The sequence below is a fragment of the Agelaius phoeniceus genome, chromosome 4, assembly GCF_051311805.1.
Source record: "Agelaius phoeniceus isolate bAgePho1 chromosome 4, bAgePho1.hap1, whole genome shotgun sequence".
NCBI classification, from domain to species: Eukaryota; Metazoa; Chordata; class Aves; order Passeriformes; family Icteridae; genus Agelaius; species Agelaius phoeniceus.
The window spans coordinates 36,002,247-36,290,604 of NC_135268.1; the positions used below are offsets into that span (position 1 = coordinate 36,002,247).

The 288,358-nt window shown below is 36.4% G+C and overlaps 1 protein-coding gene across 3 annotated transcripts; it reads right to left on the bottom strand.

Moving 5' to 3' along the window:
• Positions 1 to 73,288: 73,288 nt before the first annotated feature.
• SPOCK3 (SPARC (osteonectin), cwcv and kazal like domains proteoglycan 3) lies at positions 73,289 to 238,949 on the bottom strand. 3 transcript variants are annotated; one of them, XM_054632779.2, is made up of 11 exons: positions 238,818 to 238,949; positions 238,472 to 238,648; positions 177,106 to 177,151; positions 165,570 to 165,684; positions 138,672 to 138,798; positions 121,279 to 121,393; positions 94,753 to 94,872; positions 84,228 to 84,449; positions 77,654 to 77,716; positions 76,357 to 76,494; positions 73,289 to 75,344 (listed from the first exon to the last, which is right to left on the bottom strand). In XM_054632779.2, exons 2-11 carry the CDS (start codon positions 238,646 to 238,648, stop codon positions 75,172 to 75,174), a joined length of 1,296 nt encoding a protein of 431 aa, XP_054488754.1. In that variant the 5' UTR covers positions 238,818 to 238,949; the 3' UTR covers positions 73,289 to 75,171. The 3 variants fall into 3 exon arrangements, with proteins under 3 accessions (XP_054488754.1, XP_077033393.1, XP_077033394.1); XM_077177278.1 differs by having other exon boundaries at positions 238,766 to 238,922; XM_077177279.1 differs by lacking the exons at positions 138,672 to 138,798; positions 165,570 to 165,684; positions 177,106 to 177,151.
• Between the last annotated feature and the right edge of the window lie 49,409 nt (positions 238,950 to 288,358).

Below are 288,358 nucleotides of genomic sequence, written 5' to 3' on the forward strand. Positions count from 1 at the left end.
ATCTTATGAGATCCTGTGTGCTCTGTAGCAGAGGTAGAGGGGGCAGAAATCACATTGTGCTCCCATGGGCAGCACACTTTAGGGTTACAAACATAAAATCTGCTGAGAGTAAAAATTATGTTGGAATTTTAGCAAGTACTTTGGCTTGGGATTCTAAGAGTGGATAGTGGAAATCACAACCAATTTGTTCTTCAGGAAATAGCTAGTCTGATTAATGGGATGAAGCCACCAGCAGACTGTGCATGAACTCATGCAAGAATACTTAAAGAGGCTGAGAATCTGTGAAATAAGGAAGTTTTAGCACTTGTGGGGAAATTTCTCCAGAGCTAAAGAAGCCTTAGAAATTTGTCTCAGAAAAAAAGAAATTGCTGAGAGATACACTAAATAAGAATCTAAACTTAGTGAATAAAGGCACCTGGAGGCACCTATCTGGCAACATCTGGTCCAAGTCTGAAGGAAGGGAAGGCCCCTTAGCTCAGATGGCTAGGCTATTTCACTTTGTATTAAATACAGCTGGCACATGGCAGGGTGGATTGTGATTCAGAGTAAGAGCCTTTAGTTCTAGAATAAGGATTCTGACCACTGAAAAAATAACTTAAATCCATAATCCCACTGTCTTCACAAACCTGATGCCTTTGAAACTTGAAAAATCTTTGTCCCTGTAGTTTAAAAATACAGGCAACAAACAGAAATCACATGGAACTAATGCAGTCAATAGAATAAATAAATTTTAAGAAGGAAAGAAATATATCCAGCTGGTACAAAACCCACAAATGAACACAATTAAATAGTCAAAATTGAGGAAGTAAAGCACCTTTGACTAGCTCTGTAATTCCATGTGCCACATCACCTTTCATTTTATTATAAAAATAACATATAAATACTCAGAGGTCTTTTACGTCATTGGTGTAAGTCACTGTTATACTGCTTATATATAATTTTCTCCAGAAGGCAGGAAATATTAGTGTATTATCTCAATAGTTATTCCACATTAAATCCCATAATGAGGAACTTCAAATTTGAAGCCTATATTACTTTGGAGAGTCTTTTGTACATGCCTCACTGGGGAAAAATGCATATATTTATCACTTCAAAATAAAAGTATTTGCATTATATATCACCAGAATCAGAAGAGTATATAAAAATTGAAACGTTGGATGCTTGCTGCAGAGGTTGCAGCTCTGCTGCTCGATTCCAGTGCTGGCACAGCATGGGCTGCAACCTGGCCAAGCTGCACCACAAAAAGCAACCATTTCTTTCCAGATGTTTAGAAGCCAGGCTCTTTTTCAAGCTCCTCTTCCTTTCTGAACATCAATTCACTGCCTTGTTTCTAAGCAGGCATCCACCAGCCTATACATTCAGACACACAGTGGCAGATGGTTTGGAGACCAATCTGTAATTTACCATAAGAAAGTTGAGCTGATTTAATAGCGAGCACGATGAAATGTAAGTACAACCCACACTGAGTGGATTAAGGAATGGCCAACTGACAGCCCTCAAAAGCATCTGCCAGTGAAGGAACTGTCATGAACAAGGAATTTTTTTTTTCTCATAGCAATACCCAGGCTCTTCAATCCAACCCTTACAAAAAAAAAAAAAATCACTCCTTGTACTTTTTGTGAATATTTCAAAACTGAAACCTGCACCTGAAGAAGGTCTAAGGCATAATTTAAATGTGAAACCTAAATTATGATACAAACCCCTTATCTTGCTAAACTTTAAGAAAATCTCACCCTAGAGCTTTCCAAGCCACATTTTAACTTCAAAGTTTCCAAGATATGAGAGATCTACCCTTTTTCAGAATGGACCCTTTTTACCCACTCTGATATCTATTTTCTACTTCAACTGCTCAAGCTCTAGAAGTCAGCACAGCTAAGACACATCACAGCAGCTACAAAAGGACACTCACAAAATGTAGTTGCTGCCACCCACCCATGCAAAAATGATTAAAAATTGTTTAATGCTCATGCTAGATTTGCTCAATATCACATGTAAAATAAAAATTTGAGCTTTAATGATTTTGTATAACAAATACCTGAGGTATTTTTCTGATATAAGCCTATATCAATGACTAATTGTAGCTTGACTATTTTAGAGATTTACTTTAAGTAAGGCAACAGGTTAGCAGTAGATAAAAGGTTTTATTTTTGATATCTGTGCAATTCTGTTTCCCTTGCTGTCCTAACTGGAATTGAGTAAATATGACTTCTCATGCCATTTCGGGTTTTTGGTTTCATTTTGGCTTTTTTTGTTTTGATTTTCAAAAGCTATTCACACCTACATTGGAAAAAGGCTGCAAAGTAATACTCCATAATTCCATGGTAGCAAAGTCTCAGATATCTAATTTGTTTTCAGAGAAAGTTTGCTCTACTCTTCTCCCTCATAAAGGACAAATGGCGTCACACACAATCTAATTCTGGGCACATTTTGCTGTTTATTAAATTACCCGTGACCTTCAGATATGGATGTTTGATTTCAATAATTAATATAATTACTACATAGGAGTTTTTTTCCTTATGATTATACTGAGATTTTATCTGAAGTATCTGAACACAAGCCATTGCCAGAATCCATCCTTCACAATGGTATATTCTTTTTTGATAAACCTTTATCTCTATCTTCCCATTTTTTATTTTTGTGTCTGTTATCTCCTTAAATAAGGAAAAGATAACCAGTTATTGATATGTCTTTGTGTGTTTCATAGAAAGAACAGATGGATAATATATAATTTTTATCACTAAAACTGTATGTTCTTCATCCAGGATGCAATAGGAGTTTCAAAAGTATAATTTACTGTCTGTCATTAATCTAAGGATCATAGGCACTTGTGATTTTCCTCATATATTCTGAAAGTGCACTTAATAAACATTTTAAGTATAGTTTTGTCACAACACATAAAATGAAATAAAGCTATCCCAAATAAGACTTAGAAGCAGAAATTAAGGCAGTAATATTACTTACACCATCCAGGGAGAAAAAAAAACCCAAACATACAGTGAAGAAATCAAAGAAAAAAATCTGTAGAATCTTAGAATCAAAGAATGGGTGGACTGGAAGGGACTTACAAGATCATCTAATTCCAGCCCCCTGCCATGGGCAGGGATACCTTTCACTAGACCAGGCTGCTCAAGGCCTCATTCAACCTGTTCTTGAGCACCTCAAGGCATTGGTCATCCACAACTTCTCTGGGCAACCTGTTCCAGTGCCTCTCAACACACTGAGTAAAGAATTTCTTGTTAACATCTAATCTAATCTAATCTAAACCTGCCCTCTTTCAGTTTAAAACTATTGCCCCTTGTGCTGTCATTATCTGCTTGTGTAAAAACTCCCTCATCATGTGTTTGATGAACCCCCTTTAGGTACTGGAAGGTTGCTTCTCTTCTCCAGGCTGAACAGCCCCAACCCTCTGTCGCAGGAGAGAGTGAGAGTTTCAGATAAAATTTATTCAAGAAGCCCTCCCCTTGAATCACAAGGTGCAGAAAGCACTCCCTTGTAAACTTCTCAGAGAGGAGCCTAGGGGCAAATGAAGTCAATCTTAGCCTCAGACTGTCAGTGGTTTAAGTCTAAGAAACTATAGAGGTTTGATTGAACCTTTGCACATCATCATCCTGCAGGATTAATGCTAATGATAGCAAACCAGCCATATTTATATAAAAATGAATCATTTGTTATGTCAAATGACTAGGCAAAAATATCTTAATCAGAGTTATTTACTAAACTCTAAAACCAAAAAATACTAGTACAGTATAGTATAAGATACTGCACTATATCAGCGCAATTGATATTAATTGATATAAAGCAATGACATTAAAGCTGGGAAAAAGAAACAATAATTGAAATAGAGATTGATGTAACTCACCCATATCACTGACAGGGCAAAATCTCTTTCATTCAGCCTTCTTCATAGGAGAGATACTCCCACATCTGATCACCTTCATAGCCCTCCTCTGAACCTCTTTTAACAGGTCAATGTCTTGTGTTGAGGACCCCAAATCTGGATGCAGTGCTCCAGTGGGGTCACAAGAGGACAGAGTAGAGGAAAGCATCACCTTCTTCGACCTGGTGGCCACCCCTCTTTTGATGCAGCCCAGGATGCAGATGGCCTTCTGGGCTGTGAGTGCTCACTGTTGGGTCATGTCCAGCTTTTCATCCAGGAGAACCCCAACTCTTTCTCTGAAGGGTTGCTGTTGATGACTTCTGCTGCCAGTCACATCTCAACCTAGCTGCAGCCCCTTGCACTTGGACTCGTTGAACTTCATGAGTCCCTTGTGGGCCCACTTTTCAAATTTGTCCAGGTCCCTCTGGATGGCATTCCGTCCTTCTGTTGTGTCAACTGCACCGCTCAGTTTCGTGTCATCTGCAGACTTGTCAAGGGTGCCCTCTACCCCACTGTCTGTGTCATTGGTAGAGATGTTGAAGAGCACTAGGCCAAAGAGAGAGCCCTGAGGGACGCCTCTCATCACCAGCCTCTGCCTAGACATAGGTGAAGCTCACTGCTTCCCATCTCCTCTTTTTAAAAATGGGAGTGATGTTTCTGATGTTTCCCTGAAAAGCACAATGTTTGTTGAGCATTTTATAAATGTTTCCCTTAAAGCTGTTCCATTCCTCCAATGAAAACATCTGCATGCAGCTTTTACTGAATGGGTAAATGATTGCAATGTCTGTCTTCAGATTCTATATAACTATAGAACAAAAAAAAACAAAAAAAAATTGTTTCTTATATAGAAACAAAATTCTATATAACTATAGAACAAAAAAAAACAAAAGTAAGGGCAAGTCAGAAATACTTCGTAATTCACAGTATTAAAAGAAGCACAGACAGAAGTTCTTACTGTGTCCAGGATCTTGCAAGTAGGTCACAGTTTGATACAACAAAAGTAATCTCTGTTCTGTGCCTGAGGCTGGTATCCGATTGTTGATTTAATGTCTCATTCAAACTTGATGCTTACTATTTGGGAGCTGGAAACACAAGATGGGACCAGAGCTGAAAGACTTTTGGTATTTTCTACTAGTTTCTTCAGAATTTAGTGGCGAAATCTACTTTCTGATCAGATTGCTTCTAATTTGAAATGGCAAACTTGCTACTTCAGGGAAGTACAGCCAAGTCCCAGTCTGTGAATGGTGCATATTAATCATACTGAAATATTTCTGCCAAGTATTTTTGTTTGCTTCACAGTAGCATCTAAGAAAAAGGGGTTAGGGTTCATTTCACAGAGGATGATGAGTAAACACAGATGACCCATGTGTGCAATGTCTAAACTCCAGTTACAATGCAGACCTGCTCAGCACATCACTAGTGAATAAACCCCCAGTATCTACTTCAGGGTGAGCTGAGCTGTTCTCTTGGCTGTTTTGCCCAGCTCTCCATCTCACACCAAGGGAGGGCAGACATTTGGAAGCAGATAGCTAAATTCAGATGTTTTAATCCTCTCCCTCTCAGAGAGGGAAACAGCTATAAAGAAACATCCGTAGTACAAAACTACCACAAGCCAGTTTGATGTGTCTGAGACAAGCTGTATCAACAGCAATAAAACTGCAGCCCCCAATGCTGCCCAGCCTCACCCATAGCCTAACCTCAAAGGGACTGCCTCTGAGGAAGCAGTTTGGTTTGCCTTCCTCTGCTCCACTGAGACTGCCAAACCCAGCCCAACTGTGAGGATGCCTTTATGACTCAGAATTTTCATCAAAAAAGAACCACATATATTATACTCATTTGGTTATTGCTGTCATAAAAAAACTGAAGAAACAATGAATCACATCCAGGCCTGGCATAAGTACAGACTGCCCCAAAATAACTATTTGGCTTCCCTCTGCAATTCAGTATGCATCCATTCATCAGTAGGCTTTGTCTGGGAGCCAGTTTGGAGCTCATGGGCTAAGTGTTACAGGCCAAATCAATTTTGATTATTTACTTTTTTTCAAATCAGTTGCTGTGAGACAATATGAAGTAATTTTCTAAAGCCACAGTGTTCTACAAATACTCCAGAAACACCCCAGTCACTAATCCTATAACCTTAGTAAAAGTCATAATAGAAAAGAAAAACAAACAAAATCAGATTGCCCAGAAAACAGCTCTTTAAAATCAAATTCTACTGCTAACTCAGTGGTCAGGTTTTATTTTTAATACTTTTCTAGTCTTTGAAACTGAGAAGAATGAAGACCTATAAAATATGATATGCAGGAGGATTCTTTCTTGTCTAAATAAGGATAAATAACTTTCTTGCTTTTGTGTGTGTGTGTGCATGAATTTACAGTGTTCCGTGAATTTCCAAAAATAATCTCCATTTGTTCAGTAATATCTCTCTTCTTTCTATAAAACTTGGATATAAACATTCTCTGGGAATATTGGATGAATTAGAATGAGATAAAAATAATGCAAAAAATGAAATGTTTATTCTCTGACTACACAGTGTTCATACATACCTATCCTTTATTTTTTTCAGAAACTACAACTTTTTAGCCAATCCATCTTTCCTGTTTGAATCTAAAATTATTACTTCTCACGCAAAAACATTTGACAGTAACCGCTGCTGCCAGTCTTGGTGTCCCTGATTTCCCTAAGACCTAGAACCCTTAGATGTGTCTAAATATATATGTGTTTGGTCAGATATATCACTGTTTTAACTTACAAACAGTTGTTAGAAACAAGACTGGAATTATCTTGTGTTTCCCTTCATTATTGTATCCTCTGCTTTCTGAATTGCCTTCTTCTATATTTACAAAACCCTTGTGCATGCATTGCTTTGCTCCAAAACACAAGAGATCATTGTTGGTGTAAGCATGTCATTTGACACATTAAGTCTACCTTGGAGACAGCAAATCCATCTCAGATCCAGGCCTTGATCCTCCTTTGGTCAAGGATACAGACTGCACTCATCCATCAAACTGTTGACTTGCAGGTCAATTCCATGGGTAGGGAAGGCATTATTAGCCATTCCAGTTGTTCTGTTAAGACAGACAGGCTGTTTGCAGGTACGTCATGAAGGTGAAGGGGTAGTGAGGAAAGTCTTATCTGTGGCAGGAAAAGCTTTCCAGGAAGACAGGGTTTCCCACCATTCTACAGATTAAAGGAAAGCATTACTGGCAGTAATAATACTGCCAGTAAATAGTGGCAAAAGACAGTTTCCTCTCTCCTTTTAACACAAGAATGTTCAATTTATGTTTTAGACAAGTAACATTTTAGTAATTAATAAGTAAATAACAAAGAAAAAGGCAAACAGTTAAATTCTCCCCAGTTTTAATTTGCATCTCTCTGTCCAGAAATGCTTTAAGAATTAATTCAGTAATGAAATCAGAGTCTTAAAAAAGTTGTAATGGTTTATGTGTAGAACTTCACCATCCTTTGCCTTCACAGAACCCATACAGGTGTCTGATAGATCCAGATTCAGAGAGTGGATTAAAAGCAAATGATCTGGAGTTGGCTAGTAGCAAACTCTGAGGGTACGGGGGGAAAAATAAAAACTTCTGCCCCCTTGTTTTTTTCAGTACCTACATGGCTAAAGATCCATTAATTCTGCCTAGAAGCAATTTTTCAATGTCTGGAGGGAAAAACACTTAGTCTTACATATCTAGTTTGATGATATGAATTTTATGCCCTGTACATATACTCAAATAGTAGCATGGTACCATTTATTGCACATATATCAATGCATAAATATCAAACCACAGCTATATGTTAAATACAGGTTCTTAAATAGCACTGATGTCTCCTGGAAAATGATAAAATAATTAGCACAGTGCACCATAATATTAGCCTTGGCAACAATTGGGCTTTCAACCATGTCTTTCTTTCAGATTATATGCTGAGGATTCTAATATTTCTATTTATCTTGAGATGGGGGGGGGGGGGGGGGGATGCTTTTTATGTTTCTGAAAATGTAAGCTGGAAAAGTCAGGATTTTAACAGCCTGGAAGCAGCCATTAACAGTGGTTGCCACAGATCTCAATCACTCCTTTGTGGAGCATGGATTGGCTGCTGGTATCTTATTTATTCCACACATATAACTGCCACACCAAGGATCAATGTATTTCATGACTCGGTAATAATTAAATGCAGTCCCTGAAATCTGAAGATTAAAAATGCACATTTCATTATTTTTTTAATAAATTGATATTTTGGTAATGGTTGTGCTATGCAACACTGCAGACATAGTGGATGAATGTCAAATATTAGATGATATAAGAAGCACCTATGTAATTTAAACTCTATTGATAACTGAGTTATGTTAAGAAACAAATTCATGCACAATAATCCTCTTGCATTCACCTATTAGTCTGTCCGTGGATCTGTGTGGCACTCAGACTGCCTTTGATTTTGCTGCATAGAACATTTTTCACTCATGAAGTAGTACATTCTTATTAAAAATTAATTTAGAAGCATGTTTAAAAATTAAAAATATTATGAATTACAGCTGCAGTGGTACAGATCTTAGAGATTAAGTTTTGCTAGGTTGGAAAAAAGCTAATGTGAAGACCTCTGCTTCTACCTGTTCAGCTGTAAATATTTCTGGTGACACTATCAGCAGACTTGCAGATCTCTTGAACTGAACAAATTATTGCTTTGCTCTTCTTCCTGCTGTGTTTGCCACCTACCACCCGTGCAGCAAAAGAATTACTTTTTGTCACTTTATCCTCAAGACTTTGGGATTAGCTGGTACTCTAAAAGTTGTTTTTTGGTAGTTGCATAAATAGATAAGTGAAAAAAGGAAAAAAAACAAATCAAAAAACCCCAAGCCTTGTTTCCTCTCCCAGTGGGCTCTTACCTTGTCTCCACCAGAAACCAGAAGGCTGAACAGAAGCCAGAATAATGTCAAACTAACCTGAGAAACTTCCAGCTCTTTGTCATCCTGTGAACAGATGACTTTCAAGTTTAGTTTGATTTGGTAAGAATGGCCCACAACAGCAGAAGGAGTTGCTTGTGCCAAGTTATTTCATTTACAATTAGCTTGAAATGAGCTGCCTAGACAAATCCAGGCTTTGTTTTTGAATTTGTATTACCCAAAGTGTAAGACTTAAGGTGACTTGCACAGAGTACCAAGGAGAGTAAAAAAGGTCAGATTTTATTAGCTGCAACCAATGCAAAAATTTTAAATTACCACTGAGATATATAAATTTAAATGAGATGTATATATAACATAACTTTAGGAATATGGTTCATATGTGAACTTAAGGATTGTTAACACTAGCAGCATAACACAAAGGAGTGAGGAGCAAGATCTGATATCCTCAGGATGATCATACAAAGTAAATGGTTCTTTGTTAGGAAAGAACATAAAAACCTTTCCAAACTGGAGATTTGGGGCTGGATTTGGTAATTCTGTGTGTATTAATTACAATAATTTTATACAATATTTATACTGTACATTACATTAGTTGTGTTAACTCAAACATTATTCCTGTGGGTCTACATGTTCTTAACAATAAATGTTCAAAAGTATTCAAGCAAAATTATTATATGAAATATGCATGATAATCATGTAAATGCAGATATGTGAGATTTTGATTGCTTTCTATGTCAGGCTACAATACAGGAGAATAACCTCATGGGGATTTTTTGAAGTAATTTTGTTTCCAATCCCATCCAACAGTTGTGAGGTTAAAGATGATTTGGGAAGGGTGGGAAAATGAGAAACAAAATCATCATAACAGTCTTATACAGGAAGATTCAATTTTGAACTATCTGAAAGAACAAATAATGTCTCATGAGATATAAGAATAAAATTCCAATTTTAATTCCTTACAAGAATGTTGAGAAAGAGACACATGGTGCCTTCCATCTTGGCAACATATTCCAGCGATTAGAACAAAATCTTTTTGGTTTAATCAAGGTTTTTCTCTAAAACGTGTTACAGTTCTTTATGAAGGGTGGACCTTACACCACTGTGGTACTTACTGGCTTAATTTAACCATACCATGATTTGAAATGGTTTTGTGTTTTCAAAGGAGAAATACCAAAACCTCAAAACCTGAGGTTTTTCTCCCCAATGTCTTCCTACAACTGTCTTTTTTTTCCCCCTAAGCCAGAGTAAGTCCTGACCATAATGATCTCAGGTGACACCATGCCAAATCCTTTCCCATTGTATCTGAGGTGACTTGACAGTACATTACACAGTGAAGTAGATGTTACCACCATTGTGACCTCATGAAACCTAAAAAGAATGCTTTAGCTTTTATATTATAGATTATTCTGATTTTAGCTAGATAAAAGTAAAATACTTTGATCCAGCATCTTCATTTGCTGTTATCCAGAGAATAATAGGATGACAAAATTACTCCCTAGAATTGCATAACCCCAACAGATAAAGATATAAAAATATACTCTGTGGGGATTTTGATATGCAGACATTTATAAAAGGATTCAAATGCATTGTAAAGTAGAAGCATTTAAATTTCAATTTTTGCATAAATTGACTGTACATAGGAAAAAAAGCAAATTTTTTTAAATCAAAAAAGCTATATTTTAATCTAATGTGGACCTTTTTCAAAACCAACTCATATTAGTTAAAGGTTGAGCCCTTCAGACATTATCCACTCAGTGAATCTCACAGGCTTTAATAGGATCATTTGAAAATGATGTCTATTTCAAGGTGAGCAGGGGTGAAAGGAAAAGGTCTCAGATATATGCAATAAAGTGAACACAAACAGAAGAAATACTGTAGAATAATTTTGTTTTCCTAAAAGAAAACCTTTTTATATTACCTGAAAATTTTGATTTCATCAATACAGTTGAACAGGAAGCATATTTAGAATCTTCTATTTCTGACCACATCCACACTGATTTCACACCAACATGATCTCATATACTTTAATTGTATTATTTTTGTTTTTCCTCATTGCAGTCAGACCTAAACCCTTATTATCCCTCCAAATAAATTGCTCATTATTTTAACAGCTTCCTGCAGTCAGAGTTTCTCAGCATGTATCACATTCCTATTTCTTAAGATAGAAATGTAAAGCAGCTGGGGGTCTGCCTGATTTAAAGTCCAGATTTGCTTAGAGGAAGCAAAGATGATTTTATGTTTCTGTGTTCACTGATGATATGTGGTCTTTTAGCTTCTTCATCTATATTTAGAAGGACTTATCAGGCAGCATTACTGAGAAAAGAAACACAAAGTAAGGCCAAGTCTCAAACAAGGTAATCAAAGTTACTCATGTCCTGCTGGGGAACTTCAACCACCCCGACATCTGCTGGGAAAGTGGCAGAGGGAGCTGTAGGCAATTCAGAGCACTCCTGGAATGCATGGAGGATAACTCATGGAGCCAGCCAACAGACAGCTCTGCCAGAGGGAATTCAGTACTGGATCTGACCAACACAAGGCAGGTAACTGGGGACATCAAGCCCGGAGGCAGCCTGGGCTGTGGTGGTGGTGCATTGGTGGAGTTTGCAGTCCTGAGGGATACGGCTCAGAAAGGTGTGAAGTTAGGCCCCTGTACTTTAGGATAGCAAACTTCCAGCTTTTCAAGGGTATAGTCAATAGGATGCTCTGGGAGACTTCCCTCAGGGACAAGGGAGTGGAAACAGCAGGCCTTCCTTCAAGGAAGTCTTCCACAGAGTGTGAGAACTGGCAATTCCCACGAGCAAAAAATCAGGTGAGAGGCCAGCATGGCTGAGTAGGGAACTGCTGGTCAAAGCAAAAGGAAAGAAGCAAAAGCACAGGCAGTAGATGCAAGGTAATATACCCTGGAAGAGTATAGAGTGAAGTTTGGTTGTGTAGGGGTGAGGAAGACCAAGGAGAATCTGGAAGTGGACCTAGCAATGGATTCAAAGAATAACAAGAAGAGCTTCTATAGGTATGTAACCACAAAAGGGAGGTGAAAGTAGGTGCACCTCCCCAAAAAAACAACAGTAACAAACCAGTAACAGTGGATTAGGAGAAGGCTGAGGTAATCAACAGTCTTTGCCTCAGTCTTCAGTGGCAACCTCTCTTCCCAGATCTCTTGAGAGGATGAAGAGCAGGATGGAGACTGGGGGAGAAAAGTGCCTCCCACTGTAGGTAAAGATCAGGTTCATGACAACCTGAGGAGCCTGAATGCACATAAGTGTCTGTACATAGAGCTATGAGATGTAGCCCAGAATCCTGAGGGGGAAATGGTTGATATTGCCAAGCCTCTCCATGATATTTGAAAAGTCATGGCAGTCAGTTGAAGACCCAAGTGACTGGAAAAAGGGAAACACTGTACCCATCTTTAAAAAGGCTTGGATTTTAAAGGTGTGAGTTGTCAGTCTAATCCCTGAAAAGAGCTATGTGCGTATCTTATTTCAGCAGAAGTAATCCTGCTGAATTAATAAGTGTTTAAAAAGATGATGAAATATTTTCACATCTTAGAAAGTTGATGAAACACTCAAAAAATTAGTATTTTATCTCCTATTTATAAGATTGAAGCAGTATCTTATTTCAAGTGTGAAAACCGAATTATAAATTTAAAAAATAAACAGATGAAAAGGCAGGCCAGGACATTTGGGGAAAGATGCAAAAACTGAAAATCTCTGTTCCTAACTACTTTACTTGGAAAACTAAAAATAAAAAGCAAATATAGATCTATATAACTTGTAAAAAGAAATTAAACTTTTGCATATTTCTGGCATAACCCAACAATTTAACTTATTAAATATAGCACTTGACTTTCACCAAAATCCTGAGAAAGACAAGGCTGCATTTTTTGACCTGTAAGTTGGCTACTTCTTAATGCTACAGCCTGTCTAGAAAAGGAAGGAATATCATTGAATTTCTTAAAAAATTTCCATGTGAACAATTTGTCTATAATAAGACCTTCACCTAAGCAAATAATTTCTGGATTAAACGAAAGTGAAACACATCCTTTCTACATTTAGAGTAGGACCTTCTTTATTTTTGTTCCCCATGCAGAATCTCTCCTAGAAGAATCAGTACATGTTATGGAACAGAATCTAATCAGTCCAACAAAGAAACAAGATTATTATGTCTTAACTGGTTTAAAGGGATTTCAAGGGCTCCTGCTGAGCACTTAATACTTTGGACTTAGTCTCCTACTGAGGTATTTTTGTCAGCCAAAGATAGAATGGGAGATGCATCAATGTTTAATTCTATTTTGGCCTCCTTGTTCCATCTCAGAGCGGGTTACATGCGGCATTTCTTGTACAGTATCCTTTGGTGATACAGTGTATTGATACACTGATATTATAGTAGATATGGCTGTGTGTGTCTGTGAGAGATACACCCATAGCAAAGGAAGATTAAGGAATGATCTTCCCTGTAAGAACCAAAATCTACCCTATTGCCCAGCTGTTGGTTCGCTCTCTGGCCTCTGCTTGGACTCTGCACCTGGCCCTCTCCAGAGCAGTTTATTTAAAGACACCTTGGAAAAGGTTAAAGGAATGTCACAGCATGAATTTTAGATCCCTCTGTAGTACACAAGAATTATCACAGTTTCTACCTCATACAGCAGAGTCTAAAAATCACCTTCACAAAACACCATGGGCAAAGGTTTGATTCAAAGTTACTTGAACCAGCATCAAATCTAAAGATTGAAATAAGCTTTGAAAGTAGAAGCCAGTCTAGTGTCACATCCAAACCTTCTCTGGCTTCTGAAATGGATCTGTGAGTGGTACATGCTAAAGGATAAATCATACACTTGTGCAGACTAGGGGAGGGTACCATAATGAAGTGGAAATTGGTGTCTTTCCCAGAAGTCCGGTGTATCTGCTCCAATATCATTTCAGTGAGAAGTACGTGATTCCAGCACTGGCTAGAAAGCCATTCTGAAGACAAAATGAACCAGGCAGATAGTCCCAGAGGCATGATTTTAAACAAAGATAGGTTTTGCCAGCCAAACCAAGTGAAGCAAACAAATGAACTCAAACTGACAACCCTCATGACAGTAACTTCTAAGTTTTGAGAGTTAATCATGCTGCATTTTGACAGATCACTGATGAAATCTTTCAGATTTGCCTTGTCAGTCATTTATTAGCAGACATCTAATGAATAGCATATAAAGTAGGCTTGTTAAGTATAGTGCCTGCTGACAGTTCAATTTAAAAGTGAAGGGTATAGAAAATTCACTCCAGAGCAATTGTCAGTTTTTCCACAGGAGAAGCCTACTTCCTTTGTGTTAGCAGTCTCTATAGGTCTGGTAGGGATGTTCTCCTTCTCCATGACCCTGGCTGCCGCAGGGATACAACAATTTCTTTAATAAAGAAATGGTCAAGCACCCAGGCAAATATTACTGGAGTTATGACATTACCATATTCATTTCCTTGCTGAGGAAAGATAATTAAAAGATACACCCTGAGGTGTATCAGTTATACTTGAAATGGATTTTATTGCAATTTTTTATTTTACTGTCTTTACAATATGATTTACGAGAGGAATTATTAATGTCATTAATTTTAGCTAACTCTTTTCCCAACATAATACAGCATGTAAATAATAATACCTAGCCTTAAGCTTACAACATAAAATGCATTTTATGAGATGTTTCCTATTAACTTTGGAAACAAAGTATAACAAAACAAAAAAATCCTTGCTGAATGTTCAAACCTTTAAGGAAAGAGATTAAAACAGATTCAAAGACTCCATTGACATTTTTTATATTGAAATATTTATCTTCTCAGATAGAAATACATAGGCCCATAAAAATACAGTATTGTAGAAACCACAGTAAGAAAAAATGAGTGAAATGTAGTTAGAAAAGGTTATTATGAGAAATGGATAAAACACCAATTTTTTTTTTTTAATATATGCTCTGAAGGACTACAGTTTTTTTAAAGGAACCTTACAGGTGGTTTTTGTTTGTAGTCTTCCAATTTATTAACCTATGTTGGTTTAAAGAAATTGAAACTCAACAAATTTTACAATTCTATCTCTCAAATAGGATAGGGACAAGTGAGGCAAGAGCAGATCAAGTGTTTGCTGATGGGCAGGCCAGGCTAACACTAAAGAACTTTTGCCTCCTCTTCACAAGATCATTTTCAATCCTTTTTGTTTTTTACCTGTTATTTTATAAACTTAACTATGGTTATGAAGTCAGGTATATTGCTGTCCTTCATCATGACCCACAAACATGGCATGGGACCAGACTGGAGATAGAACACTGGAAGTAGAATAAAGGCACGAAGACTAAAGGGGGAAAAGGCAAAATACCGAAAACATTTCAGCACAGCTTAAAATAGGCAGAAATATATCAGACCATGAGGAGAAGTCATTGTAAAAGCACAATGATAGCCCTAACATGTTGTGCTTTTTAAATAATCAGCTAAATTAAATAGTCTACAGTGGCTTTCTAAGATGAAGAGCTGCATGGTTTTTAGACAGTGATAGGAAGATGTGAAGAATATTAATTTCCTGGAAAGCATGAATCTTTAAAATGTATCTCTTTCATATGAGGAAAGAATAAAAAAGGGAGAAACTTTTAAAAGCCTGTAAGAATTTGAAACTACTGTTTCTAGTGTCATATTGAAAGGTTCAACACAAGCAAAGAGTCCTTAATTCCAACAGTGATTCTAGTGGTGTTCAGAAATTAAAAGATTTTAATCATCTTGATGTTTATAATGGTTAGTAAAATAAAAATATACAATAGATATAAAAAGTTTCATAGGCTGATGCTGTTTATACATAGATGTACTTGGGAAACTCTAAATCCAAGACTTTATGTAACTTTAGCCAGAAAGTTATATCTGAAGTTTTAATATAGATTTTTCCCTGCAGACACAGGGATATGTTGCATGAAAAACAGATGCTGAACAGTAAGGTAATAAATACTGCCATACGGAGAACCCAAAGAAGTTTCAGCTGCTTCAATGCCCACAGCAGACTAAAGAGTGGTCCCCTAAAAAATTACAGATATGAGTCCTGCATGACTCCTCAACCTCTACAACGAATAGCAGCATGTACATTGCTGCCAAATTGCACTTCCATGTATAAATAAAGGGTGGCATTTTATATTCATTGAGAAGGATATGACTGAAATGTGGCAATTCAACATCATGGGAGCTGAAATTTTTAGATCTAAACGTCTCATATATTAAGCAGAATAAGACCCTTGGAGAAGGGAGACTGCAGCTGTTTATTTGTAAAGGACTCCTTAATTCTGAGAATTAGCATCTAGTAACTCAGATCCTGAAGCTAGTCCTTCTTCCCCCACTCAGTCTTCACTCATATAGAGAGAAAAATGGTCTTTCTTCATACCTTTACAAGAACTAAATATGAATAAAGTCACAGTTGTTTCAAGACTTCCATATGTGTACTAATGAAAGATTAATTACTTTTAAGAGGTCCCTTAGCACAGAAGCTCCTCAATTTGATAAAGAAATCCTACAAAAAATCCTCTTTCAAAAGGAAGGAAGATGTTGGCTCTGACTGCACCTTCAATTCAAAGGAATCCATCAACACACAGCTGCTCCACCAAGAGTCAATGAATGCTGACCAGAGCAAGGTTTCCTGTGAAAAAGTCAAAAGACTGTTCAGGGACATCTATCTGACAGCTGAACTAATCTGTTCTCTTCTGCAGGATTACCACCTCTGCCTTTTGTCAATAAAGGAAACGGGTAAAGCCTTGTAACAATCAGTTATTTCCTTAGACTTACAGCTGTTTGTGAAAAATATTGCTCCTTAATCTAAGAAAAATAAAGTAAATTCTCCACCATTTCAACAGCAGCATCTCTATCTGTCTGCTATATATTACAAGTTCATAGAGGTAATTGCCTGTATCATTTGCAAACCTATAAGATGAAAACAATGATTTAAGAGAGAGATGTGTACTCAAGAGGGGAAAAAAGGCTTTTAAAAAATACACATTATAAATAAAATAAAGAAGGAGTCATACAAACTTAATTGTACATGGAATTATTTGAATCACTTTGGAAGTTTCAGTAAGTATTCACTGATTTCAAACATTTCCAGAAAGAAAGTCATCTGCAGAGTTGCTGATCTTTGAGAGGACCAGAAAAGTAGCTGTCTAAATTCCTCAAAAAATATTAAATCAACCCAGTAAAAATTACTGTATTCACAGAAAGATAAAAAGCAAATTGAATGGACATCAGCAGCCAATCTTGTAAGTATCCAAACAGTAATTTAAAAATCTAACAACTTCACTGCCTGAGGAGGCTGCCAAAGCACAAAGTCATTTGTTAAAACAAATACTTTGGACAGTTGGATAGCCAGATTTGTGACAGCTGTGACAGTCCGATGACTTAAAATAAAGAAACCAAGAGAGATATGGCACTTAATCAAACTTTCCAAGAGTAAAGCACATTTCCCTACTTTGCTACTTTAAAAGGACTAAAGAACCCCCAAGTTTTTACAGCAAATGTATTTTTCATCCTGAATTCTGTCATTCTGAGGGACAGACTTTCAGTCAAGTCTTTCCTTCTACAAATATTTGCTGCACCAAAAAGATCAAACTAAAATTATTGATTGCTGATGCATTTCAGAATAGCAAATAAACTGATGCCGTTGGGGTAGGGCTGGCTGTATCCCATCCCTTCTGAATCAACAGCAGGTCTGAAAATTCTCAACAGCCCAGACTGGTGGGACAGGTAAACTCTTTACTGGTCCTTGAGGGACTTGCATGTTCTTAGACACTTGGCTACTGCAGCTTGATCACAATATTTGGAATAAAAAAAAAATGGCAAATTCAGGATCAGGAAGTTTATTTTGATTTTTACCCACTTCAGACAAGTAGAAACCATGGGACTCACATAAGGGTGAAAGAGATCTCCCTCCTGACCTGTCTTTCCAGGGCTCTGGCACTGACAGCACTACAGTCTTCTGTGCTGAGCCTGCAGCACCCCACGGCTCAGCCTTCTGCAGATTGAAATGGTTTAGATCAGCTTAAAACCTTCAGTTCTGTACAGCAGTGCTGGGCATGTCCCACAGGTGGAGACTGAAGAGTGTGATACATGTGAACACAGCCTGGGATGCCTACAGCCCTGGTCCTTGGGATACGTCATAATCCTGGCATTGCCGGTAAAGAAAAGGAGCATGGGACACACACAAGCTACTACAAACCTAAGAAATATTACTCAGAACATTTCAATTATTACTTCTGGCTTTTTTATGCACATTTAAATTTCCAGTTATTGATGGCAAATAATTACTGACACTTATGAGAAATTTGTGCAGAGCAAAACTCTTGAAAAATACCTATTCACGTCCTTAGGTTCATTGTGGAAGACTTTAATCATTGCTATCACTACTGTGTGGGCTATAAACAGTAAATCCAGTTAACAGGAGCATAGAAAAGGTCAGAACACTGAAAAAAAAAGTTTTCCTTTCATACTTACCTTCAAACTCAGACCTAGCAGTAATTTCAGGTTCATCAACGTACAATGGCTACCATTAAAAAAGCCCCATCAAACTTCAAATCATTCAAACACACATCAAAATAGAGATGTAGTTGACTAGCAGAGTAAATTACTTTTTTCTTAGTCTCAGTCTGTGATCCCCTAGTTGGCAATAATGATAGTTAGGGGATATTTTTCAAGACTTTGTCCCAAGAGTCTAAAATTCATATATGCATGGCACTATGCCTTCCAGCGTTCATATTCTGCAAATCTTCTTCATGTCTCCATTCTTGTGTGTATCTAATCATGTTATGGTCACAACAGCTCCACCAAATAGCTCAATTTAAGGAAAGCCATACCAGTGTGTTTACTTTTGTTCAGATTTGTAATCCAGATTTATTTTTTTAGATAAAATATACAAGCACCTAATTTCCCATTCAGCAGCTGCAGACGTTTGCAGACAACTGATTTACTTGTGCATTATACCAAACCACTCAAACAAACAGGGCTTTATACATTAAATGACTTCTAGTGGATAAACATGACACATTGTTTGCTTCTGGGTTTAGACCTGTTCCTGTCACCTTTCTGGTTTGTGTGTTTTCCTTTCAACTATGAAGTTCAGCTACTTTCCCCATGTTGGTTGTTATTCACATTTGGTTGCCCACAATGCTCAACTATGCCTCCATAAAGTTGTCCATGTGGGTTTTGTAACAAAAGCAAAAAAGAAAAAAGGTTCAGAGATAAATGATTTAGTCTCTACGGCTCTTGGTAGTTGGTCAGCCTTTGACTGCTGAAAGATTAAAGGAAATGCATCTTGCTCTGAGTAATGAGTGAGGAAGGAAGAATCTATTTCTTAAAAGTAAAATGTTACCTAAACTATGGATCAGCTCGAATAGGGGTTTCAAGATGCAGCTTTGTAGGATTTTGATAGATTTCACATCATTGGCTGACCGATTTATTTTCTGCCAGCCAAAACAATGTTTGTAAACTGCACTGCCTGGTGACTGATGATGCCAAGGGCAAACAATGAACAGAGAATAAGAGAAGAGATGAAAAGAAGCTCTGCTGGCATAATGAGAAGAAATGGTCCTTCATCATCCTATCAGGCCTATGGCTCTGCAAGTTATAAATCACTGTCCTCTGCCTCACAGCCTGGGATAAGCACAGCAAAATAAATTCATTAAACTAAAGTGTTCAGAGTGCTGCATGTATTTTTATGTGGTAACAGGTTTGTTTTCCTGACAGCTTTACAGAAATGCCTCTTTTGTTGGACTTAATCCATGCAGATATAAACTGAGCTGAGTTCATGATACATTAATATCTATGCAACAAGAAATGTGACACACACATTATTTGATAGTGTAAATCAGTTTCAATACCAGCTTGAACTCAACTGTGCTTTTTCATTGCCTCTATGTCAGATTCAGAAGACAGGAGCACTCTACTAGGTCTCATTTCCTTTTGAATAATTCAGACCAAATGAAGATTGGTTTATGATTTGCTGCGGTTTGAAACTCTCAAATTAAGTTCAATAAGAAAGTTACTGACTTCAATTGTCTCTACTGTAAAGAGGGCTCTGGACCTTTGATTTTTAGTATTGGGGAAGAATTGCTTTTTGATGTGATTCATATAAACAACTGTTTATATATATATATATATATATATATATATATATATATATATATATATATATACACACACACACACATTTACACCCACTAATGAAAGACATTCTTTAATTACTGATGATAATGAATAGCCCTTCATGGAATGGTGTGTATCAAAACACTTACCCCCCCCATGAACAGACCCTTTTTTGTATTTTCTCATAATTTCTGCGCTTTCAGAATTGCAGTCTGTAAGTGAAAAGCAGTTTCAAGGTAAATTGGCTTGACATTAACTGTGATTTATATCACAATATGATTTGTATATACATCCATGAGTAAACATAAAATAAACTGCTTTTGCAAAATTCTCAAGAAACTACCCTCATCATGATATAATGTATCTATCATACTTATCATTTTTCATTTCATATGTCAGGAAAGAATTAAACATTGCTGTAAGGACATTTAGTTTTCTTGTGAAATAGCTTTCTTGTGTAAAGATTCTATTTAATCTGAAACCAAAGACACAAGAAATTCAGTGTGCAGCATCATAAAGTATTAGCACTGATTAATGAAGCTCTGCTGTCATTAAGTACTCATAGTAATATTTAAATTCAAATACAAAGGTTTGAAAATTCAGCTAGTGTTATCATAAGAAAATAGATAATTAAATTGCTTATAATACAGGAATTGAGAGAAAGTTGTAAAAAAAAATCCTAAAACCACAAAACAATTGGAATACACACTCTTACATGTTGGCTTGTAATATATTTTACTAATGTTAACATTTTTTACTATGGGTATCCCTACAACCTCTGCTGACCCACACTGAAACTTGCAGTCATGTAGGCGTCAGGAGCACACATAAAAAAATTCTAATCTTCTAGAAAAACTGTGCCAAATCACCCAAATGGAAAATATTCCGTCTCTCATAAGCAATCAATTTTTTACTGCATGCATATCCTTTGGGTAGCTACTTCTTTATTTAGTTACTTCAATTTTATTTTGCTCTAATTGTTTTAATTGAAATGAAAATAACATTGCTAATAAACTACTAGCTGTGAGCTTCAGATTACCTGTGTTCCCAGAGGACTTCTAAAGTTCAAATATGGGCACTTGTTCTGAAAATCTCTAAATATGGTGCACCAGAGGCCACAAGGTCTGACACAGAGCTGTTACACAAAGACTACATTACATTACATGATGCTAGTTCCTGAGTTACATGTTGTTTCTGAAGAGAGGGTGCAAGCCCAAAATGTACTTATCTACTAAACACTCCTCCCCACTCTGATGAGCTCTCCTCTGAATAAATGGGAGTGACAAACAGAAGATTTAGTCCATAAATACAATTAAGTTAACTGACTAAAATCATAATGCCTCTAGTAGACATTTGTTGTAGATAGAGCATGGAAGAGTCCCCTGCAGTCTAGCACAACAGAGAAGCATTAACTCCAACCCCTTCAAAGAATGAAGTAATTTCAGAAAGCAAGCTGGTTATATGACTTTGTGATGAGTCACTACCTTGAGCAGTGCCAAAAATTCCCCTTGGTACAATGATGCCCCACAAAGTCCACAGGCCAGTGGTGTGATAGCTAAAATCACTGGATGGAGAGTGGGCAAAAGGGGGGACACCTACATGGTTCAGGGGAAAGGGAAGGGAGAGAAGGACATCAGTTATCTGCAGGTTCTAAGAAATCCAAAGTGCTTCATGGCAATCTCTAACAAACCTGGTCAGAGTCCTAACCAGTAACCAGCAGGAGGAAAACTGGCATGGCCGGGTCTCTTTGACTTAACATCATCACACTGTAGAGAAACCCCTACCTCAAAGGCACACAAAACCTGTGGAAAGTTTCAAATGTGGGGAGACTTAGGAGAACTTAGTAGGCATGTCACGGAAGCCAAAGTAAGACATTGTTAGAGCTCCTATGAGGAAATGTCCAACAGCATAGGATATTTCTATACCACTCCCCTTCTAATCCAATGGTGAATATTTGCCAGGACACCAGCAATCCAGAGTTGATTGTAGTCCAGAGAAACAGACAACACTTTCATATAGTTATGTAAAAATGTTTGCTTCCTCAAGACTAGGAAAGGTTGGGAGCAACATCAATGGGAAAATGTATATAGAAAAATGTATGTGAATCTCAATACAAGCTACTTATTTTGTGATATAGGAGGCCTCATCTAATCAATCATAATTCCCCACCACAAAGGGATAAGTGTAGCCCAAGCTCTTCTCCTGCAGTACAAAGCTGTTAGAAATACAAAAAGCTTTCCCCATGAATGGGAAGAAAAAAATATTAAAATTAGCAATTAAATATTCTAAAGCAAATTGAGAAAGGTGGAAAAAAATTAAAGGAAACCTTATGAAAGCACAGAGAACCAAAGAAACATCAGCAGTGACTTAAGATCTTTAGCAGGTGGCAGGCAGCAAGATGCTAAAAATGATAGAGTTCATGATAAACAGTACCAAGTGTTTAAAGTTCAAGTATGATGGCTGAAAATCACATTAAATTTGCCAACCATACAAGTCTTGTAGTGTAAAATACTCACCTATTGCCCAGAGCCAGGAGTGCTGCACTCTTCCCTGCAGCACAGGAAGTGCAATCTGGTGCCCAGACAGAAGGCTCCCATCATCACACAAAATCAATAGAGCGTGGATGGCTGTAAGCACAGCTAGGTGTGGTTTTCTCCCTCCATGATCCTCTTTCTATGACTGGAAACTAAGGAAGTGGTTGTGTGATGGATAGGGAAGGAGGGGTTGCTCTGCAGTAAATAATTTTGGGGGTTTTTTTGTGTTTTTGGTGCAACTTTATAACAGGGAAAAACCCTTAGGAACTATGAACTATTCCCATTTTATTAGGATGTTTACATAAAAATTGAAATATCTCACTAAAACAATGGGTCTTGCAGGAGTATAACTGCTGTGAACAGAAAACCATATTAATGGCATGGCGGCATCTGCTTATAGAGGTGTCATTAGAAAATTATATTTTCCTATAACAATACATGAGATTAGAGACCCTATTTGAAATAACTTAAAATTAGATAGACTGTTTTCTGCCTATGTGAGTGGAATCTAAATTACTGAACAATCTAGTTGGCCTTTTACTTATTGTAAACATCAAGACAGAGCAATTCTCTTGGTCTTCAATAAAAAATAATAGCCTGGAAGGTTAGGACTCCATCACCTTTCCTGAACTGATTATGAAATTACCTCTGTAAGGTATTGTTACTCTTCTCAGCTGGAAAAAATGTAAAGGGTCTAAAACATGATATCTCATTATTCTGCCAAGTTTGATACTCTGGATCACCCAAGCGTGTTTTCATGAAGAATTATCCACATGCTTCTTTATTATCTGAACAAAAATCTGTACAAAGGGTTGTTTTCTTATTCTTCTCACCATGGATGAGTTCATCCAGAAAAAAATTAGATGTAATTTCCTGTCTGATAGCTTGCTTCCCAATTATATTTCTGACCCTTCACAGAAAAGTATTTTCAGAAAAAAAAAAGAAGGCAGGAGGAAGGAGGGAAAGAAGGAGGGAAGGAAGGCAAATGCCTTGGAACTGAGGTGACCTGTTTCCCATACAAGGAACACAGAATTACAGTACCAATTCCATACCTTTGTGCCATCCACGTGAGTCACCTCTCCCCGCACTGTTAGCTATCGCAGACCCAAATTCCACCTACTTACAAGCTTTATGTCTATTCAATGATCCACAGCTCTCACTTCATTATGAAATCAGAGGGAAAAAATGAAATTTATAGTCCTAGTAGGAATCAGAAAGAGCATATTCATGAATGCAAGGAAGGCTCATTTAACACATTTGGAAGAAATACTTCAAGAAATCTGGCTTTGGAGGACTCACAGAACATTCTTTCCTACACTTTATTCCAACTTCCAGCATGTTTTAAATGTTTTATGAACATTTCTAACCTCATAAGAAGGGTAATCATCAAATAATACCATAAAAACGTTTACATTTTCACTACCTTTCCTTGAGTAACAAAAGAAATACTAAAACAATAGAACTATGTCTTCCCCCAGTGTTTTACTTATTTAAAAAAACACTTCTTCTTGAGTTCTGTCTCTGTAAAAAGTGATATAAACGCAGTATTTGGAGGATGGGTTTCTAATTCCATCAGACAGAAAACACTAAGGCTTAGGTAAAATCTGATATTTTCAGGTTTTTCTCATAATTCATGTATGTTTAGATATAGGACTGGAGTTAATGGCACAGCATTATGAAACAATATTAGCTATAGTGAAAATGAAACAACTGTCAATTAACATTTGGCCAATACAAATTGGAAGGTAAGTTTTTATGCAACAGAAAAATAAAGAAAATTACTTTTTAAAGGACTTCAAATACATTTTTGAAATAAATTAATACAATTTTAAATCCCATCAAACTGTAGGGATTATTTTAAATTAATCTTTTAAAATCCACTTTTAAAAATCCTTCTAGATGTAATCTATGGTTGAGATAAAAACCCAATTCCATTTTATTTTTTTAGTTGTTTATTTTCCTGGCAAAACAGACTATTCTATTTTAGATCACATGAGCTGCTATTAGAGTCAATGAATAATAATATTTCTTATGCAGCAGGGGCTTAGTCATTCCACATCATCTGTGGTTTATCCAAGAGGATTAACCATTTATAATCAAATCCAGGTGGATTAATCATGCCCTGGATAGAAAGACTCAGAGCTGGCTCTGTGCAGAGCCAGTCTGGGTCATCTGGGCTTCTCAGGGTAGGTGTGGTGTAACAAAGGTACCACTCTGCTCCCAGGCCACATCACACACAGAAAAAGGTTCTTCTCTTCTCCATTGGGCAGAATTTATCAGGCCACCCTCAAAAGCCCAAGCTAGTCATATTCACTGAAAGTTAGTTATCTTGAGCCCATGAAAGTATTGAAAAATGTGATGCAGAGACATGGGTGGTCACATGAGGTCAGTTTGAGTGCTGTAGGATTTACCAGTCCCCTTTCAGATACTTCTGCAGCTGAGAGCAGCTGTGCATAAAGGACAGAAACAAACCCTTGTTGCTAGTGAACGACACACTGGCTACGTTTGTCTTGGATCACACAACTCAGAAATTCAGTGTTTGTTTTGATACTGTCCTCTCTAATTAAGTGGCATTAACGAAGTACTACACTCAGGTACAACCTTGATGCTACAGGAGCAGAGCACTGAGGGGTTTACAGGCTGGGTGCCTCTGAGCCAGCACTGTACTACAGATGTAAACAGAGCACGGCTGAGCTCCCTGTGCTGCAGGGAAAGACAGAACTCTTCCTGAGCTGTATTCCTTTCCTTTCCTGTGCAAGGGCTATCTACAAAATCAGTCACAGTCTTTAACTCTACTCTCATTTTCTGCACTGGCTTTTATATGGTGATTTGGAGGGGAAGAAAAAAAGCAAAAAAACCAGGTAAGAAATAAGAGTTTAGAGGAAAACTCATTTACTTAGTTGTTTCATGTAGAACAAGTCAATTTTCTTCTTGGCTTACAGCAAATATTTTTTCATCACCTTCCTTATGTGCAAAACATTTCTTTTGGCTACAAAATCTAAGAAACAGCTGAAGGTGAAGCATGAGTTCAAAGACTAATAGGAATATAAAGCCATTTGAATTCCACACAACAAAGACATGCAGTTTGCTAGCAGATCACAGGCACAGGAAATATTTTTGTTTTGCTTATCAAAAGCAACTATATGCTTGCGTGGAGTACGAGTAAATTGTTCTTATAATTTCAATGGTACCTCTAGTATATCTCTAGCATATCAGCATATCACTGGGACCACACACTGAAAAAAAAAAAGGCCTACACATATATATGCCAGAGAAAATTTTGCTTTTTTATTGCTCCTCAGAAATTACTAGTGAATTTTAAAAGCCTAAAATGGAAACAAAATCATCACCTGTATTGTCCAGATCTTTGTAATAAGCAAACTTTTATAGAGTATACTTAAAAGCATTTTTGATTATGAAAAAAACAAACACATAAATGCAGATTTTGAAAACCAGCTAACTCCCTTTCAAAGTTTCATCAACAATCCTGAAATCATTTATGTGTTCAGACATGAAAGGGATCTTAGTAACTGTAATTGCATATTTTACAACAGTCTAATCAAAGCCCCCATCTATTATATATACTGTCTTGTTTACGGTGAACAGACATAAATCAACCTAGGGAAAAGCAGGCAGTCTATTTCCTCTCCCCACCTGCTAACTCTACCACAAACAGCTTGAGGAGAGGGCAGTTTCCCAAGACAGAAGAATGATAAATTATCTGAATTTCTATTGCTGCACCTTTGGACTAGCCTGGCTTTTCTCACACATCCTTGCAGTTCTCCAAATAATGGCAGTACGTGCATGAATAAGGGTGGCACTGATGCAGTCCATGGGTAGATGTGCCTCATCACTGTGACCCCTTAGACTGCACCCAACAGACTCTTTTGGTAATGAATGGTTCACTTCTTTCTACAGGAAAGATCAGCTCTTGGTTACTGAGATCTTCATCTCTCTCACCTCTGGGAAGAGAGACCCTGCCTTGGGAAAGCCGTCTCCTGCCTCCTGCCTGTGCTTTGGCACTCCATGCACACGCCTTGCTGGGGAACAGTGGTGCTGTGGCTCTGACAGACAGACAGACAGACAGACAGACAGACAGCTGTGCTGTGCACACCAGTGGACCTGGATAGTTGCAAGTCAGCTCTGGCCCTGAAACTGAGAGAGAATTTGGGTGACCTGTGCTTGTGTTAATGAGAGCTGAGAAAACATGGGGTAAATGAGGTGGGGCACTTACTTGCAGACTAGAGCAGGGCTGGCTCCAGACATCCAGGAGTACAAAGACAGTTATTCTGCCTCTTTACACCATCTGGAAAGATGCATTCACCTCTACCTAATTTGCACTCAACTACTTCAGAGTGAAAGTAAATGGAGTAGTCCTGCATATTAACAAAAAGCAACCTGGAATTCCACCTCTGATTCTTCAAGCAATCTCAGTGTTAGAAAATTAAAAGCCTGATGCTGCCCTAAAAACCACCAGGTACATCACACAGAATGAAATAATTGTTTCTAATGGTACAAATGCACACTGATTGTCATTCTTTCCAAGTAATGGTGCAACAAACTCACTAGGACCACAGATGCAAAATTAAGAGTGTCTCAGGTTTTTTCTCCCTGACACAGAGCTTCAAGTGAAAATAAGCACATAAAATGAGAGAATTTCTGAGACATGAGAACCTGGTGTGCCAAACATGGACCACTAGATGATCCCAAGGAATTTCGTGGGGCTACCAATTGCCAACAGGTGTTGGACTCAGGGTGGCATTTCTTGTATCAACTTAGGTGCTCTGACTTGATAGATAGTGCAAGAAAATGAAGTATCTCAAGAAGAAATCTGGAGAAAACAAATGACTGAAAAGGAATTAGGTGCAGAAAGGACCCAATCAACAGATGTTCTAAACAAAATTTCTGCTCCATTTATTCAAATAATAATAAGTTGGGCAATATAGGGTCAAGAATTGAAGAAATTGACTTTAAGCACATTGTGGACTTGGCATGCAATTGGATATGGGATCTCTCCTTTAACATGGAAAGAACATTAATTTGAATTTGGTTTTCTCATAGTCTGTTTATGGGCTCTGAATGTTAGTGCAACATTAAAATAATAGTTTAGGCTGGTGGGGAACCCTCAAGATCATCTTGTGCAAGGTTCTGCTTAGTAGAACTAACTTCAAAGGTTGTTCAGGATTTGAGGCAGTGAAAAAGCTGTAGTGTGCAGAATCCACAGCCTCTTTGAGCAAGTTATCCCAGTGTTTAACCACTCTCATTGTGAAATATTTTTTTCTCTTGTCTAATCTCAATTTTCATTGTTAAAACATGCAAAAAATGAAAATATTGCATCTTTATTCTTTCAGTGTTCACCTCCAAGATATCCATTCTGTTCAGCTAACCACGAATCTGGGCTTCTCATATTCATGATCAGTCTAACTGTCAAACTAAAGACAATTTCAAAATGTTTATTCCTCTCTGACTATTTTTTCTTTAAATTTCAGTTTTGTAATACATTGCTTATAATTTTGTATGACTGAAAGATTTACACACCAGGTCAGTGTCAGATCATTCTCCTATTCATCAGAAATTGTGCTTGTTACTGAATGAAAAGCATGCCTAAAAAAATAAAATTTCCTGCTGTACCTTCCTCCCGACACAGTATAACTGTCATTGTATATGGAAAAAAGAAAATAAAAAGGATACCGTACACCTCTGCTGAAAATAAGCCAAGGGCTTGTATGCCAACACTTTTTATAAAAAGTAAAAGTAAGGAAGTGAATTTTTAAGTTATGGACAACAAAATGTCATTCTCTTTTCTTCCATTCAAAAGCAAGATTATTCTTGACCTCTGGAGAAACCCAAAGCTTATTGTAAAAGAAAACATCAGCTGCAGGTTGTACAAAGCTAAACAAGAACAAAGCCATTCTAGTACAGTAAGTCCAATTTAACATATATTCCTCAAGGACTTTTGGTGTCACTTGCCACATGTTTAGAGGTGTCTTACACTAAAAAAGTTATAAACAAGTTATTATCTTTTTAATTAAAAAAAGAGTTTTTTTACAGTGCAAGGAACAAAGCAAGTTATCTCACTGCAATTCAAATTCAAAATTCAAGAATAAGTTAGAAAATTGACTTCATCTCCTTGAAAAATTATAAGATCAAGTTCTGATATGGAAAATTCAAATAATAATGATGTTTTTCAGTGGTGACTGAAAATTAATTGAATAAGATAAACAAAGGTGAGCATTTTACAGTAATTTTTTTAAAGCATATTTTTACTTAACTGAATAAATGACAAGTTGGTGTATACCCCTATTTACCCTTGGTTCTATCTACATGAATTTTGAAAGGTGAATTATCACCAAAGAGTTCTGCAGTCACTAACATTCAGTGATAAAATGATCAGCAAATCTGCAGATAGAAAATAACTTTCTAAACTCAGGCAGAAATGGAAAGGTATTTTAGCAGGTTTTTGGGGGAAGAATGTCTGGTATTTCCTTCTCTTTTTGAAGTTAAAGTATGGACCAGTACCCCAAAAGCCCTGTAATGTTTATGTAATAATGTCTACTTTTGAAGGGCTTCTGGAAAAGAAAGAACCCCCACTTTCCTGCTCTTTCCTTGTAGCCTTCAGTCTTTTCTGTAGATTGTTGTATGGAAATACATAATGATGACATCAATATTCTTTATCAAGCACCTCCTGTTTGTGATTATAGAAGAACGCATTTTCCTGACCGTTTTCACTATGTTCCTGAATCTGAAAATAAATTGGTAGCAGTATCATTGACTTGGATCCACACATAGAAAGGATTGGATAAAAAAATCAATCCACTGATTGTCATATGTTAAACTAACATCTTCAGCACTAGTTGCTGAAATATCAATTCTTCTTGGAGAACTGCTCCCCCCCCAAAAAAAATCATAGAATTTCACAAAATAGCTGAAGAAATCAGAAATGCATTCCTGATACATAATGCATGACTGATAGAAAATTAAGATGTGCTTAATTTGAGTGACATTGGCAAGATAAAAAAAGAGATGAAGACAAAATTTTTTTGGTGAGCTCACATGAAGGAATGCATGGACATCTATTTATTTGGCTTTTAAAAATCAACTTATATTAATTAATTCAGCTATATGTATTCTGATCCTGAGGTTTAACTTTTATGTTACCCATTGGTTTCAGTTGTCAGACAAAAAATAAACTACTACTTCTTGTGTTGTGCAAGGAGGAGGAAGTCAGGCTGCTGCTGTATGTCTTCTAACCCAGAGCACAGACTAAAGGGCAGAAGACGTAAGACTGCTGCAGTGGAATGGAAATGTCTTGTAAAGAGGTGAAAAGCTGTCAGGGACAAAGAGACCTGGAGAGGAAAGGGAACTCAATGAACTGGCTTATTCAGTGTCCTTACAAACATCCCTGATCTGACCTTTATGATCACTGCATCTTAAAAAATTCTTTGGAACAGTTGTCTGGCCCCATTTATTACCATTATTGTAGGTTTTGTAATAGCAGCAAACATGAATCAAGTGTATTTAGTTTATATTTTAGCTGCATATTTATGCTGCATAAATGAGGAGAAGAAAGTTTCTACTGTTGTGAAATAATCTGTGCAAACAGAGATCACCAGGGAGAAGCAAATGCATGGCCTTAAAGTAACCAACCTGAAGTCATTACAGATTAACAAAGGAGATCAGTTAGAAATAGTGTCAAACTATTTCATACTGGCTTTAAGAGTTTTTAATGCAATAAACATTATGTAATTATTATTGACTCACCCATTTTATTTTTAATTCCTTCTGTTAAAATGGTCTCCAAAGTCCAAATAAAAATAGTAGCTCTTTTCATAGCACCCATGTAATCAGTGTTTTAGGTACCAGGGAAGCTGACAAGCTAGGAAGGAAAGAACAGGAAAGCAAGGAGAAATAAAGGTAATAGAAAATGTCTTTTGCGAACAAAAACCTTTGCATCCACTATAGGCATATTGATCTTTGATATAAAGAAACAGCAAGGTAATTTTCTTTTTGTCTCCCACCCCATCTATGGTAATTTGAATGTCTATATTTATGGAGACAAATCTTCTAACTGTATATTAATCTCCTTTTACCACTATCTGTATCCTGTAACTTCTTCCTATTTCTCCTTATATTCTGAACGTCTTCTTCCAGTCCTGTTCTTTTATCAAACTTTTGGCAGGTGTCTAGGACGTCATAGATAATGACAGAGGTTGTAGATGTTTATCCAGTTAGTGGGTTGCTTAAATACTGGAGTTAATAAAACAGCAGCATTATGCTGGATCAGAATAGTTGGCATTTAAGAGACATGAACTTCTAGTACCATAAGACCCTTCTAAAGCTCAGGTGAACATATGTTCAGTGGATATGATCCAGATCTACAAGCTTGAGCTGCAAGTGCAATACACAGTGCACTGTATATAGTACATAATAATAATGCAATATAATCCTTTGGTGTAACACATGAAAATACCCTTAAAAGATGAAGAAAACAGGCTAGTGTCCTATTTGTTACATAAGACAAGTGTAATTGTGAACTATTGCCATCTATAGTTTCGTGACATCTACTGAAGAAGTGTCAGAGATTGGAATATGAAAGAAGGAAAGAGTACTCTGTATAATGAAACGTTATTTATAAGCATGGTCTCATTTTGTGAGGAAGATGTGTGGAAAAGACAAGTAGTTTAGCTGTGACTCATAGTAAAAGAGATCATGACTGGAATTGCAGGTAATTATAATTTCTCAGAAATTCACCACTGAATTTGGACAAAGTGTCAAGGACTCTTGATTAGCAATCTACCACCTTTATAATACTGTAGAAGGCACAGGAAGCAGAGGGCAGTCAAATCAACCTTCATTAATCTTGTATGCTTATGCTTACAGCTCTTGTATAAATAGAAAATTAGGAAAAATTACCAAGAGCCAGTGTTCTGCCAGAAAAAAAAATGTCTCAAGCATTTTTTTTTGGCATAAAACTTCAACAGTGTTTCAATCCATATTAACTGTCTGTGCTATATTGCAAGTTAATGTCCCTCAAGCAGATGGCACTCCAATTACTCATAGTTGTAAAAGGCTTTTTCCCCACTTCAGAGAAAACTAATGTAAGCTAAATTTTAAGCATCAAAGCAAAATTTTAAAATTGCTTTCAGTTGGTGAGCTAACTGTGGAGGACTTCTTAATCCTCCTACCAGTACTCTTGTGGAGATCCTTTAGGTCTCTTTTTATGCCATATTGTTTCCTCATTATATCATCATGTGTTTTCATTAAGCTTGAGGCAGATATATCAAGCTGCACAAATCACAGTGTCCCTCAGATACAACTAGGTTTAGAATAAAAGAAGCAGGAAGATACTGTAACTCAAAATGCCTTTCTTAACTAGGATATGTGTCTTAGAATATATCCAGTCATCAGACTTGAAAGCTGTTTTAAACTTCTTTCTTTAGCATCCTAAATGCTCACAGGTCTTAAGGAACAGTAGCAGGAAACATTTTTGAGCCATCGAATTAAAATCTGAATTTGCACCTGCAAATCTTAAGGGAGGCAATATTCCCTTCTGATGGCAATGTTTAGTGCATCCTGTTAATACTATGTGTGTTGGTTCCTTATGGACACCAAAACCCAGGTTTTGAGAATTCTCATGGTTATATTTTTGCATTGCAAAATTAGTTTCTGAGATGTGATGATACGTGTAGATCTCTCACTACTAAAGTAATAAGACAGAAAACTGAAATGCGGGATTGGGGTTGAAACAGGTCAACTGGACCAAAATAAATAGGATCTGGTTCCAGTGACATTTTCTGTTGAAGCTTAAAAGTGATGATGAATAAAGAAATATTAAAACAATATGGTTTTCACTGATGAAGTTTGCTATAAGATATAAATGACTGAGCAGTCTGAGCCATACTGGAACAACATATAGGTACAGGTTCATGCAAAATCTCCTTTTTCTAGGTGGAGCTGATCTATAAGGAGTAGGAGATTCCTTAAGGACAAGGAAAATTATAAAAAGTGTTCTTTTGGAATTTTTAAATCAATGCATAAAAAGGAAAGCTTAAAAATGCATTTGAAAATGTCTGTGATTGAGAAGAAAATTATCCCACCTAAAGCATCAGCTTATGCAACTCAACACAGAGACAGCCTACAGAGGAAAGGAGGTCTTTGAGCTGGCCTAAACTGCTGTGATAACCTGTTCACAGAGCAAAACTGTGCCAATACAAACAATCTTCTCAGCTTGCAAGTCTTGGTAAAAAATCCATGAAGCTGATTATGTAAAGCTTAGAGTTAACCCACAGCTACTGATCATAGTAAATGCCATTAATTCACATCCTCTAATAACAGAGGGGAAGGATGTGTATGGCACATTGATCTTCCCCCTGTTAACTTCTGCCACTTCTGTGCTAAACCACAAAGTTCCATAACCCTTTCTGATTTATGGCATGGAAAGCTCTAATTCAGACTTATTCACTAGAAAATGGGCTAATTAAATTCCTTGTAGCCTTGAAGCACAGAGCTATTTTTTATGAAAAAAAAAAGAAAAGAAGTTATGCTTCTGCATTTAAAATTTTGTGACCATTTACATGATGTTGCACTCTCCTATCAAACCATTGAAGCATCTACAATTAATAATCCAGTTTCAGATGAGTCTGAATTGCTTTGCAAAAGTAACTGATCCCAAATTTAAAAAGTTTTTGATCAAATTTGCAATCAAAGCATTACATTTAAAGGCCAGATTCTCAGCAAGCATAAATGAATGCATGAAAACTTATACAAGATGACCACTGGGCTCTTCTTCTTAAGCACAGGCACCTGACACTAAAAATGCTTGACACTTTTTTACGCCTTTACCACGCTGCAACTATTTTAAGCAGGGTCAACTTATCATTGAAGTTGTTGCTGCAGTATTATACTCATTAAAAATACCATGAACAATCACTCATCTTGTTAATCTCCTTTCTAGCTAACATAAGTAACTATAGTACAATATGTTTAAGCACAGAAAAAGTAAATTAATCAACTCTGTGCATTTAATTCACTGAATGGTGGTGGATCTGCCAGTCTTATCATGTGTGTTTTTAATTGTCCTTTCCCTGTTTATTTTAATGTACATGCTCTTCTAGTCTATGTACTAGAGAGATACCAAGTTTGCCTGGTACCCTTAACACCAGTAGTCATGCCATGTGCCATCTGAAAGGTCATTTTCTCCCCAAGTCTTGCAGAAATACCCAGATTTTTTTTCTTCAGTGTGACCGAGTTCTGGAAGTCAATATTATGGCAAGTATAATCACTGTGCAATAGCTGGGAATTCTTGCATGCTGCTTTTGCACTAAGTCATTTACAGGACTTTCCAGTCTTCCATACTCCCAGCAGGTTAACATTTTACCTTTTTTATTTTGAAGGCCAGTTCGAGGAAATTTGCCATTTCCTTTCAAATTCACTTTGGTTGATCAAACATACCCTGAAAAAGATGGAATAAAAAAACATTTTTTTTAACTGTCTTTTTTTTTTACCGCAACTGTCAAAGTTTATACTTTTGAGATTTCAAACACTGTGAAATGATCACTCATGATAGACACTCTGAATATTGCTAAAAGTAGAGGCAGTGTATTTTCTTCAGCTGGGTAGATTTTTCTAAGCAGCAGGCATGTTCTTTTGTTTCAGGTACAAAATCTGTTCTCCTCTGCTACTCACGCCAGTAAAATTACAGGTGTTTACTCCTATATGATTCCAGAAGGCTCAAATTCACTATTTTGTGAATAAAGAATTTTCAAAATAGAATTCTCCAGCTTGATGGATAAGTTTTTTTGCATTTTGAGGTTCTGGGGTTTCTTTCCAAAGAAAGAAACACACATGGTGGTCAGATTTATCATAGCTGCAGAGATTCAAAACATTTTGAAAGTGTTTTCTCCTACCAGGGCATAGTAAAATATATAATTAAAATAAGTTATGGAATTATGTAATGGTGCATTTTGTCTAATGGTAGAAAATAATTAAGCTATAAATACATGTTTAAATTATATTAAGTGGCATATTTTCCAGTTGATGCACAGGAAATTAGCCTTAAAAGTCCTATTAGTGTTAAGTGGAAGCTGTATTACTAAATCTGTTTGCATCACTTTAAAGGTATATCACTTAAGTTAGAAGTAGTCATGAAATTCAGTAAGAGTAAAATTGTACTTTTCTCACCATATATATGTCAGAATTGAAAAAAACCCATCATCTGATGATATTCATCAGATTAAAGGGTAATTTTTAACTTCTGCTACAAAAATTCATATGTATTTCTCTGTCAGATGCAATGTAATTCATCCTCTGAATTTGAGATAGACAGTAGATTGAAGCAACATAGTACCAACCACAGAACAAAACATTACAGGCAGCAGCTTCAGGATCCAAATCTGTCTCATATTCCCATTTATTTTGTTAGATAGATTTATGCAATCAGAATAGATGATACCCGGGTGGAAAAGTCACTTTCTGTTAGCCTGTTGGCCTGTCAGAAATTATCACAATTTTTGCAAAAATACCACCTGTGTAGAGGAGAGAGTGTCTGCCAGAGCAGAGCCAAAGTCCCAGGTCTCTGCCAAGGAGCTTGCACAGGTCTGGGAGAGCCATTACCCCTTTTGTCTAAACCATGGTAAAAACCTTCACAGAGAATAATCTCAGGTGATCCAGTTATAAGGAGTTTTTGTATGTACAGGCATGAGATACATGAGATTTCAAAATCAAAATTAATGGAAAATGGGAAAAGAAGAAAATATGTATTATACTAAAGCAGATAAAAGTGATGCAAGAAAATGCACATATTTTATTATTCATGCCCTGAACAGTTCCTTTCTCTTGAAGAGGGTCATCAAGAGATACAAGTTCTAAATATAACAAGCCAAATGTAATTATATGTTTCGTACTACAAGAGTCACGCAAATGAAGCACCTATGCCTATGAAGAAAAGAATTGAAATTAAAATACTAATTTTAAAAACGCACTTTTAAAAACCAATATTTAAAATACATAACTCAAAACCTTAAAATATATAACATTGATACCATTGTATATACCATTAATAAACAGCCACAGCCCCCAATATCTATTGGAAAACAAATAAATGCACATAAACCAAACACCAAATAAAATATATGTAGCAGTATGTTCAAAGCTCAGATTTTTTTTTAATGGCTGAAAAGACAAGTCTATGACAAGTTCCTAGCCTGCTTTTAGATCACATTGGGTTTTTCAGTTGTAAGGATGATAGTCAACAGAAACACAAGTTTTTACAATTATTGTCTTTAAAAAATAATGTACTTTTAAAGAAAAAGATGCAAAAAAATTATTTCAAGAAGCATTTATATTTAATTTTGGTTGTTACAGTTTCTAACTAGAAAAATGCAACTTGAAGGTGTCAGCATTTCACAATGCTACAGACTCTGCACAAATCATTAATCTGAATGTCCCCTTGCTAACTTCCTGTTGTGCTGAGGAAAAATGATATGGTGTTTCCTATCACTGTATCCTTTGCTATTAAAATACCTTGATATGTTTTTCTGCAATATAGAAATTGCTGTAATGACAACAACACCTGGAACTGACTCCCATTCACCAGCACAGACAGTCAAAAAAAAAAAAAAAGGGAAAGAAAATAAAATTCAATGCTCTGAAAGACATTTATTGCAGATCTCATGCTCTTCATCCCTGGATGTATCCATCGAGCTCTAAAGGCAACCTCAAGCATCTCCCACACCACCCATGACACAGCTACTCCAAACTTCATACCAAAACTATAACCAAAGCCTTTCTGATATACATTGTTTGTGCTGCTTGTCAGCACCTTGATGGATATACCCTTGGAGAGAAAAGCAAACATATGGCAGATGCAGAGACAGCGACAGAAATCGTCTGCAACTCAGCCCAGCACTGCTTGGTCACCTACTGCTGCACTAGACCACTGAAAAACTTACCCCGACACACAGACACAGAACAGTGCACCCAGAGATGCCACTTTGCATTCCTTTCAAAATAAACAATCCTCATGTATATTAAAGTATCCATTTAAAAAAAAATTAAGTTATTACATACTGCAGACTATGTTCCGGGAAAACAGGCAGTGCTAATTTTAGCCCTATATAGACAAGAATATATTTTATTGCAGGTAAATACAGTAGACCTAAACCAGCTGATGAATATTGATGTTAACTTATGAAAATTCATTGTTTACATAGTGCATAGATAAAATAGGCACATGCTTCTCTGCTTGTTATCTCACTATAAAATTCATCCTTTCCAAGTTGTGCAACACAGGGGAATTTCAAGCTTCAGGATTTGGTGTACATGTACCGCATAGATATTCCATCTTCTGAATGGAATCTCCTTCTGGAAAAGTAGGTCCTGTGATAAACTACACAGTAAGATTTCCCATTTCTTAGGACAGCCTCTATAAATGTAGATAGAGTTTGTCTCCCATTCAAGTAGAATGCCAATACATAAAAAAATATTTTTTCTTTTCCACTGTAACATTCCCTGGATTTTCTACAACCCAAGCTTTTAAAAGCAAGATTTAGTTCCACATTTCCTTTAAAAAGTTGCTTAAGAGACTGAAAAAATACTTATTCTACTTACAAACTTGCCATACAATCTTTTTTGTGAAGAATTATTCAGACAAGCCAGGTATGCAAACAGCCAGAATAAAATATCATGTATTTCTTCTAAAAACAAGTTGAAATATACATACATTTCCTTCTTTTTAAAGCTGAGGGGAACTTTACATTTAAGAAGTAAATATGAAGCTTATGAAGATTCAGATTTGAAAAAGAATGGAGGACATGTTTCTGGACCCTACTCTGGGAATTTAAAATGATGTACATTGTCAAAAATGGTGCTGCATGCACTAATATGGCTAATATTTTTCTTTCCATAGCACACATAGTGTGTGACCAATCCCATAAATAAAGCCACATTGCTGGTGATTTCTCATCCAAGAAAGCCTGCCCCATGTGAGATTTACTGAGAAAGATAGGCTTTAAAATTGATGGCATGCTGTGAAAATGTTAGTTTGTATATCGCACAAATGCAGCATACATAGTGCTGTGCAAGTGAATTTTGATTTTTTGTGTGATTTTGGCAGTTGAGAAATGTTCTGGCTCAACAACACTAAAGACACAAAAGCCTACATATATCTACATCATGGGGGAGGCAGAGCACAAAAACTTCACATTCTGCTCTGCCTCATGAGTGCTTCCTCCACCTTCAATGAAATGAGTCTCAGCTGCAGGAGAACAAACCTCTGTGATGTGGCAGAAGATGACCTCATCTCCAGGATCTCATGCTAAAAACAACAGAAAAGAAATGAAAGGTAGGCAAAAATATATTTATGTTGAAAGCAACCTTTCACAAAGGTTTGTGGATTGAAGGAAATCCTGCTCACAGCAAAGAACCATTTTGCTGGAGGAGATATTGTCAGAATTCAGGCAGAAGCAACTTTGTTACATGAGCAATAGTGCACCCAGCTTGAAGTATTTAAGCATTCAGATTTTCAGAAACTTTGAAATACCTGCTATTTCTGAGTTCTTAATATGTCTTATAACCTCCAAACACTTCAGAAAAATTGCTTTGAGAATTGCTTCTAGCAAAAGAAAATTTTAGAAATATAATAATCTTTAAATCCAAATATATTTTTTTAGCAAATTCAATATAAATAAATATTGGGTTTTTTTATTTAAGTAACTAACACATTAAATTTGTATCTCTCTTACCTTTAATGAAGGTTTACATCTGACACTTTTTCTCCATGAGATTGTTGGGATCTAGGACAGCATCATTTTCTTATGAATCTCACCTATCACATTTTCTGAACATCCAACATAAAAGTTCTTTTAAATTTAATTTTAATTAAGTTTCTCTGTTTGCATGCTCTCAAAATATTCCACAGAGCTCTTTCTTCCATATATAATAATTTTATGCCAAATTAAAAGATAAGCATATCAAACTATCCTATATCTGATCTAATTTCCATCTCCACTGTGTATATCCCAGCTGTTTCTTCATTTAATATTGGAGTGAGAATTAACCATACAATTTGCCTCCCTAAGTATTTCTTCCCATGATGAACAAGTATCCCTGAACAAGTATCATGTATCCCTGAAAACAGATATGATGTGTTCAACACAGTGTTTCATATGCAGTCTTCATCTGCAGGGTTCCTATGTTAGTTAAGTTGTAGCAAGAAACAGAGCATCCAAACACAAGCTAACTGAGGGAACTTCTCAATTCAGTCTGCTCTTGTCATAGGCAACTGCATCCTGTAGTCCTGCCATAAGAGTTTCCTCTTAATTCTAAATGCTACAAAATAATACAGTATCTAAAGACATGCCCAAAAGGCCTTGCTGTTGGGAAAGTGTGGGCAGTCAAAAAAAAAAAACAAACCCAAACCAAATCCCAACAACAAAACAAACACAGGAACACAGGAAGACATTTGGTTTTTTTTAACAAGGTATAACATACTTATTTCTTGGACTAGAACCTTAAGGTTCATTAGAATGTTTTGATGTAATTTGAGAATGACTATTTAAATGGTTTGTCACACTGAGCAATTTTGTAAAATGCTTGTAAGATAATGAAGATCAGATCATAGAACTACTGCAAGTATAACTGTAATAGATATTTAATTAGGGGCGAAAAACATAATGCATTGGGAAGCATTCATTAGTTAGATGCTTTGAGTCAAAAAGAGGTTTAAAAAGGCTGTTTAAGCAGCTTTATTCACAAGATGTCACCTTTTACATGTGTTGGCTAACTTGTTTTTCCATATCAAGAAGGTTGTGATTATTTAAGAAGAAACCTTCAGTTCTTTGATCTCTGTCACATTATTGTGCCTTACCAAAATAAAACAAAAATTAAAACCCCATTACCTGAAATGTGGTGACTAAGAAGTCACCTCTGATGCAGTTCCAGATGCTTTCACTAAACTGCAATGACATTCTCTTACAGAGAAAGACATTGTACACGGACTTCCCATAGTATTGTCCATCAGCACTAGGTCTTTGCCAATGATTAATTCTTGTCAGAAAACATCAAATAGTAAAAATCAAACCAAGCTATTTTCTAGATTACCTAACCAATTTATTTTACAGAATTTTCAGCCAAAATCACTTCTAATTGAAAACATGTAGGCATTTTAAGCAGACTTATAAGTGAAAAGGAAGTGTCAAAACTTTTTCTGGCTTTCTCTTTTCCTCATTTTTCACACCTTCGGTAACAAGAGACTATTTAAGCTGATACCAAAACCGAATTAATTCAGAGCAGCAGTTCAAAACCACATCAATACAATGGCCAGGGTGTAGGTAAGTGATTGCCAAATTATGACTCACAGGTATTACCTTGCCTACAAGATCCTCTCAGGTTGTTAATTTCTCCCACTTGCCACAATTATGTCTTCTCCTAGGCTGATTGGAAAAGCAACACACAATGTTGCTTGCAGCATCCTATTAGAGTGGAAAAACTGAAGATCACTGTTTAAAGCATGAGATTTCATTCAAGTTATTGAAGCAGGAAAACCCAGATAATTCAGTAGCTTCTCATCACCCAGTAAATCCTGCAGCAGCAAATTAAGGCTGTTAGTTAAATATTTGTTTTAATGTGTCTTGGAGTTTTGGAGTAACAAAGTTGTGGCTGTGTTACTCTTGCAGTTAAAAACTTTTTTGCTACCAAAAATAGAAACCAAATAATCAAATCTCAGTTGGTTCCTGTACATGTCTATTTCCAGCAATTAGTATTGCATTAGTAATACATTAAAATTCTCCACAAGCACAATCAATTCTGAAGTTAGTTAAATACTAAGCTTTTCCTCATTATAATGCCATTAAGGAGGGAAGTGTCTCTTGATGTGATTAATGGACTCATGCAGAAATTTGTGTTAAGCACTAGTCCGTTGCTGGTACTTGCTTTTTTGGTGGCATTTATCTTGTAGCTTTCAGGGATCTTCTCTTTAAGATTCAGTAGACCTTTACCTGGCTCCAGTAACTTTTAACTTCTGCAGCTGGGTGAACTGGGTACTGAGCTGCCTGGCACTTTGTTGAAAGCATTTAATTATTATTGACCAAAGTTATCCTACCAGTAGGACTGCAAATCTGCTGACTTCTGTGGTGCCTGTGGGAGAGAACTGTTCAGTTAGGGGGAAGAAAATATTTCTTTGCCTTGATTAACAGATGAAAGTGACAGTGCTGCTGAGAAAACCTAGGCAATGGCCATGGTGATGCATCTCAAAGAGCTTTACACTCTTTTAATACTCTACTTTTATTTTAAAGCACCTCTGAATGGCTTCTTTTCTCATTATGCAGTGGGTCTTCTGTGTTGATTTTTAGCTTGTCATTATTTCAAGACTGACTTTTGTAGACTTTATTTTCTTGTGGTTACTGTTTTCTTCTGCTCTCTCAAGAGGTCTGTTGTGGCAGGAAAACAGACTCCAAAACGTGCATTTCACATTGACAGCAGGGTATGGATGGGGTTTCCAAAAATACTTCTCTGGTGAAGTCTCACTGGCTCTAGTAGGAGCAGGATTGACACTTTGCCCTTTAGAAAATTCTGCATCATTTGTGGCTGCCATTGCAAACTGGACTCCTTACTGTCACAACCACAGAGATATGTCTGCAAATTTGGAATTCCACCGAGTCTATGGGCGCTGAAAGGGGCCACCATCAGAAGCAATCCTCTAATTATCAAGACACCTTTTCTTCAGCCAACAGAGTTTATGTACTCACAGCCTGATGCTTCCCACTCAGACACAGCTGCTTTCATTTGTTTTGCTTATGTTTATGAAGAATTCTGTGTTTAAAATTTTAGTATGATTTTGAAATGGATTTGTGAAAGGAAAAGCAAAGAAAGTATTGTGGCAATGCATTTACAAGTAAATACACACAGGCTAAGTCTGGTTTTCAGGAAGGGATTTTTTTCACTATGCTGAAGATACATGATCCTCCTTCAAAGTAGCCTTAAAGGTATTCTCAGTATTAGCATTAAGAAATGCTCAGTATCAGTTAGAAACTAAGAACTGATTGATAACAGCGGTAATCATAGCAATTTAATCAATAATGAGGTTATTAGTATTTTGGCTCTGTCAAACCTGCAGAAAAAGGGGAAATAATACAGAGGGTAGGAGTATTTTTTCTTCAATTTGTGGTATATGAAGCTTGCTAGAAATGTGGCCTCATTTTAGAAGGCATACCTGACATTTCCTAAAGGCAAAATAAAATGGGTCAGAGAAAAATCATCTTGAAAAATTTTCATGCCATGAGAATTTAAAATTATTGCTAGAGTCTGTGTCCTATCTATGACAAGAACAAGAATCTAGGAGTTGGTCATTTTGGCAATATTCAGGGCCTTGGCTTGTCAGGTTACTGCCAGAACATCAAAAGAATAGAAAATCTGAAAATAACAAACCTTTCATCTTTCCCCTCATGTACTGCAGTGACTTTCTTCCCTCTCACATTCCAGGAAATCAAGTTTTGGAAACTGCTGGTTTCCCTGTGTCTGAAGCACATTTCAGGCACAGTTTTACTGTGCAATCTCCTCTAGGATCTCTTACAATACTGTGCAATCACCCAAGTTTTTTGTTACACTTTAAATTTGCCAGGCTAGTGATTTTCTAAAAAAAAAAAAGGAAAAAACTCCATTCTATTGAATGATTATTTAAGACAACATGACTTTTTTTCCCCAAGTTTTTCAAAGTTACCTTTTCTTTTAAACCATTCTGAAAATTATTCTTCAAAAACCTTTCACATGCCTTCCCTTTGAAGTGTCCTGCTTACTGCAGTGTATATTTCAGGAGCTCTGTACCTCCATGCCTCTTCTTCACTGGGTATATATGCCAATAGTGAAGAAAAGGTCACCTATGCTAGCACTTCAATAGTGTTCAAACAAAGTCTTTACTCACTTGGCTGGTAAGAAGAGTGCATGTTTAACAGTTTGAATCATTCAGTATGTAAATGTTTGAATGAAGATTAATGAATCCATATCAAGTTGAAATAATAAGTGCAAATGTTAGCATTTCCTTTGTTGCTAGTTAAACTGAGGGTTTAATAGAACTATGTAAAGGCTCAAATTAATTTATTTTCTGAATTAATGTTCAAAATATTTACATCTTCCTCTCTTCTTGCTCCCCTCCTTAGAACGAGCAGGCTGGATGATAATATCAGGTGGTGCATGATCATTGCTGATCCAGTGGCATTTCCTTGAGCAGGAAATGTACCCAGGTTCAGAAATTTTAACTTTTGGAAATGAAAAATTTCCATATTGAGCTACTCACCAGTCAGCTACCCTAATGCAATCTGAAAAAGAGGAAGGGAGGAAGCCCCATTGCTTCTTACCAACCACTGAGAGTGAAAGAAAGAGGGAAAAAGTGATGGAAAGGTGTGGGAAACTACAGAAAATGAGTGGAGATTTTGTTAAGGAACTGAGCATAGGATAACAGCTGGATTACAGTTGATTGTCCACCCTCTCCTCCAAGTAAAGAGAAAGCTCTAAATGTATGGAATATCTCAGACTGAAGGAACTTTTCTATCCACTGATTAGTACCTGTAGCACTCACACCAGTAATGCCAGTAGCATTGGTACCAACAACACCAATAATTTTTTCTTTGAAATAAGAAAAATCTTCAGACACACGGCTTGTACACATGTTGAGGTCCATCAAAAGCCTGGTGGAGCCCCTTAAAGTGAAGCATCCCATGCTTCAGTACAGCAGAGGGAAAAATACTAGGAAAACTTCCCCTCTATCTTTAAAAATGTGATTTAGGAAGCAGTGAGAAGTTTTCTGAATCTGAATTTTTTTGGATTACTTACCTGACTTGGTAAAAAAATCCTTTGAGGAAAAATAAATTAGGACTTTTATTTCCCATTTCAAACTGTGTTTGAATTTGCTATTTATTTTGATTTCAAATTGTTTGAATAAAAAAAAATATTTATCTCTTTTTTTTTTCTTTACATACTAAGCATTTAATTATTTTTTGAGGCAGGACTAAATACAAACTAAAAAGCAGACCAGAATTTTGTACCTGTCAGTCAACTCTTAATGCTACCAGTAGGAAAGGACAGTGTCTCAGAAGAAAAGTGGACAATCAAAATATTTTTAATTGATTAATTATTTAAAAAACTGGCTCAGCCAACTTCTTTGTGACTAAGTATATTATAAACAAAGTGGCTGTGAACATACACAGATATTATTGTCATGAAAAAGAATTCCTGATGTTTTCCTGCTTATATTATGATTGCTGAAAATTTATCTCTGCTTTCTAACAATGAAGTCCTGTTACGAGGTAATCTTTTCCTCATGGAGCAGAAGAAATAAAAGTAAATGTAAAATAATCTAGTAATAAAACAGGAAAAAGCAGATTATATTAATACTTTTATACATAAATTTTTAGTGGGTTTCATAGCTACAATAATGGGACTCAGAGAAAGATCAGCAAATTAATTTTAATTAATGAGAATTAACCTCAAGGCATTCACATAAATAAGAGATTGATTGCTTTCTTGCATCACCTATAGTATCTCACAGTCAAAGCACATATCATGTAGAAATCTAGCTCAGGGCCAGAGAAAAGAAACACAGTATGGGCTTGTCACAACATCTAGAGAAATGCAAGGAGAACAGAGAAACAGAGGTAATTACCAGTGTAATAGGTATTAAGTTTTATTAATAGTGGGGAGAGAGTTTGAGGCTATCAGCTTTTAATTGGCTCAATCCTAAATTCACTGAAGTCAATGAAAAGTTTTCCAGCCATTTCAGTGGGATTTGGAGTAATTTTCAGTATCTTACAACAAAGATGCAGTTGCCAAAACAATTATTTCTTCATTCTTCCTAGTAAGAGTCTTCTGAATAACCTTTAGTGGCAGTTAGTGCTTCTTAAATTTGAGAGTTATTACTGAGGAAACAAATACTTTCTGAATATACTTCCTCAGAATATGGTCCCTGAACAAATAACAACAGAAGGATTTGTAAAAAAAAAACCAAGAAAGCATCACGGACACCTTTCTGGTCTAATTACTACAAGAATTGTCATTGCAAGATTTAGAATGCATTTTATTTATAAAATGTGTGCAGGGATGCATTATTTTAAAAGACATTCTACACAAGAATATCACTAGAGGTAACTGCTTTTTTTATCCTTGCTCATGAAAAAAAGACCTTTTTATTATACACTTTGTGTAGGTATTGCACAGAGAAGCTGTAAAGAGACCTAGCAAGCACTTTCCTAGCCTCCAAACAGTCTCCACATTTCAAACTATTTGTACCTGAGCATCAGCTCTCCTTTGAGAGAGATTTTCTCCATCACTGTTCTGAAGGCATGTGTTACTTAAATGTTGCAAAAGGGAAACATATGGAGAAGCAAGATGAGGAAGTACTTAGAAAAGCCTCAGCAGTAAAGTAAATAATAGCACAGTCTTAGCAGTAGAACTGTTCTTGCTTTCATGAGGTATTTGTTCAAACATATCTATGCATGCATTATATCATGATGTCTCTACCATCTGTCATTTTGGACACATAAAATCATGCTCAGTTTTTGGAAAAAAAAGTTGCATGTAAATCTGCTTCTGCGGGGAAAAAAACCCCACACCAGTATCGATTTCTAAATAACACCTGAGTGGAGAAAGGTGAATCCTCAACAATAAACAATTTATTTCTTTCAGCATCTCAAAGGAATGTCCCAAATTCAAGGTCTTTTTGCTACTATTTGCTGATTTTTGTCCTCATATTAGAACAAAAGGAATCTTTTGCCCTCCATTTGCTACAGACTTCTTTTAAATCTCTCCTCTGAGCAACAAGGTTTTCCTGACATATATTTATAAAGTTCTGCATCATGCAGGAGAAAGCACAGAAACCTGAGTAGAAGCCAATGTAATTTTGGCTGATGAATCTGTTATTTCAGAGCTCTGGAGCACTCACTCACATGGTGACAAAGCCTTGCTGGAGAGAATAACATGAAATTGAAAAATTTTCACATACAAAAATGAATGAGGTCTGCACCTGAAACATAATAAAAAATTACAATATTTATATTATAAAATATAATTTCCATGGGCTGGACTGCTCTATGATAGAAGTATAAATTTTTAAAGGCATAGAAGTGCTCTGGACATAAAGCAGAGAAAAAAAATGAACACAGATACACATGATGACATGTCTTGCATAAAATCTAACTAAAGGTCACTTTTTAAAGTCACTTTTTTAATGTAGATTCAACTTTTCTTATATCTGTTAAAAGACTCAAAGGAAAGCCTGAAAAGTAGTTCTGAATGGAGCCTCTATATAGGTCAAGTGAAGCAAGAAAAAGGATAGTCCAAACAACATGACATTTTATAGATTGCTTTCAAAGAATACCTCTGGTAATTCCTAGCTCTTACATCAGAATGGCAAAAATCTTTTCCTTAACTTTGAAAAGAAGACACTCACTGATGTGGAATCCTAATTTTTTTCTTAATTTTTACATTTATATACAATTCAGTGGAAATTTTTGCATTGTCCCTTGGTTATGCCTCCAGTTCTGGCAATATCTGTCTCACATTATATTAATTAAAGATTTAATTTCATAAGCTTGTTCTTTCTCTCTCTCTATTCTGTGTCCTATATATGGGTAAGGATTAGTAACAACAAGGGCACCATCAATTGCTGTGCCATGCTCCAAGCATGGGAGAATAGGCTGAGTGTGATGCTGTGTTTGTGACCTGAGAACATTACCTTACTCAACAGGTGGATAGCTAGTGAGTTTTATGGGGTGAATTGAATCCCAGAAATTGTGTATATATATATATGTGTGTGTGTGTGTGTGTACACACACAGTGCCTCTTTATGTCTAAGACAAGCCTTCTACTTTAAGATGGGAATGTAGCACCCCAGCAGGAGAGGGGAGCCAATGCAGACAGGCTGCTTCCTTCCTTTGTCAATTTGGAAAGGCAAGAGATGAAAAGCAGAGTAAACAAGTACTGACAGAGCTAGGAGCAAGAAAGATGTATATAAAAGAATAGCTACACAGAAGTGTATGTCAGTGCCTGACTGTAGACATGCAGATTTAGAAATTGTTTAATTCAGTTGTCTGGCAAACAGTTACTGTGCAGAAAAAAAAAATATGTTCAGAATATGAACAGAGAAGAGATAATTCTGACAATGTCATGTACAAAGAAAAAGTTATGCTCAAGGCCTAATTTTGCTGTTTGTCTAAAGTAGTTACTACTTTTCCTACATAAGAAAACTTCTTTTAGGAAATTCATAAGGAATTATCTGACAGTTTTGAAGCAACATATTATTCATTACTGTCACTGACTTGTCACTATGTGGCCAAATCACCGAATGCTCTGCCTACTGTTAATGGATATCTTTGATTTGCTTCTAAAGTGCCTGAAATGGGTATTAGCCTGCTGAGAGCCCTAGAACAGCCTTACAGAAAAGTAATCTTTCTTCAGTAAAGACATTATCCAATATTAGTCACATCAACAGGTATTTCAGATCCATTCTGGATGTTCAGTTCCTGAGATTTGAACCTACTTGATCTGAAATTTTTGGCAATGTTGGGGCAGAAAATAGCTTCCTTTGAGAAAGATTTTATTTTGCTACTTGAAAAGCTTTTAACTTAGCAAACATTTCTGGGGGCAGGACCAATTATTTTTTTTCCTGTGTTTTGAACCCTGTATGTGATACTTAAACATATCAAATAAGATGCTGTCCCCAAGAACACGAATGTTGGCTTTGTCACACTGAGTAATCAGGTCTTGTTGATTTTTGGAAGCTGTCTGTTGTCTCAGTAAAAAAATCCGCAGGTTTATCTGACAGTGACAGATGGTTTGGTCAATAAATGTGGCAGCGACTCTGGTGGTGTCACAGTCCTGGCAGCTGGTACTCCAGGGCACACCGTGCAGCAGTGCTGAGTCCATGCACCCACATATCTATAATCAACTCACCTTCATTCTTTCTGAGCTGTTCAGAAAACAATTTGCCACAGACCATTTCAAACGTTCCTAAGGACTCCCTTGGCAGAGCAAAGTTTCCTCCTCTTCAGTAACACAGAAGGAGCAGTGACTTTACTGAAAAGGCTTCTTTTAAAAACTTGCTGGAGGAGCAGAAGGCACAAGCACCTAGCTCTTTCCCTCTCTACCCTAGTACAATTATAAAGACTCTTCAGAGTCTCTTCTCCTACTCCTTGCAAACGCCTTTGTCATTTCCTCAGACATACTGCTTCCTTCTTGGACATGTCCACACAATTCAGAAAGCACACGAAGAAGATAAAGAGAAGAAAATGGCATGAAGTGATTCCTAAGCAGGCTTAGCAGAAAATGTCACAGTAAAAGGCTAAAGTAGACTGAATGTGTCAAAAGATGAGTTTAGAGATAAATAGATGGGTAATTATAATTATTTAATTAATTAATTACCAAACATGGGGTTGAAAGACACCACATAAAATATTAGAGCTATCCTTCATAATTTTCAACAGACTCCTTTTAAATATACTTTTCTTAATAGAAGGGAAAAGGTATCTGCAGTGGAGAAAAACAAGCCTTCCAGTCTAGTTTCTTAAAAGTCAAAATTTAATTTTTTTTTAGAAAAGTTTTGTTTCTTACGTCTTCTTAAAATAGTAATAAAGGGCTCTGTATCTTGAGTGCAGTATCTAGCAGAAATTTCACCTTTTGAAACTCATGAGTTTATAACCTTGTATTTTTTACATATAAAAATAGGACACATTGTGCACACAGTTACATAGCATGAACCAGTTTCCAGGAGACCACATCCAGAAACAAATATAGGCAGTAATTCTAAAGGGAGCCTTATAAATGCTTTTCCAAATATTCTAGGGACATGGTCTCTGTTCCTGCCACATTGAAAGAAGAGAGGTAAGCAAAAAAGGTACTTCACAGAAGAGAAGCTCAGCTGTGTAGCAGTACAGTACCAGAGACTAGAAGGCTTTAAATACTTAAATAGTAGTCTCTCTAAACCAACAGACCAGTTTTAAAATTGAACGGTTACATTCTCCTTTTCCCTTCCTCTTTTGCTTTTTTTTTAATGACATCTTTAATTTTTCTTTTTAAGCCATAACATCAGTGACCAGTAGGCAAAAAGTCTGCAAAAGCCCTTTTAAGAACAGAAATTTACTCCCCACTGCATTTCTGTTCATCTTTCCAAAGACTGCACCATGAGTCTGGATCCCTCACTTAATAACAGGACGGAACAAGATAACAAGACACTTGTATAATGCAAAAAAACCCCAAACCAAATAAAAGCAGCTCTTTCTCTTTTACCCACTATAACCTCCAACTTTCAATTCCATTTTGTAATCCTATGCATTGATAAAGTGATTGAGGAAAGGAATTCTTTTATTCTTTTACCTTTGCTTATGGAATATGAGTAAAATTACTCCGAGCAACACAACATTTTTCTCCAGGTGTCTTCTGCCTCCACTCCTAATGAAAGCTTTCTGCAAAGTGCCCCCTTTGAGGAGATGGACAGGGTTATTTACAACGTGGTTACTATCACTTCTAAAACAGGTGTTTCCCTACATCTAAAAAAATTGGCCTGTTTTATGTAATAATACATTTCTTAAGCCTTGGACAAACTTCAGCTAAGTTACCTATCAGCACTAATGAGGTAATGAAAAGAATAATTGCCCTCATTAAAATTTCACATTCTTTTTCTATCCATTAACTCCATATTGAGAAACTATTGCCATAGAGGATAAAAAGATAATCACATATGGAACAGGCTGCTGGTTTATGAACAGTCATTGTCCTCACCCTGTGTGTCTGAAGGAGAAATGGTCACCCAACAACCACTCCTGCAGCTGAAAGAGGCTAAAATTCAAAATTTGCATATTGCAACACTACAGGGATAAATAGTTATGTCTGTTTATTGCCTTTCAACTTTGCACCAAAATGTAAAAATTCACAAATACTATGAGGAAAAGTTTGATACACAAAGATCCACTTAAATCCTTTGCTATGGTCTATTTGGAATTCAAAGGTACCATTGTTTGTGGGAAAATACAGGGAAATATCTCAGAAACTGAGTCCATGCTTCAGATAGTCAAGAGATTTACCAATTCTTATCTTTTTTTCTCAAGATTAGCCCAGGTTTGTCACATTTTGGCCAAGAAGAGATCAGCCTCTAAGTTCACTCTAACTCAGTGCTACATCTAATTAAATGCCCAACACTTCATACTTCTCTAGCAAATTCACAGGGACTAAACACATAACACAGAGGCGCCTGGTATACCTCAAACAGGTGCTTCCACCTCTATTTCCCTTTTCCAAGGCCTGCTGCAAGGTCATCTGCTTGCTTTCCCCCCTGCAAACAAGCTTGCCTTCTCCTTTGCTCTTCCGGATACAAAAACCTCTGAGCTGAAATCTTAAATACCATTTTATTTACAGGAAAGCATTTACAGCAGATGAAACAGAGAGAGGTAAGAGTTCCATCTGGAAGGATATTGGTTAACCTCATCTATTGCTCACCTCAGAGACACTGCACACCTCAGTTTAAGAAATGCCAGTAATGCTGCAATTGCTTTCACACTAACATAAAAAAGAAACATGAAATATTTAAACATATTTACAATTAATTTCTTCAGGTAGGAGATCACAAGGTAAAATATGCAGGGAGCTGGCCTATATTACTTGTTGGTAAACTGCAACTCAAAATGTATTTGCTAGTTTAATTCCTGTATCTAGCTGGGCAAACATTAAATGTATTATGGGATGCTGATTGTCATCTTTGTTTACAATTGTTAAATGACATCACAGATCATAGAATGACCTGGTTGGAAGGGACCTTAAAGACCATCTGGTTCCAACCCCGCCCACTGTGGGCAGGGACATCTTCCACCAGACCAGGCTGCAGTCCCAACATGGCCTTGACTTCTTCCAGGGACTGGTAACCTGTGTCAGTGCCTCACCACCCTCACAGTAAAGCATTTATTCCTAATATCCAGTCTAAACCTCCTGTCTTTCAATTTTAAGCAATTCCCCCTTGTCCTGTCACTACATGCTCTAGTATATAAAAATATGCTGAGTGATGCTTTGAAGTCTGTCATTATATTTTGCTTCCAATTACAGCCACTGCTGTAGGAATTCACTCGGTGAACAGCCAAGGGACTGGCCCAAGACATTGCTTTTGTGATCTATCTGGATGAAAATGTCTGCTGTTCCTCACCCCTCCTACTCCCCATAGCACTGAGTTGTAAGTACCAAGTCAAAGTATGGAGTTGTAAACCCTGAATTTACAATGGCACCATCCAAAGCATTCAGATTCTAATTCTTGGAGAGAATTCTTAAAAAAAAAATTACCATAAATACCCCTACCCCAGGTTCATTAAATGTTATTATTTAATCTAGGAATATTCCCCCCCCCCCCCCCCACCCAAGACTGACTAGTTTTAACAAACCATTCATATTGGAGAGGTTTTCATTTTGTTATCATAAAAAAAATAAGGAAGGAACAGATTTTTAATATTCATTTGTCATTTAATGAATTAAGTGTCACAAAGGGCCTCTGAAATTCTGGACTATTACTTACCTCAAAAATAAATTTCATCCTTACAGTCTCATGGTTATTTTTTTTTTTTCACTCAGAAAAGTGAAGAAAATTCTGCTTCAGAGAAAAGCTGCAGTTTAAATGCAAGCACTGGCAGGTGAAGTGTGTGGGTTTCTACTTACCTGTTTGTTAGTCTTGGCAAAGAAATGAAATTACTATCTGAAAAGGATCACAGCGGTGTATTGCACCTTTCACACTCAGCAGAGCCATGAAAATAGTGAGAGAAGAGAGTTTGTTTTCTCTTCATAAAACATCTGACTTATTCTGACAAAGATCATGACACATTAGTGGCTGGAACAAGACTGAAAAGAACAAACAACTGCTATGCATGTTATTTTTTTGGTTTTTAACATTCAGCTCTAAATAATGCCTTCCTTTTGCTGTGTACAGGTGACAAAGAGTTGCTCAGAGAGGTTTTTCTTGACTAAATATCTGAAATAAATAGTAAATAATGTCATACCATTATGCAAAGTCATGCAAGGCAACAACATCACATTTTAAAAGCCTCTTAGAGAGTTCTCTTTCATCTATACAACATGAAAACAAAATCAATTCTCCTTAAAAATAACATAAGTGCTCTCATAATTGAAGCAATCTTTTCAATACAGCTTGTGCAGTGACAGGAGAAAATGCAAAATATTTTTTATTCTCTAGAAAATGGCTCAAAGGCAAAGTGAGCATAGCCCTTTGAGACCTGCAATAACCTACAATGAGGGCAATAGCCATCAAACAGAAAATATAACAGATGGCAGCATGGTTGCTTTACTCTCAGATACAGGTTACTGAACAGATGCCTTTGGGGCTTAATATTAGATACTTTTCCCCTTTCTTCTAGGCCATGGCATTGGTTTGTGCACATGCCATTTATAAAACCAATGCAAAACACCATAGGGAAATGAATAAAGTTTCAAATGGCAAAATGTCAGCAGAAATACAAATTTACAGAGGATAATGTGATTATCAGTGTTGCTGGTATACACTGAAACATAAGCTTACCCTTTAAAGTACACTGTATCTATCACACATTATTTTGAGCTATCTTACACAGTTCAAAAGCATACACATAAAATCTGTTATAAACCCTCCATTTCTTTGCCAGAAAGGTCAACCACCCAACAGGGTAAAAGTCAGCTCTCTTGCTTACGAGGTTTAAACACTCAAAAGCAGCAAGACTAGAATAGAGAAAAAAAATTGTCATGCACAGTGAGAAGGGAGATTTCTACAACTACCTAAAAAGATAAAGCACACAGAGATATAGATCACACACTGGTAAAACAGATGACCGCAAGAAAGATTGTTTCTAACTCCTCAGGCACTACAGAGTTCCCAACTTGACCAAGTCAAAAATGTATCTTCAAAATATGTTACTGTGCTTATGCTGATCATCCTCCTAATATGGATTCAGTCATGATAAATTGCTGGGATACATTATGAGACTCCTAAGGACATACTAGGTTTTCAAGATCCTGAATCTTTTCCCTATGTAGCAAGAAAAAATACCTTTCATCTTCATAAAGACAATAAATTCATCTTAAAAATGTAACAAAAATACACTTGAGTTGTGGGTTTAGTTTGGTTTTTTGGGGGGTTTTTTGTTTTGGTTCGGTTTTTTGTTTTGTTTTGTTTTTTAAGTCTTTTAGGACAAATTACTACAGTACCAAGAAAATAAAGGAAATAAAAGAATCTTCTAGAGATTAAGCCAGTCTCTCTTTAACAATGGGATATTTCAAAAATAAATATGGTGCATTCTTCAGGATATTTCAGTAAATATTTCTTAGAACAGTATTTGTTTTACTAAAAGTGTATTCCTTAACCAAGGAAGAACAGTGTTTAACAAATAAACTGAGCCTCCTTGTTTAAAAGAAAAGGCACATTGTTTGCAGTAAAGAAACATTCAGATGGAAAATACTGTGGCAAATGGACATCACTGTCACTTCTACCATTTTGGGGAAGGAAAGGAAATTCTATTTTTAATAGCCTGGAGGAAAGTTGGAGGAAATACACATGGATAGTGAGATACCAGAAAACAGATATTGTGTGACAGAGTATTTGCTGCAGCTTATACTTCTTTGCCAGAAATGTGGTGTCAGAAACACCACAGGGAACCTTTCCCAAGTTTCACAGAAATTTTGACATGATATATTTTCCCAGAGAAAGTAGGATAACCTTAAGCTGAGGATGAATAGACATGGTTTGCTTTCATTTTATTATGAACTTGTTATGACCTTATATATCCTATTTTCTCTGCCTCGATTCTCATTCAGCATTCAGGCTACTTTCCAATACTTTATAAAACGGTTGGAGACTGTAGCATTGAAGGTCAGTGGAAATTCAACAGAAAGGCAAATTTCAAAGGCTACCCCAAAAAACTTCAAGCACCCTCAAAGAAACAAAGTAATCTAGGGTTAGGGACATATATAACCCTCTAGGCTGGTTTTCATCATGCTTGAGTCACCAACACATTACATACTAATCACAAAAAAAATTATTTTCCTGAATGTTAATTATGGACACACCACTATCTTTGCCATCTTATTTGAATTATTAAAACAAAATATTAAAAAAAATCATAAAACTCATCCAAGCTACCATACAGAAAGTAGCTACAGAATATGCTTTTTTCTTCCTTTTCTCTTTCAACATCTTGAAGTATTCTCTTTCCATAGTAAACACACTGACTTTACCAAGACAACTCAGTAGTAAAAGGATTTCACATAAAGAAAACCTGATAGAGTCATTCACAGGAAAACTTATTCCATGATAGAGACATAGATACTAAATGCAAATTCTGAAAAATAACTGATAGTTGTTTTAATTTTAGTCTGAAGATGCAAAAGACCTACTCAGATTAGCCAAAATAAAAAAAGTTGTGCCAGCTCTAAGAGTAACAGGAGCACTGTGCTGCATTGCTGCATTTCTAAGCCTGTAGATACGAGACAAATATTGAGTAAGTGGAAGAGAATTGTAAGTTACATGATCATTAAGTAAGGGTGAACAGGACAAAACAGGAAAGAAACTGGCACCCAGGTTAGCAGGTTTGCATTTGGCAATGCTCTCAAGGTTATATGTTTTAAATACCTGAAAGATTTAAACCCCATGGGGTTGCATAGTGATATGAACAAACCCTTGTAAAAGGAGTTGAATTTATCATACAGCTGGATCTACTTTGAATGAGGAAATTTCTAACTAGATTGTTCAGATTTCAGGCACTGAAAGTACAGCTTTTTCTTGCTTCCTTGTCAGTACGGTTTATTTCAAGACATGTGAACCCTCCCCAAACCCCTTTATCTTCATACCTATATACAAAAGGTTAAAAATATGAAATTAACATAAGTAACTCCTTGATCTGATATTCAGACACCATCCTGCATTAAGCCAGCAATATAAATAAAATTCAGGGTCTATTTGCAAACAAGAAGTTCCATGGCTGGTGATATAACCAATCACCAATTACATGCCTCATCTAGTTGAAGAAAGGTAGGCTGACTTTGCTAGGGAGGTGCAGCAACTTGAGCCTGCAGGGACCACTGATTCTGAATGTAAAATATGACAGCAGGCATATTATAAACTGCAGCACAAATTTAAGATGTTAACAAATTATTCTTTTCCTTCTCTCCCCATCGCTTGTCACTCAAAGCATGTACTACATTGCAGATTGCAAATAATTTTAGAGGTGGGGGGTGAGAACATCTGGTTAAAATGATTGCCCTTTTTCTATTTATGTTCACATGCACTCATTTGTGTGTTATCAGACTGTTTCAGTGCTCTGCTTCTAAGGAAAATAGTCTGGTTGTCTTCTGAATCCCTTTCAGCTTTCCAGAGCTAACTGCCTTTCCCACATGTTCATTATTCTGTGCTCTGCAGGTTTTAGTTTGCCTTATTTCTCTGGATTTAGGTAGTATTGACTTTCTTCACTCATATTAGCACAGTTAAAGGTAACATTGTAAGTACTCAGCCCTTTCCAGAACCAATGTATTTGGTATATTATTTTAAAAGCCATAAGGTGAATAAAAATCTTTTAGAGAAGCCACGTACTGAAGAGAGCTTTCAAAAAGAAGGATTCCAAGCCTACAAATTTTGCTTTCCTCCCTCCTTTCTTGTCCTCTCTCTTTTATATAAGTGCTTTTTTACCTAAGAGCAGGTAAGGAAAGACACCTCATTTTTCTGTCGCAGCCCTGCCTTCTATTATCTAAAAATTGCCTACTGATATGAAGCAATAATCCATATCAACAGAGCATAAACTGGATTAATTTATGCATCCAGTATTCATGTAAGACTACCTTTTTGTTGCATAGAGGTAAAACCTTACAAAAGGAAGGCCTTGTGAAATCATGGCACAGACCTGTTGCTGCATAGAAAAGGATTATGTGAATGTGACTCAGCTGAATTAGAGGTGGAAAGATGAGTCACGTCACCATTACCTGTTCACATCGTGGTGTGTGGTGGTAGTTTGAATTATGTTTGTTATGATTTAAAACTGTGTAACTGACAAAGTAAACTGTGTAACTGCTTTAAAATGCCTGGTTTCTGCAGAAAAATGGCTCTCCTTTGTACCTGCCTGAGGACTCTACATTGCTCTGCTTCACACACTTTTCTTTAGTAAATCAAATAGCAAGAGTTAAAGTGTTCTCTACTGAATTGGTTTAAGTAGAAGTGACAATACAATCTCCAAGAAAGCATAGGAATGATTTCTACCCAAAAAAGGCACAATCCCATCATAGTCCCTCAGAGCTGTCAGGACAGAGCACCTGAACATCTCTGAGGTAGAGGCAAATGTATCCGACAGTTTCTGTGGTATCTGCATGTGATGCTCTGATGAGCACTGTGCAGAGGTCATAGAACTCTGCTTATGGGGATTTCCATACACAATGTTGCTTGGAGGCCTCTTCTCCTTCCTTTTTCTTCTACTTCTCTCCATTTCCAACTAGGAGCAACAACATCATCTCCAACAAAGCCAACCCAAGAACCACATGTCAACCTATAACTTCAAGAGCAGCAGTACTGGGATTTGTGGCTTACACTTTGTAGGAAAAACATGAAATATTATAACATATGTATGGTTGGCCGAAATATTATTCTGCAACTATGATACACTAATTAGTGTCTTCACAAGTCCTTTTCAGAAAAACTTCTGCCTAACACAGAAGAGCTAACACTCTACATGACAGCCTTATTTGCTACCCAGATACATGGCTGAATCTTTGCCTATATAAAAATTACTTCAGGGAGTTTGTGTCTAACTAACAAGGGAACTGTGGCCTGTCTTCTTCACTGTTTACGACTCTGACAGTCTTTGTGTCATTTGCAGAATTTCAGTTCTCTTGGAAAAAACCCCAACGAATAAGAGGAAAAAAACCCCAACCCTAAATAGTTTATATGGGTCCCCAGTAGCAAAGAATTAATGAAAGGTAAAATAAGAGATGCTCAGCTGTTTCTCTACCAAATATACTTCAATTTTCCCTACCAACTGATTTCTAATTTCATCAGAATTTACAAGTTCTTTATGAAAAGATTCATACCATTATCAATCAACATGATTCCTGAGATTTTCCTCCACAGAAATGAATATTTGACTAATCCATCTAAAATACATTTCAAAAAATGTTGGTTCAAAACTTTTTTCTTTTAATAAGATGTTATTAGTTGTATAAATTAACAAGTCCTTTTTCTTAAACTTCTGCGAACAATTTAATATTAATTCATGTAGATATTACTGCAATTCTTTTTGAGCTGTGAATCTTTAAAAAATGTATACTTATTCTCCCAGGGTTCAAGGAAAACCTAAAAAATATTTTGTATCTTTTATACAAATGTCTTTCTCTGTGTCTCTGTCTGTTTCCATGTCAATATGTTACTGCTTTGGACTCCTTTTATGCCTGCTACATTATTTAAAAAAAGGAATGATGAAAAGCTGAGTTGTCTGAAAGTTAGTTCAAAAGTGTTATGGCAACTTCAGTGAAAAAAACTATTGGCTGAATTTACACCCTGAATAACCTCAGGGGTCACTTTCAGTGATTTTTCTAAAGATGTATCTGTGCTGCTGAGAGAAAAAAAAAAAAACCTAGCAAAACAGTAATACATTCTGTGGTTTTGTAAGTTCCATCACTGAAACACAGTTCAGGGCAGCAGGTGTGCTAACGTGACAGAGGAGAGTTTTGCTCATTAACTTCAGTGGTTTAAGTTAGAATAAGCTTTGACCCTACAGCATTATCTTCTAATCTTTAGATGAAAGTAGGAAAAGCTACTTATGATATACCAGGAAAGAGAAACAGATGTCAGCTGCTGACCACAAATCAAGCCTTTGATATGCCAAAAAAAGGGAGGCTTTCCAGAATTTCCTATTACCGCTCTTTTGAGCACATATCTACTTGCATGAGCCCAAATATATAATAAGTTTTTTTCATTCAGGGTTAAATGTAAACTCTAACCTGTTTCAATTCAGCCTTCACACAGATAAATCATTTTCTGCAGTGAAGGATTTTTCAAACTGATCCTATTTAAGAAGTGTTATTGAACTTCACAAGAAGAAGAATGTATCTTCAGCATCAATAACTTCAACAAACACCCTATTCTGCTGTCACAGCTGTCAATTCTTTACAGCTTATGTGTTTTTGCTACCAAATATTAAAAAAAAAAGGAACTAAATGAAAAACATGTTCCTTGTTCAGACACTCTCACATATAAGCCCTTCTTTTGTGTTTTTCCTTCAGCTGATATCTCATGTCAGGAAGCCAGATGAGGAATGAATACCACAGTCCAGCAACTATTATAAATATTTCACCTATGTTTACAGAAAAAAATAAAAACTTCCTGTGCACACAGACATTTCAGAAGCTTCTTGAAGGCACTCTGTCAGAGAATAGAATAATGTAAACAATAGATGAAGTAGATCTATGTTCAGACCTGAAGCACTGCACGAGGATATCCTGTTTGTCCTCAGTTCCTGACCTGTGCCCAATAAGGCAACAACTGTCCAGAGGCACACAAGCAGAACTTCTTTTTTGTGAATGCACGTAAAAATATCTATTTTAACAATAGGAAATGCCCAGCTGCCATAGTTACCAAATTCAGAGAAACAGTCATTCAGCCCAATATTTCTTGGCTACACTCAAAACTACATATGAAAAATCACTGATGTTCTATACTTGTCTCAAAAACAAACAAACAAAAAATTGAAAGAGATACCTGGGATTCCATATGAACCTGGTTTTTGAGTTCCCATTTAAAGCCAGAAGCCTTTACCATATTAAAGGCTACCAAGCTAGAAACAGCAGATGGAACTCTGCTGTGTACAGGCTCAGCACAGGTAGGACTGTTCTGACCTGGCAGAAGAGTGCCAAGTGTCACTATTATCTGATTTTTGCCATTAGTGCTGGAGAAGGAGCATGTTTGTCCCCATCCTTGATGGCATGGCATGATTCAAGGCTGCTTAGCTTGTTGAGAAGAGCACCTTGTTACATAATCACCAGCCATGGATGAAGATACAGACTGGGCTTGAAGGGTTCCCACATCTTTTATGTTATGGATAGATTTTAATAATGCCTATGTTTATTCTCCTTCCCTTTAATATGTCTAGATGAGAAAATAAATAAAAAGGTAATATGATAGTGACAGAACAGGCAGATACTGTCAAAGTTTTTCTGCACTTAAGTCAATAAGCTGGTGAAAAAATGTTTCTAGAGGTTCTGTTTTCATTATTCAACCCTCTGCTGGCATTAATGATAGGTCACAGTGTTAATGCCAGCCTGGCAGTAACTTTGGTGTTTCATTTCTCTACAATACAGTTTTACAGAATTTTATAGAATAGAGGGAAGGCAGAGCCCTTGAGGATCAGGGCTATGAGTCCTGATACTTATCAGTAAGTGATACTTGGAAGTAACAAATCAATGATCTAAAATATGGATTCAGGGGAAACAGCTTTTGAATACTAGGACAGAACTCATATCACAAAATTCATTTCTATTCCCATCAGCTCCATTCAGATAGATGCTTTCTATCCTGCTGCTAAAGGGATCTATACATTCTTATGACCACTAGCTCTGACAGTTCCTCTGAGAACTATTTCTCCCAGTACATCATCATAAGTTTGCTTTTAAAATGAATATAATATCTAAGCCTGAAATATGCCAGACTGGCGGTTAAGGAAGTTCAGAGGAAGAGAGAAAGGTGCTAAGCCTGTCAGGCTGAGACAGCGGAATGTTAAGAATGCAGTTACCTTGCAAATCTGTCACAGGAGAAAGTTAAGCAAAAAGCAGCAATCTTCTTGAATTCCACAGTAAATCTGAGTGTGGAGTATTTCCACTAGAAAAAAACCTTATAAAGCTTTTTATTGAGACCAATTGAGAAATTGAGAAATTATTACATGGTAAGCCCAAAAATGTCAAGGTCAGGTAATGATTTTGAAAAAAAATTCCAATAAAATTTTCCCTCCATGTTTATAAAGGTGGCAAAATAGCACAAAATTTAAAGCTGAAGAGTGACTCTACTTTGAAAACTACCTAAGAAGCCAAGGACTGAGGTTCATGTAAATATTCAGTATCAAAGTCTGAGTCTGAATAACTGAACAAGAATGCATAAAACACCCAGGATTTTTTGCTTCAGTACATGTTCATCTGCATAAACAATATCTTTTAACAATACACTTTGTCTGACTGGAAACAGAGTAGGTCAGGGTAATAAATGATCTCTTTTTTTATTGTAGGTTTAGTACCTATTTGCCTCACTCCCAGCCAGGACAGGGTTAATCTTTTGCAGTAGCTAAAAGGGAACAGGGCTAGGACAGGGATATTACCTCATGTCAATGCCAGGGACAGGGAAATCGACTCTCTTCCAAGGAGAACAGGTTCCTTCTGGCAAAGAAAACATGGCACAGAAAGATGTCTGGTACTGTTTATTGTCGTGGGCTCTGCAGTGAACATTCTTGCATCTGAATCACTTATGTCTTTTGTACACTTTTGTTACTAATACTTTTGCTGTTACTGTTTATTTTCTTATCTCATTGCTATTTCCAGTAAATTGTACTTATCTCAACCCATTCTCTTTGCCTTTTGTTCTTCCAGTTGGAGGGGCAAGGGCAAGTGGGGCGCGAATTTTTCTGTGGAAGTACTAAATTGGAGAATCCCATTCCTAACCCACAACACTGTTACATGTTTCATGTTAACAAATGTTAAACCAGATAATCACAGAAATCTCATTTCAACGAATCTCTTTGCTGACGGCCTTAGTAAACCTTTCAAAATCTTCACAACTATAGAGAATACAAAATCCTCTCCGCAGTGGTGTTTTTTCCAGATAAACACATTTTTACATGACAAACATTTGAGGAAAACAAGCCTCAGACAATAGATTTAATCCCTTAGTCTCTCTGGGCTTCAAACTTCATTCACTACAAAACAATTGGAAGAAAGGCCAGTCAACCTGCTAAGGGGAAATGTCCAGCTCCCCAGCAACTGAAGGACTGTTAGATGAGAAACAAATGTGCACATTTGGGAAAGAGAGCAGCTAAGAAGAGTTTGATCTCCTAATGGTGTTCATCTAGAGCTAGAAGTACACAAGTAGGAAAGGACGTCTGGCTTATTACATAACAGCAAGATGCTGGCACTTCTTTGTGATCAAGTTCTCATTTCGCACACCCAGACTATAAAGTCATACATGCCAATGCATTGCTCTCCCACCTTTCTATAGAATTAAATGTGCTAAAATTAAGCATTAGACCCTTTCAAAATTTTCATGTCAAAGTGCTTTAAATGAGAGATGAATTATACCATCTGGCTTAGGGAATTCAAATGACTTCCCACTCACATTTGGTATTTAACTATAATTAGACCAATCTATCTGAAACTTTTCATGAGACAAACAAAAATGCCATTACACCCTTGTCCTGCATTTCTGTCCTTGCACATCATGATGCAGTCCTTAAAGTACAGAGCTTTTGTTACCTTGGCATCCATGGAATATTTTCACTAGCAGAAGTTGGATATTTGGAACAAAAATATTTTCTAAACCTGCTATTGGCTCCAAAGAAGAGTAGGATGAAACTTCCCATTCAATGCAAGTTCATGTCCCTGCAGCAGAACAGCCTGGGGGATGAAAAAGCCCCTGAACTCTGTTGGGTGTTGACAGCTGAGCAGGACTGCAGTGCTGATCTACAGCTGAAGGGACACACTGCCCATGGACTCCAGAAGTGGCATTTGGGAACAAATGTGGATCCCACATGTTAATGTCCATTTTTAATTTGATTTTACAGCACAGCCACCTTGTCACAGCAAGAATGAATATGAATCTTCCTATAATAGATATTAATTGTTTCTCTGTAAATATATTCCAGACATCACATAGTCATTTGCCAGTAACTTCATTACGGGGCATTTCCAAATCAACAGAGGAAGAGTGATTTTATTTTAAGCTCTTTTTAGGCCATTTAATTTTTTTTTTACAGCTATTCAGGTCTAAAAATGTGACAACTTGCTAATTATTATGTGTTTAGGGGATTAGCTAGACTTCTTTTTCTTACATTTGACAGGCAATTCAGCTTTGCAAGGCTGTGAAGACTTCAGTGATAAAATGTTTTTCTGCATGTTGTCATTAATTTTTTCTTTTGACTGCAAAGCAAGTCAAAGTTTCCAAGACCCATTAAGGACTTTTTGTTTCAGGATGGTAAGAGGATTTAGAAATTTGCTTTCTTGCCTGTCCAATGTTAACTCATCCAGATACCGTAGGGGAGACTGAGGTTCAAGATTAGCACTAACAAATATCTAAGGTGAAGGAACATGGCCTTAGAGGAAACACAACCCACATCACTTAGATTACAAGGAATTTATTAAACGCATCCTACAGCATTTAGACAATAAGGCAAGACTCACTTTTACTCAGGACATTTTTCTATTCTGTCTCAGACAAAAATACTATTTACCAGACAATGAGGAATTATTTTCAAATTGGGTAAAGACTTCTGTTTTGCTTCTGAATCACAAAAACTTGCAGAGAATAGGCCAAAAAAAATCTGGTATCCCATCAATCATTCCTTTCCATGGAAATAATACAAAAAGAGTTTCTCTGATGCTTAAGCTGCCACATCACATTGTAACTACTCACTTAATCAGAGATCTCGCAGCATGCTGCCAGCCCCAGTCCCTGCTGTCACTGGAAAATATGTCCTTTTCTGTCATAACTGTGGAGTTACTCAAATCCTGATTCTCTTTACTACTTAGTCACAATAACCTTTCTTTCCAGACAGCCAACATACAATAAATATTTAAGCAACCTAATAAAAACAGACAGCAGAAAGAAAATCATCCAAAGATTTCTCTAGTGATTTCACTTGTACTGGCAAAAAACCTGCTATTGAGAGTCCTTGTGTGTAAGAAATGGGGAGAGGATTCCTTTCTCCTGTGACTGGGCTTCCTAGTGACATTTTCTTCAATATTTCTGGGTGAAATCCAAACTACTTTTGCAAGTAGTCCAATGAAACTATGGCTATCTGTTCCTGAATGGTGAAACTAAATGAAGCTTTTAATCCCAGATTTATTTTAAGGTCAGATTGGTAGTGAAATAAATCAAGCAGGAGGAGAAAGAAACTGATTACTAAAACTGTTAGCAGAGAGGATGCATAGACACAAAACAATGACATGGAAAACTTTGCAGTAACTTTCACAAATATGGAAATGGTAAAACATCACAACTTTTTTTTACTAAAAGAAGAAAAAGCTAGATCAACCAAAAGTATCAATTGAGTAAAAAACATGAATTAGAATATTTTGTGGAACAGCAGAGATCCACAGCCTGTAGTACTCCTTGACAAGGACAAGAGTTTGGTTGTATTATTGAGTTAAAAATAATAAATGGCACATGTTATACAGAACAATTCTATTTTTGGGAGAGGGAAGTCTTGTAAGTATATTCATATCAAGTTCTGGCCTTTCAATTCAAACTTCTTTCTATAAATCTCTTCTTCTCCCTGTATCCTGTCCCCAAAAAACTCCCTTCTCCCCAGAAAAGTAATAAAAAAATTATTCTCTGAAATTCACCAAGGACCAGCAGAAACTCTCATCAAACAGGAACACGTGTCTGCTTTATGTATGAAACCGTTGGTTACTCTGATCTGCATCACATCAACACATGGAGGGCCCAGAAAGATCTTGGCTCCATTTCAGTTAGTGCTACTTAAATAATGAGGACCCTAAATAATGCCAGCTGTTTTCCAGCACTCTTTAACAGGAAACAGGTGAGGAAGAAGGGTTGACATGTCCTACCACTCTCTACAGACTCCCTGGAAGGTGGTTGCAGTCAGGTGGGGGTCGGTCTCTTTCTGCAGGCAGCAACTTTCTGCAGACAGAACGAGAGGTCACAGTCTCAAGCTGCAGCAATGGAAATACAGGTTGGATATTAGGAAAAAAGTTTGCCATGGAAAGAGTGATCAAGTACTGGAATGACTTACCCAGGGTGGTGGTGGAGTCACCATCCCTGGATGTGTTTAAAAAAAATGGTATGTGTCACTCGTTGCCATGGTTTGGCTGAGGTGTTAGGGCATGAGTCGGAGTCAATGACCTTGAAGGTCTCTTCCAACCCAGGGATTGTGTGATTCTGTGAATCCTATCTAAGATCAATGACAAACAGTGAGTAGATGATGTTTTTCTTACTTCAGTCTCACAGAATTACAGAATGGCTGAGGTTGGAAGGGACCTCTGGACATCACCTTGTACAACCTTCTGTTCAAGCAGGATCACCTTGAACAGGTTGCCCAGGACCGTGTCCAGATGGCTTTTGAATGTTTCCAAGGATGGAGAGTCTAAAACTCTTCTCCCTTCATTACAGAAAAATTATGTTCACCAGAAAAATTATGAAGATGTCTTTAAAATAATACAAAAAGGAATATAAATAGTGTTTTGTTTTCTTTTTTTAATTTCTAATGAAGAAAAAAATCTAAAAATTTTGCCAAAAAGTTTTGTTGTGTTTTTAAATTGTTTTTAGGGTCAGGATTGCTGATGGTCAAGATTTTAACAAGATTAGTGTTTTATATGATCAGGAGAAGAACTTAAATACAAATAGAATATTTTTAGGTTTATCCAAGTTATTGCATAGCACACATATAATATTTAATATACGTACACTTGTGCAGTACTTTGCACATTTTAAAAGCAAAATGGGAAATTGTGTAACTACATTTTACCAAAATCTGGAACATATGCTATATAATAAAAACTTTACTTATTGCAATTATTTATTTTTATTTAATTTCCTGTTTAGAAACAAGGCCTTCCTGTTTGTATATTGCAATGGAGGATTTACGATCACCCTTTTGTAAGCAGAAGTTTAAACTTATCTTCTGTGTGGCAAACACATGCGTGTAATAATCCATTAGTTCTGTCATCCAGTGTTCATCCAAGAGTAGTCACTACCACAGCTTTTCTGGAATCCACTCTTCAGAGACTGAATTCCATTCTGAAGCAATAACCATAACAATGCACTTTGTCCACAGAAAATTTTAGTTAAACACTATTTTCACAGATAGCATTAATCATATCCCTGGTCCTAACCTTGCAATATCAAATAAAATTGAAATCTTTTCATTACGTTGAAAAGTTTCAGACGTTACCCTCAAAAATGAAGATGATGAATTTTGGTGTCCCAGAGGTTGCACATTAAAAATACCTAAATCTGTAAAGTGCAAGAAGACACTGAGTGACACTTTTGTGGAATGACTCTATCTTTCTAAATATCTACATACCAAATCACTAATTTCTGGTGGACTACTAAAAATAGAACAAATCCTAAGAACAAACTAGTGTAAAACACCACCACTATCATGTGAAACACCTTTGGCCACTACTCTTCAAGCCTACAAGTAAATACAAAAAGGAAAGACACAAAAGGGGGAAAAAAGCCCAAACAAACATGTCTAAAGGAAATTTAAAAATTATTTCATGGGTAGAATCCTGTACCAAAGGAAACAGCTTCCAAAAAATGCATATAAAAAAGCACATCTGAAGGCAGTACTAATCCTTCTTCTCTTCCATGAATCCTTCTTTTTCACAAATTTACACATTTGGTCTTATAAATAATTCCTCATAGAAAATAAGGAGCCTGAAAGGGCTAAATAAAAACAGTTAATTCTGGGGAAACTTTGGGGAAAGATCTGTCTCCTGTCCCATTTATGTCCCTCTGGGGACATAAATGGGGTTTGACCCTAGCTGAACTTGGCCTTGTCCCTAAATATACACTATGCATACTGAGGAGATGTACTTAACCTGAAATGGGCAAGTGCCAAATGAGAAAATTCTGAGGATTGACTCTGAGATGAAAGCATTTTGGCAGCTCTTAAAAAATTTTAGGTCTGGAAAACATATGAGGTTTCCAGGTGAGATTTGCATTGTTTTCTAGTGTTAGCAACATTAAGAATAAATTCATGTTAGTTACAACACTGCTAGCATAGTCACTATGGCATTATACTACTTCCATTATGGGATTTGGCAGGTGGTGGCAAGTGCAGTTTTAAATTAAATTAAAGTAGCTATAAGATACAGGTTTTGCATGTATCCATTTCACCTACTAGGAAAAAAAAAAGAAAGAAAGAAAAAAAAGAGGGAGAAAGAAAAGATAAAAAAATGTCTTTAAACTGTCTTAGTTAAAAAAGCATAAATTACTTCTTACCCAGTAATAAAAAAATAATTAAATAAATAAACTTCAAATACTTTCAAATTATCATTTAACCAGGATTGACATAAAAATCTAGGTTCTAACATGAGTGCAGTATTAAATAATTTCTCATGAAAAAATAAAATTACATTTGAATTGCTATAAAGGTCTTTTTCTTCAAAACCATGTTAGAGTAAATTATCAGTGACTCCTTTATGTCAGTCAAATGCTATTAATGTCAAAAATGCTGGTGAAAGAAAGCTCACTATTTTTTTCATCCATTTTTTTAAAATACTGCTGGATGAGATCCTTAAGTAGGATAAATCAAGCAATGGGACAAGAGGCAGTGGGCAGAAACTGATGCACAGGAAGTTCCATCTGAATATGGGCAAGAAATTTTTTACTGTGCAGGTGAGTGAGCACTGGAACAGATTGTCCAGAGAGGGGGTGGAGTCTCCCTCACTGGAGAACCATCTGGACACAGCCTGCGCCTTGTGCTCTGGGATGACCTTGTTTGAGCAGGGAGGCTGGACCAGATGACCTCCTGTGGTGCCTTCCAACCTGGCCCATTCTGGGATTCTATGTGATTCTTTTAGACAGAATACCAACTCCAGCCAATAGGTCACGTACTGGCTTTTTCCCTGAGGATCCAGATGTGGGTTTCCCAGTCCTGTTTGACAAGTAAAGGGTAATAAGCCCCTCAGGAGCTCTTGCCTACCAGGATGTTTCCATTTGATGAATTTACAATGAAAGTCAACAATGGCAAGACATGCAACTTGATTATTTGGACTTTTATAACAAATTTGACAAATTTCCACTAGGTAAGCCTCCTTTCAAGGAGCATTCCAAAGAAACAAGTGTGACAGCAAAGATATAGTATAAGAGGAAAAAGAATAGTGTAAACTTTTCTGAGTCAATTGCTAATTCTCAAGGAATATGAAGTAGGCCATCTGCTGCTACACAAATCATGTGGAGTCATCTGCTTAAAGAGATTGATTGAGCATATGAAACTCTGAGACCAAGAACAACCTTGGAGCCTCCTGACTACTGCTATAATTCCTAGAAGAGTGGAATTTAATGACAAAAAGGATAAAATGAAGGTGTAGAACAGATGTAGATGCATGGAGAATCGATTTGTGCAACAGACAGCTATTAGCTGTGATAATTTTCAGTAGAGAGTAGCTTAAGAGAGTAGAAGAACAATGATCAGGCTCTTCAGAAAGAAAAAGAAGTCTCACCACTTCACATTTCATTTAAAGTTTCACATTTAAAAATGGGAAAAAGATATTAGTTTAACTAAGTAAGAAGATATACAATTGAAAGTCATACCCACTGTTTTTGTAGGCAAGGCCAATTCTTCAGAGCATGCTTTGTGATCCTGCTAAGAAGATGCCACTTGAAGGCCAACTTGTAGATCAGGGGGAATGTACTAAAAAAAGTTCTGGTTTGCTTCTTTTCAACAGCTTCAATAAGGAAAGTCAGCATTTACCATGTTTTTTCATAGTTTGAATTAGAAGAATTAGAAGTCACTTCCAGTGAACCAATAAACCTGAGCAATGCCTAGAAGCATATTTATAGAAATTAATTTTCTGAAAGAAAGGGCCGCCTTATAGGTGTCATTAATGGCTGTTGCTCTTTTTGTTTACATGTTTGTGTAGTCCATGTGTTGACCTTCTGAATCTATTTTAGGTGAGAAATGACAGTACCTTGTCTAAAACCTGTATCTGGTCCAGTAAGATTGAGAGGAAGGGCCAGATTAGCACTACAAATGGACCATACCCTGAAGATGATGTTGTTGTAGGGGACAAAAAGAAACTATTGTCATAACCAGTAATCCTTTATATTTGTTTCCATTTACATTTGTATATTTCTCTTAAGTTTTTGCCCGGTAGTGTCTGCTAGACAGCACTACAACGCACCTTTACTAAGTCACAGCTGTGTGATGGTCTTCCATGGGGTAAAGGCAAAGCTCAGTGGACATCAGTTCCTTTGGTTCAATGTATCACATCTTAGATGCTCTGGTATTCTTATACTGAGTTGATGATTATATTTTGTGGCATGTGAGATTGGTCCTACAGAACTCAAGGGAATGGAAGAAATTATACTGCACCATATTAATGAATGAATTAGACACTCAAAAAACAAAAAAAATCACATGTTGAGCTTTATCCATTGCAATTATTGTCTTAAGGGAGAGTGACTGGAATTCTTCCCATGAGGAAAATATAGCTTTGGCAATTTGCAGATGTTTGCTCCATGAGCTGGTGAAATCCCGGAAGTGTTTAAATTAAATGCTGTCTACAGATTGGTGCAGACAAAGGTCACAAAGCTAAAGTAAGTAAGTTAGTTTAAGTTAGGAGGAGTAAGAGTGGTGTGAGGCTTTCTCACCCTCAATATGTTACTCTTTTCCACAATTCTGTGTTAGCAGTTTACTATTTTTTTACACTTCTGCCTTGTTTTCTTCTCCTGTTTAGACTATTTTTTTTAACAAGAGTTGGACAAAGAACGCTTCAGAAAAATGAGAAACAAATCTCACAAGCACAGTATTTATTTCTTTTTGAGATAGATAAAATGAAAGGGAAAAGCAGCTGGCTATTTTGGGCTGGTACAACCAGGAGAAATTGAGAAGTTGACACACCTCACAGAGTGAATATCTTTTGTGAAGATGAAGTACAGGCACCAGAGGGGCCACTGTTGTGGGACTATCCAGTCTATATAACCTCACTATTCTAAAAGAGAAAAATCTCTCCCTTTCTTCCACCACATTCAGGCAAGCAGGAGCAGCAGCAGCAGTACCACTAAGCCCTTCAGGAGGCACAGGCAGTTCCCCTTCAGCAAACACAGCCTGTGTGCAGCCTCTGTGGATCCTCTGTGGCCAGGTCAGCACAGCTGAGCCATCGGGGAGGGCAGCACAGAGATCAGCTGTGCCAGGCAGCAGAGGTTCCCAAACCCCTGCCCTGCTCATGACAGCACCATGCCCTCAAAGGACACAGGGGCTGCACAGCAAGATTCCTGTCTGCACATAGAAAGAAAAAGACCTACTTCTGTACAGCAACAAATAATAGAAATCTTGTGCAATTTCATTCCTGCTGTTGAAGATTATTAGCCCCTTTTTTTCCCATTTCTGCGTAATGGCATTCAAGAAGCAGTAGAGTGGGAGACAATTTAATACAAACTGACCTCTAATTAACAGTAAAAGATGCATTATAGATTTGAAAGGGGGAAAAAAGAGAGCTTCTCTCACTCACTTTCTCATTAGAATTGAAATCTATGTATGGGCAGACAACAGCTAACCAGGCAGCTAGTGCTTATGGTGAAAGGCAGATCTATGAATCATAGGAGTGAATTGTATTAGGGGATCTACTCATTACCTCTTTGGCCCCTTAAGACATCCCTTGAGTCAATACTGATGGGTTTTTATCTTTACAAAACTGATATAGGAAATTTACTTAGAAGACAATTCTTTTTCTGCTATTATTGCTGATTCAAATTAAAGTAGCTATGCAGAGAGATAAAATAGTAAAACCATTTCCACTACATGAAAATCAAGCTATCTTAATGTACAAGAGATATTACTGTCAATGGTATGCCACTTTTATGTCAGAATCTGAGCAAATTACCATTTATAAAAGCAAAAACTCTGGTCACTTCCTTGTACTGAGTCAAACAAGCATTTGTAATGGATATATTAAAGTACATCTGGACAAACACCTGCTATAAAACTCCTGAGGAATGACAATGTGTCAGTAATGTCCTCGGCTTCTGGGCTGCTTAATGGTGCAATTCCTACAGATGCCACTGTGGGAACTGAGCTCATCTCAGCATTTATGTGTTATTTCTGATGTGAAGATATGCTAGAAGGCTACATAGCCTAATAAAAACACATGTGGTGAAATTATGAGGGGAAAGAGCACCATGAGCAATGAACTTCAAATCCTCACACTTTTTAATTCAGTGACAGGATCAGTCAGTTACTCAGAGACATAAATGCCATCCCAATGCTGTCACATTCTAATGTTTCTCCTGCCTTCCTTCCCTTTGAACTTGCCTTACTTTCAGCATTACTGTCTTGGGTTGTTTCCTGGTTTGTTTTGTTTTGTTTTTTTTAACTAGGAATTGTCTTCTGACGAGCAAAGATTATATTCAGGTACATTATATTCAGGTACATTTTCAAGGCATAAATTTAAACTATGGGTAGGTTTTCTTTTCAAAACTATTAAGAGTAATTTGTCTTACCTAAATCATGCATCTGCTTGCCTTCAAAAGAGCCTTCTTCCTGTATTCTGGCAGGATTTCTAGGGACAGATCCTAGAGTTCTTACTGCTGAAGGGAGTAGCCCAACATTTGATTTCTGTCTTTCACTGAAAACGACTCTATCTTTCCAAACATGTGGGGAAATTGAGGGAAACAAGTTCACTTGAACATGAAGAAATACAGACTGGTACCATCATCTTGTGCTGATGCAGTGTCATTTCACATTGTGCATACTCTGAGTTACACTGACCTATAAACTGGTGATATCCATTAATCACAATGATGACACAGCACAGACACACAAATCTCTGCTTTGCACAAATCTTCATCATACTAAGCAAATGTGAAAATTTATCAACACAAAATAAATACATAAACTTCCTACAGATACATTTGTTTTGTTCAGGTAGCTGCCACAGATGTTACAGCAGGAAGAATTCTTAATCCACTTTTAACCACTTCATACTCAACACTAAAATCTATGCCTCCTACGAAAAAAACCCATGCCTGAGCATGTTTTTTACAGTAATTTTTTACTTTGGGTGAATTGGCTTGGATTTTACTGGTGCCATTTGTAAAATCATTTCTTAAGTTTTGTTTACTTCAATAATGAATGTTTCCACTAAAAAACAAATAGAAACTTCGCCCAACAGATTTTGGATTAAAGCATGTTTCAGTTCCTTAACATTAATGCAGCCCAACGGAATTAATGCACATTAATAAAATTTACTGCAGAGGTATAATAAAACTGAACAAGTTCTGAAGAAGTTTTGCATAATGCCCACAACCAATCAAATGTGACTCACAGTGTACTTTCAAAGAACTGCATTATTGTTAAGAAATAAGGAAAAAGAATTATGGCACTCTAACTGCAAAACTGGATTCTTCCTATAAATTGCTATTGCCAGGTGTTTCCTAAAACAAGTGAAAAGCTCAGTTATCTTTGCTAGTTTTCAAACAAAATCAACATGTTTTAATAGCCAATACTCTCCTCTTAAACCCCAGACTTGAGAAATCTTCTTGTGGCCCTCCACCCCCTAAGGCATACGGAAATAATGATCTGAGTTGGAAGGATATGTATTAATGTTTTTTATTTTTTTTTTTAATTCAGCAGACTGCTGGATGCTCCAGGAGTTTACAAAAGAGCTGCAAATATTATGGGTAGAGAAGGTGAACAGGTGACCTCTCTGTTCATCTTAACTGATAAATTTCAACCACCTTGGTAAAAATGGCTACAGGTGTAAACACCAGCTTTGTGCATGTCCCTGCCTGAAGTTTGGATGAAATTTTTTTATGGAGTTTTGTGGAAAGCTGGTGAAGAAATATAAAATGTCTTGCACTATTGCTAACACTATGGCATGGAAATTCTTTTTAAAAATATGCACATGGATTTCACTTGTAAAACTCACCTTCAAGGAGACACATAGTGTGCAGAAGTCTCTTTTTCAGGATTTGATTCAATAGCATCTGAAACACAACAAAAAATTCAAGTGGAGGCCTCATCTTTTAGGCTAGGCAACTCTGTTTCCCATTCTTGCTCTGGTTCCTTAACTTCAGAGTAATTTCCACTGCTTTTTGACTGGAAGAATTAACAAATTAGAAAACTGTACCCCTCCTGCACAGTAAGTACAGAGACAGTGTGTTAACAAAAATCCAATTGTGACATGACGTTTAATTCAGCATATTGTATTTGCCTTCAGGAGGTGGCTGAGTTTCTTAAAACTTGGTTTTAATTACTCACCCAAGTGGTACCTGGTTAAGCTAGAGATTCTTCCAATCTATTGGATTCTTCTTTATGTAATACCAATCTCTCTTCACACAGGAACTTGCTGACAAACTACTTTATTGTCCACTGCACTCGCTGAAATGAAATTGTGAATGATTTGCGACTCATATATACTTGAATTAGCTGAAAAAAAAGTAAAAAGAATTACAGTATTTCAAATAAATTTGTGCTGCCACCGCTTTATTTAAATTCAATTTTCAAAAGCTTTTAGTAATTAGAAATACGTTCACTGCTTTCACAAAGAATCTGTAAATAAAAATACTTTTAAATTTCCTATGAAGCATAAAGCTAATCCACATCCTGATAAACTTTTATTATTCTACCCAGCTAGTGGAATTTTTAAGTAAGAATAAGAGAAATCCAGTTCTTGTTCATGTGCCCAAAATAGGCAAAAATTTTCCTACTATCATTATGATCCATCTTCCTCAGTCTTGTCAATAATCCAATTTTCATATAAGCAAACTAATGACACTAATTCATTTCCTTCTAAACTAAGCACATCTGTGCCTTGACCCAAAATACTTCTTTCAAGGGCTATATATTTTGTTGCACTGAGCTTGGCATTCCTTACTTTTCAATGAAACTGAGACTTATAATTCCACACATTCTCAGAAGAGCATAAGGATTAATCACTCTGCCTGAAAATCTCCAAATGTACATCACAATCTTTGCCTATCTATAAATACATGTGTAGAACTGTAAGATCAGAAAAAACAAAAAATGACAGCAACACTGTAAAAATAGTCAAGGGCTCCCGACTGCTTTCTGCATGACTGTAGTCATGAGGACAGACATCTGTGCAAATTCTTGCATTTTATGGAAAGCAGGAAAAAGCTTCTGAATGGTTTAGATATTCAGTAAATTTACGTTATCAGCCTTTGCCTTTATTTATTCCAGCTGCTCCTGATCTCCTGCATTTCTTGAATGCAGGAAAGAAGCACACACTGAAGTAGTTTCCAGTTCCTCTGGTATCATAAAAGGTAACCAACACTACTGTATTGATCCATAGACAGTTACCTATCTTTTACAAAACAAAAGGATGTTTTCAAGGGAAGATTTACACTGTATGAGCCTCTTCTCTGGCTTTTCCTCAGGAATATGTAACAATTAAAATTTTTGTTGTTGCTGTTTTAGTTTTGGACCACAAAAATAAACCAAAATTATCCATATTCCCCACTGTCACTGTTCTTTAGTGAATTTAACTATCTTGACTTACTTCTGAATTTATGCTAAGTAGCTTTAATACTCAGGGACTAAAATGCATGTATACTCCTCTTTCAATTCAGTGGGGAATTTTCAGGGAAGAAAGAATATAAACATCTTTCAGGCTCTTCTGCATGACAGTTGTATTCAGAAAGGTCCTCATACTGGAATCCCTTTAGACAAAACACATTATGAATTCCCTTTAATTCTAGTATCAAAAGTTTTAATGAAATTCATTTTTAGTTTGTCATCTAATAACCACTTGTCACATGCAAAAAAATTCCCCACAACAGTACTTACTGCATCAGCCAATAATGACAACACTTTTTCTTTAGCTTCTTTATTTAAAATCAGTTTATATATCAGTGAATTTCAGTCATAAGAAACTGTTCTTTGACAAAATCCCACTATCAGAATGGTAAACTCTTAACTGACTTTATTTAAGAAAATAATACAACTATGCCTCACAAATTATGACCAAGCTTAAGAAGAAGTCTGTCTCTCTTTCTTTACTATGAAATGAAGACAATGTCATAAAAGTACATAACAAAGCTATAGAAAAATCAGTGAAATCACAGAAAATCAGAAGCTCCCTATGTGTTTTGCCCTATTCAAATACTTTTAATGAAAATAAAACATTAATGGCTTTATTCAAATAAATACATATTTTAATAGGTAAAATGTATCTGAAACATGAATTCTTCCTGATTCTACATTTCAGACTATGTAAAAAGTCAAAATGATGGGCTATGCTGGCCAAAGGTTGGTTACAAGAGTTTTTATTTTGCAAACTATACAGAAACAGTAAAAAAGAAAATGCATTATACTTTTTAATATTACATAAGATAAACATTAGATTTAGTATTTACTGTGTAGAAATTAATTCAAATAAGAATCTGATTTTCCTTTTATTAATGATGGGAAATCAGTGACTCATTTTTAAATTATACAGCCTGCAGTAACACATTATGCAGGTCATGTCAATTTTATTCTGGGCAGAAAGAAACAGACAGGATATGAATGAAGATGGTGGAGTCCCAAAATGTCTACACGATTAATTAACATGCTAACATAAATACAGTGATTAAAGTAATTTTCTCTACAGTCAAATCTTGAGTGCTACTCTACACAATAAGTATAATCTAGACCACATGGTAATTACATAATAATAGGAAAAAAATTAAAATAATCCATTTTCTTCATTCCAGCAGCAGTACCTACACTGGTATTATTTTGGTAATTGGGTGTGCTTAGCTATTGCCTAACATCCTATACTGGTATGCATGCTAAAACCTCTCTAGTTCTATTTTGCAAGGCACCTTTACAATACGTTCTATAAGTTTCTGCACTAGTAACAGAAAACAACATGAATCAAGATAAAGAGCAAAACTATTTCCCAAAATAAGAAAATAAAAAGCATCATTATACATTTATTAAAAACTACCCTGGGGCAAGTGACAATACTCTGAAATACAGTAATGTATAAAGGTAATAAACTTTAAGCAAATCTTTTTTCCCAATGTAAATATTTTATGCTAGTCTGATTAGAGAGAAATACAGAGAAACCACAAAGAGTGAAGCAATGATTCAGTAAATAATGATAAAGCTTATATGACCTTGACATGAAACCAAAAAAAGGAAGGACAAGAAAATTTTAGAATTACAGAACTGGTGCTTGTCCATGCTACTGATTTTGAAAAATCCTTTCAATAATCTAGCCATTTCCCAATAAAAAACATAACTACAAATGCAAAGGAGGACTTTGCTACAGTTTTCCCTGCTGATTTTTCTCCATACCTTTGGTTAATTAAAGGCTGGTTGAGATGCTACTTGTGCATCAATGTTTTTCTACTGCAATACATTTCTGATTCATTAAATGGACATTTTCAGGGCCTAACACACTGACAGAGCTGAAGGTAAGTCACAGTATGCATTCTGAGGAGGACATGCACAGTTCCAAGTAAGGGCAAATATTTTTTCAGCAGAATTTTGAAGAGACTGGTTGGCTTTTTAGTGTGTTTTGCACATATATATATTTTCAGTAGCACATAACATTTTTTTCTTCAGGCTAGAATTCCAATGTGTTTTCTTCAGCACAACGGAATTTAAAAACTCAAAAGCACATGATATAATTATTCTTATTTAAACAAAAAAGTCTATGACTCCAGCTGCAATGTTTGAAATAATCATACAAAATATACATATTTGTTAGAACCCTTTTGATCTTGGAGAGCAAAGGGATTTTATGAAATATCATCTTGTGAAATTTAGAAAGGTACAACATAGGGACCTCCTAATATCATCAAATATATCCATCATGATCATCGTCATCATCGTCATCATCATCCCCTTCATCTTCATCATCATCTTCAATTTCATCTTCATCGTTCATTATTTCATCTTCATCATCTTCATCATCTGTCCATTCATGGAAATCACCAGAGGCAAAGTCACCTGAAGTCTCTAAATCGATAGCTAAAAAGGTACGATAGTTATAGAAAAGACTCGCAAGATACACTACATAGTTATAGTATATTTTACATAATCATACAAAAGGCACATCAGAATATTTACTTTCAGGACAACTGCAGAGTGTTACATAAAAATAAAATATAAATAATAGGAAGATTCTTTTGTCATAAAAACCCACCTCAATATTGAATTAATTTCTCAGTGTTAACAAAAGGAGACAAATGTTATGGATTTGTAGAACTGTAATGAGTGCTAGGAACAATTTAAAAAATTTAAGTCCAACTTACAGATGGCAATAAGGACCACTGATAGATAATATACCCTGACTATGGCTCACTTCTTACATATCATCTTGAATTATACCAAACTGTCCATTTATCTAGAAATGATCCTGGATAAGATGGACAATAGGCCTGAGCTTGTACCTCAAATACTGTGTACAATTTACTCTCTGCTTCAGGCTATGTTCTTTTGTTGGAGAAAAAGTGAAAAGGAGTCATAAATGACTTTTTTTTAAAAGAAAAAGGAAAAATACTTTTTTTTTCATCTTTTATATCTGGGACATCAAATAAAGGTGACATGGGAATTCTTGGAAGAAGCTGCACAATGCTGTAGGGAAGGGAAAAATAAGGGAAGATTTAGTGTGCTAAAAACATTGTCAATTCCCTCAAATATAAACTGAAAAAAATATCAAATTGAATTCACTTGCATGCTGATTACCCAAAGGAATAAAATGAAACATTATGGGACTTATCTAACGCTGCTCTAGAAAATTAATTTGTCCTGGGTTTATACACACTATGCCAAGCATGTGTAAGGGGTCTATTAATAGCTGACACAGTGACAGGAGTTCCAAAAAATAATGCAATAACAATAACAAATTATATTTTTTTGGGTTTTGTATAAAATTCCATATAGTTGGGTCTCACACTTCTCACTGAAGAAATTTAACCTGGCTGACAATCAAAGGGAATAACACTTCTAAACCAAACACCACAGAAGGTTCTTCACTTACCACATTCCGCTGCGCCATTTGTTCTGGATCCTGACACCTCATTGCCGTATCTGTCCACACACCAGCACTGCCCTAGGCTTCCATGGCACTGACTCGGCTTGTAGTACCCATCCTCATCACAGAAGGGGATGTACTGCCCTGAAAGATAGATATAGATAGATATAGATATATATGTTGAATAAGTATATTAAAGTCCATGTCTTGGCCGATGTCACAATTACAGCAGAAAGCAACTGGCTTTTCCTGTTTCACCATTTCAGACTCTGCAGTGACTGCTTTAGTACTAAATTCAGCTGACTCAAAGTGACTGAATGGATCAAATGTGGGAGGGTAAATATCACGTAGCAGTCTTGGACTGATTTCACGACATAAAGCGAGAAATCTTCCTTTAATTTTTTTGTTGATCCTGTGATACGTATTTCTTACTCCCTGAATATCTCAGTCCAGATTTTCACTGGTGAAAAGGCTCAAATGTAGGACCTGTTCCTGACTGGGAAGTTCTATATCTGTGGAGTACAAACAAGTCTGGATAGTAAGGGCCAGATTCGTGACTAACAAACTATCTACTACAAGGAGTTATTTGTATTTAATATGTATTTTACAAACCACCACATGCTAATATTTAATTATTCCACCACAGAAGACAAATGCAGCAGAACACACCACAAAAAAAAAACCTGTAAAAAAATTAATACTAAATTTGCATTTATATGTACAAGAGGGGCTTATTTTGTGAGGCAGTGACATGCCTACAGCTGAATAATCCACTGTTTATCACTTGGACCAAGTGGAGACCACAATCAACAAAAAATTCATATGAAAGCATTTGAAGTGTATAGTTCTTGTTAGAAACCATCCTTATGAGAAATACAGTTTTGACTGCTTCAGGCCAAGCCTTTTGGTCTACAGAGCTTTCACACAGTGGCTAGTTGTAAATGAAGACGTTACACTTCAGAAATATTGATGCAGTATAAACTGATTCACAACAAGGATTTCAATGACTTAGAGAATATTACAGTTAAAGGATCAGCAGAAATACTACATTTAGGAGTACCTTGTGCTGTCCCCTCTGTACTGTAAAAATGTACCTTCTATAAGGGTAATAAAACAGAAGTAAGAGCTTTTGGTAGGTAACGTAATAAAACCAAGTTTAATAGCTTTCAAAAATTTCATAAATTTTGCTGCTGAGATTTACTGTGGTCTATCTTCATTGGATTAATATTGATTTTGTGTTGCTGTTTAACTAGGGTTATTTATGTAAGTAATAAAACCTTCAAAAGAATGATCTATGGCTCACCTAGGAGCTTCTTTCCTCCTTGCTGCTTCTGAATGTTACTGAGTTCTGTCTGGCAAGGTGGGTCTAAAAGGACATAAAAAATATTAAACAGGTTACAGAGTATCAAGGACAGAAAGCACATGACTACATTTTCACAGTTTGCTATGTTGTAAGGTCACTCTAACTACTGATCTTATGAAACACACACATCTGAAAGAAAAGAATTACCACAGCTTGCTACAGTTTCAGAATTATGAATCTGCGCACCACCATGGATATGTGCAGAACACCACTCATAGTTAACTCATCTCCAAGTGAGCATCTAGTCACTAGTCTGGAGGATTGAGGAATGCTAGACCAAAATAGCAACTCTATCACACCCTACTTTACTGCTCTATAAAAATCTCTGCAACTGTGAAGCTTGCCTCATGTATTAGCTAAAAACAGGACAGCTCTTTTAATTTCCTCCCTTTTGTCCTTTTTAGAATTCATGTTCCAATTTTGTATTTCACATACTACACTAAGAAAAAAAAATCTTTTTCTTCACTGAAGTCTGCAAGATTCAATGATTCTCTGGCAACAATGTAAGACTGGATCCCATAGGTACAAAACCCCATTTGCAGCAAACTAGCTTAAAAATGGAGGCCAAACTTTAGATGGCTCGAAGAAGCAGAATATGTATTAAAATTCAGTTTTTCATTATTCAGCTACAGCTGAATATTGGAAATACTGAACTCTACTTCTGAATAATTTAATTTTTTACTGTCCATAAAAGAAAGTCGCATTATGCACCATGAATGGGAAGAAAATAAGTTGTGAATGTGTTTACATCACTGTTCAGTAAGTGAAAGAATCAAAGACAGCAAAGCACTAATTAATCTCTGAACACTGGCACTGCATACCACATTAGACCATTATTAGCACCAGGCATTTCTCATTCTGAACCAGCAATAAAATTACTGAGTTTACTCACAGGTGTCTTTAGCCTGCACCATTCCCAGACAAAATGTTACATTGCATGAATATTAAATGCATTTTCTATTTTAGCAGACTCTGATCATTTATAATACATCTTTGCCATGTGCTTAACTCAAGGATCCCTTTTTCTCCATGCAAATAGAAAAAGGTGTTCTAAGCTGGCTTAAAATGAGTAAGACTAGCCCAGCGCATTGATGCAGAGCACATGGAAGACCAGCACTCAGTCAGTACGTAGGGCACTCTGCTGAGAAAGGCCTAGATGAAGTGGAGATCAAAAATACAGTTCTGGTGAACACAGAGCCTCTTGGCTGGCACAACCTAGTTATTCCAACATACCGTTGCTATTATCTAACAGTGTAAATAAAAACTAGTATACAATAATAATCCCTTACTGGCAGCAGGATGTTAATTTCTCTTGTTTTTACATTTTAAATAACACTTACATATGCAATATATTTAAAGAAGCTCACAAATGTCTCCAGTGGCCTCAACTCTGGTGGGCCTGGCTTTTCACACTAAATCTGTAATGATTCTTTTTAGAGTGAAGGCCTTAAGGGTAGGCTCCACTTTCAAACACTGTCAACAGAAGTCTTAATGCCAGAAAAATTTTAGGATTTGTCTTTCCAGACAATGAACCAATTTCTCTGTGTGCTCTTGAAAAATCACTGAGATTTGACATCACTGGGTGGGTATTGGATTTTAATAATTCAGTTTTTGACTACTTTATGAGGCTACATGACGTTTTACTCTTTGCATTGTAGGAAGTACTTTGAGGATGATCATGCTCACAGATTCATTACCTTTCAAAACTAAGGTTCCTGTCTTTCCCAATATTTGATGATTTAAAGTCTTAATGCTATAACATTCTGAGGACCGATTATCTCTTAAAATAAAGGTATTTTCTACTACCATTAATCTAATAAATTACAGTAATTTATCATACAAATATTACAGGTTATAAGAATCTAGGAACAGGGTGGATTTGGCAGGGTTAGGTTAATGGTTGGGTAATGTCACAGAACTATTCTATTCCATTCTCTCCTTTCCTACAAAAGAGATGGGAAATATGCTGACGAAGAAGAACTAGTCAAATAGGAACAATACATGCATTTTTATCCATAAAAAATAATCCTAAATTAGAAACATACATATGCATATTTGAGCACTAACATGTGGAAATGTAAAAATTATGGATGATGCCTAAAGAAAAAAAATCTTCTTTTATAGCTATAAATCTTTGGTGGCACAATTACAAAAAGGAATACCATTAACCAAGAGGTAACAAGGCAACAAGAGGGAGTTACTTACCCAAAACACTCTTCTCAGAAGTCTTCAAGATTCAAACTTAAGCTTTGCTTCTTAGCGCAAAAGCAGCAAAAACTCTTAACAATACTAAATCACTCTGGTGCTTAAAACTGTCAAAGAGAATGGCAGGCTGGAAGTTCAACCAATCTCTTTTGGCTCAAAGCACATTCTTTTTCCTATCTTCCTTCAAATCATAATGCCTCCCTCTTTATTTGCAGGTTAGCTCCTAAGTTTGTAAAGCTTTTTTTTAAGATTTCAGAAATTATTTTTATAAAAAAGCAATCGCCGGACAACTCCTTGAGCCAAACAGTTATTTTCGGGGAGGAAAAAAAATCCTTTACAAAAATCAGGGTTGTAGTTTCTCTTGAAATAGCAATGAATCTGACATTAGTCTTTCTGAAAATCTGTATACAAGTAAGGTATCTAACAATCTTCATCCTTAATCTGCTTTCACAGCTGTGGGCGGAATTGTCCTTCTGATAACACCAGTGCACAGCTAGGAGTGAATCATGAACCACACAGCACCAGCCATTCACAGTTTGTCAGTGCTCAGAGCACTGCTGCACACCAGAGTATCCAACACTACTAACGCCAGCCCTTCAGACACCAATATCCAGTCACGTCAAGAAGTGCTTCAAGGCTAGCACAATTAAGCTTTGATTTACCAAAATAGCACATTACCAGATCAACTGGAGTCAAACCAGTAGGTTTGACCACTATTTTTAACAGATAGGTCTCAAGGAGCTATTACTCACACAGTGAGCCTCCAACTTTCAGAGATTCTCCTTCTTATTCAAGAACAAAACAGTGATCTTTCACCAATCAAGTAGATAATATTTGGCAGAGCCCCTAAGTTCTGGATTATGGTCTACTGCAGATAAGGCTGCAGTGGCATCTTGCCTGTACTTGGCATCAAGCATTGTAATTGTTGAACATCTGAGGTTTGTACTTCAGGGATCTGAAACATCAATACAACAGTTCAAGAAGTCTGCCAGGGGATCTCATTTAGGACCATCATTTATCTTGATAAAAGCATGTTACATCTTCACTTGTAACTATCTATAAATATATTTGAAGTCCTTGCAATCTTAAGACTGGCAAATATAAATCATGATAATTATCAGTCTTCTATAACAGGGACTGTTTTTAAAGTGACGAAGATGTCTTCCAGGTATGGCAGACAGAAGGGCCTCTAAGAAAACACACCTAGAGAAGTGCTGGACTAATAGATCCATGCAGAGGCCTGTAGTAAAGAAATACTTTGCTGCTAAGCATTAAAACTCTCAGCAAAATTGGCTACTCTCCTACTCTGAATCAGTGATGCCACAAAACAAGGCTGCAGTAGTCAGTCAATTATTGGCAGAAAAAAATTCAGCCTATAAAAAGGCCACCATTGCAAAGGCCTCAGCATTTCAGCATTTAAGTAAGCACTGAAGTGTCACGTTAGCATTGAACAACTAAGGAAGTAAGTTCTGAAGATGGGTGCTGAAACACTTGCATGGATTGTTGAAAATAGAGGGCCACAGTGACCAAAGCATACAAAAAGACTTAGAAAGAGCACTGGCACAGTGCAGATTTTGATGTATTGCAGAAATGCATTTCAATGCCTTGGATATACCTCAGAAATACTAAACTACATTTAAGGCAGAGTAAGGGCAAGAAAAAATTCAAAGCACATCACTGGACTATACCTAAGTGTTTAACCATTAGTCAAAGTGAGACAACTACTAGAGGAAGATCATCTTCTCCACAAGAAAGATCTGACTTCAGGATTCATAAAAAAGTTGCCTATATTGACTAGGAGTTGTTAGCAATGTTCAATAATAGATCTAGTGCAGTGTAATCAAGCAGACAGAAAGAATGAAGAGTTTCAAGTATTTGTCAAATGCTGACAGTCTTGCATGGTAAAACTAAGATCAAAGACCACAGGGCTTCTCAGGTAATGACTCAAGCTAACACTATGTACTTTTAAAAAGCACAGTGAAATTGCTATCCCAGTATGATACATATGGTTGACTAAATTTTGTATTCCCTTTAGAACAACATTAATCAAGAAGAGTACTGTAAAACCACTGATCTACCCAGAAAGCACTAAGCTCAATGAATACAGAGAACTGCTCTACATGGCTTGAAGCATTCTGTTAATATCAGCTTATTTTAATAAACATCAGAAAGAAGCTGCTGAATTTCTCAGCTTTTCCATCTCCTTGCTATTAATAGCAAAGGCTTAGTTAAAGGCCTTATTTAGATCATTCCATCAAGTAAAACATAATCAGACATGAACATATTCCACAGCTCAGCATAACAATGCCAATTAGAGAATTCAATGGGTCACTAATACACACAGAAAGTAGGGCTCAGACAGTTGTGCAACAGCTAATAATAAGACATGACAAAAGAAGATGATAAGATTTTTTTTCTCCTTACATCAAAAAATGGAGAATACAGATTTTGATAACTGTTAATTTTGAATGATGAAGTGCATGTTTAATGTGCAAGGGATGCTGAAACTCAGATTTCACTTCATATACAATGTTTAGGAGACGTCTTTTTACTATATACTCAAACACACTGTGCTATCAAAGACTATCTAATCTGTTTGAAATCAGCACCTTATTTCAGCACCACTATCAAGACAGCAAGGAAATTGGTAAAAAGGGGAAGAAAAGCTTGATAATGTTGAGTTCTGCAATGTGAAGAATCAGTGTCACTGAAAGATGGATCTGTTGGGGTACCATTAATAAAATTCCCTAGTGTTTAGATCAGTCTTTACATTACCATCCTCAGGTTCTAAGAGCACACTGAGCAAAAATTATGCACAAAATGTGTTTATTACATAAGAAAATGCAAAACTACTTGAAACTGATCTGTGGAATGGTTTTGTTAATTTGGTTATGCCATTATATGAAATTGGTGGAAAAAACTTGGACCACAGTAGGCCATATGTAATTTTCTGTACTTCCTGTGGCAATAGGAAAGAATTATACTGCCCTCCAAAGACTAAGGGTACTTATATATTAAGCTGAAATTACTGTGGTGGGTTTTTTTTTTATTTTTTATTTTTATTTTATAGACAAATGAACAAAATGTTATGTTCTTTAAGAGCTACATTACTTCTAGGATGGGTTATTGTTAATTTGCTAGTGTTGCTAGCAGTACATACATGCTTACAAAAAAATCACACAAAAGTTAATGTTATACTATTAAACAAACAAGGTGTTTTGAAAGTTTAAATGTTAACCTTTTAATAAGAAAGTTACCAAAGGAAATATATCTGCTATTTAGTGCTTATCTTCAGAAGTACAGCTTTATTTTTACTTAGATTTACAACGGGCAGATGTAGCATGATAAAAACCTTTATTTCCACAGAAATTAGAATGAAACCATAAATGTTGAATGCTAATGCGAATTTATCATGAGAGTTTTAAGGGTACAAGTGAGAATTAAAAACTGATACTAAAACTTTAAAAAACGCTGAATTAGCTAAGCAAACTTTCCACCAAATCAGTTTTATCTCCTCTATTAGCAGTAGAAATTTGAAGCCTAGTTGGTGTTTATCCTTTAGAAAAACTCCCTCATGTTAGTAAGGAAAATGCAGGGGTTATTCTGACCATTTGCAGACAATATTCAATGAGTGAATTCCTTGATACATTACAACTAGCTTGACTATATAATTTACATGATGCTTCACCTATGACTAAAATTGTTATATATTCCTCAGGAAAATAATGCCTATAGGTTGTATTTATTTGTCTAACCAAAACCACATCAGGACATTAACAAGAGATTCAATTAGGCAATAAAAACCAACTGGTTTTAGGTCTAAATGCCTGGAAATAACTTTATCCATAATGTTCATTCAACTATTTTACTAGGCTCACTGAACATTAAGATACCCTACATTAGTAATAAAAAAAGTTTATTTTATAATGTAGGCAAAGTAGACTGGGAAAGAAATAATTTCAGTAAACTGTTCTTTATTTTCACCTCTTTCTCTCCACATACATACTAAATTTTGGCACGAGGAACAATATAGCTGTAAAAGCATTAGTGGCAGTGTTGCACTTTATTTAGAATCCTTGAATTTCTAGCAAGCCTTTCTATTTAGCTTGAGTCGTTTGGCTACTTTGTTTGTTTGGGGGTTTTTTATTTCATTTTAGGTATTCACCATATGTCACAAACCTTAACACAAATTCATTGCACAGCATTTAAGACTTGTAGTTCACTGTAAACTTCTTAGTATGTTAAAAAAAAGATAAAGCCCAACAAAAAGGTCAGACATACACATATGCAGGTTGATCTCATCTCTTACCTTGCTGTCTTTGGAAGCAGTAGCACCACTCATTGTTAGATATCAAACTGTCTTTGTATGTGTCACAAGAATTGAAGAATGCCCTGGTGCATGGCTCGTTCTTGTCAAGGTAAATGCTTCCAAGTTCTGACTGGTCCAACAACAGGTCATAGTTCGTATCCAGCCTATTAAACATCCAGCCCAGGGAGTCTTTGCAAATTGGCAAAATGCTGGTATCAAATCCTAAGAGACAAAACAAAAATAATAAAAAATTATATAGGAGGAAAGCTGGAGCAGCTGCTTATTTTATATTATATAGGAGGAAATAATTAATTATATAGAAGGAAATAATTTTAAATTATATAGGAGGAAAGCTGCTGCAGCCACCACAAAAGAATGCTGCATCATGGAAATAGCTCTGGTGGTACATAGCTGACACAAATAGTATATGCTATTGAAATGCACATAGAAATTATATGTCAGATTCAATTTTAAAGTCACTAAATTAATCTGCTAAAAAAATCAATCCTAGAGTCAGCCTCAAAACATTTAGAAATATGAGTTTTCATGTCAAATGTTATATATATAGCACACACATTATGTACAGTAATAAATGACGGATAATCATTTCCTGGAAAAAAAACTAATGAGGAATTTAAGTGATATTACAAATCAGGAGAATGAAAATTAAGTGGTTTGCACAGTTTACAGAACTAAGAAGAGAATAAATTCCAGTTAACTTCTTGGAATCCCTGCTTGGATTTTTTTTTATTTTTTTGTTCTGATAACATACATTTAAATCTATGAAAAAGTAACATGATAGTCAGTCTCAGCAATGCTTTGAAACTATTTTATCTTTACATGGTGTACTTTCTGTCTTGAAGGAAGCCATGTAAAAGATGATTGCTAACAGCAGCAAGCTGCTAGTATCATACTTACCTATACAACTTGCATCTTCCTAAAACACTGCTTGAAAAAATGGCCAAATGGAATAGGCTGAGTTAATTATTCCTGTAGCCAGACCTCACACCTCCTATTCATGTTTCCTGCATAAACTTTAAAGTACATGCAGACTTGCCTATGGACATGAAAGGGAAATGCAGAAAGCACCAAGCCTCTTGCCTGTGTCGAAGCTGTGACCTGCAGATGATACAAACACACACTTTTTCTGCTTCATGCTCTGTGGATCATGCCACAGGCCCGTGTGGCCAGGCAGTTGAGTACACACCCTAATACAGAGCAAGATTTAGTGCTACTAAACATAATTCTTCTCAAAAGTTAATTCTTCTTTAAGTTAAAACTGAGCACTAAAAAATTTGATTGGTAGAGATGGCTATAGAAAAGTTGACATGAGAGCCCACAGGAATTCCCCGTTTCTACTGCTGTTGAAAATCAAGCCTGTCTGCCTTTTTTGTTCTGACAACGGTAAAGAAATCAGAAAAGTGCTTCTATACTGCAAAACAGGTTTAATCCAGTAATTGCATTTAGAAGTCATTAGATGTCCTTTAAGATAGATACCTATATGTGGAAATGCCTATTCTGTGGTAGAATGACCATTTCAGAAAGGAAAAGAAAACTGATACCATCAAAACTCCCTGTGCAAGTCAGACAAACACATAAAAACCCTTTCCTCAGAAATTTTAAATTAACTATGATTTTTCATCAGGGTGATCTCGCTTTTGCTAGTTCCCTGATGATCTGTTGCATTAATTATGATTTTTGTTTGATAGAAAGAAGACAAAAACAAAGCAAAAAAATTTAAGCGAGCCATTTCCTATTTATGAAGTTTTCATGTATTTAACACAATTTAAAAACATACCCCAGCATTCAGCCAAAGATCTCTTTTCCTTCGTCTTCAGCCCCTGATAAAACACCAGCACAAAACTTACTATTTTTTCTGTGGATTACAAAGAGCAGTGAGATACAGGACCCAACTGAATGAATAAGGATATAGAGTAAATGTCTTATGCAACCTCATCTGTAAAAGGTATCAGAATTATTCAAAAGGTGTCTCTGATTAGAAAAAATCTGGAAGATTCCTCCATCTTAAAACATTTTTTTCTAAGGATTAGTGTTCAGTGTAACATTATTTACCTCTAAGGTTCTGTTCCTGAAGGCCTCTTAACACTTTCTCTCTTAATTCTGCTTTTAGCTCCTCATGACCTTGGTTACCAAAAGAGGTCAACATGAAACATACTTCTGCCTATCCTGCCTTTTGTGCACCTGCATGACAGAAGAAATTATTCTTGCACTCACAAATTTTTTCTGAATTTAGCACTCTGGCCAGCTCATCCAAATCTAATAGACAGGGCAGAAATAGAGCAACTATGATTTTAATTAGTAAGATGCCAACTAGAAGGGACTTGAAGATAAAAGACACTTTAAAGGTGTATTTAAGGATAGACTTTATGGGTCAAAGTAATTGAAGACAATACATCTGTGCGTGCAGATTCCAGCTTAAGTTTAGTGAAAGAGGCATCACCTTCAGCTTGGGACAAAATATTTTTAAATTAGCATCTGTGGTTCATGTTGGCAAAGATCACATTGTAAAATATTTGTATTTTAGGATACTCGAAGACAGTTTTATGTTTTTAATAAACTATACTAAGAAAAAGCAGAAACCTTCCCAACATCTGCTTATTTGACAGAATAAGCTAAGTTGGAGGAGACCCACAATGATCATTGAGTCCAGCTCCTCAGTCAGTTTCAAATTCTCCTCTAAGAAGAAATAAATTTATTTGAAGAACAGTGAAAGAGAAATGAACATTTCAAAGGTGTACACTCCACTAAATTAAGGTTGGAACAATATTGTACAACTGCACAAAATTTTTTCCCTATCTTTTTCTTGATTTGCTTAACTATCATTAGCCTGTGACTAGAGCTCATCCTTTGCTTCCATTCCTCAATTTTTTTCTCACTTCTTTCTATATAGCTTTTAGATTTTTTAAAAAGTGGTGTCCCACCAGCATCTTCTCTTTTACATGTTTCATAATTAAGGACAAACTTGCAATTAAAAAATTTGCATTGGAGTCAGCAATATAATTAAAAGGCAGATCATTTTATTACAGATCACTGATACCAACAGGATAACACCATAAAAGTGTTATTATGTTCTAATATTTTCAATAAATCCTGTGAAAGTTCAACATAACCACAGCTGATTATTTAAGTATAGAGTATCAAGTCTGATATTCATGACATACTCTTCTGAGAAGATAGGAATATATTATTTTGGTACACCAGAACTAATAAACCTACTTCAAACAATAATATTTTATGTAAGAAAAGCTTACATTTATTAAAACTCTCATAACCTATCTGCTAAATAGCATCAGATACTGGAGGAAAAAACTATGGATCATGGGGTCTAACTTTCTACTAAATAACTGTATGATTTAATAACTTCTAAAACTGATTATGTTTTATCTTGAAAGTATTTATGTTTCTTTTTTAGAGTTCAACTCTGAAGTAGTTTGTATTCTCATTTACAGTCCAGGAATATTTGTTTTTATTACTAGTTTTTTGTTCTTCCTCTTGTCTAGTATATACAATTTTGGGGTGGTAAATAGAGAAAAATCACATTTTTTCTTAGTTTTCACTGGTCTTGTTTCATCAAGCCAAAGTCTTTCATGACCATCAGTCACTGCAATAGAGAAATGTCTGAAATCTAAGTAAAATATTAGTTTTGCTCAAACAAATAAAATAAATAAAAATGGCTCAAGTATTTCAGAGGTAAACCAGTCAGGTGTTGATAGAGATAGAAGCAGCTTTGTTTGATATAAAATAGAGCACTCCTCCTCATCCAGAGGTACTACACCACAAAAAGATCATCACTTCAGGTCTATATACACATTACCAACTCTTTTAGAGATTATTGTGCTAAAATTCTTGGCTCATTTTAAAAGAACTTTTACTGAACTGTCCAAACTTAAAATTATCAGAAGTACTTTCTCTCAACAATGACTTGCTTCCTCTATTATAATATTGATGAAATAATACATCTTGAAGGTGATATACTTGGGTAAAAGAGTCAGAAAAGCCTTGATGTTCATATCTAGAGTTCAATATCTGCTCACATGGTTTGACACATGAAGGCATCAGCTGATACAGAACTAAGAAACAAAAAATCACCCAGTGACCAAGACCTAGGAAATTACTGCCCAAACCACATACTACATATATTATCACTTGGAACACCACCTAGAATGCTGGTTTGACACATTTTTCACAGTTGGAACACAAAGCAATAAGCAGAACCTAAGGAATAATTAGTATAATTGAATGATAGTAATTTATTCTTGATGATTAAGTAGCAGGACATTATGCCAAGGAGTGCAAAAACTGCTGCTCAGATGACTAAATTATGAAAGATGATTTTTATTTTAACCAATTACTCAAAATCTATTTCCATATACCATAATGAAGTGAACTTTTATGCAGCTATTTCTGAACACTATCTAAAAAATATAAAGTACCAGCTCATACTCTTTTCCTGGTCAAAACAATCCCAAGGGAAATCTTATTAAGAAATATAACCATCCTCCATGGCTTACATACTGGGCATTCAAAACATTTGCTCAAAAGGAACTAACAGAAATGCTCCTCTTGCTGCTTATTTCTCTGGGGAGAATTTCAACTCTCACCTGCTTTCCAAGGCAAAACTACCATTTGCCTGCTTATAAAGCACATAAGAAATGTGTACATTGAGGAAGACAGCTTCTGAAACCATGTGGAAATCAGAACAGCATATACACTCACAGGGCTCACATATTGCATTATATAGAAATTTTTTATCTAATGTGCCAAGAAATGCACAATTTTTTTTCAATACCAGTGTGCTGTCTGAAGCAATAAAAGTCTCAGGCAAATCACACATGTGAATAAACACACATGCTCTCTTTGCCAGACTCCTGGCTGGTATCTAGACCATCCATTTTACCTGTTCAGTGTGCAAGCTGCATAGCAAGAAAGTTTTCTTTTGTAATGTTAGTAGAAAACCTTCAGTGAACAGCATCTCACAGCTGAGACCTACTGTGCACAAGCTGGGAAAAGGTTTCCCTTCCTAATGCAATCAGGACAGAGCACAGCAGGAAAGACTAAAATAAAGAGGACAAAGCAGCAGTGAATGCTTTTGTACTTGATCACAAAAGTGGTGATCTTGGTGAGCTTCATCTGGCTCCACAAGAGCCAGGAGACAGAATCAGGCATAATTGTGTCCCCTGTCTCAGGCTGTAAAACATTCCTGATGACTGTGGTTACACAGACACGAGCAGAGCCCAGGTTAGGGCAGGACACAGAATCCCAGAATATCCTGAGCTGGAAGGGACCCATAAGAATGACCAAAGGCCAACTCCTGGCCCTGGGGAACATGGGGAAGGGACCAAAGGTATTTTGATAAACCTAGGAGCACTGACTCTCATGTCACAACAAAAGGTACAAGAGGAAAGAAATAAAGTACAACTGCAATGCTCCTGTGAAAGTTTGCATTCTGAAGTCTCTTCCAGTGTTTTAAAGAATTTTATATGGATGGAGGGGGGTGGGAAAGCAACACAAATCCTATTCCTAGAAACTATGTTTCCTAATAGATTGATGGGTCAGATGAAATTTGTTACTTGGGACACCAGACTTACCATTTTATTAACAGCAGTGACTGTTAGAGGAAAGCAGATAACTGAAAACAAGATAAAATAATAAAGACCCACATGTTTCACTGTGTATAAGGATAGTTGAGTACAAAAGATTGAGTCAAAACCAATTTCAGTCAGCAACACCCAATGTGGTACATTTAGAGAATTAAATTTAAGTAGAGATGTATTCATTAAAATTCCTGTTCAGAATTAATTCTAGGCTGGATTTCTTGTTCCAGACTCTTCCATTGAGGATGCCTTTGCATGAGCTACCCTGACACATGCAGAAATTCACTGGAAGAACTTTTCCTTTCTAGCAAACTAGAACTATGGTTCAAGGTTGGCAGCCTGTTCAACTCTGCAGTTCAGCTTTATGGAACATTTTCTGAAATAATCTCAGGAATCAGACAAATTCTCAAGCCATCAGTGTTCTGAAGACACCAAAATACTGTTTAACATCACAATCCTAGGAATTCTTTCCTTACTCTAGGAGTAAGGAAAACCCAATTGTTCTCATGAGTTCTATCTGCACCTCATGGTTTTCAAATATGCTTTGGCAGTGAAGATCAGGGAAATATAATTTAGCACTGCATAGTATCAGTTTGTCTCTTCATAAGTAAGGAATTTACAATAGTCAGAATGAAATGAAAATCTTCAAGCAAAAATTGGAAGTTGCTTATTTTATTTACTTTTCTTTACAAAATTAGTCTTTTCCGCCCATAATTTTGTATGGAAATTTGTTAATTTTAGTGTAATAGTATCTTCCTATACTAGTTCCAGAAAAGCCACTTAAAATTAATTTTCTTTCAGAATTCTTGATTTTTTAAGTTATTTTCAAAATTATTAATGTATTAGACTTCAAATAAGGATATTTCCAAACCATAAGAAGATTCTCTTTTTATTACCTTTGGCCTCAGGTTTTTCATATTCTAACACAAGAAGGTGCACAAGTATTCTTCAGAAATAGACTGCCTGTTAGCAGAAATATCTGTGGGACTATGGTATTGTTTGTGCTGTACATATGATGCATTAATTTTGTGTTCTAGAACACAAAATTAATATAGAAATAGAATGAATATTCCAATGGATTTTAAACAGTTATATAAAATGCCACTTGATTTTTTAACTCTGCATATTCTGACCCACAAGTGAAAAATAATGGGGGTATTATTGTAGTATGGGGGTCAAATATGCTTTTCCCCTTTGTGTCATCTATTTAGACCATAAATGGCCTGAGGAAAAGATTTAAGTGTATATGTAGCATCTATATTATTGATACTTTTAGATATATTACATCTGACCACATCTGAACCCAAAAGAGATTTTGGAAATAATACCCTATTATTTTTTGAAACATCCTACTCTCAATTACATTCTGCTTTGGAAAAAAGTTTAAGACAAAATTACCTTACTCTTCTAAAAACACAGCAATGTAGGCACCTGACATTTTTAACTTTTTAGCAGCATATTGATGGCTCTAGCAGAACACTACTGTTTGGTTTGTTTAGGTATATTAATGATTGTAGGGAACAAAGTGGATAATTTAATAACTAGAGCAACTCCAAACTTTCACCACATCTGCCTTGGTCAAAAGGACTGTGCTCAAGTCTTTTAATACATCCCATACTAAATGCCACCAGAGTGATTGGAATATGAAAAAAACTATATACAAACAGACAACCAGAGATGATGCCACAAACAGCTTCTTTGAATGCAGAATGGTTTTTCAGTGAGGAAGGAACTTCATGATAAGAATACAGGAAAGCCTAGGGGAGAAGGGTGACAAAACAGATTTTTAACTCCCCAAGGGAGTTGAACAACTCCAGGGATCTGTTACATGGGACTCTGAAAGGGTCTGCTCAGACCATCAAGTCTCATGTGCTAAGTGTAAAGACATTATGCATGATAAGAAGTTCTTTGCAAGTTTTATTTGTAGCTGTAGCTTTCAGGCATCTCCAAAACAGGGACTGGACAGCCCTGGTACACTAAGATATCAATATGGCTGGATGCCCTGATATACTTAGATACCAACAGGCCTGATGTCTTGGACCTCTTATGACTTTGGAAACAGACATTGAGGGACATTACTTGAGAACTTTGCTCTGCAAGAACAATTTTAAGAGCTTTTAAATGGTATTAGAAAGGACATTACCATGTTAAATGGTTGTCATATTTGATGGGTTTTTATGTGTTTACAGGGACATATGCCTGTAAACACATAAAAAAGTGTAAACACTTTAAGTGTAAAAACTGTAAACATTATTTTATGTAAACACATAAAATAGTGACACAATATTTTCTTCTAAACAACAGACATGTTCATTTCCCATAAAATGCAGTATATTTTGCTGTCTTAAATAAGAAATTTTGAAGTACAGAAATTGACACAACAGGAAAAAAATACAGCACTAGTAAAACCAGTTTTAAAAAAAATTGTACATTCCCAAATCTACAAATGAAAAAAAAAACTACTACTGAACATACACTCATTCAATTGCTTCCTGTCTGGACTGCCTTCCCAGAGTAGTCTGTCAAATTATTACAAATTATTACATATAAATATTGGCTATTTATAAAATCAGTACTGCACAAATAGGATGTTTAATATCTAAACCCAGTATTTTTTCACAATTAGCTATATCCAATTTGAGTAACTGACCACAGTACTGAAACATGACCCACTGAACAGTTACTGTTCAAATGTGAAACAATGGAGGCATTTGTTAAATACCTCTTTTTTGAAAAGAAAAAGAAGAAAATATTCAGAACATTTAGGACAAACTGAATGCCTCACATGTAACCATTTTGTAAAACTTGATTTGTTTTATTTTAGTAAAAAGAAAATAAACATCTCAAAGCCTATCATCAAACTTCGAACAAATTTAGAACCAGTAATAAATTAATACTTAGTACAACATTCCAAATTCTGGTACCATGATAAAAACCTAAGTCAAACATTTATGACAGAATGATGTTGACATGTAACTGAAAGTCAGTAATATGCAGGAAACAGAATTTTCCACAGAGACTGTAATCTTTTACACGTTGATGAAAAAGAGTCTTGCAAAAACTATTCTTAGCCATCCAAATCAACTCTTGATTCTATCTCTCTAAAAATGGTAGAATAGCATGCAGTCTAAATTGTGCCTAAAATTTCATGTACCTCCTACAATATGTGCAAATTCTGTACAATGCTAAAAGAAAGAACGTTATGACTTTGAAGGCTTCCAAAATTGAGTGTCCAAAAATCCGTAAGATTCTTGCATTTTTAGCCTCACATATTAAAATCTTGGATCTTAAGTCTAAATATAGTCTTTGCTTGCTATTGTAAAGTAAAAATTCGCAAACAAACTGGTGACATAACAAACATGACTGTATTATATCCACAAACACATCATGGTACAAATGCCTGTTTCAAGTAGAGATTGCAGGTCATATCAAAACCACCTGTGTGCTTAAGGAAAAAAAGCTAAAGGAAAAATCTCACTCTTTGAGGAATTTTGTGTTTGCACTACATCTCACTGTATTCAAAGCACTAATTATGAACTTGACTTTCTTGCATTGTATGGAACCAAATTTCTTGAAATACTGACTTGTTATTTATGCAGGACATAATACTTAACAGCTCTGCAGTTGCTCCTTTATCATTGCCCAAATTTCAAAGTAAGCATTCAGCAAGATACAGGACCCTACATGATATTTCAGTAGTTTACCTTTAACTGAGCAATGCACTAACCTACATGATTAGATACTCTATAGCTAAAAAAAAAATGTAAATTCTTACTTAAGGGCTGCAAAATTTGTATTTCTATTGTTTTCACTGCTGCATGAGAAGCAGATCACATGACGGTTATGGGCACCAACCAGAATGTAAATTGGAAATATATAGGTTTAAATGTCAGTTTTTTCAATACCAATAAAAAGTGGCACTACTGTGTTACCACTGTACCTCAGAAACAATTTTTCTCAATGTTAAGAAAAGTATTCCTAGATAAGACAGAATCATCTTTAGTTCATTCTGTTTTACAGAATTATTCACATTTTCTTAGCATGAAAAAAATCACACAATGAAATGACATTGCCAATTATGTGAAATTAATGGATTTCTTGAAAAATGAAAGAAAAAGTAATGCTACAAATTGAAACAATCAAAAGCTAAAAAAAATTCTCAAATTTTTAAAAAATTTTAAACATAAAATAAGTAAGGTAAGAAGCCAGTGGTGGCTAAGTTCTGTGAAACATACTCTGGAAGAATTCATAGCTTGCCCTTCTTACTAATAAAAGCTAGAGCTTTCTGGTTTATGAAAGCCTATTTCCCTCCCCTCCCAGTAGGACTTTACTTTTGGAACTATTAATGCACACTTCAACTGCTCTTCTAAATTAGCCCTTTGATGATTACATTTTAAATTGTAACTACTTTCCACAACAAAAAATTATATTTAAATATTTGAAGGGGTTAAAAACAAATTATGCCCCTACTGTTTCCATTTCATTAGTACTCCTGAGTCTTTTCCAATTTCAAGTATAACCTTAAAAATTCCTTTTTACTTACAAACTTCTTTTCCATCTGTTTTTCAGTACCAGTATATACACTGACATCAACTAGCAAAGATGGGTCACACATAATTTAAGCCCCTTTATTTTATTTCTTTTAATTTGATGGCATTCACAAATGAAAGCATTGTGAATGATAGCTCTCCTGCCAAATGATATTGGAAGTCTGAAGTGAACATCTTGTATTAGTACTAAGCCATAAATAGGAAACCAGCTCCAGAAGAGCCCAAAGTTATAGTTTTGTACACTATATGTGCATGTCTATCTAAAGCACACGAGAATATGGCAGGTCTTACCAATGGAAAAACAAAAGAACAGAAAAGGATCAAAGAAAACATCAAATAAGACAAACAGAAATCACTTACTGCTTCTTTCAGGCCTCTGAACAATCCTAGTCTTCTTATTCTGAATTCCACTTTCATGAAGTGCCTTAAACCAGTCTCTCAATCTGTTTGCAACTTCCCTGAATTCCAGGTCACTGCACACTGAAAAACAAAATGTAGAGTTGTTTAAGGTTTTTTCCAGGGTGCTAAGTAGAACTTTTCAAATTATGCTAAAAAAAATCCCCCGACCCCCACAAAACCCCAACATAATAATACAAACATATATGTTCCACAGCTTTTAAAATTTATTTAATTCAGCTGCACTGCTTAGGTATGCCTTCAGAACTCAACAAAGGTCCTGAGAAATAAATACCTGCTGTATAAAGGAATTATAAAATTACAGGTGCCTAGGAATAGAAAAATTCCTTTGCAAACTACTATAAACCTGCAGCACAGGTATTTTTACACCTTACTGCAGATGAGGCTGAGACACTCAAGACATTTTTTGTCTTTTCATTTCTATGTTCATTAAGGCAATACTAATCCAAGCCCTACCAGAAGAGGTCAGAGGTGTAATTTAGGCAGATAATCATGAACACTTAGCCTGCTTTCCTATGCTAAGGAAAAGAGGAATTAGGATTGCCAGCAAAAGTATTTCAACAACATGATGGAAGTTTATACTTGGAAAGGAGTTTCACAACCCAAACCTGTGAGCACATAACAGCAAACAGGCAACTCTACAGCCACTTGGTGATGGAAAGGATGGATTCTTTGACCAGAAATAGCAAAGGCAGAAAAAGCACACCAGACCAAAGAGAGCATCTGTAGCACCAAGAGCAGCAGATTAGCAGCAGACTGGCTGAAGTGCTGTAAAGTACTGGCAGTTTGTACAGAAGCCAACAGAAGTAGGTATCAGAAAGAGATGTGCAGTCAAGAGGCTTATTCAGTGAGAAGACAAAGGAAGGACAAAAGAAATAACACTGTCTGGAAGATGAGAAGAGCAGAAAAGACAAAAAATGTATCTCTGCTCAGATAACAAAATACCTTCCACTGCCATTCTCAATAGCTATCATTTCCAAATTGGGATCCCTTTCCAGGTCTACCAGTAACCAAATAAGCCATGATCTGAAGAGCTCATACCTAAGTTGTCTGAGCTTCACAGTGACACTCTTCATAATAAATCTCCAGTTTGCTTACTTTTCTTTTATTGTGTAGCAATCCAACACATTTAGTGACTTAGCTTTTTTAGCACTTCATTAAATTGCACAACACTATGAAAAACCTACTTGTATTTTGGAATAAGATAGAAACATATCATTTTGTCAACAACTATCAATGCCTGTACACTTGTATGCATTTAAGCACGGGATTATTTATTCTTTACTGAAGTCCCACTTGATACTTTGATTCTATCCATGAAAGAATGAAAGACTAAAGTACAATTCATCCATCCATATATTTGCATATGTTATGGACTGATGTTTTTATAAATATTGTATTTGTGTTTCTCTATTGTGTAACAGAACTATTTCTTTTCTGATAATTTAGAAGGGAACTGGGGAAAAAATAATGATAAATAGGCATGTGTACTAAAAAATGTATTACAACAACCAGATGAAAATGGTTTCCTGATCCAAGACTACATATTCTAATTAAAACATGAGGGATTCCTATGTTTGCTATGGTGACACCTTCCTGTACCAACTCTTGCAATCAGCTGACAGGTCAGCACAAAGAATCAGCTGTTAACTTGGGACACTCTGCTCCTCTTTAATTTCTCCTTCCATTACAACTGTATATTGGTTTTTATGGCCAGGTTTTGGTAGCAGGACGCTGCAGGGGTGGCTTCTGAGAGAAGCTGCCAGAAGCTTCCTCCATGTCCAGCAGAGCTGATGTCAACTGGCTCCAGGACAGAGCCACTGCTGGCCAAGGCCAAGCAAATCAGGAAGGAGATAACATATTCATGTTCAACTTCCTTTGCTGTAAGAGAGATGATCAACCTAAAAATCCATTCACCAGAATGCTACTTGCCATTGAAACATGCTTGCTCGAGGTAATTCTGTATGATGAAAAATTATATTAATTAGTTGATACATACTAAAAAATGTTTAGGAACTTTTCATGCCAGTGATGAGCTTGTAAAGATACAGAGTAGTGAAATGATTGTGCAAATTTGTCTGTACTGATTTAAAATAGGTCAAGATGAGGTAATTCAGATCTATTCAGACTATTATTTAACCTGATAGACTGGGAGATGAATCTTTAATGGTGAAAGACAGACAGTAAAGGTTGTAGAAGGTTAGACAGTAATCAAAAAATGCATATTAAATCACATTAATCCACTCAGGAACCTGCCAAGAAGTAATTCTGTTTTTGTATAATGCCAATGCAAGGCAATCCTGCTATTACAATCAATTTTAGTAGCCATTAAGAGAATTAGTACAAGGTAATACGAAGTCACTAGCTCAAAGGTTATGGGAGTCTGCTGTCATTTCAAGCAATGAGACTGTCTTCTAAAATGAACACCTACAGCTATGCAAAAATGAAGGTATCAGAAAATTTATAGGTACTTAATCCAAATATAACTTTATGATAAATATTATTTAAATGTTAGGTGGAACCAACTGTTCAATCTGTTTTCACATACAGTAAATGTTATGATTTATGTTGGCATTTGAAAATACTTTACAGATTGGAAGTAAAATATTTGAAAATGCTGTATCAGCCTGAGTTCTTTAAGTGCCTTTCAACTCAAGTTAATTAATGAAGTAAAAATAGTGCTACTGAAAGCTGTAAAGACATGCAGAAGGTGTTTTAGCACTAGCATAATGTCCTGAATTCCCTAACATATTTAAACCAGCCTTAGTTTCCTGACATAAGAGTAAGTAAGTTATTTTAACAGTGCTTCCTTTTTATGTAAAAACAGACACAGAAAAAAATTACCCATAGCTTAGTAAGTATTGAATGGACATGGACATAATGAGCACACTGCAATACTGTTATATCCAAGAGTAGCTTTTGCTAAGTGAAAGATCAAAAAAATTATTTAGGAGAAAAAAAAAGGCAAGAAACACACTGCACAGTATGCAGATGATCTTCCTCAGCACACAAAATCTCATTCAATCAGGCAGAACTATACTCAAATTCATGTATACAATAAAATAACCAGGAAGTAAACATAAAGAGAGTATCTAGAAAACTTGAAGAACGGGGTACACATCCACCATGTTCTAGAGTCAACTAGTAATTACTCCATGTGAGATGGGCAACTGATCAGTCAGTGCGTGCTGAAGCAAGACTTCTTGCTATTCAAACTTTTTAAACATATTAGAATCACTGCATATGACTTACAAAAGCATAGAAATCAAAAAAACCAATATGATATTGTTTGAGTCACAGAATAAATATGTTAATAAAATATGTTAAAAGGGACCTCCAGAAGTAGTTCAGTCTTACTCTCTACTAAAAGTAGGTCTAGTTACATCAAGCTGCTCAGGGCAGTGTCCAGTCATTCATGTCCTGTGACCATCAGACAGCTCATGTGAGGGTTCCTCAGTGTTTGAGAGACAACCTCTCTTTGAAAGGAACTACTATCAACTGTTCTGTAGCTCTATGCTGTTCTCCCTGAAAAGTGTAAGAGTATTTCCTGTGCTGTAACTTGAGGATTGCAGCCATCTGTCCAGGATTGCTAGACACCCAGAAACCTGGTTAGAGCAGCAATTCTGAATCAGCTGTGAGCAGGATTATTAGGAGTTGTCCACAGCTGATGCTCATGCAGCCCAAAGCCCTTTGACAGCATTACCTACCAGTCATGTACTATCATATGGCTGCACAGGAAATGCTGAGCATCTCGTCTGTTCCAGCACGAGCATTTAAACATTCTGAAAATCCAGTAACCTTGAAACTGCTATCAGAACTCAGTGCTGCCTTTAGAGACATTACCTTCTATAGTAAGCTGGAACATTATAGCCCATGTAACTACTCAGTGACAGCACTCTACAAGTACCCTGCCATTCTGCAGAGGTTTTTTTAGGAATTTAGCCCTGAGGAATTGATTACTTGGACTGAAAATTGCAACCTCCAGAGTAAGGGCTAGTACCCTTGTGACTAACTCTAAATGTCTAAGAATTGCATGCAAGTGACTTACAATTCCTGCAATATAGAGCAGCACTTCTAGCTCTGCATCATCTGTCACAAATGGGAAGAGTAACATATGGCAAAAAGAAATGTGCTAGCAAAACCCAATAAATTTGGCAGAAGGACAAAAATCCCTCCAAACCTGTAACTAAAGGATGGGACAGTCATTTCAGTCATCTTTTTACCCTCCTGGAAGTACAGTTAGAACTGGTTTAGTTTTAAAAAAGGCTCTAAACTGAAAAAGTTCATGCATATATTTGTATTTCTATAAGCTGATATTTATCAGCCATCTGTTACCTCTAGGGCCAATGATTTCAGGAAGATAATACCTTGAAATTAACTAATAAAAGCGTTCTGATTTCCTTACTATTTAACTAAACAAAATGAATTTTCTACTTTGGTTAGTCTGTTTTATGAGATAATTAATACAAATTCTGCAGATACCGTATCAGGGAACTGCAGCTGCTTATTCTTACTGCCCCAAATTAATGTTCCATACAGACATTCTGCACATGATTAATGCTTCATAAAATGCAAAATGATTTCAATAAATTACATTTTCATAAAATAAATCTGATCTTTTTGTGTCCTCACAGTTTTTAAAGACTTCACATTTAAACATAATAATAATTTCTGAGTGCAGGAAAAATACTAGTAACCACAACACACACAATTTACGTGTCAAGTTGCTGTCTTCAACTTAAAATATGTGGACTTACAAAGACATTGCAATTAAGTAAGATAATACTGATTCTTTAGTCTCTCAGAAGTATTACAGACCTCTTGTGGAATTTGCTAATTTATTTTCTGGACAGTCAATGTATACGGCTTCCTTTACTAACTGCTGCTAACCTTTAGTGTTGGCTATCATTTCTCATCGTGCTCTGCCATTCCAAACTAGTCATTTCTGAGGATGAAAATGATGTTATTAATCTGTAAATTGCATATTTATGAACACAGACAACAAAAGAAGATAGCAAAGAGATGTTCCACTCTAGTATGCTATACTCCAAGATAATTTTCAAATATTTCTGTATATTCAATTGAATCCAGTATTTCATGTAATAAAAGATATGGGAAGTATCAAATAGGGACAGACCAAAAATTGTGTTAGTGGTGAAAGCTTTTAAGGAAACCATAACCTAAAGGTATGGTAGTTTTCAAAATTCAGCTTTAAGGATTCCTGAAAGCACTACACAGCTCTGGGACATAGTCTGGACATTTTCTTACCTTCAAGATCATGACTGACAGAGACCTGCAAAGACTTTTGCATTTGACACACAATCCCTTGCAACATAGTAGACAAAGGTAAAAAGATCACTGAATAATGCTCTTTATAAAGAAAATATAAAATTATGTATATTATTATTTTACCATTTCCAATTAGGTATTTTCTGAAATCATAAATATTCTGTCCTGACAAAAGACTTTAAAAGTGCATTAGATGAGGTAACCATGCAAAGAACCTAGAAGGGACTGATGGACGGTTCTTTTGTGATAGACAATTATTGCTCCTCATTTTGACTATCTACTGGTTTGCACCTTTTCTCTCTCATGGCAGGGCAGGAGAATTAAACAGTGGGCTGAAGAATCAACCTTTAATAGAAATTACCTACAATCTGCTCTGCAAGTGTCAGGCATAAAAGAATCTTACATCATATTGGATCCCTCTGAAGTCTAACAGATCTGAGGCTGTGTTGCAGCAATTTACTTTTTTCATATTTAGATTGTTATCTAATGCTTTAAACCACTTTGTATTTACTCTAACCATTTGCTTGTGTGTTTTTCTTGAATGTTTAATCACTAACATTGCTGTCAATCTCATAATATTGTTCTTTAAAAGAGCACAGTTGCCTGTAGACCTTTCAGAGAGGACCAAGAGGGAAGAATTACTCCAATTTAGTTAATTATTTGTATCTTCCCTAAAGTAAGGCCAATAGAGGTAGGAAAATTTTTCTCTACTATTGAAGAAACCTATGACAGTTAATTCATTATATAGTAATGTAACAGCAGGACTCAATTCCCCTGGCCCAGAATCAACAGCCAGTGAGATGCAAACTCTACTACACTACCACCACTTCAGTAAAATTAGAATGGTGGTTAAGTAATCTGCAGCTGTGTCTCCACATAAATTCACTAAACAAAAGTGTAAGGAAAAATTCAGAAACTAATGAGTTTAAAAAAACATGGTTAGGGCACAAATACCCAAAATGTTTACAAATGCATATATGAAATATGTTAGCAAAGTGCAATTATGTTTTGCTAGTCTATGCATTCAGTACTAAATGGATTGTTCATGAATGTCTGGTGTAGATCAGGGAATTTTTGTGAGGAATTTTTATTCATACAGATAGGAATTTATTTAGCCTTGCTAATTTCTAATGTGGTTATTACTGTATGTATTTAAAATCCAAAATTCTTGCAGTACCAACAGTGATCCTCATATGTGCTACGGAGAACCTTTAACACACTGAATGTGACATAAATCAACATCAGATGCAAACCAGACACCATGAGGTATCAATCTTGGTATCATGGTATCATTCCAGAAAGTTCTTTCCCAGCCATAGTCTCTCTGCTGGCTACCTGTACACAGTGCTGTCCGCGTGTCGACTGCGCCAGTATGGAAGTTTTCAGAAGGAGCAGCTCACAGAAGGCACAGATCAGCACCATGTGTATGCAGAACCAAACAAAGCCCTCTTAAAATCCTTACCCTATTGAAAACCGTAGTAAAATTATTGCTGACTTCAGTACAGCCAGAATTTCACCCTCAATTTGCTGCTGTCTAGACCAACTACTTGGTTCTTTGAAGAGGAAAGGAATGCTTACACTGATCAACACAGTAATGATTGTTTAAACAATTCTGTTGACATTTTTCACAATGAAAAATTATATTTAATAAAGATTGCAACCTATTAAAAGGAAAAGATAACCTTTTTGTTTAAAGAAATGTGTCATTATATTTTGAAAAAATCTACACAAAAAACATGATGCATTTTAGACAAAATCTCTATAATTAGAATGTACATTGTTTTTCCACATGGTGATTAAGAACCTTTCAAGGCAAAAAGAGTATGGGCAATTAGAGATGCCAGGTAGTAATCTATTCAGTTATAATTTCCCTTGCTAATCATAAGCCATGAAAGGCATTTATACTAACTGGTTGTGCTGATTATCAGCACCATTGCCTACAGCTGAAAAGAACTGCCAAGTATCATCAACTGTGAGCCTCTTCACCACTGCATCTGAGACTTCCAAACTACTGTCCTAATAATGGCATCACTGTTTTGCACTCTTTACAAAATCTGTAGAAGTCTTTAAACTGTCAGTGACATCAGCAAGAGTCTGAAAATAATGCATCAGTACCTGAGACTTAAAAGTGAAAAAACAAAATCAGTACTACAATTATTTTAAGAAATAATTAAATTCCTTCTGATAGTGGTTTTGAAGACATCCTAGTAAGAAACATTTATAGTGCAAAATTATGTCTATTTCTCACATAGATTCTTCTGCTCTCTGTCAAAAGACTTTTAACATAATTTTCTAGCTGTTATTCCTTTTGTTACTGAAATTCAATTTTATGCATGTTTTTCTTCTGCCCTTTTTGGGCCGTGCTCTTAGAATTATTTTGTATTTCTTTAAACACATCAATAACTACAGAGAAACCTATCACAGTGACACCTGAATCTCAATGGTCACACAAAAGCTCCTCATTTCTTTGACAACGATCACCATTAAATCAACATGGCACTACAGAGTCCTGCCAGATTATCCTATTCCATAACACCAGCTGCATCACTAGGCTATTTAGGTAGTTTTAAAAGATACAAGCCCTGACAGCCACCTGTGAATTCACTGTGGTCAAACCCCATGTTTTGTTACCACATCACTGAGCTCAAAAATTTGTTGCTTTCCTGTCTGCGTGGCTCATTCCCTCACTTTCAAGATGTTGATATTGCTCCTCAATGATTTTCAGACAACAGCAAATTCACATTTAGCAAGGCGAAGCTGAGGCACAGCAAATGTGTGCAGAGATTACTGGACTCAACAGCAACCACCACCACCAAAAAAATTAAGTTGTAGTGTAATGAGTCCAAGTTTAAGAGTTTCTCCACGGCTCTTATTTCATTAAACAAACAGAAACCCTAGTTCCATTTAGTGGGAGTTTTGTCACTGATTTCAGTACCAGTTTTGCATTCAATGAACATGAAAAACCTTTATTGCTACTGCATAAAACCTCAAAACTTCCTCCTGGTTTACAGTTGTAATTTGAAGGCTATTGCTTGAATACCTGAACAGATTTGGGATCTTATTTACTTGCTGCTCTCTGCATGTATTAACCGATTATTTGAAAGGACATCATCAACACATTTCTACTTAAAGAACCAGCACTGCTATAATGTCTTAATAAGCAATCAACTTACAGAGAAAAACCACTAGTTTAGTCTCATTTTATACTGAATTCCTGATGGCTGAAAGAGTTAGGGCTGTTCAGCCCCTGGAGAAGAGATGGTTGTATGGAGACTTCATAGGAACCTTCCAGTATCTCAAGAGAGGCTACAGGGAAGCTGGAGAGGAACTTTTCATCAGGAGCTATAGTAATGGGAGAAGGAGTAATGGACATAAACTGAAAGAGGGGAAATTTAGGTTAGACATTAGGAAGAAATTATTTTCCATGAGGGTGATGAGATACTGGAACTGGTCACTCAGGGAGGTAGTGGATGCTCCAGCCCTGACGGGTTCAAGGCCAAGTTGGATAAAGCCTTGAGCATCCTGCTCTCTTATAGCCTTTAGATACTGGAAGGCTGCTATAAGCTCTCCCCCGAGCCTTCTCTTCTCCAGGCTGAGCAACTACAGGTCTCAGCCCTTCTGAGCATCTTTGTGGCTCTCCTCTGGACTCACTCCAGCAGGTCCATATCCTCCCAGAGCTGATGGCCATGACTAAATAAATTTTTTCAGGACAGGATGCAGTATGGTCAGCAGTTGCCTCTATGATAGTTTAATGTTCCATATAAAAAAAAAAACAAAAAACTTCAGTAAAACTTCAACTTTTGAAATCAGCCAGTAACTTGAGCTGTGAAAAAATTTCTAACAAAAAAAAAAATTACATTGAACCCAATGTTTCCAAGTTGATAAGGGAAGTTACAATTAGAACAGACTCCCCACCAAACCCAAAGGCATTGAATTTGCAATTTAAAATGGTATCAAAACTGTTGTTTAAGCTTAGAACATAGAAATAAACCAAAAACTCATTAAAGCTTCAAACTTTGCAAAAAACTGACTTTCTTGTACAGGCTGAGAAGAACAAAATATATAAAATCATATAAAAGAATTTGATTTTATTATCTCCCAGGTGCTAGAAATTAAATTTTTGAATTTTGCTGTTCGTGCCTCAAGGTATGTTATACTGCATTTGGGATAAATCTATTAAAAAAGCAAGTGGGCAGACTCCTAAATAGAACCATAACTTAGCAATCAAATTAAAATAATTCCTATTCTCTTAGAATAGTATTTCACTTGGAAGGGACCTACAACAGTCCAGCTGCCTGACCAGTTCAGGGCTGACCATAACCTAACATGTGTTAGTAAAGGCATTGTCCAAAATGCTTTTTAAACACCAATGGGATCATCAACCACCTCTCTAGGAAGGTTATCCCAGTGTTTGACCACCTTCTCAGTAACAAAATGCTTTTAAACATCCAGTCTAACCCTCCTGTGGCACAGCTTTGAAGCATTCCCATGTGTCCTATCACTGGATACCAGGGAGAAGAGCTCAGCACCTCCCTCTCCACCTCCTCAGGGAGCTGTAGAGACCAATGAAATCACCCTTCAGCCTCCTTCTCTCCAAACTCAACAAGCCTGAAATTCTCATCCTTTCCTCACAGTACATTGTTTCTTTCCCTGTCACCAGCTTTGTTACCCTCCTCTGGATGCAACCAAGGACCATCACATCCTTCTTGATGTGCAGGGCCCAGAACTGCACACACCACTCAGGATGAGGCTCCCCAAGGCTGAATGCAGTGGGACAGTCACTTCTGTTGGCTGTCTGCTCTTGGTGTGCTTGATGCACCCCAGGATGGGGTTTTGCCCTCTGGGTTCCAGGGTACACCCTGCTGACCCACACTGAGCTGCTGCTGGCCAGCACCCCCAGATCCCTCTTGGCAGGGCTGCTCTCCAGCCACTCCTCCCCCAGTTTAGAGTTGTACCCAGCATTACTCAGTAATGCTATTTCTATATGGAGTCACCATGAGGGAGCTGTGATCAAATAGTATCAATGTACAACACCCAGTCCACCGAACTCAAGACCAATCCTGCTACCACCATGACACTGCTGTGTAAAATATCTGATGTAAACAAATAGCTGACCAAAATAAATTACATGAATACTGAATGTCCAGTGACTGCCTAAAGTCCAAAAATGCTCAAGTGTTAGGTAAGTCTCTTAGAAGTAATTAATAAATGAGAAAAGAGAGACCATGACATTTTCAACACATTGAAACAGGCAGTGGTAATGGCCCCAAGGGGAGCAATTCACAAAAACTCTCAAAAGTCAGCTAGGTATATTAGGTATCTAGATTTTGTTTCACATTTACTAGACACACACACACACAAAATAGGTCAGCTCATCAGCAGAAGATAGGAACATACATAAATATATGGCTGAATAAACATAAAAAATAGTGAGTTTTTCACCTCTCTTCTATCTAGAGAAGGCAGCCAAGCACCTGCCTGGTGGGCACAAAACTATGCTGCTGAGCCAAAGATGTAATTTAAGAATCATCATCTCTTTGCTATTCACATTTTCCTTTTTCACCTTCTTCCCCTTTCTAGGCTGTTTATTTCTTTAGTTCCTCACATTTTGAAGTGTCAAGAGCTAATGAATCACACATTATTTGTATTTCACTGTACACCACATAATCAAGGTGTCCTATTTAATCATTTTGGTGTTGAAAAGTTTCCTGTGAAATAAAGTATTTGTTACTCAACACATATTTCTGTAACAAAACATCTTTTATCATTATCATACTGTTACTGAATAATTTTTTTCCTGAAGAAAATCATAGATACTAATATTTTGAAAAATACTTCAATGTAAAACATTTTTTTCAGAAAGGTAAGATGCTGAACATTTTAATCTAAATTAATTTATATTCATCCAATAGAAATGCAGATATGTGCAATTTTTGAGTCCACATAAAACCCGTTTCTTATAGCATTGAAAGAAGTAAGGAAATTGTCTTCAGGAAAATGTCCATTTTTTATATAGCCTGATATTGCACAGATAAAGTAAATTCAAAGTTTTAAAAAATAAAATAATGCAAGCTAACACTGAGACACTGATAGCAAAAAATGAGAGCTCTGTAAAGACTGCAACAGGTAGATGTTTTGTTTTCACAGTTACCGTTTGGCTTCCATTGCAAAAGAAATTCCTCATCACTCAAAACAACATTAATAAGCATTTATAATGCTTGATAAGGACAGTATATTCCATTTTGATTTATGCAACAGAATGACCCAATGTCCACATGATACACTGGAACAAACTGCTCAATCATATGGGAAAAGAGTTCCCACATTTCAACTTTTTAGAATGCTGTTCTTTATTTACCCCAAAACTCTGGACATCAAAAGGAAACTCAGATTATAATAGAAGTTCTGACCAGACCATTTGGTGTTCAGCTCTCCCAGAAGAGTGTACCACACAAGTTTCCAGTCATTAAGCTGCAAGCCTCCAGGACAGCCCAGATTCACAGCATGTGCAGTGCAGGCAGTCTGCACATACAGACTGGTTGTTTGCCTGGTGCCTTACAAACACATGCCAACACCATCAATCTGTCTGCAAACACCTTTTCAATGGATAGATGCATTTCTATTTCCATTATGGAAGTCCTTAAACTGCACAAGAGGCATTCTTCCAGTCTGGAGACATCCTGCTTTGAGGTAGAGCAATAGAAAAAGACAGAATAGTAGATTGTGCAATTATTCCATGACCTCTGTGGTAATGAAATTCAGTACAATTTTATCTTTATGCTGTGTATAGTTAGCTTGCTTCTACATATAAATATATATAGCTAGGAATTTAAAAATTACTTCCAGGGCTCCTTGTGTCCCTTGTCCAAATGTCAAGAATAAATCATTACCCATTAGAATGCTTATTTCAGATAGAATTGAACATTACATCACTGTGCCTGAAGCAGATGGAAAGTAAAGGCTGTTTTGCAGGCTTTATGATTTGCAAACACTTTTCATGAGTTCGTGTTCTATAAAATATGTTGGGTTTCTAGACTACTACTACTGGTCATAGCTTTCAGTCTATCTTGTACTTTATTATGTTACCTACAAAAAAACCCACTCGGTTCCATACAATTGTTTCAATGTTCTAGGTGCTTCATATATATAAAAAATAGTTTATATGTATATATATACATATATGCATATATATATTTGAAGTATGACAACATCTGCATTGTGTGTGCATGTAGGCAAACAAGACTTTTTTCTGAGATTTCTCTTAGAAATTTAGCATATAAATCTAGAATCACTGTAAACTGTACACAGCTAGGAAATTTATGGATTTACATCATGACAAAGAATTTTTTGTGATAAATATATTTTGAGCTACAAATCACATTATCTTGACTATATTTCATGCTATATGTTAAGCTACACATTTCTCAACTCACTCCTCAAATGCATGAGATCGACTCTATTTCTTTCTCTATATTTTGGCTAAAAAAGAAAAACATGCATTTGCACACAGAAGCAAGTGTAGTATTCCTTAATATACATACATGTGCTATAGTTCTCAGAGCATTTAAAAATTTTTTTCTCTTTAACAGGTATTCAGAGCTAACCAAAATTGTCTCACTAACTGCCACTGAAAGTGACAAAACCACTCATGAGTTTCTATTAGGACAGACAATTTTGGTTAGCTAATTATAATGTGGACCTTTACATTTTACATTTTGGGCATCAAAAGAATTTCATATGATGAAATGTTGAAAGTGCTTGGACCATTTTTGCTGAAGAAGAAAACAATGGGATCTTATAAATGTGAATAAATACCTGGAGGGTGGACATAAAAACAGAACCAGGCTCTTTTCAGTGGTTCCCAGTGACAGGGCAAGAAGCAATGGGCACAAAGTGAAACAGGAGGAAAGAGCTTGCTGTGAGAGTGACTGAGTTTTCCAGAGAGGTTGTAGAGGCTCCATCCTCAGAGACATTTTAAAGTTGTCCCAGCAACCTCTCAACCTTGAGCAACTTCTTGGTCTTGAGCCATTTCTACTAGGTGGCCCTTCTTGAGCAGAGGGGTGGAGCAAGATCATCTCCAGAAGTCACTTTCAAACTCAACCATTCTGCTAGTCTGTGACTCTGTAATACTGGTGTGTAGCTGGGTAAAAGTTTGGTAGCAGGAGTATTTTACTGATAATTTCAAACATGTCAACAAAAATCAATTCATGTGATGGTATAATTTAATTCTTCATTTACTAGACCTTTATTCAGATTCTCTGTGCTAGTTGCACAGATTATTTGGGAAAAAAATTATATTCCTTTCTTGCTCCTTTTACACTAAGCAAAGTTTTCCACCTCCAAGCTTATTTCTATATTTGTTTCAGGTTTTGAGAAGAGAAACAGAGCAAATCAAAAGCCTGACCCCTTTGTCTGATCTTACAAAACAATTGATTTTAAAACTCTCCCAATACAGTGAAGGAATTTAGAAATGAGGTTTATAAGAAAAAAAGGACAAATCTTTATGACACTAGATATCACTTATGCAAAAAACTGAATTAATTTCAAATAAACTAAAATAGCAAATGAAACAATTGAAGATAAATAATTAACTGCTTATCACTCACTCTAACTCTTCTACTCTAACTTACAAGGACCAATACCTTAGACTTATCACTTGCAGAGTAAAGTGTTACATGGTATGTGCAAAAATAGTACCAAGTGGTCTAGGGAGAGGGGAAAAAGACAAAGAAAATAGTAATATATAGTTCCTCAATATAAGAAAATTAGGATGTTCTCTGAAAAGGGAATATACTTCAGCTAGAAAGCTGAATTACTGTATTTACTCTGTACTGAGGCTACATTCCTGCCACTGCTGAGAATCTCTTTCAAGAAGCTAAAGAAATCAGTTCCCTGGCATCACTTACTGACATCAATGAACTTCTAACAGCCTCCTCTGTAATGCAGGAGAAACATCCTGACAGACTGGCATCTTACACGACGAGATTCATGCTGCCCACAAATGAACACTACAGAGGGGCAGGCTGCTAATCCTTACTGCCAGTGAGAGCTCTCACTAATAATTAAAAGACCATCTGGATGAACTGTGGACATGGGAAATCAGTGCTTGCATTACTAAATCTACCTTTAGTCCTAGTGAATTAAATTCTAGAAACATCAAGAAATAAACACATGTACACAATAACCTTGTGAATAACTGCATTAATCTCTAGTTTTCCTTTCCTGAGCAGTAAATTGTCACAGATGCTTGTCTCTGACACTTGTCTGCATCCTTTAGCCTTCACACACTATACACTGTTGGCTATTGTCAGCTTTTCACTCAGAAAAAAAATACTTTAAAGCTCTCAATCAGTAACGTTTAAAGTTGGCAGACAACTCTTCTAAATTATTCCAATCTGTAGTGATTTTCTTTTAAATTTGCTTTCCTAATGTTATATATCCTGTTTTCTATGAAGTCTAGTTATGATCCAATGCTCAATTAAATGGTCAGAAACATCCCAACTGACTTGGATATGCCTTTACAAACTCTCTTTTTTTCTCTTTAATAGATTTAAACAGGGTGAAACACAAAACCGGACAGTATTACTATTTTCTTTGTTTTTCTGAGCTGCAGCAGTATTTTTTTCACTTTGCTAAAACTGTAAACTCTTTTTCTATTCCTTTTCTGAAGCTAAACCTTTAGAAAGAAGGTAACTACACAATACCAGCGATTTAGTGACCTCTATCTTTGACGTATCTTTTAATCCTCTTAGACTGTATATACAGAAATACTGAAGAGGTTGGTCAGCTTCAACTACTGACCTTAAAAGAAAACTAGAAAAAAAACCAAGATTCCTATGAGACATAGTAAACCTTCTTAAAACCTTCAACCACACCTGAATTTGAGACAATCCTGCTGAAGAGACCAAACAGAACAAAACTGTCTTAATTACTTACTTTCCACTTACACAGACTTTATTGCTCTCTTTTTAAATGTTCTGTACTCTACTACTGTTCTCAGCATTCTAAGAAATTTCTACTAAAAAGAGGAAAAAAAACCCCAAAAATATTGACATGAATTATTACTGAAGATTAATCAATCCAGGATTTCTTATTACTTGTACTCTTAGAAATGGTAAATAGAAGATTTTTTTGCTCTTTTGTTTCATACCTCTCTACTAGTAAAGACATACCTCTGTATTAGTAAATCATAATATAAAGCCAGTTAATTTTAGGGGGTAGTTATGTTTTAAAGGTGCTACCATACTAATGAGCCAAAGCTTAACAAGTGGATAAAACTGAACAAGTGCTGATGCCTGCATGTGAGATGGCTGTAGCACTTGATGTTGCAGTATCAGCAGAACAATTAAAACAGATGCCACAGCTAATTTCATGGATCTGGGTGCCTTCAGGAAGGAAGTAAGGTTTTTCATTTTCCATGAGGACTTTAATGTTTTACTTAGAGAATTTCTGACATGTAAAGCAATATGCATCTGTGATATAAAAGAAAGATATCAAGAAAAAATAAAATTTGTATTGTATTTTGTGATGCAGATAAAAAGCAATACAGTTGGGTAATTACTATACTTTGAGGCACAAAGGCTTGATCTAATAATTTTATTAATACATGTTTTCATAATGCTGATTCATCAAGAATATAAAATAAATCTGAATTTAAAAATACAAAACCTGCCTTCTTGGCAGTAAAAACATTCAAGATGTGAAAATCAACACTTGAAATAGATTTAGATTGTGCTGACACTAGTACATAGTCTTACCAAGACTGAGTAAAGCTGTAGTAACCTACATAAAGACTCAAAGGTAGCTATTTTGCATGCAAAATAAGAACAGGGGGGTTTTCAAAATACATCTTTCCCTTGCTTAAAGACACTCTGAAGCATGTAAAAATTTTCCTGCAGAGTTATTGGTAAACAAATTTCTTCTAATACTGTTATTTTTTTTTTCTAACACTGCATCATCATTTCAAACTTTTAGAAATTATCACAGCTGGAAGTGAGTGATGTGAACATGGCCTAGGTGTTATCATACCCTCAATGCACAGACAGACACATTCAGAGTATCAGTGAATACACACAGCCACATGAAAATGTTCAGTAGTGCCTCAAAACTTCACACCAACCAAGAGAACAATGTTCCCAACTGGGAAAGAATGGTCAAACATTTATGCAAGAAAAGCAAAAGTGAAACAGTAAATCAATTCTGTACTTCTGTCTGTGTGCTCAGGAGAGGCGAGAAAGATTTTTTAGAGAAAACTTCTGCTTTTATGTGTAAGAACCAATTGTATATTTACTATTGAAAGAAAGAGGATATTGTGTAACCAAGTAAGGATATGCTGGTACCCACTTTTTTCACTGAATAATAAGTTACTAGAATATTTGCTTAAAATTAGCTCAAGTAGAAACTAGTTACCACAACAGAGGTCAGCTTCAAAGAATAAATGAGATACAATATGCATGTTAAAAAAAAAATAAATTGCAAGGGCTACCATATCACCAGGATATTAATGAATTTCTGTCAATTTCAGTGTAGCAGTTGTAGAAATATCAGCAATAGCTGCCAAAGACAGACATTCCAATCCTTCTAAAGGACTTTGATATTTTAAAGAAAATACTAAAAAAATCTGGCAGCTATTAAAATAGTCACTTCAGAAAAAGTGATACTGCAACTATTTAACAGGGAGCACAGATAGCACAGTTGAAGTACTAAAGTAAAAAGGATATTGAAGTACTAAAGACTCAATTAATATTATTGAGAAGTGGTTGCCAAAAGGTTATCACATGTTCTTTAAATACCACTCAGCTTACATCCTACTTGAAGAGAACTTCATGAATCTTATTGATCTACCTTCAGAACACTACTGAACCATCATCAGTCCATTCCTGAGCTTCCTAAGGATCTCAAGCAGCTTCACTGTCAATAAACTGACATACTTACAGAAAAAATAATTCATAATTAGGTTATGTAATTAGCACCACATGTTTTATCTTCAAAAAATAAGAAGGAGGCGCAAATTAAGTAATTTAAAGTAATTACTTGATTTACAAAAAGACCTGATTTTTCTAGCAGTTATCTTCCACTGTTGAGTAAGGAAAGACTTTTAAGTATTACTGCATATTGATGGTATAAAAATAGTATCAGTTAAAAAGTATTACCAACACATCAGTAAATGAGACACAAACATAAAGGCATCCTTAGCTTATTTGTACATTGCATGAACAGAAAGATGATCCACTTAGCATATGATCTGCATCTCTTTGGTTATTTATTCTCAATAGAACTACTGTGACACTCTTGTAAAGCCTTTAATGTACCATAAGATTGGCAAGGCCCCTTCATTTACATGATTAAGGCAATTATAGCCATAATAATTGAATGCAGCACCATTTTAATCGTCTGGACTATATGTAAGCTTCTGCTTTATAATCCATGGAAGCTGGTTGGTGAAGTGCAAAAGAAAATAATGAATATATCCTAAACGAAGCATGCTCTCATGAGTAACTATAATAGAGTTTATTGTGCTACACAGACTAAACTTTCCAAATAATTTGCATGCTTTGGGGACTCTAGAACTGAATTTGTTCATTAATTGTTTCAAGATCTAAGTTAACATTAATGATTATAAAACCTAAAATGAAAACAGCATTAATTATCTTCCTTCATTATAACAGCTTGCCTGTCTTAAAATTGCAGGAACACACACAAAACCACAGGCTGATACACTGTAGATAATTTTTTTGCTTCTAAAGAAATATTCACCATTGGATTCATTGGAGCTTCCCCTCCTACAAAAACACAAGGGGAAAGGAAGTAAAGAAATCAATCAAGCTAATCAAAATTTTCATAATAAATCATTTTAAAGCAACCTCCTCTAGAACAGTCTTTTCCCCTGTGACAAGTATATGAATACTTCATAAGAATACAACTCTGAATGACTGATTACTCATCTTGTATATAATGAGTCTTTACCTAAAAAGAACCAGTGCATAAATGGCCCTGAGTCTTGGAACAACCCCACAGAAATCAAGGATTACAAAAAAAAAGCAATGTAGTCTAAGCATTCACCCCATGTGTATAAGCTCGCTCCCACATACTCATAGTGAACCTGCTAGCTTTGGGATGGAGTTGGGGAGTTCACCCTGAACTGCTCCCTGCACACAGCATGGACAAGGAGTGCCGTGCTGTGCCCAGCTCCTCAAACATGCACACCTGTTTTCTAAGCCACAGTTTGCACAGGACAGGCGTGCCCTTGGTGCCCTGTGATAAAAAGGACTCACACAGTGAGCAGCGAAGCAACACTGACATTATTTTAGAAATCAAAAACTGTATTACACAACTATTTTTAACACAAGGCCAGATCTGCCAGTTCAACACTCGCTTGTAATAAGAAACATGAGGAGCAAATTCTCCAAGTGCAGTCCACCACAGTAGGATGGAACTGCTTTCCACAGCATTGAGATCTTAGGAATTTTCCATATAAAAGTAAATTTGTGGATATGACATACATTACAGGATTTGACAATACCAGGATTTTGAGTACTCAAAAGCTTCTGAAAGCAGCCGTAAAAATTGGAATGCTTTGGAAATAAACAAGCCAAATGAAGAGCAAAGACAATGTGGTTCTAGAGAAGATTGTTGTTGCAAAGGTGTTTGGGAACTGTGAACAAAGAGCTATTTCCAGTGACAGGCATGTAATATTCCCATCTTCCCTTTAGTGCCATAGCTCTTTGCAATACTGCCTACAAGCACTCAGCTAACCATCCTTCCTCAGTATTACACTTCATCCTGGAAACCATAAAATGTTCTTCTTCAAAGCATTCTCGACTATGTTCTACAGTGTTACAGGGATTACTTTTCATAAACACAGCATATGCACTCTAGCTTTTTTTACAGTATTATTATGGAATGAGCAACCTTCCCTTAATGGTTCGCTTTTTCCTTGTAACAGCCAAGCTCAACCAAATTTTAATTTGCTCAGCAATTATGACCTAATTGCAGAGAATATCAAAACTACAGATGACTGCTCAAGCACATTCTACCTTTTCACTTTTTTTACATTATCAGCTCCACTCTGATCTGAATTAATAGTATTCTTTTACTAGAATGTCTCTGCCTCATTGCTCTATCTGCATTTGTGATACCACTGATTTTCTGCACAACACATACTTCTACTGCTTGCTCTCAAATATTCTGATCCCTGTAACAACAGAAAGAAAAACCAAAATTTTTTTAGCCAAAAGGTCATCTACCAGTGTAGTAACCAATTCTAGTTATCCTTTTCGAATTATAAAGGTGTTTTAAACAAAGTGGACACACACTATCCCGTGCAGGAGAAGTTTGAAATTTTAGGAGAAACAGGCATCTGGAGCAAAACTGAGTCACTTCTAGAGCCTAACAACAGCTTGCACAGCTGCATCTCCATTTCTCCAGTCCTTCAAATACAGCCTCAGGCCCCTCATCACTCCCACATCACACATGGGCAATACCTGGCAAGCAGCCTATAAGATTCCTTTCCAGCCTTTCCCAGATTCCAGAGGAAGGAAGCCCAGGTATGTGGGTGTGCTCTGGCTAAGCCCAGGCTATCTGACAAGGGAACCAGGGATGGTGGGCACACAGGTCAGACCACTCTCATCCCAAACACATTCTCTGTCATTCTACACCACATTAGATTGCTACTACTCACACTACATTAGATTATTACTAATTATGTTGGAAAAGTGTCTTTTTAGAAAGTCTTAGCATGGAGTTTGATTAATGAAAAGAAGATACTGCTGACAATTTTACTTGGCTCAGTGTCACTTGAGAAAAAGAAGACATTCAGTTAAAAATTTTAAAGAATTATGCAAAAAATTTATCTTAGCATTGAAGAAACAACCAATAAAATTAACTCCACTGAGTTTCTGTTATTACACAAAGTAATGAATCCTAAATAAATGCCTTTTACAAATACAGTAACACAGTATTTTTGGGCTAGCAAATTCCCTTTTCATCATATATATGGAAATAATTTACAAATCCAAATGAATTGTTGCAAAGATTATTATTCTGCTATCTCAGAAACAACCCATCATTTATAAAATATCTAGTAAACTCTAAAATGTGGTAAAACAATGGTACTTCTTATTAAAGATCAAGTAAAAAATGGTCTATCACTCACCTTATACACAACAGAGAAAAAAAGAACATTAGGCTACCAAATATCAAAGCATAAAAATCCACAATCCATCAATTTTCACTTTATCTTCAAATAACTTCAAATTATACATAAGGTATACTTACAGCTCACCATTACTGTAAAAGTATGTAACAAAGTAAAAAAGGTGAAAAACAGTAGCTTGAATGGTTGGATAAATACAGGTTTAAGATGAATAGCATTAAGTTTGAAAAGTAAAAATCATGTATTCTAGTAAAAAAAGCAATAAAAGAAAAATGAACATTTACTTGTAAGTCAATACCCTCTAAAGAACTACAATGTATATACAATAATACGTTTTAGTTTCACGGCACTTTTAAAATCAAAATGTTTCAGAAACAATAATAATAGAATGTTCAGAAACATCAGTAGAGTAAGGAAGTTTACCTATGGATAATGCATTTTCCTCTAACAAGGAAACTAAGTCACAATGTTATAGCCAATTTACATTTAAATCAATAGCATGATTAATGCTGATGCCAGCAGTAAAAGCAAGAGCAGAAATATTAGCCCAGATTCAGTTTTTGTTGTGAGCCCACAATGACACCAACCTCAAGTAGTGTATATCAGTACAGATAAGACAAACTCCTGGATTTGAGTGCTTCCACTGATACCACTCATCATTATGCTCTGGCATTTCAGGCTTTATCTAAAGACTATATTGAGAAAAATCAGCAAAAATTATGAAAATTAATGAAATTAATGAAAATTAAGCAACTAAAATAGCATAGAGAATTTATTTTATTGTTGCATTTTATAGAACTGCAGTAGGAATTACACAAAGAAAACTTATTGAATATAAATATATGGCTAAGAAGCACAGTAAACTAGAAAGCTGACAATTACCCAAAGCAAATTTAACTCACATATAATAAATGTTGCTACCCACTATGCTCCCAGACTACCAAGACCACCTCCTTCCATTTATTGTGCACAATCCTCTGAGAATGTTAACTGAGAGCAGCTTGCCTGTGATGAGAACCAGCACTTTTCCCTTTGCGTTTCTTTTTATAGGCTCTAAATTTCACTTTTTATAGTCACTAAATTTCCTGTAACAAGCATGACAGTATGAAATTAAATGTTACAATTAGATCTTTTAAAAAAAATTTAAAACATACTACCGTATTGGTAAATAAAGGTCAAACAGCAATATAACATAACAGGTCACTGATTGGCCTAGAACATGTTGGTTTGAACATGGATTTTTATTCTATTGATGTCCTGTAGTTACTTTTCAAAAGAGAAATAGGGGATTATAAAACAGCAGTATCTGTCATTGAAAGGCAGAAATACAAAGAAGAGATTAAGGAGTTAACACAAGTGGTAATTTTGGCCCTCAATCTCTTTATTTGTGCAGTCTGGATACCAGTCAGTGTTCTCTCAGAATGTAAACAAAACAAAAGCTCTTTTTTGGCATCTATACCTGTACTATATGAAGAGTAGTAGAGGTCATGTATTGAAAAGATGATGCTATGCAAATTAAATCAGAGGATTTGGGAGAGTGCTGCTTGGTTGTTTGTCCCTCTATTTGTTTTTCAAGCATTGATGCACACAGAACAAACTAGTATCCACAGTGTCTTTAATCCTACTGTTATTTATCCCCATCTCTACAAAGCAATTAACAATTTGGCAGTATTCAGTATAAAACAGGATGCAGCTGAGAGGACAGTCATATTCTGTGATTAAAGTCTTTCAGACTGAAAATACCTTGAACATGCAACGTTGCCTTTTTACCTCCTTCTGGCAAAAGCTTAGAGTCAAAGAGTATGACATTTGTAAGAGCTTCCTTGTTACCTACATAGTGCTCCTCAGATGCTGAAAGATAGAGAAGCTCTTTTTTTTCTTCCATGAATATAAGCCTAAATCTCTTATTTTAGTGAAAATATCAAGTGAGCTCTTAGCACAGGATTTATTAGAGATTAACAAAAATATTATTGAGACTAAATTCTTCTATTTCAATAGCTACTAAAAATGCATATTCAGTATTCTACCAACAATGATACAGCTTTTTGCCATTTAAACTGCAGGGCCTTCAACTGGCCCTGAGCTTTTGGGTGTGACTGCATGTCCCAGCTGAATCTTGACTCTATGTCAGGGCAGAAGCACACCTTTATTTCTATGATGAAGGTATCCAAAGATATAACTGAGAAGGATGCTGTACTACACATCAGCCAAATCTTTGAAATAGACTGTCTGGGAGACCAGGATCCTGGGCAAGTCACAGCACACTTTCAGAATGTTAGCGCAGCTTGACGGGGAAATAAAACAAAGCACTCTGTCAAGATTTTTAATTTTAAGAACAATTAAACTTTCCCAATGTGTGCACTCTGGAGTAGAGCAAATTTGAGGTAACTGACAATGGATGCTCTTCTTAGATACCTTTGAAGGTCTTTAACCATAGCTAACAGCTGTCAGCCATACACTCATCTGCTGACAAAATTTATGGTCTTCAATGACCATACCTTGCATCATCTGCATTTTTTCTTACCCATCAGACTGAAGAGCACGACAAGCAAGGGACAGGGCTCACTACATCTGAGAACAAAAGGAACATGATCCTATTTGAAAGAAAAAATTGTGCCCAGACCAGACACTGCCAAGGGGACAAAAGACTCCTCAGTTTTGTAAAAATGTGCAGTGCACAGAATCCTTCTGAGCTTCTGGTTCTGCATAACTACTGAAAAAAGCCTCAAGAGTTCTCAGGAAAATCAAGATCTTTAGATTCTCACTCAATGAAATCCTTTCATTCAAAGCTGTGCAACTCAGTATGACCTGGGTACCCCAAATCCTGGCACATGCTTGGAAAGGAGATTGGATCAAAAGCAGGACATGAGGCAAGGGCTATGCTTGGAAAACAAGATGCTTCCTCACATGTCTCTTTAACACCTCTGTCACATGTGCTACTGCTTCCCATCCATTCTGCTTTATCTTCTCATTGTGCAGCTACACAACTTCCAAAGCCCTCCCTCTCTTCTGTACTCCCCATATTCATTTACTTCTAACTTTGTGTTCCTCTAATATTGCCTCTAATGCTCTGCAGATGTCCCTCTCTCATTTGTAACCCTAAGTTTGCATTTTCTGTCTCTTTTTAAAAATTACTGGAGTACCTATTTTAGTTTATAGTTTATGTGATACCCATTGCTTTATCTAAATTACAATCTAAATTACAATCAAAGATGGTAAAGATTTTTATCTTACTGTGAGGTTTTTTTTTGTTTCTTTTTTGTGGGGGTTGGTTTTTTTTTGCTTGTAATTTTTGTTTCTAACAACTTACACTCTAGATCCAAATCAAGTTCTTAGCCCTTTCATTTATGGATTTGACCTAAGAGACCCTGAGCATCAATTGGGTTCAATGTTTCTAAAAGTATCATTAAAATGAGACAGCCCTCACAAAAGGCTGGATCTCCTCACCTGCCTCATGCCTTCATCGGAGATAAGGATTAGATTAGTTCACTTCCAACTAAAAGGACCCTATGATTTCATTACTAAGTTCATATACATTCCAAGAAGAAAATCTGTTTTTCTGAATAGTGGTTGAATTTTGTTTCCCAAAGGAGTATAGGGATACACACCAAGACTATTTTGGGAAAGTTCATAAACATAGTATGCTCTCCAGATACACCAAAAAATCAGCAATTTCAATCTGAAAAGAAGAAAAATTGTCCCAAACAGCCTAGGTAGGGGATGTATTTTAGGAAACCCTTACTTATGCTATCCCTGAAAAAGGAACAGTAACCTTACCTTGCTTGTTTGGCTCCATCAAATTTGTAAGCAACTGACATAGGTGTACACATCTTAGAATCATGGAACCATAGCAACATTTAATTTGGAAAATATCTCCAAGATCATCAAGTCCAACCACAAGAACAAACTCCATTTACAGAACTCCATTTAAAGACAAAGACTGTATTCTTGTAACTGTTCTTAGAAGAGTTTCTGCTGTAAGAAATTTTGTATTGTCACAATAAAAGCTGAAATTTCACTAATGATGCTCAGCTCGCTTTTGTGTTTCTCAATTTTCCTGGCTTTTGGCCTTGTAAAGAAAATATATTAACAAATTTCATAGAATTTGGAAAAGCCCAGTGTTTTGCTTGCTCTGACAATCTGTCTGGACAGGATTAGAGTTAATTCCTATACCCATGAGACCTTTTTTCCTTTTCTTTTACATAACTAGGCACAAGTAATCTTGACTCCCTGGCAACTTAAATCATCAAGAAGATTAATTTTTAAAAAAATCCAATTTTTGAAGAAAAAAATTATCTCTAGATTTTTTTTCAGTGTTTTAGCACAGGAATATGAAAAATTAAACATGCTTGAAAGAATACACACAAAAGATAGTGGCATCAGGTGAAACAGCTTCCAGCAGAGAGAAGGCTGATCTTATTTTGGTAAAAACTAAGGGCAATGATAGCATAATGAAAGACTAACACTGGAGAATGGTAGGCCTACTACTCACAGAGATGCTTTTTGCCTCATTATCTTAATGTCACTTCATGCCCACTGTTAAGCAAATATTCCCATATCCATCCTGGAGATACAGAAATTATTGCTAGAGGATGCTGCAGCCACATTAAGGTTATACTCACTGTATATCTTATCAAAGGGGCCACAGTAGCCACACAATGCCGGGTCTTCCAGTACTTTTCATTTTATTTAACAATGAGAGAAGATTATATATTTATCTATTTATTTTCAAGATGCTTCATGAAATTGTAAATTAATGCTTTAAAAAATGTCAAGACTATCATTTTGTAGAGGAGCTCCAGCACAAGGAGTATTTGATTACATATATTCAATTAATATTTAATTACACAATCAATTATATTGCCAAAGATGAAAAAAGGGACCTAAAGAAGTGTTTCAGAGCAGTTTTTTAATTGACTTCTATGCCTGCCCACAGTTTAATCTTTATAGTGGTCATCTTCATTCATTGTTAAACGAACATTAATTTGTTTTTTAAACTAGAAAAAAAAATACAGTTTTGGCAGTAGCTACAGCTTATAATGGAAAGTAAGACCATCCTGCACAATAAATCTGGAATAGTGCTTCAAATAATGAAATATCAGCATTAATGCAGGAATGCAATATTTATTTTATTGTTATAAGGTTACTACAGGAAAAAAAATTATCCGTCAAAACTAATTTTTCTGTTTTTTTCAATGTATTTTACTCATCAAAAGTGTTACTATACAGACAGAACAAAAAAATGCATCTAACAGAGATCAGTCTAAAGAAATTTTAAAAATGCAGACCTCCAATCATGCTTTCCTTGACAGATTCAGGCCCATGGTAGCCTAAAACCTCATGACCACACTCTATTCAGAAACACCAAAGACAATATCATGTTTTGTTTAATTCCACCTTCTGTAATCACCTTGGAGCCACTGAAATACAAATATGCTCAGCCACCATTTTTCCTCTCCAGTTTGTTCCAGCTGCACCTAAAATGCCTCCTAAGAGGCACTGCAAAGCAACTTCATTTTCTAGCAGCATAATCTCACTCGTGGTCCAAAAGGAAAGCTGATTTACTCCTATCAAGCACTTTTCAAATGAACTTGCTTACATAATCCAGCCATTACTAACAGTTCTACAGCTCAACTGCTTGCTCCTAGGACCAGCAACATGGACTTTTAAGTTTCCTTCCTTTGTACCACACTCTTGTTTTCTTGAATATTCAACTGAAAACACTGAGAAGCAAGGAATTAATTTCTTGACTTAGAAGCATCTCAAGGAGTATTAAATAGAAAATGAAAAAAAGAAAAGAAGAACAGCACTAACTCATACTACAATAGCTCGTTTGAAAAATACCATGGTATTTTACTATAGGTACAATTTCAAAACCCTTGGCAGAGAAACAACCTTGAAGAAAATACATCTGGTTTTATTCAAGAATAATGAGTGTTTCTGATAACTGTAATATTCCATGTGCAAAATCTTCCTTCCTTCTGGAAATAAGTATTAAAAATATTACACAAATTACCATCACTCACCTCTCCTGTCATTTCTGCCTGCATTTGTGGATTTGTCAGAAGGGCAAGGGCAACGTCCTTCACATTTCACTGAAATCTGTTTTCCTGAGACACAGGCTTGATAGTCTAATTTGCACTGTAGGGAGACAGAATGACTATCATTAACATAAACATATCTTATTAAAAATATAAACTTCGAAGAAATTTAAAGCAATCTCTCATGAAATGCTTAAATCTTTGCATACAGGTGCGAAGAAAAGTCTTCTGCAGTATATACTACTTTTGTAACAAAAATTAGATTCAAGACAGGTACAAAGCTTTTGGTTCCTAGACTGGCTACAGTCACAGACTCAATTCAAGCATGAAGGCACTTGTGGTGTGAGACTGATTTGAATATCTGTGCTAAATGGAAGCAGACTGCATTGGTTTTATTTGTATTCAATGAGCAAATAAACACAACAACCATATTCATTATTGATAGGAAGCAGTCAATTTTCATAGAATTTATCACTGAATTTCTATCTTTAGGAAGACAGTGTAATGGTAAAAAAGCATTATTGAATAAAACAAAAAGCTGTGCCTAATGTAATTCTGCATAGTGACTATCTTTTCTCATACAGAAACAAATTCATTTGTGAGGTTTTGATCGGTTCACTTACAGCTCCAACCCAGAAACCACATAAAAGTTAACTATATCTGAGAAACAAAATTGTTGTCTCAAGCATATAGAAATAATGTAGTTAAAAAACATATACATTAGTATCATTGTAAACATTGTCACTCTTACTTTTTCTTCCAATAAAACAGTTTTTTGCACAGAGATCTTTCTCTGGGATGTTTTGTCAATATATTATCAGGAAAAATATAAAGAAGAAACAAAGAGGAGAGAAGCATCTACAAAGAGCTTTTTTCCAAAGCAAAAGAAGAAAGATTGTTATGGAGAACACTTCATCCTTGAACAAAAGATGCCAGATGTCTCATTAAATAGGTAAAGGACACAGAAGCATATGAATCAGAAAAACACTTCAAGTAACAAATAAAAATATGAAGTGTTTTCTGTACACCACAACACTTCAAAACAATCTCACCAGAATTTGTCTCTTTTATTCCCTGACTCATATTTTGTTGGGGTACATAACTTCACTGTAATGTAGTTCCATTATTTGATTCTCAGGATTTCCAGAGAATGCTAAAGTCAAAGTTTCTCTCTCTCCTAAAAATATGTAAAGGGTGGGAGCACTGTAGCTATGAAAGAATCAAGGAGCCTCCTGAAAGACTGCTAGTTTCCACTAGTAAATAGATGTAAGCACTGTGATTTTACAGAACTTTGTCCACTTTTTAAGCAGTCACACTTCTGGTCTTGTCACACTCTCATGCAGTTCTATATCTTGCATAACCCAAAGGGCATGACTGTAACAAAACAGTATATTTTTGCACCATTGCCAGTAGTAAAAAGACAGAAATAATTACCTCAAATTTTGTGTACTTCAATAAAGTCATTATTCTACTTCAGTTCTGAATGTCTCACTTTTTGCCAAAAATGCATGGTTAAAAGAAAATGACATGAACAGAACCTTTAAATCCCCCCCAAAAATCCCAACATAACTGTTCTAATTGAAAGCTATATAGCAGTAATATCTCATAAAGGACTAAAAAATGAAAATAAAGCAAACACCTTCCCATGCTGATTTTGAAACCACAGAATACTTTTTCTATCTCAATTATCCTGGCAGTACAGGAGAGTGCTTGCATTACTATGATTCCTACCAGTCCTCTCTCCAGGAAGTACATGACCCAATTCATATTTTAATGCTCCAACCAGTATTTGGAGTTTGTGGAATGGATTACCACTCAAATTTAATACTCATGTCTGTTAAAAAGACATGTCTTTCTAGTTTTAAGATCTGAGAGTTTTTATTATTCAAACTTAGTATTTTAAGGATTCAAACCTACAGACAGCTGTACTTTAGGCTTTTGATTACACCCCTTGGTGAGACTGCCACTTAATATTTGACATATAAACCCATTCCAGGTCTAATTTACTGAGAAACAGAGTATGATGAGGGAAGAAAAAAAAAAAAGTAATACTTCCATTTAATTTCTGAGGATTTCTTTAATCCTTTCTTGAGAGATTATTTATTATATTATTTATTATAATCTAGAGAGATCATTTTTTTACAGACTCCAATGGTCCTAACTTTGATTCACTTGACTGTTGCTGAAGAGACTAGTAAATACATCGTAGGTACTTCAGCTGGCATCATGAGTTGCAAGTTTAGTCTTTTTTGTTTATTTTTCTTTGAAGTTGTCTACTCAGTCCTATTTGCAAATAACACTATCCTTTTAAACGCTAAAAATTTACTGCTCAACACCTGGCACAGGCAGATATACATGAGATACTGAGTGCAAGGTCAGCACACAACACTTCCAAATCAGTACTCCCATTCACAGGTATGATAAAATTTTACCCTCACTGAACTCCTTTTAAAGACAGGTAGGTAGCAGAGATATATTCATTGTTTTCAGAAACAAAGTAACATCATGGTGCTTGCATGAGCTGAAAATGAATCAAGGCAGTTCTGACAATTTCCTATTAACTGCTAATGACACCAGGAACAGAACTCTGGTTCAAACCTTGTCATCATTCCCCAAATTAACAGTGCACTAGGATACTGTAAAGATAGCTCAGTTAAATAAAGGTGGGACAAACTTCCTTCAATGTTACTCTTAAACTGGTAGAAGAGCAAGCAACATACCTGAAAAACTCCACAGAAAAAAAATCACTGATATGCAGGCTATGAGGACACAATGAGAAACAGTGGTCAAAAAGGAGAGGTGGTGTGAGGGGATTCATGCCAGGGCAGTAGTCAACTTGATTTCCTAATCACATCTCTCTCCATGACTTTTCAATGGTCTTGGGAATCTGGAGAATTAACAGGAAGCTGGCAAATTGTGACCCAGTTGCACTTCCATGCCTGGTAAAATTATGGAGGAGATTATTCTGGGAGTTACAGAAAGACACATGAAGGACAATGCAATCACTGGTCACAGCCAGGACAGCTTAATGAGGATGAGTCCAACTTGACAATTTCCTTTTACGACAAAGTTACCCCCCTAGCTGACCAAGGGGGGCCAGTTGATAAAATCTTTCTGGATTTCAGTAATGCTTTCCATGCTGCCTCTCACAGTGCCCTTGTGGAGAAAATGTCCAGCAGACAGCAGGATAAACCCATCAAGCAATGTGTGAGCACCTGGCTCAAGGGTTGGACACAAAGCTCTGTGGGGTAAATGGGATAACATTAGGGGATTTTATTAGGGGAACATCAGGCTGGTAACCAGTCACTGCTGGGGTTCTACACAGCTCCACTGTACGGCCAGGGATCTTCAAAGTCCTCATAAACAACTTGGATGCAGGACTCAAAAGTACATGAATCAAGTTTGCCAATGATATTCAGTTGTGAGGAGGTGTTGATTCCCCCCAAGGCAGGGAGGTCCTGCAGAGAGACCTGGACAAATAGGGGTGGGCAATCACCAACTATATGAAGGTCAACAAAGAAAAATACCAGATCCTGCACCTAGAATGGGGCACCCCTGGATGAATACAGCTGAACTAGGGAATGAGAGTTTTAGAAGATAGAAATATACAAAAAATAGTCAAAATATTAAAATAGGCTGAAATACAATGTAATTCAATACAGAAAACTCCTATGTTCTACTGTTACACAGTATAAATAATCAAGATATTAACAACAAGCTGGAGCAACTGGCTAGACATCCATTCTAAAGGAAAAATAGAATGGATGATCTAGTGATCATTAAGAACAATTGAACAGTTTTTAAAAACATCATACCAGGATATACAAATGTTAGTGCAACCTACAAAACATCAAAGATAATTTCACATAGCTCTGGCAGCACTGTACAGCTTGCAACAAGGTTTCAAACAAGACAGGAATTAAACAAAAAAGGAGTAACAGGAATAATGAGAAATCTAGAAAATAGTCACCAAAAAGAGACTGAAGGACTGGGTCTTAAGAAAAGACTTTTCACAAAACAGCTGTCAAATAGTCAAAAGACATCTGAAAGGTACCTGAAAAGAATACCACAATGAATGTTACAAGAAATAATTGTCTTGAACTCCTGCAGAGAAGTAATAAATTAGATACTAGGCAGACTTTTTAAGAAGGGTAGTGACATCTTAAAACAAATCATTGGAGAAGCTTTTTGAATCTTAATAATTGTCTTTACAACCAGGAATAGATAAATCCATCAGGAATTCCACCTGTGTAGCTTATCTTGCCTTGGAGAACATGGGAGGATCAGTTGGCAACAAGCTTATTCAGTTGGGAAGCACAGTACAGACCTGCTCCAGGAATGAACCAGTGTCAAAAGATTATTGCTTACATAAATCTTGTTCATTTGGAGAAGGGTTTGAAAGATGTGTAATGAATGAACTAGGGAGAAGGCAAAAAGAGAAAGAAAAGTAAGGCTTATACTGGTCTATTGATCCTAGATAATTTCAGTAAAATTCTGTTTGGTACTGAGTGTATTTGTGCTCTCCTGAGCTCTTGAAAACCTGATATATGATCTGGGAGCATGGTAAGTATTTTTAGATAAACTAAAACAAAAATTAGTTGAATATATAAATGCTTTGCAATGTGAAATATGAACAAAAAATCCTTAAATTGGATATCCACATCTCACATATAATTTATTTGCTTTCATCTGCAGAACCATCATCTATCTGTAAAAAGACATATCACACAGAGGGACAGTGTGTGAGACACCTGTAAATTAGTTGCTATTTGCAGACTTCTCAAAATGTACAGGGAATAAAGACATATTAAATTAGATGAGAAGTTTAGTTTAACTGTCTGGCTACCATATAATAAAAGACATAAGAGTGCACTGACAACAATTTCCCAATAAGATACAAGGGAGGAATGTCCGTTCTGGGTGCTAAGTAAGTAAAGAGTCCTCTGGAAGAAAGCAACAGAATGAGAACTGCATTGTAAGTCTACCCAAAAAGAAAGATAAAGTCCTTGTGCAGCACGGACTCTGGCATTTCCAATAATTTTATCAATTTGCTTTTTCTCACAGACTTAATTCTCGCATTCCTTTTTGAGAATGCTTCAACCTCAGTGCTAGATAACATTTTTCCACAACAGTACTGTCTTTCCAGGAATGTCTAGTGGCTTTTAAACAAAACTAACTCAAACTAAGTAATGAGGACACCCATAACTTCTCTGGCAAGTGAAGAACAGAAGCTCACGAACAGAAGCCTTGAGGTACAATCTGCAGACACTGCCCTCCAATCCCTCTTTTCCATCTGTATACATCCTGGGCAGCTGGAAGCAGATCTGATACATCCCTACAGCACACAAGTCAGCAGAAATTAGCTGCCAGGATATTCATCTAGATGTCCAGTGAACACTCAAGCCCTTCAAACTGAAAGACTGAAGTCTGGCCAGATGCATCAACACATCCTTCTCTAAACAGGAGCATATCTGTAATATTGGACAAAGTGTGAATTCAGTGTTAAGAGTCTTTCAGATATTTTCATCTGCTGAGGTGCTGATACTTACAGAAATACTTTCTAGAACACCATCATATTTAATACTGAGCATTTAGTAAATTGCTTTTTAGAAAACTAATAATTAATATTTATGCAACTGTAGTGTGTCTCATCTTTGGAAAGTAACCATCCCCTTTAAGTATACCTTATCTCAACGACAGCTCTGTAGAAGTCTCTGGTGGTTTTGTACAATTGAAAATCAAACAGGACATGCTATCCAATTCCAAGGAAAAATACAAAAATAATTAAATTCAGATTCCCCCTGATAATTATCAGTTCATAAGCTACAAATAGAATTGCTGGGTTTATTTGGAATATCTATTTAAGCCTATATGTTCCCACCAAAACATGCTCACAGCTCTTTCTTTCCTGTATATTTTCTGGATGATCAACAATTCATGGTCAGATGAATGATGAATCCTGTAATATTGCAATCAAGGGGATCTCTGAGAAAAGAGCTCATTGCTAGAGTACCACACAGATATATTTTTCCTAATATCATTGTATGCTTCACAGGTAGAAATCCTTCCCACAGTGATCCACATTCATGCATCAATACAGATGTTTTCTCTCTCTTGTTAGAAGCTGGTATCTCTGACAGCTGAACAGAAAACATCTGATTACTCAGTACTATGTGCCTTCAACTTATCTTCATGCTGTTTTCTTAACCACCTTCCCCATTTTCAGACTTTATTCCTATTTCACAAAGCTTACATCCATTCCCCAGCACAAAATTTGCCTCTGCTGTATTTGGTGCAAAATGTTATGTGAAATTATGCCCTCAGATTTGAATCTAAGTCAAATACGTAAAGAAAGTATCTTTTTAAACTCAGTTGGTGGTTCCTGTCACCAAACACATTAGCAAGGTGGGTAGGGTGAGTGTTGATCAGGTGCATTCCGGGTCCAGTTCAACCCAGACCATTAGCTGATACAGAACATGGCAGAGAAGCAAAGGACTGCTTCATTCAAAAACTTTAGGCTGGCTTAAAATGAAGGGGAAAATATGGCCAAAGTTAATGACATGGTAAACCTAATTTGGAAAATTGTATGTAATTTGGTTTTGCTTTACAAAAAGCAGCCAAGAAGGCATAGAATTTCAAGCCAAATGCAGTTAGGCATAATGCCAAGAAACCACATTTTCAACAAATTCAAGTTTAAGAATGGAAAAATTAATGTGCAAATCTATCCATGAAGCATCACCCAGATCTACAAATGCCTTTTTGTCTCATCAGTAACCTGCTAAGCATGTGTATTACTCACCTAAAAAATAGGAATTTGGATGAAAAGCTTTTCAGTAAACAAGTACTGCTATTTAAAATGAAAACAACTGTTGAATATATCAACCATAAAGACATGCAACTAGCATTTTGATCAGAAAAAAACAGGAAATGTGTCTATTGAACCAAGATCCTGAGAAAAGAAAATATTTTGTCATTGAAAGAGCACTGATGATACATTTTTTATGAAACTATGAACTAGAGAATGCTATTTTCATGACAAAATGAAAACCTGTATGCACAGTTTTCTTCCCATCCACCTTAACTAACGTCTGTTTAATGCTCTGCAGTGCAATAGTATAAAATTTAAAGCTTGAAATCACTGAAATCAGGTCAACTAGATAGTCAATCTTTTTTGGGGCACCCTGGAACACACATTTAATCACAGAAATATGCCAATAGATGCCTACTGGGATTATTTAAATTAGGCACCTACTTATCTTTGCTTTCCTACTTAGAGGCTATTAGACACATATGATGCTTAGGAGCTTCTGCAAATCCTTCAAAGAACTTATCTGCTTTTAAAATCAGCTGTCTGAATTTTTAGACACCTACTCAGTTCAGAAATATATAGTTCACTATCTTATGCTATACATATGGCAAACAGGCTAACTACTATTTTATATCCTCAAGTAAGAACACAAAGCTTAACTAATGGTAAGTCCCTACTCGAAATACACTATTTCTAGTAAATTGAGAATAATTCATAATAATGCTTTTAGTATTTGTGTAACAAATGTAATATATTTCCTTAAGTCCAAATCAGTATTTTAATATTCCTTGAATACAATAAATTGTGTAAAAAGATATTTAAAATCAAAAAAATATTGCTTTTTAAAAATTTATTCACAAAAAGTGTAAAAATATATAACTATGTTATATATTATATCATGCCTTGGCTTATTCCAAAAATATAAACATTGATGCAATCCAGACTTTTACTAAAAACTTCTGGTAAGCATTCTTAACACAAAAACCATAAATCTCTTTCTGATATATTCAAGCATATGCTCAAATTCTGGCTCTTATTCAGAGCTCTTGCCTGTATAGTCCAAACCTCAGCACTTCATCAGGCTCCTTGTTTCAAACTTCTCCATCACATTTATCCCACCTTAGCTAGAGATGCACAGAATGTGACTCAACACTGTGTCTATGCAAAATCCTTGGTGCACCCCACTGCTGGCATTCAGTATTTTGCAATTTGAAAAAATTTTCTTGAGAGACAGAAAAATAAATATTCCTCGGATAAAACAAACTTTACATTTTCAAGTTCCTACTACAAATTTGAAAATTAACAGTCAAACAAGACATTCACCCATTTTTAAAGGTGAACGAAATAATTTCATTCTCCTACACAACCATCTTAAAAACAGCTGACTACATTGGTTCAAAAGTCAGCTAGCAAAGCTCTTCACTGATTTTCATCTGGCATGCAAATTTCTGAATAATGGCAGTAGTAAAATAGAAGTAATGGCAAAGCTGTAAAACCTTGTAACAAGACACAAATGGGTTCTAAAAGTGTGGAATTTTTTGTTAAAACAATTTGCTTATTCCTTATTAGTATGCATTATCACTGTATTTTTAATGCAATATGACTTCCTAAGCCATGCCAGCTGATTGCATTGCTAATTAAACAAGTTCAATTCATCCAATTATATCTAAGTTGAAATATTTATAAAGTTGTATGTGAGCTAAAATAGCATCTAAAGGGCATGTTCATTAGTTTCAATTACATGAAAAATTATAAAAGTACTAAAAGCAACGTGCACAGACCTACAGTCCATACTGGGTTATCCCATCAAAGTTTCATAGACATTTAAACAATTCTTTGTCAACTGTGGTGAAGGAGGAAGGAAAAAAAAAAGGAAAAACAAGAGAAAGCAAATAAAAAGAAAAAAACATTCTATATAGTTGGTTACAAGTAGGTGAAACACTCAGGCACTCTCAGTTTTCTTATTAGCATATGGTCTGTACAGCTCTCTGCTTTTTCGCTCACCTAAAAATGTATGCTAATATTCATTTGAACTGCAAGAGCTAGATTTAATTTATTAAACAGTCCAAAATACAAGGCTCCATGTGCTATCAGTGACAAAAATATTTATGAAATTCCACATGCATACTAGTTTTCACATAGGGAAGGAACACTGTGTTGTACAATAGGGAATTAATATTCCAAAGCATGACTCTTTTTCACTAGATCACATATCTCTTCTTGAATTTAAAGAGATATATCTTGTGTAGAGGCACACAGAACTGAGCCTAAATCTTTCCCCTCTGTGCTGTTAGTACTTGATTTCTAAAACATGCAAAAATTTTCATTGTTCTGTGACAAACACATATGGATTAATACCAGGACAACACAAAGCCAAGTTTTCATATGTTATATTTTGAATGAAGAGCCAGAGTGACAAATTTTGCTACACCAGTGCTTATTTTTCTTTTCCAGTAAGTCCATGGTGGCCTAAGATGTTACTGTTTTTTGCTGTCATTGACACATTGCTGTGATGCAGAGGACTTACCTCTGATACTCAGTCATATGTCTGAATTTGTTTTCAAGGAAATATCCACATAGCAATTGGCTCACATTTATACTATTTCATTGTGAGCTTGCAGAAATTACAGATTAAAAAAGAAACAAACCCAAAACATGAGACTTGGAAGAAAATTCTTTAACGGTACAGACATTTTTCCTCATTGAAATCTGACAAAAAAAGGACTGAAGTTTCTCTTTTTCTCCAGGCCAACATGACTAGTTTATAGCACTACAGCATTGCTGGTCTAAATTGCTGTTACAGTGTCTGAAACCTAAATTTCACAGTATTTCAGCTTCTTTCTAAATGTGCAAATGTGACCTGCATGAACACTGTGTAAGAATATATTTTTAGAAGCTAAACACATTTTTTTCCATTTCATTAATAAATTTAATTGCATGTTCTAAAAAATTTAAGTTGAATAACTACATTTTTTTCTAGCAATTTTCACTTTATTTGCAGCTTTCACTGGGCCACGATCTGAGCCAGTTCTCATTTGCCATTTGTTTGTTTCCATCTCAACTTCCTTAACCCCATTCTTATCATAGATTGTTACTATAAACTCTCAAAATCTGTTTCTAGGTCGATGTTCTTTCACTTCATGTCATCTTTAACCATTTTCTCCCTCTATTAAAAGCTTCTTTTCCATTTTTTTAGAAATAAATGCCTAAACAGTAGCCTCCAAAGATCATAAAAATACTCTAAACCCACCTAACTATCTCTTGAATTATTACCATCCTTCTCTTCTACTCCACTGAAACCATATGCTTTAATGGATTCCACTTGGTAAATCTGAGGCAATTGTGTCGCTTGATCTCCCACTTGCAACTTACACAGCTCATCTCAAACTTCTACACTATTTGATTAATGTTTCCAGCAACTCCAAAGCACATAAGAGCATTATTAATTGCCTCAACCCCCCAGACCCTTCTCTCTGTTGGTTTCTTTACAGAGTTGGTTTCTGCTCCACAAGGCCAACTAAGCCAGCTCCTCTGTTCGGCTCCTATGCATTTCTGCCTGCACATGATATAGACCTATTTTTCTGGAAAAGAATTGCTGTGCCAAAATGATTCCATATTATTTTAGTTGGAATTCTAGTTACCACATTTTAAATACTGTTTTCAAAAAATTAATTTCTGATGGTTGAACCTCCCAGAGAAAAGACTGTTCTCCACGTAAGTATGTATGTCTCTAATGAAATCTGAAGTTTAAGAAATCTGAATCTTTAACTATAATCTCCACTTTCAGAAGTGTGACTTCTCTTGTTTTACTGGCTGTCCCATTTGACAGTTAACACACAAATTTACAGTTGGAATTTTGTTTCTATATCCTACTGCTGTGACATGAGAGTTCTTTAATAAAGGCTGATACTTTCACTTACCTGTTTGTCCTATTCTTTTATAGATTTTTCCTTCCAGCCTAGATGCTTTCTATTCCAGAAAAAAACATAAAAACATTTAAAAAAAAACACACACAGTGTCACAGTATGACTCCATGTATGAGGGTTGGAAAGGCCCTTGGAGATCATCTAGTTCAGACTCTCCTGCCATGAGCAAATAAATCTGCTTTTCCCAAAGCCCCTTCCAAGCTGGCCTTGAATACTTCCAGGGTTGGGGCATACACAACGTCTCTGGGAAAGCTGCGCTAGCAACTCATCACCTTCATAATAAATAATTTCTTCCTGATATATAACCTAAATCTACTCATGGTCTGTTTAAAACCATTTTCTCCCTTATCCCATCACTACATGCACTTGCAGAAAGTGTCTCTCTCCAGCTGCCTTGCAGGTCCCCTTGCTTGGCTCCTCTATCACTTGGAGGATGAATTTCTCATGAACACATTCCAGGGACACCCTGCAATGCTGGTGGCCCTGCTGTGCTGTCCATGATGTCCCCCACCAGCAGGGCAGGTGAAGGCCCTCATGAGGACCAGGGCTTAGGCAGGTGAGGCTGCTCCTGTCTGTCTACTGAAGTCCTCATTCACTTGCTTTCCCTGGTGGGGTGGCCCGTAGCAGTCGCCCACTTTAATGTCACCTGTCCCTGTCTCCCGTTAATCCTGACCCTTAAGCCCTTGGTCAGCATCTCATCCATTCCAAGGTGGACCTCCATTTAAAGGAATTTATACAGATAAAATCTTTAGAAAATATTTTCCAAGTCTATAAAGTTGCAACTTTTTTTCTTTTGTTTTTATTGAAGATTTTATTAAATGTCAAGTATTACATTTTAGGTATCTCTTAATGCAAATTCAATGTATCAAACAAACATGAGATTCTGGAAATGAAAAAGGGAATCAAATTCAATTCCTGCTCATATAAATACATCATCCTAGTCTGAGAAATACTGAATTGCTCAGAATTTCAAAATATTAAAGTTTCTGTAAAGCATTTTGCTATCTAAGCTATTGTATTTTTTCTCTACAGTTTTAGCAGCTATTTATTTTCAATGCAGTAGATAAAGAGATCAGTTATGTATCATTTGATATAACTTGGAATTTTTAGTACATCAGCCTATATGAAAATCTGGATTTTATAATTTATAGACTAACTTTAATCACCCTTATGATATTTCTCTGCCTTTTTTTTTTCTTTTAATACCACATCTTATCAATATAAAGGTTCCAGATAAAATTTCAGGCCTTACTGGCAAAACCCATCCATGTCTGATTTTCCAGCTGCAGCCAATCTCATTTCCTTCTTTTTTTTTTATTGTTTGCCTTTTTTAAGCATTTAAACAATAAAGAACCAGTTTCTACTATTTCTGTAAAGACCCAAAGTATAATCCAGGATCAATCAAGGATGATACATTTTATTTTTATCACTGTCTATTCATCAGTCTCATTCAACAAAAGTTTGTTGAAAACAGGGTTTGTTGAAAAGGTTTTTCATTGCTTGTGGGGTTTCTTAAGTGGAGAGAATGGGGCAGAAGAAGGGCTGGCCATGGTTTGTTGGCATTTTTTTGGGGTTTGGTTTCCCCCCCCCATTTACCAGCATCATTTTTCATTTTCCAGTGTACCTCAGCCACAAGTTCATTGTAACAGTACAACCCAGATTTGGTCTGAAGAAGTTTTTGAATTTTTTCCACTTACAAAGGGGTGATTTTGGCTGGGTGTTCCTTGGGCTAGAGACACAAATCTTGATTTTGAGATGTCCCTCTTGAGATAATCTACTTTTATTAGAAAAACAAATCAGTCATGGGAAATCACCTGGAAGAAAATCCTTGCAGCTGCAGAAGTAAAAGAACCTCTACACTGTCAAACAATTTATTTCAGAGAGATTACATGATTTTATTACTAAAGGTGGCAGGCAATGATTTCACCTTAGTATTTTTGGCTACATTTCAACTGAGAGTTAAGTCTACAGCAGATTGCTTAGTAACAAGGCAGATAAAAATGGAAAGGCATAGTGGATTAGCCCAATTTAAGAAGTAAGACTGACATACATTGAATCAGGCTTGTGAAAAATACTTTTTTTTACTAATACAAAACATCTATTTTGTAATAGCAACTCTGTTTCTAGCAATCTCTCCTGAAGCAGAAAAAAACTCAGCAGCTCAGGAATGTGATCTGAAAGCTCACAATACACTAATTAGTACATTTAAATCAATTTAAGTTATATAAAATCACAATCCTTAAAATAACAACAAAGATTAAAAATGCCAATACGTATTTTTTTTGCTTCTTGCCAACAAGCTGTCTTATACCAAACACGCTGCTAAGAGATACAGATTATTAAGTTAAAATTTCAAAAATACCTAAAAAGAATAAAGATAGCAATGATTTTAAAACGAAAAATGTTAAATATGGGATGCTGTGAGAATAAAAATCTATTTCTGATTCATGCAAAATGGCAAAGGAAAATTGAATGGAATATTAAACTCACTCCTTCCCACAGTGCAATTTTATCCCCAACTTTTTCAAATCTCCTCATAGAAAGGAAATGTAATTTGAGAGACTGAAGAAAGTATATGAATAATAAAAATACCTAAATCCACATACCTGTCTATCTGTGGAGTCTTTCAAGATCTTTATCCTCTTTTCTGACTACTTTTCTGTACAGTTTGCATCTTACTCTTCAGACCCATTACTTATGAAAAACATCATTACGGCTATTTACACATACAGGGTTGTCATCAATAACATGAAGCTTCCATAGGTAGGAGAAAATATATATTTCATAAAAAATTCACTATCAATGTGAAGCCATCTTGAGCAAATTGCTGCTAACAACAGAATTGCCAAAGCAATCCTGGCATAAAACCATGGGGTAACAGGCATAATTTAAAGATTCAGTTACTTCTGCTGTGTTTTCAAAGTACTGCAAGCACTGTTCAGTGATCTTATTTAAGGTTAGATTTTGCTGAAGTGGGACTAATTGTCAACTGCATTCAACTTAAGAGAGAAAACTTCAGCCTATTATACCAAACACCAGAGCTGAAATCAAAATATGCAAAATCCACCCAAAAGAAGATTCATCTGCATGACCATATTTTTTTTTTCTCCTCTTGGCCATTTTCCTGAAAGTTCAGCTACAATATAGTGCAATATGGGAGAACTGTTCCAACAGAAGCACCCAAGCCTGAGCATCACCATCTCATCCCAGCTACACCAGCTTTATAGTGTCTGCTGCACAGCAGTGAGTTGCTTCCCTGGGTGAAAGAATGGCAGCAGCTGGGTTGCTGCCTCTAGACAACCCATCTGAGCTGCATTCATGTCCTTTTATTTCCCTGTTAATCCCAGGAAAGGTGAAGCTACAAACAGGCTGTGTTTTTCATGGAGAATGTCAAGTACGTGGTTGTACTAAAGCCTCATGAGACTGCACTGCTTGAGAATTCCTAGTGCAAAAATGCAGACTGCACTTTCAAGTGCCAAAGTTTAGAGAAATGCAGAAGGTAAAAACACACTACCTGTAGAACACATGCAGTATTATTTAAAGGCCATTAAGTAAAAATTGTACCACCACTGTGCCAAGGCAATGGCAGGATCTCTTTATACTGAATTTCTTCCAGCACAATGATTCATGTTCCCTTTGATTACTCAACATTTCAGCATGTAATATTTTTGTTTCAACATTTTTGTTATGCTAGTAACAAATATCTTATACCTACCACTTTTCTTTTACACTGACTTCATGAGGCTAACTGTGAGCTGAGAAAACAGTAAACCTAACCTGGACTGCAAAAATGAAAGGGAAACAAAATATCCTTAACTGACTCTGGAAAGGCTCAATTTAGGCGATAACTTTTCTTTCTATATAATCCACATATCATATCTTTTTTGGCTTGCTTGCTTTCCAAAGCAAAAAACATGTATGAAATAGCTGTAGTTACATCATCTAATTCAAGCATTTCATGGACTTATCCTGGAAAGCAAGGATACACTCCCAAAAGAGCATCTATCTGACAAATGGCAACTGTCTGGCTGTGTTCTACAATACTATTACTATTTAATGACTTCTTTTCTGAAAATGTATTATACAATTTTCCAGAGTCATTGATGAATGCTTTCTAAATACAAGAAAAGTGCTGTATAAACTCCTACTGGAGCTTGATGACATAATGAAACAAACTTTGTCTGGAATACAGGAACACAAATATTTATCTTTAGTCAATTTTTAAAAACACTTTACTTGAAATAACTTGGCAAGGGCCTCTGTTTTGATGCAACTGGTAGCACAGAATACAAAAGCCTCATATCACTGACAATAAATAAAAATAAATATTTTTAGGCTAATATAGATATTCTATGGCAATGAAAGCTTTTAGAATTTTTATTCTGTAAGCTGAGATTTGAAATCTACCATTACAAGGCAGTGGAAGAAAAAAGTACAACCAAAAATGTCTCTGATGGTTATGTTACTTCTGCATTGTTTGCATGCAAGGGATATTGAGGTTGGGTAACAGGTACTGCAGCACTGACAATGCACTGGAATGGGAGCACAGTGTGCCTATTTAGTCCACTCATTCCTCATCATTCCCTTTGAACAGCTGCACCTTTAACACATGAACTGATTTAAAAATATCTGCATCTCCATCAATATTTATAGACTTTTGTAATACTACTTTTGTACATCTACTCCAGACCAGACCATGAGAGGCCAGAAAGGTGACTTCTACCTACAGAGCATTTTAGAACACAGAATTCCTATATGGTAAAATAGGAAATAAACTATGAGATTAAAGTGGGGTGATCTTTGTATTACATTAGCAAGAACATAGGGAGAGATTGCAATAAATGAAGTATACAGTATTCAAAAAATAATGTGGCTCATCCAGTATTAACTAAATTAACTTATCTACCTCATGTATTTAAACTGCAAAATTGTAGAGACTACCATCTGTATTATATCTGTGTGCAGCCTGGACTTGAGACTTAAAGACTGCCTGAACTTTTGAACAGCAAGGCAAAGTAAATACTAAAGGACAGCATCACCTAATGTCTAGTAAGAAGCAGCACACTTTTAGCTCATAAAAAAAACATAGGCAAGAGATCACAGTTAATGAAAATCAGAACACTTATCAAATTCCTAAATAAAGTCATAGTGTCAATGAAAGGAAGTATTTTTTAGCTGTGCCAAAGACTCCAGAATTCATTTGTAGGGCCTCAGATAAGCTGGTGTAAGCATTAGAAGTTTTTTAATTGCTTCCTGTAAAGGAAAACTAGGGTTCTAGACTAAATCCCTATAATTAAATATTCAAATTAGTAGGGAAAATGTTTTCTAATGTAAGATTTAGGATAAAAGCCTGAGTATTGTCAGGGTTTAGGAAGCACCAATTAAATCTGATGTTTTTAGTTTATTAAGAACAAAATATCTTTGGAGAAAATACTTGGTGTTCAATCCAACACCCAGTCCCTCCTGGAAATTAATTCTTTTTTGTAAACTTCACATGTGACTACAGATTTGTAAACTTCAGATGTGATTAATTTATGATTATGTAAAAAATCAAAAAAATTATGGAAACTCTTAAAATCTTTAGATACTAGGAAATATCTTAATGCATTTTGTTTAAAATGCAATACACAATTTTTTCTTCATAATTAACAAACACAGAGCTTTTATATCTTCATCAATTTAATCTATTATTATACTTCTCTTGAAGCACTGGATATTACCTACTAATGAAACAATTTGTTAGTGTAAGGACACAGTGTCAGAGTAAGACAGAATACAGTAGCTCCTTTCACACTACTGAACTATGTGCTGTTCCTGAGAAAAATGGGTTTATCAAGAGCCCACACTTTTTTCTATTAAACAAGACTCAGTTGTAAACAGTGGCTGAGCATTCTTCTGCTCAAAGTTTTAATGAACAATGCTAAATAAATTTATCTCTTTTCAGCATTATGAAGCCCCTCTATCTCACAATTTCACCTCTGCACTGTAATCCAGAATTTTTGGACTTTAGCAGGAGCAACACAAAATATTTAATCCAAACAAGACTGGGTAAACTGATGGTAACATTTTAAAATTATTACTTTATTTCTAACTATATATGAGAGAAAAGACAGGAAAATAAGGACTAGAAAAGGAAGATTTGATTATGATCTTAAGACTCATAATAGACTGTTGCAAGGAAAGAGAGCCAACAATCCTTTACATTATTATATTTTTTTCTGGCTATGTTACATCTATGTCTAAGTACCTGAAACTTAAAGCACACCTTAAATGCTCAACTGGAAAAATCTGACTTAACATGCCTATTCTACCCCAGCTGGGGACACCCAACACTTTTTGCTTACTCAAACCCTGCCATGGTGTCTTGTCACACAGCAGAGCACTCAAGGTGCTCTGTTAAATTGTGGAACACCCCTACACTTTGCTGCTCCAGGTATTACTGCTTTATGCTGCTTAGGGTTTGCTACCATTTTGCTTTTACATCATACAAAATACTGGAATTCCTGTAGGTTGCATTCAGTAACACATATTTTAGCCAAAACAAATAAATACTAGTTTGTGTTACAATACATTATTTTATTTTCCAAGAGCTGGAATTGACTGGAACAATGAAAGATTAATTTAGTTCTTTATTCAATTCTTACCTGAGAAGAATATGTGTGACCATCTGATCCACAAACAGGATGGGTATAAACTACTGGACACTGCTTGCAGTTTGATGAAATGGGACCACCCCTCCACTGTTTATGGCCTAAACCAGCCTCTTTCATACTGTAAGTAAACAAAAAGTATGTAATTCTGATAAGCAGTATTGAAAACAGAACATATTCAGGGTATTTTAATGAGCCTTTACAAACAGTAAGCCATACATAATTTGAACCATAAAGTTTTCTTTTACCTAAAGGGTTGCCAATGTCTTTGGCATAAACTTCTTCAACTTTGTACTTTATTCTCTGTAGTGATTCTTGATGCCTGCATACTATTTCACTAAGACATATGAGCAGAAGAAGATAATTAAGATGATGTTTTGGGGACTGTTACACTTATTGATCAGTGAAAGATGTTGGAACTATGTGACACTTACTCCTTTTTGTTATTAAACAGTATGAATAGAACTATTTATCAATACTGGTATTTTAGGAGGCACCATTTAGGTTTTAGAGAACTGTGCCAAATACTTCTAGAGAAACAGGGAGGGGTCCTACTGTTTGCCCCACTTTGAACAGTCTTTCACTGTCTATAATTTGCAAAATTCAGTCAACACTCAATATATAGTCCAAAGGGAAAAAAACAAGTTAATCCATTGGAGCACAGAATCAGTCTATACAATCACATATGTGCATCCTCATATAAACGCATACAGAGCTAGATGGATTATTTCAATTTAGGAAGGGGCTATGCTGGGTCAGAATAAAAGTCTAAAATAGGTTACTGATGCTTCTTCATAATACTTTTATTAGTTATTAGTTTTAAATACTTTTACAAGCTTTCAGTTTGTGTTATATGGCCATCTTCAGACAGGCATGCTTTTTTTCTGTAGCTTTCAATTAATTCTTATCCATTAATTTTTCCTCTTATTTTTCAACTATGAAAGCATTTAGCAGCCACTGTATCATGAAACAGCTCCTTTATGACCTCAAAATATATAAAGAAGTTACTTCTTGCATATAAATAAAAAAAATTAACAGCAGCACATGATTTTTATACTGGGTGGCTTTTTTTTCCTTGGGATCTTTTGAGGAACCTAAAATTGATTACACTTAGAACATAGCAATGACTTATCAGGACACACACAAATATTCAAACTTATAAAATCTCAAATCAAACATTCTTTCATGGAGCAGAACTCTCAGAGAACTCCTTCAACACTTTCACCTACAAATAACCAAGAACTATTTTGCTAGTAATGAATCATTGTTTGAGAAGAACTTGTGTGGAGTAATAAAAAGAAACATGAGAAAATAAACTCCTCATCCTCTGGTTTTATAATGAGCAGAGTAAAAGGCTAAAAGCACACACCTAACAGTAAACTGGTGATGACAAAAACTAAAAGCCCATTTCCAAGCCATGCTAATGTTTATGTGAATAATTTTAGCTGTAAATGTGGTCTTTTAGGAAAAAAAAAAATCAGGAATCATAGAAGTCTGCATTCAGGTTATGCTGTTTAATGAAATTTTGAAATGCACAGATTTTTTTACAGTGTACACAGGAAGCTGAGATGCTGCACACAGAAGGTGTCAGTTACTATCGAAAAAACCAGAAATAGCTTCAGTTCTATGTAGCATAATGAATAATAAATATCAATACAGGAAGTTTTTATGTCCACCAGGAAGCACTAAAAAGGAAACAATTCTAATGTACAACCTTAATTAACAAATAACAATCCTTTCTGATGAATTGCACAATTTGAAGACAAAGCACAAATCATCTCATTTCTATTATAGCAAAAAAAAAAAAGGAGAAACTGTGTCTTTGATTATGTACAATATATAGTAATAATTAGACTATTGCTGCTCCTTTCACTTGACTGAGAGCTTTCCAATCATTCACATGAGTTCCAGCATCATTAGATTATACAGATGGCTGCATCTTTCTCTAACTTCTTGCTACTTTTATGGCTCACAATTATCCAGAAGTGCCCCAGTAGCCTGAGGCTACTGACAGGACCAGCATCCCAACTATCAACCTGATGCAATTTCTGTTTATCAGAGATACAGTAACTTTAAAATACAAACAAATTGTAGAAGCTGTAGAAACAAATTGCAGAAGTTACAGACATCAACAGAGAGAAGCTCATTGACATCAGCAAAAACCAGACTGGAAGCAGAATTTGTGCAACACACAAGGGGACTTGGTGTAGATGCTTAAAATAAATCAAAGAAAGGACTAGTGGTGGTGCTTAGTGTTTTAGTATGTATACACCCTTTTGCATGCTCTTGATGAAGACAAGAAAAAACAGAAAGAGGAGGAAAAGCCCTCCTTTTAGATGAAGAGAAGTAAAATCACCTGAAGGGAGAGAAAAGAGATGTTTCAGAAAATAAAGCAAGGACGATGGAAACCAGAACAAGCTCACAAGGCAGAAATTGCAGTTCTGTGACAAACAGAGAGGTATGAAGAAAACAGAAAACATTTGATATAGTCAGATAAATTACCTTCCTCAACTAACCTGTGCTTTGTTAGGCTTTTAAATGTAAACTGTCCCAGGGCACTCATTCAAGCTGAAGAGTGTCAAATTTCCTCTTTTACACAGAACTCCTCTGAGACCTTCAGCAGATCACTATTACCAAAATTGGCTTCTATATAACTAATAATATTTTTGAAAACAACACATAAATCTGTATTTTTCAAAAACTGTAATGAAAGGCACAATGATAATGAAACCACAAAAAATTATACTTTGAAGGTATCAATCCAGAGACCTGGTCATGGGAATGGTTTAGATGGATATTTACTTAAAGCTTTAGTACAATGATGCTGAAAGTGACTGTATTATCAAAGCTGCTGAACAGCTATTTTTGACTGTCAGTCACTGACAGGAAACCATGAAAAGTCAATTTAAAATATTCTTAATGCTAGTTATGGTAGATACATGCATTTCATAAAATATCTGAATAATACATTTTACTTACATACTCAGACTTTTCCTTTCATCATTATTTAACTACATCAGATTTGTTTCTGTTGACTATTCCTTTTAACCAGGTGTTGAGAGTTATGTTTTTTACAGCTAGGCAATGATCACACACACATTGACATGGAAATAACTGAGAAACTACTGTGATGTTAAAATTATCTTGAGATATGATCATTGATGTATGTCAACAATATCCTGAAATAGGTACAAAACTGTAATACATAGAATTAGTTATTAATTATGTGAGTTATGTAAATAAAGCAATGTATATGTACATTTTAAAATGTTAATACATGGAAAAAATAGCAAAAAAGGAAAAAAGGCAGTTATTTCACTTTAATAAATCATTTGTTTCTTCCTTGTATTTATTATAATTCAATATGCAAGAAGACGACCCAGATCACTGCAACTTGCAGCTAATAAAATTTTGTCATTTAATTTTGCAATTCTACTGTAATCACTATAAATGTTCTTGCATTTGTTAGTCTGTTGTCACATTAAATACATGATGCCATGAGAAAGTCAACCTCTTCCACCAAAAATTTTCTGAAAAGGCTTTGGTACCTGTCTCATAACAAAATAACTATTACTGAATGCAAGCTCCACCTTATCTGATATTGTTGACACCTAAAGGGTAAAATTAAATATATGGGCCTAATTTATGAGCAATGCTTCTGATTGCATTAATTTGCATACACCAAACTGTGCATGCCTGCCTAGAAACATAATTAGCCAATCTGCCCAATTAGTCTAGCCTATGTACCTGTTTGCATACATAAACTTACCTTCCTGTATACACAGTGATTGTGCCTGCAAATACTTTGAGAATACTTAATGTAACCTGTTTAAAATTTAGCTTCGAGCAACACTTTGGCAACATTATTGTTTAATAATATCTATATAATGCATGAGTGCCCAATTCAATTGAAAAATGGTATTTTATAGCTAAATTTGATAATCTTCAAACACATTTTTCCAAAACTGTTGAAAAAAGTCTGAGTTACTAAAAACTAATCTTTGAAAGAGCTCTTGCAATTCTCCTCTGATAACTACATTTGCATCTTTAGGAGATTTTAGAGTTATCCCAATTTAGAGATTCTGTCTGATTATGTTTTGCCATGGCCTTTGGGCGACACAATCAGGCTGGGTAAGATTAACATAATCAGAAAAACCACTTGTACCATAAAATCTAAATTGCTTTCTTTAGAGTTGCCTGAATTTCCTTCAAAGCTGCCTTTTCATGTTCAAGCCTCTTGGAAGAAAATCATAGTTGTCAATATACTACTAAGATGTTCCTTTCAAATGTCAAAAACCTCTCAATTCATTACTACCAGTCTTTTTGAATATATTATTTTCACTTGTTTCTTTACTTTGCACTACTCCTAAAAAATAGAAGAAAAATCCATCTGAATAAACACCAAAAACAACTGAATGAAACTGAGATAAATAGAACGAAAATTAACAAGATTAATGTGGAAATCCAAATAAAACATATTTTAGCAATTTTAGCAATTTACAAATTAACATTGTTGGTAAGACATTTGTCTTTATTGAGAACCAATCTTAGTGTAGACTGAACGAGTTAGCAAGTGTACTATTTTCACAAGACAAAAATACAAAGACTGCACCCCAAGACAGAAATCATAGGATCTTAGAACGTTTTAGGTTTGAAGGAACAAACCTTAAAGATAATTTGATTCCAATCCCCCTGCCATGACCAGGGACAGCTTCTCTACAGCAGGTTGCTCAGAGCCCCATGCAGCCTGGCCTTGAACACTGCCAGAGATGGGATATCCACAGCTGCTCTGGGCAACCTGTTCCAGTGCCTCATTACCTTCACGCTGAAGAATTCTTTGCAAGTAAATAATCTAAACCTTCTATTTTTCAGTCCCATCACTATATGCCCTTGTAGAAAGTCCCTCTCCAGACCCCTTGCAGGCCCCCTCTAGGGGGTACTACAAGGGCTCCCTAGAGCCTTCTCTTCTCTGGGCTGAAAAACTCCCATGTCTCTCAGCCTGTCCCTGCTGGAGAGGTGCTCCAGCCCTCTGAGCATCTTTGCAGCCCTCTTCTGCATCTGCTCCATCCCATCCACATCCTTCTTATGCTGGAGGCCCCACAGCTGGGTGTAGCACTCCATGTGGGGTGTAAGAAGAACAGAGTGGAGGAAGAGTATCACCTCCCTCAACCACTGGCCATGCTGCTTTGGATGCAGCCCAGGATACAGCTGGATTTCTGGGCTGAGAGTGCACATTGCCAGCTCATGCCCAGCATCCCAAATCCTGCTGCCTAGGGCTGCTCTCCATCTGTCCATCCCTCTGCCTGCATTGATTTCAGGGGTCGCCCCGACCCAGGTGCAGCACCCTGCACTTGGCCTTGTTAAATCTTATGAGATTCCCATGGGCCCACTTCTGGAGTTTGTCCAGAACCCTCTGGATGACACCCTGTCCTTGAGGAGTGCCAACAGCACCACACAGCTTGGTGTCTCCTCTGCAAGCTTACTGGGACCCATTCAGGTGGAAATTCCTGTCCAACATTATTTATGGATATGCCTACTACAGATCTGACATAGTTCCATCCATTTCCTGTATATTTAACTAGAAAAGATTACATACATATAGCTGAAGCAGATTTCGCTTAGCAAATGCCAGAGAGGTGGAAAGCAATCCTGTATATAACAGATCTTGTTTTCTGTCACAGAAACCATGCACTCAGATTTTCTAAAGACAGAGATGCAAGTTGACCCTTAACATCTGTTATTATTCTATCACAATACCTGTTTAAATTAGCAGATCAATAAAATTACACCAAGAGAAATAAGTGAGGCACATTTGCATAAACAATACCTAGATAATAAGACTATTAAACAAACTAGCATTTACCATTTTTACCATACACCTTTGTTTGCTGTATGACTTCTATGAATGTTTTGCCTTTTATTCCTACCTACTTACAAATCCTACTTGGAAGTCCTGAGCTACAGAAGCTGTCAAAACTTTAGACCCACCCTCTAAGGTAAGAGTTGAACATAAACCATATTCCAATGTCTCTCAGAAACTTAGGCAAGCTGGCCAATGAAGCAGCAAAGCACACTCCAACAGCCCAAAAGTATCTGCACTTCAGACCATGAGAACAGGGAAGAATGGCATGGATTTCCCAGTTAACTCACAGCTGAGTGACTTAGCCTTCTTCCTCCAAAGGACTGAGGTTTTAATATGGCATGGATGAATAACCTTGGCACACACTACTGAGGAAACTACTAAATTGTGAGGAAGAGGTATCAGAAATTAAGTTGGGTGGAACTATGCAACGTAAGAAAGGTAAAACTGCAGACAGAACTAAGATTGTTGAACAAGGTCAGTCAGGAGTGGCAGGAAAACAAACCACAGATGCAAAAAGTCATAAAATCATAAAAGCAAAACCAGAGACAGAAGTTTAAACAACACTGAGGATCAGTCCATTGCAATGAGCCATGGAAGTCAACACGTTATATTTGAACTGTCTGGCCAGCAAAGACCCACTGAGGATCTGGAAAGAGGTGGAGAGCATCATCAGTAGAGTCTAACAGCAAATTAGTCCCAGCTAAATATTGTGCCCAGTGAGCAATAAATAATTTTATACTTTTAGGTAGCATGTATCCTGCCTACAGAGCCTTTGTGCCCTGTAAAACTACTTTAATAAAGTGGGCTAGAAAGCAGATTACAAAAATAGCTTCACAAGTTAAGCATAAACTGGAAGGAAACCTTGGATGAAGAAGGTGTTTACACATGGCAAATGATCCACCTATCACAGGATGTCGAATTTTGCTCTTCAGCACAGTTATTTTGGCCTCCAACGTAGGAGCTGGAGAACAGTAAAGTTACAGAGAAAGGTCTTTCCAATATTTTGATACTGTATGAAAATGTATCCTCATTTAAATGATAAAGATGCTTCCTTTACTGGATACTGTTTTCACATATTGAGATCATACAAAATTACCATTGACTTCATAATTTTTAAACTTATCAACTCACCCACTGTTTTTCGTAATTCAAGTTTTTAGAGGACTTCCTGTACTTCATATAAGAATCGATCTGAACATGACTCCTTTCAGTGGATACTGATGACTTCTTTCCTTTCATTCAACAGATGGTAAGAAACTAAGGATATCCTAACTTACAAAGTTACTTAAGTGTTACTAATTTTTTTAAAGGATTTATTTTTTTATTTTAATCTATAAAATCTTATACATTCTATGACATATCTCAATAATAATCAATAGTTAAATTTTTCACAAATCAAACTGATGGAAATAAAGTTGCAAAGACTTGAGTAACTTGAGTGACTACGTAGGATGCTCACAATTTTAAGTCATTCCAGAACTGAAGCCTCAAAAAATTTAATACACATTTTAGTTGACATAACATATAAGCAATATTACAAAAGAAATTGAGATTCATACACACACACACACCCCACTTTGGTAAAGCAATTATGTATTATTTTAGAAAGATTTTTAATTGTGTATATTAACTTATGAACTCAGACTTCACCTTTTGATCACCAAGATATGCAAATTTCTTTTATAAGTGCTTTTTATGCTAATCTAAGTGCCTGACCTTGTAATAATGCAGTGTTTTAATAACTTCTTAGAGATATTTATTACCTTTTCCCAGAACTGCTTTCATTTTATAAAGCCAAAAGAATTACTGAACACATTTCAAACCTATCATTTTCTACTTTGCAAAGACAGAACATTATATAGATTTTGTGTGTGTACTCGGCCTTGCAGAGTTTACCTCTTTGAATATAAATATATTCACTATGTATTACTTCTACTGGAAAAAGACATCAATTTGTGTGCCAAAGGAAAGCAGACATTTTTCAATGTTTTCTAAAACAGGTAACATAGAAGCACAAGTAATCTCTTTTTTCTTTTACACATTATTTAATAAAGCAGAAACCTTTTTTTAAGGCAGCAAATAGTTCTCTTTAGTCAATAGATGTAATTTTAATAACTATGTCTAATAACCAGAGTATGGTGTCACATGTTAAATTATTAGTAGTTTGCTGAACAGGAATACAAATTCCCTTGTATTTAGAAAAATGTAATAATTTCATCTGATTATCATCACTTAAATGGGGTTCCTATGTATCAGCGTGTTTAGCAATTGCAAAACAGCAAGGTAGGGTAATGATTTAACTTTTTCAATGATTATATATCTATTATTGAGAGAGAATTCAAAGTTATTAATTCAGAATCTGTTTTGCATAATATGATGCTGTCTGTTACCTGCATTTGATAGCCCAATTAAAGGCACAGTTTTCATTAGGAGCATCTTAATTCTTCTGATTGTGGTGGTTTGACAGGAAATGTGTTTCTGGGATGCTGTGGTCAGGCCAATGGATGTTCAGATTTTAATATTGGCACCTAATGTGGCCATTGGGACATTGCATCCGCCTCTGAGCACACGGGGCTAAAGCAGGGCTCTGCCCTGGGAGGCTCTCTTGGGTTCCGGTCAGGGAAAGGCTCAGAGCTCCCCTGCCCGGCTGCGGGCTGGGCGGGGCAGGGGCAGCCATGGGGCCGGGTGAGGTAGGCCAGGCCCTGGACAGAAGGGAGGGGAAGGCCCCTGCAGGATGGAAGGGTGGAAGAGCACTGAAAAGCATCAAGCAGACCCCCCCCCCCACCTCAGGAGAGACAGAGACAGAGCCTGTGCTTGGCTGGCCGAGAAAGAGAAGGGGAGGGTGTGAGCCCGGCAGGGCAGCCGTGAGAGTTCTGAACAGACAGGGCCTCAGATTTTTAACCCTTTTCTTGGATGATAGAAACCTTGCAAATGCTAATCCTCCTAGAGCTGAATGAGAAGAGAGATATAGATGAGATAAGAGGAAATAAGCCACAAGAGAAATAGAGAAGAACTCAAGCAGAAGAGATGATGGAGTAGCTTTTGCTGGACTCTTTTTGTATAGCTATAGGCAGAACCATGTTCCTTGTGATACAGGGACTGCATTCTAGGGGGAGGCAATGCCTCAGAACCAAGAGGGTTCGGTGTGAGAGTGAAAAATATGGGGAGGACAGGTGTCCCAAAGTTGAGACTGTGCCTTTTTAGAGTGGGACAAAGTATCCTTAAAAGTCGACCCTAGAAGCAGCTCTGGTTCATGTTCAGTGTTGAGAGCACTGGACATGAAAGGAAGAGGTCACCATTAGCACAAGAAAAACTCCTTCTCCTCTTGATGAACTGAAGATTGAGTATTCTGAAAAGTGGTGCCGAGAATCGATGAGTGGATTGAGAATCGATGATTTGGGAGATGTATTGTATTGAGAATTTGGGTGAAGAGGAAGAGGAGATGTATTTGTAGAGTTTTCATTTTCCTTGTGTGTTTCTTTTTTTTTTTCCCTTTCCCTTGTTGTTTAGTTAATAAATTTTTATTTCCCTAAGTGAGAGCCTGCTTTGCTTATTCCTGGTCACATCTCATAGCAGAAACCAGGGAGAGAGAGTATTCTCATAGAAGCACTGGCATTGTCCCAGTGTCAAACCATAACATTGATTTATAAAAAAATAAGTGAATGAAAATAATTTAAACATAAAAAGCAAATTTAAATAAATGAAACTGTCAAATAACTAATAATCACTTCTACAACCCAAGGTAGACAAATAGTAACAATATTTTGATTAATATTACTATGAGGATGTCTACTCCTACAACACTCACTATTTTAGGCTGAATTACAGAAAACTTTTCACTAGAAAATAGCTACTTTTCCTATTGGCTCAAAACATTGGCTGCCACAAAAATGTTCTTTCACCACTATAAGAATAAATTGATATTCCACTCATCAGATTCAGAACCCTGCAGAGTGATTCCCATTCAATCTATCTCTCTCATTGCCTGGCAGTGCAAGTTGCACCCCTGCTGCCCACGCTCACAGCTCTTTCTTCCCTCATGCAGAATCAGTCACAGTGTCTGCTTAAAAATAAAGACAGAAAAGAAGGAAGAAAAACCAATTTACAAGCATCACAGCAATCAATATCTGAAAGAAGGATTTCCATTTTCTTCCCTTAATACTATCAACATATATCTGCTCTGTCAATGACTTAAATTTGTCTTCTCTATACTAAACTCTTTAGGTAGGATTACAGGTAGAAAATATCAGTAATTGATCAATTTCAAAAGAATATGTCTGGGTTTTTTTTCTTTCTGAAGAGCAAGTATAGAAGGTAACTAAAGAAACATACTTTTTGAACCACAACGGAAAAACTTAAGCAGAGACATAAGTAACTATATGTCTCTCCAGATTGTATTTAACAATTCTGAGCTCCTCATTACACCTGTGAGGAATAATAAGCCACTTCTACAAAGAATACATTCAAAGTATTCATGTTCAGGGATCTGAATATCCCTTAATTGCATAAGTTACTCAGGGTGGCTTCACAGTATAGCACAAAATCTTGCAGCCATTCATTTTAACAAATGTTCTTTGCTCTTTAGCACAGCTTTAGAGCAAGTGATACTTCCCTGCTCCCCAACCCCTGCTTCAGCTTTTATTGTACAGTACTTAACTCCATTCGTCAGTGTGTCCATCTGTGTGGTTGATGCTGCACCCACCACCTACAGCTCAGCTTCTTAAACCTGCCAGGTTTAATTTATTGTTTTCCCCTCCTCCAGAAGTAGCACAACTCATTTGCCTAAACAGTAAAAGTGGGATTTTTTTTACTTTAAACTGCTATATTACAGGCACTGGGTGAGATAATTCAACTACCCTGAACACGCACTTCCATTAAACAACTTTGAACTGGACTCATACTCAATCTAAATCAAGAATAATTCTGCTAAACAAGAAAACCACAAACAGACATAATAGACCTTTTTACGTATTATCGACTGCCTGGTGCTGAGGAGCAATACAGGGGCACGTAGGAATAGGACAAGTGGCAATGTCTTTACACTGAAAGAGGTTAAGTTTAGATCAGATAGAGAAAGAAATTCCTCACTATGAGGGTGGTGATGCACTGGAACAGGCTGCCCAGAGAAGTTGTGGATGGCCTTTCCCTGGAAGTGTTTAAGGCTTTAAGAAACCTGGTCTAGTGGAAGATGTTCCTGTCCATTGCAGGGAGGATTTACCACCTGATTTTAAGTGTCCTTCCAACCCAAACCATTCTATGAACAAGGCTTGAAATAGGTCAGCTATCTTGATAATTCTAGTGCTGGGATTTTTTGCCCTTAATTCTACAGCCAAAATAATTTCAAAAACATAAACATAATAACATATTTGTGGTTACAGGTTGTAAGACACAGCACACACGGACAGAAAATTGTGTTATGCAATGGTGCTCAGGATTAAAAGTACCATCTATATGGTATTTAAATTAAAACTAAAGAACTATTATCTCAAACTAGTTATGCTATTGTGGTTACCCTAGGTCACTTCTGACAAAGATTGTGATGTTTTTAGATGGTGTTGTTAATCAGGTGCTAAAAGAGTGCTGTTTTACAGTTCATGAGATTTTAAGAGAAATATCTGTGTCTGTTAATCAGTACCTCATAAAAGTTCTGTATTCTGGCACTGGTTAATAGCTATGGCATGTCTTTGAAAGAGAGAATTCCTTTAGATCATGTAGACAACTGTCAGCTTACTGTACTGTAATCTTCCAAGTGCTCCTTAGATAGATGGAAGAGCACCTATCAGCACCGACTTTCTCACTCCTGCAGAGGGAGAGGAAAGGAGAAAAAACAAACAAAAAAGAGACAGAAAGGCCTTTCAGATTGATATTATCTTTTCTGCCAGCAGGATGCCTTCTGAGTTTAAGAATTAGTCTGATAACATCAGAAATGGGAAGATAGAGCTGACAAGCTTTCATCATGTAGAGGTCTGCTCAGATAAAACATATAGCAACAAGTACATAGTAAGATGATAAAAGAGCAAAAATAGGTTGTCAAACAATTAGCCATGGAAGATCATCTGCTGTAATGTACTAACTTATCCTATTGATATTCTTTTATATTGAAAGAACATAACACTTTTCCTTTTTCTTTTTTCTCCTTGCTTACCACTGAAGGCTAAGTTAAGGTCAGGAGTGCTTCTCCTCAGATCGCACACAGCTAGCTCAGGGCAGAGCCTGCCTAGGCAGTGACATCCATGCATGACACAGCAAGTCCAAACCATCAGCAAGTACCATTTCTATTACACACTCACAGGTGTGTGTGCAACAGGTGTGTACACTGTGGTCACACATACTGCCAAATATGAGGAAATTCACTGAATGAGTATCAAAATCTGCTTCGATAAACTTCATGGGAGAAGAGGGCAAAACTCTGATAAAATATAAAACCTACTTCAACAAAGCATTGCACCAGCTAAATGCACTAAAAGAAACAGCAATACCTGCACAGTCTCAATTTTGGCTGCATATTGCTCATGTTTGCCCTTGTTCTTCAAAACTTGACCATATTTTGCAACAATACTGATGTTCCCTAAATGCTGGTTTTAATTTGTACTTCTCTTTTCCTCTGATCAAATCCAAGGATGGTCGACAGTGACTCTCACTGGGGGAAAAGTTCCCTTCTCAATTAGGAAGCAATTTAGCTTTTTTATATATTGCAAGGAATGATTTTTACAGCACGAAAATATTAAAATTTTAAAGAATATATAGTTTGTTTTACTTATTAATCTGCTTTTGTCATAGATATATTATACCCACAGAGATAGGTACAGTTATTGCTGTATTGAAAATAAACCAAACAGTTTAAAACAAAACTTTGCTACTTTCATTGCCATCTATAAATGAAGGTATTTTTAAAACATAAAAGATTATTCATGCTATTGCTCAAGGCAAAAAAATCAAAGATATTTAAAGTGTGAGGTTTTCTAGTCTGATAATTTGCACATATAAATAGATCATTTTACAGATGGAAATTTAATACAAAGCAGACATATCCATGATGAAATATGTGTGCCAGAATATCAATGTAAAAAAAAATTGTAAATAATACTGCCAAAAGTAGTTTTAATAACTATTGTATTGTTATTTCACATTATTTAGCCTAGCATGACATAAGTTCTCTTTTATTACTTATGATGGCATTACATTTCCCCTTATGCCTGTAAGAAAAAACAAATTCAACTTGATTCCATGAAATAATCTGATAGGCAAACAACTGGACATAACTTCTTTCTGCCACTAGGAAGTCAGTAATATTCCAATTTTAATACATTTTCCTTTTCTATTAATGTTCATAAACATCAGCAGTAGAGACTCTTCCTTACTTTTTCTTTCTTCCTTCCTCAATTACTCTAATGTGGGTCCTATAAAATGGTACCTACAGGATAATACATAATCTATTTCTTCTCCATTCAAGCCACCATCAAGCATCTCTTACTGGATATGAATGCATAAATAATAAGCCATGCTGAGTGAAAACATGAGGTACTGTGATGAAGAAAAGTAATATAGAAAAATGGAGAAGAGTTATTTGAAGAGAGAGAAAAACAATAAACAAAACTACAACAAGAATGCTAAAAGAGAAATTCTTAAATAAACAAAAGCATGTTACAAAAGTCAAAACAGCAGTAATCAATATTTCTGGGATGGTAACAAAAACGGAATTGTGGTTCAGCTTTCAGGGCTCTTCTTTGATGTCTTCATTCTGCAGCACACAAAATTTGGAAAATTCTCTGAGTATTTCAAAAACTATTTCCAACTGTTCAGAAAAACTGAAAAATCAGATACCTAAGGCTTCACCTTTTCCTTTGCTTAATTATTTCTAGAGGGTCTACATTTTCATACAACTGGGGCCCTTGCTGGTGCCTCAGCTGGACATCCCTGGTACTCTGCATACCATAACACAATATTGATCCTGATTTAGCTGCCTAATTTCATCTTCACAGTCATGACTCTGCAAAACAAAAAATTCACCACTCAGCCTCATGGCTGAACACGCTTCCAAATACTTTGCTTTAGAAGACCAACCACAAATTCAGCTTTGAAATCCCAAAATCGCAATGCAGTAAGAGTGCTAAAAAATGCTGTGGTTACACGGAAAAAGGAAAAAATAATCTATTGAGAGATGAAAAATGGAAATAGATATTTGCTGCCCCCACTGTGGGCAAATAAAAGAATTTCATCATTTTCTTGGGAAATCATCTGTTTGCAGAAAAGGATTCTTTTTTTATTTTAAAAATCCTGAGAGCAGACAGCATACTTTTTCCAGCGGCATTTTTCTGTCCCTATTTCATAATTTAGCTCAACTTTTATTTTTATTGCAGTCTTAATAGGTTCAGGTATATATAAATAACTGTCTTTTGGTATCTAAATTACTTTGGTAAGACAGTAAATTGTGGACCCTAATTGGACTTGTATCCAGTATGCTGATCAAATACAGAACCTCCTTGTAGAAAGCAGCTGGAAAGCTGGAAAGGAACAGCTAAAAGGAACAGATAAAAGGACCTTAGGAGTAAAGTGACCAGAGGCAAAACTTACAACTCTATTGTGAAGAACAGGTTTGCTACGTGCCAGAAAAATCAGTTGTCTTACCTGCATTCCAGCTTAGAGCATTGTTCTAGCTCTTCATGCCCACGTTTCTCAACCTTCCTTCTAACCACAATGCAGACCAAGACCTCGGTGGCAGCAGTGTCTTTCAAAATTAAACAGGTTCTTAAAATATGTTTGGAATCTGCTGCCTCATGTAGTCTCCCCTTCATTATGAGAGTAAATTAAAGTAACTGAGCAATGATTACAGAAATAAAATCCTGTCATAGTCATTCTTACTAAGTTAGTGCTAAGTTAAGTGCCCATTTTCCAGTGTCTTCATCCAGACATCTCTTTAGGTCTTTGATCCTATACTCAACAGCTCAGAAGTGTTTCTGGTATGTGCCATTTATCAAGGTGGCCATACATAACAGGACTATTAAATAAATTGTGGGACCTTACTCAAAATGATTTCTTAACATTTACAGACTATCCTCTTCTCCATTCTTTACAAATTTCCGTTGTTTGCTTTTATAACTACTGCATCTGCATAAGTTTCCAAGTGCTTCATAATGAGCCTTTGTGTTTGCTTCTCAGTTGAATATATAAACAATTACTGATCCTATCAGAAATTACCTTGTTTTCTAATTTGAAAATAGGAGAGGTGAATTAGAGCATGACAAAAATATTGCAGTGTAGGTAAAAAACCTCCAGCATTTGTACATTGAAGTAAACGATTATAAGACGTCATATAACTTCTAGTGTACATCTAGAATATGAAAGAAATTCCGTTTTCTAGACATCTCAAATGTGTACCAAAAAAAGCTGAGCTGAAGTTATCCTAAAAGTGTTACTATTGTGAGTTCTCTGTGGAAGAACTGTATGGGTAGAAAGCTCAATAGTATAAAGGTCTTCAGTGTTCACTGTAATAGTGAATTAGGGAATAGCAAGCCCTCACCTCCTACTACCCAACATGTATGTTTATTTTATGACATCTAAGAGCATACAGAGGATCTTGGCTGTACCTTCAAACCTTTTAGGGACTCAAGTAACATATTCCAAGTATGCAAAATCAATTGCTGATAACCTCAGGATATCACTTTCCTGTAGTCTTATGTTTATCACCCTAATCTCCAGCTTAAATCTCCTCTCTGACACTTTTTTCTCTTATTTGCTTCTACCTTGCACCAATGAGTTTGGGGTTAAAGAGGAGATGATGTCTGGGGTTATCTTTAGAAGAAGACCCAACAGAAAAAGCTCGGAACATAATTTGTGTTGAATTTAGGGATCAAAACTTCCGCTTTCATAAGTATGCAAATCTTTGTACTACAAACATTTATTGGCAACAAATGTGCAAATGGTGAAGGGAAAGGCAAGGGGAATGTATTCTTCAAGATGTGCAAATGTTTTAAGTAACATTTAGGCGCCGAGATCTTCAGCTGATCAAGAAATGAAGCAATCCCTAAATTACAATAATTATCTAAAACATTGACACATATGAAACTCTCTGACAAGAAAAAGCCCACATAGGTATATTTCTCTATGAAACATCTTTCCCAGAGGCATTATTTCTAAGATTCAAAAGGTTGTATTTTACAACAGTTGTTATTTTAGACTCTGAACTAAAATAATCTACAATTAAGAAAGAAAGAATAATAATTAGAAAGCAGAACAGAAAAATTATGTCTCATACACAGTCATGCTCAAAAACACGAAGAATTAAATAATTTTAAATCACAGTGAAAAAGTTAAGTATTGATGAATACATATTCTCCAAGATGATAACTTTGGATGGCTTGGTCCATAGGTGCTACGAAGCAGTTCAGCAGTCTCTTAATCTTTCTACCCCATTAGTTAGTGGAGAAAAGTTGTCCTGAACACAGGAGAGAATCGATGCTCCTTTTTCTGTGTAATTTTGTTTGTTTCATTTGGGGTGGTTTTGTTTGTTTGCTTTTTATTGCTTTATGGAGCTGTCTAGGAATTGCAAGTCTGTGTCTATTGGGAAAGTGATACACTGTAAGCATTGTTGCTATTGTATCCACAACTTCAGGCAACACTCAGTCTAAAAAATTAGGATACATTCTGAATGTTTTGTGCTTTTGCAGTCTGGTAAAAAACCACACTCTACTATTATAAAATACCTATATAAATTTTACCCCCAAAGTGTACCTGTGCCTGAATGTCCAAATGTACCATTGAAGGTCTGTATTTGAAAAAAGCATCCCTCAGACGAATTGAACCAGAACATGCTGGAGTCACAGCTACTCTGAGTTCAGGTTTCCTCAGGTGCAATCTCTTCTTTGCCTCCCTCAGGAGTTCTGTTTAGACAGAATTTGACTATTTCTTGGAGATTTCTGGACAGAATCTACAGTGCCACACATCATGTGGATAGTCTGTGCATGTACAATAAACCCAAAATAACTCTTGAAACCACTTCAAGATAGTGCCTCAATTAAGGTAGTGGAATCCAATGATTTAGTACACTTTAAATCCAGCCTCAACTGTACTGTGATTGTAAGACTTTTTCATTATTATTATTATTATTATTGCTACTACTAATACAGAAGATGCATAGGCATTTTAGAAAAAGTATTTGCATGGTGTAAGCATCCCAGTATACAGATTTTGGCATAAAATGAAAAAAAAAAGATACTTTTTTTAGGTCATAAGTATCTAATATAAAAGACATAGCAGTCTGTGGCAAAAGCCACACATCTAGGTAAAATAATTCTCTTCTCCTGTAGCAGACAACAGCATTTTGTAAAACAAACCTGTTTCAGACAATCCGGACACGAGAAAAGGGTTTTACCCATTGATTTTAAACAAAAGATAAAAATACTGCCAGACACAAAACCCCCTTGTATAATTGACCATGTCACAAACATGAACATTTTGAGACTCCTCACATGCCTTTAGCATACTGAGTTTTCTTTTCCAAAAGCAGTAATACAATTTACTGTAAAGTAGCAATATATGCACATCACTCAATGATGACAAACACCTCCAGCTACTACACTTAATGTATTTCTCAACATTGGAAACCTTAAATGCATTGTTTTACATAAATGGAAATTAGTACAGTGATTTCTATTCCCTGAACACTACTCCTACTTGGTTTCACACACTATCCTTTTCCCACCACTGGTACATAAGCAAAACAACAGATGTATTCAGAGCCTATACAGACAACTTATGAACCATAACTTTCACATAAAATGAAATGCATAAGAACTGATGCTAGGTAGTAATACAAGCACCTCATTATAACCAAAATAAAATTTTTAAACCTGTAAAAGAACCTTTCATATACAAGCACCCTGAAATTCGACTGTGTTCCATCACCCAGTATTAGAGTATTTCAGTAATACTGGAAAAAAACAAAACAAAGAACCCCAAAGCCCTGAACACATAAACCACGAAGAAACTCCAAATTAAGCATGCATTAACTGATTACAAATGTTTGCATCAGCTATTTTAGAATTGATAATATTTTCTAATAAAGTACACTGAAAACTGATTCTGACAGCTAATTTTTAAAGCACCATAAAAATATATCACAAGCTTAACAGCCATTTTTAGGAAGGGGCATTGAACTGTTCCTGAATTCACTTTACCTACCTTTTCTAATAAAGGAATAATCAAAGATTTTATTCTAATATTTTTGTATTATTTCAATGTTTACACTTGTACACAGTGAGCCATTGCAGGGGACTGCAATCACAACTTCATAATTAAGGGTAGAGAAGTAATTTAAAAGCACTGCCTTCATCACTCTTCCTAATATTTTTTTTTAAAAATGCCGTCTTTTAAAGTAGATTCTCAGGAATACTATAAGGAAAAAGACCATTTTAAAACAACACAACAAAAGCTGACACACCATTTTTTACAAACAGGACAGTACATTAACATCCCCCAGTATTAGTCAAAATTGTACACTCTACCAACAAAGCTTTCTGAGACAGTCAGATTTCCTAGTCACATTCTTTCCTGTTATCCAGTTTATGAACAGAAGTTTTCTAACTCACTCCTTCTTAGGAGATGGTACAACTGAGTGTGCCTTCAGCCACCAACAGCAAGACAGAAAGAAACACAGCAAGCTGAAATCTGTTTTCCTGAAAAAAAATCCAATCCTAATTTATAATCTCATTGCAGAATTTCTAAGTAGAACTCTTTTGATCACAAAAAAAACATCATGTGCACTGATTATCCAGTGTACCCTCTCACTCCTACAGGAGAATCTGAACAAGTTTCTTGCTAGAGCAGATAGAAAATGAGTAGGCCCACGACTTACTAAATTAACTAAAGTCCATATGATTTAGCCTAGCATAGAGCTCCACATTGACTTACTAAATTAACTAAAGTCCATATGATTTAGCCTCACATAGAGCTCCACATTTTCCTTAAAAAAAATCATATCATGGCTTTTTACATGGGGAAAGTATAATGGACAACTCCTGTTCTGCTAACAAATAGAATACAAAGGCTCTGTTTAGGTGTCTTTCATTTAAAGTCTGTTTCACATACTAAAAAAACACCAAACCCCAAACATTAAAAAAATTAATATTTTCAATTTTTACAGACAAAATTTGAGAAGGCCAGGGGTTGGATAAGTTTGGTTTTTTTTGATAAGAACAGCAATTTTTGAGTTTTGAAGCTGGACAGCAAGAAGTATAAATACTGCATGGCTGAGTAACAACCTTAATAAATAGTAATGCTGATACAGACAACACTGACACTGCAATATACAATGCAATCCACACAGAAATTTTTCACTAGTGTTGGCAAAAGCTCCATATAGAGAGAGAAGGAATTCCATGAGAGGATCCTGTTTTCCTCTAGCTGTGTACCCATAACTCCAACTAACACAAATGGAGGGAACACAAGCTCACCAAGGAATTAACAGGCCTTCACAGCATGTGCAGAATTAGGATGCACAGTGTCAGTCACCTTCTTTCCTCCCCAATGCAATGAAATGGAGAGCAAAAAAAGAAGCTTCATTTTCCCACTTTAAAAACTTAAATTGCATAGCATATAAAAATCTCCAACATATTCAAATTTCACCTCTCTTAAGCACATAAAGTCCAAATTATTTTCTCAGCAAGTTCAGTGAAGCTACAGCGAAGCAAATTTCCTTTTCAGTACTTTGCAGAGTGCAAGTATGATCACAATGGCATAGTTACACAATAATTGGTCTAATCAAAGCTATATAATGTTAGTATTGTGAATGAAGTAGTGTTGCTCATTAGCCTATTACAAAAGAATTACTGTAAATTCAGCCTACATGCAGCATCACTTCCTGTGCAAACACACACAGATAATGCAGCAAGCTTGAAACACTGCCAAGCTGGCAGACTGGCAGCACAAATTATGCAAAGAACCAGAGAAAGCCTTCAGTAGATTCAATAGAGCTTGGAGGATAAGAATGATTAAGTGTTTCTGTGTACAACTACAAATCACAGTAATGAATCAGACTAAAATTTCCAATAAGGGACTTAACTGCACCAGCTGGCCTTCTTCAGCAGCATTATAATGTGAAACGATGACATCCTAAATAGTGGTGTTTGCAACTTTCACAGAATCTGCCCAAAGCAAGTCCTTTGTTTTCCTTCAGTTTTCTTAAAGCTTGTTTGTTTTTTTGGTTTGTTTTTGTTTTTTTAATAATAAAACATTGCAGCACCTAAAATGACAGGAAAGCTACATACAAATCTCTACTGTTCCTTCTTCTCTGCTTCTTTTCCTTTTTTCCTAACCAAATGAGAAAATCTTCCATATCAGCTCTAATAGATTTGCTTTCAAAACTGCTCAGACTACTTAATACAACTACAGATTTGCAATTACATCCTTTTTTCTCTTTTTAATCAGAAATTTAGTGGTAGCAAGTCTAAATTAAAATCCCTCTTTCCTTTGTTGCAAAGGAGGGGAGATAGTCAAAATACCTCTGGTTCATAAGTATGATGTCTTGGAAATCCAGGATACATATATCCATACAATATGAACAAAAAGAATACATGTGCATGTGTGCTTATTCATTCATATATATGCATGTGCCCATATATATGTACACGTATGCACTTTATATGTGTCTGAATTTTTCTCACATATAGGCACAAATAAGCCTCTCAAAATTTGACTTCTTCACTTTTTCTGCTTGGGAGCATGATCTCAGCTATGCAGTACCCAGATGAATAGAAACAGAAGAGGTTTTGGCTTTCTTTCACAGTGTTACTCTGAGCTTCTGTCACATCATCCAGGCTAATCCACATCATGCTGCAAGGCTCAACACTCATCACTTCCAAGCTGAGATGGAACATCTTTCTCAAGTTAAAATATGAAGGTGACCAAACACAGGGAAGATCTTCTCATAATCTATCTCATATAAAAAGTATTCAGACTGATTTTCCATATTCTTCAGAAAACTGGAAGAGGACAGAGTCCAAGGCAAGATAATGGTCTAGATGGCCAATGACTTGAATCAAATGAGCACCACAAAATGTCATTTAAACCAAAACCCTGAAGGAAGTTTTAACAAGATTAAATGCCACCACAAAATCTATGAAGCTATCCCAACTCCTCTACCTTAATAAACTGGATTAGGTGATGCAACATCTTTACCACTATCAGCTTCTGTGAGTCTGTAATAAAGTGACACTCTTTAATACACTTTAATAGTGAAACTGTCCTACCTTGAAGACTGCACCCATAGGCAGAAATATGACAGAATTTTTATTAATCCCTAAATTCAGGTCCTATTCCACATAGGCTTGGGGCAGGGAAAAATTGTCACTAAATCTATCTTCATTTCACAGAACTCTGAAGAGTCACTAATTCCTAGAGAGTGAATTCTGTATCATTAGGCCTTCGATACTGCTCACCTCCACCCAGCTGTGCACCTTACAGATGTCCAGTCTGCTCACTTCTCTGGAATCTGCCTTGTGGAGCTCTAAGAGAAAAAGAGCCACTAGAATTTTTTATTTCTTACTTTTAACCTAGAGAAATGCTTTCTTATTGTGACTCTAGATTCATAACTGGTGAACTCTCATTATTTTCCAGGTGATCAACATCTGTAACTGAAATGTTTTTACCATGAATAAGTCGCCAGTCCTACCTTAACCCTTAATACAATGCGGTAAGGTGTTTTTTTTAGAATTGCAAGTATCATCAGAATCTGGCTCAGTTACTATTTACTGGAAACCAGTTACTATTGCTTCCTACTCTGAAACCTAAGAATAAATGATTAGTGAAGGTAAGAAGTCCAAAGAAATAAGGAGTTCAATATCACTACACAAGTAAGTGCTGTCAGGTCCTTGAACATAGTTATTCCATATTAACACGCTATGGCAGAGACAAACGCAATCCATTTCTGCCGTAGCAAGGGAGCCGTGGGGTCCAGCTGCACAATTCACAAAAACAAACTCATAAGAGCATAGCAGGACCTTCACTGTGGGGACAGGGGGCATCATGTCTTGTGGGGAATTCATAAAAGAGACAGATCTACATCTGCCTAGAAAAACTGCACACACCTTCAATGCACTAAATAATTTAATGCCTCCAAGCATTGATTGATTAAATGCATCAAATCAATTTTACACAGCACTTTTCTTCTACTTATGGAAGAAGAAAAAGAGACTGGTTTTTAATCAGAGTCCACTAAGATCAATGAGTAAGTACAATATTAGTCACTAGGTTCTAATACATCAAAGACACTGGGATTTACTTGTAACATGATTTTTGGCCCAGAACTGTTTTGCAATTTCCTAATTTTCAGAACTTTTAGACTAATCATGTTAAGAGAGTCTTCACTGGTTTCCAGCTGTAAGCAGTCAAATCCTGGAATGGGCTGTACAATAACTAAGTCTCAACTCAATTCATCTCCTTTATAAATTGTCTTCTGCAGCTGATTTGAGATAAAAGCAAAGAGAAACATTTGAAGAAGAGCCTGCACCTCCTCTTCTTTCTTTCACCTTTAAGTGTCAGGTTTAAATATTTTTGACAAACATGCAGAACAAAAAGGATTCCAATAAAAGTAATTCTCCTGAAACCACAGGCACTGCCCCATGTTTACTAGTATGCTTACATTAAAATTCTCTGCTGAGTAGCAACCCTTACCCATTTTTTCAAGTTTTCCTGCTCTTCATCTGCAGATAACCTACTGGCTTAGAACTTCACCTATGCACTGCTTAATTTAGTACTGCAGCCTATTATCCACAGAATGTCAGTCTTAATGAAAATTACAGTATGTGTCAGTATCATAATTGTCCCTTTCAAATGTAAAAGAAAGTTAACACACTACTTATCAGGACCTGAATCTAGGATAGGTCAATGCTTGACTAACTTTTCCAGTTTTCTGAGCCTGGTTAGTTACCATCTTGCATGGCCTTAATGAGCTCCTGCACGTCATGGTGTCTGCACATATCCTTTCTTTCCTCACTCAAAGTGGCAACAAGAAGTACATGGAAATTTGAGGATTTATCTCCACCACCTGCTGTGCTGAATACACAAAAAGCACACATACCATTGTGGGCATTAGGAAATGTCCATTACCACCTACAGCCCTCTCCTCTGACTCATCCTTTTTATTCCTGTCCAAATGTCTTCTGGCAGAACACTCACATCACTTCTTTCCTCTTCCCCAAGCTCACTGGGGTGAACTCACAGTTGCCAGAGATTCTTAGTACCACAGATGCAAATAACTAAATCTCCTGAGAGTGAAGAGATTGGAAACTAAAATGAGTAGATGATTTCTCCCAGTGTGATGAATATCCTGCCTGTCACTGTAACACTCACATCAACACATCCCAAGATAACCAATACTGTATTTAATATTCTCCAGGCTGTATTTGTAATGGAATAAGGTATACTCTGAAGCATTTCATTATTTCATATAGACACCTTTTACAGGTTTTTTTCCCCATAAAGTCCTTTTACTTAACCAACAAAGATAAACTGGAAAGCACAATGGGATGACAAAACACCATTCAACCAAAAGGAAAAGTTAATGACAAATTCCCAAATTTCAAACAATCAATGAAAATTCTATTTTACACCATAGTTTGAATTACCTGTTTATGATGCATTGTAGTGCTGGCAGATACTCCCTTTCCACAGCAATCCACAGGGGAATAACATGAACAACATTTATATACATATCCTGCATATTTTCCCCTCAAGTACATTAACTTTCCCAGCAGAGAGCTAAGTGTGCAGAACACAGAACATAGTTTCCAACACAGTTAAAGCCAGCAGAGAGGCAAGTGCTGTTACCTGCTACCAACAAAAACTTTGCTCCTTTAAGCACGTCCCTGTGTTTTCAAAGTCCTGGTACTTCCAACTATTCTCATGACCAGTGATCTACAACACCTATTTCATCTTTTTGTCAAACGCTATTCAGTCTTTCCAGGACAGCACATAAAGGAAGCTCTTGTGCTGTGGCCCTGCAGGAGTGTGCTGGGAGAGGACTTGCCATCTTGGCAGTCTACCAGAAAAGGAAATGAGCCATGAGAGGAGACTGAGGGGAGACCATGATCTCAGCTGCCATGGAAACTGAGGAAAGAGCAAAACCATAGGCTTGACTGACCCACAACTCCATGAAAAGGACAGTGAGACACAGTAGCTGGTTTTGAAACTATACAAATGCAAGCACACTGCAATAAGATCACAGTGCTGAGATCCCCAATCTAATAGAAATTGTAATACTTCTGAAAGCACGGGTAGAATCATCACTAAAGTGTGCTGTCACATTAATTGATCCTGTTGGGACCTTGTCATATCATGTCACTACCAGCCTTGCAGGTGGCTGGGATATCCACCCATGCTTCACTGTGTGGTGCTGAGGGGCCCTGGGCTACAATAGTTTGGAGATTGCACTGTACAAAGAAGATTACCTAGGACAGCAGGGACTGAATAACCATGTCTATGCCTATGTGTTTTTTCTGCAAGTTAGTTTCTTACAAACAACAAAAGAAATTACTGAGTCCTCAATTTGATACAATTATCAGTCTTCACTGATTAGCAACTTCTCTATGCTATTACCTAAATAAAGTAACAGAATTTATAAACAGAAATTTATGAATGAGGTAATAGGGCTGCTTGGGAAAGCTGCTTCTAGTAATAGAGAATTCAACTATAAATCAGAGCATTTCATGACACTACAGAAAAATCTCTTCAGCTGTAACTATATTTCATGCCTCCTTCCCTGCAGGTAGTCCAAAGGTGCCCATAAACATTTTATTTATCTTGGAAGTGTGCAAAGTTTCCTCTTCCCTGACAGTCTCCTGGGGATCTTTGCCACTGTATCAATTCACATACTTTAAAATACTTTTCCTTTGCAAGAGTCTTGGTAAAAATCTCTGGGACTTCTATGGATCTATACAGCAAATATGTCCAAATTAAAATCAATGGGCAAGTTCCTTATGAAGAGTTCCCAATATTCATGGAAAAGGTCCTGACTATTTTTTCAGAAAACATCCCCAGCTGCCTTTTTTAAATTATTCATATTATCCAATCTGAGAAGAACACCACATGTGCACATACACAAACTAAGCAAAAAGGAAGGATTACTGGGATGAAAATTTTGTAAATGTTTATTTACAACAGATGACACACAAATGACATATTAGAAATGGAGACTGGTAGATAGGTTATATTATCAAGTGTCAGGTTATGTTTTCTCATGTAATTTTTACCAAGACTCATACAGAGTGTACTAGTCCTTTGGGAACTCTGAGAAACAGATGGCCCTACTGATAACCAGTATGCAAACTGCAGATACAAGTGAAGGAATAACATGTTGGGCAAAGAAACTCAGTCATGGTAAAGAGACCCAGCAGACACGTCTCCTTGTGTTTATGATACTCATACTTTAATCCCATCATGCTACAAAAAGGTCAGAAACTGCATGAAGGAAAACCTTTTTAGGAAAAAAAAAGCACAAAGCAAATTATTTTTCCTTCTATGTGGTAATCTGGAGGAATAAGGAGGTCTAAGCTTGGGAAAACCCTGCCCTGGCTCAGCACAGGTAGGTAAAAAATTGCCTCATCTACCTTACAAGACTAGATTTACAGTGCTTTTTACAATCAAGTTTCTGCCATTCCAAAGTTTCCCATTATTGACTGCATTATATTCAAGCAAGCTTTATCTTTTAAAATATTACCTTTCTAAAAGAGTACTAAGAATTGTGGGAGGAATAATACAGGGATGAAGGCTGATGTCAAAAAGTTTCTTAATTCAAGAGTAGACATCTTCATCTAATCTAAAAGAGTTTTCAGTCATCACCTACTGCAAGTATAATTAACTAGAAAATGTCATTATTTGCATCGTTTTCCATGACATGTAATACTTAGAAACTTTGAATTATTATATTGTTTGTTCACAGTTAACACTCACACATTCCCGACACTTCACAGGAAGTTGAAAGCAGGCTACCTACCTTTGTCTGATAATAAGGTGCTATATATGCCACAAGAATTATCAAAGTAAAATGTCTAGCTCTACACAGAGATTGTTTAATATAAACAGTGAAACTCCACAAATACTGGTCTTTTGTTAATTAAGTACAGCTGCAGATCCAGAACAGTTTAAGCTGTTCCTTTCACTATGTACTATCTTGCTTGTTTGAAAAGCTCCAGATGGATGTATTTAACATAACGAGACACTCAGAAGAACGTTCCTTGTATCATTCATAAAACTGTACTTGAAATTATCCACTTCCAACACACAAGGAAGTCTTATTTTCCTCAGCTCTTTACAGCCCCTACTGAGCAAAGCACTTTAACAGACACTTATTTAAATCAATTTATTGAAATTTAGCCATTCTACTGTGTCCTGTTTCCCCTAATGAAGCGTGAAAAAAAGAACAATGTCACGTCGAAAATGCAATTTGACTCCATCTCCTTAGCACACAACTAAGTGTATGGCTCAGGTCCTACATATTCATATTTCTGCCTCAGATAAAGCCACAAAAACATATGAATTTGTTATGTATTTTCTCCTCACATTTAACCAGTCCTGCATGCAAAGAAAATCAGAATGCACAGGAGAAAAAGAAGAGAGGAAAAAACTCCCACCAATCTCAAACAACTTACACTGCATCAGGCTGTTATCTACACTTCAGCAGGCAGTTTTGAGTTCTCTAGCTTCATATAAAAAGTGATGATGTCAAAGTAATGTACAGCAGTAGGATACTATCACAATAATTTTATTCATTTAGTACTGGCACAGTGGGTATTTCCCTAAATGCATTTGTACCAGCAGCTTGCAATACTTAAATATGTATACTTTTTTAATATTCTAGTTCAGAAGAATCAAGTAGTAAACATTATAATCAAATTATGTATACATAATGACTTCTAAAATCCACTTCTACTCTGCTCACATGTTGTTAAGTAATTAAACTAATTAAAATGGATTTATGGTTTACAAGTCATGAACACTACAGCAATGTCTATAGGATTAACTTTTGAAGTATTTACCTGTGTGTAAGCCTTCGATGACTAATGCAAACTGCAGTTTGTTGATCCTGTGCAACACAGACCTTATGGCGACTACATTTCATCTTCAAACATGGATCTTTAGCCGGATCTAAAGCTGAAAATAGTTTTAGAAAGTTGTTAACAGTTATGTAGAATATGAAATTAAGGCGAGAAAGACCACACATAAGACCCACCCAGTATGTGGAGGGGGTTAGCCTGCTGCTTGTACAGTGCTAGACTGAAAGCAACCAGGAAAAAATACAGCTGTTGTGTAGGTAAGTACCTGCTATATTCTTTTAACAATTGCCACTCTCTGACTGCAATCCCCAAATAACGGTATTGCCACCTTGAAAACAGTTTCCCTTAAGTGCTTACTATGACACAACTGGGTTCTTCCTACTCAACATTACATGGTGAACAATGACACTGAATTTACCAAGAAATTATTACTCAGATGAGATTTAGTAAGCTAAAATACACAGGTGAGTGATTTGTGTGACATCTTTAAACACAAATTTTACCTCCTTCTGGCTTTCTATTTCTGCTTTGTGGTTTGTTTTTTGCTTTGTTTTTTTTAGCTGGTCCTTTAGTCATAATCCATACTCATTTTTGAAGTACAATTCCAACTACGAACAGTGATTTCTGCCTATAATACTGGAAGAGCCAAATAATGTTGTTTGTTGCTTACCACTAAATTTACATCTTCCTGGAGTAGCCATGCCTACATGGCTATAATATTGAAAACCATCTTCCAATTTAAGCACTCTCAAGAGACAATCACCTTCTCCCTTCTCCAATCTTCATGGTGTCCTTTCGAGTAATCTAAATATTCCAAAACTGGTTTTTTCACCTCTATTGGTATCCCTTTTTTAATCAAGTAAGCTATGAACAACTGGAATTCAGTTTTCCTGTGTTCTTCTTCACATTAGCATATTACTGTGCAGTATACAGCTGTGTTTCAGAAATGCTATTTCCCCACTTCTTGCATCTGCTTATAAAATGGCACAGCATCACAGAGTATTCTGAGTTGGAAGGGACCCACGAGAACCATCAAGTCCAACTGTTGGCCCTGCACAGGGCATTCCCAACAACCACACCATGTGCCTGACACCACACATTTGCCTATATATTTTCTGAAAGAAAATTCATGTTTCTTCTGTTCTTCACAATCTAAAGTAATCTTTTAACCACATCTCTGTGTGACTTGACAGAGGATATTAACCTAAACCTCTTAACCATACATGTACCCAAAAAACAAGACCAAGCTGATCATTAGTTGCAGTTTTGATGCATGATGTTGTAGTGCTAAGTATGATTAAATAGTCTGAGCAGTGACTTTTTCAGGGTTTTTTTAATAATACATTCAGCTGTGCAAAAACAAATATATCAAACTACCATCAAAGCAGTAAAGTGATGGAATCATTGGTATAATAATAATTCAATGCAGACAGAAAAGAAGTATTTTATTAACTGCAACAAAAGACATACGAAAAGAGGTATTCTTCTTCCATACATTTTTATTTCTATGGCAAACTAGCCATAAAACCAGCACAGATAATCCAGAATAAATCTGGTTACGACAATTCTATACAAATGGGAAGGAACTGCAGCCAAAAAAATGACTGAACTAGGATTAGAGAGTTGGAATCAAAATTAAGGAGAGCATATCCTTCTCCAATTTACTTTAGAATTTAGATTCCATTTAACATATTTTCTCTGCTTGAAGTCAGGCAGAATGTAATGTCAGCCACTAGTAATCATTTAAGGTACTGGTCCCAAGTACCTCTTCCCAGAATGTTCCCTGATGGAGACACTAAGGTAGCAATACTGGAACATTGCCTATCTTCAGATAACTCTTCTGTAAAATAGAATAGGCTAATGAAATAAAAAAAAACCCATGAGTAACAGAAATCTGAAATCATATAAGGACACTGAGTTTAATACCAAGTAGGAAACAGGTTACAGAAAAAGGATCAACAGAGGAGATCTTGTAACCATTCCTACTGAAATGGTTGCTTCATTTCTACAGTTCTTGGGAATATGAAGGTATTTTTGGACAGTTCCATCAAATTTAGCTAGCCACAAAATACAGTTTTGGCAATACGTTACATTTTGGCAAAACATTACAGGTGGAACCCAACTTAACAAAGAAGAGATGGTAATTTCCCACTTTGTCTTTATGACAACATGAAGATGGATATCAAATGGAAACAAGGACTTTCAGTATTTACTGATATAATATCACCTTTTGCTATTTGCTGACTCAGTGGTCATCATGCCCTGTATGTAACCCTTGATCACCCCAGGTGAGGTACAGACTCACTAAGCAAGGTGAGCAAGCCAGCAGAGCCACAGGTGCCAAAATCACAAGACCATTTTTATATTCAAAAGCCTGTTCAGCACTCACAGTCTTGCCACTGACACAAGCTCACATTATCACTCCATGACCTGATGAACTTGTTCTCTGTCAGCTGTGAGCTCCCTGTAAAAGTGTTTTTTCCTCGCCTTATGTGTGACACATGGCCTCCCTTTTCCCAGTACTTTTTCTTGAAACTTTCTTAGTTACTGAACTACGTTTTACTGATGGAGAAGTCAAAGAAGAATGTATATTCTTGGAAACTTTTTTTTTTAAAACAGCAATGCAGGGATCAGATAAAAAAGCGCAAATTTTTGCAATGTGAAAAATTGAACTAACTGAAGGGTAAATGTCTGCCTGGACTAACAACAAGCCAGAGGATAAAATAAGAAAGAACATAGAAAGAAATTTTGCTAGAAATCATGAAAAACACTATAAGTCTTCCTATTTTTTCTCTTTGAACACCAAATGCTCTAGTCAATCCTACCCAATAAAGTACATAGCATCCAAATCAGATCGCGTTACTAATTTTGCCAGCTTTGAAAGGACTAAAAAAAATTAGATATTTACAAAAGCATGGAAATGGCTTGCCTTTCTTTCTCTTGAGCCTGTTTTATTTGATACTTGGAACTGACAAATGAATAATTTTCATGAGAAATAAAGCCTAAACCACAAGAAAAACAGTTTTCAAATCCAGGGTCTGAAGTTCTTCATGCTGGGGAAGAACTGCACTCCCCTTACAATGCAGGGACACATCTGACTATGTGTCTGTCTGGTCTCTACAAGGAATCATCCTAAATATCTTAATCTACTATGGAAATGCATAAAGTTATTTCAGGAAAAGTATCATAGTTTCCCGCTAAGCAGATAACTAAAATATTTATATCAAGAACTACATGGCACTAAGTCTATTTCTTCAGTCCATCTTCTAGCTATCCCTAACAAAAAATTCCTGGCACCCCCCACCTCATTCAGACTATGCAGACTTGCAAAGACAACACTGCATGTTTCTTTCCATTCCTGCCAAAATAAGCAGCTTTGAAAAAGTACAATATTCACAACAAAAATCATCACAAGGGTCAAAATCCTCCAGTGGAATGTATTCCTCACAGCTATTGTCTTCAACGTGATCAGGTATCAATCCAAGTTTTTACCCAATCAACATTTACTAAAATATCATCCTATTTATGAAAATTAGAGGCTTCCTCTCCCATCCCCATAACTGAAGTGAAAACATCAGTTATACAGCACAATTACAGTGCTATTGAAAACAGGTAAAGGTTTGCACTATGAAGAGGAGACTCTAGACATAAGAAATATGTTTATGCAAGTCTTGTCAGAATCATCTCTTGAATACTGTATCAGCTGACTTCCTACAATGTCACATACAACCAGCTTCTAAAGATGCAGGTCTGATATGAGCTTGAACAATTTGATAAAGTTCAGCTTTACACAGCTTCTAATATTCAGAAAAGTGTACTTGCTATAGGTTACTTGTCTGCATGCCTACTTTACATTTGTCTAGGTATCTGGCTACAATACCATGAAATGTCATGTTACCTAAATTTCAACAAGCAGAAAAATATCACTGTCACAAAAAGCATATCAAAAGTATAAAATGTTTTTTATCATCTACTATTTCTCTAAGAGCTTGCATTGTAAATGACAAGTAAGTTGCTCTGCCGTTAGGAACTCCTGCTGACTTTTATAGATTAGTATGGATTTGATCTTCTCACATGGTAAGGAAGCAATTAATATCTGAAAACTTAATTGAATTATTACTAATAGATCTATTTATTTATAGTTCAAAGAACGCAATTAAGAAAAGCTTCCCATCATCCCTTCTGTAAGCTAGTTTACAGCTGGCACTCCCCAAAACTGACATTACTCAGAACATCATTTTTATAGGGAATATAATAGGAAATAAAGACTAGCAAGCCATAACATAAGAATATTCTTAATAGTAGCACTTCGGCAGAAACCAGAGTAAATGATCATTATTCCACAATCTTTTAAGTGCATTCTAACATGTTCCGTACTTTCCACTCCCAAGTAAAATGAAAGGTGAAAAAAGGTTAAGGACAAAGTCTTAAACTTAATAGACTTAAAGTCCTCCAATGTTCTGATTCATTTCTGATGGGCAAAATAGAAGCAACTACATATTTTGTTTCCATTACCAAAACTTCAGCTATGTTTTGTGCACCCCACTACTTTAAAAGGCAAGTCTTGACTTCTTTGCAAAGTTTTCATCTTTCTCAGGGAGAAAAAAAAAATTAAAAAAAGAATTAAATTATCTAAAAGTTTTAAATAAAATATTAATAATCAGGTCAAATGCCTAGTTATAACCCAAGGCAGACAGAGCCATAGAAGGGAATGACTCATATTGCCTCCTTTGATAAATCACACGATTCCTGAACATACCTGAGGACCATGAGTATCTTTACTTCTCCGTTTTGAAAGATGACAATTTCTCACCTGCTATAGAATGATTTCTCACTGACAAGTGTTGTGGGTCTAGATAATTGCAGAATCTCAGCACCACAATTTCCAATAACAGTAGGGAGGAGAGCAAGGCAGAGCACATAAATACTCAGTTGATATTGCCAGCTAACACAGCCCAGAAAAATACTTAAATTAAAATTAATAGTGGTAATTGCTATCTTTTGCCTAAATTGTACAATGATCAGCATTCAAAATTTGCATGTGCACACATAGACCCTCCTCACACTGCTGTGGATTCTTAGCAAGAAAAGCCCATCTTACTATGCAACATATCTACTGAGAATCAACACCTTTTAACTTCAACATGAAAATTAATCACGGTGCAGCTAGAAATCTGAAATTTATTTAAAAAAAAATGAGAGAACAAACAAGAAATAGCCTACCTCAGTAACTTGATAAGAACGTTCTGAAAAAGAAGAATCTCAAATTTTTGTTTCTTTACCTGGAGATTGTATTTGCCATGTAAAATTCACTGCATAGCATGAAAAGCAGAATGGCTAACTACAGCTGGATGTTCAGAAGAGCAGTCTTCTTGAACACTAATTCCATCTGGACATATGAATGTACAACTTCAGTAAGAAGGCTAGAGTGGAAGTTTTTCTGTAGGTGGCCAAAGAAGTAATTAAAAGTTTAGATCCAAATCCCTGAACATCATTGGTTGTGTAGTCTGGTTTCTAACTTGTGAGCAAGTTCTTCAAAAATTAAGGTGGCTGTGTGTATGGAGGTGGCTTCTACACAAGAAATTCTCCTCTCAAGAGTGCTCAGAACTCTCCATACTGAAGACTCAAGGACAATTGTGTAAAGTCTCTATCAGGCTTCTATAAAAAAATCACCCACGTTCCTAACGTTCTATATTAGTAAGCTCTGGGACATGAGCACTGAGTTTCTAGCTGCCCTGAAATGGTTGTAGTTGTGCTACACAAAAGTTCTCATAAACAAAAAAACAGCTAGTACCAATTTATAACCATCTGACACTGGTTATAACCATCTGACACAAAGTACTGTGTGTTTCTATTTTGCTCACTGCTGCAAATAAAGTTTTTCTAAAACGAACATAAAAATGCCATTACACTGATTCATAACATGGTATTTTAAGTACTGATAATATAAGTTAAAATAAGTGCTAAAAAAGTAAAATTGAATCTGCCAGTCTCTGTTCTTCCTCTGGAACAAACCTACTAAAGCTTGATCTCTTTTTCAAAATTTCAAATACTTCACACATTCCTTCTCCACTCCCTTTAAAACAATCATCTTCACTGAGCTAAAAATCATCTTTTTAAGCTACTTGTGCAGTGACTAAATTATAAGAAATTCTCCCCCTCACAAATATCTATGATCTCTGCTTCAAGAACATTCCCCTTTTTTTGTGTTTTGTCTTTTGGGTATTACTTGAAAGTTTACAAGAGAATAGGTTACACATAGCTCAAAAAGAGATGGAAATGAGAAATTCCACAGAGTCAGAGTCTTATTATCTGTGACAATTCAGAAATGATCCTGTTTGTTTAAACTGCTGAAAAACATAGCTATTTTGGGCTCAGACTGGTGTAAGTGACAACAAAATTAGGACAATTATATGGAGGTTCTTCTATATATAATAAGGAACTCTCAAATATTCTGCAAAGATATCCAAACCCATTAAGACAAGGAGAAATGCAAGAACACACTTCCCTGGCATACTTTTTAAGTTTTCAGCAGCTTTATTAAAGCACTTTTGTTTTTTATTTTTATATCAAAAAGTTCACTTTCTTGATTTGGCAGAAAATAAAGAACACCTTAAGACTACTTGAACATTCACAATAGTGATATTTCACCAGCAAACAGTTAAGCATTATATTATCCTTTTCTAAACACCCTAAATCATAATTTAGAGACATGCTGGGTGTGTTAGAACTGGCTTCTAGGTTCTTCAAATAGGGCAACAAGGGCAAAGAAACATCTGCAGACCTGTAAGAGCAGAAATGCATCTTCTTGAAAATTCCCCCACCTACTGTCTCACTTGTCAAGATGATTACTCTTGCAAAACAAGATGCTATAAAATACAGCGCTGGTGAAGCCATGCCTCGAATCCTGTGTTTAGTTTGGGGTCCTCCCTACATGAGGTGCTGGAGCATGTCCAGAGAAGGCAACAGAGCTGGGGAAGGGTCTGGATCACAGATCTGATGAGGAACATCTGAAGGAGCCAAGTTGCTTAGCCTGGAGAAAAGGAAGCTCAGGGGAGACCTTATCACCCTTTCCAACTCCTGGAAAGGAGACTGCCTTGAGGTGGGAGTTGGTCTTTTCTCACAGCTAATGAATGATAGGACAAAGAGGAAAAGGCCTCAAGTTGCACCAGGGAAGTTTTAGATTGGATAGTAGGAAAAAGTTTTTTCCCTGAAAAGGTTGCCAAGCACTGGAAGAGGCTGCCCAGGGAAGCAGTTGAGCCACTGTCCCTGGGGGTAGTTAAAAGATGTGCAGATGTAGCACTCAGCAACATGGTTTGGTGGTGGGCTTGGAAGGGCTGGGTTAAAGGTTGGACTCCATGATCTCAGAGGGCTTTTCCAACCTTAATGATTCTATTTTTGGCTCTTGGAGAACTCTACTTTCTTGTATTTCATTATGTATTCTTAAGTTACATAGGGAATTTTAATCAATTTCATTTTACTGTAATCAACTTCAGCGTTTAAATTTTTTAAACCAACTAAACCAGAATCCAATAGACTTTTCATATGAAGTATCTAATATGAAGTATCTATTATGAAGTATATAATACATCAGAAATATAAATACATCTGCATTTTGAAGAAGCCTGGAATAACAAAAATTACCAGGAAATGGTAAAATTGTGGCAAAATTGAATGATTACCTCCACATAAAATAAATTCTGTAAAGAGTATATCTTTACATTCTTTGTATTTGTAATATTAAAGATTAACAGGTTTTTAAATACAAGAAGTTAAATAGGTCAAAAAAGCAGCTTCTAAAGTGAGAGATTTGCAGGACTAAATTTTAGCAGGTCTGTAAGTCCAAAGAAACAGTCCCACACACCCTTTTCTCAGCATGCTGCCAGCTCAAGAAGCTCTGGTGCTGTAGCTCTGGACAGTCACTGCCACCCTGCAAACACATTTCCACTTTTCTGACATATCTGTGGGTCTGAACAGACACCTAAATCCAGGATTTGGCCATATTAAAAACAAACTAACAAACAGAAAAACTTCTTACTTTATCTAATAATAATCCTCGATATGGTGACTCTAAACCTAACATCTGGGCATAAAGTAAAGATGTCAGGACAGCAGGAAATAAGGGCTTAGACTGCTACTGAAGGCAACCAAAATCTCTTATTATGGGCTCAGCATAGCCTCAATAAAAATCCTTTCTAAAGAATCTTTTAAAAATCACTAAAAAATTTAGAATCCATTTGATGACCCCACAGAAATAAATCCTGGAACAAATTGCAAGCTGTAACCAGAGAAGCAGATGTGTATTATCCAGTGAACCTGAGCTAGGAGCCAAGTCTGTGAATTGTACAGGACAAGGCACTTTTGTGATGTTAACACAATAGATAAATTGATAAAAGAGAAATAATAAAAGAATCATCTAAACACAGCATCAGATAATTAAGAAAAAGCACCATGAAGTGTTCCTCAAACATCTATGAGAAATCTTTCCAGGCAAGGGCTAGCTGATAGCATCATAAAGCAGTGGGAATCTGTTTAACATAGGATTTAGTGTACTTCATTAGTGAGAAGAATTCTCAAACATACCTAAACACCTGAAACAGGGAACTGTTCACCAGATTAAATATAGCTTAGTCTTACTAGTAAATAAGCATGAAATACTTTAAAAAGCTTTTCAGTTCTGCTCTTTTTGAAATTCAGTGTCCTCCCACAAAGACATCATTATTTCTTTATCTGAGACAACATCTTAAAGTACTGTACATTTAAATTGCAAAGCACTGCAACTTATCTTGAAAGTGATGGATATATATTTCTAGTTTAAAAACATCAATAGTTCTACTACAAAAACTAGATATTGAGAGCACATATCAAATGCAGAAAAGTTAATTCTACACCACTGTTTTCAGTCTTCAACTAATGGATCTTCATTAAACTCCCTTATGACTTCCCAGGGCTTGCAAATGAGTGAATCAAATTATTTTATTGAATATGACTCTAAATTATTTCAGTTCACAGTACAGAAATGTATTTGCAAATTATAGTGTTTGCATATATTTGGATATCCTTAGTTACCCGAATTATTACAGAACTAGGTAGATGAAATACACAGAGCTAAAAGGCAAAAAATTAAACTAATATAAGTAAAAAACTTTCAAAATCTGGTTTTGTTGTACAACAGTATCTACAAAATTCCTGCTGTAAACAGACATCTAATATAACCTGATACTACAAAAGCCAAAAATAATTCAATGGAATGGTCTGCACAAAATTTCATAAATACATCTATGAACCAACCATACCTTCAGAGCCTTCACAGAAAATGTCATGTTGCATTCTTTCAATTACATGAATATAGTCCACTTTTCCTCCAAGGTATTTCTAGTGAGCAAAGGAAAACATCCTTTCCACTTCACCAAATTACACCAGTGTCTTTGTGTATGCAATTTCATTCAATAGTTACACCCTCCAAGCTCTGCTAACATCTGTAGTCTAAAAATAAAATGTACCAGAAGTATTCTGTATATTTTCATCTGATGTAAAAGTGTTGCATGAAGAAAATGTGTCAGAAAATATTGTATGCGTATAAAACGTTGATAAAGTACTAAAAGTAGTCAACTTTAGTCCTAAACACAAAACATTCTACTTGCTTTCTAAAACCACTGAAACAATAAAACCTGCCTTTTAGCAGTAACTAAATATGCTACAAGAACACTCAGATTTATTCCAACAATAATACATGCCCCACATAATTGTTTATGAACAAGTTACATTGTGGTATTTATAGAAATACAAAAACATTTAGAGGTGTATATACATATGCACATATATAAAATATACAGTGAGAACATTTAAATATGTTTTTTGAATCTTTTAAAGATAGAAGCAAACAATAGTTCAATGGGAATAAGTCCTCTTCTTCAAACAAATGCTAGATATTGCTTCAAGAAATTATGTTGGTGGATTGCAATGCAAATCACAGCTGCAAATCAAAGTTTTCTATCTTTAAAAATAGATTTTGTGGCCCAGGAATAAATACCACTACACATTTTCATAGTAAGGGCTACCCTCCTGGTATGCTTGGACATATATTTATTTCCATATAGAAGCTCTTATTAATACAAATAGAATTACACAAATCTGTCTACATGAGCAATTTTGACATACTTTAACACATTAACATAAGAAGGCCTTTCAAAATGTGCTGAAATAAGGAAGAATTAAAACACTATTCACAGAATCATGAAATAGCTAGGGTTGGAAGGGATCTTAAGTATCATCTAGTTCCAAAGCCCCTGTTCGCTGCTGGCAGTGAACCTTCCACTAGACCATGTTACTCAGAGCCCCATCCAGCCTAGACTTGAACACCTCGAAGGATGGGAAGTTCATAGTCTCTCTGGGCAACTTCTTCCAGTGCCTCATCCCATATAATGGTAAGGAATTTCTTCCTAATATCCAATTTAAACCTAGCTTTCTCCTGCTTAAGGCTATTACCTCTTTTCCTGTCACATGTCCTTGTAAAACGTCCCTTCTCACCAGCTTTCAAGCAGACCCCTTTAGGGACTGGAAGGGTTATATGCAAGACATTCATTGTTTTTATAATATGCACAACTACCAGTTCCTTCAATCACAAATTTTTCTAATATTACAACAAAGTAATATCCCTCACAAGTCAGTTTCCATTGTGGAGGAAGTTCTTGAAACTGAATAAACACTATCTTTACAACATATATTTATCTTGGTCTCTTGTCTACGAGCCCCTCCACCGTTTCTTCATTGCATTTATGCCGCTGGCACTACCAGACAAGACAAAGCCCTTGAATCACTTCTCAGAGCAATTAAAGAAAGTACCAATATTCTCAGCAGGTCTAAAATGGCAGCAATACACTTTGAAACCGCATACACGAGGGAGATTATATTGACAGCAAATATTAAGTTCCAATGCCTGGGGAGGGAATGTGTAATGGGAATGTTTTCTGCATTTGCTCATAGTATTCTCTGCCTAAAACTGCTGTACTGCGGCATTCCCAATGCTCCAGCTGCATTTTGCCTCAAGATAGATCACTTGAACATGACAGACTCCCAAAATTGTTTTTCTAGATCATCTTTTATCCGTTAGATATAAAGAAACACTCAAAAATCTTAATAATTTTTTGTCTTGACTCCAAAAGACAAGTATTAGACTGCATGCCCGTTTTTTGTCAGATGTCCTACGGAAAAGGCCTGAGCTCTTAACTTAAATATACAAATAAAACAAAATCTTCCAAAGCTCGTGTTTTTCCAAGGGAAACTTTAAGCTACTTTGGAGGTTTCTAATGCTCCCATCTCTCTCTAATCAATAAATGTTTGAAAAAATCAGACATAAAATGATAATTAGGCTGAATTTCTGGTTCTCTTTAAATCAACTATTTGAAGGCAGAGAAAAATACAGAAATTAAGAGATTTCTGTTATATTCTAGAACAGGAGCACAAATATAATTACTTAAATTTTATTCCACACAAGTACCTAGGAGCAAAATCTTACCTTGATCAAATGGTTTACCCGGACTCCATGTATGAAAATAATCATCCTGGAGGGGGAGAAACAACCTAAATTTAGTAAAATATAAGGAATCCACGAAAAGCTCACAGTATCATAAAAGACAGAAGAAGCATACCAACCTCTACTTCCTAGAAAAGGCAAGCAGCAAAACAAAATAAAAAAGGAGAGAAAAAGATTACAGTTATCATAATGGGACAAATTACTTATACAGAATAAAACAGTGTAATTCAGAGGCCATTTGCATCACTCATAGTAAAAATGCTATTCAAAAATGTTACTTAATAGCCTTTAAAATAGAAAATGTCTTACTCACAGTACTCACACAGGTAATGTTTCTAGCACTGTTTTTAAAATGTTACAGTAGTTTTCCTGTACTTTAACTTCAATTCTATTGAAAAACTTAACTACACTTTCAATGCATGGCTTTTCAAAAGTAAAGCTTCAAAGTCATCATCAATAAAATACAACTATTTTAAACAATATATGAATTTTGGAAAAATAATTTTCTATGTAGTTTTAACCACATCAGTAAGATCTTTCATTTAGTCAGTCTAATTAGCTCTATTTCCTATAAATCATCTTTATAAACGTAAAATATCTTCGTCTTTATGTCATCAATTACATTAGGCTTCAATTCCAAGAAGGAAAAACTTAATTAAACTAATTGCTTTCAAGATTATGTGACATTTGATAATAAATTACAAATTCACAGCCAAGACAATAGATTCATCAGCACATCTCAGATAACAGGTGTCACAAAAAAATGGCTGGAATTGTTTATTATTATGTCTTAATCCAACTAACTATTCTCTAGAACAAAATATTTAAAAGACTGTACCAAATATTTTAAAGTCTGCATATATTAAACTTAACAAAATGTAGCGGGTGTACTGTCAAATCCAGCAGTTCTATCCCACTTGCTAAAAGATCACTGTAAGAAAACATCAATTTATACAAATTTTAAATACTGAGAAAATGTAAATCTCATACAGTTGTCAAAGGCATCCAGTCAGAATTTAGAAATTATCAAGCATCAACTATGTCTTTGCAAGTACAGAACACTCATTGGGTTTTGACCCGAAAATAAAAGAAAAAAAAAGTGGTTGAAGCCTAATCTGTATTTGACTGATTGTGTTTTATTAGAAAAAATGTTTTTATGAAAATTTGTGTTTTGAAAGATAAAGACAGAAGTGAGCAGAATCTGGAAGTGCAAAATAGAACCATATTTCTGTACCAATACTTAACCATTCCTTTACTCTGGTGCTGCACACATTAAAAATCCACAAATCAGTATATGTGATTTGTCTTTTTAATTACTGTATTTTTGAAGTAATAAAATACACACAGGCATATCATTATTTTCCAACACACAAGAAGTAAGCAGAAATTACAATTATGATGGCATTTTTGAAATATTCCTCCTAATATTCACCATGGTGTTATTCCTACAGTTGTGTTCTGAACAGGTCTGAACCAGCTGGGAGGCAATTCTGTTCCAGGAGTCACACCACAGTGGCAAAACTTAAGATTCTTAAAAAAATATCAAAGTGGTAGATTCTCTTTCTATGTCCATTAAATCAACAATGTTCATTTACAATGAGCCCATGCAGAAAATTGAGTATTATTATTAAAATAGTGAAAAATTAGAGTATCTAGAACATTCAGCTATTAGAACCAAAGAGAAGTCATCCTGAGTGTGACAAACATCCCCTCTAAAGCAAAGCATCCAGCATTTTGCTTAAGGAAGAATGTACAAGTGGGGCTTGTATAAATTATATGTTCTCAAGTTGGCCTGAAACCATCCAGGAGATAAATCAATTCTTGTTCATCTCTACTGCAGACAACTTCACAGACACCAAAGATAATATCCCTCAGGCATTGCCAAAAGTCTTGCTGACTGACTTCTGTCTACAAAGCAGCTCCCTACCTTTCTTGTTACCTTTCTGTGAATCTTTCCCAAGTCTGCTCTCTTGGCAACTGGAATTGTGCAGAGCATTCAAGACAAAGCAGCATTATGGATCTATACACAAGACAACACTATTTTGTTCTGTATTCTTCTCCCCAGTAGGCCTACCCCTCTGTTGTCTTTGTAGGTTGTATCTATGTTTTTGTTCTTTTTAATATTATTTGAATGGTTTGCATGGAATTCTCTACTATAAATCCAAAATAAACCAGAAATAGCCATAAACCATATGTACCTATACTGATTTTCCTACAGAATTAATTTTTCCAATCAGGTGCTACTTAAACACAATCCACTATTGGATATGTTAAACAAAACCCCTATGTGCCTCTACAAACAATTAAAATTGATAATCAACTGTCAGATTATGTAAAGAAAATGTTTCAATAAATTATAGCTTCACAATTTTACAAATATTCCTGAAGCTATTTAACCTTCTGCATAAGAACCTGGCTTCCTCTTACATTCAGTCCTTTTCTGATCTTCAGTCAGTAAGTTTGATTATAATATGATTCAATATCCTCTGAAGAATGTAATCAAGATCATTATATAATGTACAAAGCCTCATTTTCACAATTTCAATATAAAAACATAATGAAGGAATACACAGTTTACAGTGAAGTCTGGGTATCATCACAGCATCTCTAGGTAAAGTAGCAATCTATAAATGCAAAAGTCGGGATCTCGGGACAGATCCTAAGTCTCCTGAATTTCTTCAGGGGTTGGTTTGCTTGCCATTGTCCTGAGCATGTTAAAGGGCAAGTTGTAAAAGTAAGCAGAATAAAGTCACAGATTTGTAACAGTAACCACATCGCTTTTTCAACATCTTCCAGCTAACGCTATTCATGCATTTTAAACAGAAAATTCATCCTTACTGCTCTGCTTGAAACTATGTGAAATGTCAGGATTTCTTTCAAGTGTCTCTTTGAAAGACACAAAGCACTTCTAATAGCCATGGATGATTGATTTCAATGAGTTTAATATCCATGCCTTAAAATTGTGCATATTTAAGCATTACACTCATTCAGGGTCATAGTGATGAAGTGTTTCTAAGAACTTAAGCTCATGCTACAGTTATATATGCAATTTGAGACTAATAACTTTTTTTCCTGAAAAGCTCTTACTATTAAAAAAAAATTACATCGTCTGAAAATCTGACAACTCTATAAAAAGAACCAAAACAGCAGCTTAATGAGAAAAGATATTAAAAAATAGGAAAATATATATTCTGCCTTGAACATTTTTATTGCTTCTTTTTCGACTTCAATATTCTTCTATAGGTACTCTCTTATTGTTAAAAATGAGTTATTACGTAAGTTTTTAAAAAAATACACATTATGGTAAGAGAGAAAAAAGCTCAATGGAAAAAAAATTAAACAACAAAAAACTTAGACCATACATGGCAATGTAGTGATGCAGGAGAAGTTTTCATCTTTCAATAGACACAGAACCTAGGAGCCTATTGCTTATCTTTCCTCTGTAGCACATTTGTTACATTATTTAACCCATCTGTCCTCTGCAACATTTTCTGTAAATGCTGCCACCACTTGAACAGAAATCTATATTCCAAAGAACATAGTTATACATGGTTGATGAGTGACTCAGAGAACAGCAGGTATCCATAGGTGAGGAAGGAAGTTTCCTCACAAAATATTTTCAGACCAAGGTTAACCTGAAAAATCAGACAAAGAAAACTCAGCCCTTGTTTTGTATTCAACGTTTTCACTCTAGTATGGCCTACACAGTGAAAGCTAATATATTAAAATAAAAGCTGATTTGTAACAGAGAAACCACTAAAATTGAAGCAGTTTTCTGAACTTATAATTATCTTTATATTTTATTAAAGTACAATTTCACTGGTGCAGCACAGGGGTATTGTTATTTATGTGACTTACAAACTACCAATTTTAGAAATCTGAGCAATGTCAGGCTTCATTTATAATAACTTTTCAAGAAACAATACTTCTAACAGTTGCCAAAGCAGGAAAGACATGACTTCCTGAACACCGTTCAACAGCAAACTTAATTCTGCCCATACAAAATTCCATTTATATGACTTACTGTAATGCAAAAAGTACATTTTACTGCTGGCCTCCCTATTCCTACAGAAGGGTTGGGTTTTTTTTTAACAAGGAAGACTTGCATACTTCATTATAGAAGGACATGGAATTGCCTTTGACAATTTTAGAAGCAAAAGTTTTTCTGGTTGCCCATGCTGCCTAAAAACTTAAAATCTACAGTATTAGATTCAGATTATTTTTTCCTCACTGCTGTTAGCTGTTCTCCTATTGAGTATTTCACTCTTTTTAATTTCAAGGAGTTCTTAATGGGCTTTCCATTCCAATTCTTCTATCTGCATCTCAAGTACACACATCTGCTTCTCATCCAACACGAAAGCTCTTTACCTCTTTCAGGCTAGGTCTTTGCTATTTGGTAGCTGTGCTATTTTCAGACTCCACTCCAACAAGCCAACTCAGTTCAGCCAACTATCTCACATCACAGCCCTCCCCTTGCCTCAAGCTCTATTCTGCAGCAAACTTGAGCTCCCCAAGTATCTCCCCCTCACATCTTTGCACCACTCCAATAGCAGAGGATTTGATTCATCTGCCCCAAACCTCCCCAGTGTCTCTAACAGATATTTGTATCCTAAGTCTCAAAGAAAGAGCTGGGGTAGAGTTGCATTCTGATACCTCTGCACCAATCTCTTTCCAGTGCCAGAAAAAGAAAGCACAAAATGTGTGCAGAAATTTTTTTCTGCTTGTATTTTGCTCCAGGACCTTCAGCCTAATGACAGTGAGATTGTCATTTTCCTACAAAACCTTAAATTGCTGGTCACATGAAGAACTGTTACAGTAATAAAAGGATGAGACAACAACAAAACTGCCATCATATGGGAAATCCACCAGTCCTAAATATTGTAGCTTCCTCAAATAAATGAGGGTCACAGACAGCAAACTCAGAGTAACTAAGATATACACATCTAATGAGAGTACTACCCCAAAACATAAACCATAACTGAGGAACTACAAATTGCACCAGGAAAATATATTATTCTTATGTATTAGAAAATTCCTCAACCTGAAACCTGAGCCAGTCTGGAATTCCCATCCAGGATGCAGACATGCTGTTCAGCAGCATGTGGATACTCACTTGCCTATCAGATGCTGGTTTTCATCTCTGCTGAAGTGCACAGACATCTGATCTATCATAGGCCATGTGAGCACTCTGCTGTACAAATGTGGAGGGTCAGTTTAGCCCATTAAATGCAGGATAGTGCACACATGAGAATAAGGCAGACACTACACTCCCCAGAACCCTATTTACTACCACTGCATCTCACATACCTCAGAACATCTGTGAAAGCAAGAAGCCAGCATGGACCTTGTGCTCCTTAGCACATTTTTTACTAATTGTCCCAGAGGCATGTAATAAGTTGCTTCATCTGTCAGACCATATGTGATGTCACATAGCTACAGGTCTGCAGTAGAATTAGGAACAAAACTAGTTCCAGGAGGGCAGGGACTGTTGCATCTAGCACATTTTTTGGCTCAATACTTTCTTCTCAACAGGCTCTCCCGTTTCCCACCAGCTGAAATACCTGTTTTGCTTTCCACAAAGCCAAATTTAAGAATAGCACAGAGCAGGAAGCATTCTTGAGTGAATCAGTTAAAAAAAATGATTTAAAATCACATTTATTACACTTAAGAAATTAAAGAAAATAAGCCCAGAAGGTATTTACAGACAAGCAAAAAGGAGACTTCCGCCAGCTTTGACTGCAGATTAAGTCTCCCATTAGAAACATAATTAGTTTAGCCAAAACCACCAGGAGTTCAGTGCTCAGAGTACTCAGATACAGACACAGGCAGCAACCCTTCACATCAATACTTCTGAGAATCAAGGAGCCAAGATAACTATCAGTTAATAACTCAAAGAACCAACACCAGAAAAATTCCAAAATAATGAACCACCCCAGAGGTAATATAAGCATTGTTCCTCTGGCAGAGAAAGACATCATCACCTGCAGGCAATACAGAGCCTTGCTGCAAAGCCCCTTCCCTGCTTGCCTGGCAGGCAGCCCCCAGGAGCGGGGACAGCACTGGCAGGTGAAAGGACACGGCTTTGCTGTTCTGTGCCAGCCTGCAGGGAGCCTGATGGCAGCTTCCTCCCCAGCCCCTGGGCCCTGCCACCCCTGAGGCCAGTATTCATGGGGCTGCCAAAGCAAAACTAGAATCAATAGCTGCTTCCAGTGACTCTGGCACTCAGCTCCCCACATCCAGTGTTCATCCCGCTCCCTTCCTTGGCCTCGTGTTTCTAGCACCATTGATGAAGCTGGGCTGGGAGCCACCACTTTTCAGCCCTCTCTGTTGCACAGCTCCCATTCAGTAAGATTTCTGTGGATGCTGTCTTTTTGGTACTAGCAGCGTTACTGACAGCAAGTTTGAATAGCACAGTATTTGAAATCACTTGTCAAGAAATACCAAATGCTCACTAAAGCATATATTCAGAAATATGGAGAAAGTACTGAAAAACATTTTGAAAAGGAAGGAATTAATATCAAAGCACAAGCACTATAAGCTTCTAAATCCCAGTAAAAATTAAAACATTGTTTCTTTAAAAGTGCATCTCATATTTCTCATCATGAATAAAAGAAATAATGGACCATCTTTTCACTACAAATACAAAACGTTCTGGTCATTCTTCTATTATGCTTTCAGGATTGAACTTATGAAGAAGGCCTTAAAATATATTTCCTAGACAACAGGAGAAAAAAAGACTATCTGTGGGACTTTCATATGCCTGCTCAGGCATTTCATGCACCTGATGCTGTTCCATTTCCTCAGATGCCACTTCACTAATGCACCAGGCCAAGGCAACAAGGGCAAAAATTACTCCCTGATCCTCTGCATACAGTTCCACAGACAGCCAAAAGCAAAACAGAAAACAGCAACAGACTATACAGAGAACTCAGATCCTATATGTGGGGCTGGAGGGAATCTACCTTGGCATGTTGAAAGAGAATGGCAATATGATTGTGAGGCTATGGTTTGTGTCTATTAAAAAAAAAAAAGGTGAACTGTATGAAGGAGATCTTTAGAAACTGGAAAAAAAAAGCTAACATCTTAAAAAGATAAAAGCTAAGAAAGAAAATACTCAGTGCAGAGACCCACCAATGACCAGGCAGAGAGGCTTGCACAATGAAATAACAGTTTTGTGCACAAGGAGACAATGGGGGGTGTGTGCACCTTCTATATCAAATGCTGCACTATTCCACAAATGACAGGAGCTCATGTAATTTGTCTTTTCAAACTTTTCTTTCTCCCTCCACCAGCCTTTTTTTTTTTTTTGTATAATGCAGCAATACAAACTTGTCATATTCAGGACAGAAGCCCTGTAAGATGTGAAGGACACAGGGAGGGCACAAGGACAGGAACAGTCTAGGTTTTAAAGGTCTGCTAAATGTCTAAAAGGATTTGAAAAGGCCTTGGCTCTTAAACAGTTTTTGGAAAACATTTTTTCAACTGTATCTGGCCACAGCAAGAGAGGAAAAAAAGTGCTAGTCATCAATTTTCATTCAGGAAGGTAAAAATTTATGTCTTTTTGCATGTCCTGGGATCACTTACAATTACAGATACTATACTTTTAATGACATTTCTTTTGTTTGCTTGTTTGTTTTCCAACCTGGAGAAAATTAATTACAAAGACGGTCATGAGATCTACTATATCATGCCAGCTGCATGGACAGATTTTGGTATGTTTCTCCCAGCAGAGGAGAAAATAAGTCTCTCACACTAAGGCTCAGGACAATGTTCTAGCCTACCCCTCACTGCCACGGAGACAAAGAACACCTTAGTGTGAAAACAGTCCAAAATTGAAGAAATTAAGGAATTTAAAATGTTATGAGAGAGGAATTGCAGTGCTATTATCATTACAAAACAAGTAAGAACAGATGTGTCAACAGAAAATGGGATGGAGGGAAAACCACACATATACAACATGAATAACAGAGGGAAGTAGTTAAAATTGCTGGTCTCAGCTCAAGAGTGCTACACAGATATTAACAAAATAATTCCTATCTACAATTAAAGAATTTAAAAAAGATGTCATGCAGTTTAACATCAATAAGAGAAGTATAAAGACAAGAGAAAATAAGGATGGTATGAAAAAGAGAACTATATTCTAAGTAACTCGTCACCCTTTTGATTGGTAGGATACAGAGAAATTCCCGGACTTCTTGCTAACATTAGAAAATTACAAATTTAGCAAACTGAAGAACAAGACAGAAGAAGCACATACACATTTCAGGGTGAGAGGTGATTTAGTACAGGAATGGTATTTTATAGTGATTTGGGAAAACACATATTTCAGCAAGCAATATATTTTTGAATTGGGCTTATTGATTAGGTACATTTGGAAAAGATCAGCTGTTTTAGCAAAAAGAAATGGTTACTCTCCAGATTAAAGGGATTTCATTGGCATATCTTAGTCTGTTTGTTTAAACAGAACCAAGTCAGGGTTCATTTCTTAGAAAAATATTTACAAGCCAAATGTCCCATGTGCTTAAGAAGAAATTTAGGCTTTAGTAGCCTAATTCCTGTATCTCCTTAAGAATGTACTTCACAACTACAACTTATTTTCAAAAACATGCCAGTCTTTGTAGGAAAAAATTATAAGATCTGTGCTCATTCAACCTATATTTAAAATTTAAGTCTAAAATTCACAATATTGCTATATTACTTACCTATTCTGAACTTCCCCTAATCAGATACTTCCTTTCCAAGAAAAGCTCTGTTTATATTAGTGAAGATTAATATAATACCAAAATATTTCTCAGACAAATCAAGAGAGGCTGCTGTCTCAAGAAGCTTTCTAATGTTCCAATTTTTCAAACACCAGTTCTAACATGTCCATAATTGTTTTTCCTCATCCCTTAAAAAACATCTGTCTTGTGACATTTTTATTATTGTATCTGCAAAATTGTAGCAAAAAATGTTGACAACACTGCACATTCCAATTATTCCCTCCCTTGACAAAAGCTTTGCTAAGTTAAGGCAATAGAGTTGCAACAGTTTCAAGTAAAATGCAAGACGGTGATACCAGGTGGATAAACAAGACAAGGAGTTTAGGCTGAATCCTACTGACAGTGAAGATTAAGAATCCCAAATAAAAGTAAATTAATTTTAAGGAAATCACGGATGTTTTGTTTCCCAACTCCAGCCACTATGCCTGTGTTATGGAGAGTTAAGGCTCTTTTGATATCTATACCATGTGTGGTGAAAAACATGTAAGAATCTCCCACACTAAGTAAATACTCCCTAGGATACTCTGTAACTTAATTCATTAGCATGTATTAAAAGTACCAAGAAAATCAGGATATGCTACAGAGAAATATGAGTCAGAAGAGCCTACTTACTATGCATCTACAGAACCCATAAAACACTGAGAAGCAGCAGCCTTGCTCTGTCTTTCAAACTGCAGCTGTAGGCTTCCTAACTGCAGGGCAACAGCAGCAAAAGGGGTTCAGACTGGTTCAGCTTCCCCTAATAATACTGCCAGATATAGCACAAAATCTGTGTATGTGACATATTTGCTTTGCCCTCCTGATCCCTTGTTTTTCAGAGAAGCTGATCTAGCCCTGGTTTTAGTCCCAATGTTTAGGAATAGTTCTGAAGAAGTTTCTCTAAGTCAGCTCCTACAGTGCTCTTCTCTTAGACGTGTAAATGTACCAGGTATCATCTCCCTATTTACACACATCTTAGCTCAGCAAGCCAGGAAAAGAAAAAGAGGGTTTCTCTTTTTCCTAAGTATATACAGAAATACTACCCTGAACATCATCCTTAATGTCTTTATTGAGCAGAGGTGACAATATGTACAAAACCACACTTCAGTACTGTGTGTTTTTTATGGCTGTTTTTAATCACTAAATGCTGTCTGCCAAATCTGCTACATCAGAATTGTCTTCCTCAGAGAAATCACTGAAGAATGGTTCTCCTCCAGAATGGTTATCTTCCATCGGTTCTAAGGAAAATAAAATCATTATTCCTTATTGTTAAGAGCAAAGTCTGGCTTCATTCTCATCATGAACAACAGCAGATATGCAGAAAAAGAACAGTTCAATATGCAGGGCTCCATAAGACAATATTATTTCTCAGACCCTAAAGCAGTAACTTTTACTGATGAAGCCTAAAGAATAAATAAAAGCATTCAAAAGATCAGCAAAAGAATCTATGGGATTTTAAACTCAAACAGAAGTTTAGAAACACCAGCACTACTCTTTTAATTAATTCACACAGGATAATAAAAAAGTATATCACCAAGTGCTGAATTTCTTGAAGGAATTATTCTCACATGCAATCTAAATTTATCTCAAAGTAATTGACCCATTTCTTGTAGATGTTAGTCATGCATTATTCTGAAATATGTTTTCATATGCACTATATTATGAAGTTCCTGCTTTATATGAAAACTCCAATCAACCTCAGCATGTGGTGCTGTAAGATGCCCTGCAATGCATCCCTTATTGAAGGGCAAAGCAAGGATCAAGAAGCAGCCCATTCCTAAATGGTTTCCAGAGCATTGGTGTAAGATCCTGTGATAGCAGACGTCCTGATCATGAAACAGGACAGGACAAAGCTCTACAGTAAGAGATGTCAGCAAACACCAAGCATGAGTAAGGAAAGCTCCATTACCTGTGTTGGGAACTGATGAAGGAAAAACTACCCTAAATTTAAGACTAGAAACTCTTGAAAGAAAAAAAATCTCTCGGCTGGTATCCCTGCTGCAGCAGCATCTTATAATGTGCACTAATGGACTCATCATCATCTCCAAATTTCATTAACTAATCACCTACTCTTTACTCTTAGTCACTATCATTTGAATTTTTTCTTAAAATTTTTCACTGCTTTTTCTTTAAAAGTTACATTTTGCTTATTTCAGTCTTTAGGGCTTCTCCAGATCTCAAGGACATCAGCAGAAATATTTTTAGACAAGGTAAATATTTGAATGCTAACTCACTTTCACTGATTTGACTAAAGGACTAGTTTACACACATCAAAATTAGAAAGCCATGTTTATCACAATGTTTGGATCTTAACTGCAAACTGCCAATACGAAATATCTGTGGACTATTACCATAAAATACCATGACCAAGACAAATTATTATTTAACACTCAAAGAAATTACATCATGCTACTTCTTACTATACCCCTAGCATCATCCTCCTTTCCTATCTACAAGAACATTCTGTTATCTCAATCCCTCAGGTCTTATGTCAGGTTATTATGGACTTTAATCTCAAACCCAGCAGACTCAGACCTTGCCAGGATGAGTGACAAAGGGTAATCCCAGTGGCTGCAGGAAACCCTTTTGATGCTTCAGTACATGACACACCAAGTCCATGCTGAACTCACGAGGAGCAGTGTATTAGAAAGGACTATGCTGTCAGAAACATTTTTATTTTTGAGGGACTTAACACCAAAGACTTGACTATTTTACTTGGGCTAAATTCTTACCAGCTGCAATTACAACTGACACAACTCTGTGCACACAGAGACACACACACACACAGAGACACACACACAGTCCCTGAAAAGGAAGATGAGCCCTTTTGGTATCCAACTAGGAAACTGCATTCTGTATTCTTGAGTTTTCCCTGTGCTTCAAAAACAGTGAGAGTCTTCAATTTGGCTTAAAATAGAATTTTATTGCTGAGCACTAAAAATCTGCTGTATCCTGCCCCAAAATGAGATTAATTTCAATGTTGCCAAATGTTAATCATTTGTACAACATACATGGCAATTTATTTTGGGATCTTTCCAAATAGAAGGCAATTTGTGAACTTCAGCCTCCTCCTAATTCTTCTTTCACTCTTAGTTTCTGAGTTAAGCCCTGATGCACGGCCCTATGCCAAGGATGACAAAAGACAGAACTCTCTATTCCTTCTCACAAAAAGCTATTGTCTTTTCTGTTCAGAAATTTTCTGTAGTGCTTTAATGAGACTTATCTTTGTTAAAAGCCTAAACTGAGCTAAAATGATAGAATATCAAATTAAATGTTCTTTTTATAGTAGCTCTAAACCCCAGTCCACATTCCTTTAAGAAGCTCCATAGCCTTATGCTATCAAAAAAAAAAAAAAAAAATCCAGTGAAAATCATCTCACCTCATTTCCCATTTTGCTATATCAAGTTTCTAAGTCTAGATTTCAGGAACAGGGCTTGACCCAAAATCCACAGAAGCCCATTAAGTCTTTTCTAAATATTTTTCTCACCTGGGGGCCAAGCTTCACCATTATTTTAATCACTATAAGAAGAAGAAAAAAAAAAAAGTCACGCTTAAAGTATGCAAAAAAGAGATTGACATACAACTAATTACAATGATTTGTTGAGCATATCCAGCCTACCTGTTGTTGAATTTTTCATACTATCCTAAACTCAAACACTAAAAGTAATTACTGACTGAGGGTGTAATTACTGAGGGTGAAATTACTTGCCACTACTTTTTGTGTAACCCAGAGGATCTGTATTCAGAGCTCACTTCATGCGGAAATAGCAAGTAGCATAACCTGCCTTATTAAAAGACCAACACTAAATAATACTTCTATCACTAATCACACACATTCTCTTCTTTCCACATTACAGCAATGTTGCTATAGAAATGATTTTCTAAACACAGTTTATTAAATATGGCATGTCAAATTCAGCAAGGCACTATATGTGTCTGCCAGTAGATTTCCTGCCCAAGTAAAGCTTGGCACAGAGGAGACTGATCTGGAAAAAACAGCTGAGACCTCCCATTTCCAAATAGGGAAATGAGATTACAAAGAAAACATCATGGATAACTATTCTGCTAATTTAATTCCATGTTGATTCTGAAATAAGTACACTATATATAAGCAGAAGGAGAATCAGACTTTCTGTCTGCATGTCCTCTTTGGCTGACACTTTCTTGAAATGTTGATGTTAATATTTGACTCAAATTTGTTGTGTAAAGAGCACAGGTTTTGCAGCTATCAAGTGTACAGCTGCTAAAACCAGAAGCACTTTGGTAGTTAAACCAGCTATACTTATAGAGAATGACAGCTCAATGCAGCAGACACAGTGCTAATGACAATTTAGAAAATCCTGATCTATCATAAAACTAATCTCTAAAATACTGCACATATCATTGCCTTTCTCTGTCATGTAAGTTTTGCAATAAAAAAGGTATATACCAAGACCAGGGATCAAATCCTTGGTGCCCTTACTGTGTGTTTACCTACAAACTCTGCATGTTGAGTTGTCTTAGTTACAGTGACAAACAAGGAGCAGCAGAATGTCATGGCTGTCAATGTGCTAGTTACAAAAATAAAGCAACATACCCAATCTTTGCAGTGAATTCAACAATAACAACAACTACAGCTAACATTTAAGACTGGGTGCCAACTCCCTTTTTCAGTCTATGGAAATGTTCAGTAATAACAGACTTTATATATGAACTGCAATCATAGCTGAAGACTATCTTTCTTTATTTCTAATGGCCTATATGTGCCAGCTTACTTCTGCTGAAAAGAAAAACAATGGCCTGAAAGGGCACTTGAGTACATTAACATTTCAGTTCATTTCTTCTCAGTGATACTTTAAAGACAGATTGAGTTCCCATCCTCAACTAGTCATATTTTTTCAGGATCATGTGTAGTTTGCTTTGGTGATAAAAGCAAAAAAGCAAAATGTTTTCCAGGTCAACAGCTATGACCAACTGCATTGAAACAACAATCTTTCCTCTTAAATACTTGAGAGCACCTGTCTGCTTTGGACCGTGAGGCCAGTTGGGATCTGAATCCTCATGCCAAGCCTCTGCATTCAGAATCCAGCTTTCTCTGTGGACCTTGAAATACTGTTAGAAAACCATGGTGCCTTTGAACAAATTACATTTTGTCCTAAATCCTCTACTAGAGCATCTCTCTCAGATTTTAGGAGAGATGATCCAACAACACTGTTAGATCCAAAAATGGATAGCACTGCATCAGCCTCACTGGCCTGAGATTGCGTGTTCCTCCAGCACACCATCTTGTCACAATGAAATTTAAAATTATTTAAAAAATAAAGAGTTGCCTCAGCAGCATCAGTGCTAAAACATTTAAAAGGCTCAGAGGAGAAATATGTCTCAAAGCTGCCCTGCTGAGTAATTCTAACAAAATCCTACTGATAAAAGAAAGGAGGTAGAATTAGTCTACTCTTTGCTATTATGATCAACATAGGAACAGATTTATTTACTCCTGTGAGATAGGGAAATCACTACATCAAAACCACTGTGCACACAGATAAAGGGAGACAGTAAGACAACCACAACACTACCAAGGTAGTGTCCTCCATTCTATATTCTTTTTAACCACACTAGAAAGCAATTTTCCTAGTCTGGTAGTGGCACTTAGCAACAATTTCTAGATTTGTAAACCAGTGCACAGATCTACGTGTTTGTGGTAAGATACATATAAATACACATAATTTTTCTCAAATATATTCTACAATTTAACTTCTGTAATTATGTATCATTTGTGTTACATCTGAAAAGAAACTTATCTATTGTATCATTCTCCCTCAAGTATTTCCTCTACCCTGTTGATTAAATAAGCTAGCAAATAATGGATAGTTGCACATTCTGACTTAAGAAAGAAGTGAACATTTTGTAAACTTCCTCAACAGAACAGTACCAGATCTAATACTTAAAGCCTGCAATTTGCATTCACAAATTACACAAAATACTATCACAAACTGTTTAGCAAATGAGGTCTTAAAAACTCCCTAGTGTTTCCTAAGTATAGCAAAGTCTCTTATTTAATATTAATTTTCCATATAATCATAAAATGATAACTCAAGGTTGTAAACAACCTCTGGAAGTCCTCTAGTCTTAAGCACTGCTTAAAGCATGTCCAATTACAAAAGGTTGCACAGTCATGCCCAATCAAACTTTGAGTATCTCTAGGAACAGAGATTCCAACTCTTGGTCTGGGCAACCCATTCCACTGTTTGTCTACTTTCACAAGAAATTTTTTTTATTTCACTTAATTAGGGCTTTCATGTTGTAACATGTCCTTTACCTCTAAATCCCATGCCTGCCAATCAGTAAGGAAAACAGCCTGGCTCTACCTTCTCTGAACTACTCCAAAGGACAGTTGAAAACAGAAAAAAACCCATCTTAGTCTTCACTGTTTAAGATTATTTTCTCATCCTCCTCTCATGCAAACACTTTTCAAGGACATTCTAAACATTTCTTGAGAGACAATAGGCAAAATCAAGTCCATGCTTTCTCATTGTAATGCACTAGACACCATACCCAGTATTATAACAGATTTCCAAGTCTGGGATTAAAAAAATATCTGTAGCACATAAATGAGGATCACAACCTAAAGAATCAAATTTTTACCCTATACATATAGCAAAAATAAAAAACAAAACAAAAGCCAACCAAACAAACAAAAAACCCAAAAAGCACCAACCCCACAGATCTATTTTTTGCCTGTCAGGCCCTAGAATATAGCCAAGTCAGCTCTTCTTCTACAGCATAGATTGAGTACTGGAGCTGAGCCTATGAATATCTTGCCAATTTCTGAGTTGTTACAGTGTATCTGCATTGACAAGCCTTATTTTCAGCCACACACAATATTTTCAAAAAGATTATAGCCCAACAATTTTTTCTATTAAAGTATTTAATGTGTGATGTTTTGTATGATAGCTGACATGCTTAGATAAAAATAAAATGACCTATAAAAGAACAGAAGCGCACCAAATATGTCTATAGTGATAAGACAAGGGGTAATGGCTTTAAACTGTTTAGAGCACAAATACAGACTAGATACAAGGAAGAAATGCTTTCCCATGAGAGCAGTGAGACACTGGAACAGGTGGCCCAGAGCAGTGGCAAATGCCCTGTCTGAAACCATGCACAGCCAGGTCGGATGGGACTCTGAGCAACCTGGTCTGGTTGAAGACATCCCTGCTTACTGCAGGAGGTTTGGCCTGAAGACCTTTAGAAGGTCTCTTTAAACCTAAACTATTCTATGAGATTATAAAATACATAGAAACCTTTTTTATTGTAAGAACTGTATACTACCATATAATGTACTACACTTAAGTAGGATAATACTTAATCAAAAGACCAAAACTATGAGGAGAACTGTTCTACAATGCCAACTAGGTCTTTATTTCAAATCTCTACTCAATACTTTTTGATTTTTTTGATTTTAGGTTTTGATTGCCTTTTATGATGAAATCAGTAAAGAAAAGCATGTGTTTCCATGTTTCTTCTGGCTTGACAGTAGTGCTTGCAGCTACATCACAATCAAATGCAGCACCCATTTGCAAACTTGAGCTGCCTTGTCACCTTCCAGATCCCAGTTCTATATTTCCTCTAAAAGGGGCAAACAAGATATTTCAACTTAATCATAATATTTTGACGAAGAGACTCCCATATTGTCAAAACTCCTTTGGCTTTTTACCCCAGATCCCTTTATACTAAGTCATCTTTAAGTTTTCAACACAGAATGAGAGACTGGACCTTATTTATTTTGCTTTACAGTGAAGGAGGAGGAAGAAACAGTACTGACCTTTGAATTTGGATGTATTTTGCAACAGATTTACAGTTTAAATAGCTTTGGCTGATATTAAGGAATTTCTTATCTCAGAGCTGGAGTTCAATTCCAGATTTTAAATAAGGTACAGGGGCAAAGTGCTTTTCAATACCTGTCCACCCACTATACATATCATTAGCCTCACTGCAGCTTTCCTACTTACACAGAAATATAAAGACTAGTCCTGGAATATTTACAGACATCTGAATGTGGACAAGCACTTTTCACAGAGTTCTCACACATAAAAGGCAAATACAAAGAACTCCACTGTATTATTGCCATCATCAAGAAGGATACCTTCACTAAAGCACTGACGTACTTACATTATAAATAAGCCACACATTTTTGGAATAAAATATCAATTTTATAATAATACATTTTGTTTTGGTTTTCACTATAAAGTAGAGACTGTGTCTAAAGTGGCCAGTGAAAACTCTACAGGTTTACTAAACAGTGTGATGGTTTACCATGTACATGCACACAAATCCAAGAAATTGCTCTTATCTACCTGCTTATAAGATACCAAGCCAGTTATTTTCCAGACATCTACTGAAATAAATCCTGTTTCAGAACTACATACCTAAGTCCATACACATATTCATTACACTTAAACAAATAAGCTTTTCTTTCAAACTGTTTACTTAATGCCACAGTAAAATAGACAAATTAGACAGTTTAGTTATGAGGCACACAGATACACACATACAGGCATAAGCAACATTACTAACAGGAATATGTGCCTCTATGTAGATCATGTTCTGTTTTATTCTTTTTAACAATCTTCATTTTAGCTTGTGAACATTATATTTAAATAGAAAATATTTTTTCCTGAAAAATTGAGGAATATGAAAATGAAGCAGAATAAATAAGTTAAGATGCCCACTTAAGCAACTGCTCACATTAAACTACTAAACACAGAAACAGAATTGTCACAAGAAATACACAGACAAAGAAGAAACTCAATATTCAGGTCTACAAGAAGGAAATGCTGGACACAATCCAAAAACCTATTTTCTTACTCTTTACAAACAAAAATGATTTAGGACAATAGGAAACAACTTTAAGAGTTGGCTCATTTATGTTTTAATATGTGTGCGTGTATATGTAGCACATACTTGCACTGGTGACACTGGAGTTGCAATAGAATTCTGCCAAAAAGCTGTGTGCTAGGCTCAAAACTGGGACAAATCAAAATGCCTTAAAAAGCATAACAAAACAAAACAACAAAAACACCCAAAAAAAGACACACCCAAAAAAAGACACACCAACCCCTAAACAGAGAAGACATTCTAGAGTTTATCAACAGCCTACTTGAACACACGAACTTGAAAGCAATAACTACCAGCTTCATCTGGTAATTTGGGGAACTATAAGCATCTGCATTTTACAGGATCAGAGAAAGAGAAGTTCAAGTTGGCATGAACAACTGAATATTTTTAATTTCACCCATGCTTCATGCAGGGTCAACCACAGCAGGCTGCTCAGGGACACATTCACTTGGGATTTTAATTCTTTCATTCACCATGACTGCTTGCATGGAAAAAACTTGATTGAAACTTTACATGTAATCTCTGCAGTTTATTCTGCAGAAAAACATTACAGATTAGGCAGTTGAGTTATATTTTAAAGTAGAATCAAGTTTAAGGACTTAAACTGATTTATGGTGTGCTCATTCTGGGGGATATGCAACCTTTCTCTGAGTTTCAAAGATAGAAAATCTGTGAGGGACCCGCCTTAAAGAAGCCTTTGGATAAGAGTAGTGAGGCTCCTACGTGTAACATTCTCTTCAGGTATTCTCTTCAGTGTATGTTCCATTAGACATGACAATGCTACAGTATCGATCCATCACTTCTATTTCATTAAATACTTAATAGCTGGTTTTGTGCAAAAAAATTTACTTTTCGTAACTTTTTTTTTATGTTATACTCAATGCTATTACTTTCTTCAAGTTAGAAAGCTTGAATATTTAAAAATAAACACAGAAACCAGAGATAATGTTTCAGTACACATAACTTGAAGTATAAACTAATTTTACCTTTCTTTTTCTTCCTGTAGTTCTGTGCCCTCACTATCTATTCTGCACTTTGAAACATGACTGAAACACAAGTATAATGATTCTTAAGTCCTTTGCCCTTGAAGTCAAGCATGGCTCACAGAAAATCCCTTCCACTCAAGAGGTGCAAGACATGAGCATGCTGTATCATACTGTGTAGCAACAACAGGACCAGTAAATGCATCAGGCTGAAATTTTAAGTATAATTTCTGAATGCTTCATTTCTTAACTTTCATATTCTAAGGATCAGCCCAATATCTGTACATCAGATTGGGAGTATTAAGGAATCTGGGTTTTTTCCAGAGCTTGGCAGTGAAATTACTTGGCCTATGTAACACAGGACATTAGGGTAATTAAATATTGCTTTTTTCTGGCCTTAAATTTATAACCAAGGATCTTGGCTTCTGTGGGTCTACTTACAATATTACAGGAACACTATATGGAAAACTGGAGACCATCAAGTTAAAAAAAAAAGTTGACATTATTAGAAATGACCTGACAAGAAAAAATTTGGACACATGTTCCAAAGTCACCAGTTGCCTACATTCACTGCAAAGAACAATTAGGGCCAAAACTACTAGCAGCATGTTTCTGGGTGAAAATACTCAGTTACATTAAACAAGTTTTTAAAAAAACAGCAGCATCAATCTTTGTACTCTGAGTAGTCAAAGTGATATTGCTAATGGTGCTACTAATACAGAGCTCACTGTAAAACCCCTTTATACATCATACCAAGTTCCTGCTATACTATCCAGTCGTATCCTTGCTAAATACAGGTCTTTTTTTGTTCTGTTTCAATAGGAAAGGATGAGTTGCCATATTTCTTTTATGTCAATATATCATTCACTACATGGAAGAAGATATCCTGTTTTACCACCTAAAATCTCCTTACTTTTGGTTGTTTTATTAATTCATCAGCTTTTTCCTAACCCTAGGCACTTCAGTGGTATTATCCTCAATATGCTACTGCTACTTACATCTTCATAAATTTCAGTACTCATTTATGGGTTTATTTATTCTTTTCTCTAACTTAGGATACTTTGTAAACAATATGAATGACACTGTGCAATTTTAAAAGAAAATATGACTTTAGAAACATGATGTTACTTATGTAAATAAGTAACATGGTATTGTTGGGGCATTATCTTTGCTCATACCATAAAAATGCATGCTATATTTATATTTTCTGAAAAATCACTTTGCTCAGGATTTTTCTCCTGGGAAGCTGTGAAACTTCAGAGAAAAAAGAAAACAATATTATTTTATTCCTTCTATTGTGTTTTGCTGCATTAAAATGTGTTTGGAGATTGTTTATCCAGCAAGTGATTGTTTCATTGGTTTTTGCTTATTTTGACTTATTGGCCAATCAGGGTCAAGCTGTGTCAGACTCTGAAAAGAGAGTCATGAATTTTCATTATTATCTTTTGAGCCTCCTGTAAATATCCTTGCTGTATTCTTTAGTACAGTTTAGTATAGCATTCTTTAATATAATATAGTATCATAAAATAATAAATTAACCTTCTGAAAACATGGAGACAAATTCATCATTCCTTCCTGCCATGGGGCATCCTACAAATACAATAAATGCATACTGGAAACTCCACTGGTCTGACTCAGATCTGCTTTATTCCTGCTTTACTAGAGAAGTATCAGAATAATTCAACAGTAATATTTTTACAGTTAGACTTGATGATCTTAAGGATCTTTTCCAAAATCTTCCTATCCCTGATTCTAAGTAAGTCATTGACCAGTCTTAAATACTCCACACCCACACCATCTCCATTATAAGGAGACAACTTTAAGCATCAGCTCTCTTACATACACCACCACACAGATATGAATCAACACGACAAAATAATACAAAACTTGTAGCCTATTATTTCCACAAAATCCTCCAAGAGCATTTGAGAAATAAAGGAGAAATTATGGCTACACATGGCCCAAGCTGATTCAAGCCAAAAGAAAGAAGGCAAATCAAAAGGGGAAAAAAATATTACTTTAAAAAATGATATCACTGAAATGACTCCAAAACAAAGCAATTTTACACTTCACATGCTCAACCCCTTTCTGCCAGCCGAATTCTCTTCTGTCAATTCAGCTTACTGTAAATCTGAAAGTTTCAAGCACCTTAGGGCTTGGGTGAAATTTCCTCTGAATATTTTGTACAAAATGTGCATGCTTTGACTGACAAAGCCAATAACTCATTCTGATACTGCATCTCTTTCCAACAAATATACCAGGAAGAAATTAAGTCTTTAGACAACTAATATAATTTATGCCAAGTACCAGTCCTTCAACCCCTCTGCAATGAATTTCAATGCTCATTGCTCAGGCTGTTTTTGTGGTGCAGAATGTATCCTAGAAGACTGTTCCTCTAGGTTATTTCTGTTTTGGTCCATCTTTAATATCTTGTAAACCAAGTAAGAGGAGCAGAACTTTAAAGGCACTGCTGGTTGCCTTTCTGAAATTAAATATCCACTGTCTGGCCATACCTTACCAGAAAGGAAAAAGATAATCATCATCAGAAAGTTAAAAAAAGTAAGTAGTGCAAAAGCAAAATTTAAAACCTCACTTAATAAAATCAAAAAATAATCACATCTCAAGCTCTACTTGTGCCATATTATGAAATTCCTGAAAGATACTGAGATCTCAGTGATAAGGACAAAGCAATCTACAATCACAGAACAAGTCCTCCTTATCTATACCAGTCACCAGCTGGCAGTTTTGTCAGCAGCTCCTCAAAGAAAAGTGCTGCAGTAGTGATATTCCATACTTATGGCTCCAGCCTATGTCAATTAATAAAACCTACCACAATAGTTCTATTCATAGAATAGGGATTAATATGGGAGACTGGAACTACTCAGAATAGGACTGATAAATTCCAGTTCATTAACACAGGTGCTGGTTGTGTTTACTAACCTGCAGATCTTTTTTTTTTAAACTCAGGCAAAAGTACAAAAACCAGAATGAGTGGAATTAAGGACAAAAAAGGTAAAAAAAATCATGACAGGTTTCATTTTTTTCCTTAGTTTTGTTTCTCTTTTTTTTTTTTTACTGATGTGAATTCTGTTTTTTAATTGCCATCTTGCTTTTCATCCAGTACCAAGGACAACTACATAATGAACTACACATGATTTTTGTCTTTAATGCAATGGAAGCAAATCATGTGTCCACACACCATGACTGTTATTATAAAATAATCATTTCAGCAATACATTTCAAAAACATGAAATCACCACCTGCTTTTCAGAGCTCTTTTTGGTCACTAGTATTGGTTTTGGAGGTAGATTAAATAAAAGATTCACCCAGCTTGTATTTTTGCTAGGAGTGGCACAAGCTGTGGAAAATAAACTTTTCAGTTTCCTTGTGACTCTAACTGTTCCTCCTGTGAAAGTGAAATTCAATGACATTGAGCCAAATTCAATGAGAAGTCCCTCTTTTCTGCTCTCAAAAGGCATGGTCACCCACAAGACTGAACACCCAGTAATGTTTCCATTACTTCTGGTACACATACTTTTCCATTTTCTTTGTTAAAAGTATTCTACTGTCTTTGGCTTTAAATTTCAAGTGAATCCACCTTGGATTCATTCCACTAGAGTTCCTGTGCATTCAAATACTTCCACTGACACAAATGTTTCTGGTTTTAGAATGTATGCCACTGTATGTAGGGAACTAATGCTGCCACATGGAACCATCTGCCCTAATTTCCATCTCCAGCTGGAGCCAAGAGCAGACAGGTGCATCTATTATTGAAGAGATACAGACTGATCAATAATCAAAGATAGAGGTCTTTAGAGAAGGAAAGTAAAGAAACACTCTCATTACCATTCCTTCTCCCTATCAGAGTTCCCAAATATTAAGGGTTTTTTTAAATGAAAATCTACTTTTTGATACCCTTCAGCACTTATTTTACTCTTTTTAATATTTACTCTAATTCTGTAATATATCTTGAGGGCGCTATGACAATGACAATGTGCCCCACAGAATTACAGAGGAACTTAACCACATCTTCTAATTTGTTTTCTATTATTTTTTAATAGTTGCTAATTTATGATTTGATTTTATTTTTGGTCAGCTGGTTCCTATTAGCTGGTTCCCATAATAGTAATGTCCTGTAACTCACTACCTGAATTCTGAATGCATACTAACTGGACTATTTACAGAAAAAACACTACTCAAAATTAATTAGAAGTTTCCACTGTTTTGTGCTCTCTCCTTTATTCCATGGAATTATCCCACAAGGTTACAACCAAGTGAAAAGAGAGAGAAAATGCAAAAGAACACTTAAACATAATTTGAACAGTGTTGTATTGAAACAATTGTTATAAACAAAAGTATTAGGTCTCCAATGTTTTCAGTTCACTGACAAACAGCAACTAAAAACCAAATGATTCAATAGTGACACAAGAAACACAGCTAACAAGGAAAAAGTATAAAGCCTTCAATATTGCAATTTTAACAGGATCCCTGGCAAAGAACCAGGGCACATAGCACCCTTAAGACATAAACACCTGGAAAGTATCAGTTCTCAAAGTTGTTCAGGCACACAGCTCTGCAACATGTTATTAACTACAGCAAAATTTTACAGTACAATTTCTGTAACTTGGAAGTTTATGTAAAGCAAGAATCTGCCAAGTGCACCAAAAAACAAAAGTCCCCTCCAATACTCCTGATGTGCAATAATGAGTGTGAACATCTGATGGTACCCATGCTGCACATTGATGTATCTCTTAAGAAAGCCAAACTCATTACAACTGAAAGTCCTCATGCATACCTTATTCAATACCATATTTTTAAAACCCCATGAAGAGTTAAGCCAACCATTCTCAAGTCAACAATTTCAAGTATTCAGCACGTTTCCATTAAGAAATAGCATATTTCATAGTGTTTCTTTGATAGTCAGACTCATTAGGATTCTAAAATGTCTGAGTCATCCTTTGTTTTGTCTGTTTGCCAAATCAAGTACCGATTTTGAATTGGGGCAAGGACAATAATAATTTTAAAAGATTAAACTATAATTAAGTTCATCAAAAAACAAGTTTTTACACATCTGTTTAAATACATACAGAATTAATAGGTTATCTGCCCTGACTGCAGCTGATGTGGTTAAAAAGACAGAAAGCAGGCTAAAAGAAGACAAAAGGGAAAAAAAAAAAAGTAATGCAAAGTGAGTGGGACAGAAGACTAAGTACTCAACTCAGTCTACACTGATGAAGTGTGTAATTGTCCTGAAGAGAGGCATACATGTGGGGGAGTACTTCAGCACTAATTCATCATGTACTGCTTCTAAATTAGAAGCAAAATGGGAGTCTGGGAGAAGCAGCTACCTCTGACTTCCACAATTTATGAACGATGTATGATTTCAGCAGCAAATCAAAGTTTGAAAAGTGCTCTTATAGACAGAACAAAGAAAAATTTTGTGAATGTCTTGTCTCTCACAAGAGACAGGCTTCATAGCAGGATAGCAGAGAAAGCAAACATGGGAGAAGCAAGGAGGAGGCAGAACTCCAGCAAGACAGAATAAAAGTACTCAAAATTAGAAGCCATGCAAGCAGGAACTGGCAGCAGGCTGTACTGAGTCTGGCTGGAATAGAGTTCACTCTCATACAGCAGCTTGGACTGCTCCATTCTCCAAGGCCATGTTTGGAAGCTGCTTATCCAAAGTATCCATGTACTGCTATCAGTGCACATCATCAGCCATTTAAAACACAGGTCATTGTTGCATGGGGAAGCACAGCATGCATTTTCTTCCAAACAATACTTATGAAAATGATTTATTTAGTTCAAAACTAAACAATAAACTATAGACTGCATCTAAATTAAAATATCTGTAATCCCAAATCTAGTATACATCTTAAATAAAAAATGGATCAGATCACAAACTAACTTCTTCCTGTTTTAAGTCTTGTGATGTTACAGCAATATCACACATAGGTTACTACCTGCATAGTCTGTCTGGTACACAAGTTAGCTGAGATGAAGAGAAAGGTGATTCATGTATGAAAAAGCCTTTTTCCCACTATCATTTGTCTCCTGTACAAACACAGATAAAAGTAGGGAGGGGAAAAATTATTTTAAAAGACACCACAATCAAACAGGTTTTTTGAAGGTAAAGAATAATGACACTTAGAATGGAGAGAAAACCCAATGATCTCCAGTCTACAACCACATGATAACTTTGAAATTGAAAGACTGAAATTGCAAGTAGCTATTTGCAATATCCAAACAGTCAGAGAGAAATTGGCTCTTCCTGAACTTCCAGCAGCATAAAGCAGCATTAGGTTCAAGTACAGAATACTTGATGCTTCCTTTAAAGATTACACACTGGCAAGAGACCCACATAAACTCTGAAGACCTCAAAGAAACTTCATAATGTTTAAGGTGACACACTTGACTGACTCTGCTATCAAAGTAAACAAGTAGCAGTTTACTTCAGTGACCAAACTTTGAGATTACCTCACTCTTTTCTAGAAATGTAGCATTCTGGATTGAAATACATACTCATAATGCAAACATTTTTCACTAGATGATAAAAGTATCAGAATATGATTAAACTGAAAAATCCATATGCTCACTGAAGAGTGGCAAAGCTCTGGCACGTGACACATTCCATTTTGCCATCACCATCTGCCAAATTATATCTATATTTTAGATCATTATAGATAAGACAGTTCCATAACACCAGCTTCAGTTATGTCCACATTAAACCTAAACACGATATAAATCCAGAATTATTGATCACATTCCACATATACACTTCACATGCTCATCCTGTAAATTACATGGCTGTTACTGAAAACTGTGTGTCATAGTTTTGTTTCATTTATACAAATCCTCTTCAAAGAGATAGAAAAACCAAAGAGTAAAAATGTAGAATATTAATTTTACAACTCTGCAGGTGATCTGCACAATCTTAAAATTTCCTTGTCTTCTAGTTGAGGCCTGTGTATTCCAAAACAAAAGGCACCATTAAGATTTCTATCCACAATTTTTCCACATTTCACCAACTCACAATTGTACTATATGATCACTGGGGGCCCATAATATCTACTACGTTTTTTTCAATAGCCTCAGTACTGTAGATTCCTCTAAAATGAATTCAGTTAAGTCCTTTAACAATCACTTTTGTAGCTTAGTTATTCTCCTTCCCCTCTGTACTGAATGATGCCTAAATTTTCAGAAAATTGCACCTTCATTGATGCTAAATGTTTTGTGATTTGTGAATAAAGCAATTAATACTTAGCTTCTTAGAAATGTAGGTCACTGTATAAAATTATTCTATCTCAAATATATCTCAAAGTGTACAATTTGCCTTTGAATAAAATGGACTAACCCATGTCAGAATGTGTTTCTGGAGATACTCATTTGTTTTTCTAACCTGAATTGCTGTATGTCTCTCCTGTTTTTTGTAGCAACAAGACATCAGTTCATTCCAGTTAAATCTGATGCCAAGAGAAAGTACAGAAGAGCCCACCTTATAAAAATGCCTAAATATAGTCCACAAGCTCTAAATTCAGTCATGACTACCACAATTCAGTTTTTTGCTTAAGATAAATTTCCACACAAAACAAGGTGGCAAGTAAAGTACCATGACAGTGCCTAATGACAGCTAAGTTCAGTGTGACTATCAAGTTCACTCTGAAATATGCACCATAACATTATTCTCTAAGGAAGGCCAAAGAGTAGAGGACAGACTACACAGGAATTAGATGAAAGTACAGTATGAAGAGCTAAGTATTCAGTTAACAAATTCTCTGGTAAATTGCTGGTTTATCCATTTTCGTATCTGATAATCTGATGAGGAAACAGCATTGATAAAACTAAAACACCTTCACCTGCAGTAAGTACTGCAGTACCTCCTAATTTGTAAGCACTGCATCTAACAAACTAAAGCAGCTGTTAACCTAAGGGAAAGGAAAAAAAGAACTACATAATTGATTACAGCTTGATAAGAAATGCCAGAATTATTTTACTAGTACACAACAAAACCCAAACAAGCAATATAAGTGACAACTGAGATTCCTTAGGAATATCACTGTTTTCCAAATAGCTGCAATCCCACAGCCACTCATAATAGTTAAAAAACCCTTGAGTGTTAGAGGAAAGAACACTAATCTATTCTTAAGCTTTCAGAAGTTGGAAAAGGGATCACTGACAGACACAGGCACAAATCCAGCACCAGGGAATCCAAAATATCTGATTAAGAAAGAAAAAAATATAAATATATGGTCAAGCTTAAAGACAGCAGGAGTAACTTCATATTAAGACCAAAGTACAAACCTAAATATGTTTTTCCTTCATTATTGGATGCAAATGTTTGTTGGTTAACTGTTGAAAATCAAAGTTGAAAATATCTAAGATAATTTTTGTTCCTTGTTAAAGTAGAAGCCAAAGGATGTAATCACAGCTGGTGAAATCCCTTTGACTCAGAACTATCTTAAGATCTATTTTAACCAGAAGGCCAAGTCAGCTCCTGGTTAAATTCTATTGAAACACAGACTATATATGGTTCATGTAATTCAGTTAAATAGAATGCTGCTCTTAATTTTTATATATCCATATAGGAAAAGGTCTGGAATACAAATAAAACCATTATCCCACCAGAAGGACAGTAATTTGCATTCAAAGCTGCAACTACAGCCATGAATGGCAAAACAGAACACAAAAAAGGGGAGCAGCTACAGCACACTACAGAAATATATGAAGATACTGTAGCAGCACAGATTTTCAGAGATTTTTTTTTAAGAAGAAGGCTCTATAACTATGTTGATGCTTTTATCTGCTATTCTGGTTGCTTGTTATTGCTGACTATCAGACATAAGCTGAATTAGAGACATTGATTTATTTTCCCTCACATATTTTATATAAATTAATTACTATGGATGTATGAGACTTCCTTTTTGTGATCAGTGGGTTACTGACCATGTACAATTTTTCATTTTCTCCATATTTTTCTGCTAAAAAAAAAAAGAAGACTGTAGACAAAACAAGAGCAAGAAAGAACACAAAGGGCAAGCCAATGGCTAGCTTAACACCTCTACAGTTGTGCAACACTGGCTTCCATTCTGCAAGCAAACATTGTATGTTTTAAACATGTTTCATACAAAGCTATAAACATGTGAGCAGGACATGCAGCTTAAGCCCAACAGGATAGCTACATTCAAATTAGTGCCATATATGCCCTACACTTTACCTATTCCTTACAGCTTATTTGATTATGACAGAAATACTAAAGAAAACTAAAATATAGACATTTGCATGCAATCTTACCACAATCTAAATGCTACAAATATATCTAATGTTTGATATATGGACTGAACATATTGGTTCCAAACAGCCTAATTCTTGTATAACTTAAAGAAAATTGATCTTATTTCCTCTGTCAACTCTGGTGCATCTGTAGAAAACATTCCAGAGACATTGATACGGTTACTTCAGACACTATTTTTCAGGAAGATAAAGTCCAAATAAGTTTTATTAGAAGACAACATCATAACTGACTCCTGAAAAACTCCAGATTTAATTCAAACGTGGAAGAACTACAAAGAAGACTGCTAATAGCCAGCATCACAAAAAGCAACAGGCATCTGTGGATCTCTCTGTCAATGAAGGCATTGGGGCTTTTTCCTCTAAAAGATCTTGAGCTTTAAATCCCCACAGTATTTACACTATCAAAGATACCAACTGGTTTATTTTTAGAACAATCCACTTAAAAGACCCTAGAGAAGAGACACAAAAAGCTGAATGAGTGTAACTACAAATTTGATTGCATTACCCAGCAAAAGACAATTACACAGTGCATGCAGACTGTTCTTCCCTCAATAATTACTTCATTAAGGTGCAGTCTATAATTCACTAAGTGCACATTACTAAAACAATAATAATAAAAAGAACCTTGAAAGTAAGACAGTTTGTTAAATAAACAAGCAAAACTGCCTTCAAAAATGCAGGATCACATAGTTAAATATACAACACATGTTCATAATGATAGAAAAACAAGATTAGTTGTAAGAGAAAACAAAGCAACCATGCATTCTATGTCATTAAGGTTCAAGTTGTCAACAATGTATCTGAACCAGTTTTGAAAAGATATTTTTTCTTTCCTATGTTCCATCCTTGAATTGCCACCCATCTCATGCAGAGGCAGCAAGAACTTATATTTGGAACAGAAAAGGCATAGAAAGGAAAACCATCTATGGCAGTTTTTCTGATGTATCTGGAAAACCCTCTGTTAGTGTGTGAACACAACATTTCTGGGGAATTGTTTTGTTTCAATAACTCAGCCGATGAGTCGTGAATCACCTCCTTTAGAGGTGTTCACTACACCCTGTTTGAGAAATGTAAGTAATACACTAATAAATACATCAACTTTCTATTTTTACAGACACTTTAAAAAAACTTTTCCCCTCTAGGAGTCATTTGGAGTAGATATCCCTGCATTTATTCAAGTGCATGAGCAGGTACGTCAAGTCTGAGGGAGAAGAAAGGGAAAAGAAATGTTCATTAATAGTACAGAAAAGAGTTCAAACTGGACAGGAGTTGGTAGAAATGCCATAAAAACAACTTCTAAGCTAATTGAAAATGTTTTACTATTCAGTCAGGAAAGAGTCTCGTGTAAGATCACAGGTATGCTTCCTTCAGTTGCATATGCTAGAAACACCATTTGAGGTTTAAATATGAAATTGTACTACAATAGGAATTGATTTTTTTTTTCTTGAAATAACCAGATTTGTATTAAGGTATTATAAAATTATCCCCCACATTATTATTATGATGTTATGAAAATCAATGCAGACTATTGTTCCAATTGCAATGTCATCAATTCTTTTCTATAATGAAAGGCTGCCTGCTACATGGGATCTTCAAAGCCTTTTCTTAGATATTCTGAAGGAACACTCCCAAAAACTGTTTTTTTTTTTTTTAATTTCAAACATCTTATTTTAATAAAAAGTTTATATTGAATACAGAGTATTTGGGGGGGGGAAAAGGAACAAAATATTTTTTTTATACATACAGATTTTCCAAAATAACAGAGGATTTTGACTCTTTACATGCAGTGTGTTAATTGTAAAGATAAGCATTAAATGTATCAAATGAGTCTTAAAGCTATTTCATTCACCACAGAGATGAGGCACAAGCAAGTATTTTAAGCTTGTCACTTTCCTGCTTTAAGAGACTTTCTAGCCTTTTTTGTGTTTTGGTTTTTTTAATGACTCAGGACATACCTCCACACAATGACATGTTCATCTTCCCCACACAGTCTTTCAAGAGAAAACCTCTGTGAAATACAATGGATATGGCCAAGATGTTGTGGAAAATATATCAAGGTGGCACTAATGAAAATGGTCCTTTACTACAATTCATGTTAGTAGGTAGCTGTACACAGATGCAGAGGTTCAAAATCTTCCTCTGCCAGACATTAGAGAAATATTATATTGTAAATAAAATATATTTTAGATTATATTACAATATATCATCTACAAAGCGGACCCACTGAAAACTTGTCAAATACTTAACATACTCTGTCAGGATCATTTTCCACCTAGTCAGTTCTCTAATTATAAAATGAGTCTATATGAATCAAATCCAAAATTCCTACAAAGTCACATGAATCCCAAAGGAAAAGCTCAACAAATATATTTATAAATGTTTACAAAGATTGGAGATGTTATGATAAACATACAGTCCACATTAATTATTGTCTTGCACATAAGGGCTAATAAATCCACAGTTTCTAATTAAATCATTGTACTATTCCCTTCCAACAAGATAGCATTTCATTACATATAGTATTTATCTGACAACCATAATTTTATGTCAAATAGGAAAGATACTCTTTCACAGAAAGACAAATTAAAATTAAGATCTATCCATCAGTACACAATGACAGAAGATAATACCAATTTAAGCTAATGAATTTCATTACTATAGTAAATTCCCTGCTTGTTAAGCAGTTGAAAGGTTTAGAGTAGATGGTTTTATTTATTCTTTCTGTATTTTAATTTTGTACATAATTCTCCAAAGGTATCTACCCTGTCTATTTCTACTGGCCTACAAACGTATGAACATTGAGATGTGTCATCTTTCATACCTACCGTGAGAACAAATTCAGTACCTGCCTGAGCAAAACTTCTCTACATTTTTGTCCAGTAAAGTGGTTTGCCTTAAAGGGAAAGTAAATATCAAAGTTCTATGCAAGTGTAAAAGGAAACTCCTGGAATTACTTTTAGTTACAGAACAAAATTTTATCTTGTTTCAAACATACAGGAAGAATGTCAGCATCTGCAGCATCAGGGAAATGGACTTTAGAACAGTTATTCCCAAACCTACATGACTAAAGACTTCCTTCTGTAAACAAGAGCCTCTTTAATTGCCTAACACTGACTAACGCTCTTTCTGATCATGAAAAGAAGCAAAAAACTCACAGATGATCTTCTGCTTGCACATGCCATCAAAAGCCACCCAGCAGTAAGATGTAAAACTAGCCTGGTGATGTTTTACATCATTCCTATGAAACATGCTGTTTCAAAGTTGGTTTTTCAGGTTATTGTTGCTACACAATGAGTCAAGACAAGACGACCTCTTCAGTGAAAAAGAATATTTTCTTTAAAAAATATTTGCCATTTATGTAGAGGGAAAAAAATCTAATAACATTGACATGAAGAATTGCAGCTGGTTTTCAAGAACATATAGAAGTGGGGAGCATCCACATTTAGTTTGCCCTCTGGTGGCCAATTCCAAGGCTGGCTATGTTTAGGCAAGGGTGCACTGAGGGATCGGTGTCATTGGAAGGCAGTAGGTATGTTACAATTACTTTACAGTTCTTCATCTAAGTCCTCATCTATTTTTAACACACAACTGCAGCTGTTAACTTGGTATTCCTTCTACAGTTTACAGCTACATACCTCTGAGTGTCTACCTAACCACTTGTACAGATCCAGTCATTGGCCAGGCTTAAGATATTTTAAAAACTAACAGAATGTAACTCTTTAATCTCCTGGAAAAGATAAAAAGATGCAAATGGAGGGCAGAGAGTTTTGAAGAACAAAATAACAAACTGATTTATGCCACTAGAATTCATAAACCAGTGGATAAAAGAGAGCTCTGAAAAAATTAGTGGAGTTTCTCAAAAGCACTTGAGAATTTATCTGTATAGGTAAGTGACAACTACCACTCAAAAGCAAATTGTTACCACTATGCACTTCTAAGTGTAGAGAATTTGATTCAGTAGAATCTTTGAGAACATTTCTCGCAAGAGATGGATGAAAAAACTCCCAGCAGAACAGAACAAACCTAAAATAATCTGTAGCTACTAAGTTGTCAAATGAGATAAGAAGCCATTTCAGATTCTGTAGAAGATCAGGTCTGACTGCTGAATAGAAATAGCACATTAAAAATTTCACAGTTTTTGGTTCTAGACAGACACTCTTCTGATTATTTGAGACTACATAATTTTCTGTGGTTCTGAGCAGACACACATAGAGTTGACCAGTATGCAACAGGAGACAAAGCTACTTAAAAAAAATTCCTTTCCATTTTCTTCTCCCCAAATTGCAATGGTCTGAAATAACCACATGCCTCAACCACACACTTCTCATCACATTCAAAATTAATGCCATCCTTCTTCGCAAGCAATTAGCCTGGTAGATTCTCAAAGGGGCTTTCTTTTGCACAGAGTTTCAAGTATATGAAAATTTAAAAGAACTCAAGAATTCAAGAGTTTGCTGAAAATACAGGCTTTATTTGCCGACAGTGTTGACATGAACAGTTTATTCCAACGAAAATTTCAGGCAATGCTGCAGCCCCATTATTGCAACATCCAACAAAAGTATTCTGATTGCAAACATTCAAAAAGCTGCCAATTCTGCCTCACATGCTAAATAAATGCACAGAGGCAGCTGCCTGAGAATTTGGAAAGACCAAAAGTGAGATGAGAATATATTACCCTCTAGTGACTGCCTACCAGCTAAAGCAAGATTGGTAAATATCTGCTTGTGTATTCTGTGTAATACAGCCAAGTAAAGGAGGATTTTCTATGTGCAATTAAGTAGGGGAAAAAAAAAACTAATCGACCCCAAAAAAAATTCCAGTGACTTGGGTAGTAAGAGGTGTTCTTGCACCTGAGCCAACTACTTAGTCTGAAACAGCCTGCAATGAGCATGGCTTCAAAATTACAAAGTCTTTCTCAACAATTTTTTTTCTAGATGAATTGGGCAACTGTGGATGGAATGATGAAATAATTACCTTCCTTAGTTGCAGTCATTTTAACTGTACTGGAGATTTGTAACATCTTTTCCCTTACATCACTTTTGTCAAATATCTATTTGATTTGTGTAGTGAAAGATTTATGAAGGAAAGAACTGATGCAATGCTGATAAAGCCTGTAATATTACTGGCTGCTCTGAAGTGCCTTTGTATCATTTTAAAATGACAGCATTATGCCTTTGTGGCTTTTGCTTTTTTGTCATAAGTAGTTTTGATGCTTAAGTACATGGTGGAGTAAATGGACAGTCTTTTTGTTATAAAAGAACAGATTTGGGAATAACAAGTTACACAAAGCCTTCCCTCCCCAGGTGTATCTTTCATACATGCAAAAAGGATTACAAGCTAGACACTTGCCAGCAATATAAGCTACTGCAAAAAATTCATGGAAGAGAAGAGTGGGAAATGCCCCAGAATATCTGCCTGGCTTTTCTTCACACAATTCTGTAATATGATGATCTAACCAGTATCCAGGGGATAGTAATCCTCATCCAAGGTTTCTTCACCAGTCACAATAATTGTAGCATCAAAACACCTTTATTTAATAAGTAACCTTTTGAAACTGTCTAATTCTTTCCTTTCCAGAGAAGTGTGGCATTGTTTCCCATCCATTCTATAGGACTCTGTGTTGTTTTTCAAAATATAAAGTAGAAAAAAATACCATTTTCTTTGTGAATGTATACACCCTTTATAAGGAAAACATACCCACACACACAGTCAAAAGCAATCTTCTGTTTAGATGTCAGAATAATCTAGATCTATAATAACCTAGAATAAGAAACTGACAGAAGATACTGAAATAAAACTGAAGAACTGGAGTTCATCTTAACAATACGGATTAAGTAAGCTTTCTTTCCAGGACACTGTTAGAAAATGGGAGCATTCTATCCAGATAAAAAGTATTGCCAGGGCTCTTCAGAACAGAGTTATTCACTCTCAATGGGATTAGAGAATATTTAGGTTCACTAAGGAAAAGTACACTTCCAGGAGGAAAAAGTAAGACATCTACCACCAGATGGTCACAGCTCTGCATGACAAAACCTCTGAAAAAACTGCTTAGGACTTGCCAAGAACTGAAGAGCTCATCTTCAGGCTACCCTAACTTAGGAGAAGTCACAAATCTAAAGCCTGCGGGTACATTCAATTTGAATAAAAAAGGAGTCAGACTTCAGAATAAAAGCTACTGTGCTGTAAAACTACCTTGCCATGTGGCATTAGTGGATAAACTGTTCTCTGGAAAGAAAACTGTAATCTATTAATTTTAAATCACTGCAATGAAATGGCACTGGAGGTTTTAAACAAAATACAATTTCTAACTCCATATAAATCCCACATTTTTTCTAGTTTCACTGGAGAAAATAGGAAGATGGGACTAAACCAAACTGTAACTTCCTTCACACTTATTCAAAAGAAGTGAGGTTTCAAGAGCATCAAAAAGCAAATTGGCAAAGAGTATCAAAGTTAAATGAACCTTATAGAGACAGAGGCATGAGGATCTAAAGCTAACACTTCTTATCCCAGTCAGATTTTTGAAAAGGTTGCTAGAACACTCAAAAACTAGAAGATACTATAGAAGCACAGAATGTTTTGGGATGCCAGACATCTTAAAGGTCACCTGGGTCTAACTCTCCTGCCACAGATGGGGAACCTTTATGTAGACCAGGATACTCAAAGCCCTGTCCAGCATAGCATTGAACACTTGCAGGAATAAGGCATCCACAGCTGCTCTGGGCAACATTTTCTAGTGTCTCACCACCTCACAGTAAAGGATTTATTCTTAACATCTTGTCTAAATCTCCTCCCTTTCACTTTGAAGCCATTCCCCATTCTCCTATCACTACATGGCCCTTGTAATAACTCCCTGTCCAGCTCTTTTGCAGCCCCCTTTATGTACTGGAAGGTTTCTCTAAGGTCTCTGTAGAGCCTTCTGTTCTCCAAACTAAACAACCCCAACTCTCTCAGCCTGTCTTCACAGGAGAGGCACTTCAGACCTCAACCATTTCCACAACCCTTCTCTGGACTTGTTCCCTCTCATCCATACCCTTCTTATGCAGGGGGGCCCAGACCTGCATGCAGCATCCCAGGTGGAGTATCATGAGAGTAGACTAGAGTAGGAGAATCACCTTCTTCAATCTGCTGGCCATGCTTCTTGTGATGCAGCCCAGGATGCGGCTGGCTTTCCAGGCAGAAAGTACACATGGATGGATCGTGTTGAGTTTCTCATTCACCAACACACCGAGCCCTCCCCAGGGTGCTCTCATCCATTCCCCACCCAGCCTGTGGTTGTGCTTGGGTGGAGCAACCCAGGTGCAGGACCTTGCCCTTGGCCTTGCTGAACTTCATTCATGAGGTTCACACAAGCCTATCTCTCAAGCCTGTCCAGGCCCCTCTGGATGCCTGCCATCCCTTCCCTCCAGCATTATGATCACACCACACAGCTCAGTGGTGTTGGCAAACTTACTGGGGGAGCCCTTGATCCCACTGTCCATGTCAATAACAAGGATGCTGAACAGCACCAGTACCAACACCAGCCCCAGAGGAATGTCAGTCTTCTCCATTTGGACATCAAGATGTTGGCCACAACCCTTTCAGAGCAGCCATCCAGCTAACTCCTGATCTGTTGTCATCTTACTGCAGGGGTTCCATACTGTTGTCTCCTATTGCAAAACTTCCATACCTTCTTGCTGTTTCTCATGGGCAGCCCCTCAGAGCACTGACTCTTTCTTCTTCACAAAGCAGCCAACTGACTCCAGTTCCCTTCTCAAGCAGCCACCCCACTCTTTTATAGCACTCTTCTTCTCATTGGTTACAGCTGTGGCCTGTTAAAGTCAGGCCTGTTCCTAATCTTTGTTAATTGGCCCAACTGCAACTCCTTAGGGGTGAGAATACTTCCTGCACTATCTTTATTTTCTTATATTCTATCCCACTACACTGATCCCCTCAGTGATCCAACCACCACGCACACGCCTCTCCAGTTTAGAGATGACGATGTTGGACAGTGTCATATGCTCTTCACAGTTCTCAGGAGGTGCTATCAGTTGCTCTTACTATATCCACCAACATTGTCATCCCATCATAGAAGGCCATTTGGGCTGTCACAAATCACTCCGTTTCCAGGAGGAACTTCTCCTGGACTCTTAGGTAAGACTGACTGACCTGTGGTTTCCAAGGTCTTCCTTATCTACCTTTTTACAAATGAGGGTTAAGTTTCCCCTTTTCCAGAACTTTCACCAGACTGCCACAGCTTCTCCAAATATGATAGGCAGTGGCTTTGCCACTTCTTTGGATGGTTCCCACAGGACCCACAGCTGTACCTCATCAGGTCCCATGGACCCTCAGTTTCCCTAGAAAGTCTCACATCTGATCTTCTACGGTGGGTGGTTCTTAATTCCTCCAGGCTCTGCCTTTGCATCCTGCAACTCAGGTCAGTGTGACTGCCACACTTGCCAGCCTGAGGCAAGACAGTTGTGGAGTATGTCAGCCTTCTTCACATATTGTGTGACCTGGTTCCCTGCTTCCTTTCTGAGAGAAGCCACACTTTCCCCAGCCTTTCTTTTACCAGTGATAGATTTTCCTGTTGCCCTTGATGTCCCTAGCTGGATTTAAATTTATCAAGGACTTCAGCTTTCCTCATCTGATCTCTGACTCTTCAGACAATTTCTGTTTTCCTTCCAGGCCAACTATCCCTGCATCCACCTTCTGCAGGCTTCCTTTTGTGTTTGAGTTTACCAAGGAACAGCCTGCTCATCCATGCAGGCCTCTCAGTGATTTTGCCCAAATTTTTGTTTGTTGAGATGCATCCTGAGCTTGGAGGATGTGATCCTTGAATATCAACCAGCTTTCTTGGGCTCCTCTTCCCTCCAGAGCTTTATCCCAAGGTACTCTGCCAGTCACATCCCTGAAGAGGGCCATCTCTGCTCTCCTGAAGTTCAGAGTAGCAAGCTTGCTGTGCATCTTCCTCATTGCCCTAAGGATCTTGAACTCCACCACTTTATGGTCACTGCAGCCAACACTGCCCTTCAGATTCACATTCCCCATCAGATCCTCCTTGTAGTTTAGAATAAGGCTCAGCAGAGCAGCTCTCCTCACTGGCTTCTCTATCACTTGGAGAAGGAAATTGTCATCAACACATTTCAGGAACCTTCTGGAATGGTTATGCCCTGCTGTGCTGTCCCTCAGCAGGTACTGGGTTGGTTGAAGTCCTGCACAGGAACCAGGATGTGTTCAAATGAGGCCATTCCTATCTGTATTCCATAGAGGGCCTCATCCCCTTGGTCTTCCTGGTCACGAGGCCTGTAGCAGCCCCACTACAATGTCACCTGTCCTGCCCTCCCTTTAATCCTGACCCATGACTCTCAGTCAGCTCCTCATCTGCCCCTAAGGGAGCTCCATGCACTCCAGATGGCCATGGACACAGAAAGCAACACCCCTTCCCCACCTCCCCCTGCCTGTCTTCCTAAAGCCTGGATCTTTCCATTCCAACACTCCAGTCACAGGAGCTAACAAAAAAGATCTCTGTCATGCCAGGAAGATCACCTCTCTGCAGGTGTGCACACATTTAACTCTTTGTTTAATTCTACGCTGCGTGCACTAGCATAGAGGCATCTAAGCTGGGCCCCTATGAAGTTGACCTCCTGACTGGAATTCCTTTGTGCCACCCTTGAGATCCTCTCGTGTTGCTCTGCACCCCCTCTCCAGCCTCTGGCTTCTCCTCTAGCTCTGGTAGCAAAGTGTTAAGATGTATTGCAGTTCCCCTTTCCCAGAAAGTTTAGTTCAAAAGCTCCCTTCACCAGTTTAGCAAGCCTGTGACCAAACATACCCCTTCCATATCTAAATTCATCTGAAAGAAACACCAAAGAAATAAAAAGCAAACTCTTAGATTTTCCTGCAGTGTACAGTACCAATTATCCTTACCTTTTAAACACAAAATCACTGATGATCATACTAATATCTTAATTTCTCTGAGCAATACAGAGCACCAATTTTAATTCACGTGCATGTACAAAAGCTGTGTATTTAAAACAGCACGTACTCCCAGCTGTTCAAAATTTCTTTGCTCACTTTACTCCATTAAGAAAAGCTTCCATTTAATGCACTCAAATTACTTTTTAAAATTATTTTACATATAATGCAGTCTACTTGGATTCTTCTTTCCAGAATAGCTTCCTGAGTATATCCTGCTGCCCAAAATCACTTTAATTTTATAAGCTAAAGACAAGCATTCTTATAGTCCACAATAAAAGACTTTTTGACTAGCTAGAAAAATAAATTCAAATCACTGAATGTTTGCTAAAAGAACTACTCACACACCTGTCTTCCATTTTAGCTGAAGGAGAAAGAATGTTTTTTAGTTAGGATGTTTCAGGTGTAAATAAGCCACCAAAAACCATCCTTAGCCTGATGCCTCTGCCTTCAGTCCCATGCCCCTTTCAAAAACAAAGTCCCTTACTTAACACTCTACATTCAGAAAACTCATACCCTGGACTCTCACTGCCTCTCAGGCTAAGGCTATGTAGGACAAGAAAAAATATCTGCAGTGAAAGCTGCTTCATATCAGAAAACATGGTGAAATAGTCATGACATCTGCTTTTTTCAATGTTTGGGGCATTCTGGGCTAAAATCTCAAGCTTTTATCTCTGCATAGGTAGTTTAATACACTGGGGAATTCTCTTTTTTTACTCAAAAAAAAGAGTTGTAGTGCAAAGCCTACAGGTTTACAATATTTTTTTCGCATTTACATTATTTACTTTATAAATACTGCATATGCATCCCTAGATTACTGGATATGGCAGCTAATACACACAAAGTGTTTTGTTTACTTCATTTCTTGTTTTCAATTTTTTGCCTTTTCTTTCTTGTTTTCAGATTTTTCTCCTTTCTGGCATTCCTATGCATGGATATATCTGTATTTTTTACCTCATATTTGCATTCTTTTCACATAACTTATGAAGTAAGGGGTTTTTTTAAACTCTGGCCTTATCTGTTTTCATTTCCTCTTCAGAATTTACTACCAATCCTTTAATTCATTACTCCGATCAGCAGCTTTTGAAGGTTCTCCCTGAAACTATGGAATATAAATGGATGTGGTGAGTTGAGTGACAGAAGAGCAATTCTGTCACTCAAACAAAGCTACACTTCCTTAACAAACCACAGCACACCTAAGAATGTTCTTGCTGTAGCTCCCTGGAGAAACCAACACCCACTCTGCAGACTGCAGCACTACTGCAAAAACAGATTTTTTTGACAATATACATGCCTATGGCTCCTTCAGAGAAAGTGCTGTAACACAGTGCACGTGGGGCAAGGGAAAGAGCATTCTGAGACATTCATATCCAGAGTACATTAACCAGGATGGCCTTCAAGGAGCAGCCCACAGCACACTTAAGCACTCCAAATATTGCCAAGAATTTCGGGGTCATGCCCTTTATCAGTGCTCCACCATATATAAAACACACTGCAATATTTCACATTTAAACTAGCTATTCTATTGGACACCTCTGTGACAAGAAATGAAAAACAATTGATTAAAAGGATATAATGTATCTTCTCTAACATAGCTGTGGTCATTAAAAGGTATTAACTGCTTATAAAGTATATCAAGTCACCAACAATTTTACTGAACACCTAAGGACAGAAAAATTAAAATCCAGAAAAGTTCCTGTAGGTGATAACTCTATTTTATTCTTTAGGAATAACCTCAAACATGATTTGAAGTAGAAGAATGATGAAAGAAAATAATTTAATTTTTAGTAACTACATAATAGCTATACATGTCAGCGTTAAAGGTTTCCAACTTCTTTTAGCAGTATTATGCTGCACTATAAAAATAAAATAATGTACACATATGCAGGTTCAATACTTTATTCTTCAAATGATGAATTTACAGAATAACAAAGAACTATCTTTCCATCAACTTGTACAAAACAACTAAAATTAGAGACTATTTGTACCTAATTTTAGCATTTCAAAATCAGTTGTTCCATCTGTACAAAGCACCTAGGACAATTAGCCTTCCTGACAGAAAAAGGTGACCACTTTGAAAGGACGATGTGTCACACACAAAATCACAACAAAAAAACTGTTTAAAGCAGACATCTGTCTCCACTTGCCATATAAATCAAGTCTGCAGAGAATATGCTTATGCCAAGCTTCTACACTACTGCAGTTAGGCAAGATGAGTCCCAGCTTCACATTCTGAATAACCATTTCACTACTCAGTAGTTATTTGGCCAAGCAAGGAAACCCTGATTATCATCCAACACACAAACCCAGCAGTGTTTTACCTGGACAATCTACAAGTTTTCCTTGTTTTGCAAAATTTACCCAAAAATACAACACTACTTTTCCAAACATGGCTATTTCTGAAGGAATGGGAGAGGCAAAATGCTTTTTGTTGGCACCATTTTATCCCTTCCAGTTGCACTACCATGGCCTTTTAAATCAAGGTAGCAGTTTTAAGCTGGAATATTAAGCAACTCCACACAAAAAGAAACAATACATTACTATCACAGTTGATTCAACCTCCATCAGAATTGGCTTTCTGCAAGCTAGCAAAAATAGTTCATTTACATCTTTTTTTTTCTGAAAAAACTGTTGAAAAATCTTTAATGTTGATATTTTTCTAGGCAAAACAATTCATTATCTCCCCTTGTAACATAGTAATATCTAATTTACAGTCTATTCCTAAGGAAAGACAAATTAATGTCTAGCCCCAGGTGCTGGTGAAAATAATATTCATAATTTACAAGACTTGAAAAAGAGAAATAGTTGAAATGTAAGAATAGAAATCAGGTAAGAAAAATAAGGGGAAAGAAATTCCTGGTTGTTTAAGGAACCAAGGTAAGTGTCCCAGCACTGAACAGTCTTCTTAGTTCAACAAAAGCCATAATTTTATTTCTAATTTTTTCCTAATTTTATTTCTTGCCTAGTAATAATTTTAATGGAAAAATTAACACATAAAGATATGTAAGTTATACAAAGAAGATTTCTCAAAAATTTTTCCACTATTAGGGTGATATATGTATCTATCCATGAGGAACTGCACATCCTTGAAAAGCAGCATTCTTGTTATCAAAACTTCTCTTGAACTGGTTCTTTCCTTTATCTCAGCTTTTAAGGATTTGTATCCCAATGGCAAAGATACAAATAATGATAGAAATCATGATGGGCTATAGAAAAGAATAGCTTTTTTTCTTCACTTCTATTTCTTTACCAAAACTTTTCTGAAAGAAAAATTAAAATTTTCTCTTGCCTTATCACAGGACTCTTTCTTTTACCCATTTCTTTGTAAAAGAAATAAATGCATGAAGCTTCCAGGTAATTGACTTCAGATTAAAGCTGAAGTCCTCCATGAGGAATACACGAGATTAAAGTTGAAAAAGTCCTCCATGAAGAATACATTCATAGCTATGAAGAAAGACAACAAATTATTGTAGAGTAATAGACTAATAGTTATCTACAGTGGAAATTATCCAGAGCAATCCTACCAAGAATTATTCAGCACTGGGAAATTTGACACGACAAGTTTCTGCCAACTGACCATTGCCACATGTGATCATGTAAATGACAAAAAGAAAAAAATCAGCATGCACGAAATGGGGAGGGAAACAGGAAAGAAATTTAAGAGCAGGAAAGACAGAAACATTGGTAAAATATTCATATCTTGGTATAGCAAAAGTAAATCAAGTGTTTACTATTTGCAGCTGTGCTTAGTGCACACTTTCAGACCAAAATACCAGGGTTAGAGATGTACAGGAACAGAGCACAGACCTTGCACACACCACATGATGTGATTTAAGGCAGAGATGGTAACAGCTAGGTAGCAAAAATAACATGGCCATCTAGAGCTTGAAGTTTTTTCATTCCTCTGATGATAATGCTAGCAATTTACTCCTCCCTGAACCGTATTCTTAGTGATTCGATGGAGGGAGAAAGACATTTAGGTATAGTTTTAAAAGGCTCATACCAGGAGGAAAGTGAAGAAACACCTCCTGAGAAACTCAGGCACTTGGGAAGCAGAATTTTTACTCACAGCAGATTTGCCCTTTCAAACAAGTATAGTATCCATTTTAAACAACTCTTCCTATTCATTACAGCTCAAAGTATGTGGAAAAGGGATGACCTTTCAGGAGAAAAACTTAAGCAAAATTTCTCTCCCTTCAACTGTCACATTAATCAATGCTGAAAGGCTTAAAAGCCTTAAAAATGGCCTACTAATTCCTCCATTTCCAGATAGTTCACAATGAAAAACGGAAAACAGAGTCTAATGTACAGGAGCACAGTTAACAAAGTAGAAAGGCTACTGTAATAATAACTAGTACCTCCTACTTTAACAGAAATTATATCAAGACTATTATGTACACACTTGAGGAGTCTTAAGCTTGTTTTAAATACTCTTATAATAATAATAAAGTGTCATGGAACAGTGAGAACAATATCCAATCTCAATCATGTGCTTTTTCCTAACTGTGATCTTTCATTTTGGTACTTTGGGGTCGAGCTCCTCATCTATCCTGCAGGAAATGGGGAGATGCAGCAGCCTTAAGCAAATTAAATTACACCTCTAATAGTATTTGAACACATGCCAATTTCCCTTACGCTGCTTTATCTTTGAGAACCTTCAAGAAACACATCAACAGAAAGAGGCTGCTCCAATTTGATGCTCAACAGGCAAATTACTTAAATATTATGTGCATACATAGCAGAGCATATGAACATCCCAAACAATGCTTTAACTCAGTTTGTAGTTTTCCTCTCTCCAATCACTGTCAGAAACAGACAAGGAAAAAAACCATCTCTCCCTTCTATTTTAATGTTTTCAGTGTGTGTACACTTATTTTCCTCTCTCAACTTAATCCTTCTCTTTGCTCTTCATTCTTTACCTCAGAAGTGAGGTTAACCATGGCCAAAAAATGCCTAATTAAATTTCCCCCAGAAATTAAGGACTCTTTCCTCCTCTCATACCTACTTCAGTTGCTAGAATAAAAAGATTCAACAAAAACATGCACTCTGAAAATCAAAAAATAGTCACTTCTAACCTTTGAGGGGTCCTAAATTAAGTCCCAGCTGAAATACCAAAGTTTCTGTAGCAGTATAGCTGATTTATGAATAGCATTAGTAAAAAGAGTCCCTGATCTGCATGAGCTCTTTCTCTGATAGTCATAAGCCTTTGGAGAGCTCTGAGCATTACTGAAAGAAAAAAAAAAATCTGAAATGTGTCAAATACATTCTTTAAAAAACTTTCTTTACTCTTTCATTTGAATTAAAATTTAGTTACAAAGTAAAAAGAAACAGGACATCAACAACCAAAATATTTTTTTCAAGTTTCAGGTTTAACAATGAATAAGCTAAATATATTTGGAATGTTTTTAATAATAGCAGTGATTTTCAGTTGCCTCCAAATTATTGCACACCAACAATCTACTTTTACAACATTGCCACTGAAGCTTTTTTGGTTTCAGAAAGCAGCAGTAATACACCTCCTGCTACTACGATACATGCAATTGTTTAGTGGGTGTTGTTCAAAAATAAGCTCAATGGACTAACTCCTGCCTACAAGCAAGCTGGCTAACTGTTCTGCATTAAGTTTGCACTTGGAGGTGGTAAAAATGAGGTTTATATTAAGCTACATCATACAAAGGCACTTAAGCACTTTTACACCAAAAAAAGTGCATATTTACATAAAATATGTAAAACTACATATTTTGGTCAAAGAAACACACAGATCTATTCTAATCACCTCTGCACACCAAATTCAAATACTAAAATCACTGAAAGTGTGAGCATACATTGCTTTTTTAGGCATTGCTCAGAAATAGGATAAACTTGTTTATTTACTGCCCTGCATTACTAGAGTTATGCTATTTCTATATTATTATTATTATTACCTCCATAGCCTCACTCATTACATGCATCTCCTGAGAGCATTTTGCCACCTAGATGCACCTTTACTCTCTCCACAGGGAGCTACCAGAAGGAACAGCTGAAGCATTTGCTCTCTATACCTACTTATTTTACATTAATCATCATATACATGTATCAGTTGTTGATAGCAATTTTGTAATCAGGACTCAATTTAAAAGATTACTCTTACTTCAGAAAAATACTACCTGTTTCTGCAACTTCAACATGAAACTCAAAGATGTATTTCCATCACTGATAGAAAAAGTGCCTAGTAGAAATTAATATCCATAGGAGTGACAGATGCCCTGGTGACAAATATATTTTTTTAAAGCAAATAGAGTTTTAGTAAGATCTTCCATTTTCATTTGGAGAGAAAAGTTCTTCCAAGGTTCTCTCTTTACTCACTAAAATTGATACAGCAAGGATAATATGTTGTGGATTTATCAGAAACTGATTTAACTCTTCCTGGTATTCACAACTTAAAGGAAATATTTCTACATGAGACCAGAGTTTTAATTATACACATGACAAACTGAAGAAGTCAGTATTTTTGCAAGAGTCCTTTTAAAGCAAAACAATGCAAACTTACAATTTTTGACTGCAAAAGAAAAAAGCCAACAAAACCAATAAATAAAAAAAACTTTTAATTTTCCTACAAACTTTTGCCACATCATATGTGGCAATGTATACCATAAAAAGAACTTACACCAACCTTTCCTCGAATTTAGCTCTGTAATTAGAATTACAGAAGATGCAAAAATGAGCATCCAAACTCATCTTTCTTTTTTCTTGCAGTCTAAAAAAAAAGAAGAATATAAATGTCTCAGACTTACAGTCAAAGGACCTAACAGTCAAAGGAATTTTATACCAAAAAATCCACTATGTGCATATATATGCACACACTAAAAAAACCTGCTCCTCCTGCAAACAGCCCCATATTTGCCCTGCTGTTTTATGCCTAAATAAATCTGAAACACCTAACGTTGGCTTTAAAAATCCAGCTATGAAGAAATTACCATCCTGTTGCTATAATTTTTTACATCAGTGAGAATATCCTTCTAGTGCTTGTTGTATATATATCAACATTTTATTCTCCTGTTTCCTCTAGAGAAGCACTCAGCCTCTTTTGTTCCATTAGTTACCTAATAAAGCAACACGAAAGTAAACACAAGACACAAAGATATGGACAACATTGTAGCAGACCAATAAAAACTATCAGTAAAATATATGAAGATGTAAAGTATATGAAATTACATCTTAAAATCAGAAAGAAAATACTAAGCATATTTATTTTGTCCCTTTAAATAGACTAGGTATGTTAAAGAATTATTCACCAAGCAACCAAATCCAAATGTTAACTTAATAACAAGAAAACTTAATTAATTACACGCAGCAAGTTTCTGCTTCATTGGTTGCTCAGTCATTTCAGTTCATTGGGCATTTTTAAAATGCAAGCTAAGAATGACATACATCTCTACATATCACCAAAATCCATCAAAAAATATGATGCCTATTGTCAAACCACACTGCAGTATCACACTTTTGCTCCAAATCAGTGATGTGGGGCAGCAAGGCACTGACAGAAACCACCAAGAAACACAAACATACTGTGGTATTGTGAAATACTACACAACTCACAACTGTGAGAACTGCAAGTGCCTAACAGCACTCATACAGAGCAATACACCACCCATTTAGTTCTACCACATCTGGTATTTTAGAGGGCTTTTGTCCATAGTGTGACAGAGTACACCATTTTTGTTCTTAGGTCAGAGTTCTACCTTGAATTCACTACAACCCGTACTGTTTCACATACAAACAGTACTTCTGGTGATTTTTTTTTCTCACTGGTAGTGCTGTGTAACAGTTAATACTACTAAGTCCATGAGCATGCAACTAACTTTCCATACCACATTTCTCTAGCTTCACTTCCTACGAAAAAAGTCGTAATGAAGACAAACTGACTGTTTACAGTTTCAAACATTCCAGCAAAAATCAACAGATTTGCTGAAAATAATTAATTTTACATCAAAAAAGTCCACATTTTATAAGAAAACGATAGGGAAATCCCACTGGATAAGGCTATTTTCTATCTAGAAACTGAGTGCTTTCTGCACGTGTTCTGTTTTAAAGCTACTTTCATCTTCTGCTGAATTCATCAATAGCCCTACAGAACCTGAAACAATTTCTTACCAACACAAAACTTTCCCAAGTTACTCCAAAAAACATACAAATCTATTTCAGAATAGCGTTTTCAGAGTAGCAGCTCTAGCTGAATGCAAGCACATAAACTACAGGGGTTGGCTTCTAAAAGACACCTGGCCCATAGTTCATGATATTCAAGTTACATTTCATATAGTAAGTGCTCCCCTAGGATATAAAAAAATTGAGGTCATGCTCTTGATTCCTGCTGCTCTTGATTAGTTATTGCTTATTCTTCAGCAAGCTATTGTGAAAGACCTACACATCTGCAGAAGAAGTAAGTTTACAAACAAGGCAAGTTCTACAGTTCACGTACTGTAAGCCAGTGTTCAAAATAAACCGCTGATTTGTGTGTTACAGAAATGTTTAACTTTAAAAGAGCTACGTCACAGGAATGGCTGAGTGGCTTGTGTCCAGATAAAAAGGAAATACAGAATTTTTAGGCACAGAAGACTACACTAAAAAGATGGGATACATAGCTGAAGCTGCAGAAACTGAGTACCATCTTAAACTCTAACACAATCTCACTTTTAGCTTTGCTGTTTAGCATAAAATTTTGAAACATGTCCAAATAAGATAAGCTACGTTAACTACTGAAAAGATTTTGGGTTTTTTGATGTATATTCGTCTTGAATAAATTTTTTAAAATTGAAAAGGATAGTGTTTTCTCAGGCTAGTTATACCTGCAAATAACTATCTAAAAATTAATCTACATGTTTTGACACACCTGATCTGGTATTTACTGGCACTAACATTTTTTGTTCCTGCACAGCAGATCCCTCCACAAACTCTATGCTTTGGGTACTTACACTACATCAGTAATGGGAAACTTAATTTAAAAGAAGTTTGCAAATTTTAGTGGTCAAAAAATACAGTGGTTTTAACACTTTCTTAAAAAAGAACCAAATAATTTCAGACACTCCAGTAGTTTGACAGTTTATCATATTTCCTTTTTCTCTGTGTATGAAATGTGAATTAGACTGTCAAAGTAACTGGTGCTACAATTAATCTTTCCAAAGTAGCGGAGCTTAGCTTTCTGAAATGTCCAAGTAATATTGTCATCTCAAACCCACCAGTAAGGCATTACCTATGCCAAAAGCAAACAGTTCATCCATTTCATCTATTAAAAAACAATACACTTTTGGAATTAACAGCAAAAATAGAAACTGGCCAGATAGTAATGATCTTAACACAAATTAATAATCTTACTTAATGGAGTCACAGCAAGTGATTTCACAGGAAGCTCGTTCCCAGGCTTACATTAGCCACAGCCCTAAACTCTTTGCTGGATAGAACACAGAGCACTCCAGATGTGAGATATTCAAATTCAGTATGCAGAAATCAGTCCCAATGGTGATTAACTAGGATGACTGCACTTTCACTTTGGTTAAACTGAGAAATCCAGTGTCAGATCCCCTCTAAGACTGATACCAACCTGTATCACAGTATTGGTCAATGGTATTGGACTTGAAAATTGAATCTTATAATATAACCTTTATAATGCTATATTAACAAATCATTATACCTGACCATTTTATCACTGATGTTCCAGGATGAAACATTAGTGATGTTCAAACATTAATGGTTGCAGTGAAAATTAAGACTTGGCACTCAGTCTTATTTTCATTGGGTTACTAAGTGATTTAAGGAAATAAGCAAGCTCTTTTCAGTGCAGTAAAATACTTACTCCTAGAAATTGGAATCTGATCTAGTAAAAGAATCACATAAATTCCACTTCTCCAAACAAACACACATAGTAGGCTGCCTACAGAGGGTAACTAGACATCCATAGGGTAAGAATGGGTACTTAAATGCCTTTGGCTGAATATTGGTTTACAAATTGTGCTGTTCCATTCTCAGAAGAAATCATGAAACAATACTCATGTGATAATAAACCGTGATTTTTCTTTAGAAACCCTCTAAATTGCTCTTAAGCTTTCTCCCAAGAATGCCAATTTAATTGCTGCATGCAAGAAAGTAAATAGAGAGAAAAGAACATAAATTGAGCAATGACAAAGAACTAGGTGAGAAACAGTAAATCAAAGGACAATATGGAATAATTATTTCATATTTGTGTTATTTTTTAAGACAAACTTTTCTCAGAAAGTTAATACTTAGTGTTTGAAATTTCAGGATTCTTCCCTGTCCTACTAATCTACTTGGGAGCCAATCATTACAAATACCTGTTCCTAACAACTCAAGCCAAAAATCACTCAGAACAGCAATACACAGCTAAAAACAGTATCAAGTCCTTAACTAATTTTACACTATTGGAGTAAAACCCTTCACCTCTTTTTAATCCACTATAACTCAATTACTTCTTAAACCTTTGTCCCAGTGAACAATATAGTTTTTTACAGGACATTTTCTGTGCCAAACTGCCCTGGTTTATATTAAAAATTAGGTATATAATTCCTTCTAAATTGATAATAAAACAAAAAAAAAACCATCAAATGACAAAAAAATTCTTCCAAATTCATGGCCTAAGTGATAAGATCTGGAATGCTGAATTGATACTCGAGTTTTTTAGATAAGATGTTCTATTTCTGATACAATGCAACTGTACTGCCCAGCTTTCCACTCATCCAGGTTCAGGGAGGGCAGGCAATTTGCATGCTCACTAACTCCAGCCCCCAAGGATGGCTGGTGCTGCTGACCTTCAGTTTCAGAGTTTATAGTCTCATGCATTTAACTGGTTACAGCAGGAGTGATCTTGATTATTTAGATCCAGGTTGAAAAAGGAAGAAATTCTTCCTTCACCCATTTGTCCAGTTCCTTCATACCAAATACATAAAAATAAACTGGTGTAGAAAAGGCATAAAATCACTGGTTCTTGCCTGGAGACTCCAAACAACACTTGAGGTGTTTATGGGACTGACCAGGGACTTGAACCTGGTGTAGAGGTTGAATAGAAAGGGACATTTATCACTGTGACCAGTGTGAAAGAAATCTCCACATAGATAAAATAATTGCTGCAAATCCCTACAGCTGATATAAGAGCAATAAAATTTTGACTTTCATGTCATTCTACCCTCATTTCTAATTTTCTGGTGAATGCCATAAAAGGAAAGTGACAAATATTTTTATTTTAGCGACAATATGTAAACATTAACAACCCATTGTTTTGCCTAGTCAAGGAAGGAAATAAATAGCTTAGCAGATTTCTGAATAAAGATCCGGGAAAAATACAAATGTTAGAAACATCAAATGATTGAGTAATTTATTAAGAAAATAAATCTGAGACAGGTGTAACAGAACTTCACTTAAGACTTAAGCAGGATATACCATAATATGAACAGAGATTAAATACAGACTTCAAATAATATAGTTATAATTACACAATGGTATATCTTACCAAAACCTGGTTTTGACTTGTTCTGCTTACAGACTTGTACCTTACTTGGGACATCCAGGAATTAATGATGCCAGATGATCAATCTACTCTAGCACCAGATGCAAGAAACAGCTACTGTGTAAATCCATCCCAGTGCTTTGTTTTGCCATCAGCCCTGTGATTTTCCACAGAATTAAGCCATGCAACAGATGCTTTAATACCTCTGACAAAAGAGGTTACTCAGCTTTAGTTTATAACAATATTATTATCTATATAAATGGCCTTTCTGATACAGGATGAAAATCTTGCCTCAGAACTATTGTCTTGCTATGCACTGTGCAGCTTTTTTAATGCTTGTCTGACTTTATTTATTTCTACTTCATAACTGTCAGCCTCCAATTTCCTTGACTTTCTGTGCTGCTCTGCACAGTGCAACATGTGATTCAGCAGAAGGGGAGAGCAGAGTGATCATACAATCTGCAATTCTCTGCAGGAGCTGGGCATGTAAAGGAAGCACAGGGGCACCTACACTTCCATGAAGCAACACAGCAAATCAATCAGACACAGAATTCAAATACACAAACAGAAATCCTTGAAGATTAATTAGCCAAAATGAAGTACTTCGATTCAGGTCAGTGAAACTGATTTTTTTGTGCCTACACCTTGCAAATGGCTGAAGAAGGGAGGCAGGGGGAAGAGCTGTAGAATAACAACTTATTCAGGAAAATAACTTTTTGAAAAGGAAAATAAAATCCCCAGTCAAATACAGTAACTTAACAAAATAAAGAAATGTTTTCATTGTACTCCATAAGTTGCAACAAACTTGTAATTCTCTTATACCTCTAAAAGCAAAAAGAAAAATAAAAGAAAAAAATCCCCACACAATAATCTTGTTATTTATACTACTTTATACCACTAGAGAGGTTTTTCTAATGTAAAGGACTTATTGGATAACTTAGTTTCTTCTCCAGTTCAAGTTTGCTTTCTTTCCATTTTTCAAAGATGCAAAATATATCCAGAAGCCTGTTTTGTAGACTTTATGGTCAAATAATGATTTCAAATAAGCAGACTGGCAAAGTTCCATCTCTCACAAACATCAGTGAACATATCCTCAGTGACCTCCATTAGACAAGAGTCCCTGAAAACCAGGTTCAGATCCAGACTAATACAGCATCATCCCAGAGAAATCCAATGAAGATTTGATAAAATGGGAAAAAGAAAACAACCCTAAATCTTCAAGGAGAAATGTTTCACTTCCTGAGAAAGTCCTTAAAAATACACTATTTGAACAACTTCCTTTAACAATTCAGATGTTCTAAGGTTGGCTGACTACACATCCCTTTGAAATTATAATTAATTCAGCATTATGAAGATTATTTCCTTTCCTTCATTTGCCTTCAATCAACCACTTCTCTTGATCAACATGAGACATAAAATAATACATCATAATGTCTTTTGTTTCATCTCTATGCTTGATTACTCTTGGCAGGTTTTTTGTTCTAATGAGCAAGCTGTTTGGTTACAGATACCTAAGTTAAAATAACTGAAAAATTAACTTGTGAAATCTGAAAATACTTCATTTTCAAGCTTAAATTTGTTTTAATGCAGTATAAATGAATGATGCCTATTGACATATTGTAACTCAGTTGTATAAATACTGTGAAAAATTTTACAGCTATAGAAATTCTAGCTTCAACTAGTAATTTTTTTGGTAATTTAAAAAAAAACAAAACATCTTTCTGATATAACAAAGCAAGAGTAGGATCTGTGTATCTGGGAATTAAGCACGTACAAATTACTAACCTTTATCTGCATTAGACTAAAAAGCACAGATATCTGTGGAAGAAGCAGCACTAAACAGATATTACTAACCAGATGAACTCTTTATTATTAATAAGGTTTGACAGCAATTTACAATATTTTAGGGAAAAAGATTTCCTAACATTCATGCTGTTGAATAGTCCAACTACAATCAAACTGGGCTGGAAAGCCACAGTCCAATTGTAAAAAAAATTCAAGATTCCTTTACTTTCCAGCTAAAAGAGTTTGACAAGAAGGATCTTTTTAAAACCTTGACTATGTAAGATGCCATCACATTTTACAATCAGATAAGCACTGTTAGAAACAACATCAGCTTTGCTTCACAGAATAATTTCTCACATTTTCTTTAAGTATTATTTTTATAACTTCTCCCACCTTTCTTGGAGAAGCTGGAGTTCAAACAAACATTTCTTGATAATCTCTACATGTTTGTAGCAATACTTGCCTTGTTCTTATGTGATATTTATAGGAATGTAAAAAAAGATGTAGTTATTCCAGTCAGTGAGCTGAAACTATTGCATATAACTGCCTCACAAATCTGAGATATGAATTCAGAATTACTTCATTCTGCACACCACAAACATTGTTAAACCCATGTCACCTTCAGTATATATCCAAAAATGATCTGCAATCAATGGAGTATCAAATGGTAAGATAAAACTGCAGACATGGTGGGGTTGGACCTATAAAATACTTCTAACATTCTTTGAGGTACTTTGCTCCACAAAATGAGGGATAGACAGCATAGAATCACTTTACATTTTTATTGATCTGAGGTACCAGTTAGCATAAGGATGTGTGTGCCCTCCCACACACATAGCCTCATTCACTTATTAAAAAAAAAACAAAACAAAAACACCCAACACAGTAGCTCAACTTTTCCATGTGCTGGACATCAAATACTCTAAATATCAATACTTTAAAACCTTCTGGGGGAAAAAATGACATTGTCTTCCAATGGGTTATGGTACTCAAAAATGTCAGAATTCTATTTACAGAGTGTGCTACAATCCAAATCTAGAAAGCTTGCAGGAAAAAAGTGATAGTTTCATACACCCTAAGAAACTATCATTTTTACACAGGAATGAATAAAGGAAAGATAGGAATTGTAAACATTCAACATAGGAAAAAAGCAAGCAAAGACAGAAGGTTATGGTAGCTTTTGTCCAAACCACAGTTCTACCACTGTGTAGAACCCAGTTTATAAATCCACATTCAGTACTAGTGAAAAATGTTGAAATATTTTGAGGTTTTATTTGTCTATCTTATTCAGTCAGTACAAATCTACATAGTTAATTCTACTTCTGCATATCCCTCCCTCTCCATCCTTATGAGACTTCACCCACAGATCTCAGAGAGAAATCTCATGATTCATAATCATGTTACATTTAAATTGGCTAAGACATTACTTACAGTGACTACAAGGCAGTTTTGGGCATATATCCCTGCATGCTTTGAGAGGATATTTTCTTTTGAGGAGCCCAGAAATATCAGTGGATATTACAGGTGGAACTAATTGCTTCTTTTTCAAATGTAATTGAGTCTTTTTCTTAATAGTGTAAAAAAATTCTGTCCCCTCATGCCTCAAGTACCAGAGTTCATCAAAACAGGACCTTGTAACTGTCTACCAAGAAGTCCTGAATAAAGTTAAATATATACACCTGTAAAAATAAGCACATGTGTGAAAAACAGAACAGTTTAATAGTTTAGGAGAGAAATGCTAGACTGAGTAAGATTTAGAAAAATTGTTATGCACTTAGTGTGCTTTAATCCAGTTCACATATGAAATATTGTGCACTATTTGCAATACAGTTAGCAATCTGACAGCCCTTTGCTGGCTTTGTAAAGTAGGAGCTCTTCACATTCATGTGGTTTTGTTCCTGAATGTTGGAAAAAAGATTGCCTACCTATTTCTTAGTACGCTTAAAGACTTGAAAACCAGATTAAAAGTACGTATCGTGGGGACTATCATAATGAAAACTCTGAAGCCATTTCTCTATCTTCCTTAAGATTTGAATTGGCTTGCAACAAGTTTCAACATCAACTGTGATTTTTCACATAAAAGCAATTGGCTTTTATTGACAACACACACAAGAAAACGCTATGAAGATGGTAGAACAGAAATCCTTTGAAATAGCAAATTAGCATAAGAAAAATCAAGCACTTATTCCAGTCATTTCGTATTTGGGCCAAAAAGGAAACACTTTCAGATCAGACCAGTATGAATTTAAATGGGGATCTTCCTTACTCTTCTGCAAAACAGCATAAATCTGTTGCCTAGATCATCTGGGAATATTGCAGCTAATTAATTCCCTCATAGTGCAGGCCTTAGAGAGCAAACCTTTATCTGTACCAGTAGCACACAAAGATTGCTGAAACCTGAAATGCTTTTGCCAAAGAAGAATTTTTGGGTGCAATATAATGTGTGAGGATATAAGTAAATAAGCCACTATACACAGGCAAGCATGTTATCAAATCCAATGGTCTTCTCTGGCCCTAAACTTTATGAATACCAAGAATTCTCAGAGCTTGACACAGACTTTCTAAGCCTGACTAAAGTGGTTAACTTGCTCTGTCGCAAAAGGCTGGAAGGCCACGTTATACAATGGATTCTTGTCACTGCTCCTGTACCTACCAGTCTATTCTTTTCACTTCTAAGAATCACTGCTTGGATTTTCTCCTAAAGTGATGTTACAGTCACCAACACAAGCCCTGCCAAACCCTCAAAACGTATATGCATCATTAAATATAGATCCCCACACTCTTCATATTAATACCTTCCTGCTGCTTTAATGAACAGCTGGTAGAACACATCATTTTTCACATGCAGTAGCATATAACAAGGACTAACTTCTGTACTTCTCACTGCTATGCTACAAAGATTTAACAACTGGAATGAATTTCATCATCAAGAGCAAGCTCAAAAATGTCAAAGGAGTTTGTTTTCAGTTGCATATAGGCCCCAGTGTAAGTGCACTACCTAAAATTGTTTGATGACTTGCAGACATTTTTAGAGAGATACTGAACAAGCTCCAAACTGACAGTCTCTTCTGAGTCAATGATTATATATCACACAGGAAAATAAAAAATTAATTCAGAAGAATTTTCTGCAGCAAAATGTCAAGCACTGGACGGTCTTTAATAACAACATATTAAAATAATACTTTTTGGAAGTAGTGAAGTACCAAAAATTTTGAATTATTTCAATCTTTTTAACCCATTCTCCTATTGTGTTCTGTTAAAGCAGCCACTTGCAAAGATAGTAACAGAGCAGTGATACCACATCTTCATCATAATGTGATAAGCTTTGTCATGGGTTATAATTTCATTCTATCTCTCCTTGTGTCCTGTCCAAGGTTACTACCTTAAACTGCACCACCTTTTTTAGGTACATCATTAATTCCTACATAATTTTTTCTGCTGCCATCTATCAGTGTCAAATGGGAAAGTAGAAGTGAAAAACCATTAAAAAAAAATCTAACAAATAACTAAAGGTTGTTCAAATTAGGTAAGAATGCCCAGTGAAGCTCTGATCACTGATATAACAAGCCACTACCTTTTCTCTTTCAGAAATAAAATTTCAAGAAATATGAAAATTACAAAAACATTTAATACAATCCCCTATGCTGGCATTTACTAGCATGGCCTCCATAGTATTTGTTTCTAAAGCAAACAGGCAAGATTTTTAACATTAGACATAGTAGGACTTTGAGATGCAGAAAAGGAAATGATCAATAGTTACTATTAAAATATGTCAAGTTCAGAAAAATAGGATAATAGAAAAACAACAAGCAATAGGAGAAACACCATTCCAAAATCAATATCAAAATTTTTAAAAAGGTCTACATTAGAAACATTAGCACAAAACAAAACTACAGCTATTTTACTGAAGTATTTTTTCAATACTGATAAAAAAGTGATAGAAATACTGTGGTTAGAATAAAAGCTTCCTTAGGCTTGAATACATGGGAGTTGCTCTAAAACTAGGTTCCAAAAAAAAGTACCAGTTGCTGAAAGGTTTTCTTTTTTCCTTTGGCATATCTGGCAGGGAAGGGAGGGCATGCAGGGAGAACATGGACACACCAAGAGTCATGACAACATGGACATGACACAGAAACAACAGACAACTTCTTCAACTCAGTCAGGGGAGCCACACTCAGAAACTGACCAACACTTGCAAACATAATAATCCAAGATATTATTTCTCTTTTCTGCAGAGAGCTACATCAAATGCTTCAATTACCACGAATTAATAGAAACAAAGGAGATAGGCAAAAAGGATTAATGGTGTCAGTCTAAAAATATTCCAATTCTGCTCAATCCACTGTTTTCTATGTTCTGCCACCCCCTATAAAACCTCTTAGGCATCTTTCCCTTCAGATTGTAAAGCCAAGATAGCCTATGCAGTTTCTGCTACTGTTACCATCTATTTGTGAATTACAAAGCTATATATACTACACCATAATAAGCACAGATGGCTAGAGTCAATCCCAATAAGATTTAATGGAAAGACAAGAGAAGACTGGGTATCCATAGCCACTAAATAACCTACAGCATATAAAATAAAGATTATTCTTCAGAGAAAGGAGATGAAGATAAGATGAAACAATGTTATCAGCTTTACTTTAGATTATGAGGGCAATCTAAGGAAAAGCACATTACCATTTACTTAACTTCTAAACGTCAGCTACATAAAGAGCTTCCAAGTTAATGCCTTCCAAGAGACATTTAGGAGTTCAGTGTTAACAATAGCTTGAGATTAGTAGACTCTGCCTTTTCAGCCAAAAAAAGTATTTGGCACTAGAAACAGGCAGCAAAAGCAGACCATAGGAAAAGTAATCTGCAAAAGAAAACAGGAATCCATACTCGAGAATGAATTAAAGGCACATAAAAATTAGACACTTTTGTCTATAACACAGAAGAAAGGAAAAATTAAGATTTGCATTATTCTTTCCCATTATAATTTGTTACATTCTATCTAGAAGTTATGAACAATTCAATAGCTTCTTAAATTTCCTAATTAATTAAAATTAATACAAATTCCGGACACTTTCCCATATTTTACAGTTTAAAAAAGAGCAGTCAAGTCCTTATTAAGCTTCATTTCAAAGGCAGTAATTACAGGTGAAGGTACAAAATACTTATTCTGTCAGACCTCCTAGGCTTCAAAATTTTTCCTCCTTCACCATATTAATAAAACTCAGGTCATACAAAGTAAGTCATGGTTAAAAGGGACTGACACTACTTTAGAAGTGCTAGTTTCAGCTAACAGTGGCATGTGGAAAAGATTCAAAGCCCTATTTGCAAAAGTAACTTTATTACAAGATCTTGGTTTAACTTAGGTTTAAGGCAACACAAAAAAGCAGCTCATCTTTCATGTTTTCAATTGCATTTTCTCCTGACATCATGATCATGACATATGCATGCTGTAAAAGAGCTGCTATACCCAATAACCCAATAATAAGGTTTTTTACCCTGAACTATAAAAAGTACTGAAGAAATAAGACCACCAAAACATTTTTCACAACTAATGAGTTAACATGAGTTAGAGAAAAGACCATGACTGATGCACTATCCAGTCCTAAATACTGACTTCCTCTAAAGTACATTTAGGATCCTCCATAAACTATGAGGGCTTCTTGTCCATTGCAAAAATCTTGTTGAACAAAAGTCCTCCTCCTCCTCAAGTAAAGTCACTGGTACTCCACTCTTAAAGCATGAAAACCTTCTGAATATTTACATGGTAATCCCACAATAAAGTGCAAAGAACTTGTGATGAATCCCCTTTAAAAGGGCCTTTGGCTTTCTCAACTGTACAAAGATGTAGTTGTGATCCACACAGAGATGTTCAGCTCAAAACAGTAACGCACAGTTGGCATGGAGCTTAACTGAGGGGCAGTGTTCGTTTTTGAGAAGCCTTAAACCTCCAAAACAGACAAGGGAATAATTAATGCTGGCTATTCTGAATTGCTATGGAGACTTAATGTTTAATTTATCTCCTTTCTAAACACAGAGGTCTAGTTTTCACTAATGTTGAAAAAACTTACTCTTTAAATACTTCCAAAAGACTCCTCTGGGAAGCCAAGCTGCCCGAACTTGCCACATGTAGAAGGCAACACATTCAATGGTCAATGTGAGAAAACCTCACAGCAAAGCAGAGTAAAAAGGAGTACTACCAGTGCAAACTTCCTCTTCCTAGCTGTTTGGTTTTACAGTCTGTTCAATTTTCTTCTACTTTCTGCACCCTTGATATTAAGATGGTGGGATGATAGTTAACGCTATAGTATGATGCAGCTGGTTACAATGATCAACCAACCCTATTATTCTGTAGCAATACTATGACACAGTTGAGTTGTGGAACTCATTTATCAACTTAAATTTGAAAATACAGCAATCACTTAAATTTTGACCTGTGAAAAGGTATATATCTCGTTTAACTTGCTTTTAACAAGCAAGTAAAACCCAACATCTCTCTTCCAGCTGCAAATAAAATTTACCATGTAAAATACAGTCTTTTTAATGAACACAAATGCACAAGACACCTTACAAATATCAATTACTAAAATTAGTTACTCTATAGAACCTTGCTTCATTGTATTTTAAAGAAATTAAAATTAAAATTTCTGAAAAAAGCGTGAAAGATTTTCAGTAGTGATACAACAGACAACTAAGGTTGTATGCAATTTTGTCCAACTGACTTGAAAGATATAAAAAGACAAAATGATTTTAAATGACAAAGCCACTCTGTTTTGTTCTAAGATTAAAAACACTACCACTATTTGGAAAGTAATCAGAAAGAGAAAAATAATTGCTATATTCCAATACTCTGTTTTTCTCCACAGATTTACAGCATTATGAGTAATGAAGGTTTGCTAGATAAGATTTAGGATGCTCAAAGTAGGAGAGCATAAATGTAATGCCATTTCTCAATCACATTTTTCAAAAGCAATAATCTTTATTTCAGACAAACTGCAGTATATGTATATATATTTATCAAGTGTCTAGTGCTATCATCATAGATAAAACCATTACCACAAAGCACTATCAATATAACAAAATATGAATGAAGAAGATTTCCCTAACAGCATCTACTGAAAAGCCTCAGCTCCCAAGCCTGAAATAAACTGAGGATCCATTCCCATGGGCTAGAACCTCCCAGCATCCTGACAGCACTGGCTGCTGAAGCAGCCTAACCAGGCAGCTTGGAAAACCTTAATAAACACATGAACCCTGAGACTTACTTTACTGACAGATGTGAATAGTTGCAGCTACTCAGCAACTGGACTGCAGCACAAGATGGGGTTGAAAACTCTTCCTCCCACAAATAAATGTACCCTTGTATGGAACCCAAAATGGTTTGACTTGCACATACAACTTAATGGAGATGGTATTTGACACGTCCCATCTCCTCCATCTTTAAGATGAAAAGTCTCCTATTTAAAAACAAGACCATTCTCAATTTTTGCTCAAGTAAAAGAAGTGGGAAGGTAGGTAGCCTCTAACACACATCTAGTTTCCCACTGTTATATGTTAAGGCACAATTCTTGCCTAGACCTACTGCATTATTTGCAACAGATTTGTCAGAATTATCAAGATCTTTCAAAAGAAATGAAAAGTCAGTTACAGTTCTGCCTGTACAAAGTACTGAAAATATCTTAGCTAGTAATCACACATTAATAACACTTAGTGACAAAAATGACATTTTAGGGTACGTTAAGAGAGCTAGGTTTAGAGATGGCTTGGCTTTTGGCTTTTTATAAATAAAATATCATATCCTGGTTTAGCAGGTTCTGTAAGGGCTCCCTTTCTGAATGACTGTGTTCTTTCTCACTGTGATCTAAAGCTCTTAAGAAACTGAGCCAATGAGCCAGAAGTCAGGGTCATTATCTTTCACATTAATCAGTCCTGTCAGTTAAGTCTTAAGTTAAGCTTTTAAATACTTCTTTTCACACCAGAATTCCATCTCACCCTTACATCTGTAGGGTATCGAAAGCCTGCAAAAAATATCCTACTCGGACCAGAGAATTAAATTACAAACACAGGCCTTGCATACCTTGATTTTAACTCTGCAAGACAGTTACCCCTACACATGTTTCAAATGCTGCTGTCCTGTTCCTTAACAGGAGGCCACTTTGGAATCACTAATCACATTGCTAATCACAATTTCAAAACCAACAAATTACAGTCACACAAGTAAATTTACTAATTTTATAAAAATGTAGGATGGCAAAACTTCTCCACCATGTTATATTTAAGTATGATAATTGATAAGTGTTCTTACAAGATATTTTTCTAATGCATTCTTGTGCAGGTAGATTAACACAATTTTGGAGGGTGGTCTACAGTTATATGTTATGAATTACTGAAAACTACCCATCCATGCTTTACAGGGAGAGCCTTGTAATATTAAATAAATATTCCAGACTGGGTACCAATCAGCAGGACATAAGCATGCTGCACAAGAAATAAAAGCATACACTTCACTGAAGCACCAGCCTTATAAAACTCACACTGTGTAAAAATAAGCCAGCATATTTGCAAATTGCCTCAGAAGAATCAGTATGCAGTATTCCTCAAAGCAGTCACTCTTAAAACCCTTGGGGACACCTACTTGTCACAGAATAAATTATCTGGCTAATATCCAATATTACAGTACACGTCAGTGGGCACCCAGGAGACGGGCATTAGAGAGCACTTAGCTTCCTCAGCCTTGCAGGTTAGTCCTTACATAAATGACTTTGCCCAATTACAAAACATAACTGATGATTGTATTTTGGAGTTTTCTAGCAGCAGCCTTTAATCCTAGAACATTTTTATAGCACCAGATTTTCGCTTGTTTTTTTTTTTTCCCCAAAATCACAGGTCCCAATGCACGACATACTGAACTAATATTTTTCACATGAACCTAAGCTCTTTTATTTTTAAGATATGCAAGGCAAACAAAAATATCTGACTACTGACTGGAAGTGCTCTCAAACACCAGAATTAGGCTGTATAATAAAAACTATTGTGAAAATAAGTTCTCCCACAACTCTGGTAGCTCTTTCCCAGTTGCTTAAGATAAATAGCCAAGTTAGCATCCCACAGACATAAAGCTAGAAAATACATCCATCACAAGACATTCCAGGTCTCAGAAAAATAAGAGACTTATTGGAGACATTTACTTTGCTTTGCTACAGCAAACCGCAGTCACCAGCAGGCTGTAGAACAAGAAGAAACCTGTTGCCTCTGAAGTTGCAAACCAAATCAATGCTTTACACCAAATCAAAATCCAGTATGTTAAACAGTAAAGAAAAGAGAAAATGATTTTGCATGGTTGGAATTCGGATTTTTAAAAGTGACACCAAGGGACGCAGGATACTGGATGCTCAAAGAAAAGCTTTTCCACTGAAAGAAATGTGAACGGCTTTTGAAAATAGGTTGCGTTTTACTGAACTTGCGGCAAACGCAGCCCGAACTAGGCGCACAGGCGAAGCACGCTGAGGACAGAGCCACCTTACAGCGGCAGGTTTCGTAACTGATGAGATTCGGGTCAGGCTGGGGCTGCTGCTCCCGGGCTCCGGGCACGGCGCTCCGGACACGGCGCAGCGCTGCGCCGAAGCCCCGCACCCCCGACACCGAGACCCGGCCGTGAGCGCTGCCCCTTCTCCCCCGCCCTGCCAGCCGGCACTAATGACAGGGCAAGGCGAGACGCGGCGGTGCCGGCCGCTGCCGCTGCTGCCAGGTGCCCGGGGAGGGCGGGGGGACGGAGGGGGCTCTGTCCCAGGGGGCCCCGGCGGAGCGGCGAGCCCCGGCCCCGCGCCCCACCGCATCCCCTCCCGCAGCGGGGCGGGCAGCGGGAGGAGGGAGGACGAACGCGGCTCTCCCCCTCCACGCCTGGCGCCCCGCAGGGCGGGAAGCGGCTCCCGCGGCCCGGCCCGCCGGGCCTCAAGGTGCGGGCTGGGTGCCCCGCACGGCCCGGGCACGCCGGGCGCTCCTGCCCGCTCCGCGGCGGAGCGCACCGGGAGCTGCCCGGCGGGACCCCCAGCCTCCTCGCCGAGGCGCCGCAGACAATTATTTAAGAATTAAAATTCGGGGAGAAGGGGGAAAGTTGAGGCTGTACCCCAGCTCCCGCTCCTCGAGGGATGCCCTACACCCTGCAGGAACGGAACCGGCGGGAGCGGGCTGGGCGCGGCTGCCGGCTGGCAGGGTGGAAGGGCTGAACTTACGTCTCGGAATTTGTTCCACTGCCCGACCTCCTTGTCGTACTGGGAGACGGTCGTGAGCCATTGTTTATCGTCCAGAAAATTGCCGCTGTCCGGTCTGCCCCCGGCCGCCGCCGCCGCCGCCGGGCTGCACCAGGCTGCTGCACACACGCACACCAAGGCTGCCGCCGCCGTGAGCATCTGGGCGAGAGGAAACACAGGCAGGGGGGTTACCCACGGCGGAGCCCGAGCCCGACCCCAGCCGGGGGCTGCCGGCGGGGGACGGGACAGCCGCCCGCGGCGGGCCCCCTCGCCCACCTGAAAGCGGCGCCCCGGGGGAAGGGGAAGGGAAGGCAGCCCAGCCCGTCACCTTGCTGCGCGCCCCGCACCCGCGCTCCTCGCCGCGGCCGGAACAGGCGGCCCCGCGCCCGCTCGCTCCCCGCACGCGCCGCCGTCTGCGGCCGCCCGTCCGTCCGCCCCGCTCCCGCGCCGCGCGCGCCGCCCGCCCCTCGCCCCGCCCCGCCCCCGCCCCGCGCCGCGCCGCGCGCCGCACCGGGAGAGGCGCGCGCCCGCCGCTCCCGCCGGGAACCGCGCGGGGCCGGCAGCACCGGCACATCCCGGGCACCGACACACACCCCCCGGGCACCGGCACACCCCGGGCACCGGCACACCCCGGGCACCGGCACATCCCCGGGCACCGGCACACACCCCCGGACACCGGCACATCCCGGGCACCGGCACATCCCCGGGCACCGGCACACACCCCAGGCACCGACACACACTCCCGGGCACCCGCACACACCCCCGAGCACCGGCACACACCCCGGGCACCCGCACACATTCCCGGGCACCGGCACATTCCCGGGCACCGGCACATCCCCGGGCACCCGCACACACCCCGGGCACCGGCACACACTCCCGGGCACCGGCACACACCCCCAGGCACCGGCACACACTCCCGGGCACCGGCACACCTCGGGCACCGGCACACACCCTGGCACCCGCACATCCCCGGGCACCGGCACACACCCCCGGGCACCGGCACACACTCCCGGGCACCCGCACACACCCCCGAGCACCGGCACACACCCCGGGCACCCGCACACATTCCCGGGCACCGGCACACCCCCGCCGAGCCCTGCCCGACTCCGCAACAGCCGCGCGGTGCCGCCGCCTCCTCCAGGTGGGGGTGGATGCCGCTGGAACTTCGCTCCAGCTTCGCTGGCTCCTCGCAGCCCGAGTTAGATCGGCGAAAAGCCCCAGGCGGACACGATCCTTCCGAACTCACAGGCACAGACAGAACTTCCCGCGCCTGCGGGACAAGGAGAGACACGAGCTCGCGGGGCGCCTCTGAGCGCTGATGGAGGCGCACTGTGATGCCGCCTGCCCGTGTTATCCCTTTCGTAAGGATCGTGCACACTTCCCTCTCTTTCTGGCTTTTGTCTTTTAAAAAAGCAAGAGTGGGTTAACTCCAAGTCTTTAATGACAACCATGAGCAACCATGCTTTCCCGAATTAGTTAAATTTAATTTAGAATTGAGCAAGGGGCAAGAATAGCTCAATTACCTATCCAGCATTCCTGCCTCCATATTTAAGTTCTATTTGCCGTCCTGTTGACCTCTCTAATCCAATTTTTAATGTTAGCTTTATTCCCTAGACTTGAGTCACGCGCTGCTTTTTAGGTTTGTATTAGCCGCGTGGTGCAAGGATTCGCCAGAGGGAACGGGGCAGAGGCTGAGGGGTGGCCTCTGTGGGAAGAGGTGTGGGACTCCCGTTTCGGGAACAGCCGGCTCCTGGCAACTCCACAGCGGACACTTCGCGGCCACAGCTGAGCCGTTCGGCCAAGCTGGCGGTGCCTCCGTGAAAGCATCGCTGAGAAAGGGCAGAAAGGCTGCGCGGGGAGGGGAAGTGGGGACAGAAACGGTGACAAACAGCAGGGAACGCCGGGGCCAGAGAGGGATGAGAAGGTGCTCTCCGGGGCAGAGCGCTGCAGACCCTGGCAGACTCATGCCAGAGCAAAGGGATTTACCCAGAGAAACTCGGGCAAGCCCAGACCGGAGCTCATTTTCCGGAAGGACTGCAGCCGATTGGAAAGCCATGCCAGAGCAGAGGGAAAGTGCAAGAAGGAACGAGCAGTGAAGAGAAATTGTTACATGCTGACTGTACGCGCCCTCAATTCTCTCTGTGCTGGTCACGGAGAGAGGAGTTTGGAATTAAGAGGAGCCTGGGAAAAGAAGGGAGAAAAGTTGTTCTTTTAACGTGTGTCTTCGCCTTTAGCACTACTCAAACTAGCTGTTACGTTTTTATTTTAATTGGCAGTAAATCTTCTTCCAATCAAATTTGTTTTGTCTGCAACAGTAATCGATAAAGAGTATTCCTGATTTTATTTAACCCATGAGCTCTCTCACTCCTATTCTTCCTAGACTCGTCCTGCTGGGGAGAGGGGCTGTGAGCAGCTGGGTGAATGTTTGGCTGTTAGCCAAGATTAACCCACTGCGAGGTAGCCAAGTATATCAAGTATGCAACACTCTCAGTGTCGTTGCTGAAAGTTTTTTCTGTGGTAAAATATGAGTTACTTTCAGACCTGGTACTAGGGTCAAGTCCATCAAGAGATTCTCTGATGGCATAAAAATGCCACTTCATGCAAATAGAGAACTGATTATGAGATTGCCACTGATTTTAACAAGTTTTGATTTTGGTCATGAACTGTAACTACAGACAGATAGTAGAGTATTAATTAAATCAAATAACCTACATCATACAGTACATAATACATGCCATTTTGTTCCTAAACTTGTGTCACTAAAATCAATGAAAATCGTGTCACTCGTATGACAGAGGATGATTGCCAGATTAGGATTTATGTGCCTGACTCTAAAAATGCTACCTATCCAGAATGATATTATATTCTGTAATAAATGAATCATAAAATTCAAAGCAAATGGATAGAGGGACTGCACAGAGGCTAAATAAGAATCAATAAAACAGTCATGTTATGCTCAGGGTGGGTTATAGTGTCAGTGCTTTACAGAATCATTCTCTGACAATCCAGTTTGTACTTGTCAGTCTTAATGTTAATTTCCTACAAATTGCTTTGCCCTTTGGCAAAGAAGAAAGTTCTCAATAAAGCTAATGTGTTGTTTGGGGGTTTTTTTAAGAATTACTTATTTAAACATTTTTAACAGCATCCCAATTCCTGAATTTGTGTTTTCCCTTACCCAGCAGTAAGGTGATCTAGTTTTGTTCTGATTTGCTTCACCTGTGTTTGACGATTTCCTCCAGATAATGTTAGTACTTTTAAGTTATTGTTCATCTTTCTATACTTAGAGAAGAGGAATAAAAGTGGCTAAGATTTGCATTCAGTAAAAATCCTTAGAAAGGGGAAATCTCTTATGGTTTGAGTTTTACAGAAGTTTCACTGCAATTTGTCTAAAATGTGATCTTCAACACCTATCACTGCAGTTTCTACTGACAACACATACTAATGATCAATTATATGTAATTTTGCCTGAACCAAGCTATTTGAAGTCTTTAATAATTCTAAATGTATTCCTTATAATTTTAACCACTCTGATCTCCACATAATTGGTTTAAGAGCCTCATTCTGATCAAGGACTTTATGCAAGTTGGTAATTCCATTTATTCAAGTACACAATGATACTTGATTGAAATGGCATTTTGAAGATACAAAACTAACAAGTTTTCTTTTTCTTTTCCTCAATAATTTCACTTCTCTTCAAAGATTAAATCTATGCACCTTGAGAAATATTCTTTATTTTAAATGTACATACATTTCTTACAGAAAATGTAACTATTGTTACATGCTGACGTGTTTAACAATAGCATCCTAAAGATGTGACAGGGAATCTGTTACTGCAGCAATGGTAAGAGAATAATACTAATGGTAACAGGAATATGATTTTGAAATGAGAGTTTAGAAACTCTGCCTCATAGCTCTTCACCATTTTCCAGTCAAGAAGCATTGTTGTTATTAACAAAAAAACTCTTTCTTCTCGATTCCAAAACATGATCTATTTTGCAAATTTTTGGTAACAAATATTTCAATATTAAGACTTACTAATTTAGAATAATAACTTTTCAGATGTCTTCCCCTCTGAGTAGTTGATGAATCCTACAGGAAGGTAGCAATGAAGATGGTGTAGCTGGTAATATACTTCCAAGTTGGAATACTGATGTGAGTAATATGGTTGTTGCACAAGGAAAAGGATGGAAAGAGAATAAAAGAGGGAGTATACATTTAAATATGTATTTTGTGTACACATCTGTGTGTTATATGAAAAAGCGCTGGAATTCCGTAACGTATGCATGAAGTTATACATTGGAAGAAAAGTTTGTATGCATAGGTTCCATATGCATGGAAGAGAAGGGACATGCTGAGAAATTATTAGGAAATGGAAGGAAATTTATGCCCTGAATAGTGTCACAAAAGTGCTTTACTCACTTCCTGCAAATGAAGGCAATTAAGTATGGAGGTCATTTTTTGAAAGTATTTTAACTGCAAGGGCTGTGCTATTATATTTGAATAAACTTATGTTGAAGGGAATCCCAAGGGAACACCTAGGCATCCCACTGCCCACAGGCAAAACCAGAAATTCCTTGTCACTGCTGGTAGATGTCAATCCAAATCTACTTCTAGAATCACCACTGTTGGAGTCTGTCTGTGGTAGAAACTCCACACTGATCTGTGTCAACTGGTTTTACTAGACTAATTTTGGAAGAGGTTTCCAATACCTGAAACAAGTTGATCTTACTGCAATTTAAGCTTAGAATTTATGGTTAATCCTATTCACCAAAAATATGAAGAACAAATTACTCTTTTCCTCTGATCAGCAGTCTTTCCCATGTTGGAAACTATTGTAACCCCACTCTGTATTTCGTCCCAATGATATGTTTATTACCATATTTTTACCCTGTTCTTTTAATCTTATACCATGATTTTGAGATCTCTGATCACTTTATTATCCCACTGAATTGGGCATTGAGGTTTTTCCATTGCCAATGTCTAGAACACCGTTGAACAGAGCAGAGGATTTACTTCATAAACCTAAATTATTTTGGCTTGATTGTCTTTGGTATCTTCCAGACATTTGGACATACTGTGCTGAATTACGTGTCCCTGTATTTTCCAGAAATTGAAGGTGGAATGACAAGAGTTTCATTTTCTGACCCTTTTTCATCCACTTTTTTGAAAGTCCCTTTTTAAAGAAACCCTTTAATTTGCTTTGGTTTTTTACAGCCATCTGGAACCTGCTTGCTCTCTACAGTTTCTCAAAAGTGATGACTAACAATTTTGAGATCCTTTCAAACAATTCTGTGAATATTCGGGGCAGAGTTCATAAGAGGATTAGAACAATCTCATTTTTACAAAAATTACAAAATAGATTTGTTACAGACAAAGTCTGTCTAAGCCCTTTCTTTTTCTTGTCATTGCTGTGATGACTGAGTTAACAAACTACATGCCATTAATGACTGATGCATAGGTTTTAAATTTCTTTTTCTTACATTTCTCTCCTTACTGCATTCTTCCTCCACAATGGGATTCATCCTTTCCTTTAATCTTCTTTATAGTAATACTATGTTTGCAATTATTTTTATTAACCTTGAAGTCTTTTGCTAGCTGCATCTCAACTTCTCCTTGACTTTTGCTACTTGTGCCTTGAACTGATTTGAAGTATTCATCTTTCATTCTTCTGTAACATTCATCTTCTACTTCAGGCCACTGCAGTCTTCAAGGTTTAGTGTATTTGTCTTCTATGGCTTTCCCCATTCTTCTGCTATTACTGCAATTCAATCCTTAATATTTTTCCTGGAGGCTAAATGCTCCAAGGTACTCATATTTCTCATTCTTCATGAATTTGATTAGATTGCTAAACACCTGTGGTTCTCTGCTAAAACAAGTACTGTCAAAAAGGCAGAAACCACAAAGATCCAGAGAGCATGGTAGCTCAGATGGTCGGCATTAAGGACACATCCATCTGTTTTTATGGACAACTTACATAGGCTTCAGAATAAGGTATTGTTATGTGGGCCTATCCAAGATCAGAGGCAGAAGACCATCTCAAAACAGGTCTAAGCAAAGTCCTCACAAGCCTACAGCTGCAACAGAAAATATTTTAATGGTGTGGCATCTCTGCCTAACACTGCATTTAATCTTTCTGATGTTCTGTATAGCCCCAATTCCCACAGCAGCTGCAAAAGAAATTCACGAAGATAAATCCTGAAACTCAGGCCTTCAAAAATAAGAGAATTTCTTCTTCATCCAAATTTGTTAAACACAGAAAGATCTGGCTTTTTATATAATACAAAGTGAAGAACCTCCCCAGCCAAACTCAGGAACTCAGATTTGATCAAGCCTAGTCAAGAAAAAAACCTTGTCTATAGATAAAAACTTAATTTTTCACTTTGGCCATGGAATATTTTAAGTTGTCATGGTCAAATTAAATTTTATGTCTCTAGAAAAGCATGCAATGAATTTTTCTATTTGTTGATGTTCAAAAATTCATAATTCTTTTCTTGTCCAGTGAACAATTTCAAATGTATGTTAAAATTTACCACACAATAATAAGCAGTGCCTTGATGCCAAGGACAATCTTCTATCTCTAACGTATCAATTCTTTTAGATGCAGTTTATTCATTATTAATTGGGAACTCCTCTCATCTGACTGTTCTCAGTAGACCAAAAAATATCTGAAACTTTTCCTATCCTGGAGTTTTATCTGGCACACATCGCAGCTTCCATAAAAAGGCAAATGTCTCCTTGTGTCCTAGTCTCAGACACACCCTCTCAAATCAAACACTGTATGCAGTAGATTTTCTATGAACAAAACAGTCAAAACATCATAGGATTGGTAGAGCTTCTAAACCAATACCTGTTAAGACCTTCCTGTGTTATTCACAATCTCCTTGAGAAGATGTTTTCCTAGTTTAAGCATCTCCATTTTACATGTTCCTTGTATAGAAGTACTCAGCTTCAAGAGCTGTGGCTGAATTTTCAGATCTGGTTTTATTTAAACACCAAACAATGTTGGGCATCAAGCTGACATTTGTGTGTTGGATGGTGATGTGTTTTAACCATCTCACACCATAAAATCTCAATAGAAGCAATTCAGAAGTTGGGTTGGACACAGGTACCCCTTGTGAGCTTTGACTTATCGAAATTTCTTTCTCGCCACTTTCTGTAATTAATTATTCTAGAAGTTTATGGAGTAGGTCAGCAGTTTTCCAATTCATACCCTCTATAGTTTATGTTTTCCAGAGTATGATTGAAGAAAGTCTTCCACATGTTTCTTATTTCTCAGGCAAAAATGAGAAATAAGGATAAGAAAAGAGGATGTGATACTGCTCCTATCTTTACCCACTGAAATTTTCCTGTTTGCTCAAATATGTTGGTCAGAAATATACAATTTGAGTTATGCTGAACAAAAAGTACTATGGGTGATAGTATGATATGAAAGGTATATTTGGTTTGGGTGCCCTTATTTCATGATGCATTTTCAACCCTAAAGTAAGTTTTAAGAATAATATTGCAAATTCACTTGTATAACTTACCTGGGCAATTAATTCTAGTGCAGACAAAATTTGAAGATGAAATATGTAATGAAACTTTTAGCTCTTCATTCTTTTGAATAAGAATTAAAATAACATGAAAAAAAAAAAGAAGCATATTACATAAGAGAAGAGTTTGGGGTTATTTTAAATTTTCTCTCTGAAACACACTCCAGTTTTTCTTTACTATTTAGATCACCAGCATCTTTTAAGAAATGTCTCTGCAACACAGTTTGAAAAAACATTAATTATTCTAATCATTGCGGTTGATTAAACAGGTAGGGGACCCTTTTTGATTCTTCATTTGCCACTTTTTCCTCCTTCCTGAGGGCTCTGCACAGCTGGAGATTTTCAGCCCTATTGTAGCCTCCTCATCTTAGTAAAGTTCTTTTGGCATGCTAATTAATCTCCTTCCCAATATTTACTCTCCCTGACCACAAGCCATTGTCTGCTCTTACATCTTATTTTGAAGAGACGGGGTTCTTGAAATTCTTGAATGCTTCTCTCAACAATAGCTCTAGCCTATATATAATGTAGCAAGCAAGAAAATTATTTAATGATAAATTTCTAACTTTGACACTGTTTTCATGGGGTCTTTTTAACACAATTTAAGACTTTGCTTTTCTTTGGGGTTTTTTTGGGTTGGATTTTTTTTTTTTCTGCAAAACTGGGGTTAGTTTTTTTCTGTTTTGCCAGAACACTAATCAGAATGGCAAGGTTTAGCCAAATACTGAAATTCCAATTTATCCAATACAGAAACATTCTGCTTTATATTAGTTCATATTTCAGATTTTTTGAATCTTATTAAGAAACTAATGTTTACCTGTAAAATGCAAAGCAATTGGATGCAACATATTTTGTTATTATATACTGGACATAGATTGGATATATGCTGGTCATTGCATATCAAATATCCTACCAAGCTTTATCTTCTTAATAGAGCAAATACATATTAGACACTTCTAATGTATTAATTGCCATTGGGACTGTTACAGAAGATTTAATAAAATCTAAATAATTCCAATAATATCTAAAAATGTCCACAATAAGGTGTCATTTATGAAGAAAGCTATCCTTTATCAAAATGTTTTACATGAGGAATAAAAGAAACAAGGCTCATGTTTTTACTCATCAAAGATGGGTAGCTACAAATTTGGCCTAATGTCATGTCTCTGAAAGATATAAGTCTTCACAAAAGTCTTCACAAAAGCAAAAGCTAAGCTGATCAAAATAGAACCATCTTGTCCCTCTCTTCTGTCAGTAACTGAGCAAAGGCCTTTCCCCACAAGCATCCTGTATTTTATAGTGATGACAGGTTTACATGCAATACTTTATTGACTAACTGTAGGCCGATTAATTAACCTATAGAACTAGCTAGAGACAGTGACAATACTCAGAGTTTGGTTGAACTCACCATGCCATCTCCACCTAAAACATCTCTTTACTGTAGAATCATAGAATCATTTAGGATAGAAAAGATATTTAAGATCATCAAGTCCAACCATTAACCAGCACTGACAAGCCCATCCCAAACCACAGCTGTAAGTGCCACATCTACATGCCTTAAATACTTCCAGGGATGGCAACTCAACCACTTCCCTGGGCAACCTGTTCCAGCGCTTGACAACCCTTTCCATGAAGAAATTTTTGCTAATATCTAGTCTAAACCTCCCCTCATGCAGCTTAAAGCTATTTCTTTTTGTCACCTGGAAGAAGTGAGCAACTCACACCTGGCTACAGCCTCCTTTCAGGCAGCTGTAGAGAGCAATAAACCCTGAGCCTCCTTTTCTCCAGGCTCAATAACCCCAGCTGCTCCTTGTAAGATCTGTGCTCGAGATCCTTCACCATCTCCACTGCCCTTCTCTGGACCTGCTCCAGCATTCCAGTGTCCTTTCTGTGTGAGTGGCCAGAAATGAACACAGGCTTCTGGTGTGGCCTCACCAGTGTCATGTACAGGGGACAATCACTGCCATGGTCCTGGTGATACAATCTGATGCCACTGTTTCTGATACAAGCCAGGATGTCACTGACCTTCTTGGCCACCTGGGCACACTGCTGCTACCCCAGCACCCCAGGTCCTTTTCCAACAGGCAGCTTTCCAGCTGCTCTTCCCCAAGCCAGCAGGGCTGCATGGGGCTGTGGCTGAAGTGCAGGACCCAGTACCTGGCCTTGCTGAGCCTCAGACAATTGGCCTCAGCTCATTGATCCAGCCAGTCCGGTTCCCTCTGCAGAGCTTGCAGCCCTCCCGCAGATTAACACTCCCACCCAACCTGATGTTGATCTGGAGGACTGCACATATTCAAAACAATTTTGCTATGAAAGTCAAGCCTTGCTTAGTTACCATGATAGATTCTGGAGCAGTGTAAGCATTACAGGAATCTGTATTACAACAGAAGAAGAATCTCAGTTTTGCAGTTCAATCACAAACCACATCTATTCTTTGGCTCTGCTCCTAGACCTGTGTAAGACATTTCAGAATTACATGGGTTAACTGGCTTATTTTTCTCCTGCAAAAGCACATGTACAGTTGAAGCCAAGTCCATTCCTAATCAAATACATAATTTGACAGGAGTTCACATTTGTGCCCATTAAGTTAATTTGTTTTGGGCCTGTAGGCACTATCACACATGCTGTATGTCTTACCTTGTTACCAACTCAGTCAGAAGTGAGAGGAGGCCACGCAAGTAAGTACAATTTCTTTACAAATAACCTCCATATAAAGTCTAGGTCTCTGAAATGACATTTCTTTTCTTATTATGAATGTGCTGTAATCATTAAACTTTCTGTATAATTTAAAAGCAAGTTAAATTGATCATAAATCTTGAAAAAAAAAAGAATTTTTAGGATATAACTCAGAAGAGCTTCTGTACATTTCTACCCAATTTTAAAATATGAAAATATAAAATTTACTGCAGGAAAAAACCTAACAATGGCACAATTCTTCAGAGAAATTTCATTTATTAAAACCTCTGATACCTTTTCATCTTTCTGTAACTTCCTGTCTTTCAAAATCACTTCTTTCCAATTAATTTCTTTTCTGTGATTTTCAGAATACAGATATATAGTTTCTCTTTTGCCTATTCCTTTTCATCTTTTTTCATCTCTCCCTCGTTCTCTCACTTTCTTCAGGTAACAGCTTTGGCTGTATTTTATCTTAATAATTATATACATGGTCTATTTCAGAAGTAGAGAATAGATGTAGAGCAAGACCACAACAAACAGCACTGCTCTGGAGAAGTGTTGGCCTTCCAGATTACCAGGACTGATGAAGCTATTGGGAGCAGATTGGCACTAATTTATAGATAATTGCAGTTTCCAGTCTAATCTCTTTGTACTGAACTGGACATTTTAAATTGGCAGCAGGGTTTCACAATTGGCAGCTTGTCTTAATCAGGACATCTAAGAACTATATATTTTTCCATTTGATCATTCTTGTAATTATTTTGATTTTTTCATCACCTTTAATACATTAAAATCAGGGGAAAAATTCTAAACAAACAAACAAACAAACAAAACCCCCACAACCAAACAAAATAAGCATATAAAGTAAATAAAAATAAACAAACAAAATAAACCACAAACCACCAGAAAATAACCCAAGGAGCATAGGAAAGGAACTCCAGTTCCATGGCACTTCAATTTAGAAATAATCCAGGTAAACAGTTAAAATGTGTTGGTGCAAAATCATTTCTTTTTCTATGAAGGTAATTCTGCTTATTCTGTGGGCATTTTCACACAGCAAAATTTAACACTTTATCCAACCAAATTGAAAGATTTCATTTTTTTCAAAATTGAGGTGACCTACTAAAAAGTAGTTTCTGCCATAATTAATTGGCTGCAATTTTTAGTTTCTGTATTTCAAAGAGTAAGTTTCTGAGTCCTGGACTCTGTGGGCCAGATATGTCTAAACCTCAAAGGAGACTGTAAAAAGTTGTAGATGATGTAGTTTTGTCATAGAGCCTGGAAATTTCTAATAAACTGCCTTCTTAGGTAGAGCATAGGAGAGAATAGGAACATAGTGTTTAGACAATAAAAAAGTAATTTAGAGATACCAATATATGCAATTTGACATTCAATTAAAATTATTCTCTCAATTCAAGTCAATTAAAACACTGAACTTAAAGGAAAAATCCTTTTTAAAGTTTGGATTCTACAAATAGTTATAGGACACTGACTTTTCATCTCAACTTGACATAGAAAAAAGTGTGAAAGGAATGAAATATTGTACATATTGTGAAGAGTCTGGAAAGCAATTTATGAATCTATTGGAGACTTGCATGCCCCTTCCTTAAAGATGATTTTCCATTAGGGTGATCTGTTTCAAAGGGCACAAGATAGCATGGGGAGAATTACCATAATTCCAATCTCAAATCTAAATCCCTCTGAGATGGCAGTTTTTCTGCATCCATAGCAAACATTTTCTCCCTAGCATAGCACATAGTATGCCAAAGGCTGTGCATAGGAAGTGGGGAGACTTTTCTCAACTTCCTCCACTCTCTTTGACAAGTACAGGGCTTTAAAGGTTTTACCCAGAATTTAATCCAGCTAGGTTTAAATAGATTTGTTAGGTCACAGGTTTAACATTTCTACTGAAATTTTCTGCTCTTGAGTAGGGATCACATGCTTTTCTACAGTTTATTTTGTTGTGCTATGGTGCCTTTCTGGACAGCAGTGAAGATGCTACTGTCAGTCTGATGGTAACCCACCAAGCTACCCCCTAGATTCAGCAGTACCCCACCAGTAGACCTCAGTTCCTCCAGAGACTCCTACAGAGCTCAACAGAAATTCAGAAATGTATTGACACAGCTGATGAATCCTTCCTCTCACTTTGCATGTGGCTAGGCTGCCTACTAGACCATAACTTGCCCTTCAATTAATAGCTCCTCAAAGAATAATTGTTGGGATATTTTGTTAGCTTAAAACATTATGTGTCCAATGGTTTTCCAGTTTATTAGAGTAAAATAATGGTATGTTAATACACAACATGGTATTAAAATTTTGCATTAAAAAAAAAGGTTTTTTTATATCTATGTCACCATAACAAACTATTATGATTTATACTTTTATTATATTAACATATATCACACCAATCTCAACTATATCAACCCTGGAGATACAACAGCAAGTAATTCTGATCTCTCACTGATATGGTTTTGAGGTTTTTTTGTTTGTTTTGCTTTTTTTATTTTTTATAGTTCTCCTCTCCTTCATATCATCAAGGTAAACACAAAGAATCCCAAATTTCCTTTTACATTGTGCAAGCAACATAATTTCCCTATATTACAGTGCTTCTTGAGTGCTTCTTCCTTGCTCCAGGATTTATTTGAAGGAGGCTGCCTGTTTTTCAGAGAAACCCATAATACCCAGCATAGTCTCTCCAAATACCAAATAGAAGTCATCACTTAAATTGTAAGAGAGAAAGAAGGATGGACAGGGTGGATCTTTCAAGATTTTTTCACTCTTTGTACAAGTGCCATTCTGGATTCTATACAGAAATTTAATTTTCATGTATCACTCTGAATGATACACTCAATAGTAAAAGGGAGTCAAGAACATAGGAACTGAAATTTGCCAGCATCTTTGAGAATCCAAACCCCAAACTGCTAGCACCTTTGAAGGAGGGGTTGCATTGCATTCATTAAGGGATGCAAATCTGGGCTAGCTGTATGAAATCGATGTCTGAGTTTTTTCCAAAATCCTGCACAGCATCCAGCCTCATCAGAACAGTATCAGAACAATATCAAATAATCACCTCATTCCAATAACAGGATTTCCCTCAGATTCAGAGTTACAGAGCAGGAACAGTTTTAGTCACATGATAGAAGACTATCTTTTAATCAAGGTGGAGGAATGTCACCATTCTTCATCACTCCGTAACTTTTTGTATTGCTGACCACATATCAGAGTCATAATATTGGGGCTAATCAGTCCTTTCTTTTTGAGGGAGACTCACAATAAACAATTACATTTTCACCTAAGGTACCCCTGGAAGAGGGGGAGAATCATGTACCAAGAGAAGATTAGAAACCAGCAATGAGTGAATGACTCATGATGTCAAAAATCAGAGCTTTCTGATTTTTGACATCAACCTGTAACTATCTCAGTAGTATGAAAATTAGCTCCAAGACAGACCATAGTTCTGAGACCAAAACAGAAGCTATGGGGATAGGTAATATTTTGAGACAAGGCACAGACATTTTTATACAGTGTCCTAAAACTTGTGCCGAGGAAATCATCTTGATATCTCCTCTCAGAGATTGTTCTGATAATGCTGCACAGAATTAGAAGAACAGAAGCAAATTACATCTTCCACATTAAATGAATAGGCTGCATTGATCAATATACACCAAGTAGGATTACAAATGCCAGAAGTCTGCACTAATCACTAAAGACTTGCAATTGTGTTTTGAATTTGATTATTCCTGATCTTAGGCCATGTACATAGATAATATAAAAAGACAGAGAGTTATAAAGCATGCAATGAATGCTTTTATCTTAATAATAAACTAGGCATTTAAAATAGAATAGAATTGTCCTTTCCATAACTTGTTCAAAGCATTTTTACCAATCTGAAAAAGTGTGCCTAGCTATTGATTAAAATTGATTAAAATGCCTGTTGTTCTAATCCCTTATTAGATTTTTGGAGGGAGGTATTTAAGAGGTTACAGTAACAGTAAACAAAACTGAAAGGTGAATGGCAAAATCTTTGGGGTTTTGATTTCTAACAGATTCATGTTTTATAGTGCCACTACTCAATTTTTAAATATTTTATTTTTTACTTTTTGCATGGCAGGTGTTTCCCTTTTCTTTTAATTTCTCCATTTCTCTGATCCTATTCAGATATACTCACTAGCCAACTGTTTAATGCAGCAGGAATGAAGTTGTTTTGTCCTGAATACAATGCCAGTGCACTCACAGGGAATGAAATACACGACATTGGGTTAAAGGTCTGAAGAATTGTAGTGGTAAATAATATATATACTCTGAACATTTGGAAAGCTTTTATCTTTTGTTCCTTTAAGTCAAGGAGTAGTAAATTATAAATTCCTTCAAAAGTATATGGATAATAAATAGGGAAGTATTAACTAATGTTAGGTTAATGGTTACAAAATGACAATGAAGATTAGGAACATGACAGTTTTATGACAGTATCTGTGAGTTTTAAGCAGGAATAAGATATTTAATAATAATCTTCATCAACTGAAATCAAGGAGAATACATTAAACATTCCAGTTCCTTAAGACACAGTCATTTCTAAATTAATTTTTAAATTGAATTTAGTCAAAGATTCAAGAGTTCCAGGAACGTGACTAAAAATTAGCTGCCAAAATATTCTTACCTTTTAAAATTTACTTCTAGAAACTTCTTTCAAATAGGGCAATGCTCGTGGTAACCTCTCGGCGGGATAGCTCGGAATGTGAAATTTGTGCCTTTCCCGAAGTACTCGGGAGAGCATCGCCCCCCGGTGGCGGCGGGACCCGCATCAATTCCACTGAACCTCAGCTGAGATGGGGATGAAAGCTGAGCAATTACATCTCTGCTACTTGCTCGCCGTCCTAGCAATAATTCTTTCCATTCCTCGTTTTAAAAATATAATATTTAATTTCCTTCATAAATATTTAGTTAGAGAAACTGTAAATTATTTGTGCTTCTGTTTCTCCCTTAGGCTGTAACTAGTTATACCTACAAAAATTCCTGATCCTGGAAGCCTTGCTTGCAGATACCAGAACCCATGCCTTTACAATTATCCTAAGCTTTCTTTTGGCAGCCAGTGTGACTGCAGACATGTTTCAGGACTGCTGTTCTTTGAAAAGATAATGCAAGAGTGTCAGTAAGAACCATGCAGCAGATTCTTGTGGTGACCAGCATTGTAATGCCCAGAGAAGTCCACTGTGCAGATCTGTCTCTAGAATCAGCTGTGTTTCCTCTCAGCATGACATTTTCCTGCTACAGCAGTGCAGCAAGCAGTGCTGTCACCCTGCAGTAACATGATGACAGACCCAAGTCCCATAGTCTTCCCTGCAAATCTCTGCTTCCTTAGAAGACAGTAGAAGCTGGAATTAAAGCACTGTGACAGCAGCTTATCCTCTAAAGGTTCTTGGAAAGCATGTGCAATTGCTTTGCAGGAAATGTAACAATCTCTTAATGTGTAAGCCTGTCACAAATTAATAGATCTGTAGGTGTGTGTAGTAAACCAGATTATATGGCAAGAGGAATGCTGCTTCTGGTTAATGAAGAAAACATACAGGTCATATAATCAGATGCTATATTAATGTTGTTGGCAAATTTAATGGAAAATTACTGAACATTTTTTAATACTATTTCCTACAGATAATATTTAGTGGGAAAGATTTAAGGAAAGCAAATTCATTGTTAATAATAAATGCACTTTCGTACAAAAGGAAAATTTATGTACAGGTCATAATTTTGACATGGCAAAGGAGGCAAGATCAAAAGAAATGCTTCCTGGAGAAAGTAGCCCAGTCTGGAGATGTAATGAGAAGTGCAGCAGGATAGTTTGTCATTTTCAGGCAGCAAAGACAAATTCTGCAAAGACACCCACAAAACCTCCACATCTTTGGAAATGTTTACACTTGAGCTGCCTAGGAAATATATTTCAAAGCAGCAAAGCCACCCACCCAAACCAAGACAGCAGTCAGGTCACTGGCTCTGTCACTTAGAAAACAGGGCTAAGTTCAAATATAGTATAAGGTTAAGCAAAAAGCTCACAGTCAAATTTTTTAAAATATGAAATTTATATAAGACTACTTTTCATAAGCATTGACTGTTATTTTTAATGTGTCTGGGCAATGTTATTGCTTGAGTCTAATGATATACTGCATCAGAACTTTAATTTAAAATAGGCTTTTGCAAATCATTTACTATGTGTGCTTGATCCAAGTACAGCCAACAGTTACAATGATTACCCATTTTTGACTCTGCTGGAGCTGCATCAAAATATATGAGGGATGCCTGGCACTGAGGCATTCTTTTAAGTCACTCTCAGTCAAGCACGCTAAATGAAAGGCTTCTGTAACTTCTGTCTAGCTGTTGAAGGAGCAGCTTCCTGTCACATTTATATTTATTCTTTCCACTTAACATTTTAATCTTTTTTCTTTATAACAATGTCATATTCCCCATTTGTGAAACAGCAGACTAGGTCCATAAAGACAGTATTACTATCAACCAGATCTCCCAGTGCTTCACTTGTACTCTCAAAAATACTTTGTACACACAAACAGCATTAGGGATTGACATGTTGAATGTACCCAAAAACACAGTTCTGATGTCTTGGGAGGTGTTAGCTCTTGTCTTCTGCATTGTTTAGAAACACCTTTCCATAGGACTCAGAACCTCCATCTGTCACCAAAGGAGTATCAGGGACAGACAAAGGTGATACTGTGACTCCATCATCAGAAGGCACGAAAAGCACATTATTATTAGAAATACACAGTTCTTATGGAAACAATGGTGGACCTAAGACCTCATTGGTCTTTAGAAATCTTCTCTCACACTATTGGTGAACTATGAATAGCACACTGGAGAATCATATCTATAAACAACAGTTACAGAAAAAGAGATAATGTTTTAATTCTTCTTCCAAGCTTTCTCCCAGCTTCCCAGGAAAATCCTGGGACAGCTATGTCTCTCTCTGTTCAGAGGATATGTGATACCCACTTGCCCAACTATCATCCTGGTGGAAACCACTCAGGCACTGGCATGTATCAGTACAGAGGTTCCTGTTTCCCCTCTATCCTGTAGTGCTTCCATCCTTAAGAGTCCCACGAGGCAAGCTCCATACTTGAATGATTTGCACATACACATTTAATTATATTGTTAATACTTCCTAATACTGCCTGTTTTCCACAAATTTAGAAGCACCAGTTCACAGGGTGCAGAACAAGTTGCCAAGTGTCTGATGATAGAACCTGAAACAATGGCAGGTTTTCATTACTTTCAAGTTTCTCATTCCCAAGATAATACATAGTGGTTTAGTGACTGAAATGCTGTAGAAACCACGCATCTTGTTTGTAAAATGGAGATGGGAACACCTTGAGCTACCCAAGATTACCTTTGAGAGAACAGAGAGGGCAAAGGGAAGTCATGGGGGATCATGGAGGAAAGGCCTAGATATGGGATAAAATTTTAACAGGAAAAGGAACTATGACTCCTTGGATTAGAATACCCTGAATTTTTCAGGTGAAGCGTTTCTACCCAACAGTAAACTAGGTGAAGGTATGGTAGGCACAGAAATCTACTGACAGAATTTCTCTTGAGAAATTTCTTCCTTCATTTTTAACAAGGAGGTAAATCAAATAGAACATCTAGATGAGCACCTGCTGTTGTTACCTGTTTACTGGTAGAATTTCCCAGTACAGAAGTGACTGTAACTGCGGGAGACTTTTTAGAACCTTGGGGATCTTTCCGGATTCCTGTTTGTCCTTCCCTGGCTGGAGAGCATAGGTTTCAACAGAGGTAACAGCAAGTTCATAGATACTATGTTCTGTTGTACTGTGCATGTAGTTGGTTTTTTGTTGTTTTGTTTTATTTTTTTTAACTATGGACTTTTATCACAAAAGCAGTTCGTATAACAAATTTTGCTTAAATGTAAAATGGCAGTCTAAAGCTCTTTCTTTCCTTTCTTCTTGTATTAGCACTTTACTTTGTCCTCCAGGCTGCCAGAAGGATATGCAACTTTTCAAAGTTTATCTTAATGGCAGAAAGCATCTACCTGTCCATTAGTTTCCTTACATTGAAGTAATACCTCTTCCAACTATTCAGTGTCTTTATTATCAGGACACGCTTTTCCCCAGTGCCCCTGGACACTAATATGGTGCTAAAAGAGGCAACGTGTCCCTCCTCCCTCACCTTTCGCTCAAGAGTAGCATGCTTCAGAGTCTCTAAGATTTTAATAGAACATCTATAAAGTTTGAATAGTCCTCACAGAACAGATGTTCCTTCAAAATTGTGACAGAATGCAAAACATACTACAAGTGTGTGATTTATATTTTGCTGCATAAAATATTCTAAATTTTGCCTTTGGAGATGAGTAGAACATTTTCAGAAATTCCATTTAATTGTTCATAAAATAGACTCTGATTCTAAAAATGCAATACTATTTTTAAGATACACATTTTTACCCCTGTATGTTTTTCTTTCTTACCAGTAAAAAACACCAAACTCAAAAGTTCAAATTGGCATTGCTAAATTTAGCTTCTGGATATTATGGATGCAGTATTAAGCACTTAAATAACAAGCTCCATCCTTCCAGAACACAGTACAGGAAACAGTGCATAGCAGACTCAGCTTACCCTCTAGAAAGGCACATGTAATGCAATCAGGTTGAGTGGACCTGGGTCTTTCCACTCAGGCACAGCAAAATGTTGGCCTCTTGTTGAACTTCTGTCCACAGCTATCGGTCTCAAACAACTTCTGGAGAGTGGAAAAAGTACATCAGCACTACTAAGCTGCTTTTTGCCTCCCAGATAAGCTGTGCTATACATACTTCTCTCTGTTCCCTTAATCCCTTCAGTGTCTCACCTAATGCAGTCTTCATTGATTGAGCTTTACAAACACTCCTTGCAAATGAACATTAACCAAACTCTGAAGGGCATTATCGTTTGTGAACAAGACCTTCTCTCAGACAGTTTTCTTGAAGTAAAGGAGGTGAATTAAGGACTTTTGAGGAAATATTAAACCATGTTTGTGCCAAAGTACAAGATCATCAAAACTTTCCATTAATCAAGACTTATGGTTTAACAGAAGACTGCAAATTCGACTGAGCAGAACTGAAAAGCAGTAAATTTCCAAAAGTACTCATCCACCACAGGATTTTTTAGCTTTCTTTCCTTTAGCCCCTCAGTAAGGTCATTTTCAGCACCCAAAAACTTGGCCTTCAGGAGATTCTTGCTCCTGACTGTCAACTATGGTATTATCAAGATTGTAAAAAAGGGAAAAAAGATGCCTTGCAATCTTAGAGGAAGTTACACTGTTTCATTTTTAAGGATTACTCATAATTTCATCTCTTGTCATTCTCTTTGCATCTTCTTTGTCATTGGTTTGATTACTTTTTCTTTCCTCTGAAAAACTCTCATTTTAAGACAAATTCCAATTCCACCATCCAACTAAAGAGGAATGGTCTCTCCTTTCATAGATAGCCTCATGCATATCATTGCTTGAGACAACAAAGTTATCTGTAAGGCAAGGACTTTGCAAGTCTTCTTAAGAGACTGTGTGACAGAGATGGAAGAGTGGAAGTCTGAAAGTTGTTAGCAGAAATAAGACATTTGATTCTTTTAGTTACTGTAACTGAAGAAATTAACTCTCAGTGGGTAAGAGAGAGTTAAACAGCATTACACTCAAAAATGACTATTATTTAAATGTAATGACAATTTGCATTTTTTCCTTACACCATTTGGAAATAGCTTAAACCAAGCACAAACATGGTTAGCCAGTCCTATTTCCCAATTCAGTCAAATTTCTTCCTTCAATGTCAGTATTTCATGTTTCAAAACTTATTGTGACATCCGTATTAAATATGTAAACTTAGTCAGAGTCCAAAACACAGTCAAAGTCCAAAACAAATTTAGATATTTCAAATTTGTAACTCAATCTGAAGTCAATAATGTACATACAAAATATGCATATTATTGAAAAGATGCTCGGGTTTTCCATGCAACATTACTAAAATCCATGCTGAATGCTTTTCCCTGTCAAAATATACTTTAAAAAATACAATAATTTTCAGCATAAAAACAGTATTTCACAATATTAAAATTATTATTTTCCATATTTTTCATAATACCATAACATTTCTTAATATTTTTTAATCTAGTATTTGTATATCTGTTTCACAGAGAAGTTTATCACATCAGGTAGAACAAAAAAAAAAACAACCCAATAAAGAGTTGAGAACTATGTGAACAATTCCTTGATCAAAATTTGGTAAACACAATATACGGTAAAAGCTGGACCATGTAATCATATGGTTTTGCTCTCTCTCCAGCCTGTTGTATGTTAAAGAAGGCTTCACACATACTGCTAGGTTGCTCACACTCTTTGGGGTTTTCTGGTTGTTCCATGTCTAGTGGGTTGTTTATGTGAGGAGTTACTTGTAGATGCATAGCAGCTGGAAAGCTTGAATTCATCTCCGTGGTAACAACCACATTTTCACTGGAAGTATCAGTTACTTTGAAGACTTTCCACATGAATGTAATTAAGATGGAGATAGAAAGCATAAAGTATTGTTTTATTAGAATGCAGGGTGATACATCAAAGTGCTGTGGAATTCATATACAATGGTATTTTGAAAGACAACTGGTAGGCAAGAGTAGAAGTAATTTAAATCTAAGTCCTAGTACTGAGGCTATTTAATTTCTGACTAAATAAGGTCATTATTACTATAGGAGGTTTTCATGGCAACAGTCTGTGATTATTTCTTCTAAAAAGACTATTTCATTACACTATTTAGTACTGAAAAAAGGAATCAAATATTTCTCCAATTTGTGGGCATCTTGATGGAAAATCGATGGAGAAACTATCATAAAAGTATATTTTATTTGCTCATCTATTTAGTTTTCTTTAAAATCTAGGTTCAAAAGTAAATATAAAATACTTTAAAGACTGTATTAATCTCTAAATGTGCATTAACCTGGTACAAAGGTCCTATTTCTTGCAGAACTTTCTATTTTTTTAATATGATATTTTCAAATGAAACACAGTATTTCACTTCCTTCTCTCTCCTCTTATTTGAAGTTTTACACAGGAAGGAGCTGATATTGGGCAACACAATGTCCCTTCCTGGAGAGACAGACCAAGTGAAGCTAAGTCATCAATTCCATTTCTGTATCCACTATGTACACATCTTCCATTTAAGATAAGACTTTTCTTTGTGATTTTAGTGGGCATAATTTATAAAGTGATTCACTGTCAGTTAAAGAAAGTTCTTCCAAGATACATGATTTGTTCAGCTGATTCTTCAAATTACATTCAATATCTATATTTTGTATTCTGCTATTCAAGTCTTGCAGTTTTTCAGTAATAATAAAACAGGTTAGAGTTGCCAACAACCTCCTGCACTTCATATACTTTGTAAATACTATAATTTTTAGAAGTGTTCTTGTGAAAAGCAAAATTTAATTTTCAATATTTCTTTTAGACTATGGTTTGGTAAAAGCAGTTAATGTTTAAAAAATAATTTTTCTTTTAAAACATTGTAGAAAAAAATACTAATCCCTGAATGATAGTGTTTTCTACTGACTTCAATCATCCCTGGCTATGATCTTGCATTCTTACAAAAGATACTATCTAGACTCAGTTTCAAAATTAAATATATATTTAGCATTAATTTCACCTGTACTTTTTCAAAAGATACATATTGCATTATACTCTATGTATTCATGTACTTCACATGTACAAATTACAAAAGGGACTTATGAAAGCCTGTAAAATCCAAGATACAAATTATGCTAGGAACTTGCATCAATTCAGAAGAGACAATGAAGGAAAAAGGCAGGACATAATTCAGATTTAAAACTTATTTCAGTTATTAAAATGAAAGAAACCCAATTAGAATGACAAAAACCCAGACAACAGTGCAAGACCCACCAAAAAAGCTCCAAGCATTCACAAGATCTACTCAAAGAATATGAGTACTTTGTCAGCCTTAAAATATGATTTGTTAGCAAAAGTGAATCTGTAAAACAACACTGCAAGAGAATCACAAAGTAAGCAGAAAATCCCTTATTCAGAATTCCAAAGGAAATCAACAAAAGTTTAATCAATGTTTTTTTCTTCAATACACTCCTTGAAAAGGTTTATTGCATGTTGAGTATTTGAAGTACCTAATGAAACATTCAGAATGAGCACAACGTCATAGGAAGAAGCCTTCCCTGCAGCTAAAACAAATCAGAGAGAGAAGTGAAAATATTTCTGGGTAAATGAACTCTTAAAATGAAAAATGGGACAGCTGAGTAGAGAAATAGCACCACTTAGGAAAGAATCAAAATATCCTGAGAATGCTATACAAAAAAGTTTCATTGTATTGTCTCATAGCAAGATTATACTGTCCCAGATTTTTTCTCCCAAGTTGTGGTGAATGTAGGTCAGATTTTAAATCATGCTGTTTGTTGAACTTTTTGGTTTATTGTTATGCAGGTTGTGATGATATCCCATGGTCCAATCAATTCTACCATTGCTCTATGCTGTATTTTCACAGCTGAATGGCCATTAGCTCAATCCAAAATGGATTTTTAGAGAAGAGGCTGTGCATGACAAACAACAAATACTGTTATCTGATGTTCAACAGGAAAATTCATTTTGAGATAGTTCTTGGGATCCCTGGTGAGTAGGTTACAGTCCCTGAAAGTCTGAAGGAGAAACCATGTGGAATTTTCCACCAAGGCAAACAAGCATTATGTTTAGGCAAAGAGAACAAACGAGCAGAGAGATCAGTAAATCAGTCTGAATTGGCCCACTCAAGACACTGCCTAGATCCAAAGCAATTTACTGTCCTTCCAGGAACTAGAAGGCAGCTAGGGAAATAACTAAGATTTGCAGTGTAAATACTCTCACCTTTCTTCATTCATAATAGAAGTCAAGCTAACAATTTGATCCTAAAGATTTTGTTTAGTAAATAGATGTGGAATGATGTTCTGTACAGGGATGTTAATCACAAAGTATGAAAATACAATAACTGAAAAGAAATATTGTGTAGCACTTTCAATGTGGACAGTTACCTATGTGCACCAGCTCTTTATAAGCCACAATATGCTGAATTTACATTTTTTTTTCCTTTTTAACAGGTTATTTTTCTCTGCTTTAGTTCCTTTCTTACAACAAAAACAATAAAAAAGATAATAGTGTTTACTATTTAATAACATTTTATATTTAATTTATTCCTTCTCATTTTACTTCATCTTGCTCTACTTGTGACTTCTTTTACTTCCTTTTCTGAAACAAAAAAGAAACTCTCCCAAGACTGTAAAAGACATTTGATTCCTGATTCTAGTTCCATACATTATTGTACAGCTAAGTGGAACGGAGTCAGTGAATACACATGCCCTTTAAACTGATCTATTTGAAAGATAAATGACTTTTCTTATTCCACCTCATTCTGGTCCTACCTCTCCACTTTAAGTGTCTGAAATTAGCAAACCTCTCTTTTAACCCATGATCTAACAGCATCTAACACACAGCACTGATGATGGTCAATCATAATTTACTCATACACAGTTAATATCCATTTTTAAGCCATCTTTGTCTTAAAAATCCTCAAAGGAAGGCTACACTTATGTGGGGGAGAAGGGGAGAGGAAGGTTACTTCAAGAAAGAAAAAAAAAATCTTTATTCAAGGCTGTGAAATTAAGCTTCTAAATAACAATTCATAAGCTCTAGCATAGCCAATTAAATAACCCTGAAGATTTAATGCATTTTATATTTTTAAAAGTTTTGAAAACACTGATATTTCTAAAATTAAATTCATATCTCTTTTATCTGAAGTCTCTAAATTTGTTCTCTAACTTTAGCAGACAGCTGTATACAAATGAAATTGTTCTGAACACCAGGAGCTGTTCCTGTGAAGTGATATTTCCCTGGTCTGGTGTCTGATCTGATTCCTTGGTGGCTGGGTTTCCACCTCCTCTTTCCATGGCAAAATTGACTTTTTCCCTTCTCTGCTGTTTCTGTGACTCACTGGTGTTTACTGAGCCTTTGCACAGAAGAGAGTGTGCCTAAGATACTAACAATCCTATTTAGTTTTCTAAGTGAATAATTTCTCACTATTGTGCATGTTAGGAGGAGATAAGGGACTCTTAGATGATATGGAGACAAGATACAGAAGGTTTTATTGTTGTTAGATGCTTCTGGAGGTGGCAAGGGAACCCAAGAAAAGAGGAAGAGGTTTAAAGTTATCATTTATACCTGAATGATTCCTGAGTAAATGCCATAAATTCAATTAAAAGGTACCTTAAAGGGAAAAAAGTATTTTACCCATTAGACTGCATCATGATTTAGACAAATACCCCATCTGAAACCTGAAGCCTGTGACTTAACCAGCATCACTGATAATATGAAAGGAAATATTTTCCTTTATTCTACGAATTTAGAATAAACTAAAAAACAAGAAGGATTTGTATAAAGCTACAGAAAATACCTGCTAGTTCACAGATGTTACAATGGTGTTGTCATCTGGGGCACTGATCACCATCACAGTAATGTCAAAATTATAGTCCTGCTTTATGAAACCCTTTGTCTGAAATAAAAACATAAGAAGTTTGTGTGCAGCCAATAAAAATTGGTAGCTTTTAAAATAAAAGAGCTGATCTATTCCCATCTAAATTATCAGGCTGGAGCATGGTGCTGGGGATGGTGCATGTACTCAGTGCTACAGGCACCAACTACTGCAGTGGTGCCATTTTAGAGATATATCCAATTTCCCATAAATACTGAACAACTGCTGAAAAAGCAGGTGTTAGAGCAGGAAAAAAAACATGAACAGGAAGTTCACTCTGAAAATATAATTCTAAATTTTAATATATGTCATTCTTAGACTATCATGATGGGGGAGTAAAGCTGAAAATGATTTCTACTTGATGATAACAAAAGTTTTAAAGCAGCATAGTTTGATCACAGAAATACACTTTGCAGAGCAGAGCATACTTTACTGAATAGTTTGAGAAGCTTCTGAGATATTAAATCAGACCAACAGATTATTTTAAAAGTGTCTTCCAAGTGGAACTCTTTCATAATTCTTCCTTGTATATAAGGAATTTCCTTGTTTGTATTTCCTTCAGCGAGACTGTTGTGCAGCAAAGAGATTGCAGTTGGAGGAGAGAATACCATGCAATTGCACTGGTTTTTGACTGAGTAAAGACAGATTATAACATAAACCTACAGGTTTTCTATCAATTTTAGAGAATTTCTTAGAAAGGAAACTATGGCTTTGGTAGTGAATGGAAACTGAAAAACCTAACACGTTCAAAGATGAGTTCAGAATGAGCAGGTAACACGTTCTTCTTCAAGTTCTTTGAAGATGTAACTGTTAATATAGATAAGGGAAACTAAGAAAAATAGCACTCTGAAATAATCAGATAGCCTTGCACCACTTCCTTCTACATCAAAAGGAGAAATAGTTGAAGTAGAGAGTTACTGTGAATAATGTGTAAGATGAGCCTAAGTTACAAAACTGAATTTCTGGTAGCTCCACACTTGAAGTTGAACACTGAAATATTTCTATACTTATCAAAGCACCAAACAAACTCTTTTTTTCTTTTTTTTTTCTTTAAACATACACGTACATTATGATCAAAATATGATATGAAGTTTTTAAATCAAAAAGCATTGTTTTCTCAAAATAGCTGAGCTGGGAGACAATGATCTTGGACAATTACCCCTGCATTGTGAAGACAGGAGTATGCAATTAGTTTATATCCCATTAGCAAATGGTCCATGACAATGGAACAACTCACCATATTTGTAGGTCACCTGGACATCAGCCTTGCTTGTCCTGGGTCAGTGCAGACCTAAGAGCTCTGCTTTGCTTTTAAAATACGATCATAATACATTTATAAAATTTACATTTATACATTTTAAAAATACATCATAATACATTTCACACAGCTCTGATATCAAAACTTTTCACAGCTCTGCTCAGAAGACCCTCTTCAGAGTCAGTATCTGACATCACCAGCCACCATCATAGCATGTTGGCATTGTAATGCTGTGCTCTGCTTCTGCCACTCTGTTGAGGTAGGTGGCTCATCCCAGCATTAAACACTTAGAAGACACCGATATGTTTGTTTAATTACAATCGCATATGGCTCTTCCTCTGAGTTTATCTGATTTGCAAAGAATTTATCCCAGAAGTTGCCATAAAATTTGCTTTACCTTCCTTGGAGCTTTCCATCACTGAAAGGACATCTTCTGAACCACAGTCCTGAAAGATGAAGTTTTCCTCATTTCTTCAGGGATTTTTTAGTTATTATTTAATTCTCCAATTATTTTAAATTTTATTTTAAAGTTCTTTAATAATTTACCCAATTAATGTTTATTCTACCAAAATTATTTTTACTTCTTTGATTATTTTTTACATGGTCGGAAAGTGATCTGGTCTTTACTACATGAATAAATAACATAAGTTAAGAGATTCTCCTCTTTTATCAGAGCTGATCAGTCAATCAAGGACAGGTGAAAGTCTTAATACTAGATTGGATTAGATTCAGTTCTGAATACTTAAATTGAACAAGGCTATTTAGACTTCTAGTTTTATTCTAAACATCTTTAAATTAAAGACATCAAAGGTTACCCATGAGATGTGCAGGCTACAAAGTTTCTTTAGGTAACATCCACCATCTCTCCAATGCCGAGGGGGAAACTGAGAGCGCAGCCCTGTCTCCCTTCTCTGCCTGCACACACACATAGCTGATGGCTGACCTCACTTGCGCATCTCTCACTCGCTTAAAATGCCCACCTTGCTTTTTTCCCCACTTTCTTGGAAGGATCTTTATTTAATGGAGGAGAAAAACACAGTGCATTTTTATTTTTCAAGTAAGTTAAAAAACCACAATTGACCCTCATACACAAAGCCAGCCAGCTTCAAGTCTCCTTCTTCACTTCTCCAGGTTCCATATGCCAGTTGTTCCTGTCAAGTGCTGCACTTCTTTTACCTACTTCAGTTCCCTGGGGAGAAGCTCATACTCCCATGTAGGAGTTTGTTATTCTCCAGAGAAAGATCCCTTTGCATTGATTCCAGTCCACCTATGAAGGAGGTTGGAAAGCACTGTGTAACCCTTGTGGAGGTTATACTGTGGAAAGACCTACTGTTTAATGGAACACAGTATCCTAAAGCAACTTAGAGGTAATAGGAGGAAGGAATACAAATGGATGGAAAACACATGAAGCTCTCCTTTATCTACTTCCAACAGGCATTAGAAATGGAAAAAAAGTCAGTCTTTCACTTTTTATTGCTGAATTTAAAATATGTGGGTTTAAATTAGATGCCCTTGCTCCCTGTTGCTTTATGTAATAGATAGAGAAATTTTAATGGACTTACAGACGTCCCAAATTAATTTAGTTTCCTAGTGATCCAGTTAAATGTATTTTCAAACTGTCAAGATAGCTTAAAAATCAATTTTGATACCTCCCTAAGCTCTAGCAGTTCCTATTTGCTCTCCCAAACCAGCTGGGAAACAGGTGGAACAGTAAGCTTTTTCTCATCTCGGTATGGAAGGAGAAATTTCTAATAACAATTCTTTCATTTGTGAATTTCTTTATATTCTGTAGCAGCTGGCTAGAAATGAGTGTCATTATTCAAAACACAGGTCATAGTTCAGGGTGGATATGATGCATTTAAAAATCACACACACACATTGCTCAACTTCTCTCATAAAGTGTTGTTACACCCTTGGTGTCTACACCCAACACGACAGAAGATCAACACTGCCAAGAGTGTGATAACATCAGAAGCATCACTTGCAACTAATTCAGAAGTCACCAACAGAAGCAAAAATGATGAAAAAAAAATTAATAACCATGTGACAAAGTAAAAGTTAGTGGTATCTTAAAGTAAAAGTTAGTGGTATCCTAAATACTGGATATAATGATGAAAAATAGATCACAGAGCACTGTGGATGTCTCTTCAAAAAATGAGGTCATAGCAATAAAGCTTAAGAAACCAAAGCATGATAAAATGGCAATGGCTTAATCTTTATACCCACTTTCTGTACACTTTTGCTTGACTGAAGGAGGTTTCATTTTGGCTTTATATAAAACTACATTGTAATATAACTTCTGGAGCAATGTTAAATTTATTGGTGATAAATCAGATTGCCTACGTTTTACAGGAGATACTGTTCTCTAGGTATATGCTCCTCAAATTCAATAGTAAATACAGCTACGTATAAATACAGAGGAAAATGATTAAAATATTTTCTCTTAGCTCACATATTTATAATCCTAAATCTGTAGCGGACTTATTTAATGAATCACCTTCCTAATATACCATGGGAACCCACAGAGAGAAAAATTACAGAGCTGTTGAGCTCTTCTGATGATTAGTACTTGTACAGAGCTCAAAACTTGTAGATTACATCTCCAGAGGTCTTGCTTCAGGAGATTGCAATATAAATAGCTGGTTTCTTCAGAATTACTTGCTGGATTCTTTAGGGATATATTAGCATATCAACTCTAAGTCACTGTATACTGCTTGTGACCTTCTTTCTGAAGCAGGAAACTTTGCACTTAGAAAAGTTCTCTTGAAATATAAACTATGGTGGTATGGTCATATCAATTCTCAAATTTATCAGTTTGTAGAACTGTTTTCATGTACAATTGTTCCACCATATTTTTTATCTAGCAATAAAAATGAAAGTATAAAAAAAATCTCATTCTGAATTTTCTGTGTTTTTTTAGTGTTGAACAAAACCAAGGATTTATAGCAGAGTATGGTGAGATTTAGCCTACAAGCCATTTTTTTTTTCTTTACACATTAGCACATATTGAGTACCAAGAGTCTCCTGCCATTGAATATTGATAATTTTCCTAGCGGGGCAAAGAAATCTCTATCAGCCTTGATGAAAACTATATATTCATTATTCTGAATTGCATTTATAATCATCTTAATTTTAAACTTCCTGCTTTTCTTTGCCATGGCCTGTTTTCATTAAAACCTCCTGTTGCTGTTCATTTCCACACTCCACTCCAGAACTCTATTTCTAGGCAGGGAACACCACAATCATAAAAACTTCAAGGGACTGTTGAATTGCTAAGTTTCCCCTTTGCAGGACAAATGGACAAATCAATATGTATAAAGAAAAGTAGACAAAGTCTCAGTTCCAACCCACATGGACTACTCCTATTGCTCATTGACCAAATTCAAGCAAATCATTCCAGAGTAAAACAACATATTCACTTTCTTTATTTCTGAGAGGAACACTATGATAAACAACTTACTGACTCTTCTCCTGTATTTAATTTGGATTGAGCAATGGGATTATTGCTTTGCAGAACACTGACAGAAAACAAACCAAACACACATACACACGAGTCCAAATTGAATAAAAATCCTCATCCTGGCTATTCTTGCAAAATCTAGATACATACTTGAGTAATAAATGTACTTTTACCCATTCTTTCCAAAGTTTTTAGACACATCTAAGTGAATCAGCCACTCCCTATTGCTAACCAAGATGCCTCCAGTACACAGGGATACCCAAATTATCCAAATACCACCAGAAGATGACAGATGACAAAGATGTTGGCTGGGAGGAGCTGGCCTGCAAATCAAGGCTCAGAGCTAAGCCATTGTGCCTGACCCTTGCTGGAGCTCTAGCTAGGCTTTCTGTGGGGTGACCAAGCACACAAGCTCTCTGCTCTTCCCTCCAGCCAGGCTCACACATCTAAAGTCTGTCTCTAAAGATCTACCTTCACTCTGGTTATGAGGCTCTCCAAGCAACATAGTAAGAACACATTCTTGGTTGGTATGAAAACATTATTAAAAATGTGAAAATGAGAAAATCTTTTGTTAATAACTTTTTGATTGATTAGATGGGTTTTACTGTTTGATTGGTTTTGTTGTTTGTGATCTGGAGTTTTTTTTCTTCACTTGTAGAGCAATGGGCTGATGCTGTTAAAAAGTAACTTGATTGTTGTTATTGTAAAGCAGAATTTAAAATTACAGTGGATTTTACTATAAAAGATCGGGCCAAGATTCAAGCTTCACTTATATGGCTATCAATAGGGAACAAATCTGATGTAATAAATTACCCCAGCTACACTAATGACAGAACTAGATCTCACACTTCACAGCTGAAATGTTATTATATATGCTACTTGCTCCCAGCAGCAATGCCAAAAATTTAAAAGAGAAATCTTAAAATTTGAAATTAAATCAAATGAAGTATATTATACAGCTATTAAACATAATTACTTTTTTCCAACTTCTCATACTGTGTTTTTATTGTTGTAGTCTCAGGTATGTTTCTGTTGGCAGGAAAAACCAACACATTTGAAAAGCTTTGCATTAAATTGCCTTTCTATGCCATTCTGCATGCTTGGCCTAAACAGAATAATTTTTTCCCCCTTAACTTCTCTAAACCGCATGGAAAGAAAGAAATTATAAAACATGATTTCCCATATGAATTATTGCATTTCTTGTGATTAAATTTCAGGCAGTTATAATGTTATCTGTTTCTTTTGACAAGTACAATTATTGTTGGCATGTGCACCCAAATTGTATTTCACTTTCTGAAAAAAGAGCTCATTACAACCGGGAAAGTCTCTAGTAAAAGGAAGGCATAGGAAAAAGTACTTTATAAATATTGACTTACCCTTAGTACCTGTCAGCAAAAATGCAAATGGTCACAAATCACAGCTGAAAAGGAAATACAATAAAACCCAGAAACAGAGAGTAATACATACTGGCAACAGTAAAGTGATTTCCAGATTCCCATTTGTCCAAACTGAAAACAGCCTAAACAAAACAAAGATATTCTAGATGGATGTTAAGTTTCATAATTATATCTCACATATTTATTTATTTATTTATTCTGTATCATTACAGGCTAGACTATTTTATCGATGTTGGTTTTTCATTTCTGATCTGAACCCTTCTGCTGTTGCTCATTGTCAAGAATGAAAAACTTTACAGGGATGATACTGAGCAGTTAGTTAGCAAGTGGATAATTTCCTCTTGGAGAAATGGTGTTCCCAGACCTTCAGAGAACCTCCATACCAAATATCATATTTCCTGATGCCTTAGAAATTAGCTTACTGTTCCAGCAATAAGATTGGGAACATGGAATAACATTTCTGAGGCCACTGGAGAAACAGTTCTTTTCAAAATCAGAATTTAAGTTTATTTATAATGATAGTACCCCTATGGTCACTACAAAAGAGAGCCTGGGGAGAGAGTGAAAGAGGGGTGTGGTACAGGGGAGAGAGAGAGTGAGTATGCATTCACTGCTGCATTCCCTTCCCACACAGTAAATCAATTCCTTTAAAGTTTACTGTGATCACTGTGTGTCATTATCTGCAGTGGCTTAGTACAGTTCACAACAACTTGCCCCACTCTCAGCTCCAAGCCTGCAACCAGGACAGCTAGGAATGTCTCCTGGCTCCTCAGCTGAAACCTGAGCTCTGCTGAGATCTGTTCAAGTTCAGCACTTCACTAGGATCAGACCTCTTCAGTCCCCACTGAGCCTCCACTTGAAACATTTTGCATTCATGTAGCTGATCCGCCAAAGCAAGCTAGAGGAAGACACATCCTGCACAATGGATTTTCCGAGTATATACACTGGCAATTTCTGTAGAAATCCCTGAATTAATTTATGATTCAAGTCTCAAGCTGGCTCATTTTTTTATTTCTGTTATGAGGGTCTCCTTTTTTTTAAACCCCTCACAGATACAGAACTAAGTGGCTCATAGACATGTCATGTAGAAAAAGAATTCAAAATACTACTTTATTCTTTTGCCTTCTGCCTTCTGGTCTTTTTTTTCTCCTCCTGAACACAGAAGCCAACTTCATCTACAATGCTGACACAAAACAATTTTAAGTTTCTTTTCCCAGAAATAGCTTGTTGTTACAGGACAGAAAAAGAAATTATTCAATTTTATATTTGTTTTATTTATAGCAGTTCCAGGCTTTTACTAACATATCATGGCAGAAGCATAGCCATTTAAAACAGACTTCACAGATTTTAGTCAGTGAAGTCACCTGGGCTTTAACTACAGGTATAAGCCTTGATATTCAAGTGTTACACAGACAGCAAGGGCTGGCTTCCTTTTTACCTACATGAAGACATTTACAAAACACTGATTATTAAAAAAAAAAAAAAAGGCAAAAAACCCACTCATGCTGTTTTTTCCACACATCCTACTCACTCTAATATATCAAAGGTTGACTGAAGAACAAACCTATGGAACAAAAAATACAAGAATGCACATTCTGTCAAATATATAGCAAAAAGCAGGGCAGGAAGCAGGTCAGTTGTAAAGGTAAAGAATGATAGATGGTAAGAAATACAGGGAAGTTACCCTGTTCATTTTGCCTGTTAGATGAATGATGTATCCTGCAGAATGTCTGTAGAAATGTTTCATGACACCTGGGAAAATTCAGGGGTATAGTTTGGGAGAAGAACTGCACATATGGAACTTGGGAGACATTTCTAGGGATATTTACAAGAAGCCTCAATCTCACCCTTAGATAAATCAGAAGGATTTCTGCCACTTTAAAAGGGTGTGAGATTGATCCTTTCAGGGTCCTGACAAGGCCATGTGGAAAAAGGCTGTCCATAAACTTATATGCCAAATGGGAAAAAGTAAAGCAGGTGAATTTAATATTAGAGAAGACTTCAATAAAGCACTTTCACTCAATATAAAAATTCCAAGAATAAAAGCACTACCAAAAAAAAAGGCTATTTTTTTAATATAAGTATCTTTTAAAAATGCAAAATATCCTAAGAAATAGTATCAAAATTTGCAAGGACAACAAGAATAGAAGATAATTGAAATTCACCCAAGGTGAAATGAAAAGAAAATAGGGCAACAAAGACCAATTTTATCAAGTATAATTGAATAATCAAGAACAATAGAAGTAATGACAATAGTTTTAAATATGGAATACTCTGAAAAATTGAAAGGAATTTAAAGTTCCTAGGTGAATCAGAAGCAGACTGAAGAATAAGAAAGAGGTTATCTCTCCATTATAGGAGGGAGAAAAGAGAGATATTCCCACACACAGAGCAATCTCCCTGCAGGAAGATCTCTGATTATAGTACACACACCTAGCTCTTTAAAAGTCAGAAAATTAACTAGATGTGGCTTTCCCATCTTTAAGCAGGAATTCTATGGTGAGTCTGCCTTAAGTGCTCTTGTAACTACTTTTTAAGATCTACAGTCTTAGACTATGTCTTTGTTCCATATAAAATACAGTTCTGTCTCTTGCTGTGCTCATTTGTCAGCATTAAAATATATTCATTTAAAATTTGAGATAGTCTCCCTGCTTGTGCAGCTTGTGTTGGACCACATGCCACAGGAAACCTGATTCATGTCACAAACTCACTATTTGGTCCATTGTACATCTGAAAAAAATTACAGTAGGAGATTCCATGAAGAAATATTTGTTCAGCTTAATGACAAAAGTTTTTCTCTTTTTATTTTTCCCATTATGTTGAAAATGTAAACATTAAAGCAGTAATTCTTCCACTTTATACTCCCTTATGTACCTCTACTCCCCCAGAAATAAAATCTGCTTGGTTCCCTGAAGCGTAAGGCCGGAGCTGTGTGTCATACTATTGTACTTACTTATTTCAAAATTGCTTATTCCTCTTGCTTTGGCACACAATTCAAAATAAATGAGCGATTTTATATTGCTCCTGAATGTTGATGTAGGTTGTAATAGCAGCAAGTAGCAATACATTTTGGCAGTTCTATGGAAATCCTCCAAAGATTGCGTTCAATATTTCCTGGGTATTTATTTAGGCAAAATAACTAAATATCAGCCATGTGTTTCCATTTATTAACAGTCCCTCAAGAGCACAGGCAATTAATGTCTTGACTTAGTGACTTCTCCAATTTGCTTTTAAAAATGTTTGGTTTGGGGATTTTTTCTTCATTTCTGTCTATTGCTATGTATTTATTCTAGCAAGGGCATAGTTTAAAGAGAGGAGACGCGAGACTTGTATTTGTCAAAATTCCCTGTTTAGTCCATTGTCTCAAGCAGAGCCTTTAAGAGTTTCACTGTCATCAGAAATGAGATTTAATCCTAGGTAGGATGGTGCATCATGCCAGTTCTCCAAAACAGCTTTTATGCCATAATTTCTTAAATTATTTTAGATATCTGAAGATTTATGGAGTTCTCTCAAGATGATGACAAAGATCTTGAACTTGCTTTCGCTTTCTGACCTAAGCCAGAAAAATAGTAGGGATGGGATGGGCCAAAGATGTTTACAAAAAGCTGTTTTGCTGGTGAGATATGCTTTATGAGTGTGCAGAGGTTCATGCTTCCTAAATGCTGAAAATTTTCACTATCAAATCAGAAGATTTGCACAACAATCCTGTTCAGAAATGGCAAGAAGTACATATATAAGCAAGACCTGTGATAAGTGCCTCCTTGCACATCCTCCCTATCACATAGCTCAAAGTTCAGAAGGGAAACAATTATTAGAAAATTGAACTTCAGTTAAGGAATGGGGTGTTCTTAAGCTTCAGCGCAGCACAGAATGAGGTATAAAAGACGAGTGTGGTTAACATACTAACTGAAAGCCTTAGTGCTTTTCTTAGCTAGACATTTTAGATTTCTGAATGGCAAACAATTCCTGTCAATTCATAAATAACTCTATACATAAAAACCTGAAATCATTAATAGTTTCATCTAATAGGAAATCTCTGATACCATAGAAGAAAAATAAGATCACACCTGGTGAACCTGTCATTGCTCAGAAAGAAACAAAAAAGAATTCCTTGTAACAATAATATGTCACTATTTTCATAAAAAATATAATAATCCTCTTGAAAAGAATAGGTGCTAAGGATAGAGGAAAACTGACCTTGCTGGAATTCAGCCCTGAGTTTGTTATCAAATTATTTGTGCCAGAAAGCAGGAAACTTCTTTGCATTACAAGCCTGAGACAAATGAAGAGAATACTATCCATCCCAGGTACCCAGGACAAGTTCTGCAGGGGTTGGAGCAATGCATGACATTAACTATTCCATCAAGATTTAGTATCTGTTATTAATAAAAAAATATTAATTCACCATAGAATCCTATTGCTTTCTGTACTATAAAAGTTAGCTATCGTCCTGTCTTGGTTAGATGACCAGCCAGCCCTAAAGATAAAAGTACTAAAAATGCAAATGGGGAATTGGGAGACTGAGATAAAGGAATGGCAGATTTATTAAGCAATTACTATATATTTTCTGCCTTTAGATGAAGAAAGAGGATTGATGGACTGCTGCACACCATATTGAATGGCATAATACAGTTAGCAATTGTAGTGCACAGATAGCAATGGAAATGGGTCTGAAAAGATTAGTCATGTATTAAAATAGACAAAGTACTCTGTCTAGCGATACATCGCTAAGAGACTGGAAGGAAATGAAGATGGAAATGAACAAAGTTTTTTTGTCACACTAATCAAAAGCCTGAAAAATATTAGGACATTACAGCTACTCAGAAAATAGCCATAGAAGAGACTCTGGTGGCTTTACCCTGTCTGAAACAAAACTATCATGACACCCTCTTAATTCACAGCCAGGAAAAAGAAAAACTTTCTGGAGAATGAGCCTTCTAGCACTACCTGAAATACCACAATGCATTTGCAATCTCCCTGACAGCAGAGTGCAAAACCAGAATTCTCCTGTGCTGTCATGGCATAAACTAACTTACCCTGGTACTCCAGAAGGTTTTGGTGCATCCACTGATCTGTAGATTATGGCAACAAAACTTCTGACTTCTGGAAGTCCAATGACTGCAGAGCAGATAGCTACAAACCAAAGTCTGGCTTGAAGAAAGAGCAGAGGGAGAAAAGCTCAGTTGCCCTGAACCTTCAGTATTGATTTCTCCATACTATTACTTTGGCAGAGAAGTAAATGAAGATTTCAGGCATTTAATAGTGCGTGCTCACATCCCATATGTTAAGATTCTCTTTGTATAAAACATAAATCCACCCTCCTATAAATGACAGGAGATACAGTTTTAAGAAAGTGTTCTTAGAAGGACACTGCAGGTCATACTTGCAGTGCAAAAACAGGTTCAGTGTATTTATAAAGTAGCTAAGACTACTGAAGGAGGATGAACAGAGTTACAGACATATTAACATCAGATTCAGTATAAAGAGCACATTCCACATTGAATGAAAAACATGCTCTGACAGAGACCAAACATGAATTTGAGAAATAAATGTCATAAGTGACTTGTGGGAAATTTTTTAAGATCTTACCATAACAGCAGGCATGTGGAAATACTGCATACTTTAGTTTTTCAGAAGCATCTGATAAGAGTATACCCTGAATATCACCTAACAAAAAAAAAAAAGGCAAGAAGGAGGCATAACAAAAAGATCCCAGCACTGCCTTGTGGGTTAAGAGCAATGGTGAAGCAAACAGAAGCTGCTGACTGGTGTGCAGGCCAGGCCACGCATCCTCATGAGGAAGCAAAGGAGGTGTTCTGCTGATCTCCTGAACTCCTCTGGGGGGGATGCCAGGCACTTGGTATGGGAAGCAAGGGACTTCTGAAACAGACAGACAATCATTTTGCTCCCAGACAGGGATGTGAAGCTGACACAAATTAAGGGGAAGGGAGATGCAAGATACCCCACAAGTAAGAATGAGAGATTTTACTTCCCCTCTGATGTTAAGCAGTAAGCGAGCTGTGAGTCAAGGCCTCATCTGATCCCTGCTGTTTGCCAGGACTGTGCACTGTCAGAGTCATGAATGAGCTGCAGAGCCATGAATAGAGCTGCACCAAATTGCCAAAGATCAGTTTATAGGATCAAATAAGTGTATTGGAATGGAAACATAACCAAACACAGAAAAACAAATTAACCCAACCACCAAACACAAAACAAAAACACATCTTCTGCTTGTGCTATAATTATTTTAAAAGTATGGTACCTAAATTATTGTCAAAGTAGGGAAATTGGTATTTTAAAATGCATTGGAAAAATCTGCCATTTTGCATCCATTTAGAGAAACTGATTTGTTACAGCTTTTTAGGAAGTGGGGGCAACTTCTTGGCAAGAGACAGTATCACATAAGATGCATACAGAGAGACAAAAAGGTGGGGAAGATGGCATTGCCACAGTAAGCAACTGAGTAAATGCATTTTTGGAGGGAGAAGAAGAAGAAGAGGAGGAAGAAGAGGAGGAAGAAGAGGAGGAAGAAGAGGAGGAAGAAGAGGAGGAAGAAGAGGAGGAAGAAGAGGAGGAAGAAGAGGAGGAAGAAGAGGAGGAAGAAGAGGAGGAAGAAGAGGAGGAAGAATATGGAATAAATCAGGCAAGTGCTATCAGAATTCCCTGGGAGTGCTTTTTCCTAAAAACCCCACTGAATAAAGTTAAGCTTTTCAAACAAGGTACCTTGCACAAACGCATAAAAGTAAAATCTTCCAAGACCTTATTTTGCACTAGTTTTCCCCACATAGCTTTAAATAAACAGGTGGACCCGTTTTCTACCAGATATTACATTGTTTTGGGGATTTAGAACGTGTATAGTGAATAAATACAAGGGCTGTCTAGAGGCAGAAGCTGCTCCTGTGAACAAGGGCACAAACAGCACAGTGCCAAGCTGGATGCTCCTGCTGCCTCTGACAGGATCTATGTCCACAGCACAGTGCTGTGCTGGCTCCACTGAGGCTAACCAAAGCAGACAAAGGGGGAATGCCAGGCTGATGCAGATCTGATGAACTCTGCCTGTAAGCAAAGAGATATAACTGTGCAGCAACACACTAATGTGAACTGTGATAGAATCACAGAATTATAGGATGGTTTAGGTTAAAAATACCTCTAAGATCATCAAGTCCAACCATTAACCCAGAACTCCCAAGCTCACACAAAACCATGCCCCAAGTGCCATATATATGTATCTCTTAAATACCTCCAGGGATGGTGACACTACCACTTGGCCTGTTCCGATGCTTTCAGTGAAGAAATGTTTCCTAATATCCAATCTAAACCTCCTTTACTCTCATCCTATCACTTGTTAGCTGTGAGAAGAGACAAACTCCTCTATAATATCCCTCCTTTCAGACAGTTGTAGAAAGCAACAAAATCTCCCCCAAATCTCCTTTTTTCTAGGCTAAACAACCCCAGCTGCCTCAGCTGCTCCTCATGGGACTTCTGCTCCATATCCTTCACCAACTCCATTGCCCTTCTCTGGACAGGCTCCAGCACCTCAATGTGTTTCCTGTAGTGAGGGGCCCAGAACTGGATGCAGTACTCGAGGTGTGTCCCCACAAAGCCGAGTTCAGGGGAGCGGTCAGTGCCCTGATCCTGCTGGCCACACTATTGCTGATTCAAGCTGACATCATGCTCACAGTCATTGATATTAAGCTTCACAGCTGGATACCAATATCTTTTCTATTTGTATACACGCATCTTGAGACTCTGGAGTTCGAGTCCCTGAATAGTCATAACTGTGTCTAAAGCTGATCAGACTTGTGCTTTCAAGACCTGAAGTTTGTAATGCAAGCTCTTCTAAAGAAGAAAGCCAGAATCGGTTCCAATATTGATGCTACTTGATGTCCCAGGTCTTCTATCTGGGAAATGGAACTAATGGAATAATATCCATTTTCTCAGTATCATGAAAAGTAGTTTCTGCATTTGGATAGGATAGTGAAGATTAACAGAAAAGCATATGGGTAATATAATTTTGTATCTCTCAGAAGGTCAGAATAACAAGCTAGATAAACTTGAGTGCTGTATATTGAGCAGTAAGATTAAAAGGTTAACTAATGGTTCCTCCCTTTTAATGGCAAAGCTCATTCTGCACGTTGAATAAGTCTAGTGACCTAGAGGGGTTAAGGGAGCAGTATGTGACCACATTAAGGTCATTGCCACTCATATGCTCAAAATGACAATGAGCCTGAAATGATCCTGGCAGCACCATTTTGAAGTATTTGACTTTGCAATTCTAGAAATAACATCAAATTCTTTAAAAAGGCTTCAAGTTAGGCCATAACTAATGAAGAAAAGCCAGCCTGCCTCCTAATACATTTTTATGATTCTTTTCTCCTCATCCTCTACCCTTGCATTTTCCCAAGGGGCAGAGATTTCCCCTTGAATCCAAAATATGTAAATGAACCAAATGCAACACTATTAACTTCCAGACATACAAAGGCCTAAAAAAATATGTCAAAGAGCCAGTACAGTAGCAGATCTATGGCTGACAGGAAAGAAAAATGAAGCTTATATCAGGACAAAATAGATGTCCAGATGTTCTTTTTTCAGAATCTCTTTTTTTTCCCTTGTCCCCATCCATTCTCAATGCAAAAATAAATAAATCTATGACTGTTCATGGTGATAATATATCCTAAATACTCTGCTCTCTGTCCCGTACACCACTGCTATTGGCTCCCACTTGTAATCAAAACTATGAAGAAAAAAGCTCTGCTGTTATGTCTTCCTGGCTTCCACATGGACAAGACCTGAGATAGTTTTACCACGATTGCCTGGAAATGTAGTCATGTTAGTACAAGCAGAATTTGTATCTTATTGGCAGCACATTAAAAGGAAAAATCAGTTGCTATCAAACTTGAAGTCCAACAGGTACTTATTGTAACAGGTAACAGCACAACTACACATGACAATGAGTTTATGGCCATCACTTAATTACAGTGTCAAGCTACCCTTACCCACTAACAGACAACACCACTTTTACAGTCAGTTTAACCACAAGAAAATTATAATCTCATCACCCATCAGCATCAATTGAGCATTGTGTCAGGTTGAAGAAATAATTAGTTTCCACACTGGAATTCCCCAGGTAGAGTACATTAGCACACACATGCACAGTTTTCATTTGAACATAAGCCATGTAAAACAACAAACATATGGGTGCAGAAGTACAGTGCACAAAATCCAGAAATAATTGAGCAGCTTTATATAGTCAGATCTTTTCACTACCTTCCTGGCAGCCTACCACAGAAAACACACATTTTATCCTCATTATTTCACAGGAAGTTTACCAAAGAGAAAAACAAAATCATTATTTTCATTTTGTTTTGCAGGGAAAGTGTCTGTATTACCTACTAAACATTATTTCAGGGTATGAAATCTTTGTAGGTTTGTGTTTCCACCCTGAGAGAACACAGACAAAGCTGCAAGTTAGGCTCCTAAGCATGACTGCAGGTACACATGGAAGCCATCTTTTAATGTTGCAGGATGTTGATAGTCTTTCTAGTCCTCTCTTCAGAAGCTCAAAATGATTGTTTAGCAAATAAAGAGTTTCTCAGAATGCCAATATACTGGTTTGAGTCCTTTAATGAAGGGTTTAGATGTCCTGTTAGAGAGCCTCTATTTATCCCTAAATACTTTATATTTCACTGTAATGATAAAGAGATGAGGCATTTAAGACTACCCAAAAATCTAAGTTCAGGATCAAGTCTATAGAGCAGTGTGATTGAGGCAAATAAATGATTTTTCAGGTTTTTGATGGTTTTTTTGTTTGTTTTGGTTTTTTGGTTTTTTTTTTCCCTACAGGAATAGTTCTATATTGTGAACTGACACCAAATAATAGGCGAAATTTACTACATTTCATTTTTTTGGACTCTTTTTTAAAAAGAGTTCAGGGAGACCTGGAGGACTTGTGGACTGCAGATTGGAAGCCAGTAATTTAGCACCCTCCCATTGCTCTTTCACCATTAGAAACCACAGAAGGCATCTGAAGCTTCTACCCTGAGGTGCTCTCCCAAAGGCAGCTAAGCTGTCTGACAGTGGGGGAAAAAGAAAGAAATAAAAAAGGCTGCCATGCCTAGCCAGTGTTTCAGGCCTAGTTATAGGGCACCCCTAGAGCAGAAGTGCCAGAGTCCTCCAAAGGACTAAAGAATCTCTTGCCCTAATTTCTAGATCTCAGCAAAGCTTAGGTAAGAGTCAGATGGTCAGACTGGGGAAACTGCACGGCTGTATCAGGCAAGAGGCTATGCAAATGCCAGATCAGATAAGCAGGAGGTACTGAGTGTTAGGAGAAGATGACTGCTAAATGGGACTTTTTAACAGAAGTATGGGCTTGAAGTCTCTTTAAATTCTGTTTTAATGTTCAGTGTCGTTCTGTATGACTCAGTAAGACTTGTAGACGCCTGTGCATTATTGAAAGTCAATGAGAAGGAAGTCCTGAGTCATCAAAGTACTTTTTTCTTTATTGTTATTTCCACCAGACAGTGTGATGTAATTATTTAAGCCAGATACTAAGGCAAGATTTTCACATTACAGAGACACAAGACTTTCAGAATGACATTAGGTGAGTAAAAACACAATGTTACATGAGTTTTATAATCCTGATAGAAAGAGAAGTTAAGTAGTCTTCTGGACAATTGCAGCTATCTAAGAGAAATGAAAATATTAAATGCAATTATTGGTCTGCAATGTCTCTAATTTTTTCTCTGTGTACATAATTACTTCTGAAAACAACAGATGTGATTTTTTAATTATTTTTTCCTATACATCTTTTGTTCATGATTATTTGGCTGTACTTAGGAAAAAAGGATTTGTAAACCACAATTGTTCTTTGAAGTGCATCCAAGCTAATTACACAAAAAACAATATCAACCCAACATAATTCAAGCAATTTTTAGCACACACACATGCTCCTTTTTTGCTGATAGAACTTCCCAATTTGTATTCTGACACCATAATAGCAGTCCTTTTCTCCTACAGACTTAATTTTAAAAGGTATGCAAGTACTGGTAGTACATACTTTGGAATGCAAGCCAAGATATGCAGGTAGGAACTGACAGCTCACAGAGCCACTGTCCTGTGATCTCCACTGATCAGAGATTCCACTGCAGTGCTATCAGCCTGCTAGTGCTAACTGCAGGAATGCAGGCCATTACATTTAGAGACATTACATCTCAATTCCTTTTTTCTTTCTTACTGAAGTTTCCTACAGGAGAAGAACTTCAGCTTTGAATTGTGAACTCTGAAACAAAGGGGGAAAGTAAAACACACCTTGTGGGAAGAATCAAACATTTTCTAGTTTTATAGCCAACATGACAACTTCTGGAACAAAGGAGAATTTTCAGATCCTAATCCAGAAATTGAGTCCACAACAGAAGGCAAGCTTTTCTCTGCAATAATCTGAGAGTCAGCAAGCAAGGGGCTCAGCTGCAGAATCAGGAAGCACAAGGGATCCAGCACAGTGTTTTTTAGCATGGTGCAGAAACAGAATTTGGTCTGCTCAGGACAACTTAGTAAATATGAAAGAGGGTATGGGCAAGGACAATAGGAAAGGGAGAAAGATACAATAGCCAAGTGACTTGCCCAGTTCAAATTTCTCAGTTTCTCTGTTACCAGCCTCTGTTACCAGCCTCTCTCTCTGTTTCTCTGATACCAGCCAGCATAAGTACAGTTTACCACTTATTTTCCATTCTGCACAGAAATCAAATATTCTGCTTTTCTACTACAAGTGCTTCACAGCCCATAAACTCAATTGCATCAGAATACGATTCCCACTGGGGCAATGCCACCACCCTACTTTAGGGCACCTACACGGAAGCAGCCTCCTGGAAGTGCTTTTCCCCAGGAGCAACCTTCTACTGAAAAGACACAAGCTTGCATAGGCTCATCAAGCACACTAGTCCAACTCATCTGCTACCTTGTTCTCAGGTCTTGAAACCCAGCCTGACACCAAAGCCTCCTACATCAGCATTAAAGTAAGATGAGCAGTCTGGCAAGGACTCACATCTCCTTTCTAGAGCAGTGCATCAGCTCTCCAATGTACAGCAAGCAGCTCATTCTGACAACAGCAAAGCCAATAGATGAGTGGTGTGCTCTCATTTGCAGCGTGATCAGCACTGCCTTAGTCACCAACACATGTTCTTTGCTGGCTTTTTTGTAGCTTGTATTACTGGTACCAGAATCTCCCTTTTCCCTATTCCCAATGAAAATAAGAACAAACCACAAACACTATACTTTCAGGTAGAGGTAACATATACAATGTATTTCTACAGCACTGAAAAGGAGGCTATACAACATCTAACATTGGTAAAGAGCTCTGCAGAGATATAGGTCTTTATAGGAAATCATGATATCTTGGGCATATGGAAAAATCTGCCAGACCCTTCACATATTTAAGCAAATCCCAGTGCTGCACTGCAGGAATGAATTTATCAGTATTCCACTGCAGCAGCAGGCAGTGAAGGCACAACTGCCTCTGCCACCTTCCTGTGTGCCTTTGCTTGTGGCACAGCATCAGCTTCCCTTCCAGCACAGGGGCAGCTCAACAGCAAAATAGACACACCAAGCTGAGAGATGAGCAGTAAATCCTTGACTAACCTCATCTCCTTTATGACTAAGTGACCCACTTGGTGGATGAAGAAAAGGCTGGGTCATGCCCTTGATCCCAACAATCCTATGCAGTGCTACAGGCTGGGACAGTGGGAAGCTGCCCAGAGAAAAAGGGCCTGGGGTGCTGGTTGGAAGGGGCTGAACATGAGCCAGCTGTGCCCAGGTGGCAAAGAAAGCCAGTGGCATCCTGGCCTGTATCAGCAGTACTGTGGTCAGCAGGACCTGGGCAGGGTTTTTCCCCGTGTTTTTCACTCAGCGCTGGTGAGGCTGCACCTTGAGTACTGTGGCCAGTTCTGGGCCCCTCACTACAGGAAACACATTGAGCTGCTGGAGTGGCAAAGGAGCTGGGGAAGATCTGGAGCACAAGACCCATGAGGAGCAGCTGAGGATGTTTTGCCTGGAAAAAAAAGGAGGCTCTGGGGAGACCTCATTGCTCTCAACAGCTGCCTGAAAGAAAGGTGTGGCCAGGTGGGGCTTGGTTTCTTCTCCCAGGTAAGAAATTACAGAAGAGAAAAGGGCCTCAAGGTGTTCCAGAGGAGGTTTAGATCAGATATTAGGAAAGAATTTTTTCACTGAAAGGGCAGTCAAGGCTGCCACGTGGTAGAGTCACCATCCCTGTCTGTGTTTAAAAGACATGTAGACAAGGCACTTATAGCCATGGTTTGGCATGGGCATGGCAGGGCTGGGTTAATGGCTGGACTTGATACTCTTATTTTCCAACCTAAGTGATTCTGTGATTCTATCCTCTATGCATGAAATGCATCCTAAGGCTTAATGCACTCAAATTAGAGACTCCTGCCAGGTGATCACAGATATTGCCTGGCAGTTCTTCCACCCCAAATGTGCTAGATGTCACGAGGGAGAGCTTCCATTTCTTCAGCTTCTATGATTTCTTCAAGAAAAGTCCACTTAAACTTGGAAATATGGACACAATTTCACTTTCCAATTGCAGGACACAATTTAAATGCATGACTATCACTGAGAATAAATTATCTTAAGTGCCAGGAGGTCATTATACTTATTCTATTATAATTGCTTAGTTTTCATTTTATTATTTCAGCTTTTGTTTTATTTATTCTTGTTTGCGTCTGGGTTTTTTTGCCCCTATTGTCCTTGTTACATAATCTACATTCTTCAGCAATATAAATAGCCTGAAACTAGAAAACAAAGCCCTTTGAAACAGAACACTTTCAGTACTTACCTTTTAATACTGTATATCATAGTGACACATTCAAGTCCATAGACTAGCATGTCCAGTTAAGCATGTAATTATGCTGATCAATGCCCTTATCCATTTAAATACCTGAATGAGGCCAGTTTCTCTTTCTGCAGTCTCTTGTTTAGGCACACACTGATTTTTAAAAAACTTGGATAAGCATGAGCTCTGTGAGATTTTTTTTTCCACCTTCTTATTTTCTTAAGTACTCCCATTATTATTACTGCTTTCTCAAGGATCAGGTATTGATATACATTAAATTCAGAGAATAATTGAGTGCTCAGTTAAGTGCACAATAACCCAGGCAAATATGCAGTTCCATATATGCTCTAAAATTTGTATTTCTAAGTAACAGGCAGTATGTTTATAAATTACTGGCCTGATAAAAATTACTTTGCTGATACACATTTAGTTCTGTTTTCAGTCTTTTCTAGCAGGCTCTTGGGAAGAAACAGATTACTAACATAACAAATTCCAAAGTGCATAGATGTATATAAATCAAGAAGAAAGCAAAATCATGAATGCTGCATCTTAATTTTGCAAAAGGATAGAAAATGATGGCAAGGAACTTTTACTCTGATGAGATTTCAATAGCCTGTACTTATGTTGATGGCCTTGAGATTTTTTTCTTCTAAATCTGTAGATACTCCTTCACAAAGTGATATTTGTTGAATATAAAGCTCAAAGCAGCATACTTTTTTTATTCATTTGAAAGAATTAAAATCTACTAATCATAATTATTTCTAAATATTTAGTTGTCCTAAAGTGAGTTATCTTACATATAAGGGATAACACTCTGTTGTATGAATTTGCACACAACTCAATTACTGCCTTTACTGCAACTTCAACAATTTCAGAAGGCATTCATTCTGTTTTGCATGTAAAAATTATTCCTGAGGAAAAATCTATGTCATTAAATTCCAACAAGAAGCATGCATACTTATACAAGATGGAAGCCCCATATGCATGTTGGATCCTAACCCTATGGAAGACCATCTGTCTACACGAGTTGGATGATCTGCAACAGGGCCATGGATGAGAAACAGTGCTAGTCATGCACTTAAAAAGAAATAGTTCAACAGAGCCTTCTCTTGTGACACATTAAATATGATAGCCAGAAGTGGCAGGGTGCTAATTACTCTAGTGATGTGATCCATTTTCTAAATAGTGAGAACATCAATAATTCAGTAGAAGTGGCTGTTAAAAAATTTAATGTCTGACAATCCAAGCCTGGCAAATAGAAAGATAATCATTTGTGTCTACTAGTTGGCATTCAGAGGCTTTCTTTCCATTAGAAAATATAAATGCATTGCTCCTTTTTGAAGCAGTCTAGATTATGAAAAATGACAGATGGATAATGTGTCAAGTTTTGATTGTTTCAGGTAGGAAGGCAGAACCCAGCAGACAAAAATGCAGATGTCACATATTTAATAAAAATTAGGTTTACAAATATGTTTAATAAAGTCTGAATGGTTTCTGCTAATAGTAGCAGCCCAATTACATGGAAATGAGTATAGCTACATAAACAAAGATATGAAGTAATCAGGTGTCTCTGCTGGCTGAATATTGCATTTGCAGTTAAGAAAAATCCCCTGCTTATTCACAAGAGCTTCATTTAGCTGTTGGCATCAACATTTCAGAGAGAGAGCATTAACAACTACAAAGTCAAAGCATATTGAAGAAATGCACTGGCAAGGCATTCTTTGCTTACATAAATGTCTAGCTTTTATATTTCTGCAGCAAAGTAGACAAGAATAAGTGATAAAAGCCTTCCTGTTTAACTGTGTCAGACTGTAATTTGCAGGTACGTGTTGTTTGCATAGAAAAGGTTAGAAAGGTGTTTCCTAGTTTGACAAAAAATTAGAACATAGGTACCTGCATAAGCTACAGCTCTGAAAAAAAGTGTTACTGATCAGCTATTCCAAGGTATTTCAGCACTTAACTCCCACTCTGGCAAGTCCAGTCTCCAAAAATCAGTAACAATTAGGTGGTCAAATAAGAATTAGGTTCTCAGATAGCTTTGTGGATATGGGCCTAAGTCCCAGACCTAAACAGGTTAAATGCTTTAATTAGAATTTAAGTGGATCATAATATAATAGTCCTACTACAAGAAAATGGGTTTAGCAATGCTATTTCTCTCCTTTAGCTGCTCAAACAGAATTTTAATGAAAGTCTTCTAAAACAATCTCAGCATAGACAAACTGCTTAAACACCCAAATCCTTGAATCATCAATATTTCAGCCTTCATGATTTTTCTCACCGTAGACCAACAGAGAGAGCTTTATATTGTTTTCAAAGTCCCAAATGTAATCCTTCATTAAAATTTAGATTGATCCCTAAAGAAGATACTTCACACATTCTTGCTTCTGATAACTGATAATTGAATTTTATTAGTCTTATGATTAAGGTAGCAGCTGAGAGAGTGCTTCAATTATTTGCCACATAATGTGATGCACTTGAAATTTTTACTTTCTAAAATTCCTCTGACATTAGCTGCAACTCTTCATTTCTGGCAACTCAAAGTAACACATTTCATCTTAACCTCAAAGTCGTCTCACAAGCATAAGCTAGCCATAAGCAAAGAATGTTTCTAGTCCAGGATTAACAAGTACCTATAGATACCAGTGATCTTAAATTATTTTACTTTAGGCTCTTGAAAGAAAACTTTTCTCTTATTTACCTACCCAGACCACTTCCAAGGTAACTCAAGCTGAAATTCAAACATCATACAAGTAGTCATTTTTCAAAACTTTGGAAAAAGAGGGTTATTTCTTTTCCGAGAATGGGTCCATGAAAATCCAGAAATAATCTCTCAGAACAGTTTATGTGAGAAGATGGCTGATCTTGTAGCATGTATTCCATGGGCTGCATGCATATCAGAAAAAATGTATCTGTGAACAAGCTGAAGGAACAGTTCTCAAGGAACTGTAAACTTGTAAAATCTCATGCCAGGAAAACTGTAGACAAGAGTATTTAATCCTAGTTTGAATGATGAGATGGGAAAAAAAAACTCAAGAAAACACAAAAACTCCACTAACATTAATCTACCTACACTGAGTCTAAGGGAACCATTGTCAAAATCTTATAGCATACCTGATATATTAAAAGAAATGGATTTACACTATTTGTACAGAGAGGATATTTTGCATGAACTCCTACCAGAAATGCCCAGCCTCTATAATTAAAGGCTGACTTTAATGATTTATCTTCTGTCTGGATTATTTAAGGTTTATTAAATCCAGCAGTTAACAGTTAACCAACTTTGTTAATTGCTTTTCTCTGGAAAAAAAAAAATCAATTTTACTTCTTTTCCTGTCACTAAATCAATGTCTGGGAAAAATAAAGATATATTTTCAACCATTTAGATTTCTTATTTATTTTTATTCTTGATAATCACAGGTATTCTCCCCACATATTGTTGAGAATATAGTCCCTTAAGTATTAAAGATTACTTTGTGAAAGTCAAATCTATATGTTAATGGGGAAAAACCTAACCAAACAAGAAAACATCACTGACACTTTAAAGATTGTTACATATCTTCACTAGGAGCCAGTCCCATCTGAATGGGAAATAAAGAGGAGGAAAAACCAAACATGCAACACAAAAAACCCCCACAACCCAAAACAAACAAAGAAAAAACAAGAGGCAAGGATATCCATTGAGCCACCAGCTGTCATGAATGGAGCTGACATGAATGGAGATATTTCCCAAAAATGCTAGTAGCTCAATGTGTAGTAACTTATGAGGCTTTACTTATGGCTCATCTTGCTTTCAAGGCCAAGCTAACCAATGTCCACAACTAATGTTGGAAAAAAATGCATTTCTGGGGATACAAACTTTTTCACTGAAAAAAAACCAAAAAAAACCCACTTACTGACTGCTGGGTGGAACATTGGATTTTTAGGCAGAAGTCAAAGATGAACAATTATAATTTAGTGGAAAATTAGAATTAAATTTCACAATAAAGTGAATAATTGTGGGCTTTTTCGCTGCATTTTGTGTAAATATTTCTTTCAAGGCCAGGTTGGATAAGGCCTTGAGCAACCTCATATGTTGTCACTGCCCATTGGAGAGGGAGTTGGGAGTAGGTGATCTCAGAAGTCCCTTCCAACCCTGTAGAGTTCCATGAATATTATGTGGAATTAAGTTGATATGTCATCATAATGTTGCCTACATGCAAATATAACTCAATTTTAATAAAAATATATACAAAATTAAAATTAAATCTCTTAAACTTTTTCCCCTTAAAGAAATAATACTCTCATATACTCAAAGTGTATTGATCCACTGTTCTGAACATATCAAATATCAATATAGCAAACTCTATTCTGTTTTATAGAAGTCTTCTGTAAACTGCTCCCCATTTCATCTTAGGAAATTTTTCAGAAGGCATTTGCTAGTTTGCATCAGCCCATATCACCATCACTTAGTGTACTTCCAGCTGCTACCCTGGAGCTACTCTGGCACAGGTTCCTTTAGTCTCTACTGCAGCCATTACTTTGTACATCTTACCAAAGTCTTGGTAACTTTGAATTTAATATTTAATATATATTTTTTTAAGTTGTTCTCTCCCAGTTTGCAGGCGAAATACTCTGTGTGCCTATTCAAAAAACCTATGTATTTGGTACTTTTTGAGGTGTTCCTTTGTGTTGTTATAACCTACTAAGCACGAACAGAAACTGTAACAATATAACTTTGGAGAAATTCCTAGTACCCAATTTCCAACCCTTATGTAATTTGATGATTTGCCTATTTTTTTTATATTTTCTCCCTGCAGTAGTTAAAATATTTACCATGTAAATATCTGCCTTTTCTTCCTCTGCAGGTGGTTAAAGCATTGTTTTTGTGATAACTTGAAAGGTCATCTCCATCAGGCAGCATTAAAGGAAATCATCTTTCACAGATGTTTCTTTCCAAAGCAGACTACAGAGAAGTCATCAGAATGTTACTGTGATTTTGTTACCTTTGGGGAGTGTTTATTATTTAGCTGCCATCATTAAAAATTCAAAGCAGTGCATTGGCAAAGCGAGCTGAAATGAGATTCTCCCACCACCACCATTTATGGTTAAACAATTGGGGAAAGATAGATTTTTGAAAAAAAGTGAGGAGAGAATAGGTTGCTCTTAGAAACAGTAACTT

Excerpts from the sequence above, each read along its gene's own strand:
- SPOCK3 (XM_054632779.2), bottom strand. The coding sequence starts at position 238,648 with ATGCTCACGGCGGCGGCAGCCTTGGTGTGCGTGTGTGCAGCAGCCTGG. Across the intron at positions 84,450-94,752 it reads TCAGAGGCCTGAAAGAAGCA|GATTTGATACCAGCATTTTG; the intron begins GTAAGTGATTTC and ends TTTGTCTCTTAG. Across the intron at positions 75,345-76,356 it reads AAATGGCGCAGCGGAATGTG|CTATCGATTTAGAGACTTCA; the intron begins GTAAGTGAAGAA and ends GTACCTTTTTAG.